Source organism: Rhinichthys klamathensis, unplaced genomic scaffold (assembly GCF_029890125.1).
Source record: "Rhinichthys klamathensis goyatoka isolate OS25496 unplaced genomic scaffold, OSU_Roscu_1.1 h1tg000015l_1, whole genome shotgun sequence".
NCBI lineage: Eukaryota > Metazoa > Chordata > Actinopteri > Cypriniformes > Leuciscidae > Rhinichthys > Rhinichthys klamathensis.
The window spans coordinates 775,001-1,016,181 of record NW_026606567.1 but is presented as its reverse complement, the minus strand read 5'-3'; the positions used below and the strand labels follow the sequence as shown (position 1 = coordinate 1,016,181).

At 38.0% G+C, this 241,181-nt stretch overlaps 17 protein-coding genes across 35 annotated transcripts; 9 read left to right on the top strand and 8 right to left on the bottom strand.

The window, feature by feature from the left end:
- Window positions 1-1,027: 1,027 nt before the first annotated feature.
- On the bottom strand, window positions 1,028-54,189 carry spag9a (sperm associated antigen 9a). Of its 10 annotated transcripts, XM_056272242.1 has the most exons (33): window positions 53,636-54,189; window positions 47,054-47,174; window positions 41,875-41,945; window positions 37,895-37,986; window positions 37,576-37,726; window positions 37,157-37,237; window positions 33,670-33,829; window positions 30,805-30,895; window positions 29,957-30,078; window positions 29,715-29,726; window positions 28,600-28,629; window positions 28,380-28,437; window positions 28,136-28,288; window positions 27,832-27,886; window positions 26,922-27,052; window positions 25,013-25,069; window positions 24,734-24,898; window positions 24,419-24,548; window positions 23,482-23,571; window positions 23,064-23,207; window positions 21,947-22,118; window positions 21,177-21,398; window positions 20,230-20,413; window positions 20,023-20,145; window positions 18,832-18,912; window positions 18,548-18,615; window positions 18,303-18,451; window positions 16,176-16,347; window positions 13,174-13,287; window positions 13,020-13,052; window positions 12,505-12,684; window positions 2,110-2,226; window positions 1,028-1,976 (listed from the first exon to the last, which is right to left on the bottom strand). In XM_056272242.1, exons 1-33 carry the CDS (start codon window positions 53,933-53,935, stop codon window positions 1,852-1,854), a joined length of 3,954 nt encoding a protein of 1,317 aa, XP_056128217.1. In that variant the 5' UTR covers window positions 53,936-54,189; the 3' UTR covers window positions 1,028-1,851. The 10 variants fall into 10 exon arrangements, with proteins under 10 accessions (XP_056128217.1, XP_056128213.1, XP_056128218.1 ...); XM_056272235.1 differs by lacking the exon at window positions 28,600-28,629 and having other exon boundaries at window positions 1,029-1,976; window positions 37,157-37,240; window positions 53,636-54,188; XM_056272237.1 differs by lacking the exon at window positions 28,600-28,629 and having other exon boundaries at window positions 1,029-1,976; window positions 12,505-12,681; window positions 37,157-37,240; window positions 53,636-54,188.
- A 1,340-nt stretch (window positions 54,190-55,529) lies between these two features.
- On the bottom strand, window positions 55,530-61,433 carry kdelr2a (KDEL endoplasmic reticulum protein retention receptor 2a). Its single transcript, XM_056272234.1, has 5 exons — window positions 61,202-61,433; window positions 60,254-60,354; window positions 59,958-60,116; window positions 57,816-58,068; window positions 55,530-56,525 (listed from the first exon to the last, which is right to left on the bottom strand). The coding sequence occupies exons 1-5, from the start codon at window positions 61,290-61,292 to the stop codon at window positions 56,491-56,493; spliced, it is 639 nt and encodes a 212-aa protein (XP_056128209.1). The 5' UTR covers window positions 61,293-61,433; the 3' UTR covers window positions 55,530-56,490.
- A 3,247-nt stretch (window positions 61,434-64,680) lies between these two features.
- Window positions 64,681-66,656, top strand: si:ch211-139g16.8 (uncharacterized). Its single transcript, XM_056233967.1, has 6 exons — window positions 64,681-64,868; window positions 65,210-65,533; window positions 65,616-65,713; window positions 65,868-65,921; window positions 66,322-66,429; window positions 66,596-66,656. The coding sequence occupies exons 1-6, from the start codon at window positions 64,757-64,759 to the stop codon at window positions 66,647-66,649; spliced, it is 750 nt and encodes a 249-aa protein (XP_056089942.1). The 5' UTR covers window positions 64,681-64,756; the 3' UTR covers window positions 66,650-66,656.
- Window positions 66,657-67,864: 1,208 nt separating this feature from the next.
- Window positions 67,865-69,812, top strand: rps2 (ribosomal protein S2). Its single transcript, XM_056272233.1, has 7 exons — window positions 67,865-68,028; window positions 68,248-68,337; window positions 68,817-68,924; window positions 69,014-69,187; window positions 69,272-69,431; window positions 69,519-69,610; window positions 69,692-69,812. Exons 1-7 carry the CDS (start codon window positions 67,894-67,896, stop codon window positions 69,770-69,772), a joined length of 840 nt encoding a protein of 279 aa, XP_056128208.1. The 5' UTR covers window positions 67,865-67,893; the 3' UTR covers window positions 69,773-69,812.
- A 2,112-nt stretch (window positions 69,813-71,924) lies between these two features.
- ndufb10 (NADH:ubiquinone oxidoreductase subunit B10) lies at window positions 71,925-75,564 on the bottom strand. The gene is made up of 4 exons (XM_056272232.1): window positions 75,328-75,564; window positions 73,739-73,877; window positions 73,501-73,640; window positions 71,925-72,092 (listed from the first exon to the last, which is right to left on the bottom strand). The coding sequence occupies exons 1-4, from the start codon at window positions 75,473-75,475 to the stop codon at window positions 72,007-72,009; spliced, it is 513 nt and encodes a 170-aa protein (XP_056128207.1). The 5' UTR covers window positions 75,476-75,564; the 3' UTR covers window positions 71,925-72,006.
- Window positions 75,565-76,286: 722 nt separating this feature from the next.
- Window positions 76,287-80,155, top strand: msrb1a (methionine sulfoxide reductase B1a). Its single transcript, XM_056272231.1, has 4 exons — window positions 76,287-76,435; window positions 77,883-78,025; window positions 79,346-79,460; window positions 79,819-80,155. The coding sequence occupies exons 1-4, from the start codon at window positions 76,381-76,383 to the stop codon at window positions 79,836-79,838; spliced, it is 333 nt and encodes a 110-aa protein (XP_056128206.1). The 5' UTR covers window positions 76,287-76,380; the 3' UTR covers window positions 79,839-80,155.
- Window positions 80,156-81,047: 892 nt separating this feature from the next.
- Window positions 81,048-82,101, bottom strand: fahd1 (fumarylacetoacetate hydrolase domain containing 1). Its single transcript, XM_056272223.1, has one exon. The coding sequence runs from the start codon at window positions 81,873-81,875 to the stop codon at window positions 81,216-81,218; it is 660 nt and encodes a 219-aa protein (XP_056128198.1). The 5' UTR covers window positions 81,876-82,101; the 3' UTR covers window positions 81,048-81,215.
- On the top strand, window positions 81,594-89,422 carry hagh (hydroxyacylglutathione hydrolase). 2 transcript variants are annotated; one of them, XM_056272213.1, is made up of 9 exons: window positions 81,594-81,731; window positions 84,278-84,441; window positions 84,513-84,577; window positions 84,662-84,779; window positions 85,336-85,444; window positions 87,459-87,562; window positions 87,735-87,836; window positions 87,927-88,006; window positions 88,614-89,422. In XM_056272213.1, the coding sequence occupies exons 2-9, from the start codon at window positions 84,337-84,339 to the stop codon at window positions 88,711-88,713; spliced, it is 783 nt and encodes a 260-aa protein (XP_056128188.1). In that variant the 5' UTR covers window positions 81,594-81,731; window positions 84,278-84,336; the 3' UTR covers window positions 88,714-89,422. The 2 variants fall into 2 exon arrangements, with proteins under 2 accessions (XP_056128188.1, XP_056128184.1); XM_056272209.1 differs by lacking the exon at window positions 81,594-81,731 and adding an exon at window positions 82,815-82,974.
- A 735-nt stretch (window positions 89,423-90,157) lies between these two features.
- narfl (nuclear prelamin A recognition factor-like) lies at window positions 90,158-98,500 on the bottom strand. Its single transcript, XM_056272200.1, has 11 exons — window positions 98,353-98,500; window positions 96,773-96,868; window positions 96,501-96,644; window positions 96,279-96,411; window positions 94,297-94,431; window positions 94,079-94,197; window positions 93,555-93,684; window positions 93,397-93,469; window positions 93,181-93,318; window positions 91,667-91,824; window positions 90,158-90,491 (listed from the first exon to the last, which is right to left on the bottom strand). Exons 1-11 carry the CDS (start codon window positions 98,416-98,418, stop codon window positions 90,250-90,252), a joined length of 1,434 nt encoding a protein of 477 aa, XP_056128175.1. The 5' UTR covers window positions 98,419-98,500; the 3' UTR covers window positions 90,158-90,249.
- A 746-nt stretch (window positions 98,501-99,246) lies between these two features.
- On the top strand, window positions 99,247-107,595 carry zgc:113333 (beta-N-acetylhexosaminidase). The gene is made up of 14 exons (XM_056272191.1): window positions 99,247-99,420; window positions 99,790-99,935; window positions 100,061-100,337; window positions 100,426-100,535; window positions 100,852-100,939; window positions 101,196-101,360; window positions 101,998-102,181; window positions 102,646-102,717; window positions 103,003-103,207; window positions 105,820-105,902; window positions 106,066-106,141; window positions 106,226-106,321; window positions 106,419-106,508; window positions 106,955-107,595. Exons 2-14 carry the CDS (start codon window positions 99,856-99,858, stop codon window positions 107,151-107,153), a joined length of 1,725 nt encoding a protein of 574 aa, XP_056128166.1. The 5' UTR covers window positions 99,247-99,420; window positions 99,790-99,855; the 3' UTR covers window positions 107,154-107,595.
- Window positions 107,596-111,083: 3,488 nt separating this feature from the next.
- e4f1 (E4F transcription factor 1) lies at window positions 111,084-125,224 on the top strand. Of its 2 annotated transcripts, none has more exons than XM_056272180.1 (14): window positions 111,084-111,272; window positions 111,940-112,049; window positions 114,200-114,290; window positions 114,580-114,728; window positions 114,816-114,936; window positions 115,548-115,700; window positions 115,908-116,014; window positions 117,274-117,498; window positions 117,590-117,704; window positions 119,406-119,623; window positions 120,540-120,738; window positions 122,579-122,745; window positions 124,030-124,092; window positions 124,180-125,224. In XM_056272180.1, exons 1-14 carry the CDS (start codon window positions 111,179-111,181, stop codon window positions 124,528-124,530), a joined length of 2,163 nt encoding a protein of 720 aa, XP_056128155.1. In that variant the 5' UTR covers window positions 111,084-111,178; the 3' UTR covers window positions 124,531-125,224. The 2 variants fall into 2 exon arrangements, with proteins under 2 accessions (XP_056128155.1, XP_056128146.1); XM_056272171.1 differs by having other exon boundaries at window positions 115,905-116,014.
- Window positions 125,225-127,969: 2,745 nt separating this feature from the next.
- Window positions 127,970-157,423, top strand: grid2ipa (glutamate receptor, ionotropic, delta 2 (Grid2) interacting protein, a). 3 transcript variants are annotated; one of them, XM_056272152.1, is made up of 24 exons: window positions 127,970-128,383; window positions 128,689-128,730; window positions 129,726-129,979; window positions 131,152-131,484; window positions 131,606-131,760; window positions 141,437-141,709; window positions 143,582-143,667; window positions 144,676-144,745; window positions 145,351-145,638; window positions 145,763-145,914; window positions 146,016-146,144; window positions 147,863-147,969; window positions 148,079-148,253; window positions 148,402-148,763; window positions 148,901-150,691; window positions 151,094-151,181; window positions 152,886-152,975; window positions 153,294-153,490; window positions 153,649-153,804; window positions 153,998-154,084; window positions 154,219-154,348; window positions 154,618-154,736; window positions 155,416-155,580; window positions 156,713-157,423. In XM_056272152.1, exons 1-24 carry the CDS (start codon window positions 128,296-128,298, stop codon window positions 156,794-156,796), a joined length of 5,421 nt encoding a protein of 1,806 aa, XP_056128127.1. In that variant the 5' UTR covers window positions 127,970-128,295; the 3' UTR covers window positions 156,797-157,423. The 3 variants fall into 3 exon arrangements, with proteins under 3 accessions (XP_056128127.1, XP_056128119.1, XP_056128135.1); XM_056272144.1 differs by having other exon boundaries at window positions 146,013-146,144; XM_056272160.1 differs by lacking the exons at window positions 127,970-128,383; window positions 128,689-128,730; window positions 129,726-129,979; window positions 131,152-131,484; window positions 131,606-131,760 and adding an exon at window positions 136,795-137,099 and having other exon boundaries at window positions 146,013-146,144.
- Window positions 157,424-158,978: 1,555 nt separating this feature from the next.
- slc5a11 (solute carrier family 5 member 11) lies at window positions 158,979-178,857 on the top strand. 3 transcript variants are annotated; one of them, XM_056272133.1, is made up of 17 exons: window positions 158,980-159,369; window positions 159,860-159,959; window positions 162,721-162,890; window positions 163,031-163,102; window positions 164,059-164,163; window positions 164,277-164,336; window positions 164,748-164,852; window positions 164,929-165,034; window positions 166,929-167,009; window positions 167,107-167,312; window positions 170,694-170,829; window positions 170,929-171,036; window positions 171,140-171,290; window positions 175,374-175,542; window positions 177,359-177,574; window positions 177,699-177,837; window positions 178,566-178,857. In XM_056272133.1, exons 2-17 carry the CDS (start codon window positions 159,950-159,952, stop codon window positions 178,787-178,789), a joined length of 2,058 nt encoding a protein of 685 aa, XP_056128108.1. In that variant the 5' UTR covers window positions 158,980-159,369; window positions 159,860-159,949; the 3' UTR covers window positions 178,790-178,857. The 3 variants fall into 3 exon arrangements, with proteins under 3 accessions (XP_056128096.1, XP_056128102.1, XP_056128108.1); XM_056272121.1 differs by having other exon boundaries at window positions 158,979-159,369; window positions 170,694-171,036; XM_056272127.1 differs by lacking the exon at window positions 159,860-159,959 and having other exon boundaries at window positions 158,979-159,369; window positions 170,694-171,036.
- A 1,606-nt stretch (window positions 178,858-180,463) lies between these two features.
- Window positions 180,464-212,115, bottom strand: arhgap17b (Rho GTPase activating protein 17b). 4 transcript variants are annotated; one of them, XM_056272104.1, is made up of 21 exons: window positions 211,815-212,114; window positions 205,533-205,572; window positions 196,333-196,437; window positions 196,176-196,252; window positions 195,589-195,700; window positions 195,432-195,508; window positions 194,449-194,566; window positions 194,294-194,362; window positions 193,826-193,907; window positions 192,108-192,235; window positions 191,410-191,521; window positions 191,057-191,138; window positions 190,714-190,794; window positions 190,509-190,622; window positions 190,295-190,386; window positions 189,425-189,560; window positions 187,301-187,537; window positions 185,905-186,044; window positions 185,282-185,710; window positions 181,914-181,960; window positions 180,826-180,960 (listed from the first exon to the last, which is right to left on the bottom strand). In XM_056272104.1, exons 1-20 carry the CDS (start codon window positions 211,865-211,867, stop codon window positions 181,953-181,955), a joined length of 2,292 nt encoding a protein of 763 aa, XP_056128079.1. In that variant the 5' UTR covers window positions 211,868-212,114; the 3' UTR covers window positions 180,826-180,960; window positions 181,914-181,952. The 4 variants fall into 4 exon arrangements, with proteins under 4 accessions (XP_056128073.1, XP_056128065.1, XP_056128085.1 ...); XM_056272098.1 differs by lacking the exon at window positions 181,914-181,960 and having other exon boundaries at window positions 180,464-180,960; window positions 190,295-190,383; window positions 211,815-212,115; XM_056272090.1 differs by lacking the exon at window positions 181,914-181,960 and having other exon boundaries at window positions 180,464-180,960.
- A 2,757-nt stretch (window positions 212,116-214,872) lies between these two features.
- aqp8b (aquaporin 8b) lies at window positions 214,873-216,560 on the top strand. The gene is made up of 5 exons (XM_056233955.1): window positions 214,873-215,142; window positions 215,352-215,478; window positions 215,564-215,778; window positions 215,852-215,986; window positions 216,108-216,560. Exons 1-5 carry the CDS (start codon window positions 214,901-214,903, stop codon window positions 216,148-216,150), a joined length of 762 nt encoding a protein of 253 aa, XP_056089930.1. The 5' UTR covers window positions 214,873-214,900; the 3' UTR covers window positions 216,151-216,560.
- Window positions 216,561-219,120: 2,560 nt separating this feature from the next.
- Window positions 219,121-221,167, bottom strand: cbx8a (chromobox homolog 8a (Pc class homolog, Drosophila)). The gene is made up of 5 exons (XM_056272081.1): window positions 221,012-221,167; window positions 220,812-220,855; window positions 220,344-220,409; window positions 220,190-220,256; window positions 219,121-220,032 (listed from the first exon to the last, which is right to left on the bottom strand). Exons 1-5 carry the CDS (start codon window positions 221,078-221,080, stop codon window positions 219,250-219,252), a joined length of 1,029 nt encoding a protein of 342 aa, XP_056128056.1. The 5' UTR covers window positions 221,081-221,167; the 3' UTR covers window positions 219,121-219,249.
- A 3,355-nt stretch (window positions 221,168-224,522) lies between these two features.
- On the bottom strand, window positions 224,523-229,822 carry cbx4 (chromobox homolog 4 (Pc class homolog, Drosophila)). Its single transcript, XM_056272080.1, has 5 exons — window positions 229,625-229,822; window positions 229,487-229,530; window positions 229,051-229,116; window positions 227,520-227,586; window positions 224,523-226,888 (listed from the first exon to the last, which is right to left on the bottom strand). Exons 1-5 carry the CDS (start codon window positions 229,691-229,693, stop codon window positions 225,608-225,610), a joined length of 1,527 nt encoding a protein of 508 aa, XP_056128055.1. The 5' UTR covers window positions 229,694-229,822; the 3' UTR covers window positions 224,523-225,607.
- Window positions 229,823-241,181: the final 11,359 nt, after the last annotated feature.

Genomic DNA, 241,181 nt, shown 5'->3' with positions numbered 1-241,181 from the left:
AAGTGACTGTTAAAAAATATGTATTTGCCATTGAATCATTCATTCAAGAGATTTGATCAAAAACACTGATTCATTCAGTAATGAAACAATAAGTATTTAAGTGAGTCATTGAATCATTCGCTCAAACCAATAAAAAAAAAAAAAGAATTCAAATTAAAGGTGCTCTATGTAACTTTTAGCGGCCTCTAGTGGTGATGTTTCAGATTGCAACCAAATTTTACAAGAGCGCTCGTGCTCGAACTCATAGACAATACCGTCTATTACGCAAATATCTCGGCGAATACTAGACGGATTCGGCGAGCACCGAGCTCGTTGGGACCATCTAGTCGAGCTGAAAAGAACCATATAAGTTCCATAGTTTTTGGTGGTGTTTTCGCGGAGATATTAGCAGAAAACCATCGGGCGCGCTGCAAAATTGCGGACGCCGGTGACGTCACGATCTCAGAAGAAAATCGCTCATATCTCTGGAACGCAAAGACCCAGAGAGCTCAAATTCGGGGGAGGAGGTCCCAGGGGAACCCTTGCCCGAACGCTAGAGTGGCGGGCCTCGGGGATGCCCCCTACCGGATCGCCGTTCGCTGGGACCCCCGATTTCGAACGGCTATAACTCGGGGAGCCGGGCGAGTTGGACCTCGGGGGTGGGCTCGTTCGAAAGGCCCCGTCCAGCACTACGAACGATTAGAGTCTTGGGAATATTGATCAAAGATTGAATGAGATATAAGCCGAAAAACGTGCGCCTTTAACCGGACGTAACTCCCTGACCGTCTACAATAGACTGTATATAAGGAGAGAGGCTCGGGAGCGCGCATGCACGTCACATCCGTTGGATTTCGCCGTAAATCCGACCCGGAGACTTCACATAGAAATAGGAATACTGGCCTTCAGAGGTAATAGCAAAACTCGACAAGTGGATCATTTTAATGTGTGATTACAACCCCTTCACACACAGGCAATAAAAAAAGGATTCATTTTAGTAGAAAAGTTACATAGAGCACCTTTAAATAATAAAAAATATATATATATAGACTGCAGTATTTAACATTTTGCCAGAACCTCTAATAAATTAGATATTATTTTGTTCAGTTCTCTGTTTAGAATCGTCTGAGAATTGTGATCTCTATTTGAAACTATTTTTATTTATTTTTTTTCAATTTGAATCATGCAGCTCTTCCATATGTTGCTCTTTCCGGAGATTATGTTTGTTCGGTACTGTCTTTAAAGTGTCAGCAAGCTCTAGCGTGAAGGAAGCCCGAATTTCTAGAGCTCCTGGGCTCCGTATAGGAATGACACAGGACTCATGCAAGCGAGAAATACACACATACAGACACGCACACCATGCTGTAAGGTGCCGAGACACACCGCTCACGAGATCTACGCCAGACAGATAGCAAAAATAGCTCTCTTGAGTTTCTATATACATGAACTACACAATGCTACCACTGCCATAGTGCACAGAGAAACCTCTGATCAATTCTGTGAACAACATAAAAAAACCCTACAAAAATCATCAAGCAGCTAACATTATAACAGTTCCCTTAAGTTACATGTAAACCTTTAAGACTTTTAGCACAGGATTTTCATATAGTTGCGATATAGTTGTGGACGGACTTAAAGTTGTCGTTTTGTTCCTTCATTTCAACACTTATCTCTTCTGTCAATGCCAGATTTATATAAACAATAAATTAAATAAACATCTAAGCAAAAATATTAAAGAACTCATTGTGATGTAGGGATTAAGAACAACACTATTATTATTAATGATAATATCCGTATCAATAAGAAGAAAAGTATGTCCGTGTGGGTTTGATCTAGAGTTCTCCGTTTAACCCGAAGCAGTGATTCATCAGTCACTCACTGCGCAACCTGCCAGACTATAACATAACTGCGCTCCGGCTTGGCAGGAGCCGACTGCAGTTTCAACGTAGGTTCGGCTGATTCTTCATCTTCATCTCGTCCCAAACCACCATCCTCATCACCTGAGAGAACAAAAAAAAGAGATGTCAGCAGAGCAGAATGTGCACATTTAATAGGTTTACAATGTGAGACATGCACAAATGGCATCTGCTGCTCATGGACAGGTCCTGTAGACACTGGTACTGAAGCTCTTACCGATTCTGAAGTCGATGTATCCCTCTCCTCCGCTCATGATAAGCATGCTCTTGCCGTCTGGGGCTGAAGAGTCTGAGTTGTCAGGCGTGCCTTCAGCTCCTGGCACAATAACCTGACCTGAAACACACTCCACCAGTCATTATATCAAACACCACAGATTTAAAACAATATGCTGAACACGTTCTTTCATCTAGTAAAATGCTAATCAAATTTCTTTTCACCATTTACGGTTTCACTCTATTTTGATGGTACCTTTAACACGTGCTGTTGACTATAAGTAACGTTGCACCTACTGTACATCTCTACTAACTCTCAGTGTTTGTAGAGTATTAGTAGACTGGTAGGGTTAGGGTTAGAATAAGTTGACTTGTAGTTGCAAAGTTACTTATAGTCAGTAGAATGTCTGTTGGAGGACCATCACAATAAGGAGTCCACAAATATTAAGCAGACAGTCTACTGATACTCTAATGACTGCAAGTTGACATGTAGTTGCAAAGTTACTTATAGTAACAGAATGTTCAAAAGGGACCATCAAAATAAAGTGTTACCCCATCTTCTATCTGATTTTATGTGATGGTATAGTATGTCTAGCAAACATAATTCTTAAATGCTTTACTTGCTTAAAATATATGAATAAATTTAGCTATTTTTGCATTGTAAAGCAATGTAATTTTTGCAATGCAAAACATTATTCTTTTTATTCAATATGTATGTATATATATATATATATATACACTCACCGGCCACTTTATTAGGTACACCTGTCCAACTGCTCGTTAACACTTAATTTCTAAGCAGCCAATCACATGGCGGCAACTCAGTGCATTTAGGCATGTAGACATGGTCAAGACAATCTCCTGCAGTTCAAACCGAGCATCAGTATGGGGAAGAAAGTTGATTTGAGTAACTTTGAACGTGGCATGATTGTTGGTGCCAGAAGGGCTGGTCTGAGTATTTCAGAAACTGCTAATCTACTGGGATTTTCACGCACAACCATCTCTAGGGTTTACAGAGAATGGTCCGAAAAAGAAAAAACATCCAGTGAGCGGCAGTTCTGTGGGCGGAAATGCATTGTTGATGCCAGAGGTCAGAGGAGAATGGCCAGACTGGTTCGAGCTGATAGAAGGGCAACAGTGACTGAAATAACCACTCGTTACAACCGAGGTATGCAGCAAAGCATTTGTGAAGCCACAACACGCACAACCTTGAGGCGGATGGGCTACAACAGCAGAAGACTCCACCGGGTACCACTCATCTCCACTAAAAAATAGGAAAAAGAGGCTACAATTTGCAAGAGCTCACCAAAATTGAACAGTTGAAGACTGGAAAAATGTTGCCTGGTCTGATGAGTCTCGATTTCTGTTGAGACATTCAGATGTTAGAGTCAGAATTTGGCGTAAACAGAATGAGAACATGGAACCATCATGCCTTGTTACCACTGTGCAGGCTGGTGGTGGTGGTGTAATGGTGTGGGGGATGTTTTCCTGGCACACTTTAGGCCCCTTAGTGCCAATTGGGCATCGTTTAAATGCCACGGCCTACCTGAGCATTGTTTCTGACCATGTCCATCCCTTTATGGCCACCATGTACCCATCCTCTGATGGCTACTTCCACCATGTCACAAAGCTCTAATCATTTCAAATTGGTTTCTTGAACATGACAATGAGTTCACTGTACTAAAATGGCCTCCACAGTCACCAGATCTCAACCCAATAGAGCATCTTTGGGATGTGGTGGAACGGGAGATTCACATCATGGATGTGCAGCCGACAAATCTGCGGCAACTGTGTGATGCCATCATGTCAATATGGACCAAACTCCCTGAGGAATGCTTCCAGCACCTTGTTGAATCTATGCCACGAAGAATTGAGGCACTTCTGAAGGCAAAAGGGGGTCCAACCCGTTACTAGCATGGGGTACCTAATAAAGTGGCCGGTGAGTGTATATATATATATATATATATATATAAAAGATGCGCACGCATTTTAATGAAAATATCGAGCGCTATATTGAACATCTTTTATATCGTTTTATACCGTCGATAAATACTGATACCGTTTTATCGCCCAGCCCTACTGTATACATACTGTATATATTTACATTGCAAAAATATACATATACACTTTACACCATAGTAGTATTTAGTATTTATTGTGCTGCATTTCCTGTTAATATACCATTTTAATATAAAAGTATTGATTTATGTTATATAGGGTTGACATTTCATTTACCATCTCCATTTTATTTGATTTATTTATGCATGTATTATTGTAATATGTTGTTATTACGATATTATTATTTATAATACATTATTTTAATATTCTTCTTTTTATTTTGAGCTAAAACATACTCATTTTGTTTGTGAGATTTACCCACATATCCTCAACATGCTCCCAAAACAGTCCTTAATGTCACTGTAGTAATATTAATCTTATCATGATGTTATCATGAAACCTTCAATAATCAGGCACTTAATTGAATGGAGTCGACTTCTTCAAACATGAGACTTCACAACGGTCCATATCCACCTTATTTTGACCGTAAGAGCATTTGTAAATTGCCATTTACCATTTAATGTATTCTTCTAGTTATTTCCCTATAGATGTATAATGAATAGTGTTGGAGCTATTTCCTTGTTTTGTAATTAAGTTAATAATTAAATTACTTTATTTTGTTTCACCTTAAATAATTTGCATGATTATTTTATTGATGTAGATCCAGAATATTAATGTTGTTATTTTAGTTAATTTGAGTATTTTTGGGACTTTTATTTTGATAGTATTGAGCACCTGTTGGCAGGTATATAATGGTGGTCACATTTAAGACAGGCAGGCACTGGGAAAGGTTGTTGGTTTTTTACCAGGGAAAGAGAGGCTGCAGACACCATTTGTTTGTATGCTTGCTTGCTCAAATGGAAATAAACCGCATGAACGATATGCTTGCTTGGACATTGGACTTATTGTATCCTGCGTAAGATTCGATCTTTAAGTGCCTCAATGGCTGTTTGATTTTGAGTTTGTTTATTTTATTTTGATTTCTTGTTTGATTTAAGTTGAAGACAAATCGCCATTACATAAGTAAAAAACCCACCTTAAATGTGGACATTCATGTCGATGGACTTTGTGGAAGCTTGGATCACTTACACAAAGGAGGATTGTGGAGTAGGTTGTTGAAAACCACATCGTTGCCTGGAAAGACAGTGGCCTACGGACATCACACAAAGCTGTTCAAAAGTCGGTATGTGAAAAATGTTTACTTTGAAGCTGTATTGGAAGATGGCTTAGCTATTGGAGCATTGGATTCATTGTTTCACTGCATGAGGTTGAATATTGGAAGTCTTGAAGGTTCTGAGGGATTTTGGAGGATGTGTAGCGGTTGCGCAATACCTCAACAGAGACATTCACGTCATTCATTCATAAGAAAGCTATGTCATTGAAGTGACTTAATGCAACAAATGATGTTTCTTCGTGCTACGGCAAACAAATTGTGTGAAAATTGAGATGGACTTAAAGGGATTTGAGAACAAACAAACAATGTCGCAACAATCTGGCACATCAAGAGCGAAGAGTGACGCTCTGTCTACGCACTCTGTAAAACGAAGCGCCAAGTTCACCGAAAAAGGGTTGGCATTTTATGCAAAAACGTGCCAAGAAAAGAGGTCTTTGAAATGTAAGCAGGCTAAGAAGTACATGGAACAAATACGTGTCTTGATGGAATCCACTGACAATGTAAACTCTGTGCAATCTCAGTTGGGAAAATGCATTAAGTGTTATGAGGAAGCTAATGACACACATGAATCCTTCTTGAATTTGAATTTGCCTGAGAGTGAAGTTCAAAGACAAAATAAGTATTTTCATACAAAAATGACCATGTTCTGTGATTTCACTGAAGAAGTAAAGGGCTGGTTGTCTGAGGCTGCTCACCCATATGTACAATCAGTTGATATTGATGCTGAACATCCTGACAACCAAAGCGTAACTTCTGATGGGATTAGACCTGAGGACAGTGCATCTAACATCTCATTTGTAAAGGAGAATAATTCCAGATTACACTCTCAAGTATCAAGAGTATCCTCAACTTCATCTGCAAGGATAAATGCAGAAGCTGATAAGGCAGCACTTATGGAACGCATGACTGCATTAAAAAGGAAACACTTGTTAGAAGCCAAAGAAGAGGAATTAAGGAAGGAAAAGGAACAGTTGGCTCTGGAAACCGATCTTGCTGTAGCCAATGCTAAACTTCATGTGCTGGAAATGAATTCAAAGTGTGGTTCTAAAGGATCTGATGGAATGAATTCCTTTTATGAAAAGAACAAGCAAAGGACAGGCCGCCTCAATCCTCACGCTGATCATTTCATTCCAGAACACAGTGACATAAAGAATAAACACCGTGGATCTCACCCTGTGTCACAGGCTCAGATTGTCAGACCTAAAAAGGTGGAAATGAAACCATCAGACACCAGACTTGCAACAAGTGACACCCAAACACAAAGGACACCAATGGTTCATGATGCTCAACAAATAGGACGCCAATCCTATCTTAACCCAGCATGCGATGATAACACCCAGAACGATATTTTGAGCATTATGCAACGACAGAACGACATCACCACATTGTTGGTTCAGCAAAATTTAGCATCTGCTTTGCCAATGAGAAATATTCCTGTGTTTGATGGTGACCCTCTTCAGTTTAGAACCTTTATTAGAGCTTTTGAAAACTGTGTAGAAGAAAAGACTAATAATATGAGTGATTGCTTGAACTTTTTGGAGCAGTACACCAGGGGTCAGCCAAGAGACCTGGTGAAAAGTTGTCAGCACTTGCCTCCTCAGCAGGGATACCAAAGAGCTAAATCCCTTCTTGCAGAACATTTTGGTAATGAGCACAAAATCGCCTCTGCTTATATGGACAAAATTCTTACATGGCCTCTCATTAAACCAGAGGATGTGAAAGCACTACAATCATTTTCTCTGTTTCTTCGAGGTTGTTCCAATTTAACACAGCAAATCATGTATATGAAGGAGTTGGACATGCCATCCAACCTCAGAAGCATTGTAATGAAATTGCCTTATAAGCTAAGGGAAAAATGGAGAAATGTTGCATGTGATCTGCAGGAGCAAAGTGGAAACAGGGCTGTATTCACTGACCTTGTGACCTTTGTTGAAAAACAAGTAAGAATTGTCTCTGACCCTCTGTTTGGTAATATACAGGATTGTCAACCTACCACCTATACTAAAGTCTCCAACGCTGGACATGCAAAGCAGAGAAGAACTGGAAACACTTTTGCAACCAGTGTCAGTTCAGTAAAAGAAGGAGATAGGAGCTACATTGACGATAAGAGCAAGTCCTCCTCTGCCCAAAGTAATCTTAGATGCTGTTTATTCTGCCAACAGAACAATCACGCTCTGGATAAATGCTCACGGTTTAAATTGAAGATGCACCGGGACAAGATAAGTTTCATAAAGGAAAATGGAATTTGTTTTGGTTGCTTAAAAGTTGGTCACACAAGCAAAGACTGTAGGAGTCGTTTAGATTGCAGTGTGTGTCACCTGAAGCACCCCTCAGTCCTTCACATTGAGGTAAAGGGTACATCGTTCAAAGAAGCACAGGAGTCTGTGAGCCTTCCACTGAGTGTGTCAACTGGACAACAGACATGTGGTCATATAGGGGCCGGTGAAGAGGATGATGCTGTCTTCTCAATTGTTGCAGTTCAGGTTAAAAGCCAGATGAGTAATACAGTTGTACAGACCTACGCTTTTTTGGATCCTGGGAGTTCAGGTACTTTCTGCACTGTTGATTTGGCAAGGAGACTAGGCCTAAGAGGAAAGCCAGCAAACATTCTATTAAGGACAATGGGTCAAAAGAAAATTGTGAGTACTAATGTTTTGTCTGGTTTGGAAGTGTCTAGCATGGATACTAATGATTTTATTGAGTTGCCTAATGTTTTAACTCAAAAAATTATGCCAGTGTCAAAATTGAACATTCCACGACAAGAGGATGTGGCTAAATGGTCTTACTTGGGGAACATACACCTTCATGATGTGGATTCAAATGTTGATTTGCTCATTGGAACTGATGCAGCAAAAGTGATGGAACCCTGGGAGTTGATCAACAGTCAAGGTGAAGGACCATATGCAGTTCGAACAAGAGTTGGCTGGATAATTAATGGACCACTTCGAGGGGGTGGCAGCAATAGAGTAAAGACTGGCTGCTCTGTTACAACCAATCGCATATCTGTGGAATATCTGGAAGAAATGCTCATTAAACAATATAACCATGATTTTAATGAAAGAACATCAGAGGAGCAATTGGAGATGTCAAGAGAGGACGTTAAATTCATGAAGATTGTGAGTAGTACAGCAGAACTGAAAAACGGACATTATTGCATTGACTTACCTTTCAGGGAAGAAGATCCTGTCTTACCAAATAATCGCTGTGTTGCTGAACAGCGCCTACAAGGTTTGAAGAGGAAGTTTGAAAGGAATGATACGTTTAAGGAGGAGTACACCTCATTTATCAGTGATATGTTGGTTCAGGGCTATGCTGAAGTGGTACCTGTCGACCAAATGGAACAAGAGGATGGAAAAGTCTGGTACATCCCCCATCACGGAGTACATCACCCCACTAAAGGAAAGCTGAGGGTTGTGTTTGACTGCGGAGCTACATACAAAGGAACATCACTAAATTGTCAGCTCTTGCAGGGTCCAGATCTCACCAACTCTCTTATTGGGGTCCTCATTCGGTTCAGGAAAGAACATGTTGCTGTCATGTCTGACATCCATGCCATGTTTTATCAAGTACATGTGCCTGATAAACACATGAACTTTCTTCGCTTTCTTTGGTGGCCTAATGGCAATAGTGATCAAGAACCAGTGGAATATCGAATGAAGGTACACTTGTTTGGAGCAGTATCGTCCCCAAGTTGTGCAAATTATGCCTTGAGAAGAACTGCAGAGGACAATGTGTTGGATTTTCCAGATGCAGTGATCAGTACAGTTCGTCATAACTTTTATGTGGACGACTGCCTGAAATCCATAGCCTCAGAAGGAGATGCAATTAAAATTGCAAATGACTTGACTGTGCTCTGCGACAAAGGTGGATTTAGTCTCAGAAAATGGGTGACTAATAGCCGCTCTGTGTTGACATCAATCCCAAGTAACATCAGAGCAACAGAGACGAAAGATCTGGATTTAGACACGGACCAGCTTCCTATTGAAAGAGCGCTTGGTCTGCAATGGTGTGTTGAGTCTGACAAGTTTATGTTTAGGACTTCAGTACAGGAACGGCCCCATACCAGGAGAGGTATTTTGTCGGTGGTCAGCTCACTGTACGATCCATTAGGTTTTTTGGGTCCTTTTATCATGCCAGCTAAGTTAATGTTACAGGAGCTCTGCAGAAGAAACTTGAAGTGGGATGAACAAATACCCCCTTCCTTCTCTAAACAATGGTCTAACTGGCTAACGGATCTCCAGAAAATGAGTGGATTCAAGGTGGATCGCTGCATTAAACCTTCTGACTTGGGAACATCTGTAACAGCCCAAATTCATAACTTTTCAGATGCCAGTCAAGTTGGATATGGTACGGTGTCTTACCTGAGACTGAAAGCTGGTGACAAAGTACATGTTTCATTTCTTGTGGGAAAGACTAGAGTTACGCCCCTGAAGCAAGTCACCATTCCTCGTCTGGAGCTTGCAGCAGCAGTTCTGGCTGTCCGAATGGACAGAATGCTTCAGAAAGAGTTACAGTGGCCGCTGGAGAGGTCAATGTTTTGGACAGATAGCACAACCGTCCTCAAGTATATCTGTAATGAAACTAGACGTTTCCATACCTTTGTTGCAAACAGGGTTTCGGTTATTAGAGAAGCCACAGAAGTTGACCAGTGGAAGTATGTGGGCTCTAAGATCAATCCTGCCGATGAAGCATCTCGTGGACTGAGAGCAGAGGAATTTCTCATACACCAGAAATGGATTAAAGGTCCAGAGTTCCTCTCTTTATCAGAGAAGGAGTGGCCAATCACTGATGTGGATATAGCTGTGATTCCATCTGAGGACCCAGAGGTCAAAAGAGAAGTAGCTGTGAATGCTATTGTCAAGCACTCAGAAGATCCTACAGACTATCTCATTAATTATTTCTCATCTTGGAGGAAGCTTAGAACATCTGTTGCCTGGTTTCTCCAGCTTAAAAGAGTTCTTTTGCTCCTGAGCCAGAAGAGAAAAGAGTTCAAATCTACTGAAAGGGACAGAGACATAGGAGTCAAAGGGTTTGTTGAACAAAAACTTCAGAGCTTCAAAGCCACTCTTGGAGGGAAATCCTTAACTCCAGAAAGTTATGATGAAGCAGAAAAGGCAATACTTCGTTTTGTTCAAAAACACCGGTTTAAGAGTGAAATTGCCTCCCTGAAGACCGGCTTGGTTAATGTCCCCAAGGACAGTTCATTGTACAAGTTGGATCCTATATTGGAAGATGACATTCTCAGAGTCGGGGGTCGCTTGCACAAGTCTGCATTACCATCAGAGATTAAACATCCTGTTATCCTTTCCAAAGATCTGCATGTTTCCCAGCTGATTTTACGTCATATCCATCAACAACTAGGACACGCTGGTAGAAACCACATGTTGAACAGACTTCGACAGAGATATTGGATAATCAATGCCAACTCTGCTGCAAGAAAAATAATTTCAGAATGTACAACATGTAGACGTTACAGAGGAAAACTGGGAGAGCAGAAGATGGCAGACTTACCGGAAGAGAGGGTTATGCCAGACAAGGCTCCTTTTACAGCTGTGGGAGTTGATTATTTCGGCCCCATAGAAGTTAAAAGAGGAAGAAGCTTTCTAAAAAGGTATGGAGTGCTTTTCACATGTTTGACCAGTCGGGCAATACACCTGGAAGTGGCATATTCTTTAGATACGGATTCCTGCATTAATGCTCTGCGGAGATTCATTTGTAGAAGAGGTCCGGTGTCCAGCCTAAGGTCAGACAATGGCACGAATTTCATTGGAGCAAACAAAGAGTTAAAGCAAAGTCTTGCCGCTTTGAATAATGCAAAAATTCAAGGTGCTTTGGTTCAAGATGGGATTAAGTGGAGCTTTAATACACCTACAGCCTCACATCAAGGCGGTGTTTGGGAGCGTTTGATCCGCTCAGTAAGAAGCATACTCACCTCGGTTCTTGGGCAGCAGGTTTTGGATGATGAAGGCCTGCAGACGCTGTTTTGTGAGGTAGAGTCAATACTAAACGACAGACCCATTACAAAGGTCTCCGATGACCCTAATGACCTTGAGCCTCTCACACCAAACCATATTCTTCTGCTAAAAGGAAAACCCATCCTTCCACCAGGACTCTTCGCAAAGAATGACATGTATATCAGGAGAAGATGGAAGCAAGTACAATACATTGCCGAACTTTTTTGGAAAAGATGGACATTTGAATACTTACTTCTAATGCAGGAAAGACAAAAATGGGCTATACCAAGAAGAAGTTTCTCTCCTGGGGATATCGTCATCATTGCTGTTGCCACGGCACCGAGAGGATCCTGGATGATGGGCCGAATTCTGAGTACTAAGCCAGACGCCAAAGGATTGGTTCGCTCTGTGCTCCTCCAAACTAAGACCAGTGTCTTGGAGAGACCTATAACGAAGATCTGTCTGCTTCTGGAGGCAACAGTGTAGCATCATGGACATATATTCTTTCTTTTCCCTCTTCTCTTCTATTTTCCTTCTGTTTGTTTCTTTTCCAGACAGCCACGGGAAGAAGACCAGAAGAATTGATGTATTATTTTTAGGACATAGCTAAAGAATAGCTCCGTTACAGGAAGAAACATAATTGTGGGTTTACACATTTCACAATTAGGGGCCGGAGTGTTGGAGCTATTTCCTTGTTTTGTAATTAAGTTAATAATTAAATTACTTTATTTTGTTTCACCTTAAATAATTTGCATGATTATTTTATTGATGTAGATCCAGAATATTAATGTTGTTATTTTAGTTAATTTGAGTATTTTTGGGACTTTTATTTTGATAGTATTGAGCACCTGTTGGCAGGTATATAATGGTGGTCACATTTAAGACAGGCAGGCACTGGGAAAGGTTGTTGGTTTTTTACCAGGGAAAGAGAGGCTGCAGACACCATTTGTTTGTATGCTTGCTTGCTCAAATGGAAATAAACCGCATGAACGATATGCTTGCTTGGACATTGGACTTATTGTATCCTGCGTAAGATTCGATCTTTAAGTGCCTCAATGGCTGTTTGATTTTGAGTTTGTTTATTTTATTTTGATTTCTTGTTTGATTTAAGTTGAAGACAAATCGCCATTACAAATAGGAAGTCTTGCACATTCACAGAAAATAGCTTGCTTCCGTGTTTCAAAATAAGGTGGCTAATGTTATGATGTTCTACCTGGAACTGTAGCAAAGAATTTAACAGCGTCTCTGTGGCCATGGAAGCAGAGCTGAGCGTGTGCCATGGAGCAGTACGGTACGTACGAGCCAGTCACAGCACCGACCATGGTGTCATCGCCGTACACTCGCACCGCCCCACCTGGACGACAGGCGATCGCTCCCACCGTCTTATTAGCTGCTAGGGGAAAAGTGTGTAAACACAAGTGTCTAAAGCATCTAATGTTAGCAGTTAGTATCTTGCAGAGAAGATGCCTGTCAAATTCAAAGCACAGCCTCGTTGCGAAATTACTGGGATACAGCCAGTAATATTAAAGCATTAAAAGCAAATTTCGACTAGATGCAGATTCACTGTTGATAAGCTCAGAAAGAGGAAGTTGGTTGGAGAGAGAGGAACTAAGAACAAAGAACTTGGATATGAAATATTGAACACAGCTGAGCATAAAAGCAAACAAGCCAAGCAAGACAGCTGTGTTTCAGAATTAATCAGCTGTCAACAATGTGTTTCCCACTCACCCCTCTGACCTAGATATCCACACTGACCTACAGCTACAGAGACAGGAGACGAGAGAGAACAGAGAGAAGTGGCCAAAGAGACTGAAACTAAAGCTGCACTTCCACATCAAATACTGACGTACATATGTTTATGTGTGCTGTGATGTTGGCTTACAGTCTGATAACGGGATGGAGATGATGACACCATTTCCTGTTCCCACCCACAGCCGGTTACAGGAAACCGTTAGAGCCGTAATCCTCACAAAAGAGAAGCCCAGTTTCCCTGTTCCTGTTAAAGACAAGTGGAAGGCCGATTATTGTGTATTTATTCCAAAGCATATTATAAAAGAGCTCAAATCTTGTCTTGTAATTTCAGATGCACACTCCCATTCAAAAGTTTTGGGTCAGACAGATTTTTTTAAAGAGACAACAGGTCTTCGCAGGCGAATCTGGTTTGGATAACTGTAACCATCCATTTAGCTTAAAGTCCCCGTGAGCCGGAAGTTGCAAACGACTTTTCTCCAGTGCTGTGACGTATTTCCGAGAGAAACGGAATACTAAATGAGGCAAAATAGTGGGTGTGGCTTTTTTTCCCAACTAGCACCTGATTGGATCTAGAAAAGTAGGTGTTTTCATTCAGCCTGTCTACTGTCAGTTGGAGGGGCATGGTTACGGATGTTAAGCAGACACCCAAACCGTCAAACCTACGTCATCAGGGAAGGTCCTCCAATGCAGAGGGGAGGGGACATTTCAGATTTTGATTAAAGATTACGAAGCCAAAACATTTTTTTGTGTGGATTCATTGACTTGGATGTGGATGAATTGTTCACCACAAAACGATCAATTTAGGCAAACAAAGTAAGTATGGTCAATTTTAAATTCATGGGGACTTTAACAACAAGCAAGCGAGTCTGGAGTTGGCGTGAAATAGCATTGTGCAGCAGGGTAGGAAATGCCCGCAAAATGAATTAAATGCCCGCAAAATTCAAAGATACAAATTGAACGAAATTGCTTTTTATATCATATAGTTAAGCAATATCACACGAGGAAAAATGCTTCTTTTTTTTTTTCACCGAATATCAGCACAATTGCAAATGTAATACAACAGTTAAATAAACAATAAGTTGATATTCATTTAAATTTTTAAACAGTAATGTCAGTACATTTGAACTGTTTTTGCTCTATTTGACCAATGATAACAGTTCCAAACAAAGCAGAACAGTTGTGTCTGAATGAATCGTTGTAAAAGCACCGTAGAGATAGTGTTTTTATTACTCAACAGGTGAGTGAGGTATTTTATTGAACATAAATTGCATATATAGCTCTCTAACAGAGTTCATGTAAAGCATTATCTGTTGTGAAAGGTCATTTCATTATGGTTGTTGTAGCGCTGTGCTGGAATTTATTTTCAAAGAAGGACCGGGTCTATTAATGGCTAAAGCTACAGTGACGTCTTCAGCTAGTCAGCTTGAGATCTTTCCATCTAAACTGGTTGTATCTCTTAAGCCTAGTAGTGAATGTTTTACGAGCAGCTGGATAATCTTTTTTTTAGTTATGAGAAATAACCATATTCATCCACAGTCAGGCAGAGCCGAAGCACAACCAAAACAATGTTCTTCTGCAAAATGCATTCAGTTTTGTTTAACCACTAGAGGCCCAAAAGCTACATGGTGCACAGCAAGGATATTGAATTGATCAAAAGGGACACTAAAGACATTTAAATGTAACAAAATATTTGTCAAATAAATACTTTTGAACTTTCTATTCATCAAAAAATCCCGAAAAACAAAATGTATCACAGTTTCCACAAAAACATGAAGCAGTTTTCAACATTGATAATAATCAGAAATGTTTTTGAGCAGAATGATTGTAATTTTTACACATGCCAAAAGTGCTGATGATGCATCCCATCAGCTTTCATTTGCTTTAAATGATTTGCAAAAATGGCTGATTGATTCATGCTTGTGTCTTAATGTTAAAAAGACCGTATCAATGTTTTTTAGTAAACCTAAAACAACTGTGGCCACAGCAAAAGTTTGCTTGGGTGGACAAGAATTAATTAATGTTGAGGAATTTAGGTATCTGGGAGTTCTGATAGACTCAAAATTATCTTTTAAAAAACACGTCAAAAAAGTTGTGAAAACTGTAAATGTTAATTTACGGAACTTTAAACAGATTCGTACATCATTAACGGATACAGCAGCGATCACGTTCTTGCACTCTATGATACTGGCTCATATTGAGTACTGTATCACAAGTTGGTCTTATACGAGTCATGCTGCTATTGGGCCAATTGAAGTATGCTACAAAAGAGCATTGAAAATATTAGATAAGAAACCTTCGTCATATCATCATTGTAATATTCTAGATAAATATAAGTTTTTAAATTTTGCGAATTTCAAATTATTTAAATCAGCCTGTCTAATCTATAAGGTTATACATGGTCTGGCGCCTCCACCATTGAGTGATTTTATTAAACAAAAGTCTATCAGTGCTGTCGGGTCTCGAGTGACTAGAGCCACTATGAGAGGTGACTGTGACTTAGCGTTTAGGCGGACCGCCTTTTCACAGAACGCTCTATCATATCAGGGGGTGAGCTCCTGGAATAGTATTCCTCAATCAGTGAGGGAAAGCACAAGTTTTCCTATTTTTAGGAGTCGTTTAAAAGTATGGTTGAGGGACACACAAATATGTGAGCATGTTTAGTAATCATAAGTTTATATATCAGATGTAAAATAGAGTTAGTGTTTTATAAATATAAAGGGGATAGAATTATTAGTGTGATATGGGTTGTGTAATAGGAGTTAGTATAGCATGGGTTGTGTAAAAAGGGTCTGTGTAATATGGCTTGTCCTAATATGTTGTGATCACTGTTACTGTCCTTGCTTCTCTGTATATAGCCTGTGGATAGTGTGTCTGTATGTATTTATGTGTAACATCTACCTGCTTAGGGGTCTGCAGATGGAAATTAGCCTATGGCTATAATCTGGCATATTTACATTTGTGAAAAATGTTCATTAATATGTATTGTCCCTTTTGTCTTTTTTCTACAAATAAAATAATAATAATAATAATAAATACAATAGAGAATTTTAAATTATAGTATATTTCACAATATTAAGCAGAAAAGGTGACCATGAACCAAAAAAAAAAAAAAAAATTCAGTATGAATCTCACCTAACATTTTGCTGACATAAGGCTCAATGTCCACGTCCTGGAGATGCTGGAAGGTGTGAGCGTGGAAGAGGCGGAGGGTGGAGTCAAGCCGGATGGACACCCAAATCCCATCACCCACCCAGGCCAGCTGACGCACCTGACTTTCCTTACGCGGGTGGGCATCAAAAGACTTCTGTTTCATAAATACCCAATGAGAAATGCATCACAACTTATTGTAAAAACATCCTGTTTAAGCAAGTTAAAGGAGTACTTCACCGCTGGCAAAATGGGTTTTCTATATAACATGGCAGCCTATACAGTAGAAAGGTGAAACAATTTTTGAAATCCGTGCTACCTGACTAGAGAAAAAAAAAAAAAGGCTTTTGTATTTCCTTTTGCCAAATAGGTAGGAAAACTTCATTAGGCGTGTTGCCATCCAAGGCCACTCCCAGCCGTCTGCTATGGATACGCTTAACCAGAGTCAAATATCGCCTTGCTTTAGTAGGAAATACTTCTCAGTAAATTATAATGGTGTCGAGTTGTATTGTTCCCAGCTGCAAGAATTCAAAGAGTCAACGTTTAGCAGGATTGAGTTACTTCCGGTTCCCAGTAAAGGGTCCAATGTGTTGTAGGCTGAATTGTAAATACGGAGAAAACACAGTGATGGAAAATATGAAAAACCTCAGCGTTTGTAGTGAACATTTCAAATTGGATGGCCACGAACACAGTGTTTTGGTCCAAATGCAGGAGAAAAACTGAAAGAAACTGCTGTTCTGTCAGTTTCACCTGAAGCAAAACAAATAAACGTGAATTTCTCTGTCCAGGTAACACGGAGAACGAGTAAGCATAGTTCATTTACATATTCTATCGACATTGTTACAATTCAAAGCAGGTTGAAAATAGGCAAAGTTAAACTTAAAGGCACACTGTGGAACTTGTTAACCTTTATAATATATTACCAAAACCCATTGAGATGGTACATCGACTTACAATAGGTTGAATGACACGTCTGCCGTAGCCTGAAGGTGTCTGTATCGCGTTTCCTAGCACTATGTAACTTCGGGTTTCGGGTAGGAACCCGAGCACAAAAAGAACTACAAAATTCGAGCGCTTTACGGCATACGTCACTTCCCCCACCACCCACAACTTCCTCAGATTCTGACGTGAGTGCTCAACTCGCGTTTGATTGCCGTCTGTATGTTTTCGTCATGGCCGAACCAACAGCTACAAGGAAGAAGGCAAAGGTTTTGTCAGAGGACACTAAAAAAAAGAAAAAGGCATAGTGACAAATGAAAAGCCAGGACGAGGATCAACATTGGTCCAGCTTTTGCTCGCTGGCGTGAGCTAAGGAGGAGGAGGGGTGCCCGACCGATGCTGACGCTTGCCTGCACGCAAATGCCGTTTCCAAGGTGACCCAGATAAATCATATAAGTAATAAGTATTTAAGTATAAGTATTTTCTGGTATTCCGGCCACAGCCGATGGTGTTATGAGTGTAACAAAATGCCCACAACCCATTGTTCATTTCTACACACAAACACAGCCCGCCACAGTGCAGGGCTCGCACAAATATAATCGACTCATGTCAAAATTTGTACATTAAATGTAGTGAACGTGCCCACGACTCAGTGCCCACAAACACTACACACAACATGTCCCACGGTTTCTGTAAAACGAAACCAACACACATAAGTTACAGTCAGCTCAGGCCGACGGTGTTTTTAGTGCAGTAAATGTGCCTGCCGTCCCGCGCCCACATTCACTCACAGACATGTCAGCACTAAGCCCCACGGGGCTCGCCCCGCTCGCTCTCTCTCAGCAGACTGCTATAAGGGAATCGAGTGCGGCAAGGCTGCCCGCCTCAAACACTGCAAGCACACACAATCTAAAGACACGGGAGGCTGACCCACTGTCTATGGGCTGACCGGTTGACAGTTGACTTTTGCGACAGTGCTGCGGAGCTTGTGGCCTCTAGGGACGCTAGACGTGAAAGTTACAGGTCGAGCGCCACTAGTGGCCAAAAGTTCCGCGGTGTGCCTTTAAAGGAATTTTTGCTCTCCAGAAAATTGGATTTAACAAATACTAATAAAAATTGCATGCAACACATTTTTCCAAAAACGCAAAAGCTAATAAAGACATAATTCTGAACCTCTATTTTCATTGCTTTGGGCTGAATGACATAGATCTTGTTCTTGTAGCCGCACCACACTTTGTCATGCACAACGGTCATGCAGCGGATTGAGTGATGTGGCCGGCCGAGGTCCAAGAGGTGGTAGTTGGTCAAATCCCACTGGCTGTCTGTAAAAGTAGAAGCAAGGTGTTTTTGTTTTATTACAAGTAAATGTCAAAGTTAAGATACGTTTCTGAATTATTAGCAAACCGACAGTGTCTTACCAAGACCTCTGTGGAAGACGGCCAGTGTACCATCAGCCAGAGCCACCAAAACACGGCCTTTCACATGTCTATGCCGAGAAACAATATAAAATATCATTAGTACTCAGTGTTTTCTTTTGATTGCAGCTCAAGATTGAATAAACGTGCAATAAAAGTAGAGCTAAAAAGCAAATTGCTTCATCATCTGGCTACATACATTGGAATTCCACTCAAATATGAAATAAACAATATTCCAAAAGTTGTTATATTACCTTCCTGAATTTGTAAGATTACTTTCCACTTACACTATGTTCAAGATGGAATCCTTCAGCTTGACAGCGTGAAGACACTTCCTCCATCGAGCGACTGATGAGTGCACGTATAAACTACATGAAAGACATTTGCAAATGAGGAATTGTCAGATTGTTTTTCAATGGTGCAATATAACAAATCGTTGATGATCTGATAGAGTGTACATTAAACAGCCCTCTAAATATTTTTTCAGTGCAGTGCAGTTGCTATACTGTAGATCTTAGTCAAAGTAGACATTTATTTGGCATGAATGAAAACATGGCAGGCTGTGTCATACTTTTGAGCACTTAAATGTTGATTGTTTCCTTATGCAATGACGTTAGCCAATCATAACAGTGGCCGTTTACTGACAAGCCTTAAAAGGATTAAGGTTAAAAATAATTGTTTTTACACATATATATTTGTTTTCTTTGTGAAAAAATCTTTATTAACATTATATGTGAACTTCAAGGAACATGTTAAAATAATTTTTAAAAATCCATGTCATGACCATGGACCCATTTTTTTAATGTTTTGAAATAGGCTGCATTTATTTGATCAAAAATACAGTAACAGTAATATTGTGAAATATTATTAAACTTTTAAGTAAATGTTTTCTATTTTAATAAATGTAATTATGTAATTTATTCCTGTGGTTCAAAGTTGAATTTTCAGCATCATTACTCCAGTCTTAAGTGTCACTATGATGATTTGCTGCTCAAGAAACATAAAAATATCAATGTTGAAAACAGTTGTGCTGCTTCATATATTCATATTTTGTTTCAGGATTCTTTGATGAACAAAAAGTTCAAACAAACAGCATTTATTTGTGAAATTTATTTGTAACATTATAAAGATATTTACTGTCACTTTCGATCAATTTAGTGAGTCATTGCTGAATAAAGTATTCATTTATTTAAAATAAACAAACTTACTGACCCCAAACTTTTGAACAGTATTGTATATACTCATACAAACTCATACTTGTATATAAACTCCTATATAAAACTAATTTTGCCTACCCTATTCATTTTAAATTATTTCTCTCTAGATATTTAAACTTTTGACATTTTTTGAAAAGTTTCAGTATTGAGAGTTTCAAATCTTTATTATTTTGGTGTTTAATAAAGTCTGTTGCTTGCCATAATGGAAATGTATATGGTGCTTGTGGCGAGATGCTGTTTTTTGTGTTGCGTGCATCTCACCAGCCATTCTGAGCCCCCAGCCACATGGTGGGCAATGCGCTGCTCATCCGCTGGGTCTCTTCTTTTGCCTGATCCACTTTTCCACCAGCTGAGACCGCATCGTCCCTGTCTTGATCTGACTCCCTGTAGAGGAACCCAACCAAGGATGAGTTCCCATCCAAAATCTGGTTGTAAATCAACAACGATAAGACACCGGGTCTGACTCACCTTTGGTTATCGTTGCCTGCTGACTCCCCAGAAGACTCTGTTCCGAGTGGGTCTGTAAACACATGCTCGGTGTAGATTCCTGGCTGACTGGTGTCCTGTCCTGGGCTCTCCTGGTCTTCCTCAGTGGCCTCCATAGCCTCCTCTGCTGCAGGGACCCCGTCTTCACTGGGGGCTCTGGAGAGATCTACAACAGAGAGACTTACTAGTAGTGATGGGACATACAAAGCTTTTTGAAACTCTGACAAAATGATTTGCTGTTTTGAAGAGCTCGAAACACCACAGGCTGGCTGGTCAATGCAACGGACATTGTACATGCATCAAAAATTCAGCACAAACACCTCTTACAAACTAATTGCACATGTTTCATGAAAGTGCAATCTATTAAATGTAATCTACAAATAATTAAATATCATTAAATATGAAGTTTTAGTAAGATTTGCGTTCTTGTATTATTTGTAGTGCTTCTTTTGTGTAGAACCAATACATATCATTATCCTTTTTGTATTATAAACACATAAGTATTGAAATTCATTAAATTAATAAAAACATTAACCTACATTACAAAACTGACCCGAGATCAGTTAACCATTAGAAACTTGTTCATGGGTTCACGAAATCTTCGCCACAAACCTTCTGAATTCTTAAATGTTTCGAAATCAAGGTTCCATCCAAACGGTATGAAGCCTTGTTTGCTGAAATCACGTGACTTGGCAAATCTGAAACGAGCTCTGAACCACTGATTCAAAACAAAAGATTTATAAATGTTTCGAAGCTTTATGAAGTAGTATTTTAAAAATCACTATTTCCAAGTGCTGGGTAAGCCAGGACTTTCCTCTTAAGCTTCAAATAGCTCATCCAACCAACAATTTAGAGTCTGAACTAGTGGTTCTATTAAAGTTGCCAAAATGACATCAATTCTACACTGAGATACAAACGGTTCTTCCTACCACTTCCTTTGGCAGGACTCTGTTCTGCTGACTGTTCGTTGACTCCTGTGCTGCCCGTCTGAGATCCTGAGCTGGACTCTTCCACGCTGCAGCCCACCGCTGACACATCACTCAACACACCCTCACTGCCCTGAGAGCTGCTACTGGCCAATAAAAAGTCTGGTCCCACCTCCAAATCCTGAGGAATCTCCTCCCCTGCGGGATAGTCTGTCTCCAAGACTCCTGGGAATCATATTACAATAAACAACATTATTGCTTTTTATTCATATTTAAATGGCACTGTTAATTGCCATTTAATTGTGTGAATTATGTGAATTATTTCTCCACTCCCTTTTTCATCTGACAATTATTGAATTATTAAAACAAAATGTCTATTACAAAACTAGACACGCAGATTTATAGCTCAATAATTAGTGTTTTGTAGACTAAAATGAGTTTTGAGCCCAATTTCAAAGTAAAGGTACAAACTCAATGCACTCTCTTTAAGTTTGAATACTGAAAAAGGTCTAAGTTGATTTCCTGTAAAGAAGTCACGCTTAAAAAGTACCTATTTCTACTCGTATCAGAGTGTGTTCTCTTTGGGTTTTTTTTTGCCTAGATGTCTTAAATAATAATATAATTTATAAAATCACGCAGCCCTAGTATAACAATACCATTTACATTTTGTATTTGTTTATCAATATATAAATGATCAACTATTTATGCCTATGATTGAAAGAAATATGACGACAAAAGTGTACAAAAGATGATGTGTTGTGTACAATTCTGACCTGGTACACTGGCGATACACAGCACACATGAGTTACAGACGTAGAAGCTGTCCAGCAGGTCGTCGGGCCGCGTCACATCTATGACCATCACCTTTGTGGAGGAGTGAGTGCTCGTACAGATCCAAACACGACTGGACATCTCCACATGCACCGTCTGCTCCCGTTCCTGCTCCTGTCAACACACAGAATAGCACTGCATTGAGAACTAATACTGTAAAAATATTAGACTGCAAAAACAGATTCCCCCCTGAAGTACAAACATTTAAACATCCTTAAATCATGAAAAAGTGACTTAAAAAGCAAAACGAGTGTTGTTTTCTGAAAAATATAAGTGACTTTACGCTTAAAACGGGCAAAAATGTCTGCCAATGGGCTAAGCACAATAAGTTTGCTATCCCTTTATATCATGTTTATTTTTTTTACCCCACTGGCAGATATTTTGTTATTGTTTTAAGCATGAAATCTCTGATTTATAGGTTTGTGCCACTCTGCCTTTCTTATGTATAGGGCTTCTATAGACCTTATGCACCAGAGAAACAAGAGCGCAACAGCCATCTTTAGAGTTTTATCTTCGAACTTCTGTTTTTGCGGTAGCCCTGTATATTTCTAGGGCATCGCTGTCAAAGAGCAATTATCTGGTGAAGTAGATTTACTTATTGAGAGTAAACGAAAGTTATCATGAACACTGTAATGTTTGAAGCGGATGTCATAACAAATGCCAGTTGACCCGGGAAGATTTTTAAACGAGCGGTTCATTCATAAATCCGTAAGATCTTACCTTCATGCTGTGGAAATACAAACCAGAAGACCGAACACCACGAGCGCAACGCTGAAAAGGGGCGGGGCTAAATAAGGCGTATATGTAAATGATGTTTATCATGATTGGCTAGCCTCTTCGCATTTCAAATAAGTAACAATACCCTCACCAAGAGTCTAGATACCAAACAGGTTATGTAAAAATGAACGGCCATATGCTAATGAGCTCATACTTTTGATGCCATGACCATGATGATTTCTGAGTGAGCTTTGTCTAATTTCTACATCAAGCTCTTTCACTTCAAACAAGTCCATGTTTTCCATGATAAGGCCCCTTTAAAAGTTAATTGAAATATTTTACTTTAGGTTCCTGCTCCAGCTGATCTAGGCTGCTCTGAGAGCCTTTGGAGGCGTCAGTTTCCACCATAGACTCTTCACCAGAAACGCCAGTGCCTCCCTCACATGACCGTCCACCTGAAAGGTTCACTCCAGCTGCACACAAGAGCTACACAGGGGAAATCAGGAAAATAAATCTATTAGAGGCTGACAGCAGGAGTTCATTTCAGCAAAGTAAGGTCTGGTGAACCTGAATAAGTCTTCATACATGTAGGTGCACTTATATTTTTCTCAAAAGACAAAACTACTGAAGCAAAATGGCTGAAAGACTGAAAAAGCAGTGTGGTCTGATTTGAATTATTTTCATATTTCAGGTAATTATGATTTTCAATCCATTCATACTTCATCTTTCCTCACTAAATGACCTTCCTTCTAGTCCTCACCTTCATAGAAGCATCTTTCTGCTCCAGGGGCTTGAGACACACAGGAACAGGTAGGTTTATTTTGTTCTCTGCATGGCCACCATTGGCAACCTATACAGAAAAGGATAGCAGCACAATTATAGATGTAGAAAATATGGAATTAATCAAATCAAATATTGCAGTGCTTTTAAATAGTACTTAAGAGCAAGATAAAAACTAAATAAAACATAACATTAAAAAAGTGCTGCTAGAGTTGTCAAAAGTATAGACTTTGGTACCAAGTTAGTACTGAAATTTGAAAAATATGTCGATACCAGCATTTCCCTCTGGCATTTTGAGCGCTGTTGAACGCTGCTGATTCTTAAACACCTCTGATTGGCCATTGTGTTGAGACGCTCAACATATATGTCTGTGATTGGCTACAATGATCATCGCTTAAAAAACACGGGAGCGTTTGAACTTTAAACGCTCCCGTGTGTATCTGTGTATGCGCTTGGTGAAGAGAGTCAAAGATGTCATTGTTGATCATTGTAGCCAATCACAGACATATTTGTTGAGCGCGTCAACACAATGGCCAATCAGAGGTGTTTAAGAATCTGTTCAACAGCGCTCAAAATCCTAGAGGAAAATGCTGGTATTGTCACATTTTTTAAATGTCAGTACTTTTTGACAACTCTAGTAGCTGCAATTATAAATTATAAGACAAATGTAAATTATAAGAAAAATACATTAAATGATGTAAACGTATTCCAATCTAGTAGACCCCATAAACGAAATTATGAACGTGTAAATGAGAATAATAGGACCCCTTTAAGAACAAGATAACAGTACAATTATAGATATTTTATTAAAAAAAATAAGTAGAAAATATGTAATTTAATCAAATAAAAAAATCATAAAATAAAATAGTCACTGCTTTTTTGTGACAATATACTATCAAGACTCGTATAACTCTTGCCTTGCATTTGCCCGGGAGACTCCAGCCATGTGCGATCACCCTGCCATCCTCTTTCTGCATGTGGGCTCTCACATGCTGGTACTGAGCCCGCTTCTGCTCCCGGCGGGACATAGAACCACTCGAGTCCACCCTAATGAGAAAAACAGAGAAAACAACAACAAGGGAGGAGAGGATCAGAGCATGATGAATTGAGTTTGATGTGCTGAGAGATGCCAGACAGGAACATCTTCATATGAGGTTTATAGATCTAAATGGTTCTCAACAGGCATAACATTTTTAATATGTTTGACAAGGTAAAACATAGGTAGAAGTTACTCTTCTTTAAGGAAGTCGAATGCTTTGGACTTTTCTCTGGGGAACTGGGAGAAGGTGTTGCTCTTTTTCATGATGCTGGGTGGGTTGTACTTGACGTTGGATGGTAAACCTCTCGCTGTGTTGCTGGATGTTGAGGAACTGGAGGAACTGAACAGGCGACTGAAGCTGGAACAGGACACGGAGAGATGGATGGGAACAGGCCGAGCTCACATTTGTGATCTTTATAACTAGCATGCATGAGGACGAATTTTCAGGAGCAGTTAAGATAAAAGGTCTTACAATTGCCTGATGCTTGACCTCTTCTTCTCTGCAACTTCAGAGTTTTCCCTTGAAGCTCTGTGGAAAAACAAGACATCACTGTAGGAGAGCCGTGAGCAACCAGACACGTGTCTCCATGTGGCGGTGTGGGGTTTTTGCTCATGAGCCAGAAAAACTGGCCTACTTTCTTGGACAATTAGTATATGAGAACAGAGCTCAAGCTGAGCGTAAAAAAGATGGTCTGGTCAGACATTAAAGACATCAGAAATAAACAAACCGTTTGACTACAACACACTAGCATCTTAAGTAGCATTTAATTTGCTTGGCTGCTGTGCTAACAAATATATTATAATTTTGGACAAAACAAAAAAAAAAAATTAAGAAGGACAGGAAAAGAGCTTTTATGTTTAACTTTGGACAATAGAGTTCCCCCTATTATGCAATTTTAAAGGTTTCTAATTTTGTTGTGGAGGTCTGCAACAACAAGGTAAAAAAAACACTTACATTTTTCCTAATATACATTGCAGCATCACCTCTTTTCTCACAGTGTTGGAAATGGTTTGATAAAGGATTCAGACTGGTCTGTTGCTCAGTCTGTTGTGACCCAGAAACAGTAGCAAAACGTTGCGCACCGTTTTGAACCTGAACGTGCCCCTGTTGCCCAGTCTGTTGTGATTGGTCTACTCTGCTCTGATTGGTCAGATGGCTCAGTCTGTTGAGATTGGTCTACTCCGCTCTGATTGGTCAGATCTGGGGCACGTTCAAGTTCAAAACGGTGCGCAACGTTTTGCTACGGTTTCCGGGTTGAACGTCATGTTTCCTGGAAACGGCGTGCACTGGTGTGGAACGGGGTTTGAGATGCGTTTTCTCTTGTTTGGTGGGTGTGTCAGAACTGCAGTCCAATCAGCAGCAACATGTATATAACGCACGCGGTATTAAAGTGAACTCGCACAATGGGTTCAAGGAAAGTTATTTACAAATGTGTTCGATGCAGCTCGGTATACGCAACAACTGAGGATATTAGAAGACAGTTTGTCATAAGTTTTATTGTAAAAATATAGGATATCAACATAATGATGTAGTTGTTTATATTTTTAGCTTCATTGCAAGTGTATGACATTTGGTATAGAAATAAACAATGGTAATTAAGTGCTTTTCCTAAAAATGAGAAAGAAAATACAGGGTATTAAAACAGTATGAACAACAAAGTCAGTATGTGAGGATAAATAGATGTTTTAGTCTGAATTAGGTAAGACGTGTGCTTCCATTTCAGTTTCCACAAATCCCTTCCCTCGATTGGGATGTTCTCTTGTGTTCTGGGCGGCAAGTGCAGTAACTGTAACATCGGGCATATTTTGTAGTATTAAACACAGATTTATACCGACTTCATCAGGCTCCGAAAATTCTTCACAAAGAACACAAAGAATGGCCTTCTCAGCTGCCATAGTTGCAACTCTTGCGTCATCAGAACAGTGTGTTCAACGCATCACCGTTTCTGTTTAAAAAATGTTGTGCAACGTTTTGTCGGGGCTGAACGCAGCCCAGTTGCCCAGTCTGTTGTGATTGGTCTACTCTGCTCTTATTGGTCAGATCTGTTGCCCAGTCTGTTGTGATTGGTCTACTCTGCTCTTATTGGTCAGATCTGTTGCCCAGTCTGTTGCGATTGGTCTGCACTGCTCTGATTTTCTACAAACCTACGTAGGTTCGTGCAGGTAAGACTGGAATTACTGACAACTCATTTCAGGCAGTTCAGAATCAGTTCTTTCGTTTAAGAGACAACAACTTTACTTGTTGTGCACTTTGATCTTTGCAGACCTTTTACATTCACAAACATCTATATTACACACTACATGTAAGGTAATATCCAAAAAAGCATAATAGGGACACTTTAAAGATTTAAAGACTCTTTTCTTTACAGTAAAATGTTTACCGGATCATTTCTGTCCACCGGACGGCCTCCTGCAGCTCCATCAGTCTCTCCTTGTACTGATTTCGCTCCATCAGGACTCGAGCCATCTCCACCCGCGTGAACCTTCTCCTCTGAGCTGTGGGCACATCGCTCTGCGGAAACCCAATGAAAGAGGAACATTACACACACATATGGGCCTAGCGATTATTATTTTAACATGTATTAGCTGTCATTTGTTGGTTTAAATATAATAATATAATATGCCAAACTAAACTAGCAATGGAACAAGTCAGCTAAAATGTAGAATGAATATTATGCATTGGAGAGCAAGGGCAACAATTTCTGTGACAAACAAGATATAATTTACACAAAACTATCATATGGTTTCAGAAGACCTGAAATATACACAACTGTTCAAAAGTTTGGGGTCAGTAAGATTTATTAATGTTTTTGAAAGAACTCTCTTACACTCAAAAATCAAAAATACAGTAAAAACAGTAATATTGTGAAAATTTCTGTTTTAATATACTTTAAGAAAAAAAATTCCTGTAATGGTAAAGCTGTATTTTCAGCATTAATACTCCTTCGGTGTCACATGATCCTTCAGAACTTATTCTAATATGCTGCTGATTTGATGCTAAAGACCCTAACTATTATTATTATCAATGTTGAAAACAGTTGTGCTGCTTAATATTTTAGTGGAAACCGTGATACATTTTTTCAGGATTCTTTGATGAAGAGAAAGATAGAAATCATTTGTAACATTATGAATGTCTTTACTGTCCCTGTTGATAATTTTAATGCATCCTTGCTGAATAAAACTATTAATTTCTTTGCAAAATAAAACTGTCACTGACCCCAAACTTAGTGGTAACCCCAAAAGGTAGTGTATAATTGTCGTACGTAATAATATTTAAATAATACCACTCACCTCATCTTCGTCTTTATTATTGTTCTGTTTGGCCACCTCTGTCTCCGCTTTCACTCTGTATAATAAAATATTCTTATGAGTCTCTCATTTTCAGTGCAATTGTACAGTCTAGTTAAACATTTAATTACATATCCAAGCAGCATGTTATGAAAAAGTCGCACATTAATGTGATAAACATTGCCTGTGGCTGCTAACCCGAATAAGCCATGTTTCATTTATTCTACTACTGCATGATAACTACACCCTGAAAACTGCATATAAACGCACCCCTTTGGCTTTTTATTTGGACACAAAAATGACTCACTTTTTGAGTTCCTCCTCCAGCTCCTTGTTTTTCTCCTCTAGTTTGGTTTTGGCCAGCAAAACCGCATCCAGCTCCCCTTGAAGAACCTCTCTCTCACAGGACAGCTCGTCCACACGAGCGATCAGATCATTCTTCACCACGTTCAATGCATTTCTGTGCACACAAACACAAACAATATGGTGTCAACAACAAAGCCACATCAAACAGCAAATAAACTGTAAAAAGCAACTAAAAATGGACTCACTTTGTCTCAAGCAATTGCACATTTTCCTGAATAAGATTCTCCACCTCACGACTCATGCCTGCAAAATACAACACAAAATGATTAGAGTAAAACCAAGGCAAATTGATGACAACTGCAATGATCCAATAAAAAACACACTGTTCAAAAATTCTAAACGTTTGAGATGAGTTTTATGTGCCCTGTGTTTTTAGGTTTGGACCGGCCATATGAATGGTCTTACCGGAAAGACTCTGATGTGAAAGCGCATGCACTGCATGTGTTCGACAGAGAGACAGACACATGGAGAGTGAAACAGGAATGGACAGCTGTGAGGTGAGAGTTAACAGGTCACAGAAAAACCAAGAGAGATGCTGGAAAGAGTGGAGAGTCCACTGACAGATCAGCACGACTATTCGACCACATTTAGATGAGCTATTTAACCAGGCCCACACTGAATCCATGCCAAGATTATTTGATATTACGGCTGATTTGTCCAACAAGACAGCGACAAACAAAGAGTGTAGTGTGGGAGACCAGGCTTCACTTTGTGAAAAGGGTTTAACAAAAACTTGGGATATTAAAATTTAGTTTTTGTTTTGTTTTTAGCTTTAAAAATGATTTTGGGGATGCTCAAGATTTCTAAGTTCCAAAGCCTTTACGACTAAATTAATGGGTTTTTTTTTTAACTTTTTTTATTCATCATAGAATCCTGAAAAAAATGTATGTTTTATAGACCCCAAAAAAAACAGTAGTAATAAATAAAAAACAGTAGTAATAAATAAAAAATAATAGTAATAAATGTTTCTTGAGTATCAAATCAACATATTAGAATGATTTCTGAAGGATCATGTGACACTGAAGACTGGAGTAATGATGCTGAAAAATTTAAACTGTATATTCATATATAGAAAACAGTTATTATAATATAGAAATCTGCAAAGTTCTGCGTATTGACGTGATTAAAGTCTGTTAAACAGGGCTATATATATATATATATATACTGTATATATATATAGCCCTGTTTAACAGATTCTAATACCATGTCAATACGCAGAACTTTGCAGATTTCTATAATAATTACAGCAGAAAATGTGAAAACGTCGGCAGATTCTGTGTGGCCTTGGGAATAACACTAGAACTATATTATGTGCTACATGTAGTTAAAAATAAGGACAGTAGGTAATAATTTTCATATATTGCTGCTTTAGTCCAAACCCATATGGCTGGCACTATTTATTTGCTGTATGCTTTAGTTAAAGTGGAAAGTATGAAGAAGTATGAATGGAAGATTAAGATGCTAGGTGAAACAGAGGATGCTGATTCTCTGACATAAAGAAGCAAGGATGTCATACACACCGGAGTACTCCACTGCGGTTAGAGGGAAGAGCAGGACAACAGGGCATGGAGAGAGAAATTTGGGTCAGTTCAACATGCAAAACAGAGCATCATGGGACTGTGCCACTATATCTCAGAGCTCATCTCATAAGGATGGAAAATGACACACATTTAATGTTTATAAAAATCAAGCTCAGGTAAAAATGTCATATGTTTGTGTAATACTCTTCATAATATCTGAAAATGAGCCGCAATAAACGCACCTAACAGATCTGCTCCTTCATCCACGTCTCCAATCAAACCTGTGCCTGCTGACGACACTTCTTCAAAGAGAGAGTCCGTGTTGCGGTCAAATGCCATGTTCTCAATCCCTCGGGTCGGGGTACTTCAACACATCAGCAACAGGCATGTTACATCATTCAAATATATGCCAGCATTGGATTTATTCTGAGAGGGTAACAACACAGCAGTCACTCAGTTCAGTTTAGAGAATCCTATTGAGCTGAGGTTTTAAGGTGCAATCTCCATTGTTGGAAAAGTGACTTTTAAATGTAATGCATTACAATATTGCGTTACTCCCTTTAAAAAGTACTTGTGGAATGTGTTACGTTACTTTTGAGTTTCTTTATCTGACCTGGCTGGGGCTCGCTCTCTTCCAGGCTTTGCTTTTTTACTGAGAAGTTATTTTTCGCAAGTGTTTAAAGCAGTAATGTGCGTTCAACTACCCATGTACTTACTATGTACTTATTATAGTAATTATAATTACTGGGTAATAACTAGGTACTAACCCTGAACCTACCCCTAACCCATGTACTTGCCTTATATTAGCCAGTACTTTATAGGTAAGTACACTGTAAGTACACGTAAGTACTGTACTGTAAAAGGAAGCGTTACCATAACATACACCTTCCTTTTCTTTTAAAAACACATTTATAATATTATTTTAGAATATTCCCTTACCTCTAGAGCTATGTATGCCATAATATGATTACGTAATGCACATTACTATGCGTTATCTAGTACACTGCCTACCTAAACAGCATTTTTTGCCCATCATATACACATTCAAAGGTTTCCGACACAGTGTTTGATTTTAGGGCACGTTGGTTACCTTGCACCTTTATATCCGAGGTCCATGTCCAGCTCTGGGGTGGACTCAATAATGGCCTGAACGTCTGACTTCTCCTCATTATCAGCCAGACCTGAATAATCAGAATGAATAATTACATATTTGTCTGTCTTGCTCTGGAGACTCAATGCATTTAACATGTGATCTGCAATATGTAAGCATGCTTGTATCATATTACATGGTTGCTAGAGTTTAAGATGCTATTTACACCGAGTACAAATAGTGATAGCTGCTATTTACACTAAGTTTAAATAGCAATTTAGATTCTATTGACTCAAAGTGGAAAAAAAAAGCAGCATTTTCTTAGCGGTATGCTATTTACACTTCAGTTAAAATAGCAATAGATTCTATTTACTCTAAGTGAAAAAAGCAATTTTACTTGTAAATAGTGGCAGATACTATTTGCACCTCAGTGATGTTGTACATGAAACTGTATGCAATAATAACAGTGTAAATAAATGGATGCTAGCTTATTGGGACAATAAAGCCTACACCTATCCCTAACCCTAACCAATATACACTTGATTATTAAAAACACGTTAGACACTTCATTACAACTTTTCGAATATTTTCTTCATTTTTATTGAAAATAAATGCCTTTCCGTCGTGATATGTGATGGGAAAAGGGAGTAGAGCGAGTTCAGCAAAAGATGGATTTCGAAAATGGGTCGATTTGTGTCAAAACTTTCTGCCGGGCACCTTTTTTTTGTCTGTCCCAACCACAAGGCAGGCTGTTTGCACAAATTGTAAATAGACACTCCGTGATAAGAAATGTTTCTTGAACACCAAATCATCATATTATAATGATTTCTGGAGGATCATGTGACACTGAAGACTGGAGTAATGATGCTGAAAATTCAGCTTTGCATCACAGGAATAAATTACATTTTAAAACAGATTAAACTAGAAAACAGTCATTTTAAATGGTACATCTCACATTATTACTGTTTTTACTGTACATTTGATCAAATAAATGCAGCCTTGGTGAGCAGAAGAACATCTTCTGAAACAAAAAATCTTACAAACCCCAAACCTTTGCATAACCTTCTGTAATTTTAAGAGTTATTTAACCCTTTAGGCGCCAGAGGTTTTTTCCTAAAACGTTCGATTTTGACATCTTAATTTCAAAAGGCTGTATCTTAAAAGTGATAAAAGATAGAGACTTTCTGTAAATTAGAGAAATATAAAGGATGACCCAAAGTTTATGTAGGGATTACATTTTCCCATCTAATTTGCATATTATGACGTCATATGGTGGCGTTAATCTTGGATTATAGAATTTTCATGAAAAGTCACGTCAATGATGAAATGCAGCACTTCTTTCCCCCCAAAATGTCCATCACCTTCTATATGCTATATTGCACAATACTGAATGCTCAGGTATATAGTAAGTAGTAAACAAACTGTGTAAATCATTACTAATAAATGGTAGAAACAAACCGAATGCATGTAGTGGTTGGCCTTTTGCTGTAGAGATTTTCCATTTACTGAATACAGTAGGCACTCTGATTCCATGTATGGGGCACTGTTACGTCCCAAGGCACGTATGTGTTTTATTTGCTGTTGTTGTGGTTGTCTCTCTGTATTTTTCCTTGTTGCTCCTCCCACTATCCACTTCACAGGTTTGGGAGTGCCACCTGATTTGTGTTCCAGCTCGTTAAGGTGTGAGTGGAGCAGTGTATATAAGAACCCAGAGAGTTCCAACCCAAGAGAGAGACTGAGGCTTTCCTCTGAGAGACTGTCATCTTCTGGTCCCAGCACTTGTTGAATTAATCGTGTTTGTGGTGTCAGTTATAGTGTTTCGTGAATGAAAAGAAGGTTTGCTGTGTGCTAACTTCTCTGTGACTTGGTGGTAACCTTGTGTTTGTAGTTAAAATCTAACTGGAGTTTTCTTCTAAGTTAAAATGCTGTTTGATTTATTATTGGGATAATTTGTAGGGAGGTGGATGCCATTTTATTTGAGATTCAGTTTTCTCCTGTGTTTATATAGAGAGGAAGTAAGGGAAGTGTTTGTCTTTTGGTTTCTTTTTCTTTTTGAAGTTAGGCAAGTTATTTAAAAAAAAACATTTAGAAAGAATACCTTTTGTTTGTTGTTTTGGCCTTTTCCTCTCCTGAAGATCTACCTTTTTTATATATATCCCTCTTGTTATGTAAAATAAAACTTTTTACTTTAAACCCTGTGTCGGTGAAATTTGTGCTTGTCCTGGGACCTGGAGACGGGAGTTCTTTCACTCTCTCCCCGCAATTTTTGTTACCTTCCTTTTCTGCCCCTAGACTTGAAACGGATCGTAACAGGCACATATATATTATTCATATGACATACAAACACAAGTAGACAAGACCTGTTTAGTTCAAAAGCTCACTCGCCACGGCAAGGCACAGATCATGAGTGAGATGATACGAGCAGCGCGGCCAGATCTGCCTCGCGCGTGCGCCGAGTGTGCACAGTTCGGACTACTGTCATTGTCATTGTCATTGCGATTCCCCACCCTGCCTCCACGTTGCCTCCTAACTGTCCTATGAATACTTCGACCTCGTCTAACATACCCAGTGGCATTAGACAAAGTCTCCACCACAATACTGTCGCCGCGATTACGGAGAGGCTCTGAAAAAATGTCTCACTCACACACTAGCTCCGCTTTTGATCGCACTGATTCAATGCGCTCTAACTCGAACATTTTGTATAGAAGCATGACGTTTTTTTGAGTCGGGGATGAAATATGACATCTCTGCCATCCAGTGGAGGGGAGGTCGAATGAAATTTGACACCCAATTAAACTCGACCGTGGCGCCTAGAGGGTTAAGCTTGTACTGATGCTTTCCATCCACAGTAAAAGAGTGTCTAACCCGCAGAGATGCTCCTGGTCCCGGGAACAGCCTGAACCTCTGTGTTCTTCCAGAACCCATCTCCATCCTCTCGATGAGAGTCCAGGGCCAGGTCAGAGGCCGTGGTGGACATGGGAGTGACAGACTTTGAGCCCCCCTGGCTGAGGTCAGACAGCTCATCCTGAAATCATTCAACGCACAATGATCATTACGACAAGGTCAGAGGTCACAGCTCAAGGACAGAGGAGAGCATGAACAACATGAAAGCATAGAGGGGTAGGGATATTCACTTTATCCCAGTACACCAACGAGCAAACACAGGACAGACACAATGAAAAAATATAATGAATAATATTCATAACTGCTGGGACTGGTAAACGTCATCAAACATATTTGAAAGGGGGACTATGAAATTGGTGTCAAATAATAACTAGATAAATCAGTGTCAGTTCAGGATACAGAACAAAGGTATGAAAATAGAATAAGACTGTAAAAACAAGAGAAACACTTGACAGCTCATTGATGCTACTGTAAGAAAGCTTACACGAAGATACACAGATAACAACAAAACAACAGAGAACTGTGGTTAGAACACCAAAAAAATAAAACAAAATTGAGATTGATCGATACAGATTATTTTTTCTGATATCCAGAACCAATTTCATATATTGTTTAGTTTCTGCTTTTTGACACGATAATAAAAAAATAACAAATATTAAAAAATATATTTAAAAAGTGTACGCATAATAATAATATTATGCCATTATACACATGCTACAAATCTTTTTTCATTTCTGCTTTTTGACACAATAATAAAGCATTATTGTTAAAAAATAATAACTATGCAAAAGTGTATGGCATTATATACGTGCAGAGTTGTTTCGTAACTTTGATGTTTAATTTTAAAGGTCCTTGCACACCGAGTCCGACATTTTTGTATGCGTTTTTTCGTATTCGTGATTCGGTGGCTCTGAATTGTCAAAACACCATTCAAACTGCTTGCTACGGATGAGAAAAACACAGAAAATCGAACCCGATCCGAATTTTTTTATGACGGACGAAAGTTCCGGAGGCGTGATTGACAAAACATGAGGTCGTATTTTTCGTAAAAATTCGGATGTGAATTTCGCACTCAGTGCGCAAGGACCTTAAAGATACACATTTAAAAAGGTGTTTACATTATAATTTTATCCAAACAATTCATGAAATAAGTGATTTATCTGTGAATTATCATTACCATACCAATGTTAAAGAACTGATAACTGAAAAAAAGTTGGGTTTTTAAATCACCTAAACCAATTATCGGTCAATCTCTACAAAAAAACTATTACAAAAACACATTGCAACACACAGACATTTACCATTTACACAACACACCCCAAACAACAAAGTAAATCATAATGAATGATGAAATAAGTATTTTATTGCTGTGAATGCAACACAACTGAAATTAATGGATTAATGATTTATAGAAAAGAAAAAAGAAAAACTACATTAAAGCCAAGTGTTGGGGGTAAGCATGTTAAAGTTGACTCTATTCACTCTGTTGGTGCACATTACCAGTCTTGTGGTGAAAATGTCATTCACGTTGATAATGAAACAGTACAGTTTCATATCATAAAAAAAAAATGTGTCTTTGTAATCTTTGATCAAAACCTGAAAAAGTACTTCCCCTCTAGAATGGCCTTCCTTCTCTGCTGACGTCAGTTAGACGGCTTGAGTAGAGCATCTCCTCCAACTGTCAGTCTGCTGTGAGCTTTGACAGAGAGCTGAATGGAGCGCCCACTTTTCTAGATCCAATCAATTGACAGCGAAAAAAAAAAAAGCCACGCCCTCGCCCTCTATTCTTCTTATTCAATATTCCGTTTCACTCAGAAAACACGTCACAATATTGACGTAACTTCCAGTTCACGGTGACTTTAAAAGTAATGTAAAAGAAGCAACAAATAAACTATATAAAAACATAACTTTTTACATTTATACTGTAAAAGGAATGTAACCTATTAAAATTGAGAACCTTTACTGCTACATTTTTTTATGTTTTAAAAAATAATGCAAAAGTAATGCATTTCTTTTAAAAGTAACATTCCCCAACACAGGTAAAAACTAAATAATAGCTACAATATGTGTTAAAAAAAAACTAAAGACAAGCAATACTATCAGCTACTATTATGATTAAAAAACACAATGTAAGAAAAGTGTGAATGAAGAATTAAATCTGAAACGGCATGCGGTGAAATCGAGAATAACAGCATGCGTTTAGCTGTATGCAACTATATCCTAGATCAGCCTTTCTCAAACTTTTTTCAGTCGGGGCACCTTTCAAAAGTGCATAAAATCTCAAGGCACCCCAGTGTAAAATATAAATTAAAAACACTGCATAACCCAAATGTAAATGCAAATGTCCTGTTTTAGACAGAACAGTAATGAACAGAGCATAATACGAACTGTAAATAACAATAACAATAATAATAACAACTTTACAGGGCTACCACTTTTGTGAAAAAATCCTGATCGATTTTTGAGACATAAACGTTCATTGAATCGATTGTAAAATCGATTTTCCATGTCTAAAGACGTTTCCATTTTCAGCGCCAAATATAGGCAAATCCACGGACAACTAACAGGCATTAGGACGAGCGTTAAGAGTGCGCTTGAGACGCGCACAAGTCAGCAATATTTCTGATGATTTATTGGCATGAAGTTTCGTGCACAATGACAAACAGGAGTGCAAGATTCTCGAAAAACAATAAGCAGAGTGGACTGCCATAACATCAATGAAAAACATTACTGCAGGCTTCAACATGGCTGTGTTTACGATTAGAAATGTCAAACAAATTTCGCCTACGTAGGCGATTGTAGGCCGGATCTGTATCTGTATGCATGGGACTGTCTGAATACCGGCAGAATTCACATTTTTGTTGTAAAAAGAGACACGTTATGCAGAAGTATAGTATAGTTTGTATGTGTGTTTGTCAGAGCCTGCAGTTGCTGTGTGACGCGCGTTCGCGTGGTCGGTGTTGTTGCTATAACGCGTTGCTATGGGTTGCGTCACTTGCGTCAAGTTGTGTGTGTGTCTTGCTTCGGTCTTGTGAGACGGATTTTTATGGTTAATTTTATATATATATATTTATCTAAAATGAATTTACAATTTTATTAATACGTTCATATGTTTAAAAAGAAGAAGAATGTATTTATGTAAATTCAAATATATATATATATATTTTTAGCCTACGTAATTTTTTGGCGGCACCCCTGACAAAGTCAGGGGGCACCCCAGTGTGCCGCGGCACCCACTTTGAGAAAGGCTGTCCTAGATTACTGATAACTAAAGATCATTTTAACATGCTCTTTTTAATTACCATTTATTATTCATCTAGAATTTCTTCATCTTTCTAGTTGCATACAGCTAAATAACCAGACATGGTTCTGTAAATAAACTTTCTGACTATTAAAGGACAACAGTGATTTGCACTACACACTGTCCGCCGGCACGGAGCCTTGCTACCTTGCAGTCGTTTGCCAGCGAATCCCAAGCTTCCAGAACATCCTTACCCTCCCTGTTCTTTGGAGCGTCCTCCGCCTCCAACTGCTTGGACAAGAAAATCGGGACGTGGCATCTTATATTTGTTTGCAACACTGACACAACACAAAACACAATAGTGCTCACATGTGTTTGTGTTTGTGCTGTGGGAAACACAACATTATTGAGCATGGGAACATTTAAAGCAGCGATTCATTCAAGAGAGCTTCGAATTCTTAATCTTGCCATGTTTCACAGAGGTGAACGTGGATGTCGAAGCATCAGTTCACGTAAAGAAAAATGGCTCTAGTAAACAATTCGAAATGCTTGTCATGGCTTGATGCAAATTCCCTCGACATTTGTCTTAGTGTCTCAGTAGAAAACGATGTGGGCCGTTATTGTACCTTGAGGCTGGCGTTAGAGCGCTGCTGACTGAGATTGTTGAACCTCCAGCCCTCCATCCCAGGAGTCTCGGCTTTGCCCTGGACATCAGGCGTCAGTGAAGAGCTCCCGCCAGACATGGGAAAAATTCCCAGAGACAGGGGTCGCTCTTTCCTGTTCAAAAAGGGGAAAAAAGAGGATTTAAAATCCTGATATAAGCAAACCTGCATTATATATTAAGATAAATGTGTAATGCAATTAGTTCTAATTTGATTTCAATCTGCTTCTGAATCGATTTACCAGTTCTCAGTCAACTACATGACATGATCGTGTCCGTCTTACCGAACTCGGCCCAGTGTCCCCATGTCAGAGGTCTCTCCTCCCGTCTGCTGCAGCCTGATCCGTTCCACGTGTTCCATGTAGTTGTGGATCATCTGAAGAAAAATGAACCAAAATCATGTGGATTAAATGAAGAGCTGCAGGTAGACACTACAGCTAAATGTGGTAGTAAATTCTCTTCTAAATGATCAATTCAGTTTTGGTTGGGTTGGTAAGATTTAGGCGGTCCGAAATTACCCCCAAAAGATCATTTCAAGTCTTTAATGTGTTAAATGAGAAAAGCATCAAATAGAATTTTTTTTTTTTTTTTACATAGAATTTACTACAACACATAACCTTTTAGGCTACAACGGCCATGAGGTTATGAGGGTGAGTAAATGATGACAGAATTTTCATTTTTGGGTGAACTATACCTTTAATTTTGTATTAATATGGAAATATAAAATATTTCTCTAAATAAGAAACTAAATGAGTAAGTCATTGAGTCATTCATTCATTCGATTCGTTCAAACGGCTGATTCATTCAGGAATTAAATAAATGGCTCTTTTGCTGTGTCTCAATTTAGAGTCTGCATCCTTTGAAGGCCATTTTCGAACGCTAACTGCGTCACAGTGGCCCGACGAAGGCAGTATCAATTCAAAGGCTCCTTCAAATGCGCCCTCAAAGTGCGTCCTTCGTTTTCTGCAAAATTAAGGATACAACAGATGGATCCTTCACCGCTTTGTCTACCCCAGAATTAATTGCTCAACAATTGCCGGTGACAACAGGATTTTTTTTAGAGAAATTACCAGATTACACTTTTAAATGTCCTTCGAAGGATGAAGCCTTTGAATTGGGATACAGCCTTTATGAATGGGCCACTGAATCATAGGTTCACCTGATTGATTCGCTCAAAATGCGGGTTCATTCAGAAACGAAACACCATGTTGATTGGAGACGCACGGTTCTGCTCTGGCTTTACAGGTAATATTTTTGTTGGCAAAATTGAGCAAAATCAGACAATAATGTGTCTAAAATATAACACAATATTAACTTCTTATTTATTGAACTGTTGTATAAAATCAATATCACATTTGCACTCGTGCTATTCGAGACAAAAACAGCACTCGTGTGAAATTGCGCTCGTTATTTGCGTGATATAACTATATCATATGATATAAATATGAGACAAAAGTTGCGCTGCTTAATATTTTTGTGGAAACCTTTTCTTTTCAGGATCCTTTGATGTATAGGAAGTTCAAAAGAACAGCATATATTTGAAACGGAAATCTTCTGTAACATAAAAAAATTAGTCACAAGGGTGAATTATTTGTAATTGAGATTTATACATCATCTGAAAGCTGGATAAATAAGCTTTCCATTGATGTATGGTTCGTTAGGATAGGACAATATTTGGCCGAGATACAACTATTCAACTGAAAATCTGGAATCTGAGGGTGCAAAAAAATCGAAAGATTGAGAAAAATCGCCTTTAAAGGGAAAGTTCAATTCCAAATGAAAATTCTGTCATCATTTACTCGCCCTCAAGTTGTTTCAAACTTGTATGAATTTCTTTTTTCTGCTGAACACAAATAAAGTTATTTGGAAGAATGTCAGTAACCACAGTTATCTGGACCAATGATGTTTTCGTCAGTGATGACGATAACGAAATGATTTCGTTGACGCACTTTTTTTTATGACGATAACGCGACGATGACTAGCTAAAAATGGCTCTAAGATGACTAAAACATGACGAGACGTTTTCGAGTTTTCGTTGACGAGACGAGACGGAACGAAAATGATAATAAGTCTGATGTTCACAATGCATGTCATTTCTGCCTGTTTTGCGTGCAATCTGTCTGTATTGAGCTAAAAAAAAAAGTATCAGCAATGCTCCCGTTTCCTATCCTTGTTTTGGGTAACGTTACGCGCAGCACCCGGCCGCAGCGCGCGCGCGCACCAGATTCAACACAACAACAACACAGGTTTTATCGTAGTTTAGTCAATTCAATGGAGTCGGACAAAAACTACGATAAAACCTGTTGGAAAGCATCTTTTGCAGCGATTGTTGTGTGAGCATATCAGTGAACATCCCTGACCACTCGGTGAGTTTCACGTCTTTGTAAACTAAAGTTTAATGCGTTTTATGAATGATTGTTCCAGTGCACATAGACGTGTAGGTGGGGGGTAAACTTTAAATTCTCGGGGCAACAGCATTTGTCCAAATTTCAATCTTAACCGTTCTATTTCATCAGAAACGATCTTAAAACAGGGCTTTAAGTGTAAAATACCGAACTAACCATTTAAATACCAAATTGTTTACAGTATTCAGGAATTGTCTTATTCATTTTTATGTTCAACACACTTCAAGTGTCATGTTTGTTTCATACTTTATATTCAAGTATGCATTCCTAACAACCTATGTTCAATGCACCGTATTATTTATTTATTTTATTATTTTGTTTTTGTTTCAGAATGTTTGCAACTTTGCAGTTTGCACAAGTTAAAGATAGACAGGGTTGTTTGGTGTTTGTGTTTACAAATAATATGCATCTTGTTGTTGCACTGGCTGACAAGTTGAAGTGCAAGTTGTAGATCATAAGTATGTGTTCCTCAATAGCTTATATGTTGGGCACGTTGTTCATTGCACTTTAGCAATTTCTCAAATAAAGCCACAATTGCCAAAGTAAGAATGTTTTTATTCCTGGGTTTTTTGGAGTAAAACAGTGATTCCACTGTTACCACTTTATCTGTGTGTAATGTTGTAGTAGCTCAAAAATTTTTTTTGCTGTTTAAACTTTAAACCATTCCTTTATTACTGTGATTACTGGTGAAAATAGCATTTAATATTCATGGAAAAACTATAACTTGAAATATGGGGATAAAAGGTTTCTGCCCAATGTGACAATGAAGTACAGCTTGGCAAAGGCAGCACTGCATCTCCATCAATGAGAAAGTCTAGTTTATTATGCAAAGGTTTTAAGGTTAGCTGTTGTTTTATGAATTGCAACACTTGCTACAACCTGTCAAACCTAAGCTCATTTCCAATACTTTTTGACCTAAATGAATTTGTTAAAGACTAATTTTTTTTATATATACTTAAATTGACTAAAACTTTACTAAAACCTTTTTGTGTTTTCGTCGACTAAAACTTGACTAAAACCTTTTTGTGTTTTCGTCGACTAAAACTTGACTAAAACTATTAAGTTTATAAGTGACTAAAATGTGACTAAAACTTAAAAGCATTTTCGTCCAAAAGACTAAGACTAAGACTAAAACTAAAAGGGCTGCCAAAAACAACACTGATCTGGACCCATTGACTTCCATAGTAGGAAAAATAAAATACTATGGAAGTCAATGGGACCAGATAACTGTTTGGTTACTGACATTCTTCAAAATATCTTCCTTTGTGTTCAGCAGAAGAAAGAAATTCATGATGACAGAATTTTCATTTTGAAGTGACCTATCCCTTTAAAGTTGTCCATTTATGCTCGCGCTTTTGCTGCATCCACTCACAAAAATAAATGTTTTCTATATTTACGGTAGGAAATTTACAAACATATCTTCATGGAACATGATCTTTACTTAATATCCTAATGATTTTTGGCATAAATCGATAATTTTGACCCATTGTTGGCTATTGCCACAAATATACCCGTGCTACTTGTGACTGGTTTTGTGGTCCATGGTCACATTTGTTAAAAGAAAATGATTGATTTTCTTTAAAAAAAAAAATAATAATAATAATAATAATTACTAACCCCAAACTTTTGAACGGTATATTTTAATTTAAATTGAGTGCATTAAAGTCACCATGAAATCAAATTTGGCAGTTCTTGTTTTTTATGGAATATTGCAGTATTTATTATAAATGATTTATCTGTGCACATCATTATTTTTTATAAATCCCAAAAGGGGATCACAACTGTGGTTGTCACTCTCAGTTTCACTATGTACATGGCCAATGTCATTTACATGGTGTTGCATTTGCTCTCTTTCTTACCTCTGTGTGCCGCAGGTGAAGGGAATTATACTCTCGCTTGAGTTCAGCCTCTCTCTCCTCTAATCGACTTACTGAGAAAGATAGATTAAATCAAGCATGATTAGTTCAGCAGTACAAGAGTGCTTTGCAAAGATTTTAGAGTTGTAGTTCAGTTCACAAGTACTTACAAGTCTCTTTTTTACAATAAACTGCTTTTAAAAAACTTTGAAAGAGAATATTTAGGCTTGGTATCTCTTTGCATGCAAACATGCAATTGCAGTGTCTTATAAACACACGTTACATGCCACATAGAAGCTCTGAAGAAGAGCCTAGACATAAATGAGGACAGAGAAACGAGGGCAATTATTCCCGTCTTCATCGTAACACAGGTTAGAATGTCCCAAATGACCACTGTAAAACCATGTGAGAGAGCTCGCCACTTTAAAGGATTAGTTCACTTTTAAAAAAAACTTTTGCTGATAATTTACTCACCCCCATGTCATCCAAGATGTTCATGTCTTTCTTTCTTCAGTCGAAAAGAAATTAAGGTTTTTGATGAAAACATTCCAGGATTTTTCTCCATATAATGCACTTTGCTGGGCACCAAACGGTTCAAGGTCCAAAAGACAGTTTCAGTGCAAACTGCAAACTGTTCAAAGGGCTTTAAACGACACCAGACGATGAATAATGGTCTTATCAAGCGAAACGATCGCTCATTTAAAAAATAAATAACAAAGTTTAAGTTTAATAATGTCAAATGCTCGCCTTGCTCTGTTCTGTGATGCACGTTCATGACTCTCCTGTTCGAACTCGTTCATCAAAATGAACAAATCTTTTTTCGAGTCATTTGGTTCATTTAACGAACGAAATGAACGAATTGACTCGGAAAAAGATTCGTTCATTTTGATGAACGAGTTCGAACAGGAGAGTCACACAGAACAGAGCAAGGCGAGCATTTGAGCTTATAAAACTTAAACTTTGTTATTTCTTTTTTAAATGAGCGATCGTTTCGCTTGATAAGACCCTTATTCATCGTCTGGTGTCGTTTAAAGCCATTTGAACAGTTTGCAGTTTGCACTGAAACTGTCTTTTGGACCTTGAGCCGTTTGGTGCCCAGCAAAGTGCATTATATGGAGAAAAATCCTGGAATGTTTTCATCAAAAACCTTAATTTCTTTTCGACTGAAGAAAGAAAGACATGGACATCTTGGATGACATGGGGGTGAGTAAATTATCAGCAAAAGTTTTTTTAAAAGTGAACTAATCCTTTAAAGGTAAAATAGGTGATTCTACAGAATTTTTTTTTATTATGCTGGTTAAGTCTCCTCATATCCTGATAGCAATCACAATGTTAAGCAGTCTAAATGTATTTTTATACATATATAATCTGTGGAAGGCGTAGGACCCTAAAATGCTCGTTCAATCATTGCATTCAGTACGAATGAAATGATAACATGTGTTTCCTATCGGTCAATGTGTGTTTGTATACCACTGTTCACACAGACATCATACGCCATCAGCGCGTTCACATACGCTGTGCAGACAGAGCGAGAATGGCATGCAAACAACCTAACTTTCCTTCTGAACCGACAACAAGTGGCAAGTATCTACATTTCAGGTTTAACTGTGCAGTTCTATGTACCACGGACTTTGCCCTATGCAGAAAATTCAGTGAAATTCAACTGTTATCCTGAAATTGCATATGAATAAAGCTGAAATACAGTGCATTCTTTCCTTAAAGGAACACTCCGACTTTTTGGGACTTTAGCCTATTCACCTTATCCCCCAGAGTTAGATAAGTCCATACATACCTTTTTCATCTCCGTGCGTGCTATAAGTCTGTTTGACGCACCCACCGCTAGCCTAGCTTAGCACAAAGACTGGATGTAAATGGTTGCAGCTAGCATATTAATCCAAATAAGTGACAAAATAACGCAAACATTTTCCTATTTACATGTTGTGATTTGTATAGTCACAGAGTGTACAAAAAACAAAGTCACATGAGACACAGACATATTTTAACCGTATATATACTGGGAACTATATTCTCTGAAGGCGAAGCACTGCTACTTGGGCGGAGTGATAACCGCAGCACCTGAGACTCGCTCCTCACCACGGCGCGTCTCAGGTGCTGCGGTTATCACTCCGCCCAAGTAGCAGTGCTTCGCCTTCAGAGAATATAGTTCCCAGTATATATACGGTTAAAATATGTCTGTGTCTCATGTGACTTTGTTTTTTGTACACTCTGTGACTATACAAATCACAACATGTAAATAGGAAAATGTTTGCGTTATTTTGTCACTTATTTGGATTAGTATGCTAGCTGCAACCATTTAGATCCAGTCTTTGTGCTAAGCTAGGCTAGCGGTGGGTGCGTCAAACAGACTTATAGCACGCACGGAGATGAAAAAGGTATGTATGGACTTATCTAACTCTGGGGGATAAGGTGAATAGGCCAAAGTCCCAAAAAGTCGGAGTGTTCCTTTAATGTCAACAGGTCACCTTTTGAACTGGAGTTATTTCACAATCACATACTTATATATGCAAGTAGGGGTGTCACGATTCTTCAAATCCTCGATTCGATTAAATTTTCGATTCTAAAGTCACGGTTCGATTCGATTCTCGATTTTTACGGGCAATCAGGATGCTCTCTGTCTTACATGCGCTTCATGAGGCACACACGCAAGGTCTCTCGCTCTCTCCCTCTCTGCCGTGTGCGCGCTATACGGTTTGGAGCACAGTTTTTTCTGTCTCGCATGCGCGCTCTTGCTCGCTCACTCTAGATTCCTGGAGATTTTAACTAATCTGCAGGGCATCAGGGAGCCGCTATCAATATGCAGGAGACTCCCGGAGACTTCCGGGAGACTTGGGATGTCTGCAAACTGTGGGTTTTTTGAAGCGTGAACGTTGTCAACATAACTCACTGGAAATCCAAAAAACCTCCACACCTGCGACTTCAATGAAAGAGGAGGGGGTTCAAGTTCTGTCGATGGGTCTCCTGCATCTGCAGTTGCCATGCTATCTTTTGAATGGCTGTAGCTAAGTTAGAGGAGGTTGACCATAGACTCGCAGCACTTCAACACGTGTGTTTTTTTCTGCTTGGGACGCCGACCGGACGTCACACGGGGGCGTGGCAGCATCGACGATTCCATTTTTTAATTAGAAGTTCGAGATTGTGAATTCATTTCGGTCGATTTCGATTACAAATCGAAAAATCGAATTAAATCGATTAAAAATCGAAATCGTGACACCCTTACAAGCAAGTGCTTCTCTTTCTCTGCTCACTGTACTATAAAGTTTTCACGCCGGTAAAAGACACATGATGTAATCCAATAACGTTGTCTCTGGGTGTCTCTCTTGTGGTCTGTGCGCGTTCATGGGTTTTCGGAGGAGGCGTGGTTTTGGACGCGATTTGCAGGGAGGGTGGGATCGTATGCTTTCAATGCTAGCAGGCTAAAGTTAGCATTTCCCTGATCACCTATTGCACCTTTAAACTGGCCTGAAACCAGATTTTATATAGGCTGAGTGAGGCCTATAAAAAACACTTGCAGTTCTGTAGAGGACATTCACACAGGCTTGATTTAAGAGGTGACACAAAGCCATAATCCACTTTTAGCTGTCGGGTTTAAATCTAAGCCTGCAGCAGAACTGCCCAATGCATCCCGCCTACAGTAATTCACTGTCTACTACATACTTAATTTCAGCACAGTGATTTCAAGTAGAACTGATATCCAGTTCAAATCTCAGACAAGGGTTTGCTGGCAATTCACTATTAATTAATGCCAGAATTAATTCATTAGTGCCAGATTAAAACAGCAGACATCCATAATTAGCATGTATTGGTGCTTGACTAATATCATTATCACCCACGGGCATCTTGTGGAGCACAGGCCAATTCTAGCACACACTCGGTCTGAACTGACCCTGTTTTAGCTGCTTCTTCTTTTTTCACAGATGCTTTTGAACAACAATACATGAGTAATGGTATTCAGGGCCACTGAATAAGACTGAAGAGATTAATCACATTAATTCAAAACCAGACTAAACTCTCTTCAGGGTTCGTTTCAAGCACTCCTTTTTTGGATTTCAAGGACTACAGTCAGCATCAAACAATATCTTTATTATTATTTATTTATTTGTTTGTTTTTACTCAAATTACAGATATCAGCTCTCTGACGTTTCACTTCATAGAGATCAATCCATTTTTTTTAAATGAAACAAATTTTATTTCAATAATTTAAAGCTTTTAGGTACCTCTTCAAAAAATATGGATGTTTTCCAGGACTTAAATTTCAAAAAGTCAAATTCAAGTATTCAAAGCACTTTAAGCACCTTGTGCGGACCTCGTCTTCTTACACAAAGCCAGACTACTAGTGGTGCAAATATTTGCTCTGACGATTTCAATTCAGATTTCAAATCTTTTCCCATTAATGACTCAGTCCATGATGAATCAAACAGCTATATATAGAAGCCAAAGAAAATGTCAACTCTTTCCTGTGCAAATGGGCAACTTTACATTATCACTGATCCATTAATGGGATCAGTAGAATGGGTTGAGGAGAGAGAGCAAATTGAATGATGGGACGCTACTCTATTATATGGACCATGTGTGAAGAGCACTGTAAACCAATACTTCACATAAACAGCTAAATTGCATAGAATTATGGATTATTATATACATTTGATATTAAAGGCTTATTTCGCCCATGGCAAAATGGCCGTTCTATACAACATGTCGGCCTATACAGTAGAAAGGTGAAACAATTTTTGAAATCAGTGCTACCTGACTAGAGAAAACAGAGAAAAAAGGCTGTTGTCTTTCCTTTTGCCAAATTGGTAGGAAAACTTCAACACCCACAATGCATTAGGCATGTTGCCATCCAAGGGCACTCCCAGCCGTCTACTATGGATACGCTTAACCAGAGTCAAATATCGCCTTGTTTAGTAGGATATACTTCTTAGCAAACTTTTAGTTATTATGGTATCGACTTATATGGTTCCTAGCTGCAAGAATTCAAAGAGTAAACTTTGAAAATCAGGTTGAAAATCAGCGAAGTTACACTTTAAAACAGAAGGACTTTTTGAGCAGATACACGGACATAAAACATCTAGACGACGTATGTATGAAGGCTCTAAATATTGTCAGACCGTGGAAGTGTAAGAGTAAACGAGAACAGGATATAAAAGCAGGAGATTCTTACTCTGGTCAGCATAGTTCTTGATCTTCAGCTCCAGCTGACGGGAATGTGATCCCAGGCTTTCCAGATGATTCTGCAAGTCCTTCTTCTCTTGCTCCTGGGAATCTTCAAATTCAATGAACCTCTGCTCACAGAAAACACAAATTAAACATTGCATAATACATTTATTTTTATAATAGCCAACAGGCGTTACAGGATTTAATTCTTACATCATAAATAGACCATGATTTGCTACTTGCTGTTGCTAGTCAACGCTAGGTGGTATTTTTAATTTAAAGGAAGAGGACATTTTCAGTCTTGTACATTTTCATTATCAATATTTTTGGCCTGTTTTTATATGCATATATCTGCTAAAATAAACTTCAGTTAGCTAGCATATTGATTGTACACAAAAGCTACAAAACTTCAAGCAGAAAAAAAACATTTATGATTTCTACTAAGTAGTAGAATAGATGAATAGTGTGAACCCTTATGGATTTTTCCAGATCTTTATGCCTTTTTACAGGCTAAGGAACAAGTTTAAAATGTCAAATCTATCAAGACTGAAAGGCAGAAAAGTTTTTTAAGGATTTAATTTAATAAACTATATCCAATTTTTTTTGCACAAATTACATATGTAACCAAATCTATGATGTGAAATGTCAATAACTGTTCGACAAGTTCGATCCACGGCGACTCGATTTTGCCACCTACAGTCCAGTCGGCACTATTTTGGCAGCAAACGGTGGACCAACAACATATTATGTTTTCCCCTGCCTCAAATCAAGCGGTTCGACCGTGTGACGTCACACGCTCGGAAGCCCCTCCCATGATTGTTGATTGACAGGAGCGTTTCAACACAGACCCGCCCTCGCTCGTGAGCGAGCTGTCAATCATAGTCTGCGCGGACCGGCGCGGTCATTGTTGATATGCTGGAGCACTGTCTATGAGCAGAATGGCGTCTAAGCGATTGTGGTGTTCTGTTCTTGGGTGTAATAACGAACACAGCAGTCATTTTAATGTTCCTAAATCCGAACCGCTGAAGACGCAGTGGCTGACTTTGTTTTCGAAGGGAATATTCCCCACGAGCAACGTCAATGCTCTCATGTTTGCGCGAATCATTTCACACACCAGACTGCTTTATAAAGGAGGATCAGTATAAAGCTGGATTTGCTAAGAAGCTGCTCATGAAAAATGGATCGGTAGCAGATATTCGTGTTCCTGCTGAATCTCCAGAAGAACGGAAGTGAGTGTAACGTTTTATTAAACTTTATATTAATATATTAATCTTTCCAAATCGCTAGCTGCACGCTTCACAATGAATGCGTCTAAGGTTTACACTCAGGGTACATTACGGCATGTTTTCTATGTATGACGTTCTCAATATAATTTACATTTACATTTATTCATTTAGCTGACGCTTTTATCCAAAGCGACTTACAATTGCTATATATGTCAGAGGTCGCACGCCTCTGGAGCGACTAGGGGTTAAGTGTCTTGCTCAGGGACACATTGGTGTTTCACAGTGGATTCGAACCCGGGTCTCTCACACCAAAGGCATGTGTCTTATCCGCTGCGCCATCACCACCCCCGTTTATGATTTTGTGTGGGATTATGATTAATGTCTTTACTGTCACTTTTTAAAAAATCGTACTGATCCCAAACTTTCGACCAGTAGTGTATGAAAACAGCAAAAGGTGCATTATGCATTGACAAAAAAACTGTCTGTTTCACAAGAAAAATACAGTTTGAATCCAGCAGCAAGCGTTTTCCAGCCTGGTCACAGCAAAGGATCCATTGACCTGGAAGTAATATCTTGACTAATATTTTCCCTAATTAGAATCTCTCTCCTACAGAACATGTCTGGAGAACAGGGGTCTCCTGGAGAGCCTGGTGCAGTGTGTGAGCATCTGATAAAGAGGAGCTGTTCCAGTGTCACTTTAGGTTCGCGTCACACTGGCACACAAAACTCATTCAGCACCCCACCCCCCAATCCCCCATCCCCAAACATATGGTTCAAGTCACACTCAATTCCCAATCATTTCCAGTGCAACACAGCACTCGCACAAACACATAAAGTTAAGGAAGTTTAAGATAAAACATGCACTAAACACACATGATAATATACAATTTCTGTTTTCAAACTGCTTTCTGAGTAAATATTCTGAGCAACAAGGGGCCATGTCATCTTAAATCAATAAATTATAAATATGCATTATATCAAACACTATGCTCTCTAGAGATCAAAAATATCAGCATCTGCCATGGAAAAACCCAAATCATTCAAATAAAAAAAAGACACTATATACACTGATGATGAGCCAAAACATGAACAGTCACGGGTGAAGCGAATATCGTTGATCATCTCCTAACAAGGACACATATTAAGATCTGGGTAGATTAGATAGAAAGCAACGTATTGGATGCAGGAGAAATGGGCAGGAATAAAGATCTGACACAGGCCAAATTGTTATGGCAAGGCGTCTGGGCCAGAGTATCTCTGAAACGGCGAGGGAGGAATGTGTCACAACACACAGTACATCACACTCTGCTGCGTATGGGGCTGCGTAGACACTGACCAATCAGAGAGATGATGACCCCTGTCCACTGGTGAAAGTGCCTACAATGGGCACGCAAGTGTCTGAACTAGACCTTAAAGCAGTGGAAGAAGTTCACCTGGTCCGATGAGTCCTGTTTTCTTTTACATCACATGGACCGTCTCAATAAAACCAGTTTAGTCTGGTACGTGTGCAGCGTTTACCTGGGGAAGTGATGCACTGTGGGACGACGACGGTGGAGGGAGTGTGACGCTCCGGACAATGTTCGGCTGGGAAACCCTGAGTCCGGCCATTCATGTGGACGTAAATTTGACACGTGTCACATACCTAAACATTGTAGCAGACCAGGTACACCCCATCATGATAAGGGTGTTCCCTGGTGGAAGTGGCTCTTTCAGCAGGATAATGCACATGATGAAGAGTTCAAGGTGTTGCCCCGGTCTTCAAATGCTGCAGATCCCAATTCAATTGAGCATCTGTAAGATGTGCTGGACCAACAAGTTCGATCCACGGCGACTCGATTTTGCCACCTACAGTCCAGTCGGCACTATTTTGGCAGCAAACGGAGGACCAACAACATATTATGTTTTCCCCTGCCTCAAATCAAGCGGTTCGACCGTGTGACGTCACACGCTCGGAAGCCCCTCCCATGATTGTTGATTGACAGGAGCGTTTCAACACAGACCCGCCCTCGCTCGTGAGCGAGCTGTCAATCATAGTCTGCGCGGACCGGCGCGGTCATTGTTGATATGCTGGAGCACTGTCTATGAGCAGAATGGCGTCTAAGCGATTGTGGTGTTCTGTTCTTGGGTGTAATAACGAACACAGCAGTCATTTTAATGTTCCTAAATCCGAACCGCTGAAGACGCAGTGGCTGACTTTGTTTTCGAAGGGAATATTCCCCACGAGCAACGTCAATGCTCTCATGTTTGCGCGAATCATTTCACACACCAGACTGCTTTATAAAGGAGGATCAGTATAAAGCTGGATTTGCTAAGAAGCTGCTCATGAAAAATGGATCGGTAGCAGATATTCGTGTTCCTGCTGAATCTCCAGAAGAACGGAAGTGAGTGTAACGTTTTATTAAACTTTATATTAATATATTAATCTTTCCAAATCGCTAGCTGCACGCTTCACAATGAATGCGTCTAAAGGCCAATTTATACTTCTGCGTCGAGTGTACGCCGTAGTGTACGGCGTAGGCTACGCACCTAGGCAACGCCGTCATGAGCATTTATACTTCTGCGTTTAGGTCTGCGTTGCTCTGCAGTACAGCGCCGAAACGCTAGTTGGCGGCGGAGGGTTTTAATGTTCCACTGTGTTTAGATTCCTCGCGGCAAGAAGAAGAAGATTCCTCGCGGCTGTTTTGAGTTTAGGTTACTACAAGCAATGCCGACTGAAAGAGAGCAGATCATGTTGGAGTTGGAGCTTATCGAGGTGGAAAAGGTAAATTTTTAGTTTTTTTTAACAGTTTCGCTGTACTTAGAATTAAAAAATGGCGGGCGGTGCAGAAGAACACGCCGGAAATGCATAGGAGGAAACGCGATGCTCCCAAGCCGACCAATCACAGATCTTGCGGTCCGCGTCGTCGCGACGTGTAGTTACATTTTTGAGGAGGTGCGCGTCAGGTTACGGCGAAGGGTACGGCGTATGGTACGCGTCTGTGCGTATGCTACGCCGTACGTACTGCGCGCACCCGACGCAGAAGTATAAATTGGCCTTAAGGTTTACACTCAGGGTACATTACGGCATGTTTTCTATGTATGACGTTCTCAATTTAATTCATAATCCCACGTTTATAATGAACAACGCGTTATGATTATTGTGTTATTGTGTTACAAACGGTGTACACACAGAACAGAGATGCGGGGTGAGCAAAGCTCATTATCATTTAAAGGCATATGCACTGAAACGGCGTGCTGAAAACAGAGCTGTTTTTGACCAGGTAAAATAAGTGTTTTCTTACAATACTAATGAGAATTTTTAATTAAAGTATATTACAAACTTTTAATTTAAACCCTAAAGAATCATATTAGCTTGTACAAAAATGGCATCATATGACCCCTTTAAAATTTAATAGAAATGTTTTAAAAAATGACTACAACAAAAAATTCTAATGAAAACAGAAAATCTAAGGCTAATTCAGCATAACAGTGTATAAATAATACTAAATTAAAACACTGGATTAAGACAGCATAGTGGTACAACACTATTTTTCAGTAAGAAAATATCAAACAGTATGAAAATTAACACATTAGGCCTGAAACCTAAACCAAATTATCCTAAATAGTCTTAAAAGTTTCTCTAGTATTTCAGTGAGATGAAAGGCGAGTAAAAGATCAATGTTCACCACTGAATATTGATCACAACAACAACCTTATGTCACTCTTCTGGAAGTGAAACCAGTCTGTCATAATAGGATGTATCCTAGATCCCGTATCAGTTCACACAGGGATTAATGCAGCTCATCATGGCTCATTTGTGTTTTGGTTGGAGAATGTGCCAGGCATATTGCTCATAATCCCGGTTAACTGTCACTGTCTCAGGAACACATAAAGCCATTGAGCAGCCTTAATCTGTCCAAAGTCAGGCTTACACACGTTGAGAACTGTACAATGCAGAGTAATCTTATTTCCAAAACATATTAGAGTCACGTCAAAGAATTTACTCATGTAATCAACTATGAAAGGTTCATATCATAACATAATTTAACACAAATGACACATGCGAGGTTTAATGTGGGAAAAAGTCTCTGAAAAAATACTTTTCTGCATGCGTGTTTCCATGCATGTCGACAGACTGTTGCATCAAAATCCAGAAACATATGGGAGACTTAAATTGGAATAGCTGGCAAAATTTTTACTCAGGGTATAAGATTATATTTTGAAATATATTATAATACATTATAAAAAGAGTATTAGATTAGATTAAGCCAGGATTAGAATTTAGGCCTTAGTTCAATTTAAGTAGCTTTTATAAACGTGCCTCAGAAAAAAAAAACATTACTGGTGCATCTTGAGACGAAATAATGGCAGTGACATTTTAAGATTTGTACAAGAAGTACAAGTTGCATCAGTTGAAACAGCTCAAATGCATTTTAGTCTGAGACTAGCTTAAGCCTTGTCTGTGGAACTGGGGGTTAAAGTTATGGTTACAAAACAAAAGCTATTAAACATTTCCAGCCATTATTGCCCAGAAAAGGGAAGAAAAAACACCTGACATGTTGTCACACTGCATGGGGTAAGTTGTCACAATGAAAACAGTAATTAAATAACCTAAAATAAGCTTATTAACTCAAATTTAAATATTACAAGAATTATGAAACAAAACAATCTGGAAAAAAAAATGTATAACCTTTACAACACATGACAACTTGCCTAACTTGACATAACATTTTGAATATTTTGAACAAACAAGACCACTTCTAAAGAAAACAATTGGACTTTTGACTCAAAGCTTGTCCTAATCTATTATGTTTGTCTAAAAAAACTGGTATTGTGTATTACAAATATTCTTGTCTTTTTGACGAATTGCTTTTCGTTCCTATTTTGTAAGTCGCTTTGGATAAAAGTGTCTGCTAAATGCATAAATGTGATTTAAAAACCTTACAGTTACAGCTAGCCATTGTGACAACTTGCCCCTGTCTCTCCCATATGGCACTGAGACAACAAACAGGTTGCCTGTTGTTTGTTTTATGCATAGATTTTATGTTGTTTTCCATCTCTGGCCTTTACTTATAAGCATGCAAACAACATTGTGGTGCCATCTAAGCTTGTACATTAAGTTCTCACCATCAGCCAGGACAAGGACACAGTGATGAATGTTAAAACAAACATGCATTGATAATAATGCTTTTTATTGATTGATTTCTTGAGGCCCAAGACTGACTCATCGTCGAAGGGCACTGGCAAGTAAACAAGGCATGATGATGAGATGACAAAGCCGTTCGTGCACGTGCAGCTGCTGTGATGCTGCAACAAAACAAAGATGCCAAGCTCCCGTTTTCCCTGCTGATGTCAACTCTGATGGATCTCCTTCACTCACTCACCTCCTCTGCGTGTTTCCTCAGCGCTTTCTCGCGCTCGTACTGTGTGATCAGCTGCTCGTTGTCCTCCTTCAGGAGCTCCAGCTCCACTTCATGCTCCTGGTTCTCGGCGAACACGGTGTCGAGGTTCTCCAGCACCGCCACGACCAGCGGCATCAGCTCTTTCACCACGTCCTCGTCGTATTTGCGAATAAGCCTCTCGAATTCGCGGTAGATGGAGTTGGCGAGGCCCGAGACTCTCTCCGACATGATCGCCGATGTCCCCGTGTCGTCCTGGTACACAACTCCGTCATCCAACTCCATTTTCCTTCCTCTTCTGTGAATGTCCTAGATTTAAACCGCCGCTATTCCAACCAACGTGCCCTGAGATATTTTGAGAACAAATGCGGATATATATTCCCGTTATATTCTCCGACACACACACAGCCACAAGGAAGGATCCCACGTAAGTCAGTCCAGAGTCCCTCCCTCCCTGGAACTAACCGGCCGATGTATTACGTGGAATATTTTCCCGCGGTCGACCGACAACAGACGAGTTCAGTTGTTGACCAGACAGTCGCGCGGTGACGTCACGCTCCATATATCGTAATAAATAATATAAAACCTGTCCCATTCTGGTCCCATTACATTACCTGCCGTTAGTTTTTTTTTAAATCACAACATTTCCACATCGGAATTAATCAGTTTATCATAATTGAGCATGATCATTTCGATAATTAAATTGTTCTTGACAAGATTAGAGTGCGAATTATAGTGTCTTAATCATAAACTGAAAAAAGGTGTTAATATGAAGGATTTTTAATAAATACATTTAAAAACTGTAAATAGCCTAGTCGCGATCAGAAAAAAAATGCTGGCTTGCTAATCATAGACAGTATGAATTATGAAAGCCTTTCATCCATGTTTGGGTCAAATATGGACAAACCTAACCGTTGGTTCAAATTTTTAACCGTTTAACATGTTTAATTATTATGTTTTTAAGTTTGTCCATATTTGACACAAGCATGGGTTGAAACAACCCAGCATTTTTTAGAGTGGGTTACTGTAGTAAAATGGTCGGTTACTAATTCCAAGTTACATGACAAAAATTGTAGAAGTAATGTAATATCTGACTCTACTCATTTTATGTATTCTGTTCTGACTACTTTTTGATTACATTTTATATCAGTTTTGACCTAACTCGTTAATCACATTGATTTGAATAGGATAATATTATCAATATCCATACCATATTGACATAAAAATATAAAGAGAGAGAAAATGTATTCCATTCTTTGTTACACCATGAAGTGTTTTGAATATCACATTACGTCAGGGTTTCCCAGACGGGTTCTGAAAAGCTGTTAGTATATGAATCATAAAAATTAAAATAAATAATTTAAAAATAAAAACAATCATTTACAATATAAATAACGTGAATGTACATTTTAATGTGTTTAAAAGACTTTAAATGACCCATTGAGTGATAATTCATGTGTGCCATATGTGCCAAAACTGTGATGTGATGTTATATGTTACTCCTTATTTTGCTCATTCTTTTATAATTAAAACTGCATGCATGATTATTGAGAAATTACATGGAACATCATTTTTAAAAATGTATCACACCACAGGACCATGTAAATTGAGCTATATCGAAAACAAAATCGTGAATAAAAATGTTGAAAATTTGGTCATAAGCACCATCAACACTGATATGGTTTACTTTTTGTATTGCAAAACATTTCTATTTATTTCTTTTGTTATGTGCATATTGTGTTCATTAGTAAAAATATCAATTAAGAGCTGTTCGTTTTTTTTACTATAATTACTGTAAAACAGTGGAATATACCAAGTAAAATTGTCAACAGAAATTAGACAACTGACTTTAAAAACCACCAAGGAATAACACACAAAATCGTGTCCCTTAAAATATTTATTGGAGACATGTAAAAACTAGAAAAAAAATAACTGTAAACCCTAGAGGAATGATGAGAGATGGGAAAACATTGGGGATGTTGAACAAAGAAACAAAAAAATACTAAGCTACAAAACTTATATTCACTCCAATATGTGCTTTGACAGTATCCACACCACTAGATTGAATGAATGGTCTTATCATAAATTAATGCATTTCAACAAGCTGATCTTTGCAGGAAATAACGGAATATTTAAACAACCTTGCTTTAACATCACATATCATTGATAACTGTTGACATCCTAAATAAAATGATATGGGTCACACAAGGAGAGTTGTGCCGAATTAAATATGAAACATTATCTTATTTACAGTTGACTCGTTGCTATTGGGGCCATCAGCACAAATGCTTATGTACATAAACCGAAAGACGAATAAGGCATTTATGTGAAAAGATGAAACCTCAATTTTCAGTGGTGGCTAAACCTCTAATTTAAGTAAAGTGTGATTTTACCACATGCACACTGTGGGGGAGAAGAAGAAGAAATAATGGGATATAATAACTTGAATTGTTGGACACACATTTCATTTTCCCTCTTAAATCAGGAAAGAACTTATTTGACACTCTGGGAACCATTTCCAATCATGGACAAATTTACAAATGACTCATTTAGTGTGTACAATGGACTGTTCAATATTCAATATTTCAATACACCTTGCATATAGAAAAGTTTTTTCTTCTTGTTCTTTTTAATAGCAATAAAAAAGTATTGCAAGATGCTAAAGACAGAAGAAAACGTCCTCGTTTCTGTAAGGGGGTGGTTGGTGTCCAGGCGGAGAGAAATAAATCAGTGATTGAACTGGCGTTGTGTGTTCTTTGTCTTGGGCATCTTGCGGTGGCATCATTGGCTTGTGCCCCTCTATAAGTCTGACGGAGACACAGCTCTCTGTTCTTTGGCACTTAGGCTGGTAGACTCAGCTTCTTTCCTTTCAGCACTGCGGCGAAGAAAAAAGATTTCAGAAAAGGAAAAAAAGGCATAAAAAAAAGGGCTTTTCATCCTAAAACAAGCCAAAATCTACAAACAAGTGCTTAAACTGTAATTAATACATGCATTAATTAATTATCTGTCAATAAAGGGTTATTTTACACGATACATGTAGTTATTGAAGTAATAATAACTATAAATTATGCATAATTACAGGCAACTAATCTAATCCTAACCCTATAGGGCCCTATACAGCCGGGTTCCGCAAGTAAAAATAGTCTCCGTAGAGAAATTGATTTTGAACGATAACTTGTTAATCAATGGTATTTGCTTCTGTTGAAGCCATCAGCCCACATTATTTCATCTTAGTTTTAAAATAATCATTGTTTAAGGCGTAATTCGAGGTGAAAGCTACATTACCCATGATGCTGTACAGAAAATTACACCAATCAGAGAGTCGAAGTTAGCTCCGCCCACTCCCATGAAGCACTGCAAATAATGTAATCAAGTCAATCGCCCTACACTCAAATGCTGAAATGTTTGTGTGTGTATAAATATATGCATATTTTGCAATAAACGTTAAATATTTTTATACATATACTCCATGATTTTAAATGAGTAGTTTTATATTTCTCCATTGTTTTTAATTTGATTGTGCTGTTCGCAATGCTTCATGGGATTGTAGTTCTTTCCCTCACTAAAGCCATGAAGTGCACAGTCTTGTACATTTGCATTTTTGTCACCTTGTAGCTAAATGACTTGGTTCATGGCTTATACCGCTTTAACAAAGACTTTTTTTAAATCCCTATGGGAGAAATAAATGGAAAAAAAGCTTTCGAAACCAGCACAGCTGAAAAAGGGGACGGGCACTAATGCACCCTATTGTAAGTACATGTAGTTAATTAATATTATGCAGTAATTAAATGTATAATAACACTAACAAAACCACCTTAAAATAATGTGGAACTGAAATGACAAGAGGAATCATTAAAATCAAAGGTAAACTGTAGTTTAGATGTTTTAAATTAAATAAGAGAAAATCATAAAATTCAATGTTTACCACACTAACCTTTACCTTCTAAAACCACTCCGCAAAATGCTGTTTGCAACCCATCTTACTTACATAATTGTATTTTTATAGTGAAACAGGATGGGAAAACAATCGTGTTTTGTTTTTTTGGAATAACATTAACAACATGTATAAAGAAAGTTGATTTCATCCAGACTTTAACGTCCACCCAAACATAATGTCATTTCACACCCACGACTCCAACATAGGTGTTAGAGCATTCAAACTGACCTTTTGTGACGTAAAGGTAGAAGAAGTCACAATAGAGTATAGTCTGGACGACCCCAGCCACGATGGCAATCATGTCAAAGAAGCCCTCGAAGTAGAACCTCCAGATCCAGTTGAAGAGGTAGAGGGCGCGATAGACCCCCAGACAGAACAGATAGTGAGTAGTGATGGTCTCCGCCTCGCCCGTCTTGCTAATCATAAAGAGCTGAGGCAGGATGGCCACCGACTCCAGGTAGATGGAAAAGGTCCACAGAATCTGTCATGAAGATATGTTGAGCACAGGTAAGGACACATTTTTAGATTTCTTTCCATTTCTAAACGCCACGAAACTTAGAGAAACTATTTTAATCCTTAAGGCAGCTGAAAAAAAACCCTCTAAATTATTTGTAATATATTGATAACTTAAAGGTGCAGTGTGTAATTTTTAGCAGCATCTAGTGGTGAGGTTGCAAATTTCAACCAACAGAAGTTACGGTGGCCGATAGGAAAAGATGTCGTTGTCGGAGACAGCAGAGAGTAGCCAGTTAAGCAATGAGGTTTCTTTACAAAGATTAAAGATTAAATTAAGAAATTAGGTTCACTTAATTATTCAGTAAAACGATATGTTATTGCGAATGTTATTGTTACTTGTTCATCATTGTGTCAGTGTTTTATTCGCTGACTTAAGCTTGGTTCTTTGCACGAAGAACAACATAGGGACGAAACGCGTTTGTCCGTTTAGGGCCACTGTAGAAACATGTCAATGTAAGGTGACCCGCGGTGTGCGTAGATAGAAATGGCTCATTCTAAGGTAATAAAAAAAATAACGGTTCATTATGTAAGGTCTTTATACACCACTAAAAACAGTTATGTATATGATATTGCATTTCTGTCAACAGATCCTCCTAAATATTACACAATGCACCTTTAATATGTTTATAATTTGCTTTTATTTCGATATTTATCTTATTTCAAGTAATTATTTTGTTTTAATTTAATATATATATATATATAATAAATACATATATTATTTGAGGAAATTTGTTTACAATAGGCTATTAGGTTTGAACTCATTGGTCAGTTGATTTGAATAAATATGTCTATAATGGCTAACGTTGCATAAGTTAACGCTTAAAGGGGACCTATTATGCTAAATTAATTTTTATAAGGTGTTTGAACACAGATGTGTGTCTACAGTGTGTAAACAACAAGCCCACATTATTATAATTTATCTGTAAAACAACTCCGATAAACAGTTTACCAGTTTATTAAGCACCCACTGAAAAGGTCTGTATAAATTTGTTTACAGTTAGTTGTAACGAGTGCTTTTGTGTAATTGTGTATGTTGATGATAATGGAGAAAGCGAGTTTATGGATAAGACTTTAATGCGCACTACTGTTTTATTCAGCTCTTACGGTGACTTTCTGGAGTGAAAACAGACGCTTCATCCTTTGTGTGATGTAAATTAAACTTCATAAAACTCATCAATACATTTTTGCCCATCATTCGGATGGGGTCCGCTACAACAAGATTGTAGTAATAGTAGATAAAAGCAAGACGACAGCATAAGTTATGACTAATTAAACTAAACCTGTTCTATCTCCATGCAGCATATATTCGCTGGCTCTGTAGCTGAACACTGCTGACAGTGTCAATGTGTGATATTGTCCTGTTTTGTTGCCATAGTGCTCTTAAAGCTCCGCCCTCTTCTTGAAAGGGGGCGGGGAGCAGCAGCTCATTTGCATTTAAAGGGACACACCATAAGGCGCATTTTTGCTCACCCCCAAAAGGTGGCAATTTTAACATGCTAAAAAAATGCTCTGTGGGGTATTTTGAGCTACAACTTCACATACACACTCTGAGGACATCAGAGACTTATTTTACATATCTTAAAAATGGGCATAATATGTCCCCTTTAAGTTTAATATACAATTATCATAATGCAACGCAAGCACATTGGCATATATCTGCCCTGTTTTTAGCAGCATTTAGGATGGGGTTTGGCTGTTCATAGATCAAGTAGTCTAATTTAAATGGATTGCATATGTGTGTGTTTGGGGGGGTTAGACTAGTCTTATTTTTTTAATTATTGTGATTGCATGATAATGATGGGTTCATCAATGGTTCATTATTTGCAAATGTGCAGTGAAGAGTCTAATAATCACCTCCAACGGAGAGAAGTCGTGGTTGACCAGGAAGGCGAGGCCTCCCACTGGAACCACTAGAAACTCCACTCTGAAAGTGTCATGGTTTCCATCATAGGTTGCCCTGAATTTCGCATAGATCAGGTAGACAGTGGCATAGGCACAGCCAACGTAGATGATCTGTTTTAACAGAACAGAAGCACTCAACTGATTAACAGTGCACATATAAACACACTCAACTGTTTACTTGGATGTGGCCATTTAAGATTGGCAAATGTATTGATGTCTGCATGTAAAAGTTCACTCTATGCGTTTACCTTCATGCTAGAGTTGTAAAGAGAAATGAAGGATGTCAGGAGATCCAGGTATCGTGTGGTGAACACCAAGGCGAAGAGTATCTGGCTCTTCCCAGAGATACCTGGGGATTAAAACACTTACACTCAGACAACTACTTAAAAACAAATAAGAGCACACAATGGCGTTTTTTACTGAATACCGAGCTCATAAACACTTCAAAAGGGTTGCATCTAGGTTCTCTAGGGACCAAAATAAAGAAAACCATAGACTACCCAGGTGACCCATCCTTGCAAAGCCCACACAAAACAATATGCACTGCCACGTCAAGGAATGCAATGCACTTCAGGAATGTAAGGCAAATAAATGGTGGGCAAAATTAAGATGCATGACTTCAACTATATAAAAAGCACTTATTTGACTCTCACAATTCAAGATATGAAGATGCAACTTGTCCTCTCCATGGTAAAAAGGTGTGTGTGTGTGTGTGTGTGTGTGTAATATATATATATATATATATATATATATTATATACACATACATACCAACTACCAAGTAATCTAATATTAAACAGCAAAGTAAGTAACGTTAGGCCTTAAGTTCAGCTAATTTAGCCACTTTATTGAGAACAAGGATGTTGTGTAGCCTGTAACGTTACCTTCAAATATATATAAGCAAACATTAGCGTCACAAGATATATACATACAGATCTGCCCATCCAAACCCAAATTGAATTTTAATTCAAAAAAAAAAAATGTAGACCAGTTGCTCTCAAGTCAAGCTAAACCACTACCGTTAGCTTGCATGATGCTACACAAATTACTTCATTTTATGCTTCATGCTTTAATATTAAATCACAAAGACTTTTCCGGGCAGCTCAACCTAGTTTAAAGTCTTTCCTATCTTTGATAAACACGGGTATTTAGTATGAAATGAATGAGAAAAGTATATTTCGTGTGAGTTTAGCTCACCTGCGCAGGACCTGGTCTTCCATATCTTGAGCAGCAGGATGATGATGGCAGCTAGATGAGACAGATCTCCAGTCAGCCTAAAGATATTCATGATGATTTTACCTCTCTGGCTGGTTTTAGTGGCGTTAAAGAGAGCTCAGGGTGAGTGAAGCAATTGCGAACCGGCTGAGTGCCGATCTCCAGCAGAGCATTCCTCCACGAAATATGGCGAATGAGGGGCGACGTGGCCGGTGGACGTGACGTGGCCAACAGCGAAATCGCAATGAATGCTGGGAGTAGTAGTTGATGCGGCCGCGAGCTCCACGAGTTTAACCATAACCACGCCCCAGCCTCCCTTACATAAATTACTTTGCTTAAATGATTATTACAGTTTTTCTCAGTCGCTTTGTTACATTTCTCAGATCAGAATCGAAATTCTCAAAACTACCTGTTTAATCTTCACATCATTGTGTCACTTGTGCTGTGCACATCAAAAAAGCAGTTTCTCATTTCTTTGAACAAGTTGCAAATGCTTTGGTACATCCATGCAAATGATTATGTACAATTCTCTGCTGTTTCCTATTATCAATTACTTTTGTCATGTTGATCAAAATGTATTATAATGGGTCTCTGTTGAATAGTCTCGCCCACCACGACATTTAGACATTAGTTCAAGCATAAATCTTTACATGCAAAATAGTTGAAAAATTGTCAAGCAAGCATATTTCTATACATTTTTCCATTAGACGTTTTTTTATAAATCTGTCCTGTTCACATTTCTACTTTTGTTTTGTTTTTTCTTTGTGCTACGCAGTGCTGTCTTTTCCTGTATTGCAATGACATGGTTTGTCAACAAATTACAGTACAAACAGCGTAAATGTGAATCTTGTCCAGTCTCTTGCAATCAAACTCCCACATATACACTAAGGTGTGTAACCTACAATTTACAATACAGTTTTTCTTAAACAATTTGACACATTTCTTCAAACTCAGGTCACTGTTCTCAAAACAGTTAACACAGTGATCTGAACACTTTGTAATTGTCCTAAATAGGTTGTACATTTTCCTTAATTTCATGCAAATTACAAATCACATGCATAATTTTCTCAAAACACTGTGCACAAAATTCTCAAATGTTTTCATAGTTTGTACAGCCAACCAAAACTTTACTAATATATCAGGAAAAAACAATTGCAGCTCTTTTTATTGGTTTTACCAAAAAAAAGGGGGGGGGGGGGGAAGCTTGGGAAAAGGAAGAGGTGTAGAGTGAGGGGTTTTGGAGAGGATAGAGGAAGGGTAATATTGAGAGGGGGAGGAGGTAGAAAGAGATGAGGGGGAAGGAATAGATGGTATAGTTAGAGGAGATGGAGCAAGAAGAGTTGTGGATTTAGGAGAAGAGCTGAGGATGCGGAAGATGAGTATAGGGAGAAGAGATGGTGGAAGACAATGGTATTAGAGCAAGAGAACAAAATATAAGAAGACATGGACAGAGGGGAAGGGAAGAGCAAGGTGTAAGATGAGGGAGGAGAGATAGAAGGATGGGGGTACAGACGGGTTTCAAATGAAATCAGAGCCATCCTAATTGACCAGTCATAAATGATGGTCTTTCCTTGAGGGAAGCTGGACAGGGAGTTCAGCCCAATATAAACATCGGACCACAGTCAATGTCCCAGGACAACAAGTGCTACATTCCACTAGTGTTGTGCCACACACAATACTGTCTTGGGGCCGCACAACACAGAAAGGCTTCTACATTTCTTTAATTCCCTAGACGAAATCCAATTTCCACAGGGTGATCAGGAGCAAATTGAGAGAAATTCTGTAGTTGTTTGGGACAATTTTCAACTTCACCATTCAGCATTGGTGCACACCGGTGGTTTGAGCATCACCTACATCCCAGCTGGATATGAAAAGTATATGTTTGAAACCCTTATAGCCAAGTAAGTCTTCTTCAAGCGATGGAAGAGGCCTGTGGAGAAGTTGAGGCACAAGGATGAGTCCAGCATTCACAGCTTTTTTCTCCACGATGCATGACTCGTGAAAATATATGCTGTGATGTTGATGAAATTCTTTGGCCAGATGTGAAGGGGAGGCAAGATCTATAAAGTTCATCGATTCACTTATTGCAGTATAGGCTACATTTATTTATTTTTTTGGCGAAAACTCATTGTTATACAACTAAACTCGTCATTAAAGAACTTTGAAAAGCACGATTAAAGAGCATGAAAAACATCTATTTTCATTTATGTTTTTGTGTATATACAGCTGAATTTGTTATCAAATCAACAGAGAACACATTTGTAGTTTTGATGTTACTATTTATTTTTGATAAATGCATTACATCAATAAAAAGCAGTGCTTCATTATCCAGTGAATACTGAAATGTTTTGCCAATATAAGAGTGTGTTTAGTGTGCTGTGTTAATTGTTTTGAGAGCAACTACATTCATTTGGAAAAATGTGTCAAATCGATTGAGAAAAACTGTAATTGTCATAAAAACTTATATTGACAACATGACTAAGCAGTTTGACTGTCTTATCCGTATACACAATGACACAAGGACTTGTCATTCTGATGGCACTGACATGTTCATTGACACAGATATTTACTTTTGAGAGATGAACTAAGGATTTTGAGCAAGAGACTGGCTTTTGCAGGAAATCCATGGTGTTTTGCTATTTGTACGAATTGTTTTGAGAAATGCACTTATGAGAAATGCACTTACTGGTTTACAAATGTCGAGGATGATTCGATACCAAAGCGACTGAGAAAAACTGTATTATTATTAATCATAATCTTTGGGATATCTTTCTGACATGTACAACATCTCTGTCATTTTCATTTTCATTTTTGTTTTGATTTCTGTGTTTTTGTGTTTTTTTCTGTATGATTTTTTTCTGTGCTGTACAGACAGACAGATAGACAGATAGACAGATAGACAGATAGATAGATAGATAGATAGATAGATAGATAGATAGATAGATAGATAGATAGATAGATAGATAGATAGATAGATAGATAGATAGATAGATAGATAGATAGATAGATAGATAGATAGATAGATAGTCTAACCCGTAAAAGCTTTGAAAAAAAATGTCCCTTCTCATCCCATATTTTTTCCACCACCATGTCCCTTTAGGGGCTCCGTAGAACAGCTCAGCGATCTGCTGACTTTTAAAGTCGTGTAGTCTGAACTATAGGCCTAATTCCCGGTTTCACAGACAGGGCTTATTAAAGCCAGGATTAGAATTTAGTTTAAACATGCCTTAGAAAAAAACATTAGTGGTGCATCTTGAGACACAACAATGGCAGTGACATATTTAAAGATATGTCAGTTGCTTCGGTTAAAACACCTCAAACATGCATTTTAGTCCGGGACTATTGCCTTGTCTGTGAAACCTGGGGTAAAAGTTCAAACACAACAGAACGTGACAATAGGCTGTCACTAAGCTGTGGTCAGGGTGACTAGAAGTCTTACACAAGGAAAGAAGAACTGAGGGGTGGGGTCTGTTACTTCTCATTTCTACAAGTCATTTCTGGTTTTATTTCTCAGTAAGGCGTGAGACCTTTGTTCCGATGACTAACAAATTGAAAAACAATCAGAGAGATACAGGAGCCACAAACAACTGTGACATCAACATGAACTTTGGTTTCCTCTTCACCATCGCAATTCTTGTTTTGAGATTAGGTGAGCAGAGATCGAATTTATCAATGATATACTGTATGTACACTCTTAAAAAGAAAAGTGATGCCATAGAAGCCGCGATTCCATTTTGGGTTCACCAAAGAATCCTTTTTTTAAAATAACCATTTTTTTCTTAGTGTGAAGAACATTTTAGTAAATGACTTTTCTCCACTCTAAAGAACCTTTAGTGCAGTTCCCATGGATGTTAAAGGTGAACCATTGATGCCGATAAATAGCACCTTTTAAGAGTGTTAAAACTTGATTAGTTGGGCTATATTAATAATATGAACTATCAGCAATTAAATGTATTCAATTTAATAAAACTATATTCTGAATTTCTACAGTCAGAGGATGTATGTTAGATGTCCAAAAGCCAACGATGCTCATGAGAAGAAAAGAGCGACAGTCTGTCTCCATTCCCTGCTCTGTCAATACATCCAGCTGTCAACAAACACCTGAAATCTCTTGGTATGTGTTCCGGAAAGACTTTCACTACCAGATTGATTTGTCAAGCCAGCAACTGAAGTACAAACTGGAGCATCATGATCTGAAAATCAGCTCTTTGTCAAAAGCAGACTGTGGGGTGTATTACTGTGCAGCGGCTCTGCTGGCAGGGACTCACAGTGGGGCGCAGGCAATCGGACAGGGAACCACTTTGAAAGTGTCAGGTAAGCACTAGCAGAAGATTCAGCACGACCCCCTTCAGACCTTTCTGTTGTGTTACACACATCATTTTTGTTTTGTATCCAGAGAGGGGCTTAAACGTCCCTCAAACACTGCTTTTGACACTGCTTGTCCTGCTGAGTGTCTACAGCCTCCTGGTCCTGGGCATCCTCATCTGCATTAAGGTACAATTTTAAAGTTACAGTAAAATAATGCAGTTATAATGCTGTTAAACAAGCATTTTAATGCTCAGAATTTTACTACATTCTCAAAGTACTTTTTCAGAATGTTTAATGCAATTTAAATAATTAAAATGTTTTTTTTTTTTTAAATCGATAGACTGGACAATTCAACTCAGTTGTTAAAAGAAGATGGAGTAAAACTAATAAAAAGGTATTGCTTGACCCTATTTATACACAATAGCAAAACATATACACTGCAACTTAAAATTTTGGGGGCGGAAATATTTTTTATGTTTTTGAAAGAAGTCTCTTATGCTCACCAAGGCTGCATTTATTTGATCAAATAAAACCAAAGTCCCTTTCAAGTCTGTTCACTACATTTGCTAATTCGGCCATCCGAGACCAATTCTGTCTTTAGTGTCACATGATCCTTCAGAAATCTAATATGATGATTTGATGCTCAAGAAACATTTATTATTATTATAAATTTTGAAAACAGTTGTGCTGTGTCATATTTTTGTGGAAACCATAAAAAAGAAATCTTACCAACCCCAAATATTTGAACGGTAAAGCGTACAGTATGTTATTGTCAAAAGTGTGGATGTTTTCAGGAGGACTCTGCTAGCCAAGTGATTTTCAGTGGAGTGGTGCAAGAGCTGTGCAAGAGGAACTTAAGTGGTGACAAATTTCAGGCACGCTACAAAGTTTCCCAAGACAAGGTTTTCACTTCAGACTATTCTTTCACAACACACATGCATATTTTTTAGCAAATTAATATTAATTCGGAGCTAACACTCTCCTTGTGGAGTTTTAAGACTGAAATTGCTGTCATGTTACTGTAACAAAACGTCTTAGCCTAACATTTATTTTCATTCTTCCCCACAGTCTAAAGGTCTTCAAAACCATTGTGAAGATATTTACCAAAATCTTGATGAGTAAAAGAAAACATGCCCTAATCTATGCATGTCCTACTGATCCTGATCTAAAACATGCAGCTAAAACCTGCAAGCTACCATTTTGGGAGACCCCGAATTGTGATGTTTTATTGGCCTTCTTCATGTTTTGCATTTAATGTGCTATGTCAGTTACAATGTAAACTGTTTTAATGTATACTTTAGTGACTAAATTTACAGCAAAACACTAGGTGAATTGTGTGAACATTTAAGTAATAAAAACATTTATATTTCAAGTTTTCTGGAATGTTGTTTAAATTTGCAAATGAGGCATTATCTAATTAAATATGCACTAGGCTCAAAATTCATGTTTTATGGTTGGCATTGGAGTTAAAGGTTTTTGTGGGTATCTTTTTTATCACGCAATAAATGAGAAAATACTGCCAACAGCCAGACAAAAATACATTTTCACCATGTTTTTATGAATAAAATGATATAGGCTATAAAACCTGGCAAACAACCCCCAAAACCTTGGGAAAAACTGGAAAGTTTTATGTAGCGTGCTATAAGTGACACTGAAGTGGAGAATTCTGGAGATAAACATTGGCACAATACGGTTTGCACAAATCAGGATTTTATTTTTTGCTTACTTTTACCAACAATTTACACTCCATTTCAGAACATATTTATTTCTCATAATCTATCTCTATGGGCATTACTTGTAGCTAGCCTATATTGCTATTTGCTCGAGCGACCATCTCTTGACAGATCTCTCGACTGTATGCCAGTGCCAATATGAAGTCTCGCGAGGACTCCACTTGAATAAATCCTCCTTGAACTCTCGTGCGGCCTTCTTCTTCCTGAATACACATCACGTAAGTCAACACGGGTTCACGTCGCTGCCTAACAGAATCTACTTTTATCTCCGCAATCGTAAAATAAAAACTTTACATTTGTATATAAAACATATCTGTACGGGTTGCTTACAATGCGATAGCAAAATTAGTCTTATGAATTGAATAGAAATATCATTTTAGAGCAGTTAATATTAGATGGTCTCAAAATGGCGGAGAACTGGTGTAGCTAGTCATTTAGTTTTAATATGCGTTCTGTATTATATGATTCCCGTTAATTATACAATTCCATATACGGAGTTATAGACTATAGCTACAATGGCTCATATATTTGCAAACAAGTGGATTGTAATGCATGTGCATTTATTCTTGACATGTGTCTTACATTAAGCGTCACTTGTATAATTAACGGAGATGTTTTTATTGTTTTTAGCAAATGGCGGACGACGCCGGTGGTAGAGGAGGTTTTCGCGGAGGTTTCGGCGCTGGCGGCCGGGGTCGCGGTCGTGGTCGCGGCAGAGGCCGTGGAAGAGGCCGCGGTGCCCGGGGAGGCAAATCTGAGGATAAAGAGGTAAAGCGTCGCCTTACTCCTACTCTCTGACTGTTATGAATTGGCATGTATAAATGTTTTGCTAAAGGTATTTTTTAAATGCATGCATTCTGTACTATTCGGTTGTTTATTTTCGCTGTAACGCATGGTCTTTATTCCTCATGCCAGTAGCTGTCAATGTTGTATATCTGTATCAGCTTCCGTTTCTGTGCTTATGAAGAATTAAATTGTTTCATATAGTGGGTTCCTGTGACCAAACTTGGTCGTCTGGTGAAGGATATGAAGATCAAGACCCTGGAGGAAATCTATCTGTATTCTCTGCCTATCAAGGTACTAAAATTGGCATTAAAGTAAAATTCCCCATTTTTATTTCCAGAAGTCCTTTTATGGATCTTGAAGTGAACACTTCATCTGCTCATGCTTTTTTTTATTATTATTTTAATTAATAAAAAAGCATGTAATGTTTTATCAATATCCTAACTAGAGATTACCCAACAATGCAAGTTGTGTACCAAATCCATAAGACTTTTTTTTGTCTTTAAAACACAAATTAAGATATTTTAAATGTTTTGGATGAACAGACCTTCAATGGAGGGACCGAGATCTCTTTAAAAATATTTATTACAAGCAATTGTGTAGAACCAATCCCACCATGTGTTTTTCAATCCATTATACTCTGATGTACATCACAATATGGAAGAAAAGAGATGTTGCTACTTTAATTTCATGAGTTAAGTTATAAAGACCTCCACTAAGTGACATAAAAATGCTTAGCTTTTTGCAAGACTTAACACTTTGCTCTCCTGTAGGAGTCTGAGATCATTGACTTCTTCCTGGGCTCAGCACTGAAAGATGAAGTTCTGAAGATCATGCCCGTCCAGAAACAGACCAGGGCTGGTCAGCGCACCAGGTTTAAGGTGACTTGCTTCTCTTGAGTGTTCAATAATAGTCTGGTTCTTCACTTCTTACAGCTGGTTCGTAATCGCTCATGATTCTCAATCTTTAGGCCTTTGTTGCTATTGGTGACTACAATGGCCACGTTGGTCTAGGAGTGAAGTGCTCCAAAGAGGTAGCCACAGCTATCCGTGGAGCTATCATCCTGGCCAAACTGTCCATCATTCCCGTCAGAAGAGGATACTGGGGTAACAAGATCGGAAAACCACATACAGTGCCGTGCAAGGTGAGACCTAAAAGGTTGTTCGGTTTTATTTGGCTTGGTTTGAATTAGAGCATGTGTTTATTGACTGAATATGTGTTTGGTTAGGTGACCGGTCGCTGTGGTTCAGTCCTGGTGCGTCTCATTCCCGCTCCCCGTGGTACCGGCATTGTGTCTGCTCCCGTGCCCAAGAAACTGCTGATGATGGCTGGTATCGATGACTGCTACACATCTGCCAGGGGCTGCACCGCCACTCTGGGCAACTTTGGTGAGGGGCTTGTTTGAAAACCGTTTCAAGGTACAACTGTCCATGCTTGGGTATTTCAACGTTAAAAACTGCTGTCTTTCATTGCAGCCAAGGCCACCTTCGATGCGATCTCAAAGACTTACAGCTACCTGACCCCTGATCTCTGGAAGGAAACAGTGTTTGCCAAGTCTCCTTACCAGGTAATCCATGCATTTCCAGACGTTATTCTTTTTCACAAATGCATCGTGTTGTTTGAAACTAAAGTGTCTCCTTTGTTTCAGGAATTCACTGATCATCTGGCCAAGACTCACACCAGGGTCTCTGTTCAGAGGACTCAGGGAGCTGTTCCGGCACCCTCCTAAATTTTGTACAATGGATTGAAATAAAAGTCCAGAAAGTAAACATCTGTTGAGTGTGTTCTTTGACATTAAAGTTGTGTAACAGCTGTCAACAAAGTTGCTATAAGTTTGTGGATTGTTTCGGATCCGCATATACCAAAAACTGTCCCAACAAAGTGGGCAAGTTACATTTCTCAGGTAATTTATTTAGGTGGTTTAAAATAGGGATACACCGATATGAAAATTGACATAATTCTTTATACTTGAAAGCCGATAACCGATATATTGGCTGATAAATCTAAATCTAAGTTTTTATCATTTGAGAGCCTGATTACAAAATAGTCTCGCCATGTCCCAAGCACGAAATTGTTTTTAAAAAAATTGTATAGCTTAGCTTATGACAGGCTTGCGTTGCTCTTCACTGTATTTCCCTTCTAGAAGTCATTTCAAGCTATTCAAATCCATCATGGCGAACCGTGCGCATCTGAAGTGTCTCGGCTGAAGGAAATAATCCATTATCGGCTTTAATATATCTGCCAAATTTTCTTACCGGACTAATATGTTGACTGATATTTCATGCATCACCAGTTTAAAATTAATGATGCATGCTATATTGTGATCTTCATTTTCATTAAGCTAAATTCATTACATTTCTAGAATATAATAGTCCTTGACATGCAAACTAAATTTATACTAGTTGGCATAAATCGGTGCTATGCACAGGGTCATGCTGTTGCCATATAGGGTGTTTGTCAACACTCAAATTGATGCTTGTTTACGTGCTCCTCTGTTGTCCAGCCTGTGACCCTAGTAGGAGCTGTGTTGAGCTAACCCTTCCCTCACTACAGCGCCTACTAGGGTCACAGAATTTGGCACTACTCTGTAATCCGATCAAAGGATGCCATCTTGAAGGACATCTCAAATCTCTTAATTGCCCCTCGAGTCACTGTTGATCAATTTAATGCATCCTTGTTGAATAGAAGAATTACATTTCTTTCGAAAATGTCTCCCCCCCCCCAAACTTTTTGAATGACAACACCTTACAGATTTTAAAGTTGCCATAAAATCAAAATTCTTATTTTAATGGAATATTACAGTATTTTAAAGTGATTTATTCGTGCACTTTTTTTTAATATATATATAAATTCATAACTCCCCATCCCTCTTGCAGTGTCATCTCTTCTCTGATGACATGTTTACTGGCATGAGGGCTGAATCGGATATATGTCACAATAAAGAAAAGAAGATTATTGCCAGTGTTAGGGAAAGTAACTTTTAAAAGTAATTTAATACAATATTGCAATTTTCACTACTGTCTAAAAAACTAATTTGGTTAGTTACTTCTTATGGAAAGTAATCTGTTCCGTTACTTTTGCTCACCTGGGCTGGGCTTGCTTTTTTGTTTTTTAATAACAATAAAAAAAAGTTCTATTTTGGCTAATCTAAAGGCCCTATCAAACTAAAAGTGAAATGAATAAGCCTCAGGCTGAAAGAAATACTAATTCATGCCTGTACAGTAGAGCAGCTCAAACAAACCTTTCAGCTGTGCTGACGTTCTGGGTTAAAGAAGAATAGGATGCGGGAGTTTAATACACTTACTTCAGTAATAAAATAAGTAAACACAACTGAAGGTCAGCAGCAAACACATTGGCTAATAAAGTGAGATTAAATACATAAAGTATATGTGTATATATTTAATTATTTCACTGTTTTTCTTTATTTTGAGGAATACTGAACGTGTTTTTGTGCAAGTGAGATGAGTAAATGCCTGCTCACATTAGTCTAGACTAGAACTACAATAAGCATCATGTTCACACAAGCGCACACAGCACCTCTGCAATAATTAAGTAGTCAGTCGATACATGGGAAAACAAAGTATCTTACTTACTTGCTTATATTTTTTTGTTGTAAATTGAAAGTAATGTGTTACTTTACTGGCTACTTTAAAAAAAGTAATCTGATTATGTAACTCGTATTTGTGTTATCCCCAACACTGATTATTTCAACCTCCGTTTCATACCGACTCTATCCAGCAAAAGGCATATAAGCACCAATTAAAATGTAGGAAATGTCTATACAAAGCCAACAACACAACTGATATTGAATTGAAGGGAAAGTAATATATAGGGTAACTCTGACACTGGCAGGATTTTATTAAATAACAGCTCCTCAGAAGTCACTTTCCAATAAACTTTATTTTACACTTTGATACACAGGTGAGAGAGAGACGGACATAGAAAAGCTGAAGGACAGGAGGTTTATGCCTTCTGTGTCTCTGCCATCATCCTCTCCTTCTGTTTCATCAAACACTTTCGCCCACTGGCGTACGCGCCGAGGTCCCCGTCTAGAAGAAATAATGAAGGTTAACAGCCGGAATACTAATTCCTGTACATTCATATAAACATAGCTTTGGTTTCATTGTCAATTGAAAAGTAGTTTTTAGACAACACCTATTACAACTGGGCTTGTCCCATTGTGTTATATATATACACTCACCGGCCACTTTATTAGGTACCCCATGCTAGTAACGGGTTGGACCCCCTTTTGCCTTCAGAACTGCCTCAATTCTTCGTGGCATAGATTCAACAAGGTGCTGGAAGCATTCCTCAGGGAGTTTGGTCCATATTGACATGATGGCATCACACAGTTGCCGCAGATTTGTCGGCTGCACATCCATGATGCGAATCTCCCGTTCCACCACATCCCAAAGATGCTCTATTGGGTTGAGATCTGGTGACTGTGGAGGCCATTTTAGTACAGTGAACTCATTGTCATGTTCAAGAAACCAATTTGAAATGATTAGAGCTTTGTGACATGGTGGAAGTAGCCATCAGAGGATGGGTACATGGTGGCCATAAAGGGATGGACATGGTCAGAAACAATGCTCAGGTAGGCCGTGGCATTTAAACGATGCCCAATTGGCACTAAGGGGCCTAAAGTGTGCCAGGAAAACATCCCCCACACCATTACACCACCACCACCAGCCTGCACAGTGGTAACAAGGCATGATGGTTCCATGTTCTCATTCTGTTTACGCCAAATTCTGACTCTAACATCTGAATGTCTCAACAGAAATCGAGACTCATCAGACCAGGCAACATTTTTCCAGTCTTCAACTGTTCAATTTTGGTGAGCTCTTGCAAATTGTAGCCTCTTTTTCCTATTTGTAGTGGAGATGAGTGGTACCCGGTGGAGTCTTCTGCTGTTGTAGCCCATCCGCCTCAAGGTTGTGCGTGTTGTGGCTTCACAAATGCTTTGCTGCATACCTCGGTTGTAACGAGTGGTTATTTCAGTCACTGTTGCCCTTCTATCAGCTCGAACCAGTCTGGCCATTCTCCTCTGACCTCTGGCATCAACAAGGCATTTCCGCCCACAGAACTGCCGCTCACTGGATGTTTTTTCTTTTTCGGACCATTCTCTGTAAACCCTAGAGATGGTTGTGCGTGAAAATCCCAGTAGATTAGCAGTTTCTGAAATACTCAGACCAGCCCTTCTGGCACCAACAATCATGCCACGTTCAAAGTCACTCAAATCAACTTTCTTCCCCATACTGATGCTCGGTTTGAACTGCAGGAGATTGTCTTGACCATGTCTACATGCCTAAATGCACTGAGTTGCCGCCATGTGATTGGCTGCTTAGAAATTAAGTGTTAACGAGCAGTTGGACAGGTGTACCTAATAAAGTGGCCGGTGAGTGTATATTGACCACTGCTAATTGCGCATAAAACATTACTACCTGACAAAATACTCACAGCGTGACTGAAAGGCCTTGGACACTTGATCAAACTGCTTCAGTTCTGGGTTACAGTTCTGTTTGTAACTGGGACCCTCGCGCTGCTGGCAGGCCCGAAGACGCTCCTGGATCACCTTCACAATCTCCTGATCCACCTTACTGCACACAAAATTAAAAGTAAAACAAAAGATAGCGATTGTGTGCAAAAATAGAGATATATGAACAATAGCACTACAATGCTTTTTTGATGAACATACTAGTCTCTCCTCCACTGCATCTCGGCCTCATAATAGCACAGATAATCTCCTTCCTGGCATTCAGTTATCTCAGGGACACGGCGAAACTTCTGATGGTAGTAGTGGGACTTTTTATCGCCCTGGATGCCATCGATAACACCTGGTAGAAAAAAACAAAACAAAAAAACAGGAGGACAATAAAATAAGGATCAAGAATTACAAACCAAGTAGATTTTAAGGTATGTTCACACTTGTAGTTCGGTTCGCTTGGTTCATTTGTTCCGGACCAAAAAAATAAATAAATAAATGTAGTCCTGGTCTGCTTAGCGTTCACATTGGCATTTTAACACCGAACCTAAAGGCATAGGGATATGTTCACAACCTGATTGGTAGGCTTATATTGCGTATATTTCATGACGCAACTTACCGAAACAATGCTGTGTGTGTAAAGGACTCAAAACTGCGGCAGGAATCCCTTTGTCACACACACAAATGAAGATCTGCTTCTGTTCTGATGCCTGTACTGAACTGTGATGGGCAACATCACGACTATGACGAGGAAAAACAGGTATTCTTGAGCATTCTGTCTTTTTTAGGGTCGCATCTTGTGACGTGTTTACTGTTTTTGGTTAGATGTCTTTGGTCCATGTTGTTCATATTTGTTCAGTTTGTTTGGAAACGAAGCGAGACACATCTTTTCAGCGGCCTCGATCCGCTTGTTTGGTGGCACCAGGGTTCAGATGGCAGCGTTCACACTTATTCAAATGAACCGCACTAACAGAGCAATCGCACCAGAGTTTGTTTTAATCCAAACAAACATGCCAAGTGTGAACACACCCTAAGATGTAATTAGTAACAAAATGCGATATTGATTGTTACAGTTTTGTTAACAATGTCTAGAGATATTTTAATCTTTGACCTCCATACAATTTGCACTGCAGAATATTTTAATGTATACTTGAATTTGACTGAATTGACAATAAACAAAACTGAAACTAAAACAAAATGCATTGCATTGCTATTTTAAAAACCAACCAACCAATGAAGAAAAGGGAAAGAAAATCATAGTTTCATGAGAATTAAAATTGACCCGCATTTTTCATGGTTAAAGGCGGCTACACAGACCCAAAATACAAGCTTAATTTTTTTTATGTCCGTTTTAAAGCTATTTGGCTCAATAAACTCCTGCTTATTAATAGTTAGCATATCAAGGTAGTTGCTAAATTTAGGTACTGGGTTGGATTAAGGGATGTAGAATATGTTCCTGCAGAATAAGGCATTAATATGTGCTTTAAGTACTAAAAACAGCCAATACATTATGCATGCTAATAAGCAACTAGTTAATACAGTGAGAATTGGACCCTAAACTAGATAGATAGATAGATAGATAGATAGATAGATAGATAGATAGATAGATAGATAGATAGATAGATAGATAGATAGATAGATAGATAGATAGATAGATAGATAGATAGATAGATAGATAGATAGATAACGTTCACCATAATATACACAAATGTATGTCCAGAATGTGCTTTTCACACTACAAAGGCTACTATTTGTGAAACTGGATGAATAAGAAGATGTAAACAGTCTCAAATGCACGTCACCTCTGAATTTGGTCACTGGCACATCCACCGAGTAGTAGAAGAGCTTAGACAGTATTAAAGCGGGATTCGGTAGAGTAGTTTCTTTATCCACAACTGGAGTCTTGCGGGGAGGCTCTGGATACACATCTTTGTCGTGATCCTCCGGCATTTTCGACCATTAATTGGAATGGAAATTTCAAAAACCCTTTAATCGACCTTAAGCTCCAGTCTCTCAGTGCGCAAGCGCGGTTCACAAAGCATGGCGGCGAAAAAGGTCACCGATCTACGATTAATAAACTGAGTGGAAATTACTTTTATTTATTTATTTATTTATTTATTTATTTATTTATAATTTCTATTTAAAAAATAAAACTAATGCTATTAATCTGTATAAAATTGCCAATTATTTCCTCCTCGTTTCGTTTATAAACTGCCAGGTTGAAGGTGAAAGGTTATACACGTAATTATTATTTTCTACCAATAGATGTCGTCGTTCTGCTACTGTACAATATATTATTTTTTTATTAAAAAAATGTATTGAGACATTAACATTCTCAATTATAAACCTACAACAAAGTAAAATACAATATGTGGAAATAATAAAATGGATTTATAAATATTAATAAGTCATTTTAGGCTTCCCATTAAATCTGGCATTCTTACTCATAAAAAAATCTCAGCAATTACTCGTCTATATTTACAAAATCACCTAAAATAGGTTTAATAAGTTTAAGTAACATGTCATTTGTGTAGTTATGTTACAGAATAGATTTTTGTGTGGTTTTGTTATGCACATGTGGTCTATAGACTTTAGCTGATGTCTATTGTGTAGTAGTTGGTTCTTATGGTTGAGAAACTATTATTTTGCAATAATATCGTGGCTCATTGGTGATATTAAAAATATATATAACAATTCTGCCACCATGTGTTTGCTTGACACAAGTGTGCAGTCGCGATTGTGTGATCACGTGGTACAGCACGCTGACGCTTCTTCCATTTAACTCTGAACCAAAGCACCAGTTGATACACAAAGTTACAGTCCTTCGTTTTAACTTCACAACAGTTTGCGTAGTCATGTCTTTCTGTTCGTTCTCCGGAGGGGAGATTTATAAAGATCATTTTGAGACTGGTAAGTTGACCCCGATGTAGCTGATGTGTAAACAAGGCTACTTATGTAAGAGCATGTATGTAACTTGTGTTATGTGATTAGCAAAACTATGGGAATGTCTTGTTATCACACATGGTGCTTGTGTGCTTGGTTCTCGACTATTTTCGACATGTTTATTTGACATTTAATATCGCCAAGCATCAATAAAAATGTAACATTGAAGGCTAATCATGTTAATGGGAGTTGCTTTTCTTCAGTGATCAATTTAACCGGGAACACTTTACATTAAAGTCTAATTTTTTTTTACATTAATTAATGTAACTAACATGAACTAGCAGTGAGCAATACACTGATAAGCTAAAACATTATGAACACCTGCCTTATATGCTGTTGGTCCACTGTGGGCTGCCAAAACAGCGCCGACCCAGCCGAGGTGGACTCTACAAGAGCCCTAAAGGGATGCTGTGGTTTCTGGCACCAAGACTTTAGCACCAGATCCTTTAAGTCCTGTAGATTGCGAGGTTGAGTCACTGTGGATCGAACTTGTTGGTCCAGCACATCTTACAGATGCTCAATTGGACTGGGATCTGGGGAATTTGGAGGCCGGGGCAACACCTTGAACCTTTATCATGTTCCTCAAACCATTCCTGAACAATGTGTGCAGTGTGGCATTGTGCTTTATCCTGCTGAAAGAGCCACTTCCACCAGGGAACACGCTTATCATCATGGGGTGTACCTGGTCTGCTACAATGCACACACATCAGACTAAACTGGATTTATTGAGACCGTCCACGTGGTGTAAAAGAAAACAGGAGGACTCATCGGACCAGGTGAACTTCTTCCACTGCTTTAAGGTCCAGTTCAGACACTTGTGTAAAACACTTGCCCATTGTAGGCACTTTCACCAGTGGACAGGGGTCATCATCTCTCTGATTGGTCAGTGTTTACACAGTCCCATACGCAGCAGAGTGTGATCTACTGTGTGTTGTGACACATTCCTCCCATGACCATCATTAAAATGTTGTCCGCCACATTAGACCTTCTGTTGGCTCAAACCAGACAGGACAGCGTTCATCGCCCTCGTGCACTGATGAGTCTTGGTTGCCCAACACCCTGTCTCTGGTTTGTGGTTTGTCCCCCCTCGGGCACAATTTGGCCCTTGCTAAAGTCGCTCAGATCTTTATTCCTGCCCATTTCTCCTGCATCCAATACGTTGATTACAAGAACTGATTGTTTGCTTACTATCTTAATACCCAGATCTTAATATGTGTCCTTGTTAGGAGATGATCAATGATATTCACTTCACCCGTGACTGGTCATAATGTTTTGGCTCATCAGTATATATATATTTTTTACTACAAGACAATATTTTCGAATAGTATTAGTGAATATTGGCAAGTTAGTTACTGTATAAAATAAGATCATCTGAGACTTATTCAAACCACTTGCGTGTGTGTTTCTCCTGCAGGCATGTATGTTTGTGCTGAATGTGGACATGAGCTGTTCTCCAGCAGATCCAAATTTGAGCATTCATCACCCTGGCCAGCCTTCACAGAAACCATCCATGAAAACAGTTTGTCTAAACATGAGGAGAGATGGGGCGCTTACAAGGTAAAAGTTAAAGTGGTTTCCAGTCTGTAGATGAACTCCTGCAGTGCATCACGATTCCATTGAGCATTTAATGCTGCCTTCACGTGCTATGGGAATTATTGTAAATACGAGTTTCCTAGTTAAAAATTGGACATGAACACCCTCTTAAGTTGTATTTACTACTGGGAATAATTTTGATACCCAAGTTCCCGAGTTGGGTGAGCCATAAACTTAAGCCCAGTTGTTAAAGTAGTGCATATTTACATATATGAGTAATCATTTGAAGCATATTGTATGTTTCATACAAAGCTCAAATAGGCTGTATTTGACTGAAATTCCAGAATCGTCAGCAAGATGACTATAGATGAGCACGGTGAGTGTTTACATGGTTGTCAATGAATGGGACGCTAAATATCCTTTTGGCTTTAATAAGAATTTCCCAATAAATAGGCAAGAATAAACCTGCCGTCCTACAAGATTCCTGTTCTTTACGACAACAAATCACTTGAATGCGACGGGCTCGTAATCGCGACATCAGAAGTGGGAAGTAGGAACTTTCTGATAGCATGTGAAGGCAGCATAAAGTTGTTAAAGGGATATTTCACCCAAAAATGAAAATTGTTACATGTCGTTCCTAACCTGTAAGACTTTTGTTCGTCTTCGAAACACAAAAGAGATATTTTAATCAAATCTAATCTGAGGTATTTCTGCCCTTCCATTTAAAGACTATTCACCCAAAACTCTTCTCAAGAGTTCTTACGAGACACAATTGCTTTATAATGAACAGATTTAATTTAGGCTTTTATTCACATATAAACATTGATCAGTGGACATAGATAGAGCACACAAATATGGTAAACAAGAAGCTCCACCGTACTTGAGCGTGACTAATTGATGATAGCATTTTCATTTTTGGGTGAACTTTCCCTTTAAGGTCCGTTCTCACACCAAGAATGATAACTATAAAGATAATGATAAAGATGAAGTTCTAAAAATCGTTCTAAATATAAAAGAATAGCACACAACCAAACACAACTGTAATGAGAATGACACCGAGAAACAATATAATTGAAATCCCTTTCAGAACAATTTTTTTTTCTAGCTGATGAACAATAAAAACATTGACAGCCAATCAGAATCCATCCTGCTTTAAAGAGCTCGAGCATTTAAAGGGGTAGACGACAAAACAGCAGAGCGCTCTTATAATAAAAAGAATGATATTGTGCATTAGTGTGGATGCTAATATATAGTTATCTTTATAGATCTCCTCCTTGGTGTGAACAGGCCTTTAATCTCTTATCTGGAGAATGTGAACAATGGATTATGTAACATCTTTTACAGGTTAAATGTGGTAAGTGTGGAAATGGTCTTGGCCATGAGTTTGTGAATGACGGACCCAAGCGCGGCCTCTCACGCTTCTGAATATTCAGCAGCTCTCTGAAGTTCATTCCTAAAGGTATACACTTTTACAACAAACAATACAAGTAGGCTTTATTATTATACAGTGGTCAACATTTGAAGTGGATCAAAAAAGTTCATCGAAGTTCACTCAAAATTCATGTATACCTTTAATGAAAGGTTTTGATCCACTTCAAATGTTGACTACTGTATTTAGATGTATTTTATTATAGTAATTTTTAAATAAAATATCTAATGCACCACTGTGATAGAATTTGTAATGTGTGAATGTGGTTTGTAAACTAATGGTTAAAATGATCTCATTACATACTATGCTGTATTTCTTCACGTAAGCTATTGATAACTGCTTCTGTCTATGTACAGTATGTCTTTTAATACAGTTGTTTCTTCCACAGTCAAGAATGAGCAGCAGTAGAGCCAGATGGCTGGATAAGCATGTGAGGATGTTTCAGTAAGAGCATATGGAGAAGCTTGGATGTGTTTACCGTGTGGATGGTGAATGAAACACTCTGATGAAAAGCCCACAGAGGAGCGTTCAGAGTGATGATGTGTAAAACAGCCTCATGGGAAACACGAAGAAGCTTTCTCCCAATAACTGCTACTACCAATCAATACGCACAACTATGCCAGATCAAATCTTTTATACTATGCACCATATACACTACCGTTCAAAAGTTTGGGGTCATTAAGATTTTTAAAATGTTTTTAATAAAAGTCTCATTTGCTCACCAATGCTGTATTTATTTGATCATTATAATTTAAAAGAACTGTTTTCTATATGTTAAAATGTAATTATTACTCTGATGGTAAAGCTGAATTTTCCAGTCTTCAGCGTCACATAATCTTCAGAACAGCAGTTATTTGAAATTGGAATAAATGCATCTTTGCTGAATAAAAGCACTTCTTTATTTAAAAGTAAGTTCTATTTTTTTTTTTTCATAATACATTAAACGTATACTGACTTTTGAATGCTAGTGCACATTATATCTTAGTTTGCCTGTTAAAGGTCAATAGTTTAACCTCACTTGGTCATGTGGAGATCATCTTTAAAACATTTACCACTTGAAATAATTTATGTATTTACATGTTTAGAACAATGCCAAAAGATCACCTTTTGGAAACTTTCTGCTGTTTCTGTATATCACTGCTTGTGTGCTCACTACAAAGATTTCAATCATTAAACTTGTTTGATTGTTAAACTGCTGCATTTTTCTGTTGTTACATATTGATGAAAAGCCCAGGAGATGCTTAAAGTTTAAAATACCCCTTACACATCTTCTTAAAAAAAAAAACAGGATTGGTAAATAAATTGTTTATGGGAATGAATATAGAGCTTGACACTTTGAACCTATAAAGACACATTTACAGTCTGAAAGGTGACATTTGAGAATAGATTTTCCTACATGTGTGGTTGAGCTGCTGTTTTTCAAGTTTATTCATGTAACTGATATACCGTATACAATAATTAGTCAATTTGAAAAACAAAGCTGCTCTGATTAAAGTACATTTTGTCCTGTTAAATAGTGCACGTCATAACTTCAACGGCCAGGGGTCTTGAAAGTGAGAAAGCAAATCAGCCACAGGTAATTTTGCAGAATGAGAAAAGCATGAGATGACCACAAAATATAATGAAGTCAGATCTTTTTTATTTAGAAAAGATTAAACATTATACAATGTTTCCCATTCAGTGAATTTGTCCTTGTCGGACATTGTATTCGCATTTAAAACAAATCAAAATGCTTGTGCTTTGCAGCAATTTGAGACTCAAGAATGTTAATTATTGATGATCAAATCAACTTTTTCTATCAACTTTAAATGTCATAGTCACAATGCCATCAATCCCAGCTTGAAGTTCATCATGTTCCTGGACGCTTGACACTCCTTTAGGGGTCCCAGTGAGAATGAGATCGCCTACTTCCAAAGAGATGATCTCACTGATGTAGTTTATGAGAAATGGGATGGAAAAGATCATCTGGGATGTGCTTCCACTCTGTTTCAGGATATCGTTCACCTTCAACCACAGATTGATGCTCCCAGGGTCTGGGATCTTCTCCTTGGGGATGAAGTCACTAATGGGGCATGAGGTGTTGAAAGCTTTGGCCAGGGTCCATGGAAGACCTTTGGACTTGCATTCGTCCTGAATGTCTCGAGCTGTCATGTCCAGGCATAACACATATCCAGCCACATGGTCCATGGCTGAAGACTGAGGAATAGCAGTTCCTCCTTTACCAATGACCACCCCGAGCTCAACTTCATGGTGGAGATTGCGGGTGTAGAAGGGGACCAGAATAGGAGACCCTTCCCTAATGTAAGCAGACGGGGGCTTCAGGAAGAGCACAGGCTCGCTGGGAATTGCATTTTTGAGTTCGATGGCGTGATCTGCATAGTTTCTCCCGACGCATATTATTTTCTTTCCCCATTCCCAAAAGCGAACAATATTCCTCGTGCTCATTTTGTAGTCCAACACCAGCGAGTCCTGCAGCCGGAAATAAAATGACCTTTGGTCGCTTGATAACGGAGGGCGATGAGACGAGTTAGTAGTAGGCTACATTACGAAATATGTAAATCTAGTGCGAATAAAACAAACAAAAAACTGATACCATTGTCAGGAATTAAGTCCAGGAAACATTATTTGACTTGAAGAAATCCATCACAATCACGAAGCCCGAAAAGCGATATCAATAGTCCTACTACGGCAAAGGCTTACCTTATGAATATTAATTATGTCTCACAAGAGTCCTTGAGATCTGTCCAATGGCGAAAGCTGCGTTATTGAATATTAATGAAGTTTTGTTGACGGTCCTAGTTTGGCCATCCAATGACAAAAGCTCAATTTTATCTCGAGTAAAAGATACAATTTAATTTAATTAATTTATTTCATTTTTTATTTGCAGAGTAAAATTTTATTCCCAAGTCTTTAGCTGTTTTTGTATTGTTTGCTATTGTTTTCTATTGCTTGCATAAACGTTTTTTTTTTCATTTCTTTTGTTTTTATCAACAAAATGGATATGGATTGGATTTATGGATTTATACTTATGGATATTATTCATATATGGTTTAATTAATTGCATTAAAAATGTCACTATTTGATGTTTCATAATATTTGTAAATAAAATATACGAATGTCTTTTGTTCTAATTTAAATGTTTTTATTTTCTAATTGTTTTATCATTTTATATAGAGGCTTACTGTACGGTGTATTGTATTTTATTGTATTGTTATGGCTCTTATTGGATATACATTAAATATTAGGTCATGTGACATGAGTTCTGAATAAATGGCCAATGAGCCTTCACTGTAGTAGGATTCGTAAATAACCCCAAAACAGCGTGGATTACTGAACGCGCGACACTCCCTCGTATTGGATTGGTTAAACGAGGGGTCAAAGTTAAAAAGTGGGCTGTTTTGCACTTTAAACCAGAGCTTCTACTTCCTCCTCCCTGTGCTGGCTGTAATATCAGACAGCTGAAGTCCTGATATGCGGTTCAGGACACTGGCGGCGAGTGCATGCACTCTCGGTGCTCTCGGAGCTGCTGTCGCGCATAAACTCGGTATGTTTACGAGGATCTTTCCTCGCGCATGATCAGAAAGAATGCCTTATTTATCGATATGCATATGCATCCATATGTCAGTGCTGTCACAGAACCGTTGGTGTAATGGCAGTCAGTGTTTTGATCTAGTGAAAGAATTGTTCCCTAAGTGGGGAGTTACATCATCTTGGCTGTTGACGTATGTCATCGAGCATGACATGTGGCATGAATAGATAACGCATTCTTGATTAGTGTTCATGTAAAAGGCAAAATGCAACACTTTCCATGTCTTGCGTGTGGAGTGACGTAAGTGTAAACACTTCGTGCTTTATGTTTGTTCTGCGTTGTGCAATTGAAAGTTGTAAAAATACTTATCAAATATTTCTTAATTCGCACTTTGGTGTTAACAGAGCTGTATTGCAATAATATAATACGCCGTGCATTATATTTTACAGTATTGCATTAGATGCAATAGGGAGAAAATGACTAAACCAGCATCAAAAAATTAAACCGTTTTATCACAATATATATACGCATTTTCCATAAATTATAGATGAACACCAAGTGTTGATTTGAACCCTACATTTTTATAATGGTAAGGTCTCAAACATATATATTTTAAAAGAAATTACAAGTTTTATTCAGCTTGGATGCATTAAATTGATCAAAAATGACAGTAAATAAAGTTCATTTCTGTTTTAAATCAATGCTGTTCTTTTGAACTTTCTATTAATCGAAGAGCCCTGAATGATGATAATAATAATAAATGTTTCTTGATCATCAAATCGGCATATTAGATTAATTTCTGAAGGATCATGTGACACTGAAGACTGGAGTAATGATGCTGAAAATTCAGCTTTACCATCAGAGGAATGAATTACATTTGAACGGATATTCAAATAGAATTTAAAATTGCAATCATGTTTCACAATATTACTACCAATACGACTAACTGTAGTTTCCACCAAAATGCTACAGTTGCTGTAGTAATTGTTATCATAATAACTGTATAATCATAATATAAGAATGTAGGAACTCCTTCAAACTGAATGAGATGTTTCAAAATCATTTTTATTCATTTAAGAAAAAAATAATTTTCATTTGGATTAATTGCATTTTAACATTGGAAAAAGCAGGTCGAACCAGTTTAAAGTAGTCAAGCTGGTGAAGCACTTCTGTAACATGAATAATGAGCCTAACCAGTTCCGCAGAAACTTAGACAAGGTCGACTACCAGGAACTTATGAGCATGGTTTACCATGGTTGATATCTATGTATGTTATTCAAGCGAGAACATTTCCTGATCCCGAATCTCTGTTTTGAAGTTCCTACAGCCTGGTTTCACTCCGCTCTAAGGAAATCATCTCTGGTGGAACAGTCAGATATGAAGGTCGAACTGCTTCCTGCTCTCACCGACAACTACATGTACCTCCTCATCGATGAAGACACCAAGGAGGCAGCCATAGTCGATCCAGTAGAGCCCCAGAAAGTAAGAATATCTCATTGTGGATATTACACATTGTGCATCGCATGGATTCATAATATTGTCATCTGTCTCAGGTTGTAGATGCGGTCAAAAAGCATGGCGTGAAGCTCAAAACTGTCCTGACCACTCATCATCACTGGTAAGTCAGACCTGTAATAAAGCCCATGCACACTAATATGACAGTTTGATTGGGGAATTAGAGGTGATGCTTCATAACTTCCAGGGATCACGCTGGAGGAAATGAGAAGCTGGTGAAGCTCATGCCGGGACTGACAGTGTACGGAGGAGATGACAGAGTGGGAGCTTTAACTCAGAAAGTCACACACTCCAACACTTTCAAAGTAAGACTGGTTTATATAATATATACTACTGTTCGAACGTTTCGGGTCAGTAAGATTTTTTTTTTTTTATACAAAATTGAATAGTTTTATGTGATAATTTGATCAAAAGTGACATTAAAGATATCAAAGAATCCTGTAAAAAAGGTTTTAACAAAAATATTAGTCAGCACAACTGTTTTCAACATTGATAATGGTAATAAATGTTTCTTGAGCATCAAATCATCATATTAGAATGATTACTGAAGGATCATGTGACACTAAAGACTGGAGTAATGATGCTGAAAAATCAGCTTTACCATCATAAGAATAAATTACATCTTCAAGAAAACAGTTATTTTAAATTGTAATTATATTTCAAAATATTAATGTTTTTACTGTATTTTTGATTTAAGTAAATGCAGCCTTAGTGAGCAGAAGAGACTTCTTTCAAAATATTTATAAATCTTATTGACCCCAAACTTTCGAATGGCACGAATTGGCTTTGAATGCAGCTTAGCCAATCAGAAGCATGCACTTCATACCGCTGGACACATTTCAGATTGTTTGATCGTTCCAGGTGGGCTCTCTGAATGTAAAGTGTTTGTTTACGCCGTGTCACACCACCGGCCACATCTGCTATTTTGTAACAAAAGAAAACAGCACCGAACCACCGGCTGTGTTTACGGGTAAGACACATTTTCATACACTACCGTTCAAAAGTTTGGGTTCAGTACGATTTAAAAAGAAAAAAAATGTTTTTGAAAGAAAGCATTTACTTGATCAAAAATACAGTAAAAACAGTAATATTGTGAAATATTATTACAATCTAAAATAATTGTTTTCTACTTTAATATGTTTTAAAGTGTAATTTATTCCTGTGATCAAAGCTGAATTTTCAGCATCATAACTCCAGTCTTCAGTGTCACATGATCCTCCAGAAATCATTCTAATATGATGATTTGTTGATAAAAAAAAAACATTTCTGATTGATTGACGTCCAAAGAATGTTGTTCTTTGATGAATAGAAAGTGCAAAAGATCAGCATTTATACTTTTGTAACATTAAAAATGTCTTTTACTGTCACTTTTTATCAAATCAATGTATTCATGATGGATAAAAATATTAATTTCTTTAAAAAAAATAAAGGGGTGGTATAATGGCCCTTTTCACAAGATGTAAAATAAGTCTCTGATGTCCCCAGAGTGTGTATGTGAGATTTTAGCTCAAAATACCCCACAGATAATTTTTTACAGCATAATTTTTTACATCCCTTTTTGAGGGTGAGCAAAAACGTGTTGTTTCGTGTGTGTCCCTTTAAATGCAAATGAGCTGCTTCTCCCGGCACAGAGGGCGGAGCTTCAAGAGCTTGTCTGTGTAGCTATGTTTCCATCCACACGTTTTTATCCGCATTAAGTGATATCGAATGAAAAATGTCTTATGGAAACAGTAAAATTCGATTGAATATCGACTCAAATGAAATACGATCGGTCTCATCGGATTTTATCTTGATCGTTATACGGCTTATGCGATAAACGCGGATGGAAACGTTATTATGGTGCGATCCATTTTGCCTAGTAAAACTTTGTTCGCAAATGTTGGCTTGAATGTTGTGTAATTCGGTGAGAAAATGAATGGAAACACCTTAACATGTCTCAAATCAATTCGATATACCAATTTGATCGCAAAACTGCATGTGACGTCATTACGCACAGGTTTTTATCCACTTTAAAGCCGTTTGATGGAAACACACTTTCAACAGCTTTATTCGCATGAGGTTTTTTACCGAACTTCAGATAATTCGATTGACAAGTGGATGGAAACATGGCTACTGTGTGTTACCAGCTCCGATTACCTCACGCAGACACACGCTAAAAATGTCAGAAACTCTTCTGCCTTTTATGTTTAAACCGGAGTCGGACAATAATGGAGAGACTCAAGAAGAAGTGACAACATGTAGAATGCAACAGGACGTTTCTGAATGGTTAGTTGATGAATTTATGTTGCTGATGTGGAGTTAACTATCTTCTAGTCATTGATTAGCATATTCTGCCATGATAATCTATAAAATCGCTTGTGTGGGAACTGTTGTAAGATGCCTACAGAGTGACATGATATTGCATTTGTGTCACGCACTGTATTGCATGTGAAAAGACGGATTCTACAGCTTGAGCAGACTCACAAATGTGCTTTACTACAACAACTCTTCCTCTTCTCAATCTCAACACTGCTTGCGTGTTCCTGGGGGCAGGGTTTATGTAAATTTTAGGGTTAGTGATGTCACTAACCCGGGAGGAATGTCCTGTAGTCCCTACCAGCCGTTTGTTGTAGTCCTTAAAAAGCTATTTCTTTAAAAGCAAATATCTCCCTTTGCTTTGAACTCTGAGCGTTGTAATTTTGCAGATGTTGTTTATGCTCAAACAGCAACATTACACACTAACTAAAATTAGAAAACTGAAATCATAATCAACCACCCCTTTAAAAAAAAATCATACTGAACTCAAACCTTTGAACGGTAGTGTGTAGTGATTTAACAACTTTACTGATTTAATTTGCTCAATTAAAAAAAAAAAAAAAAAAAATTAAGTTCCACATTTTTGAGCAGAGACTACTAAAACTATTCTGACAGTCTGACATATGCACACTTTGTAGAACTGTATTGACAAGGAGTTTTTTGTCTTGTTACGTTCACATTCTGAATAGGAGATACCCTGTTCGTGGCCGGCTGCGGGAAGTTTTTTGAGGGTACCGCTGATGAGATGTACAAAGCCCTGATCGAGGTTTTAGGCCGTCTTCCTCCAGAGACGGTAACAATTCCCCTAAACTCTAAACTCAAATCTCTGTCTTTGTGCTATAAAATATCACTTAACATTTCATTTTAAAGCAATAAATGCTGTTAAACTCTTACTGTAAAAAATAAAAAAAAACTTTTAAGTAATAAAAAGTCGCATGTTCACTCACAATTTCCTCCGGTTTCAGCGTGTGTACTGTGGGCACGAGTACACCATCAATAATCTGAAATTTGCGCGGCATGTCGAGCCAAAAAATGAGGCTATCCGGACAAAGTTGGCATGGGCTAAGGTGTTTAACTCTTCTTTAACATTCATTTACTTCAGCTGCAAATACTATCATAGTGCAAGTGTTTGAATAACCTTGTCTTACATTGATTAGGAAAAATACGATAACGGAGAGCCGACCATTCCTTCTACGGTGGCTGATGAGTTCACATTTAACCCCTTCATGAGAGTGAGGTATGTGAAATCATTCCCAAATATACAGTTATTTATATCTACAGCAAAATATATAATTAACTTGCTTAACCATCTTGAACTTCACTTGTTTGTGCATTTCACATTATCTGGACATACGAGTAAACTTGGTATATTGCTGATAAAATTTAAGCATTGGTTTGAACTTATTGAAAAACATTAAGAGACAAAAAAAAAATAGAAAAGTATTTTTTATTATAAAAAATAAATTCTAAAAAGTATTATTTTAAAATCTGTTAAAATGCTTAAAGACATTTATTATTTAAAATTTAATTTAGTATTAAATAAGTTTTCATTAGTAAACTACATTAGTTAACATGAACTAACAATGAATTCTACAGCATTTATTAGTCTTTGTTAATGATAATCTCAATATTTACTAATACATTTAAGATGAGTTGTGTCTGTTAACATTCGTTTATGCACTGCGAACTAAAATGAAGATGGACATTTTTTTTTTTAGCTAATATTAACAAAGGTTAATAAATGCTGTAAAAAATATATAGCATTAACTTGTTAACAAATGAGACATTGTAAAATGTTACTAAGATTTTTTTTTCCCCCTCACGTCTTTGTGTTTGCACTTCAGAGAGAAGTCGGTACAGGAGCATGCTGGGACCAGTGACCCGATTGAAGCCATGAGAAGTATCCGTAAGGAGAAGGACAGCTTTAGAGTCCCGAAGAATTGAGTTTTTGGGCTTGTCTTTGTGATGGTCATCACTACTACGCTCATCGTTTCACTAACAATAGCAGGACATGAGGCACATGCATAAACTCTGTTGCTTTTTACACATGCTTCATTTATATCAAAAGCACAATTTTTGGGCTGCGTATCATCTTCAATGAGCAATACACAGGATTGTTAACCTGCAAAACAATGCATTTAAATCATTGTTACAAGCAATAGATCAAACAAAAACAGATGTTTTCATCGTTAAAAAAATACATTAATGCCGTCAATTTGCATTTAAAAAAAATACAAATGTACTAGGTCTGTGCTGTAGGCCAAATTTTATTTGTGCAAGTTTTATTTTTGGAAAGGATCCAGGCCATGTCTGAACCAATGTTGTGTGGTTAAATTATAGTTTTATTTCAGAATGTCTTAATGTGCAATGTTGTTTTGTAAATCCAAAATAATTATTTTTAAGATGTTGACAAAGCGAGGTGTTCCAGCTAAATTTAATTTGGTGTGTTTTAATGTCCATAAGAAAATTGCATTTGATTGAACTGCATTTATTTTCATGTTTCTGAATGATTTTGAATGTAGAAAATATTGAACACTGCATACTTGTTTTAGCTTTTCGTCTTGTTTCAGCCAATCTTGCACTAGTCATCAGAAGTAACAGAGAAGATTTAATTATGATCATACAAACTGAATAAAGTTTTAATATAAATGTTTACAGCTGTTTGTTTTTCTAGAAATGCAGTGGCACAGATTTTCTTAATGATGCAGTGTTTTATTACCCTGCTTTGTGTGAAACAATAATAAGGACTAATTGTAAAATACTAATTATGTTGCAATATTATAACACCAGAAGTCTGCAAACAGTCCTGGATCAACTTTATCATGGTATAAAATCAAGGTTTATAATCCCGTTTTAAATACAATGTTACACAAATGAAAATAATGTACTGTGCAGGACCAATTTTAATACAAATGTTTTTGTTGTTGCTTTTTGGAAGAAGAAAAAAAGGATAATTTAAAATGCCCTGAATCAAAATGCCAGAAAAAAAAAACAATCACAAATGCGCACAAAAAATGTATTGAGTAAAATATATGTATAGTTTATTTCCTCAATAAATATAATTACATTCATGGAATTATTATATACATGGAAACGTTATTTTTATTGTCATCATGAATCAAAATGTATTCTCAAAAACAAGACAGAACTGTTTTCAGTGCATACTACATTGTAACAATGAATTTACAGAAGCATTCAACACTTTTACACAAACTCAAGGATAAATGAGATAAAATATAACAAGGCAACATTCATGGACAAGTAAATACATAAAGTCCGGTTTGATATGTAGTCTGAACTCAGCGTTCTTCAGCAGATATCTAATAGGCGCATATTTGCAGGAAATATTACTTCATCTGTCCATTCAACTGTAATGACATAGCTGGTGTAGTGTCTGATGTATGTTAAATATTGCCTTAGCGCACACAGAAAGGAAAAACGCTAACAATGTAGTTGGTTGATCAGCGTCAGGGCAGCTCCTCACCACTTTATACTGAGGCCACTGTTGTTTTTTTCTACGGCGTGGTACTGCGTGTGCAGTAACTGTCGGGCTTTCTCGTCTCCCACGCTCTCCACCCAGCGCTGATAGAGTTCAGCCACTCGCGAGTCCTCCTCTGGCACTGCGGTACGTTCACTGTGGTAAAGCTCCTCCACCTGCTGCAGCAACTCTTTGTTGGACTGATCTGATGAAGGTTTGAGCTGACCGCCGCCGTTAAGACATCCTGTAGAGTTCAATTAAACGCGTTTGTGAATCAGACCTTATTTTAAAACCCTACTAAACAACACTGACTAACATTAAGAGCCCTATTTTAACGATCTAAGCGCATGGTCTAAACTAATGCCGAGATTTTCAAAATAATTGGGTCACTGTTGTTTTCACACTGCATGACTATCTGGGGTAACATATCTTGCTCTCTCATTGGCTGTCGGTCATCGCCGATGTAGTTTTCAGTCAGAACACATTCACACAGCAGGATTGTGAATCGCCGACAGGTCCAGATATTTAGCATGCCAAATATCTCACGGGCGTCGGCGACTCGTCGGCGATTCTCTCAGATCGCGTCTTTGCTCATTCACACTGCGTGATTGTCACTCGCGTGAACGAGCACCGATTTGCCTGTGATTTCGGGCATTTGTCAGCGATTTCTCAAAACCTGTCGGCGAGCCAAAATCGGGGCTAAAATCGTGCAGTCTGAACTCAGCATAAAGGGTGTCCGAATCCACTTTTACTAGTTTAACGACGGGATCTAAGCGCATGGTCTAAAAGGGTTGTCCCTATTCTCTTAATAAGTAATGGGTGTGTTTTGGGCGTAACGTGCAAAAAAAACAATCAGATTCTCACCTCCCATTCCCTTTAAAAGCCAGTTGCGCTTGCGCCATGGCGGATTCGCTATTTACATGGCGGAATTTCCAACCGGAAAAACTGAACGCGTCTCCAGAGCGCAAACGGATCTGCTCGTGCGCGAGGTTAAAGCGTGTGAGCAGACCATCTACGGGACAAGCCGGATTCCACCATATCTTTATGTACACAATAATAATTTTTTATATTGTAATCCTTTTATTTGTAATATTTGGCATGTTTTGTGTGCTGCTGCGCATCCCTGTGTGAGTAACAAAAAAAATATTGGCGCAGTCTATTTCAGTCGCCTCAAAATAGCAACGCGCCAACAATGCGCCTGAACACACCTCGTTTTCAGACCAGCACGCCCATGGGCGCACAAATGCATTTGCTATTTAAACAACGTGGAGCAGGACGTGAAAATGATAACTGCGTCAGGCTGAAACTAGCAAAAAACACTTGCGTCGCGCCTGGTGTATGATAGGGGCCTAATAGGGGTTATGCAAGTTTAGAACAGATATTATTCAAGAGAACAGGACTAGTGGTGTAATTTCCTACCTGACGGACATGCCATCACTTCTACAAAGTGGTACGTTGACTTCCCTCTTTTCAGCTTCTGCACCAGGTTCTGAATGTTCCTGAAGCCGTAGACGGCAGCAAAACGCAGCAGAACTTGACCATCCTTCTCCAGAGTGACTTCCTGGAAGTCCTTGTTTCTGTTTGAACAAAAAGAGAGACAAATAAAATGTACCTTACGAAATAAGTACTGAGGCACTACCACGATACACAACTTTTGGAAGTTTTATTTGAAGAACAAACACTTAAGAACAGTCTTTTTTTTAAAAAATCAAATGCGACAAGCATATTATTCCTTAACAAAACAGTACTGTGGTAGTACCATGGTAAAGGTATCAGGGGTATCATGTTGCTCACTAAGGAGCTTTAATACATACTATGGAACTGAATGATTATCATATTATTATCATATTCATATACCAAGGTATTTACACTGCTCCAGTGCACTTCAAATAATACCATGCAAATGGTAACTACAATTTCTGACCAATTTCCAGTTATAAAAATGTTTTAAATAGTTATTTTTTTTAAATCATTTTATACAGAAATTAGATTAAATTAGTCAATTAGAAATTACTGGGTGATTTCTCTCTAGTAATTTCTAGTCAAAATAGAACTTTTAAAAGAACTGGCTGTAACTACTGGCTATAGAAAATGATATGATATTACCATGATCTAAGGCTATTATTGTAAATCATTTGGACTTTTCCAGACCTGAAAAATCACACTTTTAAAAATTCTCTCATATTTCTAGGTTTTCCTGGTCTGCGGAAACCCTGATGGAACCATGGTAAAATTTTCTAACATTTATTAATTCCAAACTATCTCAACCTTAAAACGAATATTCATTATTTAGGTACTATTTCTTAAAATATTAATAAAGTGTAGACACTACCATTCAAAAGTTTGGGTTGGTAAAATGTTTTAATGTTTTTGAAAGAAGTATCTTCTGCTGTATTTGATTTAAATAAAAAATAATAATAATAAAAAATTAGTAATATTGTGAAATATTATTAAAATTTGAAAGAACTGTTTTCTATTTGAATATGTTTTAAAATGTAATTTATTCCTGTGATCAAAGCTGAATTTTCAGCATCATTACTCCAGTCTTCAGTGTCACATGATCCTTCAGAAATCATTCTAATATGATGATTTGATCAAGAAACATTTCTTAATATTCAATGTTTTAAAAAAACAACAGTTTTTGCTGCTTAATACTTTAGTGGAAACTGATTATGAGAGATTTATATAAAGAGATTTATAGTTTAAAAGGACAACATTTATTTAAATTTGAAATCTTTTGTAACACTTTTGATCAAATTTAATGCATCCTTGATTAATTAAATTAAATGCATCCTTGATTAATAAAAGTATTAATTTCTGTAACAACAATAAACAAAGACTGACCCCCAACCTTTTGAACGGGTAGTGTACATATAACATATAAGTGTACAGTTCTGGGATCTTTGTAACAGTATTGCTGTGTTCAGACGTACTTCACTGTCTTGTATGTGAGTTCATCTACTTCAACCCCAAACAGCTGTTTTGCAGCATGTTTGTAGATGTGATGAAGGTATCCTCCAGATCCACTTCCTGCGTGACGCAGCAGCTCCTCCCCACAGACGTTACTGAACCTAAAAACACACATTCATGTATGACACAATTTCTATTATGCATTAATACTATTGGTTTGGCAAACATGAAGAACTCACATTGCGTCTAAAGGGGCCAACTCCACATCTCTCAAGGACACTTTCTCCTCCTCCAACATCTTCAGAACTTCTCCTGTGAACCAAACGCATACAAGATGAGGGACTGAGCCTTGCTGTTGTACACCCGTTCATCTTTTAATGATGTTAGATTCACTCACCTGAAGTAATAACACAGTCCACCTCTCTGGTCTCATACTCGCCAAGGTAAAAGTCTGGTCTGGAAGCCTCTAGTTTCTTATCATAGCAGGGCATCACAGTCACATGGTAGATCTTCTGTGGTGAAATACCCTATCATAGCAAATGATGGAGAATAAAATGACCTTAATTTATCATGTAAATTAAAATAGGTGAGACATATGACTCACTGTTAACTTAACTGAGAAATATTTAAAGGCTGCCTGTCATTTTATTTACTATGTTTACTTATGTTAATACCCAATGTAAATAAAGGTATGTGTTCAATAGTTGTGTGTGTTCCATAGATTAGACTCTTGTGAAAGCTGCAAAACAAAAGACTTTACTCTGCAGCTTAGCAGAGACCAATAAGATTTCTTTTTACATAAGAAAAGAAAATTTACAATATAGTTAAACTACAATGAAACAATACAGGTTTTTAATGTGGGACTTTGTATTTGGCACAAAGCATTGTGGGCAGTTTGAACAGAAATTCATTGTTTTGTACCTCCTGAGAGGCAAAATAGCCCTTGACTAGAGAACCCATGATCTGCTGGGGCGAGCGCGTTGTGCTGATGTACGGGAGGATGAATTCACCATGAGTCTTCTCAGCATAGCAAATCCAACCTGGATGAAATACAGAGAACAAATCCATGTTGGACCCATAATAAAGCACACTACCATGAATATTTGAGAAAATAAAAATACAGATTGAGAAAAGACTACCTGGACAGGCAGACGCCAGCATCGGTAGGGCCTTCTTGTCCACTTCCTTCCGATTGAATCGCTCCAGAAACTCCTTCTGGCTTTCTAACAGGCTGAAAGAGCGACTGAAGCCGGTCTCAAACACATGATGGACACCTGAAAGATCAGTATGGCACTTACATGATCTCAATACACAGAGGAGCATATGGAAACCCATTTAGCAATTTGTCACAATTCAGACTTTTTTTCTTTCTTTTTTTACAATTTGGACTTTTCTTCTCACAATAGCTCACAATTGTAAGTTATAAACTCCTAATTCTGAGTTTACATCTCACAATTTTGACTTTGTCTCCTAATTCTGACTTTTTTCTCGTAATTCTGAGTTTAAATCTCACTGTTTTGACTTCATCTCATGAGTTTTAAATTTTCATCTCGTAATTCTGAAAATTTTTCTTGTAAATCTGAGTCAACATCTCATAATTCTGACTTTTTCTTGTAATTCTAAGTTTACATATCATAATTCTGACATTTTTCTTGTAATTACGAGTTTACATCTCATAATTCTGACTTTTTTTTCCTCCTAATTCTGAATTTACATCTCGTAATTCTGAATTTTTTTTCTTGTAAATCTGAGTCAACATCTCATAATTCGGACTTTTTCTTGTAATTACAAGTTTACATCTCGTAATTTTGACATTTTCCCTCCCAATTCTGAGTTTACATCTCATAAATCTGACTTTTTTTCCTCCTAATTCTGAATTTACATCTCGTAATTCTGAAATTTTTTCTTGTAAATCTGAGTCAACATCTCATAATTCTGACATTTTTCTTGTAATTACGAGTTTACATCTCGTAATTTTGACATTTTCCCTCCCAATTCTGAGTTTACATCTGATAATTCTGACTTTTTTCCCTCCTAATTCTGAATTTACATCTCGTAATTCTGAAATTTTTTCTTGTAAATCTGAGTCAACATCTCATAATTCTGACTTTTTCTTGTAATTCTAAGTTTACATATCATAATTCAGACATTTTTCTTGTAATTACGAGTTTACATCTCATAATTCTGACTTTTTTTTCCTCCTAATTCTGAATTTACATCTCGTAATTCTGATTTTTTTTTCTTGTAAATCTGAGTCAACATCTCATAATTCGGACTTTTTCTTGTAATTACAAGTTTACATCTCGTAATTTTGACATTTTCCCTCCCAATTCTGAGTTTACATCTCATAAATCTGACTTTTTTTCCTCCTAATTCTGAATTTACATCTCGTAATTCTGAAATTTTTTCTTGTAAATCTGAGTCAACATCTCATAATTCTGACATTTTTCTTGTAATTACGAGTTTACATCTCGTAATTTTGACATTTTCCCTCCCAATTCTGAGTTTACATCTCATAATTCTGACTTTTTTCCCTCCTAATTCTGAATTTACATCTCGTAATTCTGAAATTTTTTCTTGTAAATCTGAGTCAACATCTCATAATTCTGACTTTTTCTTGTAATTCTAAGTTTACATATCATAATTCTGACACTTTTCTTGTAATTACGAGTTTACATCTCGTAATTTTTACATTTTCCCTCCCAATTCTGAGTTTACATCTCATAATTCTGACTTTTTTTCCCTCCTAATTCTGAATTTACATCTCGTAATTCTAAAATGTTTTCTTGTAAATCTGAGTCAACATCTCATAATTCTGACATTTTTCTTGTAATTACGAGTTTACATCTCGTAATTTTGACATTTTCCCTCCCAATTCTGAGTTTACATCTCATTATTCTGTCTTTTTCCTTAGAAATTCTAAACTTGCAATTCTTTTTTTTCCTACCATGGACTAAAAAAATAAAGTGTGAATTTTGTCTCGCCGTTCTGAGTTTATACTTTTTTCGAAAAAAAAAGTCGCTATTACCCTTTTTAAATGTATTTTTAATTTCGTGGCGGAAATAAGCTTCCATAGGACGATGTCTTTGACTGATCAGATGAATTGCAGCTTCCAACTCACCCACATTTTTCAGGAATCTGGTGAGTCTGTGGGCCACCTCGCTGCTTTTGAGACCGTAGTGTGCAGCTAGAGAGGCTCTTGACTGAGGCGATACAGACACCACCACCACCTTCTGCTCGCTACTGCTAACCTGCTGCTCGAGGCACAAACATGTTTTTAGGTGAACTATTCATGTGGAGCAAAAAGTTAAATGCAGTTTAATGAGTGTAAAGTACTGCACACTTTATTATGACGTAGCACACGGTACAGTTCCTCATGACTCTGTTGGGTGATAAGGACACTTTCCGCAGACGTGATGCAGCCACTGCAAGCGAGACAGTCGTTCAACGTAATCTTGGCTTTCTCCAACTTTTCCTTTTGACCATCCTGAGAAATAAGAATATTCAACATATCTATCTAAGGTGACAAATCAAAAACATACTTTGCTATCAAATGAAACAAGACAAAACACCACAATACTGGCTCAAAATAAAAGTCACATAATTTGTACTCACCTGATGGACCTGAAAATAACTGCCATCATCTTCTATCTGGATTTTAGCCACAGATCTGCCCTGTTTCTTTTCCACCTTTACAGGCTTTACACATTCCTGATCAATTGGGAAAATTAACAGCAGTGAAATTATATTCTGTATATAAATGATATACCTTACCGTTTAAATGTTTGGGGTAAATAAGAGTTTTAAGAAATTAATTTACTTTTTATCAGGGTGCATAAAATTGACCAAACGTGTCAGTTAAAGGTTCTCTAAGCGATCCTGGGTGACATCACTTCTTGTTGACGTTCGAACTATTGTCAAACAAAACGGAGGCTAGCTAGACCCTCCCTCCTCCTCATCCGCACACTAACCCCCCAAACCACACCCCCAAACCCTTCTTGTCGGTCATTGGCTGGAACAGTTTGTTATGTTTCGGGGAGCGGGTCGCTGCAGTTTGTTTTTGTTGCTGTTTGTGGAGCCTGGGCTGTCTACAGAGATCGCGTTTCTTTACAGTGTGTTCAGAGGACAGGCAGCCAGCGGATAGTGAGGAGATGTTTGCTGTATGTGACAAAAAATGTTTTGGCCAAAAAACGCGCGACATCGCTTAGAGCACCTTTAAGATATTTATAATGTTACAAAAGATTTCCGTTTCAAATAAATGCTTTTCTTTTCTTTTCAACTTTCTATTCATCAAAGAATTCTGATAAAAAGTATCATGGTTTACACACAAAATATTAAGCAGCACACAAGCTGTTTTCAACATTGATAATGACAACACGGAAAATAAATTACATTTTAAAATATATTTATTTTATATTGTGATAATATATTTTACAATATTATTGTTATGTTTTTACTGTATTTTTGATCAACTAAATGCAGCCTTGGTGAGCAGAAGAGACTCCTTTCAAAACATTTTTAAAAATCTTCCTGACCCTAAACTTTTGGACACTTAGGTCATAGTTAAAAATGTACGACTGCTATTGTTTTAGATGACAAATACATGATATGTCAAAATATCAAACAAAGTGTTATTCGCACTTATTTTTAATTAAACGGTGTAGAAGTAAATTTCAGTGCATGACAAACTGTCAAAATACATTTTGAATAGAATATAATACCCAACAAACTTGTGTTTGTCATCTGTTTTGTTTTAAAGTTATGTTTGCACTGTTTTTCTTACAAATAAATCACTTGGTTGGATATTTTATCTAATGCCGCATTTAAGTGTGCCTGAAGTGTACAAAAACTTTTTAGGACCACTGTACATTAATTTTATATACAGTAAGTTAAGTTAGTTGGCAGATCATTAGGTTTTAGACAGTCACTTTCTGTATCTGACAGAGCAAATATTGTAGGCCCACCCTTAGGAGCTCGAACTAAGCAAATGTTCTTGATAATTATTTAACGTTACACATAATACAACATGTGTCACTTTTAGAAACGGTATCGTTCTCTGTATACAATCAATGTTACATCCATTTATCTTTTTTTTTTTTTTTTTGCCCAACATATTCAGCTGATTAAATGTAAATGCGTTAAATAAACAGAAATGTGTCTGCTTTTAATGTTACGGACAGAAACAACAATTCAACCTGAGACGGAGTGATAAAATCATCCAAATCCGTGAGCTGAAGCACACCGCTGAAATGCGACGCCATTGTTTTTTACTGCTACCAGTAAGCCTGTGCTGTGGTTGGTAGGGCTCTGTGAATGACTTCTAAACTCTCCAATCGTAGACCACCTAATAGAGGCTCTGCCCAATCAAAGCAAACAGTAAGAGGATAAGGGCGGGACTTCAGCTGATATGACTACTACAGGTCAACTGTTTTGTCACATGATGTCACACTAGTGTATTCTATGGTGTATTCATTCAACGTCGAAGTTTTTGCATTTTACATATTTTCATATACGGCAAACATCTTATTATTTTTCTAAAAGCATTGAGATTAAACTATTTAACTTGTTTAAATTGTTATGCTGATTATGCAATTTATTAGCATGTATTATACATTAAAACAATGCAAAATACAAATTTCACTAGTGCTCTCAAATTCGGACTTCCTATATAAAATATAACTGGCAAAATATATTTTTAGATATATATTTAGATATGTTTTGTCTCAAAAAGAATATTTAAATAATGCTTTAACGTTAGCTGGAGACTGGAGTATATCATGCAGGGCTCCGATGTTACGTTCTTGACATGTAATGTCAATTGTCAATTTTAAAAAAAAAAAATGTATCAGCAGTAGTAAGTCATGTATGTTGTACTGTAACATACTGTACATAATTTATCTTTTGTAGCAACTGGTATTATTTATATGCGCATGTATAAGACATATTACGGTCGCCTATCTGAATAAAAGACGTCGTAAAGTGTCGATGTGACGCGCACAATTACTTTCACTGTCACGCAGTTTGGTTCAGGTGTTCGCGGTTAGTCAAGTGCATAAACAAGTTTGCCAACCAACCTGTCATTTGCCAATGCAAATTTACTGCCGTGTGAACGTCACGTGGTTAAACAGGTTGAACTTGCCTAGGTTTCAACAGCACAGATGCACTTGCAGCACAAGAAATTACTTACGGAAGTAAATGTATGTCTGCTTTCCTGCAGCATAAAGGATTTATTTTTCCCTAAAGAATTGATGATCTTTAACAAAGTAAGTAGACGTTTCGATATTTCTAGAGTAATAGCAAGATGCATCCATTTATAAAGCCTCTGTGTAAGGAAAAAAATGTGTCCTTTAAGTCAGAATTGTGAGAAAATAAATAAAATGCATGCTGTATTTTTGATCTACTTTGATTATTGATGCATTTTCTTTATTTAAACCAGACTATTTGCATTTGTAAAGTGTTTTTAAAGTGTTTTATGATTATGATGATTGTTACTATAAATACATATATTTAATAATAAATGCGTATTTAGAAGAGTTTTTTTTTTTCTATTGATATTATGAACACTAACAGGTAAAACATTTTTGCTTGCCATTATGTGTTGTGATTTCCAATGCAAATTTTGTATTTTAAAGGTCACCTGAGTTTAAAGCCTGCCTTAAATTTTATGGTTTATCCCATCCACCTGCAGAGACACTAACATGAACAATCAAAAGTTAATGAGGTTAATCATCGGTGGGTTGGTGATTGTTGCCATGGGGAAATTTATCTTTAGCCCAAGGTGAGGATTGTAGTTCTCAAAAGTCTCCATGTACACACGTGCATCCATGCATCTTTCAAACAAGGCTTCATTGTCCCAAACAAGCTCGTAATTGCATTTTAATTACCCTCTATTTATACCTCAAGCAAAGGCACAAGTGGAAAGACACACCAAATCATACAAAGTAGTAAGTTCTGGGCTGACCAGCGTGTCCCGCAGCTGAATTTGGATGAATATCAGGAAGATCCTGTCAAAAAAGAACATACAGACGGCCCAGTGGTTCAGCCAGAGAAAAAAAACACGATCCAATCAAAGCAAGAGGAGTTTGAGCCAGACGTTTCTGACAATACACAGACCGATCCACTAAAGATTGTACACTTGGATCTGAAAGGTGCAGCACCCAAAGTCACATACCTAAAAGAGGTGGGAATCTATGCAAACTGGATTGTGTTTCAAACGTGTATGTATGAATAGTGTCCTTTTTAAAGATTCCCTTTGTGTTCTTTAACAGATATTCCCTCTACTGTCATCTCTGGGTGCTAATGGGATATTGCTGGAATATGAGGACATGTTTCCCTATGAGGGGGAGCTCGCAATTCTCAAATCGGGCTTTGCGTACAGGTGGGTGACTGATTCTGAGCTTCTGATGAGCTGATCTTGACTTAATTTGACTCAACAATTGAAATTCCATTATTTACTCACTCTCATGTCATTCCAAAGCTGTATGCTGTTATTTTTTGTGGAGTGCAAAAGTAGGTATCCTGAAGAGTAGCCACTGTATGCAACACTTTTCCATACAATTTTGAGTGAACTGTTGTTATAATATATTCAGTGATCACAATCTCATGATTTGTGCCTCTTTCTCTTAATTGCTTTGTCTTAATCTCTATTTACACATATTTTCCCCACTTGTTTGTCTTTATTGTTTACGGTGAAGTCCGGAAGATATTGAGGAAATTAAGTCACTTGCCAAACAGCACAAGCTTGAACTAATTCCTCTTGTGCAGGTGTTCGGACACATGGAGGCAAGTACAGAAGAAGCTAATTATCATAAAACAATATATTTATCTCAAACATGTTCTCACTACATATACTTCGTTAAAGCGCTAAAGGCACCTTTACATTTTTTTTACATGCGCATCAATGTCAACCATTCATGGTGGTTGTGTTTGGAGGCAAAACTCATTCAAATGCTGTAGATGCATTGTGTTTTTACTTGACTTTATTAGCATGCCTAACACTCCTGCTTACACTTAACCAGTCTTTCTGTTCACATTTCAGTTTGTGTTAAAACACAAGAAGTATTTCAAATTGAGAGAAGTGGAAAATTTTCCCAATAGCCTAAACCCTCTGGCCCCAGAAAGCATGGAACTTGTTCAGGACATGTTAACTCAAGTTATGAAGAAGCACCAGGAAGCACGGTGGTTCCACATTGGAGCTGACGAGGTTGGTGGATCTTTATTCTCTACGGATCAGTTAAGAATGGTCGTTTCATGAAAGAAAGAAAATAACAGGAAGGCATGATGAGATTGTTTTCATTTTTGAGGGAATGATTTATATCCACTGCCAGAGTTGGGGAAGTAATGCATTATAGTATTTTGCTACTCCCTAAAACTTTGTTACTTTTTATTCAATAACAAAAAAAGTTCTATTCTTGGCAAATGTAAAGGCCCTTTTCACACCTTTCACACCAAAAGTTAAACGAATAAGCCACATCTGTACAGTGGAGGGTGCAGCTCAAACAAACCTTTTAGTTGTTCTGCCATTCTGGACTGCGTTTCCCGTACAACAACGTAACTCGTTGCTTCGTCCAATGCATTGTTGAAGAAATTAACTTGCTAGTCACGACTGTTTCTCGAAAACAGTATTTTTCCGCAAATTGGTTAATAAAGTGAGAATAAATACATAAAGTATATTTGTGTAATTGAGCATATTTGAAAAAGTATCTCAGATATTTTCTTGTAATTTTAAAAGTAATGCATTACTTTACAATTTACTTGAAAAAAGTAATCTGATTACATAACTCATGTTACTTGTAATGCGTAACCCCCAGAGCTGTCTACTTTTGATTTAATACATTTAGGTGCGTGGCCTGGGCGAAAGCGAAGATTCGAAGCGCTGGCTGGAGGCCAACAATGGAGACATGGGAAGGCTGTACCTCAATCATGTGACCGCAGTGGGGAAATTTATGACCAAACTGAAGCGAGGAATCAAGCTGATCTTGTGGGATGACATGTTTAGGAAGTCCAGCACCAAATCTATCAAAGGTTTGATGCAAGCCTTTAAATTCATTATTTCTTTAAATTGCAGGTGTCAATTTTGATCAATTCAATTTATCCAAATTATCATTGAGAGCTCAAAAGCCACAGGTGACAATGGCATTAGTTTTATTTCAAACCAAACTCTATGGGAATGACCAAAATATCCAAACCCACATTGCACACATTGTGGGCTGCTGTTACAGTTAAAGAAGACATCAGTTTCACATTGTTAATTTACTGTAATGTATTTGCATATGATGATATTGGTGTGGATGAAGCATCATGCTAAATATTTGTCACCTTATGAAATGATTTATTCCGTAACTGAAAGTATGAAAAAGGGGCATAAAGTGCTGGGACAATTACGTTTTCAATTGAAAGTTACTTTGTGCACCTTTTAAGCTTTCAAAAATACAACAATGGCAATAGCACAGAAAAGCAAGTGTAATATTTTTGGTTCTGATTTTTAGAATCAGGTTTGCAAGATTTTGCATCGCCAATGATATGGGAGTACACCCAAAACATGAACGTGAAGGAGATCGGTGAGGCCATCTTCTGTTTCTTATAAATGACAGTCAACATGAAAATATTGCCCCAGTTTATTCGCTTAAAACATATTCCTTATTGTGAATGATTAATCTATGCATATTATTCAGAAGAAAAAAAATTCTCTTTGTAGTCTTTTATAAAAACGTAAAAAATTCACCTATGAAACGATTCACCTTCTTTATGAAACAATGAATAATCTTTCCCACCCCAAACTTTTGAAATTTGTCACATTTTTTTCTCAAACATTTTCTCACACAATATTTACTTATTGTTTGTAGGTAACTATATCTCTAAGTATGAGGAGGCTGGATTTCAGGGCGTGTGGTTTGCTAGTGCTTTTAAAGGAGCCTCTGGAATTGACCAGACATGGACTCCAATCACTCACCATTTAAAAAACCACCTGCAGTGGCAAGAAGTCATTACATCCATGCCACAGTACAAGTCTGTGAGATTCCATGGCATTGTGCTGACTGGCTGGCAGAGGTAAGCTTGCAGTTTTACTCGATTGTTTCTTCAAATATTTTATGCCATTAAACGTGCAATTACGCAAACCTTAAAAGGTAGAAAAGTTTTAGGAACTCCCAAACCTAAAGCATTACAGTGTTTGCGATCTAGTAAATCAGTGGTTCCCAAACTTTTTACAGAGGCGTATCCCCTGAGGCAATTAACATTATTCTGGGTACCCCCTCTCTTACAATTTTCCACTTCCACATTTTCCAATAAGGGACCATATTTGCCCCCTTAAATTGATGTTACAGTGCATTTTTTACCTTTATAAAATAAATGTTTTAAACAAACAAACAAAATTCAATAGAGAAATATGCAATGATGGTGATACCAAGTGAAGTTAGTAGGTGACGCCAAGTTACTGTCTTAATGAGTGAGTCATCGAGTCCATTCATTCATTCACTAACTAAGCAAGTGGCAATTGAATCATTGTCTCTCACAATTCATTAAAAGTCACAGATTCGTTCACGAAGCGTGTGTTGAAAACGTCTCCGGTTGCCTATTGTAACCTTGGTTCCTTGAGAGAGGAGGAAACGAGAGACATTGCGTCAGAGCTTGCGCTATGGGGTTGCCCCCTCCGAATCTACTGAAGCCGTATGAAATCTCGTGGGCGAGAATTCACCCACCAATGCCATTCAAGCGAGCCAAGTAGAGGCGGGCTCACCCGCACTATAAGGCGGTGCTGGACGCCATTGCCTCAGAATCTTTAGACTAAAGCAGAGTGCAGAATCCTAAAACTCAAATAAACAGTGGTGCAAATAAACAGCAGTTTACAACTTACATATTTTTTTTCTTAATAATTTAATATAATAATTTCTTAAACTATATCATCAAAATAAATCACTTAGACAACACCACCATCTCGTCGGGGCTGAAACCGTTGAAGACGAAGGCTGAATATTGCTTTCAGCTAACTTGATTCCTCATGCACAGACAATACATCAGATGCAAGTAAGCAACATTAAGGCTATAATAACACGTGTAAAAAGTAATATGCATAGGTGCCTCGTAGCACATCTGGTATAGGTTTTTTCCACAAATGACCAAAAAGCGATGACTGATTCCCATCTGTTCTTATTACACCATGAATGTGTACAACAGCAATACACATAGATTTAACCTACAAGGGCCATCATTTGTGCAGAGCCAGAGAAGCTGCAGTGTTTGCGCCTGTGACAACAGACTGTGAACCAGCTACAGTATACCACCTAGTTAAACACCACTTTCAGGGGCTTTAACAACGGTTAACAACAATTTCTACACATGACCAATTTGAACACCAACCAAAAATGCCGTTCGTCAAGTTATGAAGCAGGTAGATAATCATTTGCAAAGCCAAACTTGCAGCGCAAGTGAGGAAACATTCAAAGCACAGAACTGACCAGAGTGCTCATGACGGATTTTTTGCCGTCATGTAGAGGGGCGAGAGGTGATCAGCCTTTTTTTTTGCCATTTGGCATTTTTATTGCCAGGACATTTTACCGGGCGAATATGAAAATGATTAGCGACATGCGCTATCTGAATATGAAAGTTGACATATTTTAGGTTCACTAATCCAGCCCCCTGGCCAAACCTGTACGAGGATCTGTTTCAATGTGCTCATTTAAACGCATGCTTTGACAGCGTTATTTGGTCCAAGACGGAATGGGAACCGCCATTTGTCAGGTCCCGGTCAGTAGCCTGCCACACTTCTGTATAACATGACAGAAGCTGAAGAATTTTTAGTCTAAAACAATGCAATTTGCCGCTCAAACACTACACACCCATATGAAAAACAGCTGTACAGCCGGTATTTATCACAGAAGGCAACGAATAAGCGAGTGGCCGGAGTATTTTGTGCCTTAAACAGGACAGACCGCCGCTCTAAGACGCCTCTATTTCACATTGGCAGGTGAATTCTCGCCCGTGAGATTTCATACGGCTTCAGTAGATTTGAGGAAGGAGGGGATAACCCCATAGCGCCAGCTCTGACGCAATGCCGAGTGAACCGAACTCGAAATGGAACTGGTGTTGCTTTCGTTGGAACTATTATTTGGTTGCAAAATAGAGCAAACAATACTGAAATCACTTAATATTACCATTTTGTTTGTTGAACTGTTGTATAAAATCAATGTCACATTTGCAATCGTGTGGATATTTGGAAAAAAAATGCACTCTCGCTCATTGCAGTCTTAAATAGATCTGTATGCACAGTCTGTCTATATTTGTTCTTAATGCTAGTAAGTGCTAAATCCTCACTTTTACAAAGGTACATTGTCAAGAAAGGCAGTTATGTAAATTTGCTAAAAGCAGACTGCACGCAACCTATTCAAAGCATGCTGCTTGTGTGGATGCAGTCAGTTTTGATCACAAAAGATGAGGTAATTTGATTGGATCTCATGTATTTGACCTTTTATGGCATTTTGCCTGTCAGAAATGCATGCTCGGTTTTAATGTGATTTTAAGGTGGTGTAGAATTAAATGAAGGGCAAAACACAGCATTCCCATACCCCAGTTCGGGAACCACTGTAGTAAATGAATAAGCATTGTGTATCAACAACAGTAGACTATTACTGTGGTTAATGAAAAACTGAAAATGTGTGTTTAAGGTATGAGCATCACACTGTGCTGTGTGAGCTTCTCCCGGTGGGCATCCCTTCTCTGGCTGTCTGTCTTCAGACACTAAAATATGGTGAGTATTTATGAAATCCATGTACAGTATATGGATTTATGGTGTGTATATATGGATTATGCTGACCAACAAATTTTATTTCAGGAATGGTTAAGTATGGGAATAAAATCATATGTGATGTATTGCAAAGGTATCATGCTGTCATGTGTTTTGTGTGTGTTAGGTTCATTTGATGCCAAGGCACAGAGTGAAGTGCAACGCATTCTTGGCTGTGAAATTGAGCTGAGCAAAAATGAGTGGTATGAAAATGTTTGAAAACACACACACACACACACACACACACACACACGTTTGTAACAGATCTTTTCTTGAATGTTCTGCAGTAAGGGTGTATCCTTTCCTGGCTCAGATGTTTATGAAATGGTGAAGAAGATCAACGACAACCTTGAGAGTTCAGTCAAAAAGATCATGCAAAGCTAGTGAGTGATCAGAAAATATGAACTCAAATGACATTAATTTGAAGTAGCCAGTATTAATTCTTTCACTTGGTTGTTTTGTTGGTCTTGTGTTGTGCAGCCATTTCAGGGGATCATTTAGTTCTTATCATCGCAAACACAACTTTGCAAACCCTCGTAATCTTGGATTTTTCAAAGATGAACTGAAAAAGTACGTTTTTTTTTTTTGCTCTGTCATATCTTTTAACAGTTATTAGCAAGTATATTTTCTTTTTAATATTTTTCATAAAACATTTTGGTTATTATTTAGATGCAGGTTTCCCACAGTCATAGTGAGCCATTTGTTGTTTTGAGACGGTTCTTTTCACTAAGCTTTTCACTAAGTTCTCAGAAACGGTTCACAAATGATGGTCATAAATGAATTGGTCTGTATCAATTTGTTTAATCCTTGTCCAGTAATTACGACTGACTGGAGAGGTCATGCTACACTCATGAATGTATTTGTCACAATGTATGTTTGCTATCAGGTGTGGGAGATTAATATAAACCATACACTAGAAATTCTGGTTCAAAGAGTTGATCTAGTTAAGCTTGTTCATGCTGTGGGGTGAAACATATTTACAGTAACCTAAATATTTTGCTTTTCTTCCTTGTCAGATTGATGAATGAATGGGATTCCTTTTTAAAAACTTTCCAGCAAATTATGGAAGCCGTCTTCTACCCAGACACAGTAGAAGAGTGGTTGGAAGAGAACGTCAACGAACACCTAGAAAGACTTAATGAAATGGTGGTTGACGTAGAACGAATCATTAAACTCAATGGACAGCCAAAGGTTGAAGCCTTGTTAACTAGGTGAAACGGACAAGCGGACCAACAGGGGGGTATATTCCAAAATGTGACTTTCAAACCTGTCGTGCTCTCAGTAACAGGTGTTTTTTCCACTTCAGGGATCCTGCTTATTTCCTGAAGGCTTCGCTGGTAGTGGTAATAACATTAAAAGTAGTACTCTAAAAAAGTACTGTAATTACACTATGCATGCACTTCTTGAAGAAGTGGACACTGTGCATTGATGCGTTTTTTGTGTGTTTTTGCATGTGTACTTAGTAGTTTGTGTAAATCATTTGCCTTTCCAGTTAAATTGGTACAGCTCTTTTTTTTATTTATTAAATGTCTACACCGTGTCCTAACCAGACGCGATGCGATAAGATTCCAGCGACAAATAATTTGTCTGTCCACACCATAGACTGTAAAAAAAGATGGACGACTCCCCTTCGCTCTCATCCATTGGTGAGAACCATAGACCGTAAAAGAAATGGATACAGCGACCCCATAGATTTCAACGGAGAAAAGTGAAGTCAATTAGAAGCACTCACTTCCTGATGGCTGAGCGAACTGCGCAGGCTCAAACTGAGCTTGACGACGTGGATGTGACCTGAGCAACCTGTCTGACGGTTGTAAGTCTTCTAGTAGCTGTGCCAAGAGGAATCTGAATCAATCCCTTCCGAATCTTGCAGAGACGGAGAGCGTGAGTAGGAGCTGTCCATGAGCTAGCAGCAGGAGCAACTTTATGACTCTCTATTGGCTTCTCCCTTGACTCCACGTCCCCCCAAAGTAATGGAGCCTTTTATACATTGTCGTGTTTCTTTAAAAATAAATAATGGACAAATGTCTTTGGACGCCTCAGATGTGAAGTTATTCGCTGTCAAAGTGACGCCAAAATGAATGTGAGTCAATGGAATGCTAACAGCAGGTGATGGGCCCTAAGGGAAGCTTCAGTTTCCAGCTGATGGATTAGCCCCTTGGTCCACACCAGAGCCATATAGAGTGATCTCTATATGGCTCTGGTCCACACTAGACGCGGCTGCGAGATGCGTAAAAATCAATCAAAACTCACAGCCAATCAGAACAGCATGTGGGCGGGCTCTTGCGGCAAGTGCACAGAGAGTAATCTTGACCATATTTATATAAATACATAGACGCCCTATTGGCCGCTTTGGAACGTTGCTGCGATGCGTCAACGCGTCCGCCATTTTACTGAGGGCAAGACCGCACTGTAAACAAATGCAAGTGAACGGGTGAGCTTCGGTTTTTCTGGATAAAAAAAGAAAAAAGTTTTTACATTTATCAACCGATTTCAGTGGTTTGTACGCGGTGTACAAAAAGTTTCATCTCTAGTTATTTAAAATCTCGTTAGTTAGAATTGTCAAAGCTCAGGCTTGTCATGTAGGCCTATCTGGCTTTTTATGGATACGAATTGTGAAGTCCCCTATACCGTTCCAGGCGGGGTAACTTACATGAGCGCCCGGTGATCGCCTGAATCTCACATCTTTTAAATAGGCGCTATCTTTATAAAGTAAGTTTCTTTACACAGATTTGAACTTTAAACAACTACATTGTAGACTGAAAAACTATTAAAACTACATTTCGTGACACAATAACAGTAGTATTTTAAATTTCGCGGGCTTTTTCCTCTGAACGTTACTATTACTAATTATATCATGACCAAATACAACCAGAAACAAATGTTCAGTCTTGCTTGTGAAAGGTAATTCCACGAGCCCTGTTTTCAATTGTGCGGCGATTTGTACAGCCCCAAGCAGCGCACGAAACAGGCATTTTTATCAATTCCCGGTATGAGAGGTAAGGGAAAGTTGCCCTCCGCAATATGGCGGCGCCGTTGACGTACGATCCAGTGGCCGGGTCTATGTATTATGTCTATGATCTTGACGGCAATCGCAAGAAAATGGGTAGGCTAACGTTACATAATCAAATTCACAAATATTACACCATTTAAACATTACATAATACATAGGCTATACTGATAGTGAACTACTAACTGAATTACTCGAGTTACTAAAAAAATCTTTGTCAAATAATACACTTGTTTGTTCACAGTTTGATCAGTTTCCATTCGTTAAATTTCAAGATCTGAGGTGAATTATCCATTGTTGCTTTTAGCTCTACAAACCTGGGAGCACTAAATGATATTCAAAGTCACATTACACGCTTTTGACATTAAATAAAGCACATAAACAGTCCCTGAGATTATGCCACACTTTGTGTTTGTTGTTCCAGGCGCGAAGTCAGAGAAAAATAGAAACTGTTTCTAAATCGTTGTGTGTCGCCGTCATCGCGCGTCGCGTGTAACGGACACGGTGTGAGGATCTATTTGTATTGTATTGTGCACATTTGTGTAGTTTGGGGAACCCACATATGGTGCAATTGTGTTAAAATGTGCAATCTTTTGGAAATGTTACAATTGAGAGCCTCAATAAAGATTATAGGTGTCTTTAGTGTTGTACCTATTACTCAGCATTCATAGTTCTACAGATAGTTCCTGTACCGCAGTTAGATGTTGTGGGAAGAAGGAGGCGGAGCCGGCGAACATTCAACACACAATTTAATAATAATAAAATACACACAAAACTTAAGTAAAAGACAGCAGCCCCTCAAGGACGACAGATGACGCTCATCAGCAATCACGCCACCGGCCTCGCGCCGTCCTCCCACGGCCCTCGGCCTCGTCTGCTCGCCGCCACAGTTCCATTTAGGTGTAAAAAAGCATTAAACCTGAAAACCTGCTGGTCCTGGAGCTTATTTTGCATTATAGTACTGCATTATAATACTTCTATTGCATTATAATACTAAAACATTATTTGCTTAAACATGATTTGTTTGAAATTGATTCATTTCTGTGTTTTTTGAGGGGTTTACAAGAATAAAAATGGTTAAATGTATTTTGTACTTTGTTTTCTTTGCTTATTAATGCAAAATCGCAACAACACTGAATAGTTTCTATGCTTCCAGTATTCAGACACTATACATTCCACAGTGAATATAGGGCCAGTTATAAAAGACTTTTCTGTCTCTGTCTGAGAGTTGTGAATGAAAGTCAGCGTAAAAATGTATGATAATCAAGAAAATATGCTGTAGCATTGCGTTGTTACTTATCTCTGTGATCATGTTAAAGTATGAAGGAAACTAATATTTAATTTCTAATTTCAAAGTTCTCAAATTTAACATCACAAATATGACACTGTTGTGTGACAGATCATTTAATAGATAATCATAGTCCTTAAGACAATTTACTGTTCAATAAGAATATTTACTTAATAGGCTAAATTTAATGTTGTGTTTTTGGGTTTGGACTGAACATTGTAATGAAATGACTTACTTTGTGGCGATGTCCTATACGTGAATGAATTGTTATTTTGAGTCAGGTATTTTCAATGGATCTGAGACAGAGAACTGAAAGCTAGCTGATAGTAACTTGGGACATTAAAGATATAGTTCACCCAAAAATGAAAAATATGTCGTCATTTACTCACCCTCATGTTGTTCCACACCTGTATGAGTTATTTCCTCTGTTGAACACAAAAGAGGATATTTTGAAGAATGTTGAAAAAAAAAAAATACTATGGAAGTCAATGGGTGCCAGGGTCAAATGTCTGGTTTAAGGTTACCAACATTCTTCAAAATATCTTTTTACTTCAACAGAGGAAAGAAATTAATATAGGTTTGGAACAACATGAGGGTGAGTAAATGATGACAAACTATGAACTATCCCTTTAAGGCAGAAAAAGTCAAAAATAAATGTACTATATTGCCTGGGATGGAACACATGAAATTACGATTAGCATACGTATCAAATATAACTATATATTATAAATAAATAAAATACTTAAACAGTTTTCGAAAGAACCGATTTGACTGGAGAATATGAGTGAGCGCGCCTTTATTTTGAATTTACTATGACGTGCTGCCCCGTGCTGCTCGCTCTCGCTCAACTCGCCGCCCTTTTGTTGTTATGACTACGAGGTCGTAAATCCGCCATGTTTTCCTTGCTGAAGCGTTGCGACAGAGACGGAGGTCTGGAACGACATGACTGAAGAAAATAATAATACGGCAGCAACAGTTACCGACCAAACGGAGCATAGCAACATCATCACCATCCAAACCACTCTTGGAGACGAAGGTAGAGCCAGTGTTACGGGACACAATCACATAGTAAAAACGCGATTAAATGTGTGGGCCTGACTTTGGGTCGTTCAGTCACGCTAGCAAAATCTCCATTAGCTGCAATGTTATATTTAAGCAGCATGTTTAGGCTGCTAATGCTGCTTAGCATCGTACTGATTTGGATGAAGAAGATCTAACAGCTCATCCATGTTCTTGCTGCATCAGTAAAGAAAGACTGATATTAAAACTGCAAGGCAGCAGACACTTTTGATCATGTAGATTTTTACATAAAAGAAAATCAACACTCTTAAAACACAATGGATGGCCATTTCCACAACAAAGTCAGCTGCATTTTGTTGAATAGCATTCTGTGATGGAAATTGCATTTTAAATATTCATGGAATAAAATTGCTTTGTCTTTCTTGCTAGCATTTTATGTCCTAAATGCACAATTAATAAATGATATTTAATTATTTATTAATAAATGTATATCTTATAAATATATATATATATTGCCTATAAAAACTTTTTTTAGATGCAAAAAAATATGCCACAGCTGTGTGAAAATGTGATTATTTTAGGTCAGTAAATTATTCTTTAATTCATTCTTTGCACAGATAATTTCACAATATGCATGATCTGTCAAATTGAAGTTAGGTCAGTATGTTTGTGTTCCCTGTCAGATGAGGATATTCATAAATGTGGCAGATGTCTGGAGGAGTTTTCTGCTCTGGATGCTTTCATCCAACATAAACTCAACAGGAACTGCAAGCGTCCTCTGCAAGACCATCAGGTTTGTGTGTTATTGTTATCATTCCTTATTGAGCGGATACTTTCACATCCTGAGTGACTTTACTGTACATATTTCTTGTTGGGGAAAATCTCCCTGAGATTAACCATATAAACCTGCAAAACGAGTAGTAATTTCTGGGTAGCTTAGTGACTTGTATTCATCAACATACTGTACATTAAATGCATGCACATTTAACTGTACAGCCAAACATGCCATGTTATTATCTTTTATTTTAAAACCATTTCACCTAAAATAAATGTTTGTATTTACATTGATTCACATGATACACATACACGTTCAAAGTTTGGGATCAGTTAGATTTTATCTTTGAAAGAAATTACTACTTTTACGCTTCAGCGGACATATTTCTTCAAAGTGACAGTAAAGACATAATGTTACAAAGATTTCTATTTCAAATAAAAGCTGTTCTTTGGAATTGATATGGGAAACCTGACACCATCATTACTGTTCGTATCACTGTGTGACAAGCTGTGTGACAGAGGAAGATCCGGAGCTGAAATCCAGATATGGAAATTAGCGTTTCCCGATAGATCATTCTTAACAGATTGGGCAATCTGAGCAGAGTAGACCAATCTCAACAGACTGAGCCACCTGACCAATCAGAGTAGAGTAGACCAAACTCAACAGACTGAGCCATCTGACCTATCAGAGCAGAGTAGACCAATCTCAACAGACTGGGCAACAGATCTGACCAATCAGAGCAGAGTAGACCAATCTCAACAGACTGAGCCATCTGACCAATCAGAGCAGAGTAGACCAATCTCAACAGACTGGGCAACAGATCTGACCAATCTGAGTAGAGTAGACCAATCTCAACAGACTGAGGCATCTGACCAATCAGAGCAGAGTAGACCAATCTAAACAGACTGGGCAACAGATCTGACCAATCAGAGCAGAGTAGACCAATCTCAACAGACTGAGGCATCTGACCAATCAGAGCAGAGTAGACCAATCTAAACAGACTGGGCAACAGATCTGACCAATCAGAGCAGAGTAGACCAATCACAACATACTGGGCAACAGATCTGACCAATCAGAGCAGAGTACACCAATCACAACAGACCGGGCAACAGATCTGACCAATCAGAGCAGAGTAGACCAATCTCAACAGACTGAGGCATCTGACCAATCAGAGCAGAGTAGACCAATCTCAACAGACTGGGCAACAGATCTGACCAATCAGAGCAGAGTACACCAATCACAACATACTGGGCAACAGATCTGACCAATCAGAGCAGAGTAGACCAATCACAACAGACTGGGCAACAGATCTGACCAATCAGACCAGAGTAGACCAATCACAACAGACTGGGCAACAGATCTGACCAGTCAGAGCAGAGTAGACCAATCACAACAGACCGAGCCATCTGACCAATCAGAGCAGAGTACACCAATCACAACAGACCGGGCAACAGATCTGACCAATCAGAGCAGAGTACACCAATCACAACAGACCGGGCAACAGATCTGACCAATCAGAGCAGAGTACACCAATCACAACAGACCGGGCAACAGATCTGACCAATCAGAGCAGAGTAGCTCTCGGGACAGAGGGGTTTAGAGAGACAGAATCCTTTTATCGAACTGTTTCAGACACTGTGAGAAAAGAGGTGACGCTGCAATTCCTATTATGAGATAATCAAAGTTTATTTATTTGTTATTTTTTTTCACCTTGGATTCATGTAAACCTAAACACGATGAACCTAAAATACTAATATCATAATAGGGGTCACTTTAAGCAGCACAACTGTTTTCAACATAATCAGAAATGTTTCTTGAGCATCAAATCATCATATAAGAATGATTTCTGAAGGATCATTTGAAAACTGGAGTAATGGTGCTGAAAATTCAGCTTTGCCATAAAAAAAAAACATTTTAAAAAGTATTTAAAAAGAAAACAGTTCTTTTAAATTGTAATAATTTTTCACAATATTCCAGTTTTTTACTTTGTTTTTGGTCAAATAAATGCAGCCTTGGTGAGCAGAAGAGGCTTCTTTCTAAAACATTTTTTTTTTTTTAAATCTTACTGACCCTATATTTTGAAAAGTAATCCAAGACTCAAGAATCTATAAATGTAAAAATGTACCTTGAGGTCATTGTAGGATATATCTGTCTGTCTCCTCCCTCAGGCAAACGTTGTCCCTAATGAAGGTGCTTCCATTGAGGTGAAAATAAGTGAAAATGATTGTTCATCTGATGAAGCGGGAACGTCCAGTGCAGGTACTGCAATTTTTGTTATTAAAGTCATTAAAATATAATTTTCATTGATTTTTTTTTTAGGGGGGGGGGACCAGAAGCCCAATTTTAATGGGACGGGACCTTTTCATGATGTCCCAACTTATTTGAATTTGTCTTAAATACAGGGTCGTCCAAAGCCAAACAAGACATCTCCTCTCCATAGTTATATACAGTATGATTACAATGGGATCATTTGGTGCTGAATTTAACGTAATTTACCAATCCATCTGGACTTGTTTGGGCACTAAATGAAGTTGCTTTGTTCTTTTAGACAAGACGGATAAAAAGGCGGCAGCTGGAGGAAAAAAGAGAAGCTGCTCTGCAAGCGAGGATGACAGTCCCAGTCCCGCAAAAGTGGTTTGGAAGTTAAACACAGAGGGACGATACATCTGTGAGATATGTGATAAGACCTTTAAAACGGTACCATATTTGATCTCTTTTTATGCATTTAAATACTGCTATGTGTCATATTATATGCAACTAAAACTCACTTTATATGTCCCTTAGACAAATATTCTGAGAACCCACACGTTCACGCACACCGATCAGAAGGATTTTAAGTGTGAAATATGTGAGACTGCGTTTAGGACCAAGGGTTCGTTGATCCGACACAAGCGTCGACACACAGGTAAATCTAGTCCATTATATTGGACTATACTAGGTAGTGAAAGTTATATAGCGTCTGTTTAAAGAGGCCATATTATGCCCTTTTTCAAAGTCTTGATTTTGTTTTTGTGGTCTACTAGAATAGGTTTTCATTCTTGAATTTTGCAGCACCACTCTTCCCAGTCTGTCAGTAACGCTCTGTTTAGCTCCTGTCTCTATGAAGCTCCTCCGTCTGAAAAGCACAATGCGCTCTGATTGGTCTGCTGGATCAGTGTGTTGTGAGTGGTCAACCACTTTGAGCGTGTTTGGGAAATGTCACGCCCCTTATCATAACCGCAAGTTTCAACACTACTAACTAACTCATCCAGGCCCCGCCCCTTTAATTTGCATATGCCTTGGTCAGTAATTATTTTAAATGAGGGACGCTGTGATGGAAGAAAACTCAAGACTACAATAGAGGCGTTTCAGGGAGTTCAGAAACGGTGCGCACTGATATAGAGAATATGACTTTGGAGTAACTTTGTAGACCTTTCTCATGCTCAAACGTTGAAAATGTAAAGTATTATAGGTTTCCTTTAAGTTTTCAAGGTTGTCTTTTGAGGAATCAAATCATGATGTCATTTTCTTCATCAGATGAGCGTCCGTACCGCTGCAATCAGTGTGGACTTGCGTTCAGAGAGTCCGGAGCTCTTACCAGACATCTGAAGTCTCTCACTCCTTGCACTGAGAAGATTCGCTACAGTCAGTGTAAAGAGATACTTGTCAGCAAAGATGGAGTTCAGAAAGGTAATTAATATCTCACAATCGCTTTTCATAGTGACCTTTTCGGTGATAGACGGGTGTCGTTTGAAAATATCCGTAGCACGTGGTTGTTGTTGGTCAACATTTTTAGCTGATTTGTTCGTGTCACAATTAGTGTTTTGTTTTTAATGTGACAACTGTTGTAAAAGGGAGGTTTTCTGATTCTGCCACTGTTGGGTATCGTTCTAGAAGTTCAGCCGTCACATCCTGAAGCTGAGAAGGAGCAAATTCCTGTTGTGAGAGTGGTGGAAGCTGGCCAGGAGATCATCCAGATCGAGGTGGTTGGACAAGTACAACAGGTCTGAGACTAACAAACATTTTGTATTAACGGTTATTGCATATTGGTGGGCTGCAATTTTACGTTTTTATATTTAAGCAAATGACAAGGGTCCACGTTAAAGATTATGCTTGGTTGTCTGTTTGCTTGGTTGGATTTCCCCTTGCCATTTTTAAACATATATTGATCATTTTAATGTTTCATATGATAAAAATTTAGATTTTTTCAAATTTAAATGTTTAAAATGTATAGCTTTTTTTTATATTGATTATTTAATATTTATAATTATAATATTTTTTACATTTCATTATCCATTGTTTCAACAGTTGTTAAGTTTTCTTTACATGGAAAATGTACTATAATAGCTGAACATTATGCAATGTGACAACATTACTTAATGCGTTGGATTTTCACAATCACAAAATAACAATAAGAAATACATTTATCGCATTTTTAATCTAGGTTAATGTTAATTTCTACATACACATGTTTAGCATTTAAAATTAATGTATTATGAACAAATATAAATAATCAAAGAACAATTAGTATATTTATAAATTAGCATTTATCTTGAGATCTTTTTATTTATTTATTGTTAGTTAATTATGCCTAAATCATTAACTAATGTTAACAGTGTTCAATGCATATTAACAAAGTGAACCTTATTGTAAAGTCTTACATCGTTAAAATGCACATTATTATTACAATGATTTGTTTTTAAACTAAAACCCAAAATACTTGTATTTACTTTATAGGTTTAACAAAGAAAAACATAATTTTTTAAAGAAAGAACTCACTAAAAAATTACAATGTTTGTATTTATCCTAAAAAAAGGAGATTTGTGTTTAAAAAGGGTGGGTCAGTAAAAAATGTGTACTTTTATTCAGCAAGGGCACACTCAATTGATCAAAAGTGACAGTAAAGACATTTTTAATGTTACAAAAAATGCTCTCAAATAAATGAACTTTCTATTCATCAAAGAATCATGGGACGCATTTCTGAAGGATCGTGTGACACTGTAGACTGGAGTAATGATGCTGAAAATTCAGCTTTGACATCACAGGAATAAATGACAATTTAAAACAGATTAACATAGAAAACAGTTATTTTAAGTTGTAATAATATCCCACAATATTACTGTTTTTACTGTATTTTTAATCAAATAAATGCAACCTTGGTGAGAAAACATTAAAAACTCTTATTAACCCCAAACTTTTGAATGTTAGTGTATATTCAGAGGTATTTGCTTTTTAAGGCTGTTTTCTGCTCTGTCCGTAACAGATGGTGTCTCAGCCTCAAACTGCGACTGTGGTTGAAGCCGACAATCTAATCTGCCAGGCCATCATCAACTCTGGCATCGCGCTGGAGACCGAAGCCACAGAGGCAGCTGAGCAGGCAGAGGCCCGATCACCTAAAGCCATCCTGCAGTCTCCTGAGGCCGAGACCAGACTCACTGACATCCAGGTGACAGAAGAGTGTGTGGAGACCGTGTCCGAAGAGACGCAGGTGAGTTTATACGGTCGTGGTGGCGCGTTTTATTACAATAAAATTGCAGAACAACACAAATGAGACTTCAAACTCTTTTTATCCATGGTAGGATTCATCTGTGAAGGAAGGAGAACCTGTTGAGTCAAAATTATACAAATGTCCTCACTGTGAGCGCATGTTCAAGACATTGGCCTACCTGAGGGTCCATGTCAAAGGGCATGTTGGTAGGCCCCATTTTAAAAGCAATTTATTCATTTCCCACAAGCCTACTTATTAAATGTTAAATGTATTAATTATGTAATTATTAATTACACTTTATATTAGGTGTCTTTAACTACTATGTACTTGTATTAAAAAAATGTTAGGGACAATGTACTTATTGTGTTCATTTTATTTTGCCTAAATAAATATGACCTAAGGTCATAAAAATGGGTAAGGTTAGGGACAGGTATGGTTAGGTTTAAGGGTGGGTTAAGCAGTAAGGGAAGGGTCAACATTGTAATTATACACTCACCTAAAGGATTATTAGGAACACCTGTTCAATTTCTCATTAATGCAATTATCTAATCAACCAATCACATGGCAGTTGCTTCAATGCATTTAGGGGTGTGGTCCTGGTCAAGACAATCTCCTGAACTCCAAACTGAGTGTCAGAATGGGAAAGAAAGGAGATTTAAGCAATTTTGAGTGTGGCATGGTAGTTGGTGCCAAACGGGCCGGTCTGAGTATTTCACAATCTGCTCAGTTACTGGGATTTTCACACACAACCATTTTTAGGGTTTACAAAGAATGGTGTGAAAAGGGAAAAACATCCAGTATGCAGCAGTCCTGTGGGCGAAAATGCCTTGTTGATGCTAGAGGTCAGAGGAGAATGGGCCGACTGATTCAAGCTGATAGAAGAGCAACTTTGACTGAAATAACCACTCGTTACAACCGAGGTATGCTGCAAAGCATTTGTGAAGCCACAACACGCACAACCTTGAGGCGGATGGGATACAACAGCAGAAGACCCCACCGGGTACCACTCATCTACACTACATATAGGAAAAAGAGGCGACAATTTGCAAGAGCTCACCAAAATTGGACAGTTGAAGACTGGAAAAATGTTGCCTGGTCTGATGAGTCTCGATTTCTGTTGAGACATTCAGATGGTAGAGTCAGAATTTGGCGTAAACAGAATGAGAACATGGATCCATCATGCCTTGTTACCACTGTGCAGGCTGGTGGTGGTGGTGTAATGGTGTGGGGGATGTTTTCTTGGCACACTTTAGGCCCCTTAGTGCCAATTGGGCATCGTTTAAATTCCACGGCCTACCTGAGCATTGTTTCTGACCATGTCCATCCCTTTATGGCCACCATGTACCCATCCTCTGATGGCTACTTCCAGCAGGATAATGCACCATGTCACAAAGCTCGAATCATTTCAAATTGGTTTCTTGAACATGACAATGAGTTCACTGTACTAAAATGGCCCCCACAGTCACCAGATCTCAACCCAATAGAGCATCTTTGGGATGTGGTGGAACGGGAGCTTCGGATGTGCATCCCACAAATCTCCATCAACTGCAAGATGCTATCCTATCAATATGGGCCAACATTTCTAAAGAATGCTTTCAGCACCTTGTTGAATCAATGCCACGTAGAATTAAGGCAGTTCTGAAGGCGAAAGGGGGTCAAACACAGTATTAGTATGGTGTTCCTAATAATCCTTTAGGTGAGTGTATATGTAATAATTACAGAAATTAATTACAGATGTAATTACATGCAGATAAGTACAATGTGTTGTGAATACATGTAACTGCACAATACGTGCAATGTATCAAATGATTAATCTAATTAGTACATAGTAGTTAAAGACACTTAATATAAAGTGGGACCTAATTATGAAAACTTTTTCAAAGGTGATTTTTTTTTTTCCTCCACAGGTTATAAGCCGTTTAAGTGCTTAACATGTCAGAAGGAGTTCCTGACAGGCTACGTGCTGAAGAAACACATGGAGACGCACGTCAGCGAGCGGCGGTACAAATGCGGAGAGTGCGGCAAACAGTTTAAAGCCATCGGACACGTGCGGGAACACATGAGAGCTCATTCGGACGATAGGCCGTACCATTGCAGCTTCTGTGACAAGAGTTACAAAACCAAGGTGAGACATCACAGAAGAACAATATGCAAAAACAATTCTTGGAGACATAGTAGATATGTTTCCATCCAGAGTTTAACTTGTGCAAAATTAGAATGTCGCATAAAAATTTGCAATTAAAGTAGCGTTTCCATCTCGTGTTCAAGAGAACAAAATTGTCACTTCCTGGGAAATTGGCGCAAAATATCTGTAATAAAAATAGAAGTTGCTGCTATCGGTGAAGAAATTGTGGCTCTTTTTTTAGTACATCATAAAATGATGAAATTTTAGTACACAATAAACGCTTGCATGTTACTTTGTGTTCGAATGCTGGTGTTTGAGACACTTCTGGAAGGGAATTAAAACAAATAATTCTGATGAGAGACTTAGGCTGAGACGTTTCAGAATGATCACATGATCAGTGCTGTGCAATGAAATTAGTCGCTGGTAAGTCCAGTTATCCAATCACATCCACTGTTGAGGCAAAGTCACGTGAGTTTTCTGTTGTGCATCTATAAATGTGTTTCTATCTTAGTTTATGTTCATGTCTTATCGGATAAAAAATATATCTGCCTCAATCTTGGAATTTCCATCCATGTTTTTTTTTTTGCTATATCCCAAAATGCACATAGAAATAGGGGGATGGAAACATAGCTAGTGTCATCTGTAAAGTCATCATGAAAATGATCATTTTTATGCAATATTGCAGTATTTATTATGAATGATTTACTGGCGTTGTGGCGGGACAACCTGTCACTCACATGAGATCACAGAAATAGCAAAAAACAACCATCCAATAAATTCCTGATGGACAAAATTAAGTTCCGCCCAACATTTTTGCTTGTTCGAGAAGCCATTTCGCTCAGATATACGTCACAATCGGGAAGAAAAGACTATCACAACTTCCGTTTCATGCCGACTCATATCCGTTGTGTTCCAGAATGCTCTGCAGGTCCACCATCGCACTCATGCAGACGAAAAGCCTTACGTGTGTACGCACTGCTCCCGTGGCTTCCGGGAAAAAAGTGCTTTAGTACGTCACATCCGACATCATACGGGAGAAAAACCCTTCAAGTGCTCGAAATGTGGGCGGGGCTTTGCTGAGCATGGAACGCTGAACCGCCACCTGCGAGCTAAAGGTTTGTAAATGCGTAGAATTGTTATTAATTAACCATTCAAATGAATTAAAACACACCAATACTAAAGTGAATGTTCGACGACAACTAGTAAACAAGGTCAGCATAAATATAACATGTTTTCTGGCATATTAAAAGTCCTAAATATAAGCTACAAAATCTATAAATATTTCTTAGGGGCAGATTGTCTATATTGATATCATAAGTGTTTATATTGCTATTTTGTATTGAATTAAACTCATTTTTATTCATGTCGTGAAATGAAGTGTCTGATATGGTAAAAAAAACAATGGATTTCAAACCCTTTTGAGCCATATATCTGTATTTTGTTAAAGGTGCAGTAGTGATTTCTGAGAAACACTGTTGAAAAGGGATCGGACTGAGCAGCACAACACACTTGAAGCCAATCAGCAGTAGGGGGCGTGTCCACATATGAGGGGGAGGAGAGAGAGTGAACCAATCAGCAGTAGGGGGCGTGTCCACACATGAGGGGGAGGATAGAGAGTGAGCCAATCAGCAGTAGGGGGCATGTCCACACATGAAGGGGAGGAGAGAGAGTGAGCCAATCAGCAGTAGGGGGCATGTCCATTCATGCTGGGGGAGGAGAGAGAGTGAGCCAATCAGCAGTAGGGGGCATGTCCATTCATGCTGGGGGAGGAGAGAGAGTCAGCCAATCAGCAGTAGGGGGCGCATCCACTCATGATGCGGGATGAGAGTGAGCCAATCAGCAGTAGGGGGTTTGTTCACTCATGATGGGGAGAGTGAGCCAATCAGCAGTAGGGGGCGTGTCCACTCATGTTGGGGGAGGAGAGAGAGTGAGCCAATCAGCAGTAGGGGGTTTGTTCACTCATGATGGGGGAGGGTGAGACAATTAGCAGTAGGGGGTTTGTTAACTTATGATGGGGAAGAGTGAGCCAATCAGCTGTAAGGGGGCGTGTCCACTCATGATGGGGGAGAAGAGAGAGAGAGCAAGAGGGAGAATTGAAGAAAGACTGTAGAAAGAGAGATGACTGAGAGACATTACAAAAGAGAAAAGTTCAGAGGAATATCAGTGGGAAAGAAGGGTTATGATCAGACAAGAGCTTTAGGACCCGCGTTAGTATTAGAAAAGCTTTCCAGTGCAGGAGAGACCGAAGCAGGAAGGCCTGAAAACAGACACCAAGGTTGAGTTGTTTCTGCTCCATACGTGGTTAACATTGTTTTTGCCATGTTTCACAGGACCAAGATATGCTGCTGTTCATTTTTTGTTCTTCCTTTTCGTTCGTTCACCATCTTTGCTTTATTTTTCATTGAGCATTATTTTCGCTACAGCTATGATAAAGAGACATCCACTCTTGCATTGTGTGTTTGAGCATTTTGGGGACGGAGCAATGAAGGGAGGGCTGGGTTTGTTTGGGTCGATTACAAATATCAAGAGTTTTTCTCAGAAATCGCTTACTGTGCCTTTAAGACTTTTCAGAGGCTGATGAGAAAAGCTAGAATTTTTCTCTAACACGTGAGGACACTTGAGAGACTCGTGTAAGCTATTTATAGACATCATTAAGACCCATTCACACCAAGGATAATAACTACAGATATCGTTTTAAAATTAGTTCACACCTCAAAAATAACGACAGAGGAACGACATTGTTAAAATCACTCTCAAAGCATTTTTTTCTGGCTGATTAATGATCAAAACATTGATAGCCAATCAGAGCCCATCCTGCTTTAAAGAGCATTTAAAGCACCAGATGACAAAACTGTAGTGTGTGTGCTTATAATAAACAGAGTGTTATCATTCTTGGTGAAAGGCCCTTTACAGTTGTCATTGGTAATGACTGTATGTTTGTGTGTGTGTGTTCAGGAGGCTGTTTCGCTACGCAGCAGAAGGACTCTGAACATGCAGGGAGCTCTGATGAGCAGGAGGTGACAACTGAGGACGTCTCCACCACTATCGTATCAGACGACCCTCATGCTGTACTGGTGGAGTTCTCCTCAGTAGTGGCCGACACTCAGGAATACATCATAGGGGTAAATGCGTCACTTGTGTTACTGTATGCTTGCTATGTGACATCTAATGTTTATAAGATTTTGATGAAAATCCAACCAATTTGATGTCTTTTGATTTAATTTGAATTAGTTTTCTCTATATTCTCATGTCATTACATGTATACCGGCAATATGATTTTCACCATTATGTACACAACAAAAGTTTGGAATCTGTAAGAGCTTTTTTAAATGTTTTTGAAAGAAGTCTCTTATGCTCACTAAGACTACATTTGTTTGATCAGAAATACAGTAGAAACAGTAATATTGTGAAATATTATTACATTTAAAACAACTGTTTTCTATGTAAATATGTTTTAAAATATAATTTATTTCTGTGATGGCAAAGTTGAATTTTCAGCAACATTACTCCAGTCTTCAGTGTCACATGATCCTTTAGAAATCATTCTAATAGGATGATTTGATGCTCAAGAAACATTTATTATTATTATTATTATCAATGTTGAAAACAGTTGTGCTGCTTCATATTTTTATGGAAACCATGATTCATTTTTTAAAGTATTCTTTGATGAATTGAGTTCAGAAGAACAGCATTTATCTGAAATAGAAATTATTTATCACATTACTGTCACCTTTGATACATTTTCAGTTTAATGTGTCCTTACTGAATAAAACTATTAATTAAATTTTTTTTTTTTTTTTAAATCATTCTGGCCTCAAACCTTCAAACGGTAGTGTATGTTTAAAGTCCCCGTGAAAGAGAAGTTGCAAACGACTTTTCTCCAGTCAGTGTTGTGACGTATTTCCGAGAGAAACGGAATACTAAATGAGGCAAAATAGTGGGCGTGGCTTTTTTTCCCAACTAGCACCTGATTGGATCTAGAAAAGTAGGTGTTTTCATTCAGCCTGTCTACTGTCAGTTGGAGGGGCGTGATTACGGATGTTAAGCAGAGACACCCAAACCGTCAAACCTACGTCATCAGGCAAGGTCCTCCAATGCAGAGGGGAGGGGACATTTCAGATTTTGATTAAAGATTACGAAGCCAAAAATTTTTTTGTGTGGATTGACTTGCATGGATGAATTGTTCACCACAAAACGATCAATTTAGGCAAACAAAGTAAGTATGGTCAATTTTGAATTCATGGGGACTGTAATACGGTAATAATTTTATAACCAATAAAATCGATGGCCAAATATTTATCTAAAAACGTATCCATTGAGACATTAGTTGTTGCAATATAACCACTATAATTTTGTTAACAATACGGATTTTTTTTTTGTTAACAATACGGATCATGTTTCTGTAGGCACCAGTTGAGGAAGCAGATCAAGGGCAGGAACTGGCAATAATTCAAGACAGTCAGCAGCAGGTCATTTTTCACTTTTGTCAATGTCAAATGTTAGGACTTTATGAACCAAATAGAGTTAACCACATTGCTCAATGTGTCTGACTTCAGATGGACAGTCACATCATGAAGGTGGTGCAGCAAATCGTGAGCCAATCACACGGAGGCCACCAGATCATCGTGCGTAACGTGGCCGCCGACGAAACGCCCGGCATCTCGGACTGCGGAGACACCATCACGATCGCCACACCAGAGAGTTTGACCGAACAGGTGGCAATGACACTTGCAAATGCCATTAGCGATGGCACCATCCTTACGGCGACAACAGAGAGCGCCATCGAGACGCCCCACACCACAGTTACAATGGTAACCACTGAGAACATTGAGCCAATCGAGCAAGGGGAGCAGTATGTCATTGCTTCACCTGACGAAATGGAAATCCAGACTGTGGTAGTGGTCTAAGACGCAGATTCCGTTAAGTTAATATCTTTTAACAGCGGTGGTGTTGGATTTCCGTTCTCTGTGAGACTTTATTCCACATGTTTTGCACTGCATGTGGAAGGCCTGATAGATTCAAAAACCTTGTGTTCGGGTTTTAAACGGATCACTTTTCGAGCTGCAGGTTCTACTAATGAACTATGGCATTTTCAATGGACTGTAAAACCATGTTTTTGTTCTACTCATTTGATAACAGATATTACACCCCAAGATTTATTGGACAGCTTTCATGGCAGTGATGTCGCCATACCAACATTTCTCTCCTGCTGAATGGGATATAATCATATATGACTATCATCTACTCATCATGAATGTGTAACATAACATGTTTCCACCAATACAACAACTGGCAGGGAGTGAAAGTACAAAATATGAAATATATTTTTATGCACCTCTGTATTTTTTCAGTCATTGATCAGTTCTCATTTTTGCATATTTAGTTATGCACAATTTGCACAGTCGTCTCCTAAAAGAAATATTCTGTGCACAAAAAGGCATGTTAAGCTTTATTGACAGCATCTCTGGCACTTGATTAAAAACATTATAAAATGCCTATGGGACAAGGCTTTCTGGAGTGTTTAACGTCAGCAAAGAGCTAAATATGTTCTTTTTCAATAGGAATTTTCAATAAACTTTGGGTTTTCTGACTTAATACCTGCACATGGAGACAGTGCCTTTCTGCTTTTTCAAACTTCATAATCCAGACAGGAGTTGAAAAATTGGATATGATTTTGGCCAGTCAAGGTTAGTAAGCTTTTTTTAAATCACACTGGTAATGTTAACATGTATAATTCACTGTTTAATAAGTTGTATAATAAGTGGTTGAAGGTATATTTGAATGTTTATGCTCATAATAAGTGCATTACTGTAATTTTTGCTTATTTAAACAAACTGATGGACTATTTGGACAGTGGTGTCCATTAGGGCCGCTGGGGAAAAATTGATTCACCTTTTTTTTTTATGATTTTAAAATCGATTTTCTTTTATACATTCCAGAATCAATATTAATTCATATTACATTGCCTTATTTTAGTCCTTGCTTATAGCCAAGCCAGAGGAAAGTTTCCTCTTTTAATTCAGCAGAGGGCAGGGCTCAAGAATAAGGAATGCCCAATCGCAAAGTGTGTCATTGTTAAAATACTTCCTTCTTTTCCAGGTCAGATGCAGAGAGAGATGTGTGAGTAAAGACTGGCTCTGTGATGCTTACGAAACATCACTTTATTTGTCTGACCAGCTGGACACAGCAACATTGGCAATGACGTGAGTTTGGGATGGGACTATATGTTTGACGCAATTCGGCTATGAACATACATCTGTCCAGTCCTAATACCCAATATTGTGAACTACATTTTTACAAACTTAGTACACCACCATTCAAAGATTTTAATGTTTTTGAAAGAGGTCTCTTATGCTCACCAAGGCAAGGCTGCATTTATTTGATCCAAATAAAAGCAGTTATGCTGCATCATATTTTTGTGGATACATTGCACCTTTTATGAATAGAAAGCTCAAAACATTGAACTTGTGACTGACTGATTGATTGGTATACACTGCGTGTTTCAGTCTACAAGCCCGCATGGCTTCTGTCGTCTTGAGATTTGGCAAGGCAAGTACAGTATGAGGTTGGTGTATTTTTCACGTCCACTCTGTTCTTTCATTAAGCGATAGAGCAGTAGACGCTTCATTCTGGCAGATTGGGGGCATGATGAAGCTTTGGTCACCTTGACTCGACTTGTCCTCCTCCTCATCAGCTCATCATTGCACATGCGCAGTGCTTTACCCCTCCAGGCCTTCACATATGCCCATATATAATGACATCTGTCTTTTATTTATAGCTATAATTGAATCCCTGACCTGACTTGCTACTGATCCGTTGAAAAGCCCTCTGGTTTGACACGTTTCATGATATTAAATAGGGTTATCGAGGGTCATCTTTTAACATCAAATGCCTTTTAACACACATTATATTACTGTAATCTCTCCATTATAGCCAGCAAGTATTCCTTTTGTTAAATGATCTCACTGGACGTTTATAGATGTCCAGGTTACATTTCACCCCATAATCAAATCATACAAATAAGATTGTATTTTATATATGTATAAAAAAGGGCTGTTAATATTATTTAGACAATTAAGCACAATTCTCGTTTTTGTAATACGATATTTTCATTTTATTTTTTATTTTACTTTTAAAAAAATTTTTTTTGATTTAATTAAGTTGTTTTAGTTTACATTTGATAGATTTATTTTTCTTTTAGTTTTATATATCATTTTAGTTTTGTTGTAAATGTATATATTTGGTTGTTTTGATTTTACTTGACTTTTGTTTTGTTTATTTTAGTTTTATTTATTTATTTTTAGTTTTGTTTAAATTAAATTTTCTTTTTGTTTCGTTTAAAATGTAGGCTATATATTTATTTGGTTTGATTTTTACTTGACTTTTGCTAATTTTAGTTTAGTTTTATTAATTTTTGTTTTGTTTACATTTAATATATTTGTTTCTTTTTGTTTTGTTTTGTAAACTATTTTTGTTTTATTTAAAATGTATATATTTAGGTATTTTACTTGGCTTTTGTTTATTTATTTATTTTGTTTAAATTGTATTTTTTGTTTTATTTCGTTTTATATATTATTCTTTGTTTAAAATGTATACATTTAATTGTTTTGTTTTGAATTTACTTTGCTTTTGTTTTGTTTATTTTACTTTTATTTATTTTTTGTTTTGTTTAAATTTGATATACGTTTATTTTATTTATTTTTATATAATATTATATTGTTCTTTTTGTTTTTTATTTTAGGTTTATTTATTTAAAATATATGTTAAATATGTGTTGTTTTGTTGAAATGTTTTGGAAGATTCACCCTTTTATTCAAAGTTAATTGGAGTACATTTATTTACATGAAAATAAACAAAGTACTTCACTGCACTTGAATTACTTCCCTGCAACCTGAGGTTAAGGGCACAATTGTGATGTGCTGTTGCTTTTTCTTAGCTGAGGTCAAACCAGCAACCTTCTGGTTACCAGCCCTAAGTTCCACAGATCTCCTCATTGCGTCATGCTGTAAATGCTATTAATATCATATTAAATCATGCCTCTCATTGCCGTGTTGGAGGTTAACCAAACCTGCTGTTCTGAGACTGTTTTTTTTCGTACTGCATTAGGAACAGTTGGAGGAATGGATCAGATTCTTATATGGGGAATGGGAGTTACATGTACCAGACTATATCTAACTGTACCACAGCATCTCTGAGGATCTCTAATCGGAGCGCCATCCTTTGCTGCTCTGACAGGCAGTTTCTGGGTCAGTCCTCAGCCCTGAGAGACGGCCCAAACCAGCATCTCACACACACAGAGAGAGAGAGGGAGGGAGGTATTTATAGAAAAATGGGGCTTCACTGTACCTTTTTCTTGCAAAAGAATCATTAAAAGACCCAGCTAGCTTGTCCCAGATTTCTGCTCGGTGCTCTGCATGAGGGTTAGGACTGGACCAACTTAGTGGAGATGTAGAGCCACGGCTGCAGAGAGCTTGACAGCGCTCTCTTGATCTACACTGGACTGATATCTTCATCGAAGGATCCTCGATGGAGGCTAAACCGGCTGGATCAGTTCCTTCACTGAAGGCTTTTTTGGTAAAAATGGAGCAGTGACTTGTTGAGGAAGGTGATGACCTGACCTGAGGTGACCTCGTAGAGCTTGACTTCAATACCATTCAGAAGACCCAGAAACCATGATGAGAAGATTTTTGAAGAGCCAGAAGGGCCGTTTCTCTCTTCGCCAAAGCCGATCGGGATCCCGCAGTGCCTCCAAAGATTTCTGTAAGTTCCTAAAGTAAAACATGGAGCTCTGTAAGGCGGTGACTGCAGTGCCATAGTCATATGGCTTTGAGTCATTACCTGAGAAAAATATTCTTGTATTGCAGATATTATATTAAAGATCATATGTGTTAATTAAATAGTTTAGATGCACTATATATACTATATTATGTATATTTATAAATAAATATATAGTCCATTGTTTTCTCCAGAGTGTAGATAATACTTATGCCATTTTACCTTCTATAATATGGTAATATATAATGCATATATACATACACAACTAATGTGTTTCTTCACTTCCACAGACCCAACCCCTAACGTGCTGAGAGAATTCCCCCTGAATATTGGTGCGTAATTGCTTGACCTTTTTTTTTTTTTCATCTGTTATTAGGTCACACAAATCAAATGAACTGAAAAGTTCTGATATTTTAGATGCAAGGGTGTATAGATTTGATTTGAATAGATGTGTGGATTTTGACAGTCTTCCAACATTTTATTTTATTCATTTACTTAAATCTGGATAGATGAATGTATGGGGTTTAGGCAGATGTCTTTTGGTGTGAACATTTTTAAAGTTAGAATTCTATATTTTTAGATTTTACTTTAGATATATTGTGTTACTTTATAGTATTTGTTTGTGTGTGTGTCCCTTTTTCAAGATACTGTATTTTAAAGGTAATATTGAGCTTTACATCTCTTTATTTGAAAGGGTTTAAATTATGTTTTTTACATGCTTGTACAATGAAGCAAAAACAATTATTGCTCATGCCCCAGTAGAACAGTCCATTAGACACTAACAGTTAACAGGCGGAAGACAGTTTAACTCAGTTACAATGTAGGACACTAAAGAGATCTTTCTACTGACTGAAAAACACCAGAAGAAAGATGCCCAGAGTCACTGCTCACCTGCATGAACATGCCATAGTCCTGCTGAAGATGTGAACAGAGCAATAAACTGCAATGTTCATTTTTATTTATTTATTTATTTATTTATTTAATCAGGAAGGTCCTGTTGAGATACAATATCTCTTCTACCAGGGACCTTCATAATGTAAGACAGTGAGGCGGTGCTACAGGGAGACAGAAAGGACAGCTGATCCACATGTAACCATGAGTATGAGAACTTGCAGATGTCTTGGTGGAAGAGTGTAGTAACATCTCACTACAAGAACTGGCAGATCTTCTATGGTCCATGAGGATGAGATGCACTGTAGGACTTAAAGCAGCTGGTGGACACACCACATACTGATGGCTACTTTTGATATTGACCCCCCTCCCCCCTTTGTTCAGGGGGTCATTATTCTATTTCTATTCATATACATGATTTATTGACTTTTTCCAGAACTGGGCCTTCCAGCGAATAACCAGGGTTGGCCAGAGGACTTTGGCTTTAAGCTGGGTGGAGATGGACCCAGTTACATCCTCTCTGTGGTGGAGGGCAGCAGCGCTTACATGGCCGGGCTGCAGCCAGGTGACCAGGTTCTGGAGATCGATGGGCAGAACGTCTCCTCTCTCAGCACCAAAGCTCTCGTCGCTCTGGCTCAGACCCTTAAGACTGTGCCGCCCAGCATCGGAGTCGTGTCTAGAATTGAACAGGTCAGTTTGTTTTTTTATATGTTATATTTTACTGTTAATAAGTAAATGGATGGAGGGATGGACAGATGGAAGGATGGATGGATGGATGGACGGACGGATGGATGGATGGATGGATGGATGGATGGACGGATGGACAGATGGACAGATGGACGGATAGATAGATAGAGATTGATAGATTGATTGGATGGAAGGATGGATGGATGGATGGACAGACAGATGTAAGATAGATAGATAGATAGATAGATAGATAGATAGATAGATAGATAGATAGATAGATAGATAGATAGATGGACGGTTGGACGGATGGATAGATGGATGGATGGATGGATGGATGGATGGATGGATGGATGGATGGATGGACGGATAGATGGACGGACGGATGGATGGATGGATGGATGGATGGACGGATGGACGGATAGATAGATAGAGATTGATAGATTGATTGGATGGAAGGATGGATGATGGACAGATGTAAGATAGATAGATGGACGTTGGATGGATGGATGGATGGACGGATGGACGGATAGATAGAGATTGATAGATTGATTGGATGGAAGGATGGATGGATGGATGGACAGACAGATGTAAGATAGATAGATAGATAGATAGATAGATAGATAGATAGATAGATAGATAGATGGACGGTTGGACGGATAGATGGATGGATGGATGGACGGACGGACGGATGGACAGATGGACGGATAGATAGATAGAGATTGATAGATTGATTGGATGGAAGGATGGATGATGGACAGATGTAAGATAGATAGATAGATAGATAGATAGATAGATAGATAGATAGATAGATAGATAGATGGACAGTTGGACGGATAGATAGATGGATGGACGGACGGACGGACAGATGGATGGACGGATGGATGAATGGACGGACAAATGGACAGATAGATAGATGTAAGATAGATAGATGGACGGTTGGACGGATGGATGGATGGATGGATGGATGGATGGATGGATGGATGGATGGATGGATGGATGGATGGATAGATAGATAGATAGATAGATAGATAGATAGATAGATAGATAGATAGATAGATAGATAGATAGATAGATAGATAGATAGATAGATAGATAGATATGGATAGATGCCCTTGTTGTCTAAAAGAGAATTCAGATCTCTCTTCTTTTTCCTTTGCAAAAACTTACCGCCACAGCTGGACATTGCCCCGGGGCCTGATGGTCGTTTTGGCTTCACCATAGTGGGCGACAGTCCCCTGCTGGTGGAGAACTGCATGCCCAACTCTCCAGCGGGCCGGAGTGGACTGCGAGCTGGAGACTATGTGATGGAGGTGAATGGGATTCCAGTGAAACAGCACGAGGCGGCGGCGGCCATGATCAAGGCCTCTCAGGGACGTACGCTGCGTCTCGGCGTGCTCCGCATTAACCGCTGGCAGAAACGCACCAGCAACAGCATGAAGGAGACCTACCAGAGCGGAGACATCGTGAGGCATGACCGAAAGCACAAAGCTCTGGAGTTCAACAAGAAGGTCAGTCCTGAAGGCATGTAAAAATGGTTAAACTGTAACAAAAGTTAGTTATATTTTCAACAGCGTTTCAAACCCCAGTATAAAAAGTGTGTGTAAAATGGTCTGTTCTGAATTTTTATAGGTTGAGGAAGTTTTAGGGGAGGATCCTGAGGTGAAAGAGAGGCTGTTTGATTTGCTGAAGCAGTATGCAAACGAGAGGGATGTTGAAGGGCTGGCGTCCACACTTCCAGAAATACTGCTCACCGAGGAGCATCAGCAACTGATTGACAGCATCAGGTACCAATGAGCTTTCATGAATCCTGTTATATGACCCGCCTCCTTTTTCCTTTTCTTTTTTTTACCTATTCCAACTTAGTACATTTTAAGTGTCCTCTTTGTGTTTGGATTGGTGACGATGCTAAATTTTATTTTATTGGCTGGATTAGTTCCACTTTGTCGTTGCATTGCACACACTACAAGATCACGTGTCTCAAACAGGTTTGAAAATAGATCGCGTTGCTGACCTGCTCATACTTAGCAAACATCGGCGACTGCAGAGAGCACCGATTTGGACGCTTTCCAGGGGTTTTGTTGCTGACCTTGGAAATCTGTCTGTAGCAGCAGAATCCAGCCAAAGTTGTGTAGTGTGAGCTTGCCTTAAGACGGGACAGTCATGAACTGGCTGTTTTTGTTTTATATTGTGAATCTGAATTGTCCCACCTGTAGTGGAAATGAATGAAGCTAAGAAATTTTTAACTGGATGTAGTTCGAAGTGGAGTGAAATATTTCAGACCATTTTGTTGTACAGTGAAATAGTGAGAGAGCAGCTTTATGTAACATTCAGTTATAGTTTGCCATGTCATTATGGACGGCTAACTCCAATGAGCTGGCTATTCTCTCTTTGTGGGGCGACAATAACATATCAGCTATCTAAGTTTAGCTTTATCTGATCTTTTAGTTTGTTTCAACATGCTTATGGCTTAAAACGCAAAAATAGTTTGCATATTTTTTATCAATCAATTTTATAAAACCTTTGATCATCGGTTAATTATTTCATCATTCCTTAACATTTTTATAACCATAAACAATTAGATCACAAATTTAATTAAAATATTATTCGATTTTAATTAGAGATGCGCCAATACTGTCTCCGCCGATACCAATAGCCGATTATTCAGAATATCTGCCGATACCGATACTTTGTTTTTCTTAAGGAAAAAAAATCTCTCCCTACTAATGGTGTAATCTATACAGGGAACTCTCTCAACAACAGATCTGATGGCGCTTTTCCACTACACAGTACCAGCTCGCCTCGGCTCGGCTCGACTCGACTCGCCTTTGTTTGGTTTTCCACTGTGTAAAAGTTGTACCTGTACCAGCTTTCGGGTACTTTTTTCGTACCACCTCCGGCGAGGTTAAGCGAGCTAAGGCGATACTAAAATGTGATGTGAAAACAATGCCGACTGCTGATTGGTCACAGAGAATCTGCGTCATCATTGCACGCGCCAGATGGAGTATCCAGAATAACCCCGCCATTTTTAAATAGTTTGGCCAGAGATAGTTACTAAACTTACTACTATTATTATGGCCACTCGGAAGAATACGCCGTGGTCAAACGAGGAGGTGCAGACATTCCTTTGTTTGGTTGCCGAAGAGAGGATTCAGCGAGAGCTTGATGGGGCAACGAGGAACGAAAGGCGTCGCTATGACGACCGGGTACTATTTGTGGCGGTACTTTCTGCAATGGAAAACGGAGCGAAAAGCGAGCCGAGTCGAGGCGAGCCAAGGCGAGCCGAGTCGAGGCGAGCCAAGGCGAGCCGAGTCGAGGCGAGCCAAGGCGAGTCGAGTCGAGTCGAGCTGGTACTGGTAATGGAAAAGCGCCATAACAGAGCCCAAACTATTATATTTAACTGGTATTTATTTTCAGGTATAATAATTACACTCAAATAAAAACTGAAATGTTTGTAGACATCTCCGTTGCACTTAAGGTAGTTTTCATCAGGGCCGGCCCGAGGCATAAGCGAACTAAGCGGCTGCTTGGGGCCCCCTTGCCACCAGGGGGCCCCCCAATCGAGTCGAAAAATCAAAAAATATATTTAATTAACTTAAACTTAAACAAGTGACATACATTAATGAATGAATGAATATGAATGAATGAATGAATAATTCGAGACAAGAAAATTCTGATTTCATGATCAATATATCTGCCTACAACTGCTGCTGTGTCTGCCAGCGTTTAAGTCATGCGCATAATCTAGACACCTCGCGCGTGCATAGACAATTCGTGCGCAACTGCGCATAGTCGCGGACTCGCGGTAATGTTAAGGCATGTCACAAAAAAGGACGTATCCCTCTGGTGCCGAAAATAGAAAGAAGAAAAGGACAGAGGAGGATAAAAAGAGCAAGATAAAACTATATTTGCCTGATTATTTACGGTATGTTTTGTGCAGCAATTGACCCATTCCTATCTACGGCAAGCCCCGAGGGGAAAAATACATTGCATACACATATACAACGAGCGCCAGACAGTACATCATTACCGGTAGTATAGTAACAGACTTTGTTGGATTCTGTCATGTACAATCCAACAAGGTCTGTTACAATAATAATCAAAAAAAGTTACACTGTATTAAGACAGTTGAGAAATAATAATATTTTTACAGTTTTCAACAATAATTGTCATTGTTGAACCCTTGCTCTTATTATGTTTCCGATTTCTCAGTTTTGTCATTATTTTAGCAAATAATTTATTTGATATGTTTTGAGTTTGTTTTAAGAAGTTTCAAAGAGTTAGTAAAAGAGTAAAGTAAAAGTTAAAACTTTTTTAAGTAGGCTATCTATTTTTTATTAAGTATTTATTTTGTATTAATACATAACCTCACTGCAGTAATTTATAATGTATCATTATTGCGGGATATTTGTGTCAATAATCGTCAAGCACAGGTGACTCCGCGTAGTGGGAGGGGGCCCCCAAATCAAATTCTGCTTAGGGCCCCCAAAAGGCTCGGGCCGGCTCTGGTTTTCATAAACACTTGTCTTCATGACAAATGTATTCAATCATACATATTTAATTAACAGTATTCTTCAGTGTTTTATAGCTAACTAACAAAATGTGAACATTGTCTAAATGCAAAGTTAAGTGGCACTGTGCACAAGCTGTTTTTTGACGTCTTTCTGCGGTTCTCAACTTTTCTCTATTATTTATAGAGGACATTTTAAAAACAACACGAGTTGAACCAAATTGCTTTACAGTACACAAAACATAATACACTCTTCTATAAGACCAATAAATACCTTTTTCCGCAGTTGAAATAGTGATTGAGCAACTACATTGGTAAGTTGTACTGTATCTTTCAACATACCTTCTGATGTTCATGCATGTTTTTTCGTGCTTTGAAGTGTATTGATATAGACTCGCGCTGCCGCTCGAACTAAGGCGCTACAAAGATCTGTCACGTCACATTTAAGAGCGTCAAAACGCCATTTATTGTTTGAATTTCGTGATATAATCGACAAAGCTGAGACTTTATTTTTTATCAGAAGTAACAAAGCACAAAGCTCTTTGCGACTATTGGATAGGAAGTGCGCTACAAATAATGTTTGAGGTAGGGAAAAACCATGGACCTGGCAACCCTGGCTTGAACTACAGTGATTCATAGGGTCGAATAGATCCCGCTTTAACGGTGATGTTAAGCATCAATGCGCCGTTGTCGCGTTAATTTCGAAAGCCCTTAATTCAACCCAACACGAGACATTTTGCAGTCTGATTTTCCGACCCCTTTTGATTGACAGGATATAATCGGCGCTGATCATCAGCTGTTTTTAAACAAGCCTATGGCCATAATGACGATGAGATTTATTATTAGATTTATTATTAATTATTTGATATTATAGAGAAATGTATTATAATTTATTTATTATAATTAGATTTAATATTATTATATTTTGTGAAAATAAATATACTCTAGGCCTATAAGAAATGTCTCTTTCTCTTAGGTTTGTCGGTTCTGTCTCTTGCAGTAATAACTCGCTGATGAGGGTTTTTGTCAGGAGAATTTGACTCGTCTCACAGCTGAAAGGTTTTCAGTTTCACTAACGGAGCAGTTTTAACAGCAACTGCCTCTGGCTACCGGTGAATACTGTTTCATCAAGTATTTATCATATAAAGATGTTATGATTTAAAGTTAAACTCTCAGAAATGGGAAGTCTTTTATGAAGAAAGGACAGCATGCTCCGGATACCTGGATTCACACGTTTCGTCAGCTTGTTCTGATTAAACTCTTGATAAGTCTGTCCTTGTATTTTCAGGAACCATGAAAGCCTTTTTTAGCAAGTAAGGAACATTTTTGTATTTGCACAAGCTTCAATTTGCTGACATTTTCCATTGTTCAGAGGCAAGTTACTCTTTTATGGGATATTGTTGCATGTCTTTATACTTCTTTATGATAAATTTTGGTACCAGAAGACTATTGTTGATGGTGTTCGTTTTGAATATTGATCACATTTGACTTTCAATTGAATGAAAAGATAGTTCAGAAACGTAGTTTGAAGGCACATAAACATCTTAGTGAAAGCATGCCATTTTTAGCTATATTTTCCTCATTGATATCACTGCATTTTCACTGTCCTTCAGTGGACTCGAGCGCTGACCATTTTGTGTCCCTGCAAAAATTTGCCCAGTTCTCCCCATGGAACCTCCCTATTTTTAAGCAGCCTACTTCTTGTAATAAATCTCTCTTAGGTCGGTGACGCACCAGAAGTTTGAACAAAATCCACATAACAACTTTCTTGATTTAAACTACAGCTAAGGTACAAATAACCGGCGAACTAAATTCTGGGACCTTTACCTTAAATGTTAAAAGAATCAGTTCTTTGTGGCTTCATGTTTTGCATTCAACTACGACTTTTTATCTGGTTGGTGTCGGTTGTGCAAACTCAAGAGTGTTCTGCTTTTGTCCTTGTGAATCTGGATACTTCAAGGATCTTAACTCATGCATTACGTGGATCAGATTGAATAACTCTCTCCTACATGATGACCTGCCTTGGATATCCAGTGGGACAGGATCTATTCTCTCTCTCTCTCTCTCTCTCTCTCTCTCTCTCTCTCTCTCTCTCTCTCTCTCTCTCTCTCTCTCTCTCTCTCTCTCTCTCTCTCTCTCTCTCTCTCTCTCTCTCTCTCTCTCTCTCTCTCTGTCTCTCTCTCTCTCTCTCTCTCTCTCTTTTCTTGCTGCACTCTTTTATTCTATTCTCTCTCTTCACCTTTGAAGCAGCTGCAACTTTGCCTCTCGTCTGCAGTTGAAGGCATCTGGTCTACAGTTCTGGATGTAGACTCCTTTCTAACGTTAAACTCCCCAAGGCAACCCAGCATGGCAGTGTGGGCGATCTTGCCAAAGCTGAATCGATGATGACGTGAACTGAAGTTTCCTTCTTCATACATGCAACGTCATCGCTCCTCAAGTTGGCGCCAATAAGCATCTCCTCATCTGGCTACTGGACATAATGGCTTTTCCATCTATCCTGTTTTATTCAGTGAATGATTATTTCAGCTCTATGAAGAATCCTGCACTGAGATCAAGAACATCTCTTTGTTTTTTTGAGACGTAATGTAAAGGAGAGATGGGACTCAGGCGTTTTCGGTAAGGAGAACCTTCTCATGCTCAGAGAAACTAGTTTCAGAAGTTGGGGTTTGATTCATTTTCTAGAGAAATTGTTCATCTTTAATCAATTATGCCATTTCAAGCATTATTGGACTCCTAGATCTAGAGAGCAAGTAGAAAAAAATCAAAGCTTTGAGCTTGCTTTCTTTAATAATGCATTTTTCATCATTTTTTGTGATTGAGGACTTGTTAATGGGATGTTCATCAGTTTGTAAAGTGCATGGCATGCTTTGTCGATTATAACTATACAAAGAGGAATTAAAACAGTTTGAAATGGGTTTAAAGGTTCACATGTGTTAATAGATGTCTTTTATAATTGAAACTCTTTAATACGTTCTTCATTCCCATCTTCATTCATTTTGAAAAGTGTGTCCTTGATATGCGTTCCCTCTCTGACTCTGGGTTAATTTTAGATTTAGTGTGACCTCTTTCTAATTGAGGGCATCTTGAACTAAATAAAAGTTAACTTTGAGAGAAATGTGGATTTAAGTTGCATTAAGAGTTTTTGGGGAAACTTTTAAGAACGAATACACTGATGAGAGTTCTGTTGCACAGTTGTACTTGGGTACAGTAATTGTGAATGAATGACATGAATCTTAAAAAAATATTAGTTTTAAGTTAGTATTAGTTTTGTTTTTGCTTGGAACATAATGTCTCACAATTGCTGGGCTCTGAGGTCTTCAGAGGCTAGAACAGCAGCATATGTTGTATGTGGAATACAACAACTTTATACAAACAGGGATAATGTAATGTAGAGTGAAAGCATGCATGTACAGTATATGAGGCTATTAGTTATATGTACAATTGCAGTTACAATTGCGGCAATTGCAGTTTATAATCTAATCTTCACCTCAGTACTATCGTGATTAGATACACAAGGAATGATTCAGTTTTTACAAATACAGGTTGCAGATCTGTTCTGATCAGATGATGCTACAAATTATGCTAAATCCAAAATAATAAAATGCAACTAATCAAATAAATAAATAAACAGGCTTATCAACTTTTATAGAAGACAAAATTCTTCTAATATCCTTTATTGTTGAGGTCTGTGCATTATTGTTATTATTAAAATCACTTAATAGTATTTGTTATTTACACTGATAGGAAATCAAAAACCATGTTAACTAATAAACACAGATAAAGGAAACGGATCTAGAAACAGTGCAGATCAACTAACTGGATAACAATGAACAACGTCAGAGACAAACCAACTCAAAGTACTACAGAAACAAAGACAAAGTAAACATTATCCCTGACATTACATATCCCCGGGAATGTGCGTTTTCACGCTGTAACCAAACCAACTGTCCAACAGAGGACGGTGGACAGGGATTGGGAAGTGGACGCAGAACTGGCAGACAGGACAACCCAGGACGGAGGAGGATAACCTGATAAAATTCCCAGAGAATAACCAAGAGGATGCTAGGAGGAGCCAGGGTGGAGTCAGCGGTACAACCACCAGTGATGGAGCCAGGAGATCTGGAGACCCAGGCGTAGCAGAGGAGATGACGACACAAGACGACAGTGTAGGTCCTGGAGGCCAAGCCGGAGCTGCAGCGATGAGCTGCCGAGGTGGAGCCAGGGTCTTGGAGGACTGAGACAGAGACGAAGCGCAGGTGAAATCCGTGGTGGAGGCAGAGCAACGACTGACCAAGGCGGAGCCGGAGGGACGAGGTAGCTCGTTGTAGCGGTAAGGACGACGGTTTCGGAGCAAAGGGGACGAGGAGCCAAGGTGGAGCCAAATGGTCGACAGACCAAGGTAAAGCCAAGGAGATCCACTTACAAAGGCAGAGCTGGAGACTGGAAGACTCGAGGCGGATCCGAGTTGCAGGACGGCGTCAATACAGGAGCCAGCAGAGGTGGGGCCGAAGGACTGGCCTGCTTGAGTAGAGGAGGCGGCAGGGAGTCTGGGTGGGATTAACAATGGACCGTCGTGGCTGGGATGAGCATGGCGTGTGTAGAGTGGGCGTCCTCCTTAGCCTCCTCAACTGTAAGGGGAGATCCAGTCATCCACAACGCATATTCAATGTACTAAAGTAAAGTGTATCTCCGGTAGGCATCAGGTAGAGGAGGTAGTTTTCCAGCACACTCCAAAAGCAGGTCTTCAATGTGGCGTCGTTTAGTGATGTGACGTTCGGCACAGAGGCTTCTAAGCTTGAATCCAAAAAACGAAACATCTCACAATGAAGCACTGTATCGGAGTTTGATTCGTTATGCCATAACCACATGAACTGTGACGTCCGAAGCTTTGTTTTCTCATTGTTTGGTCTATGCTGTTCATGATAATATTAATCAATCGCATAGTTTTATTTTATTTTAAGGACCTTATGTTTACTTTTTCACTGTACACAGTTTTGGTATTGTGTTGTTTCTCCACTTGTTGCCCAAAGAAGAATCTGTGTCCTGCAGCTAAACTAGTTTTGAAGCAGTGTTTGAGATGAGTGCATCTGGAGGATTAACCCAGACTGAAGCTCTTGAGCTGGTTCTGGGCTGTGAGTTGTGATAGTGTCCCTGATGATGCATGGGTTCGTTCAGTTTTATGCGATATCTTCGGCTTTCTGATGAGTCAAAATAGTCCAGTGGGTAATGCACATTTAGTGCACTGAAAAAAACAATAAGTAGTAAAATGTTCTTAATTTGTCTTTCGCAAGTTTTTGCACGCATATTTTTAAAGTAAATTTCGTATATGTAAAATCTACTTAACTAAGTAAAAGTAACTTTAAGTTTAAAGTTAAAGTTTGTTGAGTAATATCTTCTTAGTTAAAGATAACTGTGTAAAGCACAAATTCTCAAACAATATAACACTGTATTAAGCCATGCTTTACTTAGAACTTAAATAATACATTGTCTTGTAGTCAACATGAAATGTGGTACACATCCAAACACTGAGATCTCAATACTTGGTACACAATACACAATAACGGTAACATTCAATGGATCATTTTTGAGTATGAATGTATCATTTTGAGTAGAAAATGAACTCCAAATGTCACAAAACAGCAAGTAACTAAACCTAACAAAAGCAATGATAAAACAGCGCATATACAGCTGTAAAACAGTGAAAATTGCAACCTTATTAATTATTCCTCAGTGCATGATGGGAACACCAGTATCAGAAAGTTTTACTTAATTTTACAACATTTATACACAATAATTTCTACAAGCTTAAATTGAGTACTAATATAGAATTTACTTTGTTTTTTTTTAATTCTTGCCTGAACTAACTTATTCAGGTAGAATTTACATTTGTTTTTTCAGAATTTACTTCATCACAGAATCATTTTCATCAGTGTGGGTTTATATATATATGTATTGCTGATGACACGTTGACAGGCAGCACGCAAAATATGTATTATTTGTGGTTGAATTGTTATAATTAAGTCAAACTCACAATTGCTAGATCATATTTTTCAAATGAGGAATAATTAAATTAATAAATGATAAAAAGAGAAATGATATATTGCAGAAAGTAAATACAATTAATGATTAAAATGATTATTACAAAAATGAGAATGAAATGACAATAATCATTGAGAATAATGAGAATTACAAAATAAAATAATGCAAAAATGTTAATAGCCTATAGGCTTAGTTTTCTTTATAGGCTAAATCATTCATATGTTTTATTCATTTTGAGATGAAAAATATGACCCAGGCATATATATATATATATATATATATATATATATACATTTACTTGGTACACAATACACAAAAGCTAAGCAGGTGACTTCTGAAAGATGTCTGATGGGTATACACACACACACACACACATATATATATATATATATATATATATATATATATACATCTCAAGGCACAGCTTTATTTTTGTGTATCTAGGGTTGGTAGAAGCTAATGAGGATGTTTATAACTTTGGACTTGGTTTTAAAGGATGGTGAGAATTACAAATTGAGAGACGGCTTGTATCACAGAGGGATACAATCATTCACTTTAATCATTTATCCTCCCAGAACTTCAAAACACCCATCAGACATCTTTCAGAAGTCACCTGCTTAGCTTTTGAAGTTGATCAAACAGGATATTTTTGCCTGCACCTCTTCACAGGAGAGTAAAAAAAACAAAACGCTTCATTGCATCACATGAGCCCTCTTTTTTTTCATAGCAGGTCACAAACATCTCCATAATCTGGTGTAATTATAGCAGACTCTTTCTCATAGCTGTCCCTCCTCCTCCATCTTTGCCTGTGTGTCTCTATCCAGTGTCTGTCTCAGTAGGCATGGAAGTGTTCACACGCCTGAACAGTTTCTCCTCTGTGACTCCGTCTGGTGTGTGTGTGTCATGTTTGTCAGGATCTTCATCCCTAAGAAGCACAGGCAGCGCTTTGATGAGATGGTCTCTCAGAGTTTGATCAGTCGGTTGAGGGGCCGAAGCTTCAGCGAGCACAGGAACAACCGCCTACGGCGCAGCCGGAGCGAAGACCACCCCGACCGACTGTGTCTGTCCACTAGAGCCAGTTCTGTGCCCCGGACCTCAAATGAGGATGCGGTCATGCCTCCTGCCCGCGGCCTCCGCAAGACCACCTCTCTCATCGCAGGCCATTCCAGCTCCTTCTCTACCCGCAGGTCAGTGAAACTGACACTCTCAGAAGAGTTACACACTTTTCTTTTTCTCCTGTGGCTTATTGTTGATGTGGTAGAAATTTTAATTGGCATTTGCTTTTGTATTTTGCAATGTTTCATATTCCAATAAATCAGTTAGATTTCCTTTAAAAATTATTTTACTTTTATGCTTTTTAATTTTATTTATTCTTATTATTTTTATTTATGCTTTCATTTGATTTTTGTATGCTTTTATTTTACTATTTGTTTTATTTTTCATTTGTTTTTGTTAGAAAATAGTTACATTATTAGGTTCATGTGAATATTATGCTGAGTGATGGAAGCATGGATGGATGGATAAATGAAAGGATGGATAGATAAAAGGATGGATGGATAGACAGATAGATGGGTGGATGGATGGACTGATAGATGGATGGATGGATGGATGGATGGATGGATGGATGGATGGATGGATGGACAAATAGATGGATGGATGGATGGACAGGTCGATGGACAGATAGATGGATGGATGGACAGATCAAAAGATGGATAGATAGATAGATAGATCCCTTCTTGTTGGATTTCCAATTTTCACAACTGTTGTAGCCTGTAAATGCTGTAGATTTTATGTCACTGCAATATTTCACTCTTATAATTCATGTTATTTTTAGTCATATTATTTGACGCCTGCGTATGTGTGAGAGTAAATATGACACATCACTAAGATTCGTCCTCAATATTATGCTTTAAACTTTTTTAAGTATGAATTAATTATCTCTTAATTTTGTGTCTGGTGCATAAATAGGAAAAGGTGGGAGGATGTGAAATCCTGTCAGTCACTAGTACAATACACACTTAACGATATGCCACGGGAATGCAGGTGTAGTTTCTCTTTAATAACGTGGGTAAGACTGAATGTGTGGTTTCATTGGACTGGAGAATTGCTAGCTACGTATTTACATAATGACTGTGATACATAATGGAGATACATAATGGAAACTGTGATACATAATGGAGATTCCTTGAGCCACACAGGGAAAGCAAATGAAGTCTGTAGATGAAGAGCTCTTTATATGCAGCAGTAGTCTGAGTATATGACTGTAGTGGAAGCAATTCAAAGAGATTATTTGACTATATCTATTAATAGCACTACCTTTAAAGAAAACAACAATCAGAATAATATATGTGGCATATGAGCCGATTGTATCCGTATTCATTTGCTTTCTCTGTGTGGCTCAAGACTCACACAAACACAAAACCAATTTTTTTTGAGAATGAATAACGTATCGTGAATAAATAAATGTTCTTCCTTAAAATACAGGAGGCATAAGTCATTACTCCAATGTTAAATTCCCATAGAGGCAGGCAGATTTTTATTTTTAAAGGCCAGTTATTTCATGGATCCAGGATACTATGCATCCTGATAAAGTTCCCTTGGCCTTTGGAGTTTAAATAGTCCCACATCATTACATACCCTTCACCATACCCAGAGATAGGCATGGGGTACTTTCCATAAGATCATCTCTCAATGCAAATCAAACCAGCTATTAGGCTACCTGAAATAAAACCATGCCAATCTCTAGGTATGATGAAGGGTGTATGATGATGTGGGGCTATTTTAACTCCAAAGGCCAAGAGAACTTTATCAGGATAACTGGCCTTTAAAAAAAAATAATAATAATAATAATAAATATATATATATATATATATATATATATGTGTGTACACTGTGTTTGTGTGTGTGTAATATCTATATAATATTTTCCATAAATATAAAACTCATATTATTTTAATAAACAAGTCAGCCTGCATTACATAAATAATCAAGATATTCTACTTGGACATCTTGTTTTTTAAAGATAGTTTCTATTTCTTCTCCCCATTGTGTTTCATTAGGACAGTACGCGTGTACAAAGGGAACCAGAGTTTCGGGTTTACTCTGCGTGGCCATGCTCCAGTCTGGATTGACTCTGTAATACCAGGTATGAAATGAACAAAAATGGTTATAAGTAAAGTGTCTTGTGACAATGTTAAAACATTTGATTAAACCTTAATATTTAAAGGTTTCACTGTTATATATATATGTGCCTATTGTTTTTCTCTAAACGGCAACACTTGATCCATTAATACTAACATCTTCTATTCTATATCTATTATCTTTATAAATTTTTTTTAAGTACACGTACTGCGTTAGATTAAACTGGGAAGAGTCCTAGCACTTGCATATTGTTGTTCTATTGTTAGTTTACTGCTTCCTTTGTTCTCATTTGTAAGTCGCTTTGGATAAAAGCGTCCGCTAAATGAATACATGTAAATGTAAACAACTTGGATTTTTTAAATAAAAAAAAGCTTCCTTTTTACATTTGTTGTATGACAGTAATATTATTTTATTTTATTATTAATACAGAGTAGTATTTTCAAACGTTGAACTGCCGTCTTCATAAGGGAAGGGCTTGTGTCTTCTGGTGCATTTATTTTAGTTGACATCCGACAACAAAACAAGGCTATTTTAGCAATATAAAAAATATATTTTGGACATGAAACAAGTGAAGGGGAGTCGATTATTAGACATATTATCGAAGCAGATGACATGAATGCCGAAATCATGAAAGTTCTGTCATTTCTGACTCATGGCAGCCATTAAAAAGTTAGGCGGCAAAAGCTGGCAGTGTGCAAGAACAGCAGGAGACGAGAGAGAGATGAGAAGACACAACAGCAGACTCTCCATAGGCTGATTCAGAAGGGCACAGGTGGTAGAAGCTCTGTTTTTATCTAGCACAAATTCTTTTAGTCACACTTTTCCCACAACGAGCACTCAAAAGCCAAAAAGAGGCATCCATTCTTGGGCAGGATGTGACAAACACTCAAGCTGCAGTGTCTTAAGTCATTTCAATGGGAATCTAATGAGAACAGCTTAATCTCAGTTGGAGCCCATATGATCTGCTGTCAGTAGTTACTTTCTGCTTGGTCTGTTGCCATTCCTTCTCCAGGCAGCCCTGCTGAGAAGGCGGGTCTCAAACCTGGAGATCGCATCCTGTTTCTCAATGGGTTGGACATGAGGTGAGGCTTGTGGTTGGGTTGCGTTGGAATAGATTGCTTTTATCCTTATGTGGAACTGCAATAGAGTTTAAAGCAAGCATCACTATTATTTTTATGCATAGGGTGGGTTAGAGATTTGAACAAACTCCTAAACATAAGTATTAAACTTTCCACATCATTTTGAAAATAAATATATATATACTCAAATCATCTGCCTTGTTAAATAAAGGTGTGCTGGTACTTCTCAAAGCCATCAGACTTGTGATTTTCACCTGGTGGATGATAAAACAGGCAAAATAGTCCCATAGAGACCAGAATATGGGGTCGGTTAGTATCCATTTACAACCCCCTAGTGACACCCAGAACATCCTACCAACCCCATAGGAGCACAATAACTAACAATCAGAACTCCTTAGCATCCACCTAGCAGTGCCATGGCAGCAATGGACACCACTGTATCATCGCAGTACTTGAGTCAGTTCTCTTTGATACATTGGTTAGAATAGATCTGGTCAAGTTCCACTAATATATAAATACCCTTTGTGCTCACATTGAATCTTCTTTGCATGTATATAATCCTGTAAGTTAACACTGTATATGTGTCGTGTATTTGTGCATCTTCTCAGGAGCTGTTCACATGAGAAGGTGGTGTCTATGCTTCAGGGGAGTGGGGCAATGCCAAGCCTGGTGGTTGAAGATGGCCCGCCAGCCTTCACCATGACTGAACCAGAGCAGGTGGAGATTTCTCCCCGCTCCCGTGCTCCTGTGCTCAGCTCCCTGCAGTGGGTCGCTGAGATCCTGCCTCCCAGTATCCGCGTACAGGGCCGCACCTTCAGCCAGCAGCTCGATCACCTTCTCACGCTTCAGGAGAGATATACCATTTGCAAGGCCCTGGAGGCCTTCTTCCAGCACAGGTGAAGGACATGCCCATAATATTAATTGAAAGAAAGTGTATACTTAGATGGAAATGTTACTTTCCTTCTCTAAGAACATTTGTGTGAAACCTGATTTGATTCACTTTTTCTTGTGTGCCATCAGAAATGTAGACACTTTGATTGTGGACGTCTTCCCTGTGTTGGATACTCCAGCAAAACAGGTGATCTGGCAGTTCGTTTACCAGTTGCTGACCTATGAGGAGCAGGAACACTGCCAGAACAAGATCTCCCGCTTCCTTGGCTATAAAGTTACACGTGAGCACTACTTTCTGGTCATTCCTCTTCAGTCTGTACAGAATATTTGTATATATGCATGTATGCTTGCATGTACCTATTATTGATAGTGCCAACAGCAGATCCCGAACCTCCAGCCCATGAGCCTCACCGTCGCAGCAGCTCTATGAAGGTGACAGGAACCACCTACAGGAGCAGTGTGAGGGGACGCAGCTCAGATGATCTGGTTATCGGCACTCACCTGGGCATGGGTAGGCTGTCTTCAAACACTATGTTGTATTACACTGGATCATATACACTCACCGGCCACTTTATTAGGTACACCTGTCCAACTGCTCGTTAACACTTAATTTCTAAGCAGCCAATCACATGGCGGCAACTCAGTGCATTTAGGCATGTAGACATGGTCAAGACAATCTCCTGCAGTTCAAACCGAGCATCAGTATGGGGAAGAAAGTTGATTTGAGTGACTTTGAACGTGGCATGATTGTTGGTGCCAGAAGGGCTGGTCTGAGTATTTCAGAAACTGCTAATCTACTGGGATTTTCACGCACAACCATCTCTAGGGTTTACAGAGAATGGTCCGAAAAAGAAAAAACATCCAGTGAGCGGCAGTTCTGTGGGCGGAAATGCCTTGTTGATGCCAGAGGTCAGAGGAGAATGGCCAGACTGGTTCGAGCTGATAGAAGGGCAACAGTGACTGAAATAACCACTCGTTACAACCGAGGTATGCAGCAAAGCATTTGTGAAGCCACAACACGCACAACCTTGAGGCGGATGGGCTACAACAGCAGAAGACTCCACCGGGTACCACTCATCTCCACTACAAATAGGAAAAAGAGGCTACAATTTGCAAGAGCTCACCAAAATTGAACAGTTGAAGACTGGAAAAATGTTGCCTGGTCTGATGAGTCTCGATTTCTGTTGAGACATTCAGATGTTAGAGTCAGAATTTGGCGTAAACAGAATGAGAACATAGAACCATCATGCCTTGTTACCACTGTGCAGGCTGGTGGTGGTGGTGTAATGGTGTGGGGGATGTTTTCCTGGCACACTTTAGGCCCCTTAGTGCCAATTGGGCATCGTTTAAATGCCACGGCCTACCTGAGCATTGTTTCTGACCATGTCCATCCCTTTATGGCCACCATGTACCCATCCTCTGATGGCTACCTCACCATGTCACAAAGCTCTAATCATTTCAAATTGGTTTCTTGAACATGACAATGAGTTCACTGTACTAAAATGGCCTCCACAGTCACCAGATCTCAACCCAATAGAGCATCTTTGGGATGTGGTGGAACGGGAGATTCGCATCATGGATGTGCAGCCGACAAATCTGCGGCAACTGTGTGATGCCATCATGTCAATATGGACCAAACTCCCTGAGAAATGCTTCCAGCACCTTGTTGAATCTATGCCACGAAGAATTGAGGCAGTTCTGAAGGCAAAAGGGGGTCCAACCCGTTACTAGCATGGGGTACCTAATAAAGTGGCCGGTGAGTGTAGCATAGGACAGTGGTTTTCAAAAAAAAAAAGTATGCCAATTCCCCCCAAATATGATATATCTTACTGTTAAAAACTAGGACCGTCTATAGTCAAAATAGTGGTTTAATCCCGTGATTTCCGTCTAACCTTTAAAAAAGAAAATTGGTAAGTATGTTTGAAAAATGGCTGATAAACGTTTTATTTACCTTTGACAGCCCTAAAGAAATACTTTTAACAAAATTCTCTATAATTTTTCCACTGACCCCCTAGGACCTGGAGGTCTGGCATGCTGGCATGAGTTCAAATGAACCACGTTTACAAATGAAACACAGCCTATATATATATATATATATATATAGTGAAATTAGCATTAAAGATCATGAAAACAGCACTGTAGACATTATTGTAGAAACCTGGAGCTCATTTCTCATCAGCTTTCTTAGCAAACCAAAATAGTTGATGGGCTATTTTCTTTTGTCACAAGGAATTTGCACTGAGCCAGTGGAAATGGCACCTATGAGACTAACTCCTGGAGAGAGACAATCAGGGGATGGAACATCCTTACCAGAGACACCCAACAATCTGACTAATGTGAGCTCTCTTCTTTGATTTGTACAGGTTTGCAAACATTTAAACGGTTGAGAAATTACACAAATGTACTGTCTTTATATTAACAACCCAGTCCCTGTGCTCTATCTAGCTGTCAGCTGTGTATGCCGAGCTGGAGAATGTCTATGCCGGGAAGAGATCCAAATCCCTGAAGACTCGAGCTTCTCCTGCTCCTGACTCTCTGGTTAACGTGGATATCTTCCCGCACGCTTCCTCAAAGTCTGTCAGGGCACACTCTTCCTCTCCATCTGTTCGGGCCACTTCAGGTACATGACAGGTTTTTGATTGGCATTGTAGCTTCTGATTGTCCTTGTCATTTCTCTGTGTAATAGGTGGAAATTTCATCTGAGGCTCAGTCTAATGTCAGAGACATTTTATCTTCCTAACCATTGGTTTTTCATCTTCATCTCTCAGGAAGCCGCAAATCTGCATCAGCACAGCCTGTGCCTCCTCCTCCGCCACCTCCACCTCCTCCACAGCCTGACTCTTGGATGGAGGAGCCTCCCCTGAGTCCTCAGTGTCCCTGTTACCCTCCAGGTCTTCCCTCTCAAACAAGTGCTGAGTCCAACCCCTACATCAGTTTAGACAGCCCACCTCTCTCTCCACCCTCTCCTCCCGACTACCCTCCTAGTCCACCCATTCGCAAAAAGCGCTATACCTTCTCGCGTCCACCCCGTACCCCAGACACAGATCTGTTCATGGAGGCTCTGAGTGAACAGCTGGGACAGCAGTTATCTGTGGATGACTTCCTGTCACCAGAGAATGACTATGAAGAGGTTTGCATATTAGAATGGTTAATTGCTTTGATATTTGCTTTATATTGTTGTGACAATACTTCATTTGCTTGACAAGTACAGTGACTAATCTTAAATGGCTAATCCATTTGTATGTTTTGCTTCAAAAATAAAACCAGGATGTTGTCCAGATGACTTTCCAGGATGAGGAAGAGGAGGTAGAGGAAGAGGAAGAGGAGGAGGAGGAAGAAGAGGAGGAAGAGTACATGCCTCCCGAGTTAAGCAGTCCAAGCGAAGTGCATAGTAGCAGTGAGGATGCCAGCTCTCTCACCTACTCCTCCAGCTCTGAGCACATTCCTCCACCCCCTCTGACTCCTCCTCCCCCTCCCCCTGTCCAATTCAACGACCCCCCTACACCTGCTAGATTCACCCCTGACCACACACCTCGACAGTTGACCATCCGTCGCCACCCTGGACCACCTCCTCCACCTCCGCCAAGGGCTAACCCCCCTCCAAAACGACAGTCCATTCACAAGGTGCTGCCCACACGTGATGAGCAGATGACTCAGCACCAAGTCCTTCAGGAGCACCACTCACTTCCAGTTCAACCAACAGCTGGCCACCCTCAGCAATTTCAGCAGCAGATGCACCAATCTCTGCCCCCTATGCTTTCTCCAGAAATAAACCAGTCATCCATCCCCAGTCATGCAATGTACGATATGCACCATCAGGTTAATCCAGCTCACCAGGTTCATCAACACCACCAGATGGAACAGGATCACCAGATGCATCCAATGTATCAAAATAAACCAAGTCGCCAATCTCAGTCTATCAAAATGCATCAAAACCGTCACTCACACCAGACTGTTCAGACTCAACTCTCTAGTTCTATGGATAGGCTTGATAGGATTGAAAGAAAAGACCGCTCAGATAGACATATCTATGAGATGCAGCCCCAAACCTTGCATTCAGATCAACAAATACAACATGCTTATCAGATGCATCAGAGTCATCAGGCCCACCTCTCAAGCTCTATGGATAGACTTGACCAATTAGAGCACATCCAGCGCATGGAACGCTTGGAGAATTTGGAGCGAATTGAGAGATTGGAAAGGGCTGATAGACAAATGCACAGGGCACATATGGCTCAAGCCGTTTCTCAAACTATTCAACCATCTCAGCAGACTCAGCAACAGTACCTTCAACAGATGAATCAAGCTCATCAAGCCTACCCACCCACCCAGCCTCCTCCGCCAAGCCGCCACATTCACCAGATTGAACACATACACCAGGTTCAGCCCATCCAGTCAGCTCCTCAGTACCACCAGATCCACCAGCCCCACCAAACTCACCAGAACCAACAGATTCTGTCGACCTTCCAACCTCATCCTTCACAACAGCCGGAACAGCCACAGCAGCTTCAGCAGCAACAGATGCAGCAGCAACAACAACTTCAGCAGCAGCAGATTCAACAGCAGCAGCAAATTCAACAACAGCAGCAGATTCAACAGCAGCAGCAGATTCAACAGCAGCAGCAGATTCAACAGCAACAACAGCTTCAGCAGCAGCAACAGCGTCAGCAACAGCAAATTCAGCAGCAACAACAGATTCAGCAACAGCAACAGATTCAGCAACAGCAACAGCATCGCTCAACCCCTCAGATTCCCTCCATTGCACAGGCCAGGCAGAGCCCTCAACCCATGTATCACGAATATCGTCATCACCACCACCATCATAGCCACCATGAAGCCCAGTCCCCAACACAACCACCAAGTACACCCCAATCTCAAACTCACCACTGCACTGAAGGGTCCACTGTGGAGCCACCTCCTCCACCACCTTTACCCCCACCTTGCGTGCCTCCTCCTCTACCAAAGGCCTCACCGCAAAAATCGGATTCCAGTCATATGAGTGTAAAGAGGCTACGCTGGGAACAGGTGGAAAATTCTGAGGGAACCATTTGGGGACAGGTAAAGTAGTTTGCCTTGAAACAAGCCTGAAAAGCCGAGTGTTTGTGTGGTTAAGAACTGCTTATTTCTCAAATAGCTGTTATTAGAGATTTACAGCATTTACAATAAATTTAGACAATGTTCTGCATCAGTTCTGGCAGCAGTTCTGGTAAGCTTTAAGGATATCTGATTCTAGTGGTTGTTTATTATATTTGCGGTTTCAAACCAGTAAAAGAGCAAAAACCACTCACAACTGACAATTCTCTAATATTCGGAGGAGACCTTGAAAGGATGTAGTACACCATTTGAGACATATATTGAGGTCTGTAGTAATGGGGATCATTTCATGAAGTCCATTGTCATGTGTTTGTCTCATTTCATTAGAATGAAGTGTGTAAGGACAGATGTGTTTTCTCACTGCAGTTGGAAGAAGACTCTGATTATGACAAGCTGAGTGACATGGTGAAATACCTAGACTTGGAGCTTCATTTTGGAACACAAAAGAGCCCTGGTGAGTAAAGTTATATGTATTACTCATTTCCAAGCTGATGTAAACAAGCTGCTGACCAGCAATCACCAATTGCTTTAAAAGAGAAAGATACAGTGCAGTGAATAGGTAGTAGCAGGCAACATTTGTTGTTTGTAGAGTGTACTGAGCTAGCCTGGGTTTCCCCATACTGCCTTTGCGCAGCGCGATTTTATTCACGCTGCTAGGCAGTCTGGATACCATGGACCATATTTTCGCCTCAGCGAGGGGACCAATCACAGAACGGGGAGGGAGCAGCAAGACGATGACGACGTCTATGCGACACACCGAAGCAGTTTGTTTATACCTATGGATCAAACATGGCAGCAGACGCGAAGTTACCTTTCGATGCAGCCTTAGATATTGTTCTAGAACGCAAATAAATCTCTGACCCATCGTCTTCTTCCTCGTCTAATTTCTTTCGCTCTACATACGTCATCTGGTATAATTGAAACGATTGGCTATGAGCTACGTACAGGCACATTTGATAGACATTCGTAGCACCCAATAAACGGCTCTGGGCATTCGTTAACCACGCCTCAAATACGAGAAAATGAACATGTGGTTCCCAGACCACGTCTCAATGTCAATGAGACGTGGTCTGACGTTAGCCAGGCTAGTACTGAACTCCATTTTGAATTAACAAGGATAATGGAATATTTCTGTCTTTTAATACTTAAAAGCACAGTAAAGTCCATCATTTAAAGTGAGAAAATGAGGAACACCTGTGATTCTGCCCAGAACTGGCTGTCCTTGAAAACCGAGTGTTTTCAAGAGCCATAGTAAAAGAGGACACTAAAATGCCTACGGCAGCTCTTAAGGAGCTACTGTCTTCCTTGACTGAGACAACAATAGCTTGCAAATATCATGAATCTAGCTCGAACTGAGGGGTTGCAAAAAAGAAATCTCACCTTGAGAAAACCTCTTTATAGCACATCTTGTGGAAGACAAAAAGACATAGAGGGAGATTCTAAGGTCTTATCTGATGGAAATTGAACTTCTGGGCCAATGAGCTGTCATTGACCTTTAATATAAATCCATAAAACATTTAGCCGCTTTCCCACCGCTGAGCCAAATGGTTCTAAGAACGGTAAGGAACAGTTCCAGTTATATTTCCACTTGAGCTTGGTTCGGCACAGCAGGATTACCAACCATTTTCAGCCTGGAATTCTCGGCCCGCCAATGGAAAAGTGGCTTTTTTTTTTTTTTTTTTTTTTTTTTTTTATATATAAAACCCAATAAAGAAATATGCAGGGGAAATTATTCCTTTAATCTTTTGAGCATCTCAAGTTATGTCAGAAAGATGGACACCACCACAACATTGTGGTGCCAGTGTTAAATGTCTTTACGCCCAGACTTTCCGCCTTGCAGTGTGAAATATACAGTATTGGTCATAATTAAGTTTTAATTGTAAATGTTGGCTGTACAAATTATTTTTTGTTTATTGTGGATGAAGAATGGTGGTAAAGCTTGCCAGAAAGCTCTTCTCCAGTCAATGAGGAGGCAGGCTTGTGTGACAAAACTATGTTTTCCTATCATTTTTTTAACCAATATCACTAACAATCTCATATGTAGGAACTCCCCGAGAAGACTTGAAGGCACTATAGGACATGACTATTCTTTTTTACCAGTTGAATCAGTGTTTACCCTCATAAGTTCTTTTCACTCACGATACGATTCATGTCTCAGTTTCTCTTCCAGAGTTCTCACCTCAGGTGGAGACTTTCAAGAAGAAAGATGTGGTGGAGATTCTCTCCCGTAAGAAAGCCTACAACGCTTGTGAGTAACAAACAATGATTGAAGTCAGGGAATTTTTCTCGGTTTCCTTTATTGGGCTGTAATGGACTGCAGAGTTTACTTGTAAATGTTTAGATGATGTTCTTGTGTGCTTCCCAGTCAAGTATTTACTTATATATGACCGTGTCCTTTTTTTGTCTTGCTTCATCAGTGTTTTTGGTTTTAAATTAGACTTGATAACAGCATGCTCTTTTCGCTTACTATCCCAACTGTTAGACGATGTGCATCTTAGCTTTTAGCCATTAGCATGCAAGCACATGTTCCTTGTACACTTTATCGTCTCTTCTATCATTTTTATAGCAATCTTGATTGCCCATTTGAAGCTGTCGCCAGGCGAGCTACACCAGGTGCTGATGACGATGTCAAGCGAACGCTTGGAGTCCCCGCATATTAAACAACTGCTCCTGTATGCACCGGACGATGATGAGGTCAGACAGTACGAGCAGTACAGTGATGACCCAAGCAAACTCAGCGAGCCTGATCAGTTTGTCCTACAGGTACATGATGAATAAGAGGATATTTATCAGGATTTGGCAGGATATTTATCATTATTTTTTTGTTGCGCCAAATACTATGATTATATGTTAAAGTATATGTTTTATTGTATTTTTTTGTGTGTATAATTTTAACAATTTGTGCTTTTGTATGTATTCAGATGCTTTCGGTGCCCGAGTATAAGACCCGCTTGAAAAGCCTGCATTTTAAGACTACATTGCAAGAGAAAACAGAGGAGATGAGAGGGGCCTACGACTGTGTTTTCCAAGCTTCAATGGAGCTCAAGAACAGCAAAAAACTGGCCAAGATTCTGGAGGTATAATTCCTTCTGTGGTTTAGTTTCTCCCCAGGCATGCATGATCATACAGTCACGCAATCAAACAAAGAAAATCATTCACAGATAAAAGACTGTTGACATATTCTTAAAGCAGGCTGTTCATAATACACCCTGAATACTGATCTTCTTATCATGCCATGTAGATTAACTTATTTGTTTGTTTTTTTCCCAGTTTGTGCTGGCTATGGGGAATTATCTGAATAACGGACAACCAAAGACCAATAAAACGACTGGATTTAAGATCAATTTTCTCTCTGAAGTAAGCCTTGTCGCTGTATAGGCATCTTTTGCAGATGAATTCATGAGGTTCATCATTAGGTTTCGTAAAAGTTTATTTTAAAGCATTAATTTTTAGCATTATATAACTACAATTCTCCATTTTTCTGCTTAAAGCTCAGTACCACCAAAACAGTGGATGGAAAGTCAACATTTCTTCATATCCTGGTGAAATCATTGTGTCAGCACTTTCCCGAGGTTCTGGACTTTAGGAAGGAGCTTATGACGGTGCCACAAGCAGCCAAAGGTGAACATCTACTGGAGTCCAGTTCCTCAGGACGTTTCTCTTATGCAGTCCGAATTCATTCGGTTTTTTAGTCATGTTTCATGGATGAAGACTGTGATAAAGACTAAAGACTGTGTAAAAGACTGATAAAGACTGTGATAAAGGCTAAAGACTGATTACACAATCCATGGTGCTCCTCATCATGTTATGTCTAAGACATGGATCATCATTCCCATTTAATGTTGTGCTGCAGATCTCTTTAATATTTGTCATTGATTTGTTCTCCACAGTGAATCAGAGAAACATGACCTCTGACTTTAACGACCTACATGCCACAATCCAGGACATTCGGTTAGCCTGCCAGCAGATGCCAGCCGCTGCTGAGGATCGATTTGCTGTTGTTATGAGTGTATCCTCCATCAAAATATCTAAAATGGCTAGATATGATCTTATGGTGCATTCAAGTCCACATGGGAAGTTAATTTTTACCAGTTGGGAAGTCATAATTATGACGTCAGCTGCGTTCAAATAGAACTTTGGTCGGAAATAGTGATGTACCTTTTTCAACTAGAATTTAGCAAGATTTTTATACCACATCCACAAAATGATGATAATGTGCATTGGGTGTGTTATTATTCAATATATGAAGGTGAATGTATATAGAATTGTTATAAATTTGAATGTAAATTGTACAATACTATGGTATTTTATGGTATTGTACATGCATACTTTGATGTCAATTTTTTAAAAAAAATCAGCTGCGGCATCTATTAGATGCAACATGTTTTCTCTCTGACACGTGGAAACTCTAGGTTTAAGGAAAATCCAGAGTTTCCCCACTCGTAATTACGACTTTATGGTGACTTGCGTGTGTTCAACTCATAAACACGAACTTTCCGACATTACTTGAATGCACTTTTAGCATGTCTTATAGTTGCAAAAATGGAATAGTGACACTTTGTATAACAATTTTCCAAGCAGATCCAGGTCAGATACCAAGCAGGACAAGATGATATGAACATTTGACCATGGAATATGCTTGATATTTGCCAAATTCATCACAAACCACCTTAACTACTTGCATGTAGGGATTTCTGGAAAACAGTCACCCTGCAGTGCAGTCTCTGGAGTCTCTGCAGCAGCTGGCGATGGAAGAGTTCTGCAAAGTCGCTTCATTCTTCGGGGAGGATGGAAAGACCACCGCCACTGAGAGTTTCTTTGGTATCTTCGCTGAGTTCATTGCCAAATTTGAGGTAAGCTTTGTATTAGACAACCTGATGCATATTTATTTTTCAATTTGCATGTCAATCTAGTAAATGAGGTGAATGCTAGCAAAGAAATGCATTAAGGCTTTTAGCACAGACAGGTGGAAAAATAGGTCACTTATCCTTCCCTCATCTGAGCTCACTCGAGAGCTGTTTTTAGACATGCTCTACTCGCTAATGTTTTACCAAACATTAACAATGTCTGTTAAGACTAACACAAAGAACGTCATGGATGCACGGTTATTGCCAAAGAATTAAAAGTTGCAATATTCACAATAAAGAAATACAAATACATTAACAACTGATATTTATTAAGATACCCAAGATGAATCGCGTAAAAATGTTACTTAAAGATATCACCATACTTCCCCGGTTGACAGATTAAGAATTGCACAAAAAAAAAATTGTATTACAAATTTTCTAAAATGTTATGTTTAAATATACAAATGAGTCATAAATAAACACTAATTTGCATACATTTCCCAAAAAATTAAAATAATCTGAAAATTGGATAAAGCCAGGTTTAAAATTCATGTTTTATTTTGTCAACATATTAGTTAAAGGTTTTAAAGGTTAGAAAATACACTCAACGTGAATGTTAAGGTGTAAATGTTGTAATACTTTTTTTTTTTTTTTGCATAAAATCAGGTAAATGAAATATGAACAGACCCCTCTGTAAAAACCTTCAGAATATAGATAGGAATAAAACGGTAAAGTTAGGTGCATCTACAATGTACATTAATGCACTGAAATAGAAATGTCTGACACTGCTCTGGAGAAAAAAACTCATTTTGAGAAAACAGCCTGATACAATATAATAAAAGATATGTACTTTAATTAAGATCTACACATGCAAATAAAGTGCAATAAAAATGAACACTTAAAAGTGGATTTTGAATGTTTTATTTCCACTAGTCTGAAACAACACTTTATGAAAAGCCAAATAGCCCAAAATCTCAAAATTGACCAATGCTTGAGAAAACAATCTTTTTGCCTGCAGTGTCTTGACTTAATCGTGAAAATGATTAGATTTTATGATATTTCTTATGTCCCATGAGTCTGGATGAGGAGTTTTATCGGTATTATTTGTGTATTTCAATAAGTTTGTTGTTGTTTTTAGCGGGCCTTGAGTGATATCCAGACCACAGAAAACCCTCCTCGCAGCCCAAGGAGCCCTCGCACAGCCTCTCCTGTAGCCTGGTGACGAAACCACCCAACATGAGGCACACAGACTTACAGTACATCAACGCTCACTTACATACACTCCTATACATGTCCAGTCTGATTTAGTGATAGCCTTACGGTAATTCAAGGACACGTGTACAGTAACAATATAATGAGTCCTGGTGAGTTGTACAGGTGAACACTCGGGCACAGATCGGACAGAAAAGCTTCGGTTGTAGAGCAAATAGTGCAGGGAAAGATCATAAATGGCTTAAAAAACATTTGCTCTAGGATGTTATTTTACAGGATGGACTGTTCGATTGTTCTTGGTACTCAAACACCAGGACGTTTTGCCTCTTGTAAATGGACAAGCCAAAAGTTGGGGCAAGAATTGCCGCCAAACTTTTTGCAGTGGATTTGTAAACATTAATAAGTGCAGTTAGATAAGATATATTTAATGTAAAGTTTAATTAGGACTGTGAGCGTCAGATTTGTCTGACTTGATAAATTAATGAATAAATTAGGAGAAAAGTGCTTTAACAATGTGTCTTAATTCTGCTTAAATGTATTTAAACAACTTGGTTCGGAGTTGTTTCTTGGTCATTGTACTGTAAAGCAGGTGTTTTGTTAAACTAATGTCTTAACTAATAAAAAGTAATTCCTGGTATGCAGAATGTTTAAGTGCAATATATTATGAATTATTGATGATGATTTCTTTCAGACAAAAAACTGCATTGATTGAGAGATATTATTTTACGAGAGAGGCAGTTACTGTAGTTGATATATTGCTTTACTAGTTACAGAAACAATGCTGAGCTAGATTATGATTTCACTATATGCATTTGCTATTTTTAAATATTAACTTTTTATTAAAAATTAACCTTTGTGCTGCTTTATATCTGCTTTAATTCCTTATTACCATAGTGAATCATATTATTCTTGTATCGTTCTTTTAATTGCTATTCTGAATGTTCAAAAACATTAAGCTGGACTTTTTATTTGTATTAAACTGTCCGATTGTAAAAAAAAAAAAAAAAGAATTGTGAAAATATCACACGTGGTTGAGCCTTTATCTAAGTGTTGACTGGTCTCCAAGATGTACAAATATTTATATAATATCTATCATGTGAATTCATTTTAATTGCATCATGGTTGAAATGAAACTAAATGTAAGGAAAATATTTTTACCATATGATCAAAGCACATTTCATAGCTTTCGTTTATTACTGTTATTTATTGTAATGTCAGTAATGTAAAGTTTCCTACATGCTTTGAATTTTTCTTTTAGGGCTTGTTTCACAGTGTTAATAGCTAATTTTCATGCTCTCATCATGGATAGGACGGCCCAAAGAAGAATTTTAGGTTTGATCGACTTTGGGCCCTATTTTAACGATCTAAGCGCATGGTCTAAAGCGCAGGGCCACTTTTGCTAGTTTAACGACGGGAAAAATGGTCCAAAAGGTTTGTCCCTATTCTCTTAATGAGTAATGGGTGTGTTTTGGGCGTAACGTGCAATAAACCAATCAGATTCTCACCTCCCATTCCCTTTAAAAGCCAGTTGCGTTCGCGCCATGGCGGATTCGCTATTTACATGGCGGAATTTGCAAGCGGAAAGCTCAAACGCGTCTCCAGAGCGCAAACGGATCTGCTCGTGCGCGAGGTTAAAGCGTGTGAGCAGACCATCTACGGGACAAGCCGGATTCCACCATATCTTTATGTACACAACATTAATCTTTTACATTGTAATCCTTTTATTTTTAATATTTGGCTAGTTTATGTGCTGCTGCGCATCCCTGTGTGTGTAATAAGCCGAGTGTACGCGCGTTGTGGACCCGCCTATAGGCGCGCATTACTAACTACATTACTCTTTAAATAATAAAATAAATACTGCGCCATTGACTTAAGACCAGGTTTCAGTTGGTTTGGTCAATGGCGCAGTCTATTTCAGTTGCCTCAGAATAGCAACGCTATTAGGTGTGCCTGAACACACCTCGTTTTCAGACCAACCCATGGGCGCAAATGCATTTGCCATTTAAACAACATGGCGCAGGATAAGAAAATGACAACTGCGTCGGGCGAAACTAGCAAAAAACACTTGCGTCCCGCTTTGCGCTGCATTGCACTGGGTGTATGATAGGGCCCTTCGTCTTTAAAGTCCATAGAAGACGAATGAATTGTTGGTGGCGATAAATCCAAGAAATATACAAACTTCTAGAGTTATGATCATTTACTGGGCAGTACAGCACTTTTACTATTGTTTATTCATTTGAGAAATGACATGATGGCTATTTCAGAGTTTGTTTTCCTTTCTTTTGTAATGTATCATGTATAATAAATGTTGGCGCCTCCCTCTACTAAGTAACTCTGTATAAGTGATGTTGCAACATCGTTCTGTTGTCATTACTGTTTTGGTAATAAAACACCCTTACATTTTAACCAGTGTGTAGTGTTACATGAAGGCAAGTGGAGTTTGACCCCTTTGATCGGAGAGGGATCATCTCTACGGTACTGAGAGAAACTTTGGGTCCGTTCACTGGAGACCCTGTAAAGCCCTGTTTGAATGGACCCTTGACTAGGATAGAGACATCTGACTGTTTCTGACCCGTTATTCAGGTTAGTTTTGTTCATTTATTTATGTAGTAATGGCCATATGTGTACAAGTAATTGTACTCCTTGTGAAAAAGTGTTTGAAGTCTTTGATTCAGCTTTGTTTAAATCTTCAGGCTGAAAAAGCACTTTTGATTGTTAGTATGCTTGTTTGTTTTATTTTTAGTGAGGGTTCATTATATTTAATGTGAAATACATGAGCATTAATGGATATTAGTGCCAGTAAGAAGAATTAGTAATGGGCTACTACTAATGCTGTTTGACTTGACTATGACTTTTTTTGCAACTTTACACTTCTCAATACAATTCCCTTTCAATTCGGTCTCAACGTTGTGTCAGAGCCGACCCTATGGGGAAACACCTTCCTCCTAGAAATACTGAAGCCTCATTGGAATAACAGCATTGTAACACAATGGCCAATAACATTCAAGCGCGTGCAATAGGGGCTATGTAAGGCGGCGGTGAACAGCATTTCCTCAGAATCTCTCTCCTTCAGACAGCTGTTCTGTCTTTAAGAAGCCAATTACTACTTGCCAATGAGATTTACTCCAACCAGCGGACGGCACCTGGATTGCTGCTCCCCTGCATGCGTTCCGGTGAGTATGACATTTTGTTTCAGCTTTGGAAGGACACGGCTGTGAAGTGATGAGTGTCAGGATCCTTCATCTCTGTATCGACATCATCTTTGATGATAAACTGGCGTCCTGCTTCCGCCCTCAGCCACTCAAGAGCCACGGAGCAAGACGCAGCAGCAGCTGAGGCAGGACAGTCAGGGGACGAGCTCACGCCAAGTCAGTATCCGTGTGCCTTGCTTCCACCTGACCTACTTGTGATTTTCACCAGGGACAGTCTCCGCATCCTGGGACCGAGGGCTTATGGAGCCCACGGCCTGGTGTCTTGTGGCATGTCAGAAGATGATGAGTATGACCTGTGGTGAACCTTAGGAGTCCATATACACCCACCTCGAAGAGGCTATCTGCACTGTGTAAAGCAAAAAATACCCTGTTTGTTTGCTCATTCACACGATATAAGAAGTCCCCGTCTCAGAGCAGTGGTCTGCCGTGTTCAGAGCTCACTACAGATATACGCAGCCCCCTCCAACCACCTCAGGCCTTGAAAACAAACAGGTTGTATAAGCGCAAAATGCTCCAGTCACTCATTCACACAATATAAGCTGAGATCCCTAGTTGTCTTTGTGCTATGATTGTTCCACTGTGCTGTGTGACAAAGCTGGAAGACATAAGTAGGTGCTTCTGTATCAGAATAATTTTCCCTCGGCTCTTGCCCTAAAGCGGCGAGCCCCATAGGTTGCCCTGTTTTCAAAGGTGTAACGCTGTCTGCTGTGCTAGCTCTAAAATCAATCCCCTAGCATTAGAGCGTATTATCAGAACGCTCCCTCAAACTGTTCGCGCTGAAACAGATCCTCTCGCAGGTTGGCCGGAGGTCTTCTTATCTCAGTACATCTCTTGAGCGCCTACAGTACTTCTAAATTCAGATAGCCCTCATCACGAGTGTTTCTGAGATTGCTTCATGGGCACAGCGTACCACTTCGCAGTCCCTACAATGAGTGTGTACATTCATGGAATGTGTGAAAGCACCTCTCTACCCTCTAAAAATAGTAGAGTTTGCCTGCTGAATGATCTGGATGGTTGACTGATCATGGTTCATTCAGGGAGTGTGTTGAACTATCACAGGATTCTGCCACCCAGCATATCACGTCAGCTAAACCCTCCTCACCCATCTAGCCCATTTTGGGATTTGGCTTTAGTTCTGAAAGCCTTTACATGTTCTCCATTCGAGCCACTCCAGTCGGCATTGCTGAAAGTGCTCTCTTTCAAGACAGCGCTTTTGCTTGCACTCGCATGAGTTAAGCGTGTTCGTGAAAATGTGCTCTTTCAGTCAGCGAGTCCTGCATGTTTTTTGGCCCGAGGTTACTGTAGAGTTCCTCTCAAACCAAGAAAAGGTTATGGTCCTAAGGTGCTCTCAACACAGTGCAAAAGCTGATATAACCTGGGCTCTGAACAGAGTGAACCTGCTGCTGGAGTTGCTTTCCTGTAGCTCAGAGCGTTGGTGCTTGCAACGCCAAGGTCATGGGTTCGATTCCCAGGGAAAGCAGAACTGATAAGAATGTAAATGTGTACCTTGAAATGCAATGTAAGTCGCTTTGGATAAAAGCGTCTGCCAAATGCATAAATGTAAATGTAAATGAGTTGCACTAAAGGTTTGTCGGTTTAAAAGCAGATGATATTAGCGTAGCTGCTGTTCATAATGATGATTTCCATAACACAGGCGTAAATGATAAAACTTGAAGACAGTAATGTACTGTAATGTTCATAAAAATGTATTGGTCAAAACTCTTTTAATACAAACATTAATACCACCAAATTTTACACCTTAATGAAACTTGGAAAATGTGTGTATTGCTGACTGATGTACGCATATTTGCATTTACCGTATTTCTCTCTTCTTTTGAGATTAAAACCAATTAAATCCACGCATTAAATCACATCTGTTAGGAAACATGGTCTTTTGTATTAGCCTGGTTAAAACCAGACCATTCTCAGTTGTAACTTTTAACTGAGTTATGGTCTGGCAAAGCGTCATAGACAAATCATTTCCAGAGGGGCGTCACCAACGGACGTCGTGGATAGACCTAAAAACAATCATAGCGATGAAGGAGATGACGTATGCAGAGCGGCGGAGAAACATCTCCGAGTGTTGTTCTTTGCTCGATTTTTAACAAAAAGGAAACGTTCAAATCGCTTAAAACAGATGCGATAGCTGATTCGAACGAGTGATCTTCGACGGCGGTATCCATCTTTGTAATGTAGGCTACAAAATCTGCTCCAAAATCCCAGCGCTGTCGTCATCGTGTAAAGCCCGCCCCAACGTTTCTGATTGGTGCCTTGATTTCGACGGATTGGAAATGGGCTTGAATGAGCTCTTTGCCAGACTAACTTTCAGAGCAAATCTAAATTTCCCGGAAGTTGTCTGGGTTTTCCCAGGCTATTTTTGTATGGGTTCTTTATCAAATTTGGATCTGAAGTGAAATCAGAAAGTGTGAGTTCTGCAGTATAATGCTGTCTCTATTTGTGCTTTATGAAATGAGTTTTATGAAATATTTGCCTTGTGGTCCTTTCTTATAAGTTAATTTTTCAGTTTTACATTCTGTAGGAAAAAAATTGCCATTCCTCTGTTGTAACACACCCGGTATCTTATTAAACGACAGAAAAAGCATTAGCATGCGAATACAGGCTAGATAATGTATAATCAGTAAAGACATAAAGTCACGTATGGATGCCATTCCATTGAATGTGTGAATGTGAGGGAGATTACCCACCATCTGTTGTTTTAAAGTGACACACCTGAGAAACTCCTTGACCTTTGACCTCATGGCTGCCACCGAGCATCCCAATGTGTCCCCTTCCCCCACCGCGGAGGTCACATCGCCGTCGACCACCCTGGCCACCACAGATATAGTGGTGCTTGTTATCTACTTCCTCTTGGTTCTGGCTGTGGGCTTGTGGGTAAGTTTACTGAAACGACAAAATGCACTGCTATGTCATTTCACAGTGACAAAATGTTACTCCAGTAAATGTGTTACTTATCACATTTATGGCGTAACATCTTGTATATGGCATATTTATAACCTTTGCTCACCCAACAGTCCATGTGGAAGACCAAGAGGAGCACAGTGGATGGATATTTTCTTGCCGGGAAAACCATGACTTGGTGGCCGGTGAGTAAAATAGTGATGGTGTCTCCAAAAGAAAACATCAACAAACAAACAAAATAACAAGCAATTACATTTTGCATTAAAAAAATTAAGCCTATTTTTAGGAACATTATATTCATGAAAATTAGGCATGATTTTCCCATCAGTTCTCATTACTGTAATACAAAAATATATTAATCATTTACTATTATAATTTGGTAATATTTTGAATGAAATTTTGTTTGTATATATTCTGTTTAGAAATATTTCACTTAAATAAAAATAATATAAGTAAAATTATTGTATTTTTGTTATTTTGTATTAGTTTTTATAAAATATTTATTTGTTTTAGTTTTAGTTATTTTAGTGAAACAAAACTAAAATTAGAAATGTTGCATTGTCAACTAGCTTAAAATATTTGTATGGTTTTAGTGTTAGTTAACGATAATAACCCTGGCATTATGATAAGAAGACTTTTTCAGAGAGAAATATCTTAAAATTGTCATGAAAATGTCACAATGAAACAAATATTAGGTCCCCAAAACAGTTCTGTTATAGCTTTCTATGTGCAAATTTTAATTTCTTTATTTTTTTTCTGGGGATCTGAGGAGATTCATGTTATAAAATACTTCTTTGTTAGATAAAAAATAAATGTAGTATTGAAATTGAATTTGAGCCTGTAGGGGTTCATTTACACGTACCGGTAATGTAATATGTAACATGCACATGACGTCACCGTTTTCACAAATTCAAAGTTTACGCGGTGACGATAACTGTATCCTTTTCAAAAACTTGCACTTTGAAACCCATTTTCAGAAGTTTGTGTTTTTTGGCTTTCAGGTTTTCAAAACGCCACTGTCGTATAAATGAACGGCCAAAAAACGCATCAAACGTTTTCGGTTTAGTTGTGGTGTAAACGGCCCCTCACGGATCAAATGTAATTTCCAGCTCACATCTTTTCCATCTTCTATGATGTGCAGGTGGGCGCCTCTCTGTTTGCCAGTAATGTGGGCAGTGGGCACTTCATTGGGCTCGCAGGCTCTGGGGCGGCAGCTGGTATCGGTGCAGCTGCTTATGAATGGAACGTGAGCACACAATATACAATTTATTTAAGAGATAGAGAGTACATTGATTTGCTGAATATACCACATTATATAGTGGATTATGGAAAAAGTGAATGGCTCATGTTCATTTGCAGGGCATGCTGATGGTGCTGCTCTTGGGCTGGCTGTTTTTACCCATCTATATTGCATCAAGGGTGAGAAAACAACAGATTTGAGACAGTAGTATTACATACATTTAGGGTCCCTTTAACAGATTATCAATTGATCATTATCAATGTTAAAAACAGCGGTGCCGCTTCATATTTTTTGTGGAAACTATGATGATTCTTTGATGAAAAGAAAGTTAATGTATTTAAAACAGAAATCTTTTGTAACATTAATTGTTAATGCCTTTATTGACAATTTTGACCAAATTTAATGCATCCTTACTGAATAATGTGTTTAAACATTTTATTTACTTACCCCAAACTTTTGGACTGAAGTGTACACACACACACACACACACACACACACACACACACACACACACATACGCAACTGTCTTTATCTAGTTGTTTTTGCAATTAGTGTGAATTAAATACAAATTATTTTCCATTTCTTTTCAGGTCACAACAATGCCTGAGTATTTACAGAAAAGATTTGGTGGCATAAGAATACAGTTATTTCTTTGTGTTTTATATCTATTCATCTACATCTTCACCAAAATATCAGTAAGTATGATAAATAAAAAAATTCTCTGACTTGGTAATCAGCTTTGAATTGACCTGTCTGAGTGTCTGTGTGCAGGTGGACATGTATGCAGGAGCTGTGTTCATCCAGCAGGCTCTGCAGTGGAACATCTACCTCGCTGTGGTTCTGCTTCTCGGCATTACGGCTCTGTACACCATCGCAGGTCAGATATTTTGTTACTCTTAAGGGCTGTTCATAGCCTGGTTAAAACCAGACCATTCTCAGTTGTAACTGAGTTATGGTCTGGCAAAGCGTCATAGACAAATCATTTCCAGAGGGGCGTCACCAACGGACGTCGCGGATAGACCTAAACCCAATCAGAGCGATGAAGGAGATGACGTATGCAGAGCGGCGGAGAAACATCTCCGAGTGTTGTTCTTTGCTCGGTTTTTAACAAAAAGGAAACGTTCAAATCGCTTAAAACAGACGCGATAGCTGATTCGAACGAGTGATGTTCGACGGCGGCATCCATCTTTGTAATGTAGGCTACAAAATCCGCTTCAAAATCCCAGCGCTGTCGTCATCGTGTAAAGCCCGCCCCAACGTTTCTGATTGGTGCCTCGATTTCGACGGATTGGAAATGGGCTTGAATGAGCTCTTTGCCAGACTAACTTTCAGAGCAAATCTAAATTTGCCGGAAGTTGTCTGGGTTTTCCCAGGCTAGGCTGTTCACACTAAGAACCATAACCATGTTAGCGTCCACACCAAAGCACGACAACATAAAGACGCCATCTCCCGCTTTAAAGGGTGTTAATAAAGGCCTTCTGAAAGGTCAGAGGTCACTTTTCCGCCAGAACTCGACTCGCATACGGCCGTTACCAGAAGCCAGTGATTGTAGTTTATAAAGTTACAAATATGGATATTTTTCTTATACAAACGCACCGTTTCACTTCAGAAGGCCTTTATTAACCCCCTGGAGCCGTATGGATTACTTTTATGATGGATGGATGTGCTTTTTTGGGCTTCAAAAGAAGTCATATACACCTAGGATGGCTTGAGGGGGAGGAAATTATGGGATGATCTTCGTTTTTGGGTGAACTATCTCTTTTAATCTCTTTAAATTAGTTGGATTCTGATTGGCTGTCAGTATTTTTATCGCTCATCAGTTCTGAAAGTGATACCAATGATATCGTTCCCTCGTGTAGTTATCGATATGGTTTAGATATCTCTATTCTAATAGAATTAGAATGATTATTTATAGTTAGTGATAGGGGTGCGTTTCCCAGTCAACTATGGTGGCAAGTTCTGTTGAATTGTGTTGGTAACGAGGAATTTGCGACCATAGTTTACTTTGGGAAACGCACCCCAGAAAGGTATAGATGCATTGCGATGAAAACTCAGCCCAAACATGCATAAAAACACCTTTTACAAACCAATTGCAAATGTTTTATTGAAAGTGTAGTCTCAAATCGTCTTATACCATGGAATAGGAAGTGTCTGTAGTGTATAATATGCTATTTTATTCAATTGTAGGACTTGTTTTGTTTGGTTTATGGAGGGTTTGGTAAATCAAAACATTTCGTTTTTATTGTACAAATGTGTCATTAAATGTTGGCACATTTATAAAACTGATCCGAAATCAGATAAAAACTATAAACACTGGTTCATGGGTTCACAGAGTTCGACATTTCAAAACTATCCTCCTATTTATATTACTGCATATGGACTATCTATCTAGATATTGATTTTCTAGTATCTATAGATCAATCCATCTATTAAGAAATTATAGGTCTGTCTAAGTAGGTTTAAGTTTTAGATCTATCTCTAACTTCTCGCTTTAGAAGGTCTATGTATGCCTAGAGTTCAAGTTCTAACTACATCGAATGATGTTCTTGATCTGTCTAGAAGTTCTAGTTCTGTCTATCTAGCTACATCTCAAAAGGTTTCGAAACTTAACAAAGCCTCATATACTGAAATCATGTGGCTTTGGCAGTTTCGAAGGTTCATGAAGCAGTGTTTCGAAAGTGGCCATCACTAGTTCTGGTTATCTATCTTGTTGTGAACGGCCCTTTAAGTCTTGTAATCTTCTAAAGCATATCTTGACTGATTGTTTACAGGTGGTCTGGCAGCAGTGATCTACACCGATGCGGTTCAGACTGTCATCATGGTGGTCGGAGCCTTGATCCTCATGGGCTTCAGTGAGTGACTACGACAATAATGTTCACTGAAATTCTGAAGCTTCTATGCACTAATAATATACTCTATTTTTTCTTTTACTTTTTTTCTCGATGTCAGGTTTTGCAGAGGTTGGGGGATTTCAGGCTGTCCTGGACAAGTATCCTCAAGCTATTCCCTCCATCCGAGTGCCCAACACCACCTGCGGAATCCCTCGTGATGATGCCTTTCACATATTCCGTCACCCTGTGACCTCTGACCTGCCGTGGCCGGGAGTAATCCTGGGCATGTCCATGCCCTCCATGTGGTACTGGTGTTCTGACCAGGTGAACGACCAGCAGTGTTGATTGAACTTATTTAAGACACATTACCCATGATGGGTATGATGGCTTCTATATATTTATATTGATCTATCTCTAAGTTCTTGCTTTAGAAGGTCTAGATCCAGCTAGAGTTGAAGTTCTAGGTTGCTAGACTGAAGGTCTTGATCTGTAGAAGTTGTAGTTCTTTCTTTCTATCTAGCTACTCTTGTGAAAATATAGTGCACTTAATCATATTGAATGTGCACATATTCTTAAATGTAGCTAAAGCACACTTCTTTTTCACAGTGGGGTAGTTTTAGACTAGTTCTAAACTAGTTTCTATCTAGTTTAGAACAACTCTTTAGAACTCTTCTTCAGCAACCACATTGTAATAATCACCCATAAGATCTTAGCAGCCGCCTAACAACAACATACCTTCCAAACATAATATTTTTATCATGACAACTCTGCTGCTGCTGTTGATTATTGCTGCTGCTGATGATTATTGCTGTTGTAGATTATTGCTGCTGTTGTTGTTTATTGCTGTTGTAGATTATTGCTGCTGTTGTTGATTATTGCTGTTGTAGATTATTGCTGTTGTTGTTGATTATTGCGCTGTTGGTGATTTATTGCTGCTGTTGTTGATTATTGCTGCTGCTGTTGATTATTGCTGTTGTTGATTATTGCTGTTGTTGATTATTGCTGCTGTTGTTGATTATTGCTGTTGTTGATTATTGCTGCTGCTGTTGATTATTGCTGTTGTTGATTATTGCTGCTGCTGTTGATTATTGCTGTTGTTGATTATTGCTGTTGTTGATTATTGCTGCTGCTGTTGATTATTGCTGTTGTTGATTATTGCTGCTGTTGTTGATTATTGCTGTTGTTGATTATTGCTGTTGTTGTTGATTATTGCTGTTGTTGATTATTGCTGCTGTTGTTGATTATTGCTGCTGTTGTTGATTATTGCTGTTGTTGTTGATTATTGCTGTTGTTGATTATTGCTGCTGTTGTTGATTATTGCTGCTGTTGTTGATTATTGCTGCTGTTGTTGATTATTGCTGTTGTTGATTATTGCTGCTGTTGTTGATTATTGCTGCTGTTGTTGATTATTGCTGTTGTTGATTATTGCTGCTGTTGTTGATTATTGCTGTTGTTGATTATTGCTGTTGTTGTTGATTATTGCTGTTGTTGATTATTGCTGCTGTTGTTGATTATTGCTGCTGTTGTTGATTATTGCTGTTGTTGTTGATTATTGCTGTTGTTGATTATTGCTGCTGTTGTTGATTATTGCTGCTGTTGTTGATTATTGCTGCTGTTGTTGATTATTGCTGTTGTTGATTATTGCTGCTGTTGTTGATTATTGCTGCTGTTGTTGATTATTGCTGCTGCTGTTGATTATTGCTGTTGTTGTTGATTATTGCGCTGTTGGTGATCTATTGCTGCTGTTGATTATTGCTGCTGCTGTTGATTATTGCTGTTGTTGATTATTGCTGTTGTAGATAATTGCTGCTGTTGTTGATTATTGCTGCTGTTGATTATTGCTGTTGCTGATTATTGCTGTTGCTGTTGATTATTGCTGCTGTTGTTGATTATTGCTGCTGCTGTTGATTATTGCTGCTGCTGTTGATTATTGCTGTTGCTGTTGATTATTGCTGCTGTTGTTGATTATTGCTGCTGCTGTTGATTATTGCTGTTGTTGATTATTGCTGTTGTAGATAATTGCTGCTGCTGTTGATTATTGCTGCTGTTGTTGATTATTGCTGCTGTTGTTGATTATTGCTGTTGTAGATAATTGCTGCTGTTGTTGATTATTGCTGCTGCTGTTGATTATTGCTGCTGCTGTTGATTATTGCTGTTGTTGATTATTGCTGCTGTTGTTGATTATTGCTGCTGTTGTTGATTATTGCTGCTGCTGTTGATTATTGCTGCTGTTGTTGATTATTGCTGTTGTTGATTATTGCTGCTGTTGTTGATTATTGCTGCTGCTGTTGATTATTGCTGCTGCTGTTGATTATTGCTGCTGTTGTTGATTATTGCTGTTGTTGATTATTGCTGCTGTTGTTGATTATTGCTGCTGCTGTTGATTATTGCTGCTGCTGTTGATTATTGCTGTTGTTGATTATTGCTGCTGTTGTTGATTATTGCTGCTGTTGTTGATTATTGCTGCTGCTGTTGATTATTGCTGCTGTTGTTGATTATTGCTGCTGTTGTTGATTATTGCTGCTGTTGTTGATTATTGCTGTTGTAGATAATTGCTGTTGCTGATGATTATTGCTGCGGTTGTTGATTATTGCTGCTGTTGATTATTGCTGCTGCTGTTGATTATTGCTGCTGTTGTTGATTATTGCTGCTGCTGTTGATTATTGCTGCTGTTGTTGATTATTGCTGCTGTTGTTGATTATTGCTGCTGTTGTTGATTATTGCTGCTGCTGTTGATTATTGCTGCTGTTGTTGATTATTGCTGCTGTTGTTGATTATTGCTGTTGTAGATAATTGCTGCTGCTGTTGATTATTGCTGCTGTTGTTGATTATTGCTGCTGCTGTTGTTGATTATTGCTGTTGTAGATAATTGCTGCTGCTGTTGATTATTGCTGTTGTTGTTGATTATTGCTGCTGTTGATTATTGCTGCTGCTGTTGATTATTGCTGCTGTTGATTATTGCTGCTGCTGTTGATTATTGCTGCTGCTGTTGATTATTGCTGTTGTTGTTGATTATTGCTGCTGCTGTTGATTATTGCTGCTGTTGTTGATTATTGCTGCTGTTGTTGATTATTGCTGCTGTTGTTGATTATTGCTGCTGTTGATTATTGCTGTTGTTGATTATTGCTGCTGATTATTGCTGCTGTTGTTGATTATTGCTGTTGTTGATTATTGCTGCTGTTGATTATTGCTGCTGTTGTTGATTATTGCTGTTGCTGTTGATTATTACTGCTGTTGTTGATTATTGCTGCTGTTGTTGATTATTGCTGCTGTTGATTATTACTGCTGTTGTTGATTATTGCTGTTGTTGATTATTGCTGCTGCTGTTGATTATTGCTGCTGTTGTTGATTATTGCTGTTGTTGTTGATTATTGCTGTTGTTGTTGATTATTGCTGCTGTTGTTGATTATTGCTGTTGCTGTTGATTATTGCTGCTGTTGTTGATTATTGCTGTTGTAGATTATTGCTGCTGCTGTTGATAATTGCTGTTGTAGATTATTGCTGCTGTTGTTGATTATTGCTCTTGTAGATTATTGCTGCTGCTGTTGATAATTGCTGTTGTAGATTATTGCTGCTGTTGTTGATTATTGCTGTTGTAGATTATTGCTGCTGCTGCTGTTGATTATTGTTGTTGTCGTAGATTTATTATTGCTGTTGCTTATATTTAGATTGTTGATTATATTTTGTTGTTGTTCCTGTGTGCAGGTGATAGTGCAGCGTTCGCTTGCTTCCAAGAACATTCTGCATGCTAAGGGAGGATCTCTGCTCGCCGCTTACCTCAAAGTTCTGCCCTTCTTCATGATGGTGATTCCAGGCATGATCAGCAGGATACTTTACCCAGGTGAACTACTGAAACAAACACCAAAGTTTAAGGCCTCTAAATGTACAGTTTGTTCTATTGAAATGCATATGAACGTGTGTGTGTGTGTGAGAACTGTAGACGAGGTGGGCTGTGGAGACCCAGATGTGTGTAAACAGGTTTGTGGGAATCCTGTGGGCTGCTCGGACATTGCTTATGCCAAACTGGTGATGGAGCTCCTTCCCGCAGGTATTAGTGAGATTCTTTGATTGTTTACGTACATGTTGGTTGTTTTTTAGTTTTTAGATCAGCTGGCTGAGCTAACTAATTTTTCTTGTGTGTGTTTGTCCAGGTCTGAGGGGTTTAATGATGGCTGTGATGTTGGCTGCTCTCATGTCCTCTTTGACCTCCATATTCAACAGTTCCAGCACCATTTTCACCATGGACCTTTGGAGAAACATCCGCCGCACTGCCTCCGAGTGGGAGCTCATGATTGTGGGGAGGTGTGACATCAACAAGCTGTTATACACACATTAGATTTTAAAGGCAAATTCACCCATTTCTTCAGCCTGTAAAGAGCCTATTTGTAATTGGCCGTCAGAAAGACTCCAACATTAGACCGTCATTAAAATTTGGTTGAAATTGAAAATTGGGTTGAGGCCAAAACCCAACGTTGGCTTGACGACAATAAAATATCAGCATCTACTGATGTTATAATTTCATGTTGTGTGGACGTTAACATTATATTTAGCAGACGTTGGGTTTTGATTAACATACCTCATGACTGTCTCTGTTTGACATCAGTCATTGAATTTTAGTTCCTTAACTATTTCCCTGCCAGCATTTATTTTTTAAAGTTGCCAGCCTCCGCCAGCATTTTTTGATTATCTTCACAAGTTACATGGCCCCCAGAATATTTTTTGTATGAATATCTGAACATGCAATTTATCAAAAGAATAGTGCCTCTGCTTTTAAACATACAAACAAAAAACGTTTTATTCTAGCTTAATGCATTCTTTTTTATCAACACTTAAATGTGGGTTTGTTTCATAAAGAAAGCAACATTTTGAGCAAAAAGCTGAGAAATTGCATTTTTGTCAAAGACTACGTCTGGATCGGATTCAGAAGGATGATCAAAACATAGATGGAGTAGATCGAGTCCATCAACACCCCCAAAACTTCACAGTAGGCCTACCAAGACCTGGGTCGACAATGACATTTCATTCAGTAGCACTAGGTGGTTTTGATTTATGGGTGATTCTTCAATTACGGGAACTTTTATGTCCCCAGGTTATACATTCATGTTAAAAATACTATTTTATAAAATAAATAGTTTAGTTATTTCAAATAATATTTATTGCACCACCAAAAAATGTTATACACTAAAATCAGTATGATTTCCATTTTTAAAAATGCTTTCATCACTAATATTTGCCTACTTAGGCCTTGTCCCCAACCCAGACTTTAAAACTTATCTGCTCTGAAAATGTGATCAAATGTTATCAGTTAATTAAAAAATCACAATATATGTTTAAACAGTAACTTAAAAAGGCACTTGATGCATAATTTGGGTTCATATCTGTGCAATTTGTGAATATTTTTAACAATTTAGTATTGTCCACAACAATACTGTCATTACCGCGACAGTCTATGATTACAACAAGGATATTTTTGAGGGTAAGACTTGTTTATGCCATAACCATGGAAATGAAGACTAGCAGGGGAGCACATGTCAGCCATGAAAGAACAGTGAAATTTGATGTCTGAAAAAGTAAGTAATTTAATCATGAATTCCTTCTGATCATGGAGTAGACTTATTCAGCGTCATTACCATAAATGCTGTAGCAGCAATATTTTGATAAATATATATATATATTCACAATGATTTATGTGTATTTAAAGGTCTTTTTGTACTAGCTGTTGAGTAATGTTAGCAAAACCATGACCTAGCATCTTTTTTCCTGAAAAAAATGAAAAATGTCATTACCGCAACACATCATTACCAACACACAACTTGTTGTGATGGTAATGACAAGTGATGGTGGTAATGACATGTTCTGTGTCACTATCTATATCATATTATGTGTTTATAAATTAAGTTAAAGAAGCATAATAGTGTGATTTTACAATGAAACTTAAGTGAGATGCCTTACTTCCTAAAACTATTTTTTGTCTTATTTTTTAACCAGAATGGCTCCCAAGAAATCAACTGAAAGGTCTAGAGATTATAGAAAAAAATTGAAGGAAGATCCTGTAAAATATCAGCAGTACATTGACAGAGAAAAGGAAAGATACAAAAGAAGAAAAGAAACAGGAAAGCTAATCTCACAACTTTCAAAACGGGAGCAAAGGCAGAAACTAGAGATGGGCCGATTACAATTTTCTAGGCCGATTCCGATTTTTCAGAGTTTGACCTGCCGATACCAATTTTTAGCCGATTACGATTTCATTTTTTCTAATCACTTTACAGCACACACAAATATTTATTTTCTCTCTTTTCTTTAGTAGAACATTTTACATTTTGCATAGAATATTTTTGAACAGTAATCACTATAAAATAGGACTATATAAATTACTCCTCTAAAAATGTGCAGTGAATCTAAAGTGCAGTGTTATGGAAGAACCATTTCCTTCTTTTCACATCCAATATCCAACAAAAAAAGTGTTAATTTCAAAAAGAAAATTCATTTTCTTTTCTGACAAATACTCCAGTTCTTGTTAAAACACACCAGACGTGCAAATTCTGTGCATTTTGGGCACTTTTGTGTGAAATCATATTTATTTTGTCCATCAAAAGTGTGCTTTCACTTTAATTGAGCGTGAGCAGTGCAGCAAAAATAGACTCTGCACCGAAACCCGTGCTTCACCGCTGCTCACGCGCGGCTCCCGCTCCCGGTGTGAATGCACTCATTGATTAACATGCACGCTTGAAATAATACGCGCTGCTCACGTTTGCGGTGTGAAACGGCCGTAATTCACGAGGTTTCCAACATGTGCGTTCCGTGTGCACGTGTGATGCTGATGTTGCTCGATATTAATCATGCGGCGCCCGAGTGTATTTGACCGGCATAAAATGTCATCGCCGATCATGGCCAATCGAAAATCGGCCAATTCCAGTCACCAGCCGATCAATCGGTGCATCTCTAACAGAAACGCAAACAATGGAGAGTTAACCAAAACAATCAAAGAGCCAATGACAAAATTCGACAGGAAGTACAACACTATGTAGCTTCAAACACCCCCCAACATCTCCAGTGCAACAGGGTCAGAACAGTGAAAATGAAAATCGTGAAACTCCTTGCAGAAGAGGTCGTAAGAAAGTTAAAGGACAAGTTCGGTATTTTACACAAGCCCCGTTTCAAGATCATTTCTGATGAAATAGAACAAGATTACAATTTGGACACATGCTGCTGTCCCGAGAATTTTCGGTTTCTGTGGTTGCACAACCCTGTCAATCTCCTTACATCTGTCCATTTCTTTCAACAACACTCACCAGAAGTCATTATTTAAGCCTTTAAATTTGATTTATGTATCAGTACACTTTTCATTTGTCATTACCAAAACACTATGTCATTACCAGAACAGTATGTCATTACCACCACGTTGCTTAATTTACAGCAAACATACCTTTAAATCTGTTTTATGTTCAATCTTGAGGTGCTACATGAAAAGCCTAATGAAATACTCATCCACCTATTCAAAGAAAAAACATCTAAAATTAATTTTACAGAAATTAAACAAAAGTGTGCTTTGATGAATACAGGAAAACACATTTTGATGGTAAGAACAAGAAAATATATGGAATTCCCAGAATGGAAACATTTTGTTTTTTATATGTATTGTTGAAGGTTAACAATGTTTGCAAGATGAATGAGTTTAAATGATCTCCTTGATACATTCTTTGCATTATGAGACTTTTTGATGTTGTGATGGGAATGACGTTTTTCAGTGCCAGTTGGCAAATAGATATAAAATACTCAAATTATATTTAAGCTCAGTCGTGGCCATTATTATATCTTTACATCAAAGCATGTAAACATTGCCTTGACATAATTCCAACAAAATTCAACCAGATTTCATTCATCAAAATGTAAGATGGCAAAATAGCCCCCAATTGAAGAATCACCCTTATATGGAGTTTAATGTTAATGATCGCGTTATTTTACATATGGATCTGTTTACGTATTGTGTTTTTATCAGGAGATTCTGATTCTGTACAGATGGGTAATAGTGCCCCCCTACCGAATCACAGTGAAAACACGGAAAGCCGGAAGTTTCTGTCAACGGCGGGAAAAGAGTTAATAACACAACTTAAAACCAATGTCAGCTGTGTCGGTATTCTTTGTCAAATTGATATTGAACAGAACTTCAATGAAACCAAATATTAACGTCTTATGTTGGTGGCCCACTGGATAGTTAGAAGCTGTTAACCTGTAAAATTCTCTTTTGGTCGAGCTTTTGCTTTTAGCAAATTAATCTAGTATTGTCATTCTACAACTACAAATACTTAAAACATGTAGCTCTCTGGTAAAGTCAGCTGTTTCAACTGTTGTGTATGTGTGTGTGTGTGTGTTTCCATGTCAAAGAGTGTTTGTGTTGGTGTTAGTGGTGGTGTCAGTGCTGTGGATTCCTCTAGTTCAGGCCAGTCAGGGTGGGCAGCTCTTCATCTACATCCAATCCATCAGTATGTACCTGCAGCCCCCCATAACGGTCATCTTCCTCGCTGGATGCTTCTGGAAACGGACCAATGAGAAGGTACAAAACCAATCAAGCATTTAGAGGGGTTTTTTTCTTCCTTTTTAATGTTTTCATCAGATTTTGAAAAGTATTCATTAGTAATTTATGTAAATTCACACTTATACCACGGGTTGTTTAAATACTCGATTCTGATTGGCTGGAAGGTGTGCAGTAAAACCGTTTAATGCACAGGTAGTTCCAGTCAGTTTGATTACCGTACAGTACGAAATGAATCCGCTACTATAAACATTGGTAACCATAGTAACAGAGTTACACTTGCAAAAGAGTGAGAGAGAGACACATATGAAAACGTTTATTTAGGTAGGCTTCGAGCCATATCATGGGTTAAATTATAAATAAAGTAATATCACAAGTACTGTTGGCTGAGATTTTGCCATATAATTTCACAGTGGATATCAAGACCAACACCAAGATTGATAGTGTGAGGTGTTACAAATATTTTGCCGTTTGCTTTGTCTATTATTGCTCCACCAACAAAAATAGTTCAAAAGCGAAGCTACAGCAGAAGTGTTGTTCTGTGCAACAGACAGGAGCGAGTTCCTGAATTAATCAATGTTTGAACAGTCGATTGAGTGAATGAATATATAATGACTCACTCATATAGATGGTAGTACTCAAATGACCTACTATACACTATGAACTTACACTATGTAATGTGTAATATGGAAGCCCATTTCTTCCACAAAAAAAAATGGCTTTGGAAAATCATAATTATAGTTAAAGGTTATAATTATGAGATGGTTAAAATTATGACATACTAAATCATAATTATAAAAGCGAAATGACAAAAAGTCTGACATTAATTTTTTGAATTGACTTGTCTCATAATGTCAACTTTCATTTTCATCATCTCATAATTGACTGTCATAATTTAGAATTTTCTTTGTCATAATTTTGACTTTTTGGCCTGGTTTCACAGACAGGGTTTAGATTAAGCCAGGACTAGGCCTTAGTTCAAATAAGACAAAAGTACCTTTTGAAGAAAAAAAAAACCAACAACATAAAACTGCTGTGAATCTTGATACAAAACAATGGCAGTGACATATTTTAAGATTTGTCAGTGCAAGTCTCTTTCAGTGAAAACAGCTCGAACGTGCATTTTAGTCTGGAACTAGCTTAAGCCTTGTCCGTTAAACCGGCGGTGTATCTCATAATTATGAGTGTCAATGTCAACTTTTTAATCTCACAATTATAACAATGTCACAATTTAAACTGTTTATTTAATAATTTCTGCTTTTATCTTATAATTATGACAGCGTGTCGTCAACTTTTTATCTCATAATTAACTTGTCTCATAATTACAACATTGTCACAATGTTGACTTTCTAATCTCATAATTATGACTGTCACAATTTACTCTTTATCTCGTAATTTCTGCTTTTATCTTATAATTATGCGAGCATGTCGTCAACTTTTTATCTCATAATTAACTTAGCTCATAATTACAACATTGTCACAATGTCAACTTTTTAATCTCATAATTTATACTTTGTTTGAAATTGTCATGTCAACTTATCTCATAATTATGACTTTTTATCCTATAATTATGACAGCATGTCAACTTTTTATCTCATAATTTTCACTTAGTGTCTCATAATTTCTACTTGTTATTATTGACCTTTTAACCTCATAATTATGATAATCCATAATGTACTCTTCTGTCTAGTATATGAACTTCACACATAGAAGGTCACACATTCACTCATACTGCACTTTATATACAGTGCATTCCTAATTAGTTTCTGAAGTATTTTATTAATATATATTATCAATAAATAATAAACACATTAACTGATTTTTTTTGTTGGTGTAGGGTGCATTCTGGGGTCTGATAGTGGGGATGTTGGTGGGGTGTATAAGGATGATCCTGGATTTCGTCTATCCTACACCGCTGTGCTATGAGAGCGACACCAGGCCTGACATCATCAAATATGTTCACTTCCTGTACTTCTCCATCATTCTCACTCTCCTCACACTCATCGTGGTGGTGTGTGTAAGTCTGGCTACAGAGAAGCCCAAACCAGAGCAGGTAAACACACACACACAAACCCAGTTTGCAATTGCACAAAAAACATACTTTGTACTCAGAAATGTCTTTTCACAAACCTTGAGAATACACACACGTCCGGTATAAAGGGCTTGTTATTTTGCAGATCAGTCGTTTGACGTGGTACACGCGCTTTGATCCTGTGAAAGAAAGCGAAGAGGTTGTGGCTTCAGATCTCTACACGATCGAAGGCGCCACACAGAACACAAAACACATGGAAAATGATGCATATCAAATGAAAGAAGGTACCTATTCCAATTCACATGCATTTGTAGCATTATTTTGGGATTTGAATTAAACAGGGACAGATAAGTCTCAGTGTGCTTCAGGATAAATAATGCATGCAATGGTTTGCCAAGGTGTTGTAAATTGTCTATCCTGATTTATTCTTAGTTTTATGCTTAATTCTTTGACTTTAATAGACCAGTTATCCAGAAGAGGGAGACAAAGTCATTTGATATTTTTTAAAGTGTTTAAATGAGTGGAGAAAATGAGAAAAATCTGAGTAATATGTGAAATATAAGCACATGACACCAAAAAACATTGACATCACACTGACTAAATATCTGAACATTATTTCATTACATAATCTCTATGTAATAATTATGAGATGTTACAATTATGACATACTAAGTCATACATTTGAGAAATTGACATTACACGACACATCTAATTTGTATCATAATATAAAATTTATCACATAATTATGTCATAATTTGGACTTTTGTGTCATAATTTTTTACTTTTTGTCATTCTTTTAACTCCAAAAAAAAACATTGGCATAACAATTAATATTTGAACGTCATTGCTTTACATAGAAACCACAAAAGTGACATCTGCAAACAAATGGCCATTTTTTTTGGGCAATGCAAGTGTCTAAATGCATTTGGCAGGCAATATAAAATGCACTTAATATACATCATGTATATTCAATCTGTTAACATGTAATTCTGAGCGCTGTGTTTCTCACCAGACTCCTGTAGCTCTGTGTCCAGTGAAGCGGGTTCCTCTAAACTCAAATCTGCTCTGTTCTGGATCTGTGGAATGGAGAAGCAGAAAGAAGAGAAGCCCATGTCTCCTCCTCCAGAGACTCCGATGTGTTCCCTCGAGGAAGAGCCCTGTATGAGACACGTGGTAAACGCCAACCTCATCGTCTGTATGTCATTGGCTGTGTTTCTCATCGCCTACTGGGCATAGCCACTTGCCCTTTATCATGGATTGTTTAGTGTGACTGGTGTGTAAGTAAATCTTCACTGAGTATGTAATTATTAATTGACCGGTATGCTTATTTATTTATCAATCAGTTTTTACTTTTTTTGATAAAGACATTAAATGACAATTTAAAGGTAGGGTAGGCAATTTCTGAGAGGCTAGCTTTGAAAGCATGAGATCCCACCCTCCCTTCAGAGCGTCTCCAAAGCCGCGCCATAGTTTCGCCCAGATCCGGCCCACATCTGGTACGCCTGGAATCCACATGTACCAGATGTGGGCCGACACTATGTCTGCAAAGCATCACAAGAGACGCCGTTAAATGACCTCATGTCTCAAAGCACAATGATTGGACGTACATTTTTTGGTCCTGAGACTTCCACAGAAGATTATGTACATTTAATATTTAGACGACTTCTATTATTGATTGCTTCAACCAGTATAACAAAAAGTGTTTATGAAAACCTATTTTTAACTCCTATGAAAACTATTTTGTCCTTGATGTTTCTGTAAATTAAACGGTGTTTAAAAAACAACTTTTGAGATCAAATTTGCTTCTGTAATCAAGCATTTTATTAGATATATAATCAGAAAAAAAGTTTGTGTTGAAAAAAAAAAAAAAGAATTTTTACAACATTTGTTCATCTGAGGCACTGGAGAATGTGAAGAATAAGAATTCAGAGGCAGGAAATGTGCACACAGATATAGAAAAGGGTGATAAACAGAAGGAAAAAAAAATCAATATGTACAATTAAGAAAGCACATTAAAGAGAACATAACCACAGAAATAAAATACATATTCCCTCTTGAAAGGAATGAATGACTTTTGGCTTTCTAGCTGACGGTTCCTGAGCTTGACAGATCCATAAATCCTTTCATTCACTCGTTCACATTAATGTTGTCAGTGCATTGCATACAACATGATGAAACAAACCCCTAAAGCTCTGACACAGGATATTTCATAATAGCATGTGCAGGGTTTATATTAGTGGATCAAAAACTGTGGATAGATGAATCTGATAAATTGATATTGGTATCCTCCACTAAAATTAAACCTAGTGAAACACAATTACTTTTTTTTTTTTTTTTTACTAATAAACTAATAGAAAACTGACTTTAATGCCATAATACAGTCAGTATTGCACCCCAGGACAAATACTTAAAAATACAAATCACATGTATCAAATGAATTGTATCTGTATAATCAGTATTTTTCATTGTCAACCTCATTTCAATCCAAATGTTCTATTTTTTTTTTTACATAAGTATTAAAAGAGAAAAGGAACAATTAAAATAAATTTGAATAAATGACATTCACCATGATAACCAACATAAATGTGAAGTGTGGAAGATCAGCCACACAAACTCAGTGATTTGCACATATATGTCGCTTGTTACACAAAACTCAAAGACATTCATATTTTATATTTGAACCCATATCAGCTTTATGCCATTTGTGAATGAAATCAAGATGGTAGAGCATGTTAATATTTGCGTACTGATTTCTTCCCGGCTCATGGTTACAATGTGCCAGCATTGTGAGGACAGGAAGCTTCTAGACTGTTTTTGTTTCATGTATTTTGTGTAAATGGGACTGTATCTACAGGGGCTAAAGGTTAAAGTGGCTATGTTCGGAATAGCATACTACTATACTACTTTTACTGTATGTATACTTTCTGTATGCTTAGAATATACCCAGATGACCTACTATATTTGCACACTGTGCTGGGTGCCGTATCCCATAATGCAATGCATCAACTTGACCTTCCATTTCCAGTGTCGTTTGAACTACAACTGTTATGACTCGTTATTTGATCACGCTTCCAAAAGTTGAGACATGTTTTACTTGAAGAATGCTTAACTATTTATTCATGAGGTAACCGGTATATAAAGAGGTCGTGTGACAATGTTTGTCTCATGTTGGATACGTTCACATCCTTAAAAACGGTAGGAATGTACGGTGCAGTTACAGTATGCTAGTATTCCATTACGAACATAGCTTTCGATTGGCTGTGTGAAGACTTGACTCCGCCCACCTCACAGGGTGGTGTTTTCTGATTGGTGTTCATCCTCTGAGAGTGTTTCCAAGGATTCATCCTCAAGCTCCGGGACAAGATCCAGCCCTGGTCCCATAAAAGATCTCTCCTCTCCATCTCCATCTGTGCAATCATAATGCATAGTTAAAGTTTTCTTTAGTATCATCTTTCCACCAAAACTAAATTTCATAAAACCTGCCCTTCAGAGAAAATAAGCAATATTTGTGAAACCAAGAAGCACTTGAATGTATTTTGGATATCAAAATGCATGTTATATCACTAACATCAATATTAATATTATTGAATGATAACGTTATGAGAATGTTTTTAGATTTGATACAGCCATTTATATTTAACCAACAATACTAATATTATACATCTTTAATATCCAAACATGATCAAATATACACTACTGTTCACAAGTTTGGGGTCAGTAAGATTTTTAACGTCTCATGCTCACCACGGCTGCATTTATTTTAACAAAAAAAAAACTGTAGAAACTGAAATGGTATTACTATCTAAAATAACTTTTTTATTTGAATATATTGTAAAATATGATTTATTCCTGTGATCAAAGCTGAATTTTCAGCATCATTACTCCAGTCCTCAGTGTCACAATCTGCTGCTATGCGGATTTATTTTTATTATCAATGTTGAAAAGTTATATTTAATATTTGTGTGTGTAAACCGTAACACATTTTTTTCAGGGTTCTTTGATGAATAGAAGGTTCAAACTAATTTATAAGCATTTATTTGAAATAAATATTTTATATTCTTGAATTACAAAGAGTTTAGTCAAGTGATTTCTTTCAGCAGAAAAATGAATAAAACTGACCCCAAACTAAAAAATTCAATAATGTTAAATAACAGTATCTATGGCACAGCTGACATTCACCCTGCAGAAGCAGCCGAGGTTACATGTTTAGTTGCAATGTGCTGGTTATGCAGGTTGTCATGCGGTTTAACTTGCTGTTAGTCGGGTTAAAACGGGCACCAGGACGGCTGCCGCTGTGCAGAAAGCGTTCAGACACACACACTGAGCTCAGAAAACATCGACGGATACGCCCAGTTCTTACCGTCGCCTGTCACTCAAACCAGACCTCACAGGCAGAAGATCACACATCTGTAACAGTGCAACAACGTCACAACATGTTCAAAGGATCAATCACTGATGATGACCAACCAATCATCATTCAGACGGCTGTGAACTTCCATAAACACAATCAATCACAATCTAGTGGCCTTTTAAAGTCAACATGAATGGGTCTGCAACCCATTTTACTTCTATAATGTGTCAAAATAAGTGGATTATGTAAAGTTGCAAATATACAGTACAGTTCAAAAGTTTGGAATAAATAAAGGTGCAGTGTGTAATATTGCCAGCTAGCGGTTGAAATGGGCACTGCAGTGCAAATTCAGAATATCCTCCGATTCAACGCGGGTTGCCAGATTGAGGGCACGCCGAGCACAACGAACAATGGAAGGCAGGCAAGTTGAGGAGTTGTTTTATCCGAGGTTTAATACACTCCGTATGTAGAGATTTTTAGATGGATGCCGAGAGTTTTTAGGTCGGGTGGAATCTGCGATCTCTGTCCCAGTTTGTTTTGTATGCTGTGTTTTCCACCAACTGGCAACCCGGGGTGTCGGGGATCACACAGACCAAAGCAAAAGACATTCTGACACAGAATGCCCATTAAAATACAGTAAAAAGAGCAATATTGTGAAATTTACAGTAACCAGTTTAATATATTGTAAAATATAATTCATTCCTGTGATGTCAAAGCTGAATTTTCAGCATCATTACTCCAGTCTTCAGTGTCGCATGATCCTTCAGAAATCATTCTAATATGATGGTTTGATGCTCAAGAGTTGCTCATTGTGAGATAAAAAGTTGATTTTTTTTTACCCCAAACTTTTGAACAGAGCGTCATTGTTTTGGCAAAAAATGTAAGCAGCACAACTGTTTTCAACACTGATAATATATTTCTTAAGCATCAAATCATATTTGTATGAGTAATAATGCTGAAAATACAGCTTTACCGTCACAGGAATAAATTACATTTTAAAGTATATTAAAATAGAAAACAGTTATTTTAAATGGTAATAATATTTCACAATATTGCTGTTTTTACTCTTTTTGATCCAATGAATGCAGCCTAGATGAGTAGAAGAGACTTCTTTCAAAACGTTAAAAATCCAAACTTTTGACCTGTACTGTAGTGCAACGTGCTAATGAAGACCAGGAATATGTATTAGGAAAGTAAACAGGCTGAATTTTGACTTCATGTTGACTTTGAACATGAAGGTCTGATGCCGGTGAACCATCAGAAAGTGTGTCTTTAAACACTAGAAGTGGTGATTTCTTTAAACAGTGCTGATGCGTGATTCACGTAAAGTCATTGAAGCGTCCGCTGTGAACGTGGCGGCAGAAGCAATGCAGTAAACCAGGAGATCCTGAACCTCACGCCAAACTGTGAAGGACTCTGGGAAGCTGCTGATGTTTCCACAACCACTGGAAACGCTTCCAATGTGGTTTCACTGACCCAAACTTACGACTAAGATTATTACACACGACGCATCCTACAGAGAGGCCAATGATGACATCTTGTGTTATGAGGGATAAATGTGAAATCCAGATACGAAGATCACATCTGACATTCTGTTGATCATCACAGAAAATCATTTTGACATTCCTCAATCGGCAGAAACGAACAATAATCGTGTTCATATCTATAATAACTGACTTTAGAAACGTCCATTTTAAGTGCGTTCCCGTAAACAAGAGTTTTGCTTGCTTTTACCAATGTTTTAAATTTAATTTTGTTCATATTTTTATATTATTTTCTACATGCCATGGATGCTGTCTATAGAGTTTAACTTCTATTTAACACGGAACATTCAAGGATGTGACAACGAAATAATTCCGCAACCTTTGCATTGCATATTTAAATGTAAATATTAAATATAAACTAGACAACCATACAGTATATAACGCATAAAACAAAGATGTCCGGGCCTCTATTACAGGCCACTGCTGTATGTGCTGTTGAACAGTCTGTACTACATTCATCCTGACAGACCTACTTGTGGAAATACAGCTCTCGGCTATAATGACCTGGCATGGACACTCATCTGAAGACGAAGTTCTTTGGTCATGTGAGACGATCCTAATGGAGGGAAACCCTCAGGGCAGCTGTTTGGCAGGGGCTAGTGTTGGGCTTCCTGCCCAATAATGAGCTTTTAATGAGGTACATTATATACGGACATTGGACACCTGTGGTTTTATACAGACTCTAGCTGTAGTTGACTGAGATGTCATAAAGTGAGTAAGCGGCACCCATTGAGCGCTTGACATTCCCATAACACTTGCACGGACATGTTGATTTTTTTTTATATAGTCGTGTGCATTTGCCCTCAGGAAAAGGATAAAGTTATCTCTGGTACATATATAATATAAAATATATATTGAAATTATAAAAATAATGTATTATTTTTAGTTATAAAAGTATTTAATTATTTTCATTACTATTTATTATAATTATATTAGCTGTGCGATGTACAATATTTTGGTCATATGCTGTGTTTTTATTTTCTAGAAATAAAATGAAATACTTTTATAAATAAAAATAATCAACTATTTAATTTATTTAAAAAAAGGTTATTTAATTTTATTTCTAGAAAATAAAAACACAGCATATGACCAAAATATTGTACATCGTATAGCTAATATAATTATAATAAATAGTAATGAAAATAGTTAAATACTTTTATAAATAATCAACTATTTAATTTATTTAAAAAAAAGGTTATTTAATTATTTTCATTACTATTTTTATTATAATTATATTAGCTACACTCTGTACAATATTTTGGTCATATGCTGGGCTTTTATTTTCTAGAAATGAAATAATCATTTATAAATAAAAAATAAAATAATTTATTATTTTTATTCATAAATGTATTTTTCAATTTCAATGTATATTTCAATTATTAATTATTATAATTATATTAGCTATACAATGTACAGCATATTGTCATATGTAATATAAATAAAACTAAATAAAAATATATAAAACACTAAATTATTAAATGTTTATATTTAAATATAATGAATTCAAATTCTTAATTATAATTATATAAACATTATATAATATTATTTATACAATAATTTAAGTATTTCCATTGTTATTTATTATTATTATTTATTACTATTATTATTATTTGCCAGCCAGTAGAAAAATGTCACAATGTTGTTGTTTTTCATTAATTTCCATCAAACTCCAAAGTTTAATGCTTTTAATACGTTTGCTCAACTAACTTCAAGTATGAGCAATAATAAACCTTGCCTTAGTAAACACAAATAATAATAGTAATAATAATAATAATAATACAGATCCAAAAGTAGATATTTGATATAGTGCCAAATAAAAGTGCCTATTCTTACCCGAGATGATCTTGGATCCAGAAACACAGACACCATTGGCACCGCTCGTTGGTTGGGGTGGTGGCGGGCCGCTGGGTTTGGGTCGCGTGCGAGGGGTGGGTCTGGGGCGCGGCAGGGAGCCGGAGGGGTAGGTAGTGAGGGGGGTCTGGGAGCTGTCGTGGGGCGGTGTACCGGGTGGGGTGGGGGTTCTGGGAGGGGACGGGTCTGGCTCTTCTGTGCTCTGGGGAGAAGGCTGGGGAGGAGGTTGAGGAGGAGGGTGACTGGGGGCCTGGATGGGGGTCTGGTTGTTGCGACGGGGTGCGGTGAGAGGCTGAGGGATGCTCGGGGCAGAGGGCTGGCCTGGTGTGGGCTGGTTAGGAGCCGTCTTTACGCTCTGAGATGTGGCAGACGTGGTCTGTTTGGGAGGTGCAGGTGCTTGTTTCTTTGTACCTGAATTTGTTAACAATAACAACATGCATTTTAGGTCATTTGAATTATTTTCCACACACTATTAAGGTGAAAAAAAAAGCAAACGTGAGATAAAAACCACAGCTTTACTGAGGAACGGGAAATGTTTCGCTCACAACATTACCATGTCGTGATCAAAACGTTTTCCATCTGGGATAAGGGCGATTAAGACTCACCTCTGCGCACCATGAACGGACTGGGGCCCTTGGGACCTGAGGTAGGGGTCCCCACATTCAGCTGAGCGGGTGTCCCACTCAAACCTCCCGGTCCGTTCCTCATGGCCGGAGGTGTGGTCGCAGGTTCTCGGGTCATGTTACTGGGGAGGGAAGAAAAGCAGGGAACTCATATCATGGGATTACATTCCAGTATGTATACACAGATCAGTTAACATGCAGGGAATTAACATGTAGTGGTCCAAGTTGAGTTAATGACTTGCACGGGAAAGTTAATACTGATGCCATAAAGAAAAACTGTTAGCATAATTAGAAGTGTTTTTTTCTGCATGCAGTGCATCTTTTCCACTATAGAAAGAAAAAGCAATTGAGAAAGACAAGGCAGGACACACAAACTCAAGCAACAGAGAAGACTCTACAGAAAAGATATGGAGAGAAAGACTAGAAGGAGTTGTGCCCTGACCAGGATTAAATAATCGTTTGAAGAATCATCCTTGACTTGCATTTTGAGAGGCGTTTGTTTGAATCCTTCCAATTTGAAAATCGATATAGGTTGGGGAAACTCTTCTTTTAAAAGTATTATGGATAAAATATTGGGTGGAAATAATAAATTATAACCAATAATAACTGATTAATAACATGATTTCCAACCAAGTCTTTAGAAAGCAGAATAAAAATAATTAAATAAAATAAATGATATAATACCTTATTAACCAATGTGTGTGTATATAGTTAGGGTTAGCACACACACATATACATATTCTTCATTAATAATATAATTTATATATATTTCATTTTTAGTCATTTAAGAAGTATCATTTAGCTCTGATTTAATTGTGTGTGTGTTTATATATATACTGTTTATATAGTTTGAAATTCTTTTCATTGAATAATTGAACACAATTTTTCTTGGAACAGACCGAGGTTTTCTTGTAACCTCTTCATCCCAGTTTAGAAACCCTTCATACAGCTTATTATTTGGGCCTGAGGGCTACCCATAAAAATGTTGTCCCGGGCGTATTTTCGCGACGACACAGTCTGGATAAATCCAGGGTAAAATGTCTTGACCAAGGGTACAAGTGTGATGGTGTATAGCTGTAACAGTGATTAAAGAAACATGAGAATTTCACAAAGAGTGAATGTGCATGACACAGAAACAAATGACAGCATTTGATTATTGCCAACCCAGCTATCTTGAAATGTTTGCAAACCTTCCTCTGTGATCGTACCCAATTGATGGCAATTCGTTTGATTTTAAAGCAGCGTTTTGAAGCAATAATCTAGTCAGCGGCACAAAACGATGTGCACACAACACACAGATTTCGGCGGGCGGCTCCTGACATCTGGCAGCGGATGGCATGGTGAGGTAGAGGGACTTTACGGTCGCACCAATCCTTACCTGTTCTCCGCAGCAGGGTTCTGCTGAACTAAAGGCTGCTGCACCTGAGACACCACAGCTCCCGCCTGCCCAGCCTCCAGACCCCCGCCACCGGGCGACTGAGGGGAGGGCTCAAACACGGGAACCCCCCCGGCGTCAATGGGAGGGAGAGGGGGCTGGAAGTTAGGCGTGGAGTGCTGCTTTTTATTTATTGTGCCAGCTCTACGAGGGGTGATTTCCGGCTGTTTGTTAGCAGGGCTACAGGGAAGAGGGGAGACAGTATGAAACACTCACACTAGAGAGGGACAGTGGGGTATTAGTCTCCACAGAAGGGAAGGAGGAGAAGGACAGGACCACCACCTGACCACTGGGACAGCAACCAGAGAGAGATATTGGGAATGGTTGAGATTTTAAATTTAGCGCATTTTCAACATATTCGTTTTTCACAAATATATCAAATTCATTAATTATACATATAAGTTACATAGTTTTGTCAGTAGGTTTTAAGTAGGATCATGAGTAGGTCACTTGAATCATTCACTCAACCAATTTATTAAAAAAAACATGGATTCATTTAGGAACAAAACAAGTCTTTATGACTAGGCCATTTGAATCATTCACTCAACCAATTCGTTCAAAAACGGGGATTCATTTAGGATCGCCACTACTTTTTGTTGCCCGGAGACCCACAATGGTTGATTTCATGTCAAACTACTTTTGTTGACAGAGCAAAAACAGCCAACATATAGTACAATACACACAATGCAAATGGAATGTTGTATCCTTAAATAAAATTAAAAACACTGGGTAACACTTTACAATAAGGTTCAGTAGTTAATATTAGTTAACTACCCAAGTTAACATGAACTAAGAATGAACAATACATTTTTTTAATCTTAGTTAATATTAATTTCAACATTTACTAATACGCCATTAAAATGTAAAGGTTGTATTTGTTAACATTAGTTAATGTACTGTGAACTAACATGAACAAACAATGAACAGCTGTATTTTTATTAACTAACATTAACAAAGATAATAAACAATAATAAATACTGTAACAAATGTATTGCTCATTGTTAGGTCATGTTAGTAAATACATGAACTAATGTAGCTTATTGTAAAGTGTTACTAAAAACTGTATAAATAAGGTATATTTACATTAGTAAATGACACAAACTTTGACACATTTAAGTATTTTCCCCCGAAATGTAATTTCAAAACCTAGCTTAATTTTTTTGCATGCTAAGATTTATACCATAGTGAAAAAATTAAGCAGTCATTCATTAATGAAGCATTAATCAATGTTGTTATTGTTAACTAGAACAATTTAAAAAACACATTTTTTTAAGATAAATTTAATAAACAAAACAATAAAAAAAAATGACAAAAGCGCATAGCAAAATGACTACAAATGAAACTAAGTAAAACAGAAAAGCTAAATTCAAAATATGAAGTGCTATATTAGTATATAAATAATACTTAAATAACACTGACATTAATTTAGTTTATTAATGAAGCAGTCAAATCTCTTTTAGAGCGGCTGGCACAAGAACATTCACATTTTCAAGCTCTGAATTTTTGGGTATGATCGCCTGCGGGACAAGACAGGAGCTGTTCGACTCATTCTGAACATACCAAGCTTATAAGAGCGGGTCTGAACACTTTCTGCTTATACACTCACCGGATAACTAGAATTGGAATTACTGAAATACAAATAATAAGCTTTTATTCCTTTTAATCATTTTATTCCGACAGATGCTGAATTAGTGTTTTGGAAAGCACATCAAAAACTTGACTTTTTTTTTAAGTTCATGATCATGAAATATATCAATAATGCATTTATACATAGCTATGAGCATACATTTTTTTTTATTTCAGAAAGCATACAATAAGCAACGGTTAAAAAAAAAAAAAAACTAAAACAAAACAAAAACAAAAGAAAAGCAAAGCAAGACAAAAAAATGAGGAAAAACCACAGAAAAAGTTGTATGTGTCATATGAAATGAACAGGTCTAAACAGCCCCCAGCTCTGGTCTCAGACCGTCTGCTTGGACTGTGATGGACTCACTGGCCACTACATATGACGCGGACACTACTGTGGAGCTGGAGTCATGTCTGTAAACGCGAGGGTGAGACTTGTACCTGTCTTTGCGGGGAGGGTCAGAATCGAACGAGCCCTGGCTGCCTGGGCGCCTCCTGTCTATGGATCCGGCTTCGGAGTCAGGGGTACCCGGGCACCCAGGCATGGAAAACATGCCTGAAACGTTGAAGTCCACATCTGAAGAGCAAAAGAGCAAAGGCTATGAATAAACAGCCATGACTGAGTGAAAGTAAGGAGTTCTTAAAGAGGACAAGCTCAGATCCAAACCCTAGTGAGCTGCCTATTTTGGCAACATTTTAGGCAGAAATTAGCCAGGGAAAATATGCTGCCTTGTTTTGACCCAATCTGAAGCAGTATCGCTTGAAGGTTTTATGGATAATGCGTTGTTATAGCTAACTGGAACTACAAACTAAAACATTTTTGCTCATTTAAATAATGAAGCAGACATAAAATACAATATTAGATGACCTTAAACTTAAAAACTTAAATGGAAATTAGAAATGTAATGAAGTAAGTTTAAGCTGAAGTACTAAAATTGCTAAAACTAAAGATATATTAAATATTTAAAAAACTATTAAAAAATTATCTGATAAACCTGGTATTGTATATTACAAATATTGGCTATTTTACAAATTGCTTTTGTTCATCTTTTGTAAGTTGCTTTGGAGTTGTAAGAAGTCAGTTCAATAACTGCATACAATTCTAAACCTTTCTGACTCCTATGCCCCCATAGTCTAAGACAAACTTTTAATATATACTGTGTTTCTGGTCCTTCTGCTGTAAAGAAAAAAATAGTTAAATAATTTAAGCCCCCTTGACACTGTGTTGGGGCCCCGACCCCCCTGGTTGAGAACCACTGATCTAGACTCTCACTAGGTTTGGAGCAGAGCTACAGTCAATAATAGTCTTACCTTCTGGAAAGAACCAGCTTGAATGGTTGATCATCAGTTCTATTATTGACACGACATGGACGGAAGTAGTGGCTGCCATTTCAGCGAGGCTTCTAGGAGAAAAACAAAACTGTAACATGTCAAACTGTTCCACAAGAAGCATCAAAAAGGTCATTTAATCCTAACAATTGTATATAAACAATGCTATTTGGGAAGCATTGTGTGCGAATCTCACCCCTCTGTTTTGGCCCACAACAAATTGGGGCCCAGTACGATGGAGATGTTGCTTGCAGTCATCTTGTTGACGTCGCTTTCCAGAGCAAGCTTGGCAAGAAACTTCACCAGGTACCTTCACAGACATGGATCAGCATGTTACGATGATCATAATAGTTTGTAAAAGGTCAATGCTAAAAGTTAGTTTGATGTAGTGACTAGCAGACCTAAAATTGTTTTTGTTGGGCTTTGGTAGCATGTCACACACCACCCACAGCGCCTGAAGCCTCTTATCAGAGTCAGAAATACTGCAGACGAGAGAAAAACAAGAGAATATACACAATAAAAACTAAGTTTAAAATCTGAAACACCTTCATCAATATCATTTCTAATACTCTAAAATCCCCATACTGTTTAATCAGTGTCACATTAGCATGGGTGTACTTTTTCATAGACGTTTTATTTAGGATTTAGAGCTCGAATTGAATTTGAATTGAGATTCAGTTTAAAAAAAAGAAACTATACTTTGGTCTGTAGTCATGGACATTGGTGTATGTGAATGTGCTTTACTTTGAGGCTTGAATCCACTCTTCATACAGCTGGTAGGACATCAGAGGTTCAGGCAGCTCCCTCAGGTAAGATTTGAGGGCTCCTAAATAATCACGAGAAAAGAAACACAACATCAGATGCATTTGCAAGCCCTCGATTGTGTTTGAACATGACTTGTGGTACTCTTAACACTGGTGACAGATTTGAAAAGTTTCAGGTTTCAAAATAGCTCAGAGCTAATATCCTCTTTTTGCAATCAGCAATACAACCAAGCATGGTTCAAAATTGGGAAGTCCTTCTAAACGCTGAAATGACATTTTAGCTCTGTAGCTAGCTGTACCTCAACATTTTCATTTACGAAAAACAGCATGTACCAGCAACAGCGTGAGGGTCAGAGTAAAACTCCTCCAGTTGGGAAGTGGAACAGTCCAGTGCCGCCTTTAACTTCTTCAGTTTAGAGGCTCCAGCAGCGATACGGAACAAACCCTGGCATGAAAGCAAATGTTGTAAACGCACAAGACCTTTGCAGCGAGCAGTGAAAACAAACTGATTTGCTTGTAAGTGAAAATGACTGAAAACACAGTTTTCTTATGTGTTAGTGATGGTTTCACAGGGAAACGACTGTCTCCTTTCACTGCTATTATTAGTCTGGGTTTGACCAACAAGCAGAAGTGAACAAGTAGACGTCTGTAACACAGATTTACTGCTATCTCTCTCTCTCTCTCTCTAACTGTGTCTCTCTCTGTCTGTCTGTCTGTCTATCTATCAGAGTAAAAAGTAAAGTTTAATATTTATAAACTCATAAAATGTTAACTTGCAACCCTCCTTCATTTGTAATCTGACTGTGCAACTTAATTTTTTTAAATGCATGTCAAATAAATGTCATTCATCCTTTTAAAACTGGTTCTGTATAAAGAGCCCTTTGCTAAATATATGAAAGGCAGAAAGATTGAGCCCTTCCCTGAAAATGACCACTCTCTGCCACTGTGTGTGCATTACTTTCCCTCAGGAAGACGAGCTTCGTGTCATTTGATCTGTCGGTTCCCAGGTGTTGTTTGACAGTGTGAGATACCTCTTCCTGCATGCCGGTCTCCAGCAGCATCATGACGCAGGCCTCTATGGGCAGAGCGATCTCTCTGCTAGTGCGCTTCAGATGTTCCTCCAGAGCTGTGCCAAACGCTGGCTTCTCTGTCCATTTATCTATGCCAGATCACGAGACGGAGTGAGAATGATTTGAGTTATGGGAGGAGGATACATTTAAGAATCATCACTAGGTGTGTGTGTGTAACACAGATTCTGTTAGACAGGATGATTTGCAGAGTGAAACAGGATACATTACAGTGCCGGCCAACAGGAAGCTTTGAAAGAGAAAGAATGATTCATAGCTTGATGACTAGCCAGATCGTTGGGTGCATATCATACAACCAGTCAAGAACATGTCTGTGTCATATTTCACCCCAAAATCAAAAGAAAATCCGTCTGTCTGCCTGTCTGTCTATCTGTATTGTTTTCTCATTACTGTAATGTGAAAAATAAATTAGTAATAATTCTAATTATAAATTAAATATACAGTATTTCAACAAAGTACTGCCAGTGCAGTTAAAGCAGATTTGTTTTCATTATGAGAATATACTGTAATGACAATAATCATTGTGAAAAATTACAACTATAAAAAATTTAAATCAAAAGTGAAATGTCTAAACAAATGACAATAAGAATTTGGGGGGGGAAATGTGTTGTCATGAAAATAAATGTCACAAATGCAAAAAAGCTTACTTTATTTAGGCAATATAGGCTATTTTAGAGTGAAAATGACTCAGACATATTCTATATATTGTAAATAATTAAAATCAGGCTTTTATTCAATTACTGTGATATGAAATACAATAAATTAATATTAATTCACAATATAATTATATATTATGCAAAATGTTAAGCATTCTTTATATATATATATATATATATGTTACTGCCTTTCATTTCTGTTGACGTTTCATGTTATTGATTATGAGCATATTTAATGACAATTAAAAAAAAGCTCAAAAGTAAAATGTCTATTGACAGTGAGGTTATTTTGCATCACACTAATAAGATCTGGAGGGGAAAATGTGCTTAATATTATTGCGACAATAATGTCACAATGCAAAAAAAGCTTAATTTCTTATTTTTGGGTGAAATATGCACTAGCGAACATGTTTTTGATAGATTTTGTGAGATTCACTCTTTTAGTTTATAAGTTGTGACAGAGGACTCTGTTTCAGCACACAAAACACTCCATAATACACTGTTTAATTGTTATTAAAGGGTTAGTTCACCCAACGCAGGTTCACATCTGCTCTCGTGTCAACACAACATGTATTATATTATAATATTTCGTAATATATATTATCGTAATATTTTGTAAATTAAGTTGTAAATTATGTTTTTTTGTGCAAACAAAGCACTCACTCACTCATAAAATGAAGGTTAAACCACTGGAGTCACATGGATTAATTCCATGATGTCTTTACAACCTTTCTGAGGCTTGAAAGTGGTAGTTGCGTAGGCTGTCAATGGAGAGACAGAAATCTCTCAAATTTCATTAAAAAGATCTTCATTTGTGTTCTGAAGTTGAACGAAAGTCTTACGTGTTTCATGAGGGTGAATAATTAATGACAGAATTTTAATTTTTAATTTTTGGCTGAACTAACCCTTTAATAAGCCCATGATTTCATAGGTGCTGTGAGTGATTCATATGAAACATTTATCCAGCAGATGCTCTGTCCAGGACGTGAAGAGTAAATATCACACCTTGCTGTGACTGTATGGTGGGCAGGACGCTCTCGATGGACGCCAAGGCTCTTCTGTGGTATTCAGCTTGAGCTTCTAACAACTGTCAAGACAAATACAAGCCTCACTTTTCTATTTTTGTTTTGAGAGAAGAAAAGTTTGTGACAAAATGATCTTTAATCTACTAACTGGCTATATACTGTAAAATATTGTACAGTTAAATTGACTCTACTGGTTAGACATGCTAACTACTAGCATACAGTAAGATCATCTATGAATAACACAAAAAACCCTTTCAGGCAAGTCATTTCAGTCGGCGTCCATCTTTGAAACGCCTCTCGCTGTCTTTGTATATCTAAAGTATTTGATACCACTGAACTTTGACCAGTTTCTAACTGATAAATTTGCAAGTTAAATTCATTATTCCAGTATAAATCGAACTTTATCAGACATCATTTTTCTTGTGCCGGTCAAGCCTCAATGACTTACCAACACATAATAGCGTGCATATTCTCCTTCCTTGGAGGAAAAGTTGTACATTTCAGCTGCTAGTTGATCCTAAAGACAAAACAAGATCAGACTAGGTTCAATGTGCTACCTAAGGTCACCCAGAAACCTCAATCAAATCTGACTTATATCCATACCTTGCCTATTTCCATTTTGTTCTGAGCTTCATCCATCTCCTCCTTAAGTGTGTCAAGTTTGGCAGCCATTGCTTGAGCATTTGCAGATGATGGAAATGCCTTTGTGGCCTGGTGATACCTGTATTACAGGAGTATTCCAAGCAATTTGCATTGCAATGTCATCAAATGTCTCAAAGCACCGGAAGATGATCAGCAGACGCTGGTGTGGTTATAGTGTCATGCATTTACACTACTATTCAAAAGTTTGGGGTCTGTAAGATTTTTTCTAATGTTATTCAAAGGAGTCTTTTGCATTAAAAACTACAGTAAAAACAGTAATATTATTACAATTCAAAATTTTCTATTCTAATATATTATAAAATGTAATTTAGCTGTATTTTCAGCATCATTACTCCAGTCTTCAATAACAAACTTTGATTTGAAGCAAAAACATATTTGAAAATCTGATAAAAAGACAAATGTACTTCACAGCTTCATTGAGGGAAAGAACTACAATCCCATGAAGCATTGTGAACAGCAAAATCAAATTAAAAACAATGGAGAAATATAAAACTACTCATTTACAAATGTTGATTATATATATTAAAACAATATATTTTAAGTTTATTGCAAAATATGCAAATATTTCAGTATTTTGAGAGTGTGGAGAGATTGACTTGATTTGATTACATCATGTGCAGTGCTTCATGAGAGTTGGCGGAGCTAACAAAACCTTTTGGCATGTGTTGCTTTTTTCGACTCTCTGATTGGTGTAATTTTCTGTAGAGCATCATGGGTAATGTAGTTTTTCACCACGAATTCCGCTGTTAAACACGATTAAAACTAAGTTGAAATAAGGCGGGCTGAAGGCTAAATAGATCAACTTTTGATCAATTTAATGCAACCTTGCTGAATAAAAGTGTTAATTTCTTTCCGGAAAACCCCCCAAAACAAAACAAAAACTGAACCCAAACTTTTGCACAGTAGTATATTTATATACACACCTGGCTTTCGCAGAATCAAAATCCAACACAAGCTTGGCTAAATGTTTCCTCTGCTTCAGGATGTTAGGAATATCCACCTTCAAGCACAAACATAAAGATATAACCTACATTGCCTGTTTAAAAAGCATGTTATTTGCAGGTCTTTGGCGTTACGTACCTCTGCTAGCTGGTTGAGAGGGTCTAGAACATCTCTCTCCAGCTGAACTTCATGTTGGCTCTGCTCAAAGGCCAGTTTGTTTTCAGCTTCTCCACAGACTTCCATCATCTTCCTGTAGACACAAACATGCTTAACATCATGCTGCCTGGTCGCTTGGATTAACAGATGCTAAATAACAGGGCGGGGCGATATGGACAAAAATATCACACCCCCCATGAAAAAAATCCTTGCTTGTAAGACATCCCTTAAAATAATATCAAACACATCTAGCATAATTCACAAACAATAATCTCTTGCTAAAAACACTATGAACCAATCATAATCAAGCAGCATGAGGTCACATTTTCCCTCATGAACAATAATAATTTAGCATTTTACACCGGACTATTATGCATTTTACTGGGATAACAAATATTGTTGGATAATCATGATGTTTCCACTCTGTATTTTCACAGATCATGACCATAAATGAACCGCCTGCCTGAAAAAACACGACGACTCAGGGATGTTTGGTCACATTCAAAGTTCTCTCATCATTATGAGTCTGAATCACAGATCAGGCGGATGGGTTTTGTCAGTAAACTCACCCGATAAAAGACTCGTCTCCGAGCTGATTTCCTCCATCCAGCATGGATTGTGAAAGGGCCGTGAGAGGAAGCTTTTTCTAAGAGGAAAAAGAAACGATTCAGAAGTGTGTACTATGGAGGAGGGATTTGAAAATATAAAAAAGCAGCTGTTACTTACATGTCTCTTCTCCGCATCTGTGCCCACGTTACCCTGCAGACACATGGACATCTTCTTGTGTGCATTATGGGAGACCAATCGCATATTTTCCAGGCGCCGCTCAATCTGTATTAACGCACACATTTGATTCAAATTTAAAATGTATTGGGACTTCAGTAGTTCCCAGTTCCATCACCAAAAGTTCCATTACCATGGTTACATGCACACCTGTTCTGCATTTCCTGTAATGCTTACCACTTGAGTCTTTGCAAAGAATTGTGGGTCTTGTACACCACCACCCTTCAGTTTCCTGTTCTTATAAATGTGCAAAAAGCCTGTTCAGTCATTTCATCTGGACTGTGATTCTGGCAAAGTGGTGATGTCAGAGGTGAATTTTCAGCATCATTACTCCAGTCGTCACATGATCCTTCAGAAATCATTCTAATATGAGGATTTGATGCTCAAGAAACATTTCGGACTATTACCAATTTTGAAAGCAGTTGTTCTGCTTCATATTTTCCACAGGATTCGATTAATAGGAAGAACAGAATGTTTAGTAATCTTATAAATGTCTTTAGTGTCACTTTTCATTGATTTCATGCATCCCTGTTGAATACAAGTATTAATTCCTTTTAAGTGCCCCTGTTATGCTTTTTCAGATATTACATTTCATGTAGTTGTGTAATATACTGTAGCTGTTGTTTGTGAATGTAAAAGGTCTGCAAAGTTTCAAAGATCAAACTGCACGATAAATGGAGTTATTATCTCCCAAAAGAAAGAACCGAATCTGAACTACCTGAAACAGTTTTTGCTTGAACCTACTGTATGTCGTTTTGTAAAGATAATGTCAACCATATGGTCTTTATTGGCTGCCCGCAAACAATGCCTACTTTGTCCCTCAAACAGTGTAGTTGTAGCTGAGGCCTGGGAGAGTCGAGAAGACGCTGATTTCTTCAAAAGTAAGTCCACTAAGCTGCACTTCCAAAGGATGAGGACTCACGTTCAAACTGATATAATAATTATAGTTCAATAGTTCATATAACTATGGTTTTTTTTTTTTCATTTCATTTCCTTTTATTTGGTTTATCATTAACAAATATACAATAACATATACATAACTTTTGATTAAACCAAAGGGTATAGGCTGAAGCTCAAGGCTTATTGACGCCTATCCCTCACGTGCTGCAAGCAGTAGACCAATCACAACAGACTGAGCAACAGATCTGACCAATCAGAGCGGATTAGACCAATCACAACAGACTGAGCAACAGATCTGACCAATCAGAGCGGATTAGACCAATCACAACAGACTGAGCAACATATCTGACCAATCAGAGCGGATTAGACCAATCACAACAGACTGAGCAACAGATCTGACCAATCAGAGCGGATTAGACCAATCACAACAGATCTGACCAATCAGAGCAGATTTGACCAATCACAATAGGCGCACGTTCAAGTTCAAAACGGTGCGCAACGTTTTGCTACGGTTTCCGGGTTGAACGTCATGTTTCCGGGTTGAACAATGGGTTCAAGGAAAGTAATTTACAAATGTGTTCGATGCAGCTCGGTATTCGCAACAACTGAGGATATTAGAAGACATGTTTGTCGTAAGTTTTATTGTAAAACTATAGGATATGAACATAATGATGTAGTTGTTTATATTTTTAGCTTCATTGCAAGTGTATGACATTTGGTATAGAAATAAACAATGGTAATTAAGTGCTTTTCCTAAAAATGAGAAAGAAAATACAGGGTATTAAAACAGTATGAACTACAAATAAAGTCAGTATGTGAGGATAAATAGATGTTTTAGTCTGAATTAGGTAAGACGTGTGCTTCCATTTCAGTTTCAGCAATCCATTCCCTCGATTGGGATGTTCTCTTGTGTTCTGGGCGGCAAGTGCAGTAACTGTAACATCGGGCATATTTTGTAGTATTAAACACATATTTATACCGACTTCATCAGGCTCCGAAAATTCTTCACAAAGAACACAAAGAATGGCCTTCTCAGCTGCCATAGATGCAACTCTTGCGTCATCAGAACAGTGTGTTCAACGCATCACCGTTTCTGTTTAAAAAAACGTTGTGCAACGTTTTGTCGGGGCTGAACGCAGCCCAGATCTGACCAATCAGAGCAGAGTAGACCAATCTCAACAGACTGTGCAACAGATCTGACCAATCAGAGCAGAGTAGACCAATCACAACAGACTGAGCAACAGATCTGACCAATCAGAGCAGAGTAGACCAATCACAACAGACTGAGCAACAGATCTGACCAATCAGAGCAGAGTATGCTCTTGGGACGGAGGGGTTTAGTGAGACTAAATCCTTTATCAGGCCAATTCAGACACTGTGAAAAAAGAGATGATGCTGCAATGTATATAATGAAAAATCAAAGTGTTTTTTTTTACCTTTGATGCATGAAAACCTAGAAACCTTTAAAATAGCATAATAGGGGCACTTAATAAAAATCTTTTGTGCATCTATTATGAAAAGTATGGTCATTTCCAGAAAAATTGTGTTTTCTAGTTGTTTCTTCATTGAGTTGGCCATCAGTTTATGTTTTTGACCTGCAGTCATAAACAGAGGCTACAGCGGAGCCTGGATTGGAAAAGCTTTTAAAGTGGACAATATGGTTAAAGAATTAAAGCTACAGTGAACATGAGGAACCAGGAAAGAAAAAAGTCTGCACTGCGCATGCAAAGTGTGCACTTTAGCACATACAAATGGCTGGAGTTTAGAGACTAGCAGGCTGTTTACCTACATCTTGTAATATGAGAAAAACTCTTGTCAAATGTATTTTCAGTTCACACCTCATACTCTCCATCCTATCTGATCTGGTCTATCTGAACCCTGAGCTATGTGTGCAGGGGTGATGTGTATTTTTAAATCTCAACTATAAGAGACAACTATAAGTCAGCCAATTGTAGGTTGAATGTCCTGAAAAAAAAAAAAAAAAAAGTGCCACTATTCAAATATCTGAGCATCTCGATCAGCCTAATACAGCAATGTCAGCTCAACCAATGGCATAAGTCTGTTTGTCCAACCAGTGACGTTTGGTTGAAGTCACCATGAAATCAAAACAGATTTGTTTTTATGGAAATAGCAGTATAAGTGATTTATCTTTCTTTTTTTGTGGTTGTCCTCATAATCTTTAATTAAAATAACTTCCCCTCCCTCTTGCAGAGACTTCTCTTCTCTTCTCTGATGATCAACCTGTCACTCACATGAGATCCACCAATAGCAAACCACAACCAATTCCTAGTGGACCAAATCAAGCCTCGCCCAACATTTTATCTTGTTCTGGAAGCGGTTTCACACGGATATACGTCACAATAGGGAAGAAAAGACTGTCACAACTAGTTGGATGGACATATTTTTACAAGTTATCAGGATCTAGAAAGAAATCAAGGTTTGTAACTTCAGCAGTTACCGGGCAGAACTAATACGGGTTTCATACAGCTGGAACAGAAAGCTGCCAAACTGGCTGAGTGTTTTCTTGCAGAGACTTTCTCGTTTCTCTCGTTCTCGCACGTATAAGAGGCGAATCCTCAAATGTGCCTGACAGTCCCTTAAATAACTTCAGACAGTCGGGGTGGAACTGAAACCCTTCGTGTGAGATAACTGCTCCTTTCAGCATCTCAGTCACGCTGCTTCTGTTTGCAACGCAAACTCATTTCAATAAAAGCTCACCACAAAGACACCCGATTCAGAAGTCTCTCTGCATAGAAAAGAACCGATATATGCAACCTACATTTAGACCTAGAATCGCACCGTTTATTTTGCACACACTGTCAGTGTTGTTTTAGCGTCTCATTCAGTAAAGGAATCATGCCAATCATATTATGCTGCAAACATGGGCACTGAATTTCACAATCCAGTCACAGTTTGTGCAGGGCAGCTTGCAACAGTGCAGAAGAGTGTGTGTAATGCAGACAAAGAAAACAACAATGATCTGGTAACACTTTACAATAAGGTTCTACAAGTTAACATTAGCTAATCTCTACCTCATTACACACTATTATACGCTAACATAAACTAACATTTCATTTAACTGAGTATTTAATTAAATGCATTCTGAATGAACATTCATTAAAAAAAACGATTAACAATAGAATATTTATGAGAACCACCAATAAATGCTGTAAAAAAATATGATACCTATTGCATTAACTATTCTTAATATGCTCGGGGAAAAAAAATCTCTCAATTTAGTAATATATATATATATATATATACACTCACCGGCCACTTTATTAGGTACCCCATGCTAGTAACGGGTTGGACCCCCTTTTGCCTTCAGAACTGCCTCAATTCTTCGTGGCATAGATTCAACAAGGTGCTGGAAGCATTCCTCAGGGAGTTTGGTCCATATTGACATGATGGCATCACACAGTTGCCGCAGATTTGTCGGCTGCACATCCATGATGCGAATCTCCCGTTCCACCACATCCCAAAGATGCTCGATTGGGTTGAGATCTGGTGACTGTGGAGGCCATTTTAGTACAGTGAACTCATTGTCATGTTCAAGAAACCAATTTGAAATGATTAGAGCTTTGTGACATGGTGGAAGTAGCCATCAGAGGATGGGTACATGGTGGCCATAAAGGGATGGACATGGTCAGAAACAATGCTCAGGTAGGCCGTGGCATTTAAACGATGCCCAATTGGCACTAAGGGGCCTAAAGTGTGCCAGGAAAACATCCCCCACACCATTACACCACCACCACCAGCCTGCACAGTGGTAACAAGGCATGATGGTTCCATGTTCTCATTCTGTTTACGCCAAATTCTGACTCTAACATCTGAATGTCTCAACAGAAATCGAGACTCATCAGACCAGGCAACATTTTTCCAGTCTTCAACTGTTCAATTTTGGTGAGCTCTTGCAAATTGTAGCCTCTTTTTCCTATTTGTAGTGGAGATGAGTGGTACCCGGTGGAGTCTTCTGCTGTTGTAGCCCATCCGCCTCAAGGTTGTGCGTGTTGTGGCTTCACAAATGCTTTGCTGCATACCTCGGTTGTAACGAGTGGTTATTTCAGTCACTGTTGCCCTTCTATCAGCTCGAACCAGTCTGGCCAATCTCCTCTGACCTCTGGCATCAACAAGGCATTTCCGCCCACAGAACTGCCGCTCACTGGATGTTTTTTCTTTTTCGGACCATTCTCTGTAAACCCTAGAGACGGTTGTGCGTGAAAATCCCAGTAGATTAGCAGTTTCTGAAATACTCAGACCAGCCCTTCTGGCACCAACAATCATGCCACGTTCAAAGTCACTCAAATCAACTTTCTTCCCCATACTGATGCTCGGTTTGAACTGCAGGAGATTGTCTTGACCATGTCTACATGCCTAAATGCACTGAGTTGCCGCCATGTGATTGGCTGCTTAGAAATTAAGTGTTAACGAGCAGTTGGACAGGTGCACCTAATAAAGTGGCCGGTGAGTGTATATATATATACATACATAAACACACACACATAGAGTAAAAACTTTGGGGGTCAGTAATACTTAATACTTCGATCGGTAATAATAAGAAATGTTAAAATGATTTCTGAAGGATCATGTGACACTAAAGACTGGAGTAATGATGCTGAAAATTCAGCTTTACCATCACAGTCAGGAATAAATTACATTTTAATATATTGCAATGGAAAACCGTTATTTTAAATTGTAATAATATTTTACAATATTAACGTTTTTTCTGTTTTTTTTTATCAAATAAACACAGTCTTGGCATACACATACATCTTTTAAAAATGGTTTCTGCTAAAAATTCCATATTAAATGTAACATTCCACTCATTTCCCATCAACCAGTTATCAGTGTTCAGATACAGGTTTGTAAATGGAATGAGGAAAAGGGAAGAACGAAGAGGAAAAGAGCTGCGGTACAGATGTTCTGATCAGAGACCCACAGTTCCAAGCAAAGCAAACGAGACAAACAGGAAATGATGACGAGGCCACGCCGACCTGTGGCCGCAACTCACCCAGCAGGGGTCGATACACACCTACTGAGAGTGACTCAAGACCTCAAAGACTTTGAAACGGCCGTTTGTCAAGCAGCTCATAAGTTAAACTACAGTCAAGCTAAATGAGTATTCGGATACACTGCAACCTACTAATGACCACATTGAAGCTATTTAAGGGGACAATGTATAGGCCTATCCCTAACATACATAATAGATGATATTTAATCAGATATAAATTATCTCTTATTTTTTGCAAATAATAGATGACACTTTAGACTTAACATTTAACAGATACATGTAAAACAGATTTTTTACATTACAAAGTTGTGCTTGCGAAGGTGGTTTGAGATTTATCGGCTTGTTCTTCCTGACTGTCATTATCGGACTCGGGCTCGAACTGATACGGCAAAACTGACACCATATTTAGCGTAGTTATAATGTTTACACTACAGCGCCTCAGGAAGCTTCCAAAGATGATACTCGCAGGTTATGGTAAGGGATGTTACATCTCCGACACGCTCTAAGCGCCGGTAGACCAATCACAACAGACTGGGGCTGGCTGACCAATCAGAGCACAATGCACGTGTCGGAAGGCGGGTTTTAAAGAAATCGAAACTAAAACAGAGCGTTCAGTCAAACAGGTGCTGCAACAATGTAATTTATAAGAAAAATTATGTTTTTTGAACATTAATGTAAACTTATTCTAGTAATAGACCCCGTAAACAAAAATATAAACATGTAAAGGGGCCTTTTAACCCTCTGGGGTTCTTCGGCCCAAATGGACCCGAAGCATTTAAATAAATATATTTTTTTTAATCATAGCTTTATCGGAATGGTCCGAAATTTGGTGACTTTGTTGGTACTTGGTATATGAACACCCAAAAAAATTGGGGACAGGATTTGAATAGTCTAAGTGGTTGTAAAAAAAACAGTCACACTCAGGACCTTCGGGTCCAAATGGACCCGCATAGGAAATGAATGGGAAATTGGCAAAAATGTGAAAATACAGAGTTTTTTTGTGCGTACAATCTACAAATCAGCCACGATTCAGAAAAAAAGCACACAACAGTGAAGGGGTGAATCTATAAAACATCAAGAGTGCAAAACAGACACATCCACACACACACACTTTTATACACACACACACTAATAAATTCAGATTACATATGGGTTTTGAATTTTTAAAATGCTCAGTTTGTCCACCAGATGGCATCCATCTCATTTCAAAAATTGCTTTCATGAGGCCTAAGCTTGACTCTAAAAAAAACAACTCTATTATATTCAATGGGGAAAAAATGGGTCATAATTATTGCATTAATATTAACTATAAATCATTTTTATTTTTGAAATTATCTCAAAACACCAAAAAAGAAAAGAAAAAAAATTATGATTTTTTTTTTTTAAATATGAATCCGGCCCTTTGGGTCCATTTGCAATACAATGCGTCATAAAAACAGCGTTTAGTGAAGCTACACTGCTAACTTAGTGCGGAAATTTTTTTGTTTTGAAACCAGCAACTGAAAAACATAGAGCAGTTCGCAGTGTTACTCCCCAACGCTGGATCTCAAGAACTCCAACCACGACCAGGGAAAGCAGCTCTAACAGTGTCTGCCAACACCACTGACTTTTAATCTGGCAGACCTTCAAAACCCAGAACACATTCCAAACCACTCCGTCTGAGTCATTTGGAGAGGGAGTTTATGGCCCATTATCATGTTCCTTTTCCCTCCTGCAAGACGCAGAGCAATCAGGCAGTTAAACTTTGACCCTTGGACATGGAATGCATGAATGAAGGTGAAGGAGCAGCATATAAAGCTCTGGCGAGAGTCCGTCGAGTCTCAATGATTTCCCTTTTAGTTTAGACATGTCTGAGCATGAGATGCTTTTTAAACAATGAGGTAGTGACAGATTAAACTGATTAGTTTTGTTTTTAGAGTGAGTGTTTGCTTTGGAAGATTATGGCTGCTATGCAGTATTGAAATTAAAATCATAATTACCTGCATCGACATACATACGCTATCACAAAGCTGCTAGCGCTTTGGTCTTTTCGAGCTATTTCAGGCTACTTTTTGTTCATAACAGCCGTAGCTGCATGCATACTCGTGCAAACATGGCCCTTGTGACGTTAGAAATGCCTAAATAAGATCAATTAGTCTCAGTTGCTTTTCTGCTATCTGAAAGATGCCAGAAAAAAAAGGAGTTGGAGGGGTGTGAAGGATGAGAGATTGTGGGAAAGAAGATGATGAATGTTAAGGATCAAAGTTCAACTCAGATACTATTTCTATAACTGAAAGCAAAAGACAGACACGCTGGGAATCCCCCATTAACACTGAATAAGAGCTAATGTCATGCTAGCTAGAGCACAATATCTGTCTTAATATTCATTCAATATTGATATCATATGAATACATACAGAAGATATGTCAGGGATAATGTACAGTCAAGTTGGTCTATATCACAAAATATAGTCTTGTTTCACTCCAAAAGCATTTGTTTTGCCATTAATGACTGGTTGGCTGTACATTATCCTGCTTATAGCACAACTACTCACCGAATAAATGAATAAACAAATGGACATAAATATTAAAATACCAATACATAAATATTGATTTGAGATTATATGTGAGAAAAAAAAAGTCTGGAGTAACATGAGAGACATCAAATGACGTGTGCTAGAGACAATGGTTAATTATATATACCATAATATACAGTAGTATACAAAAATATTTGACCGGCCAATGTGGCGATTGACCAATCAGAATCAGGTATTCAAGAGAGCCGTAAAATAAAACATGATACTCAAATTATTACTTTCTGAAGTAATGCTTAGTGCCTACATTTGGCCAAAGTAATAATGTAGTCGGTTCCAGGATTATTATCGTTAACTAAAACTATTGAAAACTTTTTGTTAATTGAAATAAAGCTGAAATACAATAAAATGTAAACGTTAGATGAAACATTAAATGACATTTAAACAAAACAAAAAAATTTATTAAAATAAAACCTAAAAAGTGACATTTAAAAAAATAAGAACTAAAACGTGACAAAAGCACATAACAAAATGACTAAATATGTATTTGAAAATGGAAGCTGAAAATGTAAAAAATAAGAGCTAATTTAAAATTGCTTAAAATAATAAAATGAAATAATGAAATACAAATAATAGTAAAATCACACTGGAATGCTAGATGATTTGTGCAGTCTTTCATGGTTGTGATAAAGTCATGGAGGAAAAAAAAAAAATAGTCACCATAAGAAGGTCGTCACTCAGTACTTCTGTCTTCTCTGCTCTGTGGACAAAAAAAAAAGGAAACAGTGTTTGGTTATAAGGACAGACTACATAACGAGCAATGCTTTTTTAAGTTCTTCGGCTTGACTGTGAAAGCAGGTTAGGCCAGTATCACTATAAAAAGATGCCAAAACAAAAAACAAAACAAGAATAAGTCTTGAAGCCTTCACTCCAAATGTAAAAAAAAAACAAATTATTCAAAACACCCATTGCAGTTCAATATTCTAAACGGAAAATCATTTATTTTTTCAACTGTGTCAACAAACGGTTGATTTTGGCACACTTCACGAGAAAAAAAAAATCCACTTCCTGCTTTCTGCATTCCACATTGTTTGTTATGGCAACAGCAGTAAAGGGGGCGGGGCTTCTGTGGCTTTACACACAAGAGGGTGGAGCTTCATAAATAATGAGTAGGGACTCCCTTTGACCAGAGACCATAAAACTATTACACATTATGCCACGTTTGACATTGTACAATCTGAACGTTCACATGGCATGATCTGTGATAGTTTCAGCATTTCCATTTATTTATATAAAGTTAAGTGTAACAGTTATTCGTGTTATTTTGAACAAGAAAATGTCTTTTACACTGAAAAAAAGTCTTACACTAAGGATGATAACGATAGAGATAGATCTAAACATCATTCTAAATTTAAAAGAATAGCAAAGATCACAACTATAATCGTAACTACAGAGAAACTATAACGTTGGAATCCCTTTCAGAACGATTGTCTCCAGCTGAGGAACGGTAAAAACACTGACAGCCAATCAGAATCCGTCCTCGCGCATTTAAAGCAGCAGACGACAAAACCGCAGTACGTGCTTATAATAAACAGAACGATAGGGTCTGCTGATGTGGACGCTAAGTTATAGTTAACGTTATATCGTTCTTGGGGTGAACAGGCCTTTAATCTTTCCAGTAAAAATATCTAAACATAAAATAAAATAAAAAACTTACTTGTTCCATTGATTTTGTTTTTTTGCTCAAACAACATTTTTGGAGGTTTATGCTTCAAACAAGAAAAAAAAAACTTACAAATATAATGTCTTATTCAAGATATTAAAAAAAAAGTCCTAATATTATTTATTTTTTGCATTTTTGGCTTCTCACAAGTTAATTTTAATAATAATAATAATAAGCCTTTTTTATTATTATCAGTTTATTTGACTATCACTGAGATAATAGTTTTTGTTAATATTTTGAATTATATTTTCCATTTTAACTTAAAGTTTAAGCAATTTTGTTGTGTGTTTTTGTCATTTTTATATATATTTTTTTTAGTTTGTATTAATTTTTATTTCAGTTTAGTTTTTTAGTACATCAAGTTAAACTAAATGAAAATGGGAACAGCTGAAATAAAATATATTTTTTAAATATTTTATTTTATTTCAGTTAAAGTTGTTTTGATTTAAACAACAAACTTGTTATGTTTTAGTTTCAGTTATACTAATAACCCTTCAAAAACTAGGATCAGATATTATTGCTTGAGAAACTGGCTGAAGGCTGAGTGTTTTTTCCCATGTGCTAAAACTGCTGAGCCAGCAGTGAAGATCAGTCAGACTAGAGTAAAAAAAACACAATCATTAATCTTTTTTATAGCATAGAATATGTAACACCACACAACCAGCGCAACTGTTATTTATGTCTACAACTTTCATGTGATGGCACCAACTGACACAAAAGATCCATCAGGGTATAAGGACCTTTCTCAAGGGCACCATGCATGGTGATTTTTTTGGTTCAATAGATCAATATTAAATGTCACAGACATCATTTTATTTCTAAAAGAGAGCAACCCACATTCAGCACAGGAAACTTAGATAAAAGCCACAAAAACTGGTCATGTAACAAAAGCAAATATCCCTAAGATCCCATTACACAGGCTGAGAATGACCTCTCATTATGCGGGAGAGAATTTTTAGATTTCCATCAATACTGAACTAGCATTGATCCTGTGTTCAGCCAATCCATATCGGGTTGGGTGTAAACCTCCAGAAATACCACGGCTAACATTTTACACACATTCAAAGTTCACAATACAGCAGACCGGCACCCAACTAACATGTTTAGACACTATTATAAAGATCTAGTTTAGCCCATCAAAATGCCCTTTAAGGAACAGGACTGATCTTGGAAGTCTGTAAATATCTCTCTAAGTAATCGGATTCGTACAAGGCGAACTGAATCATAATAAGTAATGTATTCTATTCTGTGCTCATATTTAAGCAGAATCTGAAACCCTAAATGTAAATATAGCAACTGCACTGGAGCTGAAATCTTACATTATCCCTAACAGACCGTTGCAGCTTTTGACCCAACAAAACAAGAGGTTTAATAAGCAATACGCTTAATTGAAAAGATTAAAGTCTCTGTTAGTAGGTATTTGGTCACCCAAAAAAACAAAAAAACGCTTGCCCTAGAATCTCCAGAATTCAGTTCTCAGAGGAGACACTCAAAATATATTCTCAGGGGTCATTTACACGACACCGTTTTCAACTAAAAACTGATAACTTTTTATGTGTTCTGGCCGCTCATTTACACAACGACGCCGTTTTGGGGGCCTGAAAACTGGTTTCAAAGTGCAAGTTTTTGAAAACGATACCGTGAAAACGGTGACGTCATGCGCATGCGTATTACATGTTCAGTCTAGTGTTTCTTTACAAAGTGACATCACCAACTACTGGCCTGGCATGAGCAATACAGCGTTTTTAAGCGAAAAGCGCTAAGGAAAAACGTTCCTGTTTTTAGTACATCGTTGTTGTGTAAACGTACCCTAAGAATGTTTTGTGTTCCCGTTAAAGGGATAGTTCACTTTGAAATTAATTTTTGGTATGTTTTAGCTTACCTCAAGGGCATCCAAGATGTAGGTGTCTTTGTTTCCGCAGTAGTTTCAATTTTGATATTTTTAGGTCAAACCGTTCTTGTCTGTCAGTCATATAATGCAGGCCTATGGTCACTTCCTCAAAGAGCATGCACAGAGAAGTCCAAATTAAACATGATTTAATGACTCGTAAATGTAAGTACACATTGATGGCCTAAGACACGAAACGAGTGGTTTGTGTGAGAAAATGAACAGTATTTATATCGTTTTTACCTCTTGTAACCACAGCTACGTCCAAGTGATCTGAGAGCGCGGGCGCTTCGCTCTGCGCAAGCACCGGAAGTGATCTCTCGCGCGTGTACGTCACTCGACGATTTCGATATATCAACAGACAACGTTGAATTTTTTTAGTTTTTTTGGAAGAGATCACTTCCGGTGCTTGCGCAGACCGAAGCGCCCGCACCCTCAGATCACTTGGACGTGGCTGTGGTTACAAGAGGTAAAACCGATATAAATACTGTTCGTTTTCTCACACAAACCGCTCGTTTCGTGTCTTAGGCCATCAATGTGTACTTACATTTACGAGTCATTAAATCATGTTTAATTTGGACTTCTCTGTGCATGCTCTTTGAGGTGGTGACCATAGACCTGCATTATATGACTGACAGAAAATTTATTTCAAAGTGAACTATCCCTTTAAGTTATGAAAACAATATTTTTTGAATGGGAATGTTACTTTTGAAAGTTCTCTGAACATTCTGAAACGAGTGGTAACATGTAAAAACCGTTAGATGGCCGGACAAATAAAAGGCTTCAGTTTGTTTTTCCCATGAATATGGTATAAATAATGTTTTTTTGCTAACGCTTTGAGAACATTATTAAAGACCAGAAAACTTTGAACGACTGTTCAATGACATATAATAAAGCTTTAGACAGAGTGACTCTTGCTATGATTTTCATTCGACCAGCTCGTTGAACATCTGTTTTTGGTTTCAGGAAAAGAAGGAAATTCAATGTTCATGAGCATGTTTAAAAGCACAAGTATCCTGTATCTAAATGGACAGTTTTGATAAGTAGAGCCTTGCTGTCTGCACCAACATTTTTTTATTTTTTAACAATTATACAATCAGAAATACAAAATTAGCAAGAAATTACCCAATTTTAGAAATTAGCCACGGATGGTCATCAGAGTACACTGTTTTGGATGCCGTTTTTTTTATGCCATTTCTGATTTGCATCTGATACAAAATCTAGATTTTTGCATTTTGGAAGTTACGCACCACAGTTTAAAACTTCAGTACAAATCACTTTGTGCTCAAGTCTCACTAAAGACGCAGGAAATCTCCTACTATAACAATGACTAAAAGTTATCAGAGTTCAAATAAATATCAGAAACTTTATATAAATCACAGAAAACAGAGCAATTCCAATGCATTTCAATCATTGTAAAATCTCTGACAGTGTATCTTTTGCAGCAGAGGCCAAACTAACTGGAGCCGTAACCTAACCGACTGTATCGAAACGTGGCGTCTCTCTGGCCTGGAAAGCCGCCATGAAAGCTGGCCCGACAATTATACCTCCGACTCTGGATTACCCCGGATCTGCATTCTGCATCAAACGCTCTGATAGATTGTGACAAGCGAGTGATGAATCTACCAGCTGCCTGGGATGTTTAACTCCGAGATGAAGAGTGAATCTAAATAAAGATATTGTAAAAACAATGTCTTGGCAAAAACAATATGCAAATGTCAATGTTTATGCAAAAAAGCTCAATGTGAACATAATGAAAAGCCTCTAAGATATTTTGACCTAACATAACCCTTTAACCCCTGTACAAGTAAATATGCAAGGGAATGCAACTTCGGTCAATTCCGACAGGCCCTTGAAAAATCTCAGCAAGGGAAACCATGCAGTCAAGACAACTCAAAGTTTCTGAGTGAGTTTGTTTCTTGAGATCTGCAGAGATCAACTGAACGCTTCTGCATGCAGTAAAAAGGCAAACAACAGTAAGTAACCATGTAGCAACACATAGCAGAAACCCTTAGGAACCACGTCAAAATGCCCTGGCAACTACTTTCAACACAAAAATGTAAAACTCTATTTGCTATTTATTATTGCTAGGGATGCACAACATATATAAAACATTGGTTATCAATAGCTGCTTTTCCACCGTCAGGCTGAACAGTTCCAGTTATGTTTCCACTTGAGCTTGGTGCAGGATTATCAACCGTATATAATCAAATATAATATTTAACTATATTTAATTTGATTAAGAGCACTCATTTCCAACTACTTTTTGATATTAGATAAAAAATGTAAATGTTAATGTAAAGTCGGCATGAAATGGAAGTTCCCTGTTGTGAGGTTTATCGTCAAACTGCTTCTCAAACAAGAACAGATGTAGAACGGGGCTTGATTTTGTCCATGGGGAATTGATTGGAGGTTTGTGGTTTACTATTGGTTGATCTTGTGTGAGTGACAGGTTGATCCCGCCCTCGCGCCAGTAAACACATCATCAGAGGAGAGGAGGAGAGATGGAGGGAGGGGACGTTATTTTGACTAAAGGTTATGAGGGCACATGAATTAAAATAAATAAATAATGGCATGCACAGATAAATCATTTATAACATACTGCTATATTCCATAAATAAACAACTGTCAATTTTGATTTCATGGTGACTTTAAGAGCGAATGCCTATAATAATGGTCCCAACCTGTACCACAGGAACCTTATCATCTTAACTTTCTTATTATCTACTCATTTTAAATCCATATTTTATACTGTACATTATGTTGTGATGCCTTAATTCACTTAAGCATAACATTATTTTGAAATTGACAAAGGAATAAAGTAAGCAACAAATAGCCTAGTATTTTATATTGTCCATAAAATGAAAATAAGTACTGTTAGTTTTTCAATATAATGGTGCATCCCTAATTGCTGAATGAGCAAAATCACAGTAACGTTACTAATTTAGCTACATTATTAGCCTAATAAAATGTCCCTTAATAACTGCTACAGAGGTATACAAAATTATCCAACCGCCGATATGTAGTTTATTTATTTATATTTATACAGTTCATATATTTGCATGTATTATTTCAGTCAAATAGATGTTTGATGATCCCAACAGAGATATGCCCCTAAAATACAGAAGCCCAAAATGTCTCAATCTCAGTTCTGCAATGTACTGTACATGGGAGACAATCCAAACTTCTACACATAATGTCAAACTGTTTAATCAATGGAAAATAAAATGTATAACCAAACAGCATGTGTAGTTTATAACTTTGACCACATCAGACCTTGCTTTTGCTCTGTGAACGCGTCGCGCATACAGTGACACTCCCAACATTAGTGTGCATTTTTACACGAATCAGAGTAGAAATATTCAAAATAATCCGTTTATAACACACTAACCTCCCAACAGTCTGGTTGGCGAGCTGTTTCATGCGGTTGAACTGCTTCTTCATCTTGATTCTTCTTCATCCACCAACATATAAAACTTTGAGAAGTCGTTGTTTTATCAAACTGACGCCCGCACGCGCGACGCTCCCATTGCGCGCGCTCAACTGGATCCGAAGTTGAGAATTTGTGTCATTTACTGCTCGTATTCATTTATAAACCGTGCGTCAAGCGTGTTCCTTTCGTTTCTCATCCTCTCAATTTCTGGTTTAGTCAGTGGACTGCAGTAACACTGGGGAAATAGGAAGTGCAGTTCACTTCCCTATTGTGGAGCACAGTGACACATGACACCTTCTTGACTGAAGGAGTCTGATTAAACTGGATGGTTTAAACTCTGGTTCATATAACCAAATGGTAATCATGTTATAGGCTAAGATTAATGATAACTTGAGTTTGTTTATTGCACAAAAAAAGTGTAATTGTAAAATGCAAATAAAATTCACGCCCTTTAAAGACATGCATTGTAATGAAGTCACATTATTTATTGTCCTCTGTAATAGCGCCATCCTCAGTCCAAAGCGGAATAGCTGATAAAGATAATAAATTTGCAGTTGTTCTCATAAATCTACGTAGCACATGGTCAAATTAAATTTTAAGTTAAACGTACTAAAAACCCAATATTAAATCTTTAAAAGTTGAACCATTTTTAAAAAATAATATCATTAACACCAATGGTGCAGATTGAGCATAAAATCTAGGACTGGTTTAGAAAAAGTTTGTATGTGGAAATAAATGGGGATCTCATATGCATGCCATTTAATTTTCTGTTGTTTGGGGTCCACATTCACTTTCAACTATTTAAAGTTCGTTCTGTATTCTGCCACAGAAACAAAGTAGGCCTATCATAATAATAAAATAATAAATTTGGGTTGCACATCTGATGATTCTGAGGCTTATGTAAGGAAAATATCTGCCATAATAAATTCCATTCGAACTAAAGGCACTCTCTCTTGTCAATACCCCAACTTCTAATGTCTGTGTTGATTCTTGAGAAAATGTTTTAAAGTTGCCTAAAATATATGATATGGATTTACTTTACTGTCCCAAATGACACCCTAAACACTCACAGGCTCTGAAAATCCGAATGGGTCCGAAATCGCATATACTCTCTTGAGTAGGTAGGCTACTTATTCTTAATAAGTAGGCTAATTACTAACCGACTACTTACCACCAAAAAAAGTATGTTCTATAGTATGAATGTGTGTAGTAGGATCATACATTCGCCATGTTGTCATTATCATGTGACCCACCAGCTTCAGTTGCGTTGCTTCACTGCCATTCACAAATCCTCTCCTGTGGCCTCATGGGATAGTAAAGTGTCCATCAGATGCTCACTTCATCTCGCCGGAAGAAGTAGGTCATCCGGGTACTTTTTTCACTCTTTTAGTGTGAATTCAGGCATATTTCTTTTGTCACATACTGTTTTTAGCCTACTTTATAGAAGGGAAGTATGCGATTTTGGATGCAGCCCGGATCTTCCTACGTGATGTAATGCCGCTTTGACTGTTGGGTAGAAGTCTGCTGCGGTGCGGGCTTGGCAAAAGTGTGCATCGAGGGCGCATATCGACCGCAAAGCTTATGAGCACCCTTCTGAAACCTTAAAATGACAAATGAGACACGGTAGGTGTGCAAAACTCTCAATCAGCTGACTAGTTCAGTAGGTAGGGAGTCTGACATTTTAAGGGCTGTAGGAAAAAAAACAGGGAGCAATGGTTGCATCCAAAATCGCATACTTCCGTAATTATATAGTAGGCGAAAAACAGTATGTGACAAGAGAAGTATGTCTGAAATCACTGTACTCATAAAAGAGTAGGCAAAAATAACCCGGATGACCTACTACTTCCGGTGAGATTCTGAGGTGTGCATACGATGTACTTTACTATCCCATGAGGCCACAGGAGAGGATTTATGAATGGCAGTGAAGTGACGCAACTGACGCTGGTAGATCACATGATAATGACAACATGGCGAATGTAGTAAATCCAGATTACATTCATACTAGACACATTCATATAGGACATACTTTTCATACGATTTCGGACACAGCCAAAAGCTTCTTGATCACGCACATACAATGGCCATTGTGAGTCCACAAGACCGTAAGTGCATATGAAGTATGCCATCTGGGCCGGAATCAAACACTATGGCTGTGTCCGAAATCGCATACTCTCTTGAGTAGGTACTTATTTTGATAAGTAATTACTTAATGGCTAAAAAAATTACGTTCTAGATAGTCTTCATATTATATGGATGTACTACATTCGCACACGTAAGCCCACTTCAGAATCTCACCGGAAGTAGTAAGTCATCCGCATACTTTTTGCCTACTCTTTTATGAGTACTGTGAATTCAGACATACTTCTTTTGTCACATAATGACACAAATGTGTCATTGCACTGGAATTAGTGGAACCACTTATTAGACGTTTGTGCTTCTGAGTGGGCTTTAGCCTTTTCAGGGGTTTTCATGTAAAAAAAAAAGTATATATTCTTGCCACAATGAAATATGATATTAGTTTATGTTTTTACACTTTGTTAAGCTTTGGATTTATTTACCCTAAATAGTAGTTACAAACGTAAATGTGATCACATATTTCTAGGACTTTTAGTCTCCACTATTTGGTTAACCTTTAACCTTTTCATTTTTATTTTTGGTGGGAAAATAAATGTCCATTATTAAGTTACTGTTTTAGGTAATTTTCTGAACATGAGTTAGTTTCCCTTGTAATCTATGTAACCAGGACATGCTGCAGCACAGGTTAAACTTTCTGGCGTTTAAATAGTTCCAGGCACGTCTAAATTAGCTGAGTACAGAAGCATGTTACATTTTAATCTCCTTCAGTATTATTTTCTTTACCACTGGTCAGCATTTTACATTTATTATTAGTCTTTTCAATCATCAATTGCCCTCAAAGGTCATTGAGCAATTTAATGCTACAGCTTTCTGACACTCACATTTAAATGATGAGTACGGCCACTAAGATAATAGGACACAACTATCAGAGAGACATACGTGCCTCGGAAAGAACGCCTGAAGACTAAATGGAACTTCACAACATGGAGAAAGCTCTGATGGATAAGGTGGGACAACACACCGCGAGAGAGCAGAACCTGTTTGAGCGGGTCTTTCAGCCGTGTGTAGCTGAGCTGGTGGGGACCACCTTCTTTGTGTTCATCGGATGTGTGTCTGTAATTGAAAACGTGGAGGATGCCGGCAGACTCCAGCCTGCGCTGGCTCATGGTCTCGCAGTGGCTGTACTGATTGCATGTATGGCAGAGATCAGGTGAGAAGAAATTTATTTTTGTACTCATGGATATGTGTTGGATAGATGTGGATTTATATTCAAACAAAGCTCATTATGTTTGATTGATGTAGTCCGGTCAGTTTGCTCCAGGGGGTTTCTGCCAGTACTAAACATGTCCTGGGAGTTGCTTTGGATAAAAAGCATCTGCTTATTGATGAATAATGCAATGATCTTTTCCCTTGACACAGTGGTTCTCATTTCAATCCGTCATTCACCATAGCCGTCTACCTCTGTGGTGGAATGGAGCTGAAAATGGTGGCACCGTACCTGATCTCTCAGCTTAGCGGAGGTTTACTTGGTGCAGTCATGGCCAAGGTGAGATACATGTGTCATTGAGCCATTTTTGCATGCACCATTAAATTCACCAGTCACACTTCAATGGATTTGGATTTCTTTTTAGGGAATGACCTCAAATGAGAAATATGCAAAAGCTCAAGGTGCGGCGTTCACGGTTCTCAAGGCTGATGACTATATTGTGAAGGCATTGTTTGGAGAGATTGCCATGACGTGTCTAGTGGCCTTGGTGGTCTTACTGGGTGCAGTTAATGCCAAGAGCAAGAGTCCTTTGGTTCCATTTTTGGTGGGCTGCACAGTCATTATTAACGTGCTCGCGGGGTGAGTTCACTGTTTATGTTATACATCATTTCCTGTGTGTGGTCTGGAGATTAACATCTTCTGTGGGCTTCAGGGGTGATGTTTCTGGTGCGTGTTTGAATCCTGCAAGAGTGTTTGGTCCTGCCGTGCTGACCAACTATTGGACTCACCACTGGATCTACTGGGTGGGACCCATTACTGGAGGCCTTATTGCTGCTGCATTAGTCAGGTGAGATTAATAAGCATTTCCTTAGAAAGAACTGAAATCCTCATTAACATCAGACATTTCCTATATTGTTCCATTTTGACTGAATTAAGGGATTTTATTAAGCCACTTGTATTTCTTTCAGGCTGATGCTTGGAGACAACAATACCCGCCTACTGATGAAGTAACATTCAGTACATCTTTCAAACAGACCTTCAATTTTTATTTTGTTAATTCTCCTCTTTTAGGTACACAAGAATGTAACTAATTTGTAATTCACATTTCTTTACCAGATATAGGCCTAATAGTAATTTGTAAATCCTGCTCTGCAAAGATAGAAATATGGAAAGGATGCTCAGGTATTAATATTGAGAATTTTACATTTTAAATTGGGAATTTTTTTAATTGAAAATGTATGTGAAGTGTTACTAACATAATCAAATAAATTATATTCACACTTTAATTTACACACTCTATAACTTTTATATTCAAGCACATTATTTTTATGCTTTTCCATGTGTTGGAATTAATCAGTATAGCTAATTAAATAAAACTCTTCAACACAAATGTCTCTCACAGATTTCACATATTTGGAGAGCTCAAAGGGTTCTATTTACCAAAAGTGGTGGTACGTGTTTGAGCCTGGATTTAACACAGATTATACATGAACACATTTTGGGAACCTTTCAAAGCACCATGTCAAAGGTGATGACCCCGCCATTTATGTCTGTTAGTTAGTTAGGTTAGTCATCAGCTGAGTAAATGAGTTGGACATGTGGAGTATGAGTAACACTTTAAGTTTCCTACAAAATAAAATAATGCATAAGACATAGCCTGTGCACATTAAAAAATGATCCGTTTCAAAATATTATTAACTAGTATTAACGTATACAAAATGATATAGCCTAGCCTATATATTCAAATATAAATATAGATTTATAATCTATAAGGTCAGCTTACATTTATAACATTTTAATAATAATATATATATTGAAAGCTATTTAAGTGTAAGAAAACGAGTATCAGACGAGTGCGCGCACATTAATTGCGCTCTGCGGTCGCAAGACCTTGAAATTATAAACGTGGTCGAAAAAACTAAATGCCGACATATAGCTAATCTTAATATTATTACCCTTCTGAAATTCTGGTTTGGCAGAATATAGCGGTGATTTTATTATTGAATTCTCGACAATAGAGGCGACTTAATTGTCTGATTGTTACTGCATAAGATATAGAAGAAAAATCATGCTGCAGCGTAAAGTGCAAAGATATTGTCAAATTTAAAAGTTATTCATTGCAGTGAAAAAAACAACATTTTTTTCTTAAACAAACACAAAACAAGATGGCCTAGCCATACAAATGTTCATTTACTCAAAACATTCGAATTAGGCCTATAGGCTACTTTAACATTTATTCCCGTGTTATATTGAGTGTTGAATCCTCATGCCTCAGAAGCGTTTATTTTTTTTTACATTTGAACCATAAAACACAAAACACTGACAGTCCAAAATTAAACCAATGAAAATACACAGTATAGGCCTACAAACACGGCGACATTTGACACATTTATTGAACATCTGTGACTGTTATATATCAGTGTATTCTTAAACATTTAATTCTGACGCAAAAATCACAATATCGGCGATACACGTGTTATTGAGAGGATTGGAATATCAGCTGTTTCAAGTTCATTCATGGCGACATCTTGTGGCTTTTGGTGGACTGAATTTTCTAAAGCGCTTATTATCGTTTCGATTTAAAATGATCGCGCTAATTAAATCCGTTTTAGCGTTTGTAATTTTTTTGGTGTGACATTATTGGAAATATAGGCCTACTCATAATGTCTGATAATGACATTAAGCACCAATCCATTAGGCTATAGGCCTTTCTTTCTTCAGATCTTTACAAATAAATCCAAAAGTTACAAATTGTGGTTATCGCCTTAAATGTTTTTCTTTTCTTTTGTTAACGCGACACTCGTGTGGCAGTGCGGTGGCATTTTATTCTTAATAATAAAATGCCTCAAATAAAACAGATAAACTAGTATTGTTTATGATAACATCAATTATAATATAATAGAAATAAGGCTGACACGGAGTTTCAGAATAGGTCATGTGAGCTTACGACGAATGAACATGATAAGTTTTGACCAGCCGCCAGTGTGTTTTTTTCACTCCCTAACTTAAACAAACAACGTTTAATGCTTTTGAAAGTTATTAAAAGCGCACGAGGCTCTCGGTAAATATATGATCTAATCATGTCGAAATAGGCTGCTGTTTATGCTATCGTTTTTCAGCTCACTATTTATAAGGTCTTTACAGACACATACTGTAATGAAAACCCCCGTTTTTATAACAATATGCGTTAGTTAATTAAATTAATATAAGGCAAGATAAAAACGGTCTACACGGATTACTGTGCGCGAAAACTGTTTAAAATGTTTAAAATCAATAATGGAAAAGGCTCCTAGACACAACTAAATTACATTTTTATTTTCGATTTTGAGCTCTGATACACGTTGTCCTCTCTGCAAAAAGGCTGAACTAAACCGTTAAACAAGTTTACATCATATAATTGTAATATATATTTATTTTTAATTTCACCACTTAAACCAGGCTGCAAGCTTACTGGAGTACTTCAGCAATTTAGAAATGATTTGTATCAAACTATCTTTCGTTTCTGACGGGGCCTAAAAACAGCATTATAATGAAATATTAAGACACAGAACAGCCACATCAATTATATATTCAACAGAAAAACGAAAAACAACGAAACACGATTCTAAAGTCTGAATTATTGTGCCTTAATTATTTAGGCCTAAAATTGGCTTAATTATATGTATAGCTTATTTCCCTTCTCTCTTTTTAAATGGTGTGCTTTACTTTTTGGACCTTAAAATATATACAAAATCTAACCAGAAAATAATACCAAGTTCATAAAAGAGGGACTAAACCATGTGTCCCTTAAAAAGGTGCCTTAAGTTGAAACGTTAATGTTAAAAGCATCTATGCCTACATTCATAATAAAGCTGAAGGCAACCAAAAAAGAAATCAACTGCGTCCGTTACATCAAATCTAGGAAATAGAAAAATAAGCTTAATTTTCATAGAAAATGTCAATGGAAATGTAGGCTAAAGATAGACTCTCTATATATATATAGTTTTTTTTTTTTGCATTATGTACATGATTTCAAGACTTTACATTAAAGACTACAAATGATATAGAAATGTGGGTCGTTTCTAGGTTGATTACAATATTTCATACATACACACATACACTAAAATCTCATCATCTTTTTTCTTTGAAGAAACCTTTGTCCGTTGAACTCTCTTTTATGGTTACAGTCAAGGAGTTACTTGTTACGTCAGTAACAACAATTTTCTCCATATTCTTCAAACAAGGCAACCAGGACTGGTCTGTTTCATCTACAAAACTCAGAGACAGTTGCTCTCTGGTTTGATCGGTGGATCGAAATACATTGTTTTTGGGAGGATGCGTCATATTGGGTTGTTGGTTTATGGCACCACTTGAGGTTTCCTTCCGTCGATGTCCCAAAACACCAAGCCCAGCTTTTAAGATGGTGCCACCATGTGTAAATTTTACATCACTCGACCTGCTTCCCATCTGCTTCTGAACGAGGCTGGATTCTGCTGGGAACTTCTGGGTTAAACGGATGACATCACAATTAGAGGTCTCTCCTGATCTCTCGGTTTTTGAAGGCCGATAAGATAACGGTTCATCTGCCTTTCTTTTAACGCCTTCATTGGATGAACCTCCAGTTGGACGCAACTTTGGCTTTGGTCCTCGCTTTTTTGGTGAGCTGGCAAAATCCAGCGGGCGGTGAAATGGCGTCCCGTGCGTCAGTGGGTCTCTCTCAGGGTCTGGTGAATGCACACGAACACTTTCGCCTCTGTTGACGGTGCTCGGTGGGAAAATAGTTGGCACAACAGTCCGCAGTCCCTCACGGGCTCTGGGAGTCACAACCGGTTCTGCTACCGGGAAAGACACCTGTATTCCTCGAGACATCTCTCGTCTGAACTCATAGTTTTTTCCTTTTTCTTTAGCTTTTGCCTATAAAAAAATGTCAAATATAATAACAAAATGTATGCACAACATTAAAAAAATTTCAATAACATTAAAAAGATATACACTTCATTCAACAGAAAGCCAAGAAAAAACAAAAAGAAAGTCAAAGAAAATTTAGGGTGATGTAAAAAAAAAAAGTCACCTTCATTAAAAATGTTTCTGGTTTGGGTCCCCTTTTTTTTGGACCATACATCTCCCTTTCACGCTCTCTGAAATAAGAAATGCTATTTTAAAACATCCAAAACATTTAATTTGTCTTGTCTACTGGAAGTACAGAATTAACGAGGGGAAATTACCTTTCTTCAAAAGCAGCGAAAAGACGCTCATCCAAAATATTCTCCTCTGGTTCCCAGGTGCTGTATCTGCACCAATAATTGAATGTTTAATTATTCGCAAATCTTAACGTCCAAAACACAATTCAAAGTGCATTTTTTAAAACATTTATTACTAATCTGCTTTTTTTTATCACTTCAGGAGATTTTTTTTTTACTGTGCATGCATAATATTTCTTGATTCATATATAAACGTATATATATACACACACATATATATGTTATTCGTGATTTCCCCAATATGAACCGTTTTAACCAGCCAATAAAGCTTGAATCGTGACTGTCTCCCATCACTGGCCTTGTCAGCTAACGTTCTCATGAGCCCCGTTACACAGTCCGTGCTGCTGCCGTGCTAACACTCAGCGAGCTCGGGGAGCCTGAAACCGCTCCCCCCGTTACAGCAACTGCCGTTAACGTGTCATTACCACTCACTTTTGAGACCAGCCTTTCCATTTGACCAGATACTCCATCCGGCCCTGCGGGTAAAAGCACAGGGAGATTCCAATTAGCAAGCTAACGCTGCTAAGCTAACCTATCGCGTATAAAATGTCACTTCGGCGGACATAAGCAAATAACCAGGCGCCTCTATAACAGAGCCGAAGCCCCGACGAGCAGGCTGGTATGACACTTACTCTCCTTATGCGCCGTTTAATGATGGATTCGGCGGCGAAGACCCGCTCCCCGACGGCTGAGAGCTCCATGTTTACTTCAACCTTGCAGCTATTTTTCTCGCCTCAGCCTGAATAATCCTCGATAGCCCATAATACTCTATCCGAGGATACGTCATCACGTTCTAAACTGTTACCATGGCACTGCAGGACGGCTCTGCTGTGTGAGTGGAGCTGCCGCTCGGGGAGGAGGAGTCATGTGTTCGTGGAGGACGAGGCGAGCACGGGTAAAATGTCATTTTATGAGTGTTGTTTTGAACGCAAATACGTCGTGTTTATTTCGTATACTAGTCTAGACTAACCGCAGTCAGGGCTTTTTTGATAAGTCCCCCATTGGTCGCATATTTACGCTTATTTATTTAACAGAAAGGGCGTCTTTAGACAACGTTACACGGCAGGTTTCTTGTTTGCGATGTCAAAACAACAGGTGTTGCGAGTCTAAATTGTTGAGTTTTATTTAGGCTATTTTTTATTTATTTAATAGGACTGAAATCTGCACATGCGCAGGCTCATTCTTCATTTTAAATGCACACGGATGAAACTCAAAAAGCCTCATCGAATCTGTGCTCCATATTCCCCGCCATGTCATGCCATCCCCTGTCAAATAACAGTAGGAAAAAAAAACGTTTAAAAACAATTCAAATAACGAAATAAAAAATTTGAATAAAAATCCATGATCATAACCCAAGTAAATGCATAACAGTTGTAGCCTATCCATAGCGTGCTGCGGCGTATCGATATTTTATCCGGGCGCTCCGTATCTGCAGGCAAGAAAATAATAGGCTATAGCCTATCATTTTGTCCAAATATTCGGGTTGCTGGCAGCCTCCAGCAGGTAGCCTAATTTTGCAATATTGTAAAAAAAAAAAAAAACTAAACAATAAACCACAGGGCTCTCGGCCTTATTTAACGATTTTAAGATGTTAAAGATGATTTTAAAAACCATAGGCTATAGCCTAAAGCTTGGCTTCAGTCGAAATTGAAAATTACAAACGTAGCTTTCTTTCTTTCTTTCTTTCTTTCTTTCTTTCTTTCTTTCTTTCTTTCTTTCTTTCTTTCTTTCTTTCTTTCTTTCTCTCTAATAAAACAATTATTACCTATAAATAATTATAATTATTTTAAAACAATAAACTTGACTGTTTCGGACAAACAATAGGCCTAGTGGTTTTATTTTAAGCCATTCGTTTGACTATCAAGCCATTAAAAAAAATCTTTCAATATGTTTCTCTTTAGGCTATAAAAATATGAAATTATATTTTACACACGTGACATTTTACGCCTAATTCTTCAGTGTTAAAGTGGAAATGATCTGCGATCGGATAAACGGCAACTAATATTTTATTGATTTTAAAGATTCATTCGATTTTTATCCGATTCTTTCGATGCAACGGATAATAAACTTTTATTGTTTATCCGTTTTCTTCATGTTTTTGTTTTATTTTTTTTCGAATCGATGAATTCAAATTAAATTCATCCTCACATATTATTATTATTATTATTTAGCTATTAGGCTACGCAAATAAATAGGCCTAAAATCACACCATCAATTAGATTTTTTAATACGACTTTTTAAAAACTTTTTATCGAAAAAACAAAAATATTCTATTATTCGTTATAATGACAATAATGACTAGAATTGTTCTAAATTCAGGCTAAAAGAGATACAATGTGTCAAATGAAATTTAATGGTAAATTAGCTTATTTTTACCGTCTTTAAACAGTGATAGGCTACAAACATTCAGATTAATCAATAAACGGCAAATAACTGGATTTCATCTAATAGGCCTATAACACAACTAAAAAATAAACAACGAAACTGAATAGCTAAATTAAAGCGTTATTGCTTGCGTTGTGGTTAATTCCACAGATCTTAAACAGTTCTTATTAGCCCCGAATTTTTTTTTTTTATCTAATTATACATTTTATAATACAAATTTTATTTTATAGCCTAATAAATTAAATCGTAAACAAAGAGGAAAATTATTTTAATTCGTCATTTAATTTGTATATTTTGTTGCTTTTAACATAGATTTTATTTTGCCACACATTCGATGTTTGTCGGAAACATTTGACAAGGTCTAGTAATAGAATAGAATAGAATAGAATAGAATAGAATACGTCATGTCAAGTAAAGCAGAATTCTCTCAATGCATTATTACTACTGGAACAGAATTTTGGGGCAGAATTATGATCCCAACATCTAGCTTATACAACTCAAAAGAGGACATTACCGTAGCCATCACTGTGGGCCCCATGGTTCCACTTTTCCTGTTAATATCACATTTAAAGATTATCTATTCTTGATTTTTTTTTAATGCTGTAGGATTTATTTTAGTATGGCATGCATGTATTTTAGATCGCTCAATTTCTAGTAATCAATTAACTTTCCATTAATTATTTAGGCCTAAACGGTGAGTGATATGCGGTGGTTTTCTGGTCTATAGACATTATTCATTGCAGCGCCATGGCAGATATGAAAGCGAGCCTGTGAGGGATAAACTTACAGTGTTTTCAATGGTAGGCTACCCACTTATAATTTTCCACAGCTTGTGTTGGCTGGAGTTTTTTGTCTACTGAATTTTCTTGGAGCCTATTTTTGCAGTGTTTCGTCAGCAGAACAATCCACATTAAATATCAGTACAACCCACTGAAGAGATGTAGCCTATGCATATCACTCACAGCCTCGCTTGATTCATTCCCGTTAAAAAATCAAAGCTGGCGCTGCTGTGAATGATTGTGAATAAGGTCATACCACCAGGTCAGGTCATATAGACATGGAAGTGCTATATGAGCATGGCACTGCACCTAGGAGGCAGCATTGCAAAATTTCATTAATTTTTCACAGCTCTGGAAATCTTATTAAACCCTGTAATATTCAACCAAACAGTGTGAACATAAAAGCATTGTGGTCAAGGTTGGGGCAAAGGAAGAAAAATGCTAATTTATTAGAGCCTCTTTCTGCGCCCGAAATCGCACACTGAGGAAGCCATATACATTTGAATTTGAGCTTACTTCGCTACCATTAAAACGGTACGTTACAACGCGTCCCTTTTGGTACGTTCTATATAGTATGAATATGGTATGGGGGTAGTATGAATGTAATCTGGACGTACTACATCCCACGTTGTTACTGTCACGTGACCTACCTGCGTCAGTTGCGTCACTTCACTGTCATTCATAAATCCTCTCCCGTGGCCTCATGAGATAATAAAGTGTCCATCGAACGCCCACTCCAAACTCTCTTTTGCCTACTGTTTTCCTAATATGTATTCGGACATACTACTCTGTTGGTGTAGTTTAGCCCATACTATTGTAGGGATAGGGAAGTATTCGATTTCGGACGCAGTGCATAACATATTAGCAAAAATGTAAATTTGCCGATTATTTTTTCTTGAAGTCTGTGTATGCAGTCAATCAGACAATATGACCTAATACAAATCATTATAAAAAAAATAATTGAACACAGAATGACACATTGTAAAACAAATCATTCGTTTTTATTATTTAACAGAGTTAATATTGATTTGAGAAGCATTTTCAAACTGACTCTTCAATGTGTGCATAAAACATGCCTTTATGCATATAAATGGCCTGAACCTTGATGGCATTATTGTGTGATTTGTACATTACATACTGTACGTCTCATTGCGTACATTGCATTGACTGTAAATTGATTCCAATACATACAAAATCTATAGCACTACACTGTCCAATGTAAGCATAAATCTTACATTTACTTTCTGGTCATATGTAACAGTTTGCATGTTCTGATGATCTCTGGCCATAGTTATACTGCTGTTACAGAATTGATCTGCATTAAGGATTTATTATTATTATTGAATTAATTACCAAAAGAGATCCAGGAGATGATAAAGTGCAGCTTAAACGTCTTACGGATAGGAAACAACAAACAATCCAGTTGTTTTTTATAGCATTGCACCTCACAGGTCAACAGCATCTGGAAATCCAGTCAAGTAAAATGTTTGAGCGAAACAAAATCAGTTACGCTAATGTCCAAAAATACTTTTTTTAAGGTACATTCATGTACATTATGATGACACCTTTCCAAGCAACTCAAAATGTATAGATCTCAATTATCTGGAAAAAAATTCTTAAATCCCCAACATTGGAAGGAAGAAAAAAAAAAAAACATGGTCCACGATGGACATGAACATTGAAAGGTGTAAGTAAGTGCATTTAAACATCAATCTTCAATGAATTCTTCCAAATCCACCAGTGTGCTTACTCCAATTGGCAGATATTTTTCTCAGGTAGCAAAATCCATTATCCAAAGCTTTATAAACAATTGTACACACTATACAGGTATGGGATTTTAAATTCTATTTCAACAGCTGGGAAATGCCAACCATCTCAATTTAATGTGTTAAAAAACATACAACCGGTATCTAAACAAACAAACCCTATGGTGTTTCTATATATGGATTATGTGTTTAAATAAATGTGTAAATAGATCTTCAGGAATGGCTATGATCAGTGCATCTGAAACGAATCATCTTTGAGCTGGTTCAAATGAACAAATGACAGTCCAACGCACTGTCGTCATTCTCCTTGCACGTACTCCTTAAAGGTCACAGTTACGCAGTTCGTAGTGATGTCTGTGATTATAACGTTACCCACAAACGGTTTCAAATGGCTATCTGTTTTCTCCACTTGCACTGAGCTTTCTGAAACCTTCTCCCCGGTAGGAAACTGTTTTAGCGTTTTGGTTGGACCACAGCTTAAATCAATAGGCTCTTCAGGAACGGTGTCGCTGAAGTCATAACTATACGTTCTGGCGACGTGGCTGCCTCTGCAATGCAGGTTTATGGGTTCTCTCTGAGGGGAAGAAAGCATGGTGTTTGGTGCACTGATGCTCCTGTAGCAGAAGAACTGCTTACGGTTTCTCACGTCCTCACTGGGTTCGGACAGGTTCCTCTTAAGGGGATTCGTTCTGGTGTCAGTGTTCGACGGGGCAGCTTTCTCTGCTGCCATGGGTGAGGAGTTTGGCTGGTCGCATATATCCATCACTTTTGGTTCAGTCTCTGTAGGCGTGTCTTTTGGAAGTTCAATGTTTTCGAGGGACTTTTCGGGAATACATTCACTAGCTGAAGAAAGATTCCTATTTTTCTCTATAGAACCATTCTCATTGCCTCCTCCTTGATCTGCCGTTTCCCCATCAGACAGATGGTCCGTATTAATCAGTGTAGATTCCTCATTATGTGGCGCTTCCACGTCAGAAACATCCCTGTTTTTTACTTTGGAGGAATGCACACCTTTGTCCATGTATTTGCTCATTACAATGACGATTCGGCCGTTTTTGTTTTTGTTCTTGATTATTTTCATCTTGCTGCTGATGCCATTAGGAAGTGCAAACTCTTTGGGACTGGTTTTGAGTGCCCGCTCCGCTCTGCTAGCATCATCCGGCAGACCCTTGAGCTCGATAGACAGATCTTTCACTTTACTCAGGCAGCCAGTGTCTTTGTTCCGAATCCACTTCTGTTGCAAGGCTGGAGGGAGGTTCCAGCCTTTGTTGGAAGGGTCTTGACCCTTGACCTCTTTGGGTCCCGTGAGTGGCGTGTCATACATCTTGGGGTCCGGCTGGTAGTGATGATGTTTCTTGCTGTTTAGCTGGTAGAAGTGTTTCTTTTTCCCACTCAAATGCTGTTCTAAGGATATCTCCTTGCAGCTGGGCTGGTACTGATGGTGTTTTTTACTGTTCAGCTGGTAGTGCTGCGGCCGTGAGCGGATCTGGAGGGAATCCACTTTGGGCTGGTTCTCCTCATCCAGTGATGTGTCCTGCAGACCACCCAGGATGCTTGATCTACGAGCAAACGCAGGAAGCTGGGGACAAAGAGAGAATATTTATTGACACAATAAATGGAAATTAACTGGAAGTTCATCGTTTGTTATTTATATTACAACACATTTAGCTTTACTCTAGGGGATTTCATAAAGGTTCTTGATTGGCATTGATGGTTCCATGAACCACCTTTGGAACCATATCATCTTTCCATTCCACAAAAGGTTCTTAATAGTGGGAAAAAAGTTTTAAAATGTTCTATAAAAGCTAAGAAAAAAAGGTTATTTTAAGAACTGTTCACCGGAAGGTCCTTCTTTTCGAGAACCAAAAACGGTTCCTCTATGGCATTGCAACGAAAAATTCCCTTTTGGAACCTTTATTTTAATAGTGTAGGCAGTCTTATAATGTGAATTTATGTTTTGAGCTTACAAACGCCATTTTCATGAATATTTTATAGGTAAAATCTACTACTGAAGCTAATTGAAGTCATTTAGGACCTCAGTACATTAAGATACATGCAGACAGAAAGGAGCCTTTTATTGATTCATAATGAAAAGGAATTTTTATTCAGACTGTGCGCAGGAATAACCTTTTGCAAAAATACCGCTGGAAGATAGAAACTGCATTTGGAATAACACATGCTGTCCAGTGACCATGTAAAAGCTGATGTACCTGGACCAGGGGGTGTTTGGGTTTAGGCCCTCTTTTTCGATATCCCACCATTTGCTCCTGCCTTTCTCTGAAAACAGCACATAAAATATAAATAAATCCATGATGTGTAAATTGACATTCTCAAAACTGTTGGTTTATAAGAACAACTACTACAATGTTGAAATGCTTAAAGGAACATTCATTAATCCATTCATGTGTAACAGAACAATTATTTTTGTTCACTCTTAAAAATAAAGGTTCTTTATTGGCATTGATGTTTCCTTTAACATCAATAGAAGCTTCCCATTGCACAAAAGGTTCTTTATAGTGGTAAAGGTTCTTGAGATTATTAATATGTTCATCACACTAAGAAAAAAGGAGTGCTTTTAAGAAGTGTTCAATGAAAGGTTCTTTGGGGAACCAAAAATGATTCTTCTGTTGTTAAAACCCACTTTTGGAACCTTTATTTTTAAGAGTGTTCTTCTCAACAGTAGCGCAAGATTGAGATCTTAAGCCACAGACAATCTCTTTGACCACCAGGTTACAACACAAAACAAACGCACAACGGGTAACACGACACTCTCACACTTCTAGCGCAGCTAAACCAGAGTGAAATTTATCAAATATCTTGCGAAAACTGCTATCTAAACCTAACAATTCTTTTCCTTTAGTGTCTGGAATGCTTTGATACTCATTCTACTTTTATCTTAAGAACAGAAGAGTGGGCTCAGAAGGGTGTGTGAACATCACAAGACCTTTGACACAGCAGATTAGATCATAGACATGAGTGTCCACTTGTGAGAACACAGCTACTGATGTATTTTTCATATATGCATGCATGTATGAAATAATTTGATATAAGCTTTTCCAAAGCAAAAGTGCGCTGTTCCAAAGAACAGTGTTTCTCAAACTTGTTCCAAAGAACAGTGCTTTTCAAACTTGTTCCAAAGAACAGTGCTTTTCAAACTTGTTCCAAAGAACAGTGCTTTTCAAACTTGTTCCAAAGAACAGTGCTTTTCAAACTTTTTGACTTAAGACAATATAAAAAGTCCTCTGTTCTCATAAATTAGGAATGTCTAATTATTAAAATTAATATTTGCAATTAATTTAGTGATCACAAAAGTTACAATAACTGTATGTTCTTGAATAAAAAACAACAGTTTTTTATTTGCATTCATATTTATACAGTTATTTAAATTAATAATACAAAATAAATATAAGTCATCGTCCAGTGACAAGTTTAATAAGGCTCCCACAGGGTTATGGCCCCCTGGTTGAGAACCACTGCCCTGGAACTGACAGGAAGAAAATTAAATCTTGACTGGTCAATATACAATGGCACGTTCATTTTGTACGACTTGCACTGGTAATAACAATGGAGTGTTTCCAAAACTGGATAAAAGGCAAGCATCAAGAGAGCCTTTGTAGCAGGGCAGACCTGACCCATGGGGCTACCATTAATCTTCAGCTACACAGTGCAGGGAGTTGGCCCCGCCTCCCGTGACCATATATGGGCATCACTACAAGTTCAGTTATTCGTCCTCCATCTCACCTGTTTTGGAAAGCGACAAGAAGGCGCGGATCCAGAATGTTTTCTTCGGGTTCCCATGTGTTATATCTGCAACATTGACGGGAAAATATGATATTGTAATAAATCACATGTTAAATTCAACGCATGTTGCAATGAAATGTAGCTATCGTAAACATGTTAAGCAGATCACTGCGCGAAAAAAATACTTGTGTAGCAGCCTACTGAAAATGTAAACATACGAGCAATAAATTTACGATTTTATGACATAAACAAAGTAAAATGTCAGTAGCTACGATGGCAGAACGATATTCGCTCGCGTAAATTTTGTGATGGAATCCATACTAAACAGCCCAGCGCGCGACCAATGTGGGGTACCGGACCAACAAGACCAACATCGCGCGGCATTTACTGTTAATGTGTCTAAAAAATAACGCCTGTAAACCAATTAAACACTTACTTGGCTGACCATCCTCGCCACTTCACCAGATACTCGATTCTGCCCTGAAAAACGATGAAAATGTGTTGGGTACTGTACAGGAACAACAAATATATCCTCTGCACCATTTACGGTAGTTCCAGTTCGCGGCAGTTTTACCTTCCGTAGGCGCTTCTTTTCGATGCCCTCCACCGCGAAGACATGCTCCCCGACGGCAGGTAGATCCATTCCGTCTCTCTGCCGCCCGTTTGAGGCGAACGAGCAAAATAAAATCTTCACTGCAACGCTTTACTGTCTCGCGTTCTGCCACCGCTGTGGCCCAAGATTAATTTGTCTCTCACCCCTCCTCGTTCCCTCTCTCTCTCTCTCTCTCTCTCTCTCTCTCTCTCGTTCGTATTTGTCTCCACGTTAAGCGGCGGGCACTGGAAAAGCTCAGTACTGCTGCTGCTACTACAGAAAATAGTTCATGCAATAATAAGCCAAGGCAAGCACGTGACGTCACGCGAGGAGGGGGTTGACAAGAACTGTGCCGAATATAAAGCTGTAGTGTTTAAACGTTGTATGCTTGCTGTAATTAAGAACTTGTAATACAGACAAGCTTGCATGGTTTAAATATCTCACTAGCAACTTTTCAATCAATCAATCTATCTATCTATCTATCTATCTATCTATCTATCTATCTATCTATCTATCTATCTATCTATCTATCTATCTATCTATCTATCTATCTATCTATCTATCTATCTATCTATCTATCTATCTATCTATCTATCAACGCTAAAGTCCCACAATCACATTTAGTTGTCATGCATTTCATAACCAAAAAGTTGTGTAGGCTATTTTCGATCTTTAAAAGCCTATTTTAGAAACATATTGTAGCCTAGGCTACTGATCATCTGCAATGCACTTGAAGCAATAAGGGTTTTACATTCATTTTTAGACGGGGTGCACCCCCCTCAAGCGATGCCAAGCCACGCCAAAATACACTTTACTTTTGCTTCTTTATTTACCATGCAAAACGCACACAAGAGCCAAATATAGGCCTAGCGACAAAACACAAATATACACCTCTAAATCAGTCCTGTAAACGAGCTATATTCTATTAAAGGCACCTCAGTTTAACACCAGTAGGTAAATTAACCACTCGTTCAAGACCAGCACTATAGCTGAACGCATTAACACCTAATGTTTTTTAGCCTAAAACTGTATATAAAGCGGAAATATGAGGCAACAGTTAGCAGCTGTGGTTCTTAAATTACATTCCTTGAAACGTCATATGTAAAGAACATCAATTAACACATCTTTATCTGTATTATTATTCTTTTTTTTACCAGCGAATAAAATTCAGCAACTAAAGGGTTAAAATGAGGTTGAAGCGTCAACAGCCAATCTAAGCTCCATATATGGCCATGAAAAAGAAAGGGCAAATATATCGTGTTCTTGCGGGTTTATTACATTTTTTACACACAAATTGAAATAATAACACAAAAACACACCATGTTGCACAATATTTAAGCAAAAAAAAGTGTGTTTTGACGAAGAGAAATTGATCGTCGCGCTGCATTTCTCTTCAGAGAAACACACCCTGCTGCCGTAGAAACAGAGAGTGGAAAATTATTGAATATATTACTGACAGAGACTGGTTGCTCTACACCTGCTGTAATGTGAATGTTGACGACGGGTAAATTAAGTATAATTTCTAATAACTTGAGGTCATAACTGAACCCTATAAAATCACAGCAAGCCTGCAATCTTAGCAGCATGCACAGCATTAGAAAATAAATCAGTAGCCACAACTTCCTCGTCACTTTCAATTTAATCAACAGCATGCCATAATAATCTTCCATTTACAGTACTACTGCAGAAGAATCTAAAACACATATTCGTAGCTGCACACTTTTACCCAACAAATTCAGTGTTGTTAAACACTATTTGTTAATTTTTTTGGTCAGACTCAATTCTCATTCTCTCAGATACATCTGTTCAAATTCATGTAAGTTGGACCAGAATTCTTTGTGTTATCAATTAAAGTTATAATGCGTGCCTATATCTGACTTACCTAGGTATTATTCAAGAGCAGTAAATACCTTATTCAAAAAGCAGTATGTCAAATTATCTGGATTTGTATGAAACAGTAACAATATCGAGACGATGTACTGAGATTATATTAACTTGTATTTTCAACTCAAATGGACACTTTTGTTCTCTTGTTTAACAAAGCCTGAGTAAATTATTTTAATTCGTCACAGGTCAAAGCACCATAAGGCTGAAGAACAATATAACATGGCGGATGCAGTATTTCCAGGAATATATTTACACACCTGCATATACATTAGTCGAGAAGTCAGTTTATCAAATTCAGTACATGCACAGGAATTCATACACAGCTCATGATAATGACAATGACCTTAACCATTTCAAGAGCTCTCTGGTTGGCAGCAAAAGACAGTTGACTGGATGGAAACCTCTCAAAGAGATCTTAAACTGTGATTGTTGCAGAGCTTTTCCATGTATGGAAACTCATTCACAGAACACCAAAATAGGGGTTCCACTCATCGAGTGCCAGGCACCAAAGCACTACAGAAAGAAAGGGATTGAAAGAGAGAGAGAGAGCACAGTGTGTGCCAGACTATAAGTGTAGTCTCTATTGCCCAACCAAGCGTCGCATTTATCCCGCTATAAAGGGTCATGGAAGAGGATTGGTCGAGGGCTGGAAGGGTATTAGAAAATGTTAAGAGGGGCCTACAGGCATTCTATCTCAGCTCAGTGGGAGCTCATTAAGTTCTGGTATCCTAATGAGCTGATATCAAAAACTGCATGCAATTTGACAGAAAATACATTTTCGAAGAAGTTAAATATGCCTTCTTTACAAGAGCAATGTTGCTTTACTTAATGATAATCAAGATTTTCCACATAACAAGCCTTAAGAAAGAAATGCGATAACGTCAGAAATTAATTTCCAATTTACTCTTCAGAGCTGCAAAGCTTTATGCATGCAGCCAGAATGCATCCATGTAATTTTCTCCCAGTGCTGCGAGCTTCAACTTCCATTATTTTCCAATTATTACATGATTGGTCAGATAAAATATAGTCTCGGTTAATTTTCTGGTTGCACTTTAATCTAGTCTTCTATCAATTATCAAGATGTCTATGACTATGTCATTGTAATGCGCATCGCTGGTAGGAGTGCGGGCTCATCAGAAAGTACCATGGCGCACTGCTCTTCTACCCCCAGAGCACACGAAGGGGGTTGGGATTGTCGGCAGAGGGGGAGGGGGGCCCAAAACAGACAGCGGAGTTCCCCAGGGTGCAGAGGGATCTGGCAGGACTGCGGTGGCTGACCTGTCAATACTGTATCACGCACTGAAGCATGCTCTCTTCACCATCCATCTACGCTGACTGACTTTGGTCTAAAATACTGACTGTCTGTCAGTGAAGAAATATAAAGAGTGGTGGGACATCTGAATATGTGCTGGCCTGATTGGCATCAAAGCCGTTGTGCAGTATTTTGATTCTGCATGGAAAATAATACTGCCGATTTCAAACATATAGGAAAAATCACATACAAGATATCCCATGTTTCTTCTCTTAAAAATAAAGATTCAAAAAGTGGGCTTTTGCAGCGATGCAATAGAAGAACCATTTTTGGTTCCCTCTAGAACCTTTCAGTTCTTAAAATAACCATTTTTTCTTAGTGTGAAGAAAAACATTTCTTTTTAGAATCTAAAGAACCTTTATCCCCCTCAGAGAACCATTGGTGGAGTGGAAAGGTTCCATAAATTTTAAATGTTCATTGTGGAACCATAGGTGTCAATAAAGAACCTTTATTTTTAAGATGCAGCAATCAGATTAAATGGAGATCAATTGGAGACTATTGCTTAAAGGGATCGTTTAAATAAAAATTCTGTCATCCTTTACTCACCCTCATGTCGTTCTAAACCAAAAGATTGTGTGACATGTCACGGTGTTTTTGTCCATACAATGAAAGTCAAAGGAACACACACACAAAACAATACAGAACACAGAACACACACATAAAACAATTTTTTTGTGTTTTGTTTTAGCAATGCAATAGAAGAACCATTTTTGGTTCCCTTTCAGTGAAAAGTTCTTTAAAGAACCATTTTAATAATCTAAAGAACCTTTTTCTCTACTACAAAGAACTTTTGGTGTGATGGGAAGGTTCCATTGATGTTAAAGGTTCTTTATAGAACCATGGCTTCCAGTAAAGAACCTTTATTTCAAGAGCCTTTAAGTCACCTCAGATGTTTGTCTTGATAAATACACTCATATGCAAATGAACTGGTCTGACTGAAGTCCAAAATATAATTTGACGATACTGAATCAACCTGATTACTGGGTTACAGTCAATTAGAAATAGAGTTGGGCAGATATGACGTGTTTATAGGCCAACCCTGAAGTTATCACCCTGGTTCCCTCGCCAAAAACCCGATAGAATTTTTCCACTGTCTTTTGGGTTATTGCAGAAAGTAAGGGCTGTGACTAACAAAATCGTATGATTTGTACATGTTTTGATCATGATGATAATCTTCACTAATGAACACAACATTTATGAATTTTGAAGCGTAAATCCAATTGGCAGAAGTCAAAAGCTAAACGTAGGCTATGAACGAACTACACCACAGTCGCATGACTTCAAGGTCACTAAGCTTCCGACAACTATTTCAGTCTTTGTTTAGAAACAGTCTCTGTGAAATTCCCAGTTATAATAGTTTGCACAACCTCTGTCCCAAATAGCAACCACCTTTTTCAAGACAAGTACAGCAAGCACAGTAAAATAACAAGCGGGTAATACTGATGTATTTTATATCGTAGAATAAAACATGAAAATATCTTTAGATTGTGTTCACCCCAGACCTTATTTCAAGCATTTAACCAAAAACCTAGCCTGGTTAAAACCAGACCATTCTCAGTTGTAACTGAGTTATGGTCTGGCAAAGTTTCATAGACAAATCATTTCCAGAGGGGCGTCACCAACGGACGTCGCGGATAGACCTAAAACCAATCAGAGCGATGAAGGAGATGACGTATGCAGAGCGGCGGAGAAACATCTCCGAGTGTTGTTCTTTGCTTGGTTTTTAACAAAAAGGAAACGTTTAAATTGTTTAAAACAGACTCGATAGCTGATTCGAACGAGTGATGTTCGACGGCGGCATCCATCTTTGTAATGTAGGCTACAAAATCTGCTTCAAAATCCCAGCGCTGTCGTCATCGTGTAAAGCCCGCCCCAACGTTTCTGATTGGTGCCTCGATTTCCACGGATTGGAAATGGGCTTGAATGAGCTCTTTGCCAGACTAACTTTCAGAGCAAATCTAAATTTGCCGGAAGTTGGCTACCAAAAACCCATTCAAAAAACCAATTGACTTCAATGCTAAAATGCTAACTCGTTTCCTGGTTTTGGCCTGCAAAAATTTAGGTTTTTGGTTTAGGTTGCGACTATTTACAGTAATTGAACCTGTATCTATCGGAAGAGCAAAAACATCTCAAACTGTGTTTAGGTTTGCCAAGATCTCAAAGTCTGCAATTAAAAGTCAGTGAATATGATCTCACATTTCTCATCAAATTCTCACTAGACCAATCCAAATTCCTTTTTTTTTTTTTTAGCTCAATACACTTACATGTCAATCATGTCAATGATTGTCTCAACTGCACTGATTTCCCCAAAGGAATTTCTGGAGAAATCTCACAGCAGGCAAAGTTGACACATAAATAAAACATAACTGAGATCTCTATTAAGTATCCTGCAACCTCTGAGCAATAAAATGTTCCCCTGGGCAGTGCCATGCAAATCGAGACCGGCATATGTGTACAATACAAGTGTGGAGTTGGCTTTGCCCTTCTCGTCCGTGACTCTCGGGAAAGAGACTATCTGACTGTTTCCCTTGCATTTTAATTCTCATTTCCCTGGCAGCTGAGCTTAAGGGATTCTCTGTCCACCTCAGCCTTGACAGCGGACTATTCGGTCTCAGGGTCAATGCAGCTATTCCACACTGCAACCTTGAGTTCTCGTCGTGCCCTATAACCATTTAGCCGAGGTTACAGCACACCGCATTCACTTGGGCAGATGAAGCCAATCACACACATAATAAAAAGACGATCATGGATGTGCCAGGGAAGGGTGGGGAAGATGAAGAATATTAAAAAAGAATATCTGGAACAAACGGTGATAGGATAAATGGACAATACAGTGCAGTTTAATGTGGCGCTCCATCTATATGGAAATGCAGGCGTGTGGGAATCTGCCAGGGAATGTCGAGTAGCCCGTGCTGGTGATTGGATGGGGGTGTTTTGTTTCAAACTGTGATTGAAAAGATACAGTCACATGGAATTACAATGAAGACAGTGGAATTTGGAATTGTCAAGCAGGAATAGATTGTCTTCCTTTTTTTTTTAACAAATCACAAATGGTTTACTTTAAAGATCACTAGACAAGCCCTTAGAGACACAGATCCTCAGCGAAGACCACGGAAAACAGACAAGTCCTCTGCACAGACCCCATGGCCGGATTCAACTCCCTCCCACCACACGCTGGCAAATAATGTACTGTATCCCGATCTTCAAGCAGAAGGAGCCGGATGACATATTCTGAATGATATCAATCCACAATCTGACTTGCGATAAGGCCTGGAATTAAACCACATCATATTTGTTTTCCCTCCATTTTTTGTCAACTAATGGAGTTTGGGTTCCTTGCCACTGTCGCCTTTTGGCTTCCTTATGGGGGACACTTAATATTCTGCAGTATTATTGACTTGAATGCACTGACACTATTGGATGAGAGCTGGATGATGACATCATCTCCAGAGCTGCTTTATAGATGAATTGAACTCAATTCATTATTGAACTTTACACAGCTATTGAACTGAAATGAATCAACACTGTACTGATTTCAAATGAATAATCACTTATATTGTCTTTTTAGAGCTGCTTTACAGCAGAATTGAATTCTGTTTGCATCACTGAATCATTATTTTCCTATGCTTATCCATGTAAAGCTGCTGTGAAACAATCTGTATTGTATATAGCGCTATATACAGTAAATAAAGGTGACTTGACAAGTCAGTTTTTCTTCATAGCACCAACATGTAAAATAGTACAACTGCACACAAATACAAAGAATAGCTTTTTTCCAGCTATATGAAGTTGCTTGATCTAGCTGGAAGCTTCCAGAACTAAAATCACACACTCAATATATATTTTTTGATTTAGGAGTTTGAATTGCATTTAAAATTTCCATTCATTTGGATTACACAGTTTTAATATAAACTAATAAACTTAATGTGATGCATATTTGCCACTCACACAATCTGAATGTGTTTTAAATGCGCACAAGTTTATATATTTATCATCAATAAATCCAATTTCTTTCAATCTCATACATATTAACTAATTGAATATTGCTTGTTCCACAGCTAGCCATATTTAAAACGCATTCATATTTTTTAACGGAATAAACGTATTGTTTTCACTATCAACAGATTTGTTCTCATTCAATTAGAATAAATGCATTTTGAAAAAAATATGATTATTTAAATAAAACCAAATAGATGCAAATAGTTAATAATAAACTATGCCAAGATTTTTTTTTTAGTGCACAAATCTTATGTATGTTTCATATTATGTTCTTATGATCTTATGTTAAAATTAGTGTGTTTACTAATAAACCGAAGATAAGCAAATAGTCACAGAGGTTAAATCTTGTTTTTGTTTCAAACAAACCACATTTGATAAGAGTATCACATGTTATATTGACTGCAATTCCCACTGCACATCTTCCACATTTGCTTGAGCACGTCTGATGGTTATTTAAAGAGAAAGCCATGGATTTCTCATTCCCATTGAAGATAATGGTAAATCAATAAGCTTATTCAAATCATCCTGAGAATGTCTGAGGAGTGAAAAAGCAAAACAGGATAGATATTTAGTCTAAAATAGATGTTTTGTGAGGTTTAATTTATTATTTTCCAGCACACATTTCTGTATGCAAGTCTCTTGCTAAATTGCAGTGGGGGTTACAGTAGCCGTCAGCCATAAATCAATATGAGACTGAAGAAGTTTACAAGCACAGCTCAATTACGGTTTACATGCCTACAGTACATCTGGAAAACATGGATGGAGTTGTTTTGGTTTGTTGTATTTGTTCTCAATATGAATTCCTTCAGCTGTCAGGCCTTTGACATCAGATTCCTCAGGCGAGACTTATGTTTCTCCGGCTCTCTTTGATTCTCTGTGCATCAAACAAAACATATGGATTCCGGGCGATCGGATTTTTTCAAGATGGCGTGTTTGTTGAGGGTGTGTTTTTTTTATACAATGGCGGCTATTGGTTGAAGCCGACAGCCTCATGGGTTTTTATGCAACCATATTTATGATTTTCTTTCTGGTGGAAGGTAAAACGAAAACAAAAAAAAAATCCCAAAGATTTACACTGATGGAAGGATCTGAGCCATACACTGCAAAAATATTTGCAAATATTCTTAAATCAATAGGCTATACATTTACTTGAGAAACGAAATGATATTAGATATAAAGTCTAAAGTTTCTTTTTCTTACCATATTAGTAGTATAAACTCACTTAATTTTGATAAATATTTCAGAAAACATATTTAGAAAATATCTAAAGTCATTTTGCTTCTCAATTACAGTGACTATGTGTAATGGAAAACCAGACAAAACAACAGTAGTAAGAAAATCTCCTCCAGTATTTACAGATTAAAATTTCATAGAGATTTGGAGATGGACTGTTTTGGTTTGAACCACTAAGCAACCACCTAGCAACCATGTGGAGACCTTGGCAACCACCCAAATCATCCTAGCAACTGCATAGCAATGCCCTGGCAACGCAGCTTGATGGTAAGTTTTGCATATGGGCCTACATTAAAGGCACAATATGTAAGATCTTTGATTAAAATATCCAAAAACCACTAGAACAGTGTTATAGAGCTGGTAAGTCCCGCCCCTTCCGCTTACCCCGCTGGACCTCTAGGTTGAAAAATCGTCAATGCAAGTGGATGAGAGAAAATAATTATTTTCTAATCCCGTTTGAATTTTGCAATGAATGTGAACATATGTGTGACCGATCTGGCGAAATGAGTCGGAAGTCGCAACGTTCTATTTTAAGATATGGGCCGATTATGTGGAAAAACAATTAAATAATAGAATTTTTTTTTTGTGCTAATTTCAAAGAACAGACATTCAAAAATAATCTCCCAAAGTTTCGTAGTCCAGATAATTGAGTAAAGGTATCTAAATTACTATTAAAGTTTACAAAGTTTTACTAAATTCGCTGGAAATGAACATTGCTTTTCTCAACTCCTCGCGTCATCTCTGAGCATTTCCCGGGTATCCCCTGAAACGTCACTATCTCTGCTCTTTAAATGGTGTTACACGTTGTATAGAACCAATCAAAAAGCTTAGAAATGTACACCAACGCTGATCATTTGTCGATGGGAAGCCGTTTCGACTGACCGGCACGCGATTGGTCCAGCCACCCTCCTGTCAGACTCGCAGCGAGCGCTCTGTGTAATAAACAAGCTAGCAGATCTCCTCAGAAAGATTAAATATTATTAATTTGAGAAATGTCGCTGTCAAAAGCGAGCAAAGTTGCCAAAGCGTCATCAAGCCCCCTGGCCATTGCACACTGAGTCCGGGTTTTTTTCGTATGCGTTTTTTCGTATTGATTCGGTGGCTCCGAATTGTCAAAACACCATTCAAACTGCTTGCTACGGATGCGAAAAACTTACGATTGTTTTTATATAACGGATGAAAGTGTCGTAGTGTGCACGCGTGATTGACATAACGTGATTGACAAATGTGAATGAGTGTAGCTATTTATCTGCAAGGAGAATTCATTAATGTGTTTGATTAACCCAATATTTGTTGGTATCTCCGTTATAAATTTGTTACGCTGTTATTGTCAACTAGCCTACACTAAGATATAAATTGCATAGACTAGCATTATTTGATCTGTTTCCTTGTCTCTCTGCCTCTCACTTTCTCTCTCACTCTCTCTCTCACACACACACACACACACACACACACACACACACACACACACACACACACACACACACACACACACACACACACACACACACACACACACACACACACTCTCTCAAGCAATGTAGCACCTCTGTTCAATCTTTCTGATTTTAGTAAATTTTTGTAAAAGGTAGGCCTACTGTTAAATTATTTATTCAAATAAAAACTTTAAAATAATTTGAGCTTCAGCCTGGTTTAATAGCATTTATATATTAATGTCTTTGGTCAAATTAAGCTGTAAAATAAATAGTTTATCCCTTTAAATGTAATGGATTTTGAAAGATATCAACAAAAAACGGGCAAAAAAACTTTAAAAGCGATTTTCTCAGGTTTTCAATTGGAAAAAGAGGGCAGACGACCATAATTCAAATGTGTATATCTTTACAACCATTCAAGGTATGACTTTGACTAGGATATCAATTGAAAGCTTAAGGTCTCCTCTTTCCATTAATACCAAAATCTCAATTTTTTTATTTGGGTCACTGTGACTCATTTTGCTGGATCAGGTCACATATGTTGTCTGTGAATTTTTTATATAATTTTTCGTGTAAAGAATGCTACAATTTAGCGGGTAGAATTTTCATACGGTTAGACTTTGTGTGAGAGCACTTTGTGGACTACAACTCTTCGCTGCTTTCGACGCGTTTGATATACGTGACACCACTAGCACACGGATCCCGCTAAACATGCCTTTGTTTGAATGGTGACATTTGGGTACAAAACACACAGGCATCTCGATCTAATTCCTTAAATTATCGCACCGTGATTTGTGGAGGGAAAATGTGTTATGCGGTGACGTCACATATGCGACGTGTATAGTCTTTCTCGTTATGTCTATTCCACAACTGCTAGCCAAAGAATCATACAATAAACTGTCAAACTCGTTACATGAGAAATTATATAAAAAATTCACAGAGAACATATGTTCACATTCATGGCACAATTCAACCGGGATCAGAAAATAATTATTTTCTCTCATTCACTTGCTTCACGCTTTTTCAACCTAGAGGTCCACTTGGAGTTTTACGGATGGGCGGGACTTACCAGCTCTATACAGTTTGATGACTTGTGTACTTACAGTTTTCTTGATTTTCCGTGAATACCGTGTTTTTACCATGCCTCAAAGAAAAACATTATTTTGTCTAGTGGCTAACATAACATAATCAGATGCAGCTTTATTTTTAGCAACAGTAATGCATAATTTTCTCCATCATACAATATGTTTTAAAATGAATTGCATTTAGCAACACAAGCCATCCAGCTTTAATTAATACGATATTCTAATATCGATCTGTCTTACTGCAGTGTGCAACAAGTGTCTCATAGCATCTGCCGAGCGAACGCACAGAGTAACGCTATAGCATAATTTTCAACAGACAAATTTAAATGATAAAACAGCGCTGCATTATCCCACATACGCTTGACCCGAAGAAGCGGAAGCGGCGGCATAATAAAAGCTCCGCTGCTCTCGAGCCGTGTGTCGCGCTCGTCTCTCATTAGCAATCGCTCCAGCGGCCTCGTTCCGCTCCAACGGCACTCGCCCTGCTCTGCTTCATACTACAGTAACGTTAATAATCTCACCCATGAATATTATTTCTGCCCGAGTCCGGTCGTATTCTCCACCGGCTTTAGAGGTGAAGACAACAACTC

Excerpts from the sequence above, each read along its gene's own strand:
- arhgap17b (XM_056272090.1), bottom strand. The coding sequence starts at position 211,867 with ATGAAGAAGCAGTTCAACCGCATGAAACAGCTCGCCAACCAGACTGTT. Across the intron at positions 190,387-190,508 it reads TTGTGGGCCAAAACAGAGGG|AAGCCTCGCTGAAATGGCAG; the intron begins GTGAGATTCGCA and ends TTTTTCTCCTAG. Across the intron at positions 186,045-187,300 it reads AACCCTGCTGCGGAGAACAG|TAACATGACCCGAGAACCTG; the intron begins GTAAGGATTGGT and ends TTCCCTCCCCAG.
- narfl (XM_056272200.1), bottom strand. The coding sequence starts at position 98,418 with ATGGCGTCGCATTTCAGCGGTGTGCTTCAGCTCACGGATTTGGATGAT. Across the intron at positions 96,645-96,772 it reads GTTATTTTCAGGTCCATCAG|GATGGTCAAAAGGAAAAGTT; the intron begins GTGAGTACAAAT and ends CTTATTTCTCAG. Across the intron at positions 93,470-93,554 it reads GGACTGTGTTATTACTTCAG|GAGAAGTTCTGAAGATGTTG; the intron begins GTGAGTGAATCT and ends TTTGGTTCACAG.
- si:ch211-139g16.8 (XM_056233967.1), top strand. The coding sequence starts at position 64,757 with ATGACTAACAAATTGAAAAACAATCAGAGAGATACAGGAGCCACAAAC. Across the intron at positions 64,869-65,209 it reads AATTCTTGTTTTGAGATTAG|TCAGAGGATGTATGTTAGAT; the intron begins GTGAGCAGAGAT and ends GAATTTCTACAG. Across the intron at positions 65,534-65,615 it reads AACCACTTTGAAAGTGTCAG|AGAGGGGCTTAAACGTCCCT; the intron begins GTAAGCACTAGC and ends TTTTGTATCCAG.
- kdelr2a (XM_056272234.1), bottom strand. The coding sequence starts at position 61,292 with ATGAATATCTTTAGGCTGACTGGAGATCTGTCTCATCTAGCTGCCATC. Across the intron at positions 60,355-61,201 it reads GAAGACCAGGTCCTGCGCAG|GTATCTCTGGGAAGAGCCAG; the intron begins GTGAGCTAAACT and ends TTTAATCCCCAG. Across the intron at positions 60,117-60,253 it reads TTTACAACTCTAGCATGAAG|ATCATCTACGTTGGCTGTGC; the intron begins GTAAACGCATAG and ends CTGTTAAAACAG.
- spag9a (XM_056272242.1), bottom strand. The coding sequence starts at position 53,935 with ATGGAGTTGGATGACGGAGTTGTGTACCAGGACGACACGGGGACATCG. Across the intron at positions 24,549-24,733 it reads TTCGACTTCCTTAAAGAAGA|GGTGGACTCGAGTGGTTCTA; the intron begins GTAACTTCTACC and ends TTTTCTCATTAG. Across the intron at positions 21,399-21,946 it reads GTGTATCGCCAGTGTACCAG|GAGTCTTGGAGACAGACTAT; the intron begins GTCAGAATTGTA and ends TATGATTCCCAG.
- e4f1 (XM_056272171.1), top strand. The coding sequence starts at position 111,179 with ATGACTGAAGAAAATAATAATACGGCAGCAACAGTTACCGACCAAACG. Across the intron at positions 111,273-111,939 it reads AACCACTCTTGGAGACGAAG|ATGAGGATATTCATAAATGT; the intron begins GTAGAGCCAGTG and ends GTTCCCTGTCAG. Across the intron at positions 112,050-114,199 it reads GTCCTCTGCAAGACCATCAG|GCAAACGTTGTCCCTAATGA; the intron begins GTTTGTGTGTTA and ends CTCCTCCCTCAG.
- rps2 (XM_056272233.1), top strand. The coding sequence starts at position 67,894 with ATGGCGGACGACGCCGGTGGTAGAGGAGGTTTTCGCGGAGGTTTCGGC. Across the intron at positions 68,029-68,247 it reads GCAAATCTGAGGATAAAGAG|TGGGTTCCTGTGACCAAACT; the intron begins GTAAAGCGTCGC and ends TGTTTCATATAG. Across the intron at positions 69,188-69,271 it reads CACATACAGTGCCGTGCAAG|GTGACCGGTCGCTGTGGTTC; the intron begins GTGAGACCTAAA and ends GTGTTTGGTTAG.
- hagh (XM_056272209.1), top strand. The coding sequence starts at position 82,902 with ATGCGGTTCAGGACACTGGCGGCGAGTGCATGCACTCTCGGTGCTCTC. Across the intron at positions 84,442-84,512 it reads ATCCAGTAGAGCCCCAGAAA|GTTGTAGATGCGGTCAAAAA; the intron begins GTAAGAATATCT and ends CATCTGTCTCAG. Across the intron at positions 85,445-87,458 it reads ACCACCGGCTGTGTTTACGG|GAGATACCCTGTTCGTGGCC; the intron begins GTAAGACACATT and ends CATTCTGAATAG.
- cbx8a (XM_056272081.1), bottom strand. The coding sequence starts at position 221,080 with ATGGAGCTCTCAGCCGTCGGGGAGCGGGTCTTCGCCGCCGAATCCATC. Across the intron at positions 220,257-220,343 it reads TTCGCTGCTTTTGAAGAAAG|AGAGCGTGAAAGGGAGATGT; the intron begins GTAATTTCCCCT and ends TTCTTATTTCAG. Across the intron at positions 220,033-220,189 it reads CAGAAACATTTTTAATGAAG|GCAAAAGCTAAAGAAAAAGG; the intron begins GTGACTTTTTTT and ends ATTTTTTTATAG.
- aqp8b (XM_056233955.1), top strand. The coding sequence starts at position 214,901 with ATGGAACTTCACAACATGGAGAAAGCTCTGATGGATAAGGTGGGACAA. Across the intron at positions 215,143-215,351 it reads GCATGTATGGCAGAGATCAG|TGGTTCTCATTTCAATCCGT; the intron begins GTGAGAAGAAAT and ends CCCTTGACACAG. Across the intron at positions 215,479-215,563 it reads TTGGTGCAGTCATGGCCAAG|GGAATGACCTCAAATGAGAA; the intron begins GTGAGATACATG and ends ATTTCTTTTTAG.
- zgc:113333 (XM_056272191.1), top strand. The coding sequence starts at position 99,856 with ATGAACAATCAAAAGTTAATGAGGTTAATCATCGGTGGGTTGGTGATT. Across the intron at positions 100,338-100,425 it reads AAGTCACATACCTAAAAGAG|ATATTCCCTCTACTGTCATC; the intron begins GTGGGAATCTAT and ends GTTCTTTAACAG. Across the intron at positions 101,361-101,997 it reads TCCACATTGGAGCTGACGAG|GTGCGTGGCCTGGGCGAAAG; the intron begins GTTGGTGGATCT and ends TAATACATTTAG.
- slc5a11 (XM_056272121.1), top strand. Across the intron at positions 164,853-164,928 it reads ACATCTTCACCAAAATATCA|GTGGACATGTATGCAGGAGC; the intron begins GTAAGTATGATA and ends GTCTGTGTGCAG. Across the intron at positions 167,010-167,106 it reads CTTGATCCTCATGGGCTTCA|GTTTTGCAGAGGTTGGGGGA; the intron begins GTGAGTGACTAC and ends TCTCGATGTCAG.
- ndufb10 (XM_056272232.1), bottom strand. The coding sequence starts at position 75,475 with ATGCCGGAGGATCACGACAAAGATGTGTATCCAGAGCCTCCCCGCAAG. Across the intron at positions 73,878-75,327 it reads GCCAGTGACCAAATTCAGAG|GTGTTATCGATGGCATCCAG; the intron begins GTGACGTGCATT and ends TTTTTCTACCAG. Across the intron at positions 73,641-73,738 it reads ATGCAGTGGAGGAGAGACTA|TAAGGTGGATCAGGAGATTG; the intron begins GTATGTTCATCA and ends TTTTGTGTGCAG.
- fahd1 (XM_056272223.1), bottom strand. The coding sequence starts at position 81,875 with ATGAGCACGAGGAATATTGTTCGCTTTTGGGAATGGGGAAAGAAAATA.
- grid2ipa (XM_056272144.1), top strand. The coding sequence starts at position 128,296 with ATGATGAGAAGATTTTTGAAGAGCCAGAAGGGCCGTTTCTCTCTTCGC. Across the intron at positions 131,761-141,436 it reads CAACTGATTGACAGCATCAG|GATCTTCATCCCTAAGAAGC; the intron begins GTACCAATGAGC and ends CATGTTTGTCAG. Across the intron at positions 146,145-147,862 it reads CGGCACTCACCTGGGCATGG|GAATTTGCACTGAGCCAGTG; the intron begins GTAGGCTGTCTT and ends TTTTGTCACAAG.
- cbx4 (XM_056272080.1), bottom strand. The coding sequence starts at position 229,693 with ATGGATCTACCTGCCGTCGGGGAGCATGTCTTCGCGGTGGAGGGCATC. Across the intron at positions 229,117-229,486 it reads TGGCGAGGATGGTCAGCCAA|ATATAACACATGGGAACCCG; the intron begins GTAAGTGTTTAA and ends TCAATGTTGCAG. Across the intron at positions 226,889-227,519 it reads CCAAACACCCCCTGGTCCAG|CTTCCTGCGTTTGCTCGTAG; the intron begins GTACATCAGCTT and ends CTTTGTCCCCAG.